This window comes from Podarcis erhardii (genome assembly GCF_964252035.2).
Source record: "Podarcis erhardii genome assembly, chromosome: 2".
Taxonomy (NCBI): Eukaryota; Metazoa; Chordata; class Lepidosauria; order Squamata; family Lacertidae; genus Podarcis; species Podarcis erhardii.
In genome coordinates, this window is record NC_138498.1 from 6,807,658 (window position 1) to 7,028,619 (window position 220,962).

General features: G+C 44.4%; 8 protein-coding genes and 6 long non-coding RNA genes across 16 annotated transcripts; 9 read left to right on the top strand and 5 right to left on the bottom strand.

The window, feature by feature from the left end:
• Positions 1–6,656: 6,656 nt before the first annotated feature.
• Positions 6,657–11,085, top strand: LOC309332505. The gene is made up of 3 exons (XR_014152096.1): positions 6,657–6,791; positions 10,441–10,583; positions 10,892–11,085. It is a non-coding gene; the product is annotated as an uncharacterized lncRNA (long non-coding RNA).
• A 7,820-nt stretch (positions 11,086–18,905) lies between these two features.
• On the top strand, positions 18,906–30,837 carry LOC309332011 (keratin, type II cytoskeletal 4-like). The gene is made up of 9 exons (XM_081844649.1): positions 18,906–19,540; positions 21,745–21,965; positions 23,487–23,547; positions 23,693–23,788; positions 24,916–25,080; positions 26,045–26,170; positions 26,497–26,717; positions 28,133–28,167; positions 29,247–30,837. The coding sequence occupies exons 1-9, from the start codon at positions 19,013–19,015 to the stop codon at positions 29,510–29,512; spliced, it is 1,719 nt and encodes a 572-aa protein (XP_081700775.1). The 5' UTR covers positions 18,906–19,012; the 3' UTR covers positions 29,513–30,837.
• On the bottom strand, positions 25,846–32,338 carry LOC309332466. 2 transcript variants are annotated; one of them, XR_014152089.1, is made up of 3 exons: positions 32,163–32,338; positions 31,872–31,931; positions 26,035–26,144 (listed from the first exon to the last, which is right to left on the bottom strand). It is a non-coding gene; the product is annotated as an uncharacterized lncRNA (long non-coding RNA). The 2 variants fall into 2 exon arrangements; XR_014152088.1 differs by lacking the exons at positions 31,872–31,931; positions 32,163–32,338 and adding an exon at positions 26,490–26,631 and having other exon boundaries at positions 25,846–26,144.
• A 7,722-nt stretch (positions 32,339–40,060) lies between these two features.
• On the top strand, positions 40,061–51,570 carry LOC309331930 (keratin, type II cytoskeletal 7-like). The gene is made up of 9 exons (XM_081844497.1): positions 40,061–40,806; positions 43,281–43,498; positions 43,861–43,921; positions 45,267–45,362; positions 46,026–46,190; positions 47,096–47,221; positions 49,250–49,470; positions 50,206–50,237; positions 50,329–51,570. Exons 1-9 carry the CDS (start codon positions 40,183–40,185, stop codon positions 50,754–50,756), a joined length of 1,971 nt encoding a protein of 656 aa, XP_081700623.1. The 5' UTR covers positions 40,061–40,182; the 3' UTR covers positions 50,757–51,570.
• Positions 51,571–56,639: 5,069 nt separating this feature from the next.
• Positions 56,640–214,654, bottom strand: LOC309332441. Its single transcript, XR_014152080.1, has 3 exons — positions 214,635–214,654; positions 73,428–73,518; positions 56,640–57,287 (listed from the first exon to the last, which is right to left on the bottom strand). It is a non-coding gene; the product is annotated as an uncharacterized lncRNA (long non-coding RNA).
• LOC309332052 (keratin, type II cytoskeletal 75-like) lies at positions 58,205–77,395 on the top strand. The gene is made up of 10 exons (XM_081844700.1): positions 58,205–58,793; positions 60,322–61,001; positions 64,155–64,369; positions 65,961–66,021; positions 67,681–67,776; positions 67,915–68,079; positions 69,721–69,846; positions 71,645–71,865; positions 76,039–76,073; positions 76,956–77,395. The coding sequence occupies exons 2-10, from the start codon at positions 60,522–60,524 to the stop codon at positions 77,144–77,146; spliced, it is 1,590 nt and encodes a 529-aa protein (XP_081700826.1). The 5' UTR covers positions 58,205–58,793; positions 60,322–60,521; the 3' UTR covers positions 77,147–77,395.
• LOC309331990 (keratin, type II cytoskeletal 6A-like) lies at positions 83,893–107,619 on the top strand. Its single transcript, XM_081844584.1, has 9 exons — positions 83,893–84,565; positions 86,647–86,861; positions 89,655–89,715; positions 91,257–91,352; positions 94,342–94,506; positions 95,635–95,760; positions 97,574–97,794; positions 103,217–103,251; positions 105,500–107,619. Exons 1-9 carry the CDS (start codon positions 84,011–84,013, stop codon positions 105,817–105,819), a joined length of 1,794 nt encoding a protein of 597 aa, XP_081700710.1. The 5' UTR covers positions 83,893–84,010; the 3' UTR covers positions 105,820–107,619.
• On the bottom strand, positions 87,743–89,648 carry LOC309332446. Its single transcript, XR_014152081.1, has 2 exons — positions 89,131–89,648; positions 87,743–88,446 (listed from the first exon to the last, which is right to left on the bottom strand). It is a non-coding gene; the product is annotated as an uncharacterized lncRNA (long non-coding RNA).
• On the bottom strand, positions 107,270–108,323 carry LOC309332408. The gene is made up of 2 exons (XR_014152069.1): positions 107,365–108,323; positions 107,270–107,325 (listed from the first exon to the last, which is right to left on the bottom strand). It is a non-coding gene; the product is annotated as an uncharacterized lncRNA (long non-coding RNA).
• LOC309332552 lies at positions 109,237–119,070 on the bottom strand. Its single transcript, XR_014152168.1, has 2 exons — positions 119,022–119,070; positions 109,237–109,664 (listed from the first exon to the last, which is right to left on the bottom strand). It is a non-coding gene; the product is annotated as an uncharacterized lncRNA (long non-coding RNA).
• On the top strand, positions 126,671–145,750 carry LOC309331968 (keratin, type II cytoskeletal 6A-like). 2 transcript variants are annotated; one of them, XM_081844577.1, is made up of 10 exons: positions 126,671–127,339; positions 132,447–132,661; positions 134,320–134,380; positions 134,886–134,981; positions 136,257–136,421; positions 139,204–139,329; positions 141,080–141,300; positions 144,249–144,283; positions 144,380–144,490; positions 144,521–145,750. In XM_081844577.1, the coding sequence occupies exons 1-10, from the start codon at positions 126,794–126,796 to the stop codon at positions 144,727–144,729; spliced, it is 1,785 nt and encodes a 594-aa protein (XP_081700703.1). In that variant the 5' UTR covers positions 126,671–126,793; the 3' UTR covers positions 144,730–145,750. The 2 variants fall into 2 exon arrangements, with proteins under 2 accessions (XP_081700703.1, XP_081700702.1); XM_081844576.1 differs by having other exon boundaries at positions 126,672–127,339; positions 144,380–145,750.
• Positions 157,080–169,123, top strand: LOC309336279 (keratin, type II cytoskeletal cochleal-like; the record flags this gene model as incomplete). The annotated part of the gene is made up of 9 exons (XM_081851908.1): positions 157,080–157,823; positions 161,218–161,429; positions 161,912–161,972; positions 163,482–163,577; positions 164,240–164,404; positions 164,526–164,651; positions 166,341–166,561; positions 167,132–167,160; positions 167,652–169,123. 9 exons carry the CDS (start codon positions 157,080–157,082, stop codon positions 168,218–168,220), a joined length of 2,223 nt encoding a protein of 740 aa, XP_081708034.1. The 3' UTR covers positions 168,221–169,123.
• LOC309336280 (keratin, type II cytoskeletal 7-like) lies at positions 180,255–200,131 on the top strand (the record flags this gene model as incomplete). Its single annotated transcript, XM_081851909.1, has 11 exons — positions 180,255–180,320; positions 180,893–181,246; positions 184,121–184,332; positions 188,670–188,730; positions 190,764–190,859; positions 191,325–191,492; positions 192,684–192,809; positions 193,598–193,926; positions 196,760–196,788; positions 198,602–198,985; positions 200,091–200,131. 11 exons carry the CDS (start codon positions 180,255–180,257, stop codon positions 200,129–200,131), a joined length of 1,866 nt encoding a protein of 621 aa, XP_081708035.1.
• LOC309331887 (keratin, type II cytoskeletal 7-like) lies at positions 204,848–217,732 on the top strand. Its single transcript, XM_081844469.1, has 9 exons — positions 204,848–205,455; positions 206,412–206,623; positions 206,782–206,842; positions 208,348–208,443; positions 209,797–209,961; positions 211,352–211,477; positions 212,396–212,616; positions 215,644–215,672; positions 216,713–217,732. Exons 1-9 carry the CDS (start codon positions 204,982–204,984, stop codon positions 217,480–217,482), a joined length of 2,154 nt encoding a protein of 717 aa, XP_081700595.1. The 5' UTR covers positions 204,848–204,981; the 3' UTR covers positions 217,483–217,732.
• The last annotated feature ends 3,230 nt before the right edge of the window (positions 217,733–220,962 follow it).

Here is a 220,962-nt window from a genome sequence, read left to right on the forward strand (position 1 = left end):
CAGGTTACAGACGCTTCAGGTTACAGACTCTGCTAACCCAGAAATAGTACCTTGGGCTAAGAACTTTGCTTCAGGATGAGAACAGAAATCGCGTAGTGGCAGCGGGAGGCCCCATTAGCTAAAGTGGTGCTTCAGGTTAAGAACAGTTTCAGCTTAAGAACGGACCTCCGGAATGAATTAAATTCTTAACCCGAGGTACCACTGTATTCCATACACCAATGTGTCAATAAAAGTCTGCTTTCAAAAAGTTTGCAAAGATGGGCATTGGTGGGCTGGAAATGGGGGATACGGTTGCAAAACTATTTTCCTAATTTATTTCCCCACTTCTCAAGACTACTAGGCATTATGCCTCAATTTTACTAAATTCCACGCTCTCCCCCCTCCCCGCCCAAGGTACATCTTTGGCTCTATTGATATTTCTGTTGGTGAGGAGACTTTCATCCCAAGCGCAGTGCCTTCCATGGACCCAAGCTGTGCCTCATACATCTCACACCCAGCTGATACACGAGAAGGAGAGCCTGGAAGGCAATGAGAAGAGGGCTCTTTTTGGGTGTATCAGCTGATCCACATACTGAATGTTTTGATACAATTAGGGAAAAGCCAGGAAAAGGCGAGGAACAAAGCCTTTCTACATGAGGAATGCCACAGCCTGCATTCCAACAAAGCAGGCGTTTTAGTAATAATTACTCAGTGCTAATGATGCTAAGGATTACTGTGTGGAACACACAAGCTTCCTTGAACTGTGGATCAGTGGAAGGATTGGCATGGAAGTTCATTTGCAAAATTTTCACCGCAAATCTCCCTCACCCTAGGTTCTGAGGCAAGCATGAGATTCATCAGTTAAAGGGCCAGTTCTTCTATGACATAAGACAAACTGCGTTGATTCAGACCCAAGGACTAACAAGTGAAACTGGAAAGCCAGCATTAGGAATCAAGCATATTTATAGGCCTCAGAAGACTTTTCAGGCAGTTTGTTCTTCATAGAGAAAATCGACAATTCAAAAGGGGTGATGTTTTCTGAAAGAGCGGTGCCCCCTTAGGGGGAGGGGAATAACTTTTTCCTGTGAAATCACAATCACTTCCTTGTTCCTGAGAAAGCACTTGTCCAGAGAGAAATTGCACTAGGCATGAGACAACAGATGGCCTCCTTTAACATGGTTGCTACAGCAGGTGATCTGCAGTACATTTTATTTTGCAGACACATGTGTCCTACAGGTACATTAATCAGTTCTCCACATTTCCCCATCAGTTTGCTTTTAAAAAGTCCTCATGAAAATTCATCAGTAATTCAATGTGAATTTCTTCCAATATACGCAATTTTGTAAGCAAATTTGCCCAATGCACACATTTCTTTTGCAAGACAATTTCCCCAAAGAGTGCATTTTAAGTTATTTTCACCAATACACATTTTACATTAATATGTGCGTTTTTATACACATTACCTGATTAAAGAGCAGCATTGCAAAATTTGGAGAAATGCTAACAGATTGTGTTAGAATCATAGAATTGTAGAGTTGGAATGGGTACCAAGGGTCATCTAGTCCAACCCCCTGCAATGCAGGAATTCTGCCCACAGCCATCCCTGGGTGGGCTCAAACCACCAGCATTCTGGTGAACAGCCGGGCACACCGACCCATTGCACCACTAGGGGTAGGTTTGCCTTTAAATGTGAACTGAAGTGAATTTCTCCCTCAGCCCTAAGGTAAAGTAAAGGTAAAGGGACCCCTGAGTCATGGCCGACTCTGGGGTTGTGGCGCTCATCTCACTTTGTTGGCTGAGGGAGCCGGCATACAGCTTCCAGGTCATGTGGCCAGCATGACTAAGCTACTTCTGGTGAACCAGAGCAGCGCACGGAAACGCCGTTTACCTTCCTGCTGGAGCGGTTCCTATTTATCTACTTGCACTTTGATGTGCTTTCAAACTGCTAGGGTGGCAGGAGCAGGGACCGAGCAACGGGAGCTCACCCCATCGCGGGGATTCAAACCGCCGACCTTCTGATCAGCAAGCCCTAGGCTCTGTGGTTTAACCCACAGCGCCACCCGCTTTCCCCCTCATCCCTAGCTGTGCCTTAAACAGCAATTTGAGCTGAAAAAAAGCCCTGAGTTTCATAGATGACTAGGGACTTGATCCTAAATCTCCCACACTTAAACCCAGCATTCTGTTGACCACACAACACTGGCCACTTGCCAGTTATTCCCTTTTGCTAACAGAAGAGGCAGAAAAGCAACAACCGTATTAGGAAGATGTTATCAAAACAGAAAATAACAGCTAGAAGTCAGTTTGGGAAGAGGCAATTTGTACCACTCACAATGCTTGGCCTAATTCTGTGAAATCCCTAGGATAAGGGCTCGAATCCATACAGTAACGTTTGCCTAACTCCACCAGTGGAAATGCAATCTATTTAATGCAGAAATTTAGTTTACTGATGCTTGGAAAACAGCCAACACCTTTGGGGTTTAACATGGACAGTAGTAGTTCTTGGTTTCCCCACTGTGAAGATCAATGAAGCGCTGGGACTCCACCAATCAGTTTTTCTTCCATTCAGTGAGCTAGGGATGGGAGATGAAGTTCGTGGAAATGCCTACAGGGACATAGATTGGGCCATAGGTTTACAAGCACTACGCCCTAGTGAAATATTCAACGCATGACACACATATCAGAGCCCTTAGCAAGAAAGATCTGCCATCATAAGCAACAGCCTAAGATGCTGATGTGCTTGTTACCCAAGATGTACTCATTTTGCCTGAGAAATTAGACAATACTGCATCCTCCAGGTGGATTTTCTTGGGCTGGGTTGCAGGTCTCTAACCTTCCCGCCCTCCCAAGCCTGAGATCCCATTAAGATCACAGTCTCTGAAAACCTTGATTTGATGAAAGCCTTTACTGATGGATGCAAAAATGTTTATAGCTGAAACTGCCATCTTGGAAATACACACGGCATGCGACCAAGCTTATCTATAGGTGATTCCACTTTCAGAGCAAAGGTGCAAACAGCAGGGTGAAAAGGAAGTAGTTGTATTGGGAAAACAAGAGTCTTATAACACCTTAAACAATGAAACATATACACCCACTTTGTTTATGCTGTAACAGACTACTAAAAAATGAGTACACAGAACATGTCCAAAAGTTCCGAGTACATTGGACTGGTCACTCCACTCCATCTGGTGGGGGATGAATGAAGAAAAGCACCATCTTGAGCAGAATACAAGAAAAGATAAAAGGCAGCCAAAAAAACCCCTCAAGTTGTAGATGTCCTCCAGTGATACTGTTTAGGAGAGCAAGTGAAAAAGCAACAACCCCTCAATTAATCTGTGCAGGAACTCAAAGCATTCATCCTAAGCAGGTAGGTTTACCCATCCGACGGAAAGCTGCTAATGAGGAAATTCCAGAGCTTGGGTGAAAGGGCGGTGTGCCCCATTTTGCTGCTTGAGGCAGAATGGGAAGCGCTGCCCTGCCCTGCCTGTGCGTAAATGTGAAGAAGGCTTTGTTTTGCATTCACCTACTTGTGAAGCCATTGAATCCATAGGAATGGAGAGCAAGGCCTGAGTCGGCGATCTAGAGAGCAAGGAGGTTAATATGGGGGAAATGAAAGGGGGCTTTAGGGTCGCAAGGTCCTAAGGCCATTTACGCTACCGCAGAATCCTATACATGTCAGCCTGCTAAAGTAAGCCTTGCTGACTTTAATGGGAATACTCTCCCAGATGCATGTGTATAGGATTGTAGCCTTAGCGTTTCAATAGGTTAGTCCCAGCAACTTGGCTTTTTATCAGTATTAGTTACTTCTGTTTATTTGCATTGCTTGATTTTTTTTTAATTGATCTTATTTATTTTTCTTGTCATTTTATCTTTAATTGGAGCAGTAAGCCTCTTTGAGGGCTAGTATAGTGGAAAACCAAGATAGACCTCTTTTAAACAAAGATTTCCAAGCACTGTAGTGTCATCGAAGGAGGAGAAATGCTGAACTATTGTCTTGAGATTTTTCAAGACAGCAATACCCACTGAGTCTTCTGGCTCCCTTTCAACTGTATGGGCTTATGGAGCCTGAGACTTGGGTATGTTGCAATACTGTGACTACAGGTGTCGGAGCAAATATCTTCTAGCAAGCAGGTTTCGGTTTGCTCTCTTGCAGACTTCCAGTGCCTCCCTTGGTAAGTCACAGAGGGATTAACCTGCAATCTCTAAATGGAAGTAATTATATTTCCTACCTCCACAGTTTGATGACACGATAATTGTATTGAAGAAGACAATGAAGTATTCCATTGCTAAGGGTTTCACAGGCGTGGTGCAAAAAAGAAAGAGATAAATAAAAACAATAACTATGCAAACATAGAGGAAACTCACAGGAAGAATGAATGAACTTTGCCTGAATGAACAGGTTCAAGCTGGCATTTATTTATTTTTCGTCGTCTGGGTCACAGAGTGGGAAACATGGAATCTGGAAAGTTGACATTATTTAGTGAGCCAATTGCATTTATTTGAAGAAAGGAAGCAGCCAGGGGGTGTTGCTAGGTTCTTGGAGTACAGGCCCTGGGGCCCTGACATATATTTACATAAAACTGTATAAGTATTGACACAAATTTCGAGGGGCAAAACTCAAGTCTGGTTCTTCCAGTCAGGGCTTGCCCTGTGCCAGAGTTAGCCAATGTGGGTGCCATCCAGTTGTCACACAACTACAACTCCCATCATCCCTTACCAGGAAATTGTACTCCAGCAACCTTTGCTTCTGAGCTATGAAGTGCCAACAAGACTTTCCTGGGTATTCTATATATGCATTGGGCCTTTTGTGCTATTCACAATTTGTTGGCAATGTCCATTGCTTACCTACATATTAAAGTATTGCCCAGTGTTTAACAGAACTCTCCCCTTCTCTCCCTCATTCACACACCCAACCACAAACACCACCCATATGCATGTCAGGGATGCTTTAGCTGTGATTGCTGCAGTGCAGAGGGTTGGACTAGATGGCCGTGGGGGGTCCCTTCCAACTCTGTGATTCTACCTGCTTCCTTACTCCATCTATCTGTCTATCTGTCTGTCTGTCTGTACTAAGCTGTCCCCTGTCGCCAGTCAGTACCATCCATACACAATATTCAGCAACCACAGATTAACAGAATCTGTGCCCCAACTAGAAAGCAAATTAAGAGAGTGGGCGACTGGGGTCTCAATGAGGCAAGTGGGTTCGATCACCTTGTAAGCAAATTTCTAAACAAAGGGGGAGAGGAAGTGGAGGAGAACCAGGATCCTTGGACTATCCTCTAACAAATTATGTGGCTGTTCATTCAGGCAGGAAAAGCTAATTTGTGCCCGGAGCCTGGCCACTGAGGCAATTCTGTATGCCCCACCTAATTTTAATCACAAAAAGGTTTTCCCACTCACAGTGGGAAGATAGATAGATACATTTCAAGTTTTAAGGAACAGATATAACCCAGACTTTTAAAATTAGCTCTTTCTTTTCCATTTTTCTATGCAGCATGTGCAAATAATATGTAAATGTCCATACAGTGGTACCTCGGGTTAAGTACTTAATTCGTTCCAGAGGTCTGTTCTTAACCTGAAACTGTTCTTAACCTGAAGCACTACTTTAGCTAATGGGGCCTCCCACTGCTGCCGCGCCACCAGAGCACGATTTCTGTTCTCATCCTGAAGCAAAGTTCTTAACCCGAGGTAATATTTCTGGGTTAGCGGAGTCTGTAACCTGAAGCGTATGTAATCTGAAGCGTATGTAACCCGAGGTACTACTGTATTTTTATTCATGCCATGCTTTGCTACACTATGCATAATGAGCAGCTTTAGGCAAATAGGCAATTTCTTTGGAGGGGGTTTTAAGGTTACCCTGGTGTAGAATTCTGAAATGGTATTTATTACTCTACGCTTTTCCTTCCACCTCCAAATGGCTCTGGGCAATGTAAATGGATCACGCCAGCCTCCTCTTATCCCTGTAACAAACGCTGCCATGAGATCCTGGCTGGTGATGACTAGCTCAAAGTCACCTTCATGGCTGAGTGAGAATTTAAGTCCAAGTCTTGCTGATCCTAGCCTAACATTCAGGGCCAGGCTGAAACGTGGGCAGGCAGGGAGGGCATGCTTTGCTCAGGGAGCTGGGAGACAGGTGTGCGTGAAATTGGCTAAATTGCAGAAGATGCTTAAGGATGTTTGTGTGGACTTATTGGCTTATATCTTATAGTGAAGACATATCATCCAAGTGTCCCTATTTGCGGGGACAGTCATCCTGGCTTCTGATTTGATACCAGAATGTCCCTATTTCCCCCACCAAGTTCAGGGGGGAGGACGAGCCAGCGCCTGTCCTGAGCGGTAGTGGCAGTGACGGCTGCCTCTCCAGGGTCTCTCCATGGCTGCCACTGCCAGCCTCCTCTCTTGAGCAGCTTGTAGTGACTACTAGAGAGTGGGTCATGTTAGCAAATCGCCAGGGAAAAGCATCTTTTCCTCCGAAGCGCCCCTTGGGATGATTCATCACTCTTCTGTCCCGAGTCACTGCTGCGACATATATCCAAAGATATAGGCACACACAAACATAGCAGAGTTCAAAGCAGAAGCTGGACTTCAGGTGTATAATTCTACGCTGATTTATTATGTTCAAAATCGAGTGTTACGGAACAAAGAAATCATGGTTCCTCTCTCCGTCTCGTCCGCGAGAGAACAGCAAAAGCATAACACAACGGAAAAGTCTCACTGAACTTCCGTTCTCATGATTCCAACAGTGTGGAATATCAACACAGACATATGATGAAAACAATCACACATCAGCAACGGGAGGAATGAAATCCCAACAGGTGAGGAAGAGAGGCTGTAGCCGCCAAGGCCCAGCCTTGTGTGTGTGTGTTTATTATTATTAAAGATCTTCTTTAATAATAATAATGTGTGCAATGTCTCTCTCTTGTATTCCCCCCCCCCCCCGTGTAACATTTTTACAAATCAGTTTCATTTGTTGAGACATTAGGAAGGAAAGGGGGAAAGAGGTGTGTGTGTGGGGGGAAGATGGGTAGGGGTGGGGTCAGGTGGCGATGTTTCTATTTTACTTACTATACGTAGGGTTTGGTGTCAGCGTTGCTTGTGCAGGTTCTTTGTTGTTCACTTGTGTTCCTTTGGTGGTGAGAGAGGTTGGGGTTGGCCTAGGGTGTGGCTGTTCCTTTGTGGTTGGCTGTGGTGGTCTTTGTTTTCATGTGTGAGTGGGGTGGGTGGGTGTTTTGGATCAGGCCCAGCCTTGTGTGACATACTGGTTCTGAGGGGCAGGCAGAAGGCAGGGTCAGCCAGGGTGGGAAGAAAAGGGGATTGGCGGGGAGCACAAGGAATCTTTATTTTATTTTTTTAAATGCTTCATGCATCCACATATAATCTTGCCCCCTTCTACAATTTATTTATTAGTGTGTGCTTTTCTTTTTGTAAATCTACCAAAGAATCAAATCAAATCAAATCAAATCAAATCAGGATTAAGCGGTTTCCTCAGGGTAGTGGAAGGCATGTGTGCTGTGTCCCATTGGTGTACAGTAATTCCCAGCCCTGTCAGGTAGCAGCTCAGCATGCCTTAGTGGCCCACATCGTTATTCCTCTCTCACCCTCATCATCATTTTTTAAAAATTCCACTCCTCCTATTGTAATTAGTAGTTGGTGATGGGGAGTCCTTGTGTCAGGCTGGTGTAAAGTTGCACTGTTGATGGGGGGCACAGATCAAATGGATACACTGGGAGACAGTGTCAGTGTGCTCCTCTGCTGTCCTGGTCACATTGCAGCCATAATCCCACCCTGTGTTAGTCACTCTGCTGGCACATTATGGCCCCACCAGCATTATGTCTTCCCCATCTTTCATGCCACCTGTGTACCTGGCATTCCATTGGCAGTGGTTGCTGTGGATAGGCAGTGTTGTTTACCTGACCTCCTGTTACCAGCATCGCTGTGCTTTGCGTGTCGAGGTCCCCAAGCCACCCCCCCAAATAACTCACAACGCACACTTAATTTTTGTTTAAGGTTTTTGGCATAATTTTGGCCACAACTTTATTTAAATACAAAACCGTGAGTGGTTGTTTAGGCATTGGTTAAGACTATCTGTCCCCCCGCCTGGGGACAGAACTGACTTCCGGGCACCACTGAAAGACTGTGCGGGGGAAAGCAAGTCGGGGAGAAATGGAGCTGAGTCACAGACCCTCAATTCTCATCCGCATGCTCCCTGAAGGCTTGCCGGCCCTAGTCCCATTCCAGGGATTGGACGAAAAGATGGCAATCCCCAGGATTCCTTTAACGGAATTCCCTTTCTGCAGCAACCATGGAGGGGCAGGCCCAGCCTATCCTAACCCCTCCTCCACCAATTTATAACCAATGCCTAACCGCAACCTTACAAGTTGTGACGATTTGCTACGCAGTAGGCAAAAACCAAATGGCCCAGCCAATCAGCCAGATGGACAAAATTCCTACCAGGCCCCTGCCCCAACAGCAGACAACCCCATGACAGGCATAGCAAGGTCAATGCAACAACCCCTTACTCAAGGGCGGGTGGGCAGGTGATCCGTTGCACGCAGCAAAGAGAAAGCTCCAGGCTGCGTGCAGAGTATTTAAACATTTTACCCCTCCCACCAAAATTGCAACATAACTTTTACCCCAGCAACCCAGTGAACCAATCACTGCCCCAGGCCATCTTTAGAGACCCTGCCTGGTAACAGAGGGGTGGCTCAGCAGACCCCACCGCAACACGTGCTCTCCATGAAGGAGAACACGCTTTACTGGGAGGGTGAGGTGGTGTGGAGGTTGGTGTGCTGCAATTTCACAGGCCGAGGAAATTTGCTGCTCCTGCCCCTCTCCTTCCCAGGAAGACACAGCAACTCTGATGAGGGGAGGTCAGGCCAGTGCCCTCCCCTCGCCATGCTGACCATGGCAGGCTTCCACTAAACCCTACAGCCCATCAGCCAGTGGAAACCAAGCTCATGAATTCACTCTAAGCAAAGGGAAGTGAAAACAAACTAAAGTATACAAGGAATCATGAATTGTGGGTGGTGGTGTTGAACTTGAGGACTGTTCTGACCACTACACCATTGGAGCTCCAATTTTTACTCTGTGATGCTCAAACCAGTGCATGAGAATGATTTAGCTATCATAATTAACTTATGCACTTTTGATGTCCCTTTGTAACATTCATGTTGGTATCTGTGGGTGGTATAAATTAGCCAGGGCCTGTACAATTAACATCTGTATTAGCTGTATTCTTCACTGTAAACATGAAAAAAGGGACAATAGCATCTTGGCTGTTGCCTTGCTACTGTTGGGCAAACATTGAAGAAACAAGAATGATTTATGTTCACAGTCTTTGTTTCACTGGGCTTCTGCTACACCAGAGTGTGCCTTTGAGAAATCACCACATTATGTGCTCATATTCTCAGTGATAGCTCTGCAAGAATGGACCTCAATTCCTCCTGAGCTCAAGCAAGCACAGTCACTTAGGCCCATTAAATGGGTCTGCACCCTTTCCTGGTTGATATAATTTGGGGCTGTTCCACTAGAGCAGTGCTGCTGGGAACCCTTTTTAAGCCTGATGGCCACGTGGTGGGCACATGGGCCACATGGTGGGCAGTGACCAGAGACAAAAGTGAGCAGAGCAACGGTTGCAGCTCTTGCCACTATTCAGTAATGGCTGTGTTGTTTTAGTTGGATTGTTTTATCATGCATTTTAATTACGGCTGTTGAATGTTTGTTGTAACAGGTTTTCACACTAATTAGAAACCTTTTTTTTTTTTTTTTTTTTGCATTGAGCAATTTAGGAATGGAGCTCCGCTGTATTCTGCGATGCTCATGATAATGACTTAGATATCATAATTAACTTAAGTGTATTTGACGCAGAGAATTTATAAAGGTTAAATATTGATTCCAGCCACACAAAAGTTAGCAGTTTCTACACAAACACACACACCTCTCCATCCACTCTGCAGGCAAGTGAGAGGCATTTTCACAGTTGCTGCTTGGCAAATTCCAGCTTTACAAAAGCGCACTGTGTAGGGGGAATGGAGCAGGGCTGTTGGGAAGGTAGCCGAGGGAGAGTTCTGAGGGCCAGAGAGATAGGACTAGAAGGTTACATTTGGTCCCTTGGTCTCGGGGTTCGGCACCCCTGCACGAAGGTCTCTGTGAGTTTTGTGGTTTATCTCTGTGGGTTTTTAGGTTTTAGTATTATTATGACATGCATCTTTTCAAAGGTGTTTATATTGCATTTGGATTCGGATCTTTAAGCATGTTGCAGTTTGCTTTGTGGAGCCTGGTCTCAAGAAGCAGATCATAAATCCATTAAACAGATACAGTCCTAGCTGCTTTAATCGTAGCCCCAGTGTTTTGCAATAGATAGGTTGGCTTTTATTCCAAAGAGTAAGAGATGGTGGAACGCCATGCAGCATAGAATCTTATTTCATCCCCAGGTTATGACTTCTTACACTTCCTCTTTCACAGTCCTGAGCAAAGTCTGGAGTGTGAGAAACTCCCAAGGAAACGTTTTGCACCTCAGCCCCTTGGGTTTCAACATTTTCTTCTATGCCCAATGTTACTCAGTGACTTTATGAAGAAAATCAGGAAACTGGTTTGAGATCTGCTGAGTAAGTGTATTTTAATCCTATTCAAATTTGTCTCCTAAGATGTCCCGCAAGATACTATCCTTCCACTGGATGCTTCCCTATCTCTTGCTATTGCACTGAGGCAAACTGCATCTAGCACAGTTATGCGGCGGAGAGTGCCGTGCCTAACAATTAAAATTATTGGGCAACAGCCTATAAAATTATATGGCAGACCATTAAAAATGGCAGTATATTCCTGTGTCGACTCCCTTGGGAACTCCCAGCAGTTATGTCTTCAGTTGACCAACCAGAATCTAACGAGCTGATTCTAGTTTATTTTCACATGGTAGGTTGTGCAAGAAGAGAGATCAATGGCATCTCCGCCCTTCAGTCTCAAAATGGCATAGCTGACAGCCAAGTAGAACAGTCCTTGCCTTTCCAATGGTAGAAGAGGAACATTTGGGTGTGTTGCTTGCAAAGGATGTATTCTTTGATGTACACCTGTACATTTGCCTTCCTTTTGGGGGCAATCAGAACTCCTCCATCCCTGTGTTTTATTGCGGGTGCATTCTGCAATATGTTCTTGACACAATAATAGCGCACTGGTAGATTTACTCTGCTTTAGTTTGTTCTGTGATGATTCCTCAGTGGTACCACATTATTGTTGTCTCTAGTGCAACAAAAGCAGGGTGAGAAAAAAACCACACCAAACATTGCGCTACAAAAAGTTACAGGATTTCAGCAGGAAGTTATAGGACATACACTGATTGGAAATGAAGCAGTATGACTGCCCCAAAACCTCTGAGGGCAAGAGGTATTAAAAGTGGGATCATGTAATAATAATAATAATAATAATAATAATAATAATAATAATAATAATAATTTATTTATACCCCTGTCACTCTGGGCGGCTCCCAACAAAATATTAAAATACAGTAATCCATTAAACATTAAAAGCTTCTTCCCTAAAGAGGGCTGCCTTCAGATGTCTTCTAAAAGTCTGGTATGTACGGCTGTCCAAATTACATCATGAGTACAAATCATCATGAATGTGCAATAAATAGGACGCCTGAAGGGTCCCTTACTGTTGTGGTCATTTCTTTTTGTGTATGCTGCTTTAAAATCCATAAATGAATATAAAAAGCTGCGCACTTGTTTTTTAAAATAATTACTTTGCAAGCTGTATACATAATGCAGGTTTTAGTTTTAGACATTTCAGTGTTTCCAATAGATTCCGGCCCACCTCTAGCATGTGGCCCCTGAAATATTGCCCATGAGCGAATGTGGCCCCAGTGTTGATAAAAGTTCCCCACCACTGCTACACGGTGAAACCATCAGCCCTAGTTCAAATTTTACAGCTGTCAAGGATTCTCCAAAGTAGCCTGGGGCTACTCACTCATCTGTCCATCATCAGCCCTGCTTCTGATCTTCAGCAGGGCTGTCACCAGTATGTAGAAAAGTGGCATACATTTAAGAAAGATAAATGCAGCCTTTGCAGGGTTGTTGTAATCATCCTTGGGATAATGGGTGGGACCCAAAATAGTGTTAAGGAGATGGCTCCATCAATGCTATGGGTTCTCTTGATTGCCCAGAGCTGATTTGGTGGGCAGGGGAGGAGGACGGAAAACCCCGTTGTACTAGTGGAGCTTGCTGCTTGGGCTCCCACTTGTACAAACATTTAGTTGAATTTGGCTCAATATGTCTGAATCGATAAGGAGATGCAAAAAACAAGTCCTAAATAAATGTTAAGCGTTTGTGTGAGCACCAAACATGGTGCCCTCTTGATGTTGCTGGATTGGAACTCCCAATACCTCCAGTCATCCTGGAAAATAGAATGATAAATTTATAGAACTGAAAAGTTGGAAGGGATTACGATGGTCTTCTAGTCGAACCTCCTGCAATGCAGGGACCTTTTGTTCAATGTGGGGCTCGAACCCACAACCCTGAGATTAAGAGTCTCATGCTCTACAGACTGAGCCACCACGAATGATAGGAGTTGCAGTCCACAACATCTGGGTTATCCTTGTTTTAGCAATACACCTGCTCAAATGAGCTTCTCTGAGGTTCAACAAGATGTGGTGTATAGAGTGTTGGACTTGGACAGGATCTGAATCATAGATTAACCAGAACTCTGAGAAGTTCCAGGGCTACCCTGAGCTGCTCTCCCTTCTTTCCACAGGGTTGCTGAGAGAATAAAATGGAGAAGCATTTTCTCTGAGGGATTCAGAGGAAGAGTGGGTTATGAATGCAACACATCTTTCTATATTATGCTTGCACTAGCCTACCGTCGTACAGTTCCTGTTGGAGTATTTGCAGTGCCGCATCACAGACCTGGATTTGCACGAAGTCAGGTTGGGGTAGAGGAGCAAAAGAGGAAGGAGGACACTGAGAGGAGAAAAGTGATGGTTTAAAACAGGCTTCCTCAACCTCGGCCCTCCAGATGTTTTGAGACTACAATTCCCATCATCCCTGACCACTGGTCCTGTTAGCTAGGGATCATGGGAGTTATAGAGGTCTGAAGAGATTTGGAAGGAAGGAACTTCCACCTTATTGAATTCCTCCCATGGATTTCAGGAGCATTGAACTCCTTTGGATTTTGGCTGCACGATGTAAAAAGCACCCAGAAAAGCCATCTTTCCAAGGGCACAAGACACTCTGTTGTGTGTTGCACTTTGAATGAAAAAACTTGGGGCTCATCCACATTTCCCCTTATCCCACTGCTTTGCCCCGGGGAAAACCATTCCTTAATGCTCAATCAGAGCAAACAGCAGTCAGGTTTTCTGCAGTTTTCCATTTGTTCTGATTTAAAGCTAAAGAGTAAATTTTCTCTTGGAAAATTGCGGGGCAAGGGAGAAACCATTCGAGCCCTTGCTTTCTACGCATGGGACCAGTGGAAGTATGGCTGAGCCCTAGCACTGCACAGGAGATCCTTCCATTGCTGAATTAGCAGCAAAGCACAGATCTTGGGAAAGTTTCTGTTTGTGCCTGCATATGTATGTTTTTTTTGTGAGACGCTGGTTGGGAAGGTCAAGGACAAGCTTGACAAGGGGTAATTAAAGTATAAATTAAAATGGAAACAAGCAATTAGCCTTTTCTCTCTCTCCTTCCTCTCCTTTCTGCAGAAATATGCAGCCGCTCAAGAAATGGCAGGTAGTTGAGGTCTCATTGGCACTGCGGTTTACACACACACACACACACACACACACACACACACACACATTAAGAGGAAGAGTCAGAGATCCTTAATATTGCCAGCAGCACCCCTGTTAGCCACTCAGGGCCAAATTAGATATTTAAACACCAGTAAACCAACTCATGATAGACTGAGCAGTCCCACTGAAGTTAGTCATGCCCATTAAATTCAGTGGGTCTGCTCTGAGTAGGACTAAGGTTGAATACAAGCCTCTGCTTGTAGCCTCAGACGGCTCTCCAGTCTACCCTGTGTGTGTTAGAGAGAGAGAAACCATGTGGGAAGCAATTTTAAATGGAGAAGCAGGGGGCAAGAAAATTACATAATAATAATAATAATAATAATAATAATAATAATAATAATAATAATAATAATTCCCCAGCCACTCTGGGCGGCTTCCAAAAAAACACACCAAAATACTGTAATACATCAAACATTAAAAGCTTCCCTAAACAGGGCTGCCTTCAGATGTCTTCTGAAAGTCTGGTAGTTGTTGTTCTCTTTGACATCTGGTGGGAGGGTGTTCCACAGGGAAGGCGCCACTACCGAGAAGGCCCTCTGCCTGGTTCCCTGTAACTTGGCTTCTCGCAGTGAGGGAACCACCAGAAGGCCCTCAGTACTGGACCTCAGTGTCCGGGTAGAATGATGGGGGTGGAGATGCTCCTTCAGATATACTGGACCAAGGCCATTTAGGGCTTTAAAGGTCAGCACCAACACTTTGAATTGTGCTTGGAAACGTACTGAGAGCCAATGTAGGTCTTTCAAGACCAGTGTTATATGGTCTCGGTGGTCGCCCCCAGTCACCAGTCTAGTGCCGCGTTCTAGATTAGTTGTAGTTTCCGGGTCACCTTCAAAGGTAGCCCCACGTAGAGTGCATTGCAGTAGTCCAAGCGGGAGATAACCCGAGCATGCACCACTCTGGCGAGGCAATCCGCAGGCAGATAGGGTCTCAGCCTGATAAACAGCTGCCCTGGACACAGATTTGACCTGTGCCTCCATGGACAGCTGTGAGTCCAAAATGACTCCCAGGCTGCACACCTGGTCCTTCAGGGGCACAGTTAGCCCATTCAGAACCAGGGAATCCTCCACACCTGCCTGCCTCCTGTCCCCCCAAAACAGTACTTCTGTCTTGTCAGGATTCAACCTCAATCTGTTTGCCACCATCCAACCTCCAACCGCCTCCAGGCACTCACACAGGACCTTCACCGCCTTCACTGGTTCTGATTTGAAAGAGAGGTAGAGCTGGGTATCATCCGCATACTGATGAACACCCAGCCCAAATCCCCTGATGATCTCTCCCAGCGGCTTCATGTAGATGTTGAAAAGCATGGGGGAGAGGACAGAACCCTGAGGCACCCCACAAGTGAGAGCCCAGGGGTCTGAACACTCATCCCCCCTCACCACTTTCTGAACACGGCCCAGGAGGAAGGAGCGGAACCACTGTATGACAGTGCCCCCAGCTCCCAGCCCCTCTAGACGGTCCAGAAGGATGTTATGGTCGATGGTATCAAACGCCGCTGAGAGATCCAGCAGAACTAGGAAACAGCTCTCACCTTTGTCCCTAGCCTGCTGGAGATCACCGACAAGTGCAGCCAAGGAAGTTTCAGTCCCATGATGAGGCCTGAAACCCGACTGGAAGGGATTCAAGTGGTCTGCTTCTTCTAGGCGTGCCTGGAGTTGTTCAGCAACCACTCGCTCAATCACCTTGCCCAAGAATGGAAGATTTGAGACTGGGCGATAGTTGGCCATCGTGGCCGCATCTAAAGATGGTTTTTTAAGAAGCGGTTTAATAACTGCCTCTTTCTTCACTGTTTCCACTCCAAATTGCTCCTACCTGAAGTGCCTTTCCCTTTTCTCAGGCTGGATGGGAGAAAATGGCTGGCAAGGTCTGATTCCTTGCGGTGAACCAGGGACCTTGTCCCAAACAATCAAAAATCTTATAGCACCTCAAAGACTGGCACCTTTATTCTTGCGTGCATTTCTGCAGCCACAATGAATAAGCTAGCCTTTCAGGTGCCTTCACTCTTGGGCACCTAGGTATGGTCTTTGTGCCTCTGCTGGGTGACCTGATTTGGGGCAGTAGCCATTTTAGATTAGGGTACGGGCTGTCTATAAGCAAGGACGAGCCTACCATCCAAGGCTTGTCAGGGTGTCATGCCAGTGCCTGGATGGGCTGTGGATGATTGATGACATGTTGGAGTGGTTTTCACTGGGAAGTACAGGTGAGCACTACTGCTACTCTGTCACCACTTGTCAGGTCTGTCAATCGGAGGACTAAAGCTCCAATTCGACAGCTTTCTGGGCTTATCGCAGTGAATGAACTGTAACACTTACCTGAATAAGTGCATTGTGATTCAATGTGAATAGAATTTTCAACAGTTCATATACCAGCTGTAATGCTCCCTGACTTGTGATGAGTCAAGTATCCCATTGTTCTACTTTTCTCTCTCTCTAACATTAGGGATGGGCAAATCTCTCTATGTTAGTTTCTCTCACTTTCCAGTCATAAGTGCTGTTTCCCACATTTCTGCATCAGTTTGATTTTTTTGTCATAATCCTAATACATTTTTTTCGCATGCAGTTTTGACTGATATGCCTATTTTGGCAAGGTATTGCCCCAACAGAATGTGCTTTTGTATGCTGTTTTTACTAACTTTTGCATTTATGCACACTTTTCTCTAGTGTATGCATTTTTTGTGCGCATTATTTGGCTGGTAAACTGCACAGCAAAATTCAGAGATGTTCAAATGTCCAAGGAAGGTTGTGCTTCTGTTCACATACAGTTTCAAAAAAATGCAGATTAGGTAGATTAATCTTTGAATGCAAACTGAAGCAAATCTCCTTCCCATCCTATAATGTATCGCGGCTTTTTCATTGCGTGGCTATTCCCTCCCCCCCCACAGGTGTAAAGAATAAAGACACAGGACACAAGAATTTAAGTTAATGGGCGAAAATGGCCACAACTTTATTGATTACAGGTAAGAGAGGTATTGGCTTTAGGCATTGGCCCCTAACCGACTATCCGGTCTAACCGGGAAGGGTTAAACACCAACAGGGGGAGCTACCTGAGATGCGTATCCCTAGGCGCTCCCCGAGGGGTTACCGCTCGGGGGCGCGCTTTAGGCCCTAGCCTCCGTAGGTTTCGGACGAGGCGTCGCCCCTCGGAGTCCTTTAACGAACTACCCTTCAATCATTGGGGGAGGTGATGGCGCTCCTCCCCCCCGACCTCATTTGCATGACAATACCCCGGCCAATGCCTACCGCTAAAACCGGGAAAGTTGTGACGAATTTGCTACGAGGTAGGCGAAAAACCCAAGTGGCTCACGAACCAGCCAATTAGCCAAATGGGAAAAAATTCCTACCTGGCCCCAAACGGCAACCGGCCGAAGCCCATAGCAAGGTCGATGGCAGAACCTAAAGGGTGGGTGGGTGGGAATTCGCGCTCGCTGCCAGGGAGAAAAGGGGCGAGCCGGTGGCTGCCCCGACCTTATGTGGCCTCTAGGAGGCCCGCCCCTGCCGCCAGCCGATTGGCTGGCGCGCGGGGGTGTGACTGGGGAATCCCTGAATCGCGCGAGGCTGACCCCAGCCTCGCCGGAACGTGGGGGGTGACTGGGGAAACCCTGTAATCCCGCGAGGCTGACCTCAGCCCCGCGGGAGTGTGGGAGGGGTCGTGAGCCCGCAACTCCACCCCCTCCTGAGGATCGGTAGTGGCATTCTCTTAAATAAGGCAGATCTTCCTGCATTTCTGCCATATCCAGGCAGATTGAAACATATGGGATTTGGGATTGCTCAAACCTTTGTCCTATTTAAATTTGAACTGTGCTGCATTTAAAATGGTAGACTCCTTGGGGCAGAGCCTACGGGACCGCCTCTCCTGGTATGTCCCACGGAGGACCTTACGGTCCTCAAACAAAAACATATTGGAGGTTAGGCTGGCCTCAACCAGAGCGAGGGCTTTTTCGGCTGTGGCTCCAATCTGGTGGAATGCTCTGTCACAAGAGACTAGGGCCATGCGGGACTTGACATCTTTCCACAGGGCCTGCAAGACAGAGCTGTTCCACCAGGCCTTTGGCCAGGGCACAGCCTGACCCCCTCCTTTGGTAATTCTCACAGAACTCTAGCCCAATGGTTGCCATTAATTTGATGTGAACTGATTTTATAATGAATTGATTTTAGAATGCTGTATTATTTTACTGTTGTTAGCCACTCTGAGCCCGGCTTCGGCTGGGTAGGGCGGGATATAAATAATAATAATAATAATAATAATAATAATAATAACAACAACAACAACAACAACAACAATAATAATAATAATAATAATAATAATTTTCTGCAAAGTGACATGCATGCTGATAGAGCTATATAGATAATTGTGCTAAAAGAAAGATGGGATACAACATTTTAAAATAAAGAATAAATAAACACCATGAATGAATGAATGGTTGCTGCGAAAATAAAAGTGATTGAGGGGAGAAAAGAATCAAACATGCCACCTTGAGCTCCTTGGAGGAAGAGCTGGATAAAAATGTTGTAAATCCCACAAGAGGCCTGGCAAGCTACAAGTTCTTTCCTGCTTGGCTGAATATTGTCATTTATTTGGCGTTTCAGATTGAGGAAACGTCTTTTTCTCTACCCAACCTCCCGCGCCTTTGAGAAATCTGAAAGTCAGATTTGATGTTGGATTTATTTCTTTCATTCCAAGAAGAAATGCCCAGATGTGTGGTGCAATTGTGGGTGTGTGTTTTTTTAAAAAAAGTCAGCTCTGCATGTCAGAAGGTTAATTTTGGAACCCTCTGAAAGGAGCCATCTGCCATCAAGTTTCAGAAAAGGGAGTGATGGGGATAGCTCAGCCAGGGGATTATTTTCCCTGCAGGGCAAAAGAATGTCAAGGGAACCTGCCATGCCCTGCCATTCAGGCAAGGCTCACAGAGAAATCTAGTCTTAGTTGACAGAAGGGTGATGCAGGTAATCTGGGGTCGCCAGGAGTTCACTGTCAAGTTGCAGGTTCTTCTCCAGCTCTTTGGGGTGTGTTTCAGGGAAGGTCAGTTTCTGGCACAGAGCAAGAGGGAGGGTGCCAAGCACACCTAAGCTCAAGAATACAATATAAAAAAATGACTACTTTTTTTCCTCCACTCCCCTGTCACCCAGCCAACTCTCCGAACGGATAAAAAGGTAGATCTTCCTCCCTCCTGCCAGAGGGGCTCAGTTTCATTCCTTACTGGGAACTCTTCCTTGGAACAACACTACTTACACTACCACCAAGACAACCTCTCCTCTAGCCATGTCTCGCCAGTCCTGTGCCCGGAGCATTGGAGGAGGGTTTCAGAACAAGGGTTTCAGTTCCAGCTCTGTCTGCTTTGGGGGTGGAAACAAAGTCAGCTTCAACACTGCTTCCATGTCCCGTGGATGTAATGTCCGTAGTGGAGGCGGAGGTGGTGGCTTTGGCAGCAGGAGCCTGCATAACATGGGGGGCAGCAAGAGAATCTCCTATGGTGGATATGGTGGCGGTGGCTTTGGCGGGGGTTTTGGTGGCGCCTGTGGCCAAGGGGCTGGGGGCTTTGGAGCTGGTGGTGGCCTTGGCGGTGGCCTTGGCGGTGGCTTTGGCGGTGGCTTTGGCGGTCCAGGTGGACTTGCAATCTGCCCTCCATTCCCAGGATGCCCACCTGGAGGCATCAAAGAGGTGACCATCAACCAGCACCTCCTGCAGCCCCTCAACCTGGAGATAGACCCCGAGATCCAAAAAGTGAGGACCGAAGAAAGGGAGCAGATCAAGACCCTCAACAACAAGTTTGCCTCCTTCATTGACAAGGTGAAATGATTTCTCTTTCCTTTTTGTTTTTCAGTATGAGGGCTTTTTGTCTTGTGTCCGTACTTAGTATTATGTCTATCAGATCTGGTCTGATTTGTATTTTTTAAAACAACAAGAACAATGAATTTCAAGGCTGAAAAATGTGAAGCCATTTTAAAAGCGTTATTTTGCCAGTTTTGTTATGATTCTTTCTAATTTGCCTTGTTACAAAATCTCAAATCAAGAGGTTTTATATTTAACCTGTATACTTCATGGAGGGGTGGTCAAATGTGAGTCCCCAAGGGTATGCCAGTCCTGAGTGTTTCAAGTAAATAGGAACAGAATTGAATATATATATATATGGCGAAAGTTTCTCCTAAAAATCTGTACCAATGTAACTGCCGTGGCTCCCTACAAAGGATTCTGGTTACTGCAGTTTGGTGAAGCAGATGCTTATTCTCAGAGATCCTTCCCCATTACAGAACTATACTTCTCAGGATGCCCTGGGGGTATGACCTGTGCAAGTATGTACTATTGACATGCCCATTTGCATAATGTTGTCAGTACTAATCAGTAAACAGTGAAAGATAATCTGGGGAAAGGTGGGCATATGTTTCTTCCCCAGAACAATCCTGGACCAATACCCAGAAACTACCATGTTGATCCTTTAGTGACCCTTCTCTAACATACAGATAGGAAAGGGTAGAAGCTATTTTGAATCCCACTAAACTGAGGGTGTTAGATGTGCATTGAATGTACAGCTGACCTGCATCATACATGCATTGGTGATGCAACAAATCCTTGTCCCTTCTTATTTCCTTTTCTGGTCACCTCCTCATAGCATCCCTCAGCCACCACTCAAGGGTCTTGGGGAGGCTAAAAAGTAGTGGCTGCAGTACAGAACACGCAACTGGAAGGTCTCCCTGCTTGTGGGCAATGCAAAGGAAATCCTAGAATGGAGGAAGGAGATGCATAAGTGGTGTTAGGAGAACATAAGGAGAACATGTGGTGTTGGGAGAAAGCAACATCAGCAGGCAAGTTTGGACTAATGGCCATGTCCAGTACTCCATAAGAGGACGCTGGTCAGAATCCAGCACCTGTTGCTGTGGTTTCAGTTATCCAGGAGTTGAGCAATGTGAAGAATACCTGGATGCTTTAAAAGCCCAGGAGGTGATGGTCAGGTCAGATCACATGTGGCATAACTGAAAGTGGCTTTAATGTGGCTCCTGAAGCTTTGCGCATGAGCATGAGTGGAACAGAGCCACTAACAGTAATGGTGGCATTGAGACAATGGGCAGGTGTTATTCTCTATCCTGTCAATTTGCTGGCACTGGAGGGAGAGGTTTGTTGACACCATCTTCTCTCCAGCCCTGAAGGCTAATAAATTTCCTCCACTATTTTAAAGATGAAAAGAGGGATACTCATTTTGTGCCTGCAGCTGTTCCTATTGCTAGCTCAGGAGCACTGCTAAAACATCCCTGTCGCCACTATTCTTTGCTTGCTGTATGTGCATCCATTGATTCTGCATTATCCCAAAATTAAACAGTAAGCTCGTTCTTCTGGTTAAAGATATGCTAAAACAGCCTGACTTGTCTCCTGTAATATATTACCTACATTTCAAAATTAAGCTTAACCTACTGCAACCTTTGAAATAGCAGGATGCACATTATGCCACTGCCAACCTTGGACAACTTGGTGCCTTCCAGATGTCCTGGACTACAACTCCCATCATCCCCAGCCAGCACAGCTGGGAGTGGGTGGGAGTATTGAATTAGAGCATCTGGAGGATATCAGCTTGGTGAAGGCTTCTCTACATATGCACATATTATGTTAATACATGGCAGTCCCTTTTGACATTGTTGGTTAGAGTGTGGTGCTGATAATGCCAAGGTTGCAGGTTCAGTCCCCGTATGGGACAGCTGCATGTTCCTGCTTTGCAGGTGGTTGATCTAGATGGTCTTCAGGGTTCCTTCCAGCTCTACAATTCCATGATTCTATTATTTAGCTTCAAAGAAGCAGAGAAGAGAAAGTTTGCTCTATAGAAATTCACATTAGCATCATTTTTTTTTTTTTTGAAAAAAGGAACTCCAAGCTCTTCAAAAAACCAAAACAGGGACAGAACAGGAATAGTGATTCACCCCAGGAACTGCCCTCCCCTTTAAAGGCAATTAGAGTACATGATCATAACTCTATCTTTCTCCACCCTTGTTCTTTGTTTGGTTCAGGTCCGTTTCCTAGAGCAGCAGAATAAGGTTCTGGAGACCAAGTGGAAACTCTTGCAAGAGCAGGGCCAAGGGACTGGCATTGGTCAAAAGAACCTTGATCAGTTCTTTGAGGTCTATATCAACAACCTCAGGAAGCAGCTTGATTGTCTTCAGAATGAGAGGAGAGGCCTGGAATCAGAGCTGAAGAACTTCCAAGATCTTGTGGAGGATTACAAGAACAAGTAAGGGATTATAGAACCAAAAGAATTGGGTATCAATAAATGATCTTTCCCGCCGGTGAAATTGAAGGTGGATGGGCCAGGACCAGACTACCTATTTGAAAAGCCAGACCTGGCCTTTTGCTGATGCTAGGATGACAGAAAATAGAAATATTAACTTTCAATTTATTTATTTCTTTTAAACAAAAGCGTATATACCCACAATTAGATAGATGTGTGTGTGTTTGGTTTTCCTCTTATCTTTGGCACTCAACAATGAATGGTGTCATGCTTCTGGCGGGACCTAGCTTCCTCTTGAATTTGAATTCGACCCCGGTAGAAATCTGATGGATTTAGAAAGGGATTATTCTATTTTATGCTCCGAAATTATCTGTGAGACCTTCCCTAGAGCATTCATTGAGTGGAATGTGGAGTTGAACTTGAATCTCCACGGTCTACTTACTATATCACACTGAATGATCTGATTCACTGTCATATATGAGATGACTCACGAACATAGTGTACATCCTGTGTGATGTACAGAGTAACCAGGGGATTTTTAAAGGTTTTTTTGGTAAAATCATGTGATTGTATCTTTTTGGGGCTCTTTGCACCTTTATAATTATTGCAGCTAAGGTGAAAAACTATGGCTGACTTCCAATAACTCCTAACGCTGAAATATATGATTTTACAAATTGTTTTTGCTTTTCATTGCTCAAGACTCAATGAAGTTCAGTAACATGATTACACTACACTATAAGTGGGCAGGGAATACCGTGGGCTTCAGATGTTGTACACTAGAACCTCCATATTCATTACCATTGGCCATGCTAGCTGAGGCTGATGAGAATTGTAGCTCAAAACATCAGGAAGGCACCACACTGGCTATGTCTGCTGTAAATCCTAGCAAAATGACCCACAGCTTGAATTCTGACAAACTGATCCATTGGGCAGCCCTAAGGTATGCATTTGGTGGCACTTGAAAATAGGTACTGTAATTTAATAAACTCTTGAGCCAGGAAAGTATGTTGTAAATCAGGATGGTGTTCAACAGAATCTTTGTTTGTCTGATGCCAAAGAATGTAGAATGCCTCTTGGCAGAGGACAGTGTCTGAAGAATGGAAACAATGAAGAATGTTCTATGAGTTATAAACATAGGATATCAAGTAACCCGCAAAATTGGGGATTGGTAGTTCTCTTTCACTTGCAGGCCAAGCAAATTCACAAGGCCTTTGACTGTTAAGAAAATCTAGAAAGAAGACAAGGCTCAACCCCACCCCCTCCTGATCTAGATTTTCTAAAAAAAAATTCCAGACCAGGATTTTTAAATCAAACAATGCTGTGGAATAACAAAGCAATATTTCACACATTACTTCTATTTTATTATTTTCTGTTGCATGCAATATTTTAGTTTCTTAAAAGAAATTGGATTTTTTTTTACAAGAAATTGGGGAGTGTAGATAGATGTTGGAAAAGACACACAAAACTGTGCAAATAGAAAAGGCAAAGTATTTAAACCTGATGTTCTTTCTTTGCATTGACCAGATATGAGGAAGAAATTAACAAGCGCACGGCAGCAGAGAATGACTTTGTGCTCTTGAAGAAGGTAAGTGTGCCACTCTTCCTGGCTCCTTTGCAGTGATTCGGAGGCGCAAGTTGCTATTCACATACTGGCATTTAGAAGAACTGTGTGTGTGTTTGTCTCCATCACTGTGTGCAAAATATGAACTTCTCTGTGTCCTTTTCTTCAGGATGTGGATGCTGCTTACATGAACAAAGTAGAATTGCAGGCGAAACTGGACTCCTTGACAGATGAAATCAACTTCTTGAGATGCTTGTATGATGCTGTAAGTAGTCTTGCTGAGCTTTTGTGGCCTCCTGGGAGAACACTAGAATGATGCGAATTTTGGGGTGGAGTTAAGAGTGAGTGACAGGTAGAGAGTCATTTGAGAAATGACAACTGGAGGAAGAGATATGGAAATGAGGGGTGGAGATTAGAGAGGTAATGGAAGCATATGTAAAAGAGTTGGGATTGCTGTTATGAAAGTTAGGCTAGTCTAAAATGTTAGATTAGGAAATTATTCTGTATCTGATGACTACCTGTTTTGGGTGTCACATTGCTTAATTAAGTATTAGGGGTGTGCACAGGTCCTAAGTTTCCCCTTCTACCTGTGCGCTTGTAAAAATTCCAGTCTGCTTCTGAGTCACTCTGTGCTGTCTCCGCTTTGATCTGTAATTCATCTCCTGAGCTACTCCGTCTAAAATGAAGCTCACAGTTTTCCCATTCACTATAATGGGAAATCTTTTATGTTCTTCATTGCTCTGTAGTAAAGTGCATTGCATCCTCTCCATAAGACATCCTTGCAATGCATAAATCCACATGCACACAACATCGTCTGCTGTTATGACAGCAATTTGACTAGTGTACTGTGGTACCTCGGGTTCCAGACGCTTTGGATTACAAACTCCACTAACCAGGATGTGGTTGCTCCAGGTTAAGGACTTTGCCCCAGGATAAGAACAGAAATCGCATGCCAGCGGTGCAGCGGCAGCAGGAGGCCCCATTAGCAAAAGCACACCTCAGGTTAAGAATGGTTTCAGGTTAAGAACGGACCTCTGGAACGAATTAAGTTCTTAACCTGAGGTACCACTGTATTATAACAGCTAATTTTCATGTCCAGCTTTTGGGATGCCAGAAAGTTCTAAGCATAGTTTTTAGAAGGACAGGCCTTTGCAGGTGTGCCAATATGTACTACCACATCCATTAGTCACCTTTAGGAAAAAAAAATAGACAGATGCCTCTACTAAGGGGAGAGGTAAGTGATAAAATCAACATTTATGGTGAAAAAACATGATGTGACCATGGCGCTGTCTACATATTTATTTATTTATTTAAGGTAGAGGTACTCTACACTTTAACCAAATGGACTCCCATGGCAGCTTACAAAAATCAGTAAATCGATTTCTTTGGCAGGAATTGAGCCAGATGCAGCAGACCGTTTCTGACACCTCCGTTGTCCTCCAAATGGACAACAACCGGAATCTGGACTTGGACAGCATCATTGCAGAGGTCAAAGCTCAGTACGAAGAAATTGCTCAGAAGAGCCGAGCAGAAGCAGAGTCTTGGTACCAGTCCAAGGTGAGTTCTCAGGCCTATCAAGCCTTGCCAGTCTAAAATGACCCCCTTGAGCAAAAACCAAATCCAAACAAACAAAGAGACTCTTGTTGTTCATTAATGGGAAAGGCCAAATGCAGACAAGGCAATGTATTAAACTAGGAGTGATCAGACTTCAGCTCTGTGTGCTTTGCTTTATTTTAACTAGAATCGCCATGGTTTTCCAATGTGTTTACATTTGCAAAGCAAGAGTGTGGGTTCAAAATCTCTTGCCAGTTGAGCCACAACAACCCTAATGAAGTGGTCCTGTCTATGCTCATGAACACACAATGTAGTGCTTTGCTGGAACAGACAAAAGGCCCGCATTATTTACAAAGAAGCCCAGCAAAGAGCACTTGGAATATAGGAAGCTGCCTTATACTTGCTCTGACCATTGGCTCATCTGATTGAGTATTGTCTACACAGAGTGGCAGCGACTCTCTGGGGCTTACAGCAGGGGTGGAGAACTTGTGGCCCTCCAGATGCTATTGGAGCCCAACTTTCACCAGACCCAGCCAGCAGGGCCAGTGATCAGTGATGCGGGGAGATGTAGTCCAATAACATTTGGATGGTCACAGGTTCCCCACGCCTGGTTCATAGACTTCCCCAGCCCTATATGTAGATCCTGGGAGTGATCCTAGGACCTTCCACATCTGACGTATATGTTCTACCACTGAGCTATTGCCTTTCCCCAAGGTGCTATGTTGTCCACTGGAAACTGGCTAGTAATCTACCAATATTGCTTCAAAATCACTTGTAGGTAAGCTTTTAATCAGGCTAGTCCACCAAGAACTGCAAAATCACTCCTTTCTTTTTTGGGGACAACCTTGGAAGGGTGTTAGAGGGTTTGGCAAAACCTGAGCCATTGCTCAGCTGGGTTTTTGTTTGAAGAAGATTTATCTTCTCTGACATAACACAATTTGACCCCTTTCTTCTTTCTGCATTCCAGTATGAGGAGCTGCAGCAAACTGCTGGGAAACACGGTGACAGTCTCCGTGACACCAAGGCCGAGATCTCTGAACTGAACCGGATGATTCAGAGGATACGATCTGAAATAGATAATGTGAAGAAGCAGGTAAGGCTGGAGGAATATATGCATGATTAACCCGAGGGTGGAGGGGGGCAGAGATTTTTATTGGAATTTCACAATCTGGTCATCTTAGTCCTGTGCTGTTGTCTTAACTGCAGCAATTCATTTAGTAACACAACTCAAGGCAAGCCAAGAGGTATCAGGCTGAAGTAGGATGGCCTCTTTGTTACCTCCTGACCTTGCACTTCAAAAAAATATGGCACTCACAAATGGTTCCCAGTGGATGTAGGAGGAGGAATGGTGCTGCTGGTATTAAAAATAAAAATGAAATTTCAGTAATCAGTTTTTCAAATGCCTCTCTTGCCTTTCAGTGTGAGAAGCTGCAGGCTTCCATTGCAGAAGCTGAGGAACGTGGTGAGCTGGCCCTCAAGGATGCCAGGGACAAATTGAATGAACTGGAGGTTGCCCTGCAGAAGGCCAAGGAAGAAATGACCCGTCTCTTGAGGGAGTACCAGGAGCTGATGAATGTCAAGTTGGCGCTTGATATTGAAATTGCCACCTACAGGAAATTGCTGGAAGGAGAGGAGAGCAGGTGAGTGTGATGCACAGGAAGGAGGTGTGTATCTGGACTTTGCTGAAGAGAAGACAAAAAACGGAAATCAAACTGGAGCTTTCATTGCATAACTGCTCCCCCTTCCTCTTGGGGAGGGGGGGCGGAGAGGGAAGGCCATGAAATGTTTGACTGAGTCCAGCAGTTAAATTCTAAAAAGGTGGGGTGCCAAGACTGAAGCCCACTTGGGAAGGCTGGTCCACGAGATCAGAAATGTAAGGGTGGGCAATGTATACCCATTGGCGAGGAAAGCATGTACTACAGTGATGAGGAATCATAGGATCTACAAACATTGCTGGGCTACAACTCCCATCATCCCTGATGGTTGTCCATGCTGAGAACTGTAGTCCAGCAACATCTGGTTGGCCATTGTTTGCCCATCCCTGATGTACTGCATACTGTGCACACATGTGAACTGGTCTGGCTCAGATTAAGCCATGGTTAAGCTTGATGGAATGGTAAGAGCTGAGGTTAGGCTGTGGCAGTGCAAATCCTGACTGAGAGGGTTTAGGTGGATGTTGTGGCAAGAACAGGGGAAGTAGGGTCATTGTTAGAGGGTGGCTCAGGGTACTGCAGTCCTGGGTCTTTGGGGGGGGGGCTGGTTCTCTCCTCCTTTTAAAAAAGACAGATTTTTTTTGGTTACTTTATTTACTGCAAAGCTAGACCCCCTGCCCTCTGCCATCTTTCTTTGCCCAAAGGCATCTATCCAAATATTTTCATTTTCATTTCACTTTTGTATACCCCCTTTCTATATTGCTATATGCAAAATAAACAACAAAGATCATACCTCTTACAACAATAAAATCCAATGCAAATAAGTCATAATAAAAATATGAAGCATATAAAGAACACCTGCAATTTTTACTACTACTACAAATAATAATAATAATAATAATAATAATAATAATAATAATAATAATAATAATTCTTGAAGTACGTAGCAATTCTCCTGGTTGGGAACATCACAAACAAAGGCGCATATCGTTCTTCTGGGGTTGCCTCTGCTTCCAGTGCTGGGAGAGGTTTACAATATGGACTGTGCAGCTGCAATCACTGGAAATTGTGGCAGGCTAGTGTGAGCTGAAGGATCATGCCTATCTGAATTGCAAATTCTGGAAAGGGTGTCCCTGACTCTTGAAACGAAGGCTGTCTTTCTGATCATTCCCACATTATTCCCTAGTGATCTTGATGGCCAAGCAAGCAGCTGCGCCCAGGTCTCCTGTGTCCAACCCTATCTGCTCTCTGCACTGCACAGCACTCACTTTTGCAGTGCCTGATGATGAAAGCAACAAAGGGATTCAAAGGATTTATTCATTATTGTTCAGTATTTTGTGTATGAATGCCCAATTGGATCTCATCTCTTGCCTAAACATCAGGTTTTTTTCTCTCCTTCACAGGATGTCTGGAGAGTGTCAGAGCACCGTGAGCATCTGTAAGTAGTGACTCTGTACTCAGCTTTTAAAATTAGTGGCACTATCCTATAACCAGCTGCTCTGGAAAATGGCATGTGCTGGCACCACTGTGTCTTGATGTGGTTTTGACAACAGTGGTCATAGTAGATATGCACCAAGCTCTTAAGCACCATAAACACGGACACAGAAGGAAAGTTGTGGATGCAGAATGTGGAATCAGGGCTGTGGAAGATCCCCCTTGTGCTATCCTGAACACTTTTTGACCACCACAAATGCAACTGTGTTGGTGCAACTCCAGTGTGCTGTAGTAACCTGCCAGAAAGAGGTTGAAACTCAAAGTCAGGGATGATGGGAGCTGCTGTCCAACAACACATGGAGGGCCATGGATTCTCTGTCCCCAATTTTAAATGTTACAAAAATACCACATGGGAGCATCTTTTGTATGTGATGCCATGGTTTGCATTGCTTCATGCTCATGGGTTGATAACATTTGTAACTCATTCAAAGCAAGCCAATGAACTTCATGGCTGAATGGGGATTGTTTTGAACCCAGCATCCCTTTAGTGCAAGGATGGGGAACTTGTGGCCCTCCAGCTGCTGCTGGACTGTAACTCCCATCATTCTTGACCATTGGCCATGCTGGTAAGGGCTGATGGGATCTGGAGTTCAGCAACATTTGGAAGGCCACAGGTTTGCTGCTTTAGTTCTAGTTCAGCGCTTAAGCCCTTACATGCCACAAACTTTCTCAATGGACTCTCATCACATGAGTGACTCCTTGGCCCTGGAGACTTCACTTGTCTTATTTTAAGATGCAAAGTAGCTGGGAGTTTTCTTTCTTTTTTTCTTTCTTTCTTTCTTTCTTTCTTTCTTTCTTTCTTTCTTTCTTTCTTTCTTTCTTTCTTTCTTTCACGACTTGCCATCTCTTCAGGCGATGGCTTGCATGCTCCACTGGTGCATTCCTGGGACAGAATGCCCTGGAACAGACATGAAATAGCGCCACCCCCATGCTCAGTGCTAGAGAACTACATTCCAGGCATTAATTGGCCACATTAGTCCATAAAACCACCACAATGCTAACCATGGTTGTCTTCCCTTCTAGCTATGGTTGGCTCCTCCGCTACTACTTCTGGCGGTGGATATGGTGGCGGATTTGGAGGCGGATTTGGAGGTGGAATGTGCTATGGAGGAGGATCTGGTGGCCTCGGTGGATTCAGCTCTGGAAGCGGAAGAGGTGTTTGCAGCATAGGAGGTGGGGGAGCTTGCTCTGTCGGCGGAGGATACGGAGGAGGATATAGTTCCGGAGGCACCATTGTGAAAAAAACCACCACATCCTCCACTTCCATCAAGTCTTCAAGCAGGAAATAAGAAGCAACAGGTGCAGTGATGACAACATCAGCATGGATGAAAGAACCATTTTTCTGAAGACCTCTGCAAAGCCACCCTGAACAGAATCTTGGCGCCTTTCAGAAAAATTGACTGTGCCCCTTATGGCCCTTATGGCTGCTCTCCCAGGATATTTTTTAAGTCTTGCATTGTTTGGGTGGGATATAGACTGAGTTAGCTGAACTTAAGTACCATTGAGTTCTGTGAGACCTGTCATTGCTAACTTGTCTCCTTTATGTCAGTGGGTCCTTAGTTCATCTAATGTAGTCATTATCCAACCCAAGCAACCCAACCGAAACTTAGTCTGTAACCCACCCTTTGTTCTTAACTCATTGTTGACACATTTCATGCCCCTAACGCAATTAGGTCTAGTCAACAGACGTGTATGTGAAGGCTGTGTTTGCATGAACAAGGGCAAACAGTATTAGATAGTTCTACAGAGGTTATTCTAGGCAATGTGTGCCTTGCTTTTGTACTATTCACACATCTTTTATGTAGAGCAGCACTCTGCCCTGTGTCCTACAAGGAGGAATATCTCTATCCTAGATATCCCAGAATTCTCATTGGCTGTGCTTCAACTGAGGAGACACTTTTATCTCTTTGGTGGATTGAAACACCTGGAACAGCTGGATACGTACGGTTCACACAAGAAAACAATTCTAGGAGTCAGGTTATTTGATTCTCATAACGTTTAAAGAGTACTGCTATTTTGTCTACATTCTAACTCCTCCGAATGAAACCTGATGAGGAAACAATGTGAATTACATCAAAAACTGCTTATGTGAACACAGCCTTCATGTTTTGCTCATTCATGCAAATCAGTGCTATTTTTCTAGAAAAAAGAGGTGCTGGAACTCACCATAAGCACCTCCCTCATTCTCTTAAATGGCAATGGTGCCCACCTGAGAGGTTCTGGAGAGTTCTGGCTGGGGAAAAAATGCCCTGATACAAATGAATATCTTTCCAGCTACTCTCCTGTGATTATCTGCCTGTGGTTTTGCTGAGTCATAATGGTTACTTACTTAAATGAATATGCAAAATACCTGCAGCTAAAAGGTAGGGGCATGTGACCTTGCCAAAGTTACACTCCTTTAAGTCCCATTGACGCCAATGAGAGAGCTTAAGCATATGCTTAAGTCATTCCTATTGAAAGCAAGACGGCTTATCCAGATTTAACTTTAGCTGCTTTGTGCTCCACATTCTGTCTTTCTTTTTGTAATGGCCTTGAAAATCTTTTTGTTTTGGTGGTGATTCCTTTCCTCTCGCGTGTGATCACTTGCAGCTCATTAAACTCTAAGTGAAGAGAACAATGGTGTCTTCTGGGTTTTTGCCAAGAGCTTTTATGCTGGGATAGTAATCATGAAAGCCTTAGGATGGAGGATAAGGCTTTCAATGACTACTAGCCATGATGACCTTCTTCTGCCTCCATTGTGAGAGATAGTATGTCTCTGTATACCAGGAAGTGGCAAATTACAAGAAAGGAAAGTGTTCTTGCACTTGCGGGTTTCCCATAAGCTTCTACCGTCTTTTCCCGAAAGTAAGACATCCCCTGAAAATAAGACCTACTTCCAGTTTTGCCTCTCACTGTAATATATGGCATCCCCGAAAATAAGACCTCCCTGATAATAAGGCCTCCCCCGAACATAAGGCCTCCCTGGAATATAAGGCCCCTGAAGCTACCATAAGGCGTCTGACTCCTCTGGACCGTAGCGGCGGGTGCCGCCGCACAGCTCACTGATTGGCCGCAACGCAGCTGGAGCTGTTCAGGCTGTGCAAGGTCTCTTTAAATCAGAGAGCCCGTGCCGCCGCCAGGTCAAGCTGCCACCTACTGCTCGCTCTGCCCTGACGGAGTCTGGCTGACTCACAATTAGACAATTAATGTGTACCGTACTCTTCTTCATGGAAAAATAAGACATCCCCTGAAAATAAGACCTAGCGCATCTTTGGGAGCAAAAATTAATATAAGACACTGTCTTATTTTTGGGGAAACAGGGTAGTAGCCACTGTGAGAACAGTTTCTCTCTCTGTGTGTGTGTGTCTCCATTCTGTGCTGGAACAGAATATGGGGTTGGGGTCCATGCCCATTGCAGGTGTGAACTTCACAGCCCAAACTTCCAGTAACAGGCCAAGCAAGGCAGAGGGAGGTGGAGAAAGGACTTTAGAGGGGATGGTAGAATAGGAGGCTTCGGAGGGGGGCAGGGAGGTGGAGGCAGATGTAAAACTGGGAGGGCAGCCAAGGAATTGATGATGGAGGGGACGGGGCAAGATAGATTGAAAGGGACTGACACATGGCATAGAGCTTGACAACGGGAGGATCTTCTAATCTGGAGCATATACAGACCACAAGCATTGAACTCTGGCCTGTCTGTGACTCCAGATTCCTTAATGCCCTTTAATCACCCTGTTCAAAAAAGTGCAAATTAAAATGCAATAATAATCCAATTTCCCCCTCTATTCCTAATTTTCAGAACCCTCTCAAATATCAATTTCCAGGATTCTTCGAAAATAGCCATGAAAGTTAAACTTGTGGAAAACTTTGTAGTATAAATGGCCCCCAAAGCTGAAGGGCATTTGCATTCAAATGGTGTTTGTGTGCCACGTCATGTGATCAGTTATATGGGGTGGGGCTTACCTGCTCCCCACGTACTTTATTCAAGTTGGCACCCCTGGTAGAACATCTGAGATTGCAGCAGCATGACTGAAGTAGAGTCATGTGCACAGGATTGCGTATGCAGGTGAGACCTTCCCTTAAGTGGGAAACCTCATGCTGATTCACCTTTTGCTGAGACGGCCAAATGAACGGCTAGTGTCTCGCCTTAGTTTTGTAACTTTATGCTACCAAGCGCTTAACCACCACCCACAAGGAGCAATGAAAGACGTGCGGCTTCCCTCAAGGAACTCCTCCCACTGGCTTCGGAAACCTAGATTTCAGTTTCCTTTTACACCAAGTACACAATGTTCTTGCTCTGTTAGATAATCAGATAGAAGCAAGAAAAATGGGACAGTGACAAACCACTGGATTTTCTCTTAGCAGAACTATGGAATACAGGGGTCAGCAAACTTTTTCAGCAGGGGGCCGGTCTCTGTCCCTTAGACCTTGTGGGGGGCCGGACTATATATATATATATTTTTTTTGGGGGGGGAATGAACAAATTCCTATGCCCCACAAATAAGCCAGAGATGCATTTTGAATAAAAGCACACGTTCAATTCATGTAAAACACCAGGCAGGCCCCACAAACAATCCAGAGATGCATTTTAAATAAATGGACACATTCTACTCATGTAAAAACACGCTGATTCCCGGACCGTCCACGGGCTGGATTGAGAAGGCGATTGGGCCAGATTTGGCCCCCCGGGCCTTAGTTTGCCAACCCATGGAATAGAGGAAAAAACCTAGTAAATGAAATTGGAGGGAATGACCTCTTGCCAAACAGCAAAGCAAGAGTTAAACAAACATCAGTAAGTGCACATACATTTATGTATCCATACCATGAAGTGTACACTAGTTGTGATAAGATTATGGGTCTTCTTCATTTTCTCCCACGTGAGCAACAATGGAGGAGTGGGGTTGAATTGATGGCCCCATTTGCAACTTTCACATGTACATTGGCTTTGGAAAACAGGTGGAAAGGTCAATCATTGGCTAATTAATCTTGAAGGCTGAAAAACAGAGTCTCCATTTTTCAAGACAGTGTATGCGGAATTCAATGTCATACTGCACTGAACATTGTGTCAGCGCAAACATTGCAGTTTGACAGATGGAATTATCCCCCTTTCCTCCCCTCACATTGTTCTGGGGATTCTCCTGACCCCAAAAATTGTTTGGGGGACATCAGAGGGGACACAGGGAGGGAAGAGTGGCGGAAGCCATTCTATATCTTTGAGTACTAAATATGAAGTTTTGTCACTTTCTAAGAAGCCTTATCTGTCTCTGGACAACTTGAAGCCCTAGGTTTGATGAGAGAGAGAAGAAAGGCTTCTCAGCCTACTTAATTGCTGGGATGCAGAACATTGTGTAGCTTTTTGCAGTGCCTTTGAGCTATGGAAACACTAAACTAAACTAAAGTAAACTAAACTAAACTAAAAACTAAACTAAACTAAACTAAACTAAACTAGATGGCCTTTTGTACTTTGAAGGTCATCTATTGCATTTAGCTGCACATAGGATAGGTGTTAGGGATGCGCTGTGGGTTAAACCACTGAGCCCTGGGCTTGCCGATCGGAAGGTTGGCGGTTCGAATCCCCATGACAGGGTGAGTGGCTGTTGCTCGGTCCCAGCTCCTGCCAACCTAGCAGTTCGAAAGCACATCAAAGTGCAAGTAGATAAATAAGTACCGCTCCCGGGGAAGGTAAACGGCGTTTCTGTGCGCTGCTCTGGTTTCTCCAGAAGCGGTTTAGTCATGCTGTCCACATGACCTGGAAAAACCGTCTGCGGACAAACGTCGGCCCCCTCGGCCAGTAAAGCGAGATGAACGCTGCAACCCCAGAATCGGCCACAACTGGACTTAACTGTCAGGGGTCCTTTACCTTTACCTTTTAGGATAGGTGTTACCAGGTTAACTGATTTATTTACAGCATTTACAGGGCTCTTAATGAAGGCTCTTAATGAAGGCCTCTCTAATTGAGAAGGGGGAGGGAGGCTGAAGGCTGAGTTGTCCTTAAGTGAACTCACAAGGTCTGAATTACAGTTTTCTTAGGAAACAAGGAAGAAAAGGAGGGGCTGGGGGCAAGAATGGGAATATACTAAGAAGTTCTCTCTCTCTCTCTCTCTCTCTCTCTCTCTCTCTCTCTCTCTCTCTCTTGTTTGCAGAAGTAGCATGTTACTTTCCATGTCCTCCTTGTAGATCTGCATTTGTATACTACCAATTCTTCCACTGGTTGGTACAAAACATCCAAATCAAGGTTGAGTCTTAAGGCTGATAATCATAATAAAATCTGGAGTTGTCTGGAGTTACCTCCAGTGATGCAAGAGACATATTATCTCTAAGTTGATTCATTGGCTTCTTTTGATATAGGGTTCTTGCTGACTTAACACCTTCCGTGTTCTCTAAGGTACAGTGCCTGGGAAATGAGTGTTGCTGTTTGTTTGTTTTTTTAAAATTAGTGAATCACTTACATGTTCTTGGTTGTTGTTAGGTTTTTTTTGCATCTGTAGTTGGGTGTGCCAGCATTGTCACTGGGACAATGCCATTCCCATGTTAGGGGAAAAATAGGATGGTGTCCTATGAAAATAATGGTAAGTGTATGTGTATTAAGGGAACAGGGGCTCCCTCAGTCCTCCTCATATACACAAGAGCTGCATTTGCAGAACTAAGGGCTCAACCATATTTCTGCTTGTCCTGCACCACAAAATCATGGGCCTGAGAGGTTTTCCAGAAGTGTGGCTGAGCCCTAAGTGTACCTTTACCAAAGGTGTCATTGGTTTTGAAGACACTCAAACTCAGGACGAAAGGGAGAAACGTGCTAAGAGGAAGGCACGATTGGCAAATCCACACCATGATCAACTCCTGCCTGGAAACAATTGTCCCCACTGTGGAAGGACGTGTGGATCCGGAATTGGCCTCCACAGTCACTTACAGACTCATTGTTAAAACCATGTTTATGGAAGACAATATTACTTGGCTACGAGGGATCGCCAAAGAAAGAAGAAAGCACATGGGAAACTTCTGCTGCTGATATGAGCTAAGGGTTCTCCGCATGTTCCCTGGAGCCTGTGGATAGGGCTGTCAGTCTAGAAACCCATTATACAGACATTAAAACTCACTGTAAACATCCATAATTAAAATACACAATAAAACTATCTCATTAAAATATCAAAATATAAGTATCCATAATTAATGCCCACAATAAAACAATCCAATTAAAACAAGATGGCTTTGAAAACAGGAGACTCAGGTTGAGTTCAGGTAGCTAAATATAGCTGCAGTCCTAAGGTCAGGGAGGGGAATATGGAGGTGGCTCATCCATTGCATTCTGTGTCCTGCTGGTCTTGAACTGTCAGGGCAGAAATGAAGGTAGAGGAAAGCTCTGTGTGCTTTTGCCCATTTCCTGAAGTCAAATTTTAAAACCACACACACACACACACACACACACACACACACATATATATATATATATTCTCCAACCATTGGAAACGGAGGAAAAGATGCCCCCATTACTTCCCCATTTGAAGAGGCTCAATGGATGTCAAGATGCTGTCAGTAGCTCCTGGCTGGTTAAGTTCTTAACCCGAGGTACCACTGTACACAAATTTTGGGAATGGGAATGCCCCCAAACAAATAATCTGTTGGAAATTGAAGTGGAAGATATTATTGGATACAGGATACCAAATGGACTACTCCCAGTGTCCTTCCTTCCTTCCTTCCTTCCTTCCTTCCTTCCTTCCTTCCTTCCTTCCTTCCTTCCTTCCTTTTGACTACAGTATACTTGAGGATGTGAGATAACTTGGAAAGATTTTCTCACTTATTAAGAGCTTCAAGGACAGCCATTGCCCTGGGATTGGAAAATGCAAATATGTGATCATTATTATGGACAGGTTATGTACAGCCTGGGATGTGGGTGGTCTCCTGATCAAATTAACTAATGTTGTATGGATTAGAGGAGTGAGACATATGGAAAGTGTGGCAATTTTGTGGCAGTACGTTGAAGCACAAGAGGAATGAAGAATTCAGCTATAGACATTTTTACAATCCAAAAGGAAATAGATAACCTACACACATCATAGAAACCGGAGGAAGTCATTCTTAGTCAGGAAATCGGGATTCTTTCTGTTGTAATTTCTGATTCATCACCATCATTTCCACAATCAATTTATTGTGTATTTTCAAAAGCACTTAAGTATTGATGTGGTACAAAAAATCGAGGGGGAATTCTGATTTCTCTGTGCAGGCTCACAATCTAAAAAGAAAGGCATGGGACCCAATGAGAAGAGGGCAGGACTAGCACTGGCGGAGTTAGCTGCATGGGCGCCTGGAGCAATGGCCATGCCGTGCACCGGGGTGGGGTGGGGTGGGGTGATCCGCTGTGCGGGGGGGGTGAGCCCCCCGCAATGTGCCTTTTTGTCGCCCCCCTCAGAGACGACACCTGGGGTGGATCGCTCCCCCTTCCTACTCCTCAATGCTAACCCAATCATAGTAGACCTATAGAAATTAAAGGCCTTGCGTTAAACATTTTATTTATTCATTTTATGAAATGTATATACTTCTTGATTGTAATAAAATCTCTGAGTAGGATTAACATGGTCTACAACCCCCAAAATAACCTTTTTTTAAAAAAATGACACTTTATTAGCTCTCTGTTGCACAAGGATGCTATCTTAGAGCACTGAAAGAAGGATAGAACTTTCTTTATGTATGCCACAACAGCAGCAAGAATACTTATTGCAAAGTACTGGAAGACACAAGATTTACCCACCCGGGAAGAATGGCAGATGAAGGTGATGGACTACAGTGGTGCCTCGCAAGACGAAATGAATTCGTTCCGCCAGTTGCTTCGCCTTGCGATTTTTTCGTCTTGCGGAGCGCGGATTCCCTGGGTATTAACGGCTTTAAGAAAAAGGAAGCAAACCCGCAAGACGTTTTCGTCTTGTGAAGCAAGCCCATGGGGAAATTCGTCTCAAGAAACGGAAAACCCTTTCGTCTTGCGCGTTTTTCGTCTAGCGAGGCATTCGTCTTGCGAGGTACCACTGTATATGGAACTGGCGGAAATGACTGGCAGAATCCGAGACCAAGGAGAAGAGTTGGTGGAAGAAGATTGGAAGAAATTTAAAGTTTATTTACAGAAATATTGTAAAATTAAGGAATGTTAGAAGGATGTTGGAATGAAGTTATGTGGTCTTAGCAGAAATGATATAAAGGATTAAGTAAAAATAGATAGTTAATTGGTGAAAGAAGAGAGTGTAAAATTACAGTATGTTAAGATAAATTATTAGGATAAAAACTAAGATGGAAAGGATTTGCTGAAATATCTAATTGAACTAGAATACAAAAAAGGGAGGTGTGAGGAGGTCAAGGAAATAAGCAAACGAAAAATGAGTTGTGGGAAGGTTTGATCTGTTTTTCTTTTTTTCCTTTTTCTTTTTTCCTTTTTTTTCTTGGTTGTCTTTTTTGTAATCTTTAAAATTGGAATAAATATTATTTAAAAGATATCTTAGGGCACTGAAAGGAATCAAACAACATATAATTGCTTACACGGTTTAGTAATAGGATTGATTGCATGCAGACTGTGTTTGTTATTGCTTCCTTGAGATATACTGTATTGCTGAACAAAGTGGGTAGTATTTGACTAGGTTTTACACAGAGTGGACACACTGAAATTAGTGAACATGATCAAGTTAAGTCTATTCATTTCAGTGGGTCTACTCTGAGTAACACTTAGTTGACTACCACTCAGCTTTCTACACCTCCCCCCCAAAAACCAACAACAATGTACACACCTTATCTACCTAACACGAAAATGCTCCTGTATGCCCAGATGCAGAATATTACGTATGTTTAGCACAAATTGGAGAGGTGTTTCAACTCCTTTTAGTGCTCCAAATACTCTCCTGTTCTTGGAAATGTGACATTTATCTTCCCAGGCAGAGCACCCCATATGTGCCAGGTTCCATAGAGCTCCTATGCAGATGGAAAGGGCACCTCTAGAGGCATTGCCCATGATATTGAAATACACAAGAAGGGAATGCAAATGAAGGTATTATATGTGCATCTGCAAGAAATGGATGGGTGTATTAATCATCAAGGACAGAGAAGAAGCACTGACCTGTTTATTCATGTACAAACAAGGCTTCAAAGAGTCTGATTGGTTCAATAGAAAATAATGCCAAGAAATTATTTCTTTCTTTTTAAAAGAACAATATTTAAAAATGGTTATTTTCTTAAATCTGCATTATTATTATTATTATTATTATTATTATTATTATTAGTGGGAGGGGAGTTATAGCAAAAATGCTATTTGGTGAATTCAATCATTATTACCTAATAAATAATGTCTGGCAAAGTCACAGCAAATTTTAATTTGTATATTTAATGGAGGTTAGTAAAAAGGAAAAGGAAGATGAAGACATGGCTCATGTCTTTGAAAAACGATAACTCAGCTTGTTACAGCTTAGCTCCTGCGTGATGAATGCATTTCATAATAATAATAAAAAGTACATTTCACAATGACTTTCTTCACAATGTTGCCTTTGCTTCATAAGCAGCTAGGTGACTGCTAGGTCCCATTTTCAGGTGGCCTGAATAGCAATTTCTTTAAGCTCGAAGTTTACCATCCAATCTGTTTCACAATTGTTTGCCCATCTCTCCATCAATGACCCATCCAATCTTTCTAATCTACCTTCACACGTTTGACTGCTTCTCTTTTTTCTCTCTGTGACACATATACATTCATTTATATGTATCTTTAAAAAACTTTTTTAAAAAATTGTTTGCTTGGTTTTCCCCACAATCAAGTGGCATATAAATTTTATGAAACAAGCTAACTCAGATTCTAAAGTCTATACAGTAAATTGGCTGAGCACAGCGTGTATCTTATGGGATTCCTACATGTGACCTAGAAGGAGACAGAGACAGACAGAGAGAAGAAGTAGAAACAGTTTTGTTCTTATTGCATGGAAGTTCATGCTGCAATTAATCAGGCCATCTCGAAGGTCCTGCAGAACAGTTGATCCTTTCCCTTCTGCTGTTTTAGCCCATCCGTTCTTCTTGAGCTTTGCCATCCACAATCTACCATCTCCACCAAAGCAGAGGGTTGCATGCCTCAGTCGCCTCTTTGTTTCCTTATGCCCACCATCCAAAGTAAAAAGAGAAGTGTCCTCCATGGATGTCCATCATTTGATCATCAGCATGTGATCTCCATTCTCTTTTAGCTGGTGTTGCCCGTCTTAAGATTTATTCAGTGTTGTTGCTAGCTTCTTGGAGTAAAGGAACTGCTGCTGTCCCAAGGAGTTTTAGGGATGCCCATGCGAGAAGAGCCCAGACAGATCTGCTCTGACAAAGCATTTTGTTTACCAAGGTGATGAAGATCCTCCGTGAACTTCAAGTTGAGAAACTGCTCTTAGGGAGCCAAAGGCAATTTTCCACATAGAGGCAGATTTAGGGTGTAATTGCGGGCGTGCTTTTGGGGATTGTGAAAGGCGTGCTAATGCTTTGCATGCTGCAAAGCGGCTGCCTGCCATGGAGCTTTGCAATTAGAAATGCAGATGAAGATACTGATAGATAGGACCTCCATTGAGAATTAAGAGTGATGCACTGTGTCAATTAAAGAGCCTACTCCCCAGACAAAATAATCAAGCTTAAAGTATCTTAGTCACTGCAAAGACATTGTGCCATCATTGGTCATCATCATCGCCTTCTCTTCCTTTGGCAGTGAAGGGGTGTGCTAATGGGTAGGGTCAGTGTTTGGAAAATTGAAGATGAAGATCTGTCAACCACACCAAGTTCATGAGCACAATGCAATGATATCCTTCTTCCCGCCCATGCAAACTCAAGCCCAGCTCCTCCCTAAAGCAGATATAAGGGAGGCTCTTCCCAACTCCGGATCCAGAGGGATTTGCTTCCCTTGGGCTCTGCACATCTCTTCATCTCCTTTTTTTGCATTGCAACCTCTGGGCTTGATCATTTTCTCTGCTCCTCGTTCAACTCTGTCACAGTGATGTCTGTCAAAACCAGCAAAGTGAGCCGCAGAGGCTACAGCTCAACTTCTGTTATCGGCGGTGGTGGAGGAGGAGGAAGTAGAATTGGCTATTCTTCATCATGCCAGGGATATGGTGGAGGCATAAGAGGCCAGTATGGCAGCAGGAGCCTCCATAACTATGGCAGTAGAGGAACAAGAATTTCCTATGGACGAGGCTATGGCTATGGCGGTGGAATGGGTGGCGGCTATGGTGGTGGGATCTGTGGTGGAGGAATAGGCGGTGGTTATGGTGGCGGAGGAATGGGCGGCGGCTATGGTGGTGGAGGAATGGGTGGTGGTTATGGTGGTGGAGGAATGGGCGGCGGTTATGGTGGCGGAGGAATGGGTGGTGGTTATGGTGGCGGAGGAATGGGCGGTGGTCCTTTCGGTGGTGGTTATGGTGGTGGAGGAATGGGCGGTGGTCCTTTCGGTGGGGGAATTGGCCCTGGTGTTAGTGGTGGAGGCATTGGCAGTGTCCAAATAGACCCAAGCCTTCTGAGACCAGTTCGTGTAGATATTGACCCCCAGATCCAGCAAGTGAAAAATCAGGAGAAAGAACAAATCAAGAGTCTCAACAATCAATTTGCTAGCTTCATTGACAAGGTAAGCTGCCAGAAAAGGAAGTGATGCAGTCTGACTGATTTCACATAATGCGTGTTGTCTGGGAAAATGCAGTTAATTTTTGCTATGAACAGTTGAGTAACGTCTGAAAATATGGAAGCTTGAATTTTGAGGTTTACATTAGGGATTAGATGGGATTTAATTGCCACGGAATATTTTACTTAAATTCTGAAATTATGAGTTCTTTGCTTTATGCATTTATACCAGCATTTATATCCTACCCTTCTACATGCATATGTATCACTCAGGGCAGTGATACCTATATATCACAATATCTGTAACAGCCTCCTGGTTAACTGTTTACAAGCCATTAATGTCAGTTAAGGCCATTTGCAATGGCAGATGATCAGGGTGTTGAATATGTTTGTGGCATGAAACAAAGGGAAGAACATTTGCTCTGTTCCTCCCACCCACCCAATATTAAGAAAATTAAGCAGAAGCAGATGTCTGGAGTCTTTGCATTAACCAGCAGATTCACCAAGAGACTCCCGGATAGCAATAGTATGTTGCTACTTTTTCTTGGTGTTGCTAAGACACAAGTGAGATTCATTGGGAGAAATGTGTGTGTTACAGGTACATGGATGTATATGGTTTCACAAGACATATGGAATGGAAAAAGTTTAACTAAGTGTTAAGAGCTGCCCAAGGAAGTGTGCAGAATTGGCCCAATGGGATGCATTGAGGCTTGACACACAGGACAACATGCCATTTAAAATTGACGTTGCCTGAAACTTGGCTTCAAGCAAAATTCAAAGGGATTTCGGGAACCTCCTCTGCTGAAACATTGGATTGTATCCAGTGATATTCCTGCTCAGAGTAGATCCATTTAAGTCAATGGATATGACTAACTTAGGTCCATTAAATTCAATGGATCTATTCTGAGTAGGACTAGCACTGGATATAACCCAAAGCAAGGATTCTAAGGAAGCAAAAAATCTTTTGGTATGACTAGCAAAATTTCTCAGCTGTGAGTTGCATGGCTGTTAAAACTAAAGTAGCTTTTTCGTATTTGTCAGGGGAACCTGGTGCCCTTCTGATGATATTAGACTTCATCTCCTATCAGCCCCAGCTAGCATGGCTAGTGCGAGGGATGGTGGGAGTTGCAGTCCATCAACTTCAGTCCTAATATATGTCATATGAAGCTGCTGCTGACTCAGACCACTGGTCTATCTGGCCTAGCGTTGTCTATTTTGATTGGCTTAGGCTCTCCAGGGTCTCAAGTAGGGGTCTCCCCAGTCCTCCTACCTGATATACATTAATTACAGATGGCAACTTTTGACTGTCTCACATGCAATGTCATTTCCCCGACATTGATCGGGGGTGGTCGGTCCCTGCTGCTTCTGGATTGAATGAAGAGGGTAGCATGCTACATCTTCACTATAACTCAGGAATGACCCTTCATATGACCCTACATAAGGCAACACTGCCTGGAACTCTTCTATCCCTTTGGTACAGCTACCCACCTACCTAGTCATCCTGGGGCTGATAGCCAGGGCTATGGTGGCCTGTTATTTGTGTAGTCAGAATAGGATTTATCTTTGAGCACATCTTTTCCATCACTGTCGTATCTCTTTTTTGGTGTGATTCTCTTGTGGCTGATTTGCTTTCTGGTCAGTTTAAGGGTGGGTATGGTGGACATAAGTGTAGAATATTTGGTGAGCACCTTGAGGCATGTGGGGTGAAGGAATATAGGAAACTGCCTTGCATTGAGTCAGACCATTGATCCATCACACTCAGTATTGTCCACACTGACTGGCTGAGACTCTCTAGGTATTCAGAAAGGATTCTCACCTAGTCTTACCTGGAGATGACAGGGATCTTTTGCATGCAAAGCAGATGCTCTATACTGAGCTATTACTTCTTGAAAGTTTGAGATGATGTGGGAGGACGCGGAACTCAGTCTAGGTGGTCCTCTTACTGGTGAATGCAGACCAGAGAGCAAGTATGGACTCCTCAGGCTGCCTTTAGGGCATTGTGGCTGTGGCAAGAGCTGATCCACTCTGGTGGGTTGCTACCTCAAGCCAGGGTGGTGTTGCCCAGATAGAAGCAACTGTAGTTTACAGTGCCAACACTGGTTTATTACCGCACAGCTACATTTTACGGTCACCATAAAAATGACCTTTCATCCCAGTTTCTTATGTTGTGTCATCACTTGGGGAGCAGGCACTGATCTGTGGCCCTGCTATGAGAACCACAAAGCATAGTTCTAAGGAAATGGTAAGGTTCCACTGGCCCCCAGAAACTGAAAATTGCGAGTGTTTCCAATTCTGCAATTATTAATTCAGAGTAACAACAAGCAGGGGAAGCAGAGTGTAATTTGGGGCTTAGCCAGGTTGGCTTCATGTGGATCCAGTAACATGTGAAAGAATGGACTTTGCTGTTAGCACCCATCTCCAATGTGCTATGATGCCGAATCTCTTCAATGTCTTATACATCTTCCATTTCTTGGGTTTCAGGTCCGGTTCCTAGAGCAACAAAACAAGGTTCTGCAAACCAAATGGCAGATCTTACAGCAGCAAACCCAGGGCCGAGGCCCACAGCAGAACCTGGATAGTGAGTTCCAGCAATTCATCAACGGCCTGAGAAGCCAAATTGAACGAATCCGTATGCAGAAGTCACAGCTGGCATCAGAACTTCAGAACATGCAGCACCTTGTAGAAGACTACAAGAACAAGTAAGGAACAACCAAAAATGAAAGGTGCTTCGTCACCACTATTTGTGCTTCAGGGGGAAATCTGCCATTAATCATTAAGTGACTTTGGTTCAGAATAATGAAATTGTCCTCAGCTCCAGGGCATTCCAAATGAGTGCAGGTTGCACTCTGCACTACAACCTTCTGCAGTACAACAGAAGGTTGGAAACACTAATCTGAGTAGCTGTGTGTGTGTGTGTGTGTGTGTGTGTGTGTGTGTGTGTTTCTCTGGGGGATTTGCAATGTTCAGCTTTTGTGGTTTATTTTAATACCTTGGCATCTTATACACTTGCAGTTGTCTATCTCAGTGAGCTCATTGTGACCTCTTTTTCTGGTTTAAACAGGTATGAAGAAGAGATCAGCAGGCGCACATCTGCTGAGAATGAATTTGTGGTGCTGAAAAAGGTGAGAAGTGGCGCTTGGCAGCATACTGTAAACAGAGAAGGCATCGTGGTGGGATAGAATTGAATCAGGCATCAGAATGTTTTCAAGCCATTGCATAGAAATGTTGTTTTCTCCCATATGTCAGGGGGAAGTCAAGGCTACAAGTACAGTGGAACCTCGGGTTGCGAACGTGATCCGTGTGGGAGGCACATTCACAACCCGCAGCATTCTCAACCCGCTGCGCCGCATCTGCACACATGTGAAATGTAATCTGGCGTTTCTGCACATGCACAAATCATGATCTAGTGTTTCTGCGCATGCGCGAGCGCTGAAACCAGGAAGTAACCCGTTCTGGTACTTCCAGGTTTCAGTGCGTCCATAACCTGAAAATGTGTAACCCGAAGTGTCTGTATAGGCCTTCTCCCCAGTGGCGTAGCGTGGGTTGTCAGCACCCGGGGCAAGGCAAGTAATTTGTGCCCCTGTGGATTTTAGCAGGGGGCAGAGAGCTGCGAGCGCAAGCGCGAGCGCGCCCCCCCCCCAGATGTTGCGCCCGGTGCGGACGGCCCCCCCTGCACCCCCACGCTACGCCACTGCTTCTCCCTGACATGTTAGCACAAGTTGGCAAATGCGCTTCCCCCTTCCCCATTTTATCCTCACAGTATCCCTGTGAGGTAGGTTAGACTGAGAATCTGTGACTGGTCCAAGGTCACCCAGCACCCAGTGTGGATTGGAAACCTTTTCTCCCAGGTCCTGATCTGATACTTTAACTACTGCACCACCTCTGGTTCTCTTGGGCCTGCAAACCTGTTTAATGGCCTTTTGGAGAACAGCTGAACCCCACAAGACACCTATCACTCATCTTTAGCTCTCACTGGAGAGCTCATAGTAGCAAATTATACTGGATCTATAACAGTTCAAAAGGGCAATCATAGAAATTGCAGGGGCACACTGCAAAACATGGCAGCGTAGATTAAACTGCTGCTTGCTATGCATCCAGAGTAATTTGTTTAAAAATACATTGTTTCATTAATAAATTGAGAGGAACTGTTGGATTAAGCCTGCTTGGCAGCCCCACCCTCTGACCCAGAAGCCCTTTCCCCCTTCGGCCAAATGTGTGGGGAATTCCTGAGGTTTCTTGGTGAAGAGGGAAAGAAATCTGTGCATGCTAGGAACACCCTGCCTTTAATTATGTCTTCATATGGGAAGCAGAGTCCCTGTTGAGTCATCACAGCTAAACATCCCAACAGGAATGGAGAATAAAATGTTATCTATGTGGACATGCCTAAACTCTTGTATGTTGTGCCTCAGTCAGTGATAACACTCTGTGAAGCTTTAAAGTTTGCATTCCCCATAATCTCTCTTCTAGGATGTGGATTGTGCCTACATGACCAAGACTGACTTGGAAGCCAAAGTGGGTGCTCTAGCTGAGCAGATCGAATTCCTTAGACGTATCTTTCAACAGGTAAGGAATCTATCCATTCCATCTGCTAGCTAAGAATACTCTCTCCTCTTCCATCACCCATTGAACCCACATTCAAAGGAACTGAATTCCCTCTCCTTAAAATAGATGAAGGCATACATGGGAATGTTACTTACCACTCTGCATAGTTTTGAGGGAGGGATGCAAGGAACCAGAGGAAAGTATGTGATAGTCACAGAGGACTAAAGGACTAAGATGGATAGCCCCAGAAGCCTCACACCATCCTAGTGATTCTGTACTTTCCTTGACTGTGCTGAACTTCCTCCCAGCCACCACAATTAAACTGGGATGGGGATATCTGTGTTCACCTTAGGTTGGATTGCTCTATGCCCTGCACCTGAAACAAAAAACTTAATCAGTGTAACAGCATGGCAAGTTTCAAGTTTCTTTTCCCCCCCTTTTCCTCTCTGAGATCTAGAAACTTGCATTCTTTTTAAAAAAGTGAAAGCTATGAAAAAGCACGAAAGCAATTACAACCCAGACACATCAAAATCATGCTTGTGGAGACATAATTTATATTAATTAGTTCAAACATAATTGATATTAATTGGGTTTTTTTCCATGAGTGGTGAATCAGGGGAGAAATGGCAGAAATGAGGCAGATTGCAAGTCTTGCTGATTGATGGCTTTTTGGTCCTTTAACAGGAACTGTCTCAGGTCCAGATGGGTGGTCATGACACCTCTGTGGTGGTGAGTATGGATAACAGCAGCCACTTCAACTTGGAAGGCATCATTGATGAAGTACGAAATCAATATGAAGAGATTGCCCGGAGCAGCAGAGCTGAGGCTGAAAGTTGGTACCATAGCCAGGTAAGGAATCAAGCACAGAGGAAACCTGACATGCCTTGTGGTTTCCTGGGTTTTCTTTCTATTGCAAGGGACCTGAGGGCAGATCACTTTTTCCATGGGACCCCTGCGAAGGAAGGAAAGTCACTGTAAATCTCGAACCGAGAATTCTTAGCTCCTTAGCCAAACTACAATATTATTTGGAGGTGGGGGAAGCCATGACATTTAAAATGGCAGCCACAATTCCTAGTCCTTTGATGAAGCCATGATAGTCAAACTGGTGTAATGATATCAACATAGGCTTGTAGCATAGTGAGAAGTTCTCTGTAGTTTGCTGCTTCCATCATGAACCAGGGATGGATTTAGGGCTGTGTGAGCAGTGTGCCTGTGCTGAGTGCTGAGACAAAGGGGTACTGGGCTTTAGGAAGGAGTCACGAGGCTCAGACAGGGTCATAGAGTTTATCGAGTTAGCACCTTCATGATTTTGGGAAGGAGGTACGAGGACCCTGGGATCCTGCCAGAGCCCTCACACTTCCTTCCCAAAGCAGGGCACCTCCTTGCCTACCTTTGGAAAGGCACTGCAAGGAATGAAGGGGGCACCAAATTCTGGCCTCGCACAGGGCACCATAGTACCCAAATCTGCCTCTGCATGGTCCTCCCTGTGCTTGGGGCTAATGTGTTGTGGTAGTGGGACCTTTGGATGGGCACCTTCTCACCTGCCTTTGGAAAGGAACTGCAAAGACTGAAGGGGGCACCAAATTTTGGCCTTGCACAGGGCACCATAGTACCCAGATCTGCCCCTGCATGACCCCTGTGCTTGAAGCTAATGTATTGTGGCAGAGGGACCTTAGGATGGTATCCATGATTAGAACATTGCTGGAGGAACTTTTGCTTTGTTTCTTAAACACAACACTGTTTCTGCCCAACAGTATGAAGCTCTGCAAAACACAGCTGGAAGACATGGGGACAGCCTGACTAACACCAGACATGAGATTCAAGAGCTGACTAGGAACATTCAGAGACTGCGTGGGGAGATTGACCGTGTCAAGAAGCAGGTATGGCAATGAACATTCCATTTGGGCAAAGGCTGAAAAGTGTCTTCTTTTTCAGGAGGTCCACATCACACCACATGGGTGTAAAGCTCATCTTAGCTATCAGATGGGCTTTAGCTCAATGATAGCTTGTGGAAGCTCCTAGTCCAATCCTCGATAATTCCAGGTCTAAGTATTACTTGTTGTCTTAGACCTTGGAAGCGACCAAATGCCTCTCTTGAAATTGATGGTATTCTGACTCAGCAACTTCATACATTTATCTCTGGAAGATGCCTGATGCCCATTATTCTCTTTTTGAATTGCCCTTCCAATCTCTCAACACTCTGCAATCTATTAAGGATGGCGGTGGCTTTGTTCAACCGTTGCATCAGATCAGGCAAGCACACAATGCAAATTGCATTGCCTGTATGTAAATTCAGGTGTGACAGTGATTGAAGTTACATTTCCCTGAGAAGCCTGGGTGGTTCAAGGGACATCATGTTGCAATGTGAACATGGGAGGCTTTTAGGGTGGAAACGTTTTGGCTTTAAACCAAGTCTTATCTGTAAATCTTGGGGAGCTGCAGTCAGTCAATTTGGACCAGCCTGGCATCCTTCTGGACTACAATTCCCATAAACCCAAGCCAGCATAGCTAATGGTTGTGGATAATGGGAACTGTAATCTAAACCATGTTAGGGAAGGCTTGTGTAAGCAATACTGACCTAGATGATCAAATGATCTGAGTTTGTATAAGGGAGTTTCCTATGTTTCTGAGCTTTAAACATCTGAGCGAGAAGGGATGCTGACTCATCACTTAGTGGATTGTGCAGGCAGCAGCAGTCGTTCTGTTCTGAGTCTTGTCTCCTGCCTAAAAGGAATCTGGCAGAAACTCTGCTCCACTGCACCCGTACACATGCCTTGGAGAGGAAGAGCTCCTTTCTGGGGAGGACCTTGGCTTACAACTGTTGCTCAGCAATGGACTCATGATACTCTAATTCAAGATGCATGAATGTTAGCAATGAGGGATCAGCACATTCATATTGGCCACATGGAGGCCACTTGGAATAGCCTCTGTGTGGTGCCCTCTCCAAGCTGCTGCCTTAATGTGCACCATAATGTGAGAAGTGTTGCTCCACATTCTACAGAGAGTTCTCAGTCTCTCACACATCAACTGGTGCTAGAAGCTGCCACTCTTCTGTGGAAATGTGCTAAGGTGCCAAGTGTCAGCTGAGATACCTTAGTACTGGAAGACTGGAAAAAGCACCTGGAGGTAGACTTACCAAAAGACCCCAAATATTGCTTAATTTTCTCCATTAAATAATGACATCTAACATACCAATAAGTAGAAAAGACATGTGTTGGGAGAGCTGAACTTGATCCCAGGCTTACCTGGATTCAGCCTCTGAACCTGTTTGGAACATCAGGATTCAGACTTGAAAGAGATGGCTCAGTTCAGGCAAAGTGTTGGTCCCCAGTGAGCGCTCACAAGAAGTCCCTCCTCCAGATGTCATTGGACTCCAACTCTCATCAGTTTCATTCAGCATGGCCAATGGCCAGTCCAGCAACATCTGGTGGGCAACAGGTTGGGAAAGGATGCTCATGGCATCTTGAATGCATCTTTCAGGGCAGTGACAAAGGCTCCTATGCATTTTGAGCCTCATCATCTTTCTTTTTCTAAGATCATTAACATGGCCATATCCCTTGGCACTATGGGTCCAGGCTGGCCTATAAATCCCATTCTTTGACCTGGAAACAATTATGCCTGATGGGTGCTCAGATCAGGGAAGGATCAGTCTGTTCCCAGCCTTTGTTCCTAAATTCAGGGTTTCAGGTGATAGACAGGAATAATGAGACAGATATTCAGAGATTGGACTGAACAGCTGTCAGAAAAACCTGGGCTTCTGATGCAATCCCTGCCTGGGAGGCTTGTTAAATAGCTGGGTAGGTAAACAAAGCAACAAGGAAGGCTGGGATTCCAAAAAGTCCACCCCAAGGTCTCAGTCATAGTGGAAACAGAAAAGTTTTTATTTTTCCCTTCTTCTTGTCTTGCAGTGTGCTCAGCTGCAGTCAGCCATTGCTGAAGCTGAGGAGCGTGGCGAGTTGGCCCTCCGGGATGCTAGGCAGAAACTGGAAGAATTGGAATGTGCCCTGACAAAGGACAAGGAAGAGTTGGCTCGCCTATTGAAAGAGTACCAAGAACTGCTGAACGTCAAGCTTGCTCTGGACATTGAGATTGCCATGTACAGGAAACTGCTGGAAGGAGAAGAGAGCAGGTGGGTGACTATTGCAACCTTCCACAGAGGGAATTTTTTCTCTTTGTAGGTTAACTGGACCAAGTGTCTGCAAGCAGCATCTGCCTATATTGTGGGTTCAGGGAGGATTCTGCAAATATTTGAACATTCATAGAATGCTTAGTGGCATATTGGACATCCAAACTATGGGGAGCAAATTTGTTATGGCTCCAGAAGGAATGTCCTTGGTGGTTTTATTGTTTGTTTTGTTTTGTTAATTTGTTATGCCTCCTTGGTGTATTGTGTGCTTTCCTTTACTTATTTTGATGACATTGTGTAGCACTCTGCCTTCTCTGCTTGTTTCTCATTGGGCCGGATTATATGGATTGATTTGCAGGAGGGAATTTGGGGGGCAGGAGTTAGAGGATGGAAGGTCTAGCCTTGTAAAATGGGCATAGGACTACATGGCTTTTGGGGTCACTTGTAAGTCGGGCCTAGTAATTCTATGACTCACAGATGCTAGACAGGACTACTATTATCTGCAGAAACCACTCTGCCTATTAAGTCAGGCTTCCTCAAACTTGGCCCTCCAGATGTTTTTGGCCTACAACTCCCATGATCCTTCGCTAGCAGGACCAGAGGTCAGGGATGATGGGAATTGTAGTCTCAAAACATCCAGAGGGCCGAGGTTGAGGAAGCCTGGATTAAGTGATCATACTTGTAGCGAAAAGAAGGTTTTGTTTCATTTTGTGACCAATTTTTCTTATTCCTAAACAGGCTGTGTGGCCAAGGATCCCAAGTCCATGTGTGTAAGTAGCTTCCATGTTCACCTTCACTGTTTCAAACATGAATTATTTTCAACATGAAAGTGTATGTACTGAACCTGTGTTTCCTTTGCAGCTGTGAGGAGTTCCCAATATGGCGGCGGCATGGGAGGAATTGGCGGCGGCGGCATGGGCGGAATTGGCGGCGGCATGGGCGGCAGCATGGGCGGAATTGGCGGCGGCATGGGCGGCGGCATGGGCGGAATTGGCGGTGGTGGCGGCATGAGTGGCGGCGGCATTAGCGTTGGTAGCATGGGCGGCGGCATTAGTGGCGGCAGCATCGTAGGGGGAGGAATGGGCGGTGGAAGTTGTGGCTATGGCGGTGGAAGCGGAGGTTATGGCAGTGGAAGCGGGGGTTACGGAGGTGGAATCATAGGAGGAGGAGGCTCTGGAGGCTCCTGCATAGGCGGTGGTGGATACTCTCAAGGTTCTGGTTCCGGCTCTAGCACGATCATTAGGAGAACCACCACAAGCAGCTCATCCATCAAAGGCGGAAGGCATTAAATGTCCCAGCTGGTCCCTTCTTGTGGCATCAGCGCAACACCTTCAACCCCACCCTGGTAATACAGAAAAGAACAAACTGTGTCCTTTAAAACATAATGTTGTATCTATTTTGCTCCCCAAGAAAGCACCATTAACCTTACCATCTTCCATCTTGCTTCTGTCACCTGTTGCTTAGTTGTACAATGGTGGAAGATAGCTGGTAGAGAATGCTAATGAAATATGCTGATGGTGTTGCATTTTAGGATATCAGTTAGCAGAGAGGAGCTGGAAGGGGGAAGGGGAGGAGTGTGTTTCTTTCAGAGTATGCTGTACATTTTTTGGCTTTTTATGGTGGCTGCCAGTTCATGGCATTCTGTATTGAAGTGGCCTTTCCTTCTCTTACTTGTGGCTTCTTCCAGTTGGTTGTTCTCTCCAGGTGTTGTTGTAGTTCCTTGCTTCCCAAAAGACATAATTTGTCCCTACTGTATTTGACTATGTGCTGATGTTGGACCAGCCAACATTGATAATGCTAAGTCACGATTGCTCTTATCTGCATAGAAAGAGAAAAGAAAATAGATCATTTCCTCCCTTGAATCAAAGTCATGATTTAATCAATGATCAGGCGGCCTGATTGTGGCTCCAGAGCAACAAGGTCCTGTACAACACTGAGTAAACAATCATTTACTATAATGGTGTCATTGGAAAAGCTATCTCATTATCAAAAGTACAATCTTGTGTCAGTTTTGTGAATTACATTGCACCTGTCTTTATTTCCCATGGTTTGCTTCCCATGTTGTTGGGAGGTGGCCATTTTCAATAAACTGCAGTCAAGTCATATGTGGTCTTGATTATTATTATTTACTTATTGGTACATTTCATTTCATTTAAGGCTAAAACAACTTTGGAGGGATCTTGTACACTGTCAGTTTTTAGCTAGTAGATTGGGGCCACAGCTTGGTGGTCATGGCCTGATCTAAAGTGGGTTGTAAAAAACAGCACTGCCACTATACAAATATATGGCAAGAAGTTAAGAAAAGGGTCTCCAAATGCAAGTTATAAGGTGGGTTCCCGGCCAGAAAAGGCTGGAGATTGCTGTCATATGGCATCTCTGAAGCTGAATTAGCTTTCAAAAAACTCTTGCAATGAAATCCTGTGCATGTTTACTTAGGAATTAAGACCCATTAAGTTTCATGGGACAAACCTGAACAAGTGTTTATAGGATTGCAGCTTCAAGTCAGTTCCTTTCTCCAGCATTCAGAAATGCGGGTGATGTTTGGGTTACACAGGGATTTAGTTTGGCCAATTAATACTTTTGTGTCTTAAAATTAAGCAATATAATTCATGATTTAAGAACACAATCCAACTAAAAGCTCAGAGTGGCAGAAACAATACTATCAAGCGTTGACCCAAGGGTAGGAATCCACCTTCCAGCCTGTCATTGCAATTAAAACGAGTCTCTGGATCCCCGCATGCTTCATTACATTAGTTCCCAAGTGTCACAGGTGAGACTAAGAGGTGTTCCTAATGCTGGTTGTGAATATGTCCTGGGGGAGAGCAATCTAAATAAATTAAGCATTCCTTTTCAAACTGAAACAAATAGTAGCCACTTAAAGAACCACGTGCTAATCACTGGCTCACTGGCTCACCTGACAGGAAGAGGCTGGTTTTGGAATAGAGCAGGCATCCCCAACCTTTGGCCCTCCAGATGTTTTGGACTACAATTCCCATCATCCCTGACCACTGGTCCTGTTAGCTAGGGATCATGGGAGTTGTAGGCCAAAACATCTGGAGGGCCAAAGGTTGGGGATGCCTGGAATAGAGGCTTTGGTTTTGCTTTGTCTGTGAAAAAAGGGAGCTCTGAAGCCCCTATGAACACCCTTTTACATGCCCTTGCCTTTCAAAATTGACAGCAGGAGGGAGTCACCATGAGCCAGCAGAATCTAGTAGAAAGAGAATCCTGGAAGAAAACCTAGAGTCATTCCTTGAACTATGGAAAATACCATATGTGCCAAATTCCTCCTTTTGAATAAATTATGCAGGCTGCTACATTTTGCATAAATGTTGCAAAGTATAATTTATTCTAAATTTGCTTTCTGAATTTTCTGAATTGCTCTCAGAATTTCTTCTGAGATTTTTTTTTTTTTTTTGGTAAAGAATAGAGTGGCGGGGGGTAGGCAACAGTATGTAGGTGGAGACTCAGAGCCATGGGAAAGGGGCCAAGGACTATGGGGGGCTATGAAGGCTGACCCTCTAATCACTGGAACCTCTTCGCAGCTTCTGGGAGTCTATTCACATAGATTAGATGGCAAACATCCAATGTGAGCACACAGGGAAAGCCTATGTCTGGATACAGCATCAAAACAGAAGGCAGTCATGGCATCTAAACTGTGCCTTTCCATTATAATGTTATATTATCCATTAGGAGACATGAAGTGGATGAGAACATATTGGTCTCTTACAAACAGTGTGAACAGGTCAGTCCAAATGTTTGTTAACAGGATGGCAAATTTATCATCATCATCAACCCCAGAGTTTCATGGACACCTTGCCAAAGACATCCCAGGTATTTCACTGGCTAATCTTTTGATGAGTTCACTGCCATGGCAACAGCCACAATGGATCTGTACATTGTAATGTAATGGGTGGAGGCTTGCTGATGTCATCATGGAAAGTGTGAATGAGGAATAAGTCTGCCTGTCTGCTAGATAAGAAAGGGAACTGCAATACATCCTCCTGGTTTAAACTGAAATAGGCTAAAAGTGTGTGTGTGTGTAACACACAAACTGAAAAAACAGGGAATGCAATTGTTACAGATTTTTCTTTTCGTACTACAACCATTACAACAATCCTTTTCTTCTTTTAAAAGTAACCACTAAGAGTAAGCAATTATGCTGATAGCATAATGATAAAGCCATCATATAAGCAATACAAAACATCATCATCATCATTATTATTTTATTTAGATTTTTACTTATGCTTCCTCGGGACGCTGGTGGCGCTGTAGTCTAAACCACAGAGCCTAGGGCTTGCCGATCAGAAGGTTGGTGGTTTGAATCCCCGCGACGGGGTGAGCTCCCGTTGCTCGGTCCCAGCTCCTGCCAAGCTAGCAGTTCAAAAGCACGTCCAAGTGCAAGTAGATAAATAGGTACCGCTCCGGCGGGAAGGTAAACAGTGTTTCCATGCGCTGCTCTGGTTCGCCAGAAGCGGCTTAGTCATGCTGGCCACATGACCTGGAAGCTGTATGCCGGCTCCCTCGGCCTGTAAAGCAAGATGAGCGCCACAACCCCAGAGTCATCTGCGACTGGACCTAACGGTCAGGGGTCCTTTACCTTTACTCATGCTTCACCATAAGGTCCCAGTACAAATGTAGCAAACAATTTCTAAAAGCAATAACAAGCACTTTTACCAGCATTTAAAAGCAAACCAGAAAAACCTGCTTGGAAGGTTTCCTCTCTTTGCAGGTCTTTTCTGGTCCAGGTCTGGGGTAAAGAAAGGAAAGGCGTGGCCTTGAAGTTGTCTGCCAACATTTATTCCGAGCAGGTACACAGGTCACTTGGCCACAGTTCCCCCCACTATGGTGAGATGTACTTATTCCTACAGGGGGCAGTGATGGCTGCCAACTTGGATTAATCTAATCTTTTAAAAGAATTAGCTTTATCCTCCCTTAATTTATCTAATTCTTTCAAAAGATTAGATTAATCCACTGACACTTTTGCTCAGCCTCCACAATTGGAGGCAGTAATAGTTCTGAATACCAGGTGCTAGAAGCCACAAGAGTGAAGAATGCTTTTGTGTTCAGGTCCTGCTTAGATTTTCCTTGGGGGCATCTGGTTGGCAACCGTGAGAACCATCATGTGGCCTGATCCAGTAGGGCTCTTTTTATGTATTTGGATTTGAATCTTAGAAATTATTAATAAATGTGCATCTATTCATCTAAATCAGCACCTGCCATTTTGATGCAAATCTGTGTCCTCTTTTGCCCTCTCTTTGTGATGATGCATAATTGGCCACACCCTAACAGGTTACACCTCTGCAATACTGTTTTCTGCAATAGATAAATTCTAGACCCCACCCTAATGAATCCAGCCTGTTTATCCTGTCTCTTACCACACTTCTTCTCCTATATATGCACCTACACCTTCAAGCTGCAGTTAAGCCTGTGTGATTCTCTACATTTCTGCTGGTTCATATGGTTCAGTGTGCCCAGATCTTTACTGCTCAGACTGGGTGATACTGACCTCTGTCACTTTCCCATCTTGCTCACAAACAGTCCTGGTTCATAGAGTCCCAGGATGACAGAGAGAGAAGGAAGCAACATACCACATAATATTCAATCTTAAAGTCACAAAGACTCAGCATTTTTGCCTCCTCCTTGGACTCTAAGTGAATGATGTCTCTTCCACACTACACATTAAAATCTTAGTTAAACCCTCCATTTAAGTCCATTTTGGGGGCCTAATCCTGCCTGCCGGTCAGAAAAAACCCCTCAACGACCTCAATCCTAAAAGAAGCTCAACAGCTCCAACCCTAAAGATAGCTCAACAACTTCAATCCTAAATAAGGTCAACAACTTTGGTTGGCCCTTTGGTTGGCCCCCACGGCCCTTCACTTCATCACTTCATCAAATCTGGCCCTCTTTGAAAAAAGTTTGGACACCACTGACCTAAACTATGGGCATAGGATACCTAAACTATGGGTTTTTGTGACAGGACTCATCCCTGACCCTAGCATGATCCAGTCCCTAGACCAACTGCACACTTCCAGGCTCCACCTCAACCTACCAGAGACATTTTGCCACGACCTGCTAGCCTCTCAGGCTCTGCCCTGACCCCCAGGGTCTGTATCTCTGAAGATTTGGGCAATAATATCCAGACCGCCACCACAAGCCCTCAGTCTCCCTGTAACCCAAGCCTTAGTTAACAGAACACTTGAATCTAGTCGTCTCATTTCATGCCAATCTGCCCAGATGCTTCTCCACCTGATTTAGGGTTGCCTGGTCCACTGAGATCCTAAGACCCAGAGGGCAGAGGCTATAACAAGACAGGGGTGGAGAACCTGCAGATATGTTGCTGGAATACAGCTCATATCATCTCTAGCCATTAGCCATGCTGGCTAAGGCTGATGGGATTTGGAGTCCAATACCATCTGAAAGGCCACAGGTTCCCCTTTTCTGAAGTAAGGGATGCTGCCTGATAGGTTATGGAGTGGAGCCTGCTGGAATGGGGCAGAAGCCTAGCCTAACCTGACAGGAAAGAGAACCTGGTAGATGAAGGGAACAGATCCTGGCTGTGTCTGGCGCATCAGCGGTTGGAGACTGATGAGTATGGGGGGGGGGTGAAAGCTAACAGCAAAGGTTATGAAAGCTGAGCAGAAATGATCCTTGTGGTCCCTTCCAGCTCTGCAATTCTATGATTCTATGAAATTGGTGTGCCCTCTCTGTTCTCTTGCCCAGATACTTTAGCTTTGATTCTCTGACAGTTTGCAGCTATGATAATCTCTTTGTCCCAAGGGTGGAGATGCTTTCCTAGCTTTCAGAATGAAAGCAACCACAGCACAGAGTGCGAAGAGTTTGGCAATCCACCCCCCCCCCAATGTTGCCTAAGTACCTGCACAACACTTGCCAAACGAAAGCAAGCATTTCCCAGTTGCCTAGGCACCACAGGCACACACCCTACTCTTTGCACTATGTTGTAAGGATGCTGTGCAGCCTCCTGAACTACATGGACCATTAGTCTGACTCAACAGAAAGCAGCTTCCTATGTTCCTTAGTCAAGCTCTAAACTCTTACATGGCCTTTCAATTTTTCTAGGGCAGGGGTGCACAAACGTTTTTCAAAGAGGGCCAAATTTGATGAAGTGAACATGCGTGAGGGCCGACCAAAGTTGCTGAGCTTTTTTATATATATACTGATTTTTTAATACTGATTTATACTTCCACGGGGGCCAGATTAAATTGAACGGCAGGCCCAGTTTAGGCCCCCAAAACGGACTTTGGACATGCCTGTTCTAGGGTCAGATGAGCTAACCAAAGTCCAGAATGGGGTCAGACTAGAGTTGCAGGACCTTGGATAGCTCCAATCGGACTCTACCTGCCTGACTAACCACCACCAAGTGTTTGTCAGAGTAGTGGTGGTAGGTAATTTTAGATTCTGGACTTAATGATCTTACGAGAAGGCCCTATGTAGTTGGTCTTATGACCATTGCACCTCTTTATGTGCTTTTGGCTACAGTAGAATGATCGTTTCAAGCCTAATTTCAGCAAGGTGGAAGGAGAGGGTCCTGTGGGCACCTGCAAAGTCTTTGATGGGCCCATGTGTGCCCATGGGCACCATGTTGGCAACCTCTGCTTTAATATTATATTAAAAGAAACCCAAACAATTCATTTATACATTTACTACACACACACATGTACCATATCAATACAAAAAACATACAAAATTATCATTCATTATTATAGGATGGACAAACCATCCTATAATAACAGTCCCTTAAAATAAGTTACAGTGATACCTCAGGTTAAGTACTTAATTCGTTCCGGAGGTCCGTACTTAACCTGAAACTGTTCTTAACCTGAAGCACCACTTTAGCTAATGGGGCCTCCTGCTGCTGCCATGCCGCTGGAGCACGATTTCTGTTCTCACCCTGAAGCAAAGTTCTTAACCTGAAGCACTATTTCTGGGTTAGCGGAGTGTGTAACCTGAAGCGTATGTAACCTGAAGCGTATGTAACCCGAGGTACCACTGTATAGCCATTTTTAAAATTATTATTTCCTAATCATATTCTTACAGCATTCCAAATATCCCAATAGGCCCACATTTTCCTTAAACTTTTTTTAAAAATCAACCTCAGTACATCTTACGTAGATACTTAACATGGTTAATGAATGCAAGTGACCTTGCTCTAGAGACACCAGAATACTAGTGGCTGGGAACTGTGGAAGGGGAGAATGCTCTTGTGCTCAGGCCCTGCTTAAGGGTTTTCCCACGGGCATCTGGGTGGCCCATGGGAGAAGAGGATGTTGAACTAGATGGGCCATTGGTCTGATCCAGCAGAACTCTTCTTAGGTTCTTGTGACACTCAGTTGGATGTCTGTAAGTGGTGCTCCATGTTAGGATTCTTGCTCCATGTTTGCAGTCATGGGATTGTTGTCTATCACATGACGGTGTATGTTTTCAATCAACAGTGTGGGAAGTGACGGAGACAGGATGTTTTTGTTACTGTGTTCCATGATGTAGGACTATTGTCCTTTGTTTCCTTCTCTCTTTGCTCTCTGATGAGAAAGAGGAATGGACTAAGGCAGAATGCTCCGAGTGTATTATATGTAAATACAGTGGTACCTCGGGTTACATAAGCTTCAGGTTACATACGCTTCAGGTTACAGACTCTGCTAACCCAGAAATAGTACCTCGGGTTAAGAACTTTGCTTCAGGATGAGAACAGAAATCGTGCTCCGGTGGTATCAGTTGCTGTGATGTTCGGGCTGAAGAAAGCTTTTGAAGCTTCTGAACGACAGACCAGGAGGGAGAGAACTTGGCAGTTGGGCATGTGCCTCTGCCAGGGTCCTACACGAGAGTAAAGGTAAAGGGACCCCTGACAGTTAACTCTAGTCACGAATGACTCTGGGGTTGCGGCACTCATCTCGCTTTACAAGCCGAGTGAGCCAACGTTTGTCCGCAGACAGTTTTTCTGGGTCATGTGGCCAGCATGACTAAGCCGCTTCTGGCAAAACCAGAGCAGCGCACAGAAACACCGTTTACCTTCCCGCCAGAGTGGTACCTATTTATCTACTTGCACTTTGTGCTTTTGAGCTGCTAGGTTGGCAGGAGCAGGGACTGAGCAACGGGAGCTCACCCCGTAGCAGAAATTCGAACCGCTGACCTTTGGATCGGCAAGCCCAAGGCTCAGTGGTTTAGACCACAGCACTTCATGAGAGTAGGACGATCCTAACATGGTTATGGGCCCAGGAATCGGGACCACAGACCCAGTGGCAGCAGAGGAAGGACCGGGGGCTGTACAGGTGTCTGGGTTCTACACAGACACTCTAATAAATAGGAATGGGGTAAGTGTCCCTCTTCTCACACATGCATTCATTGCCCAAGGGCTCCTTAGCATTTTAAAGGGGGTTTGCTTTTTCCTTGGTAATCAGGTCATTTCCCCTCCTAAAACATAGCATTTGTAGCTGGAGGACTGTCTGTGGCAGGAAGTCAATTTCAAAATTCTTAACTTAGAAATCCACATGTCTCCCTTTCTGTATTTACAGATTGCCTTTCAGAATTGTCCCTCAAAGTGGATAATTAAATAATAATATATGCAACAATGGCAGCGAGAATGCTACTAGCCCAGAGATGGAAGGAAGGAGAAGTACCAATGAAAGAAGAATGGCAGACAAAACTGATGGGGTATGCAGAGATGGCAAAACTGATAGGGAAGATCCCAAACCAGGAAGATCAAGTATTTTTAAAAGAAAGACTGGAGTAATTTTTTAATTTATTTAAAAGACCACTGTAAATAGTTAAAATCACTGGCGGGGATGTAATGACACTTGTAATGTGGAATTAACTATGGTAACTATGGATATATAACAGATGGACAATGGTAAAAGATGCAGTAAAATTAATCTTAAATATGGAACCCATTGAGGGACGCAGGTGGTGCTGTGCTCTAAACCACTGAACCTAGAGCTTGCCGATCGGAAGGTCAGCAGTTCGAATCCCTGCGACTGGGTGAGCTCCTGTTGCTCGGTCCCAGCTCCTGTCCACCTAGCAGTTCAAAAGCACGTCAAAGTGCAGGAAGATAAATAGGTACCGCTCCGGCGGGAAGGTAAATGGCATTTCTGTGCACTGCTCTGGTTCACCAGAAGCGGCTTAGTCATGCTGGCCACATGAGCTGGAAAAACTGTCTGTGGACAAACGTCAGCACCCTCGGCCAGCAAAGTGAGATGAGTGCCGCAACCCCAGAGTCGTTCGCGACTGGACTTAACTGTCAGGGGTCCTTGTCCTTTATCTTTATCTTTATCTTTATCTTTATCTTTATCTTTATCTTTATCTTTATCTTTATCTTTATCTTTATCTTTATCTTTATCTTTATCTTTATCTTTATCTTTATCTTTATCTTTATGGAACCCATGGAGGGAGGGAAGGAGGACTCAAGGTTCAAAAGAACCTTTTATTTTAATGCTTGAAATGGTTAAGTTAAAATGTATAAAATTGTGAAAAAAACCAATAATATCCTTTTTTTAAAAAAGATAATTAAATAATAATAACTTCTGAAGGGAAGGGGGAGGGGCAATATACTTCACAAATTGTCAACCACTCCCATAAATTACCAATGAGGGAGGGATAGATTTATTTGACTGCAGTAAATAGTAGAAAGAAACTAAAGGGGGGGGGGGATAAAAGCTTTCTGAATGTTTATAGCTGACAGTTTAATACCTATGTTGGTCATGAGTGACAAGGATGATGAAATATGGATTTCAACTAGAGGCAGATACTGTGTTAATTATATAGGGGTAGGCTTCTAGAGTTAAAATGTTTGCAAGGTGAACATCTGATAATCTCAATGAAAGTCATTTTTTGCATTTCACCCAGACCCACTAGGTGTGGACATATTATTTAGTGGGTTTCAAGAAAGGATGGGCTGGTGCCAGACTAACCAAGCCTGCAAATAGTTCAAATTTCTTTCATTTCACTTCTCCAACCAAGCCCAGCTTCTGAAAGCCATATAAAGGAAGACTCGTAGAGGATTCTGGACTGTTCATCTCTCTCTACGCCGCCACCTTTATGCCGCAATGAGTCGACAGCTGAATGCCAGAGCTTTGAATGGAGGGAGGGGGTTTAGTGCTGGTTCTGCAATTGTTTTCGGAGGGGGCAGGATCAACGCCTCCTCTCCTAGCCGAAGAAGCGCCGGAGCAGCAAGTGGAATTGGTGGCATTTACAGTAGAAGCCTTTACAATCTGGGGGGTACTAAGCGCATCTCCCAGAGTGTGGTTCCTGGAGGTGCACATCACGGAGGTGGATTTGGTAGCAATGCTGGGGTTAGTTTTGGTGGATTTCCTGGTGGTGGATGGGCCAATGGCAACTTTGGCAATGGAAGAAATGGTCCTGGGTTTCTTTCCCATCCTCCGGGGAGCATCCCAGAAGTCATCATTAACCAGAGCCTCCTGGCGCCACTTAACCTGGAAATTGATCCTGACATCCAGAAAGTACGTAGAGAAGAAAGAGAGCAGATCAAGAACCTCAATAACAAATTTGCTTCCTTTATAGACAAGGTAGGATTTTTGAGCTCCTGTGTTAACTAACTGCTTCTTACTGTTGTTACATATTACTAAACTGTTACTAAATTCCTTTGTCAAACAGGAAATATTTAGCAGTATTCCAAATTGATATGCCTGTGATTATGTTAGTTCATACATTTTTGAATTATATATGATTTATCTGCCTCTTCCCCCCTTCGTGCAAATACTTTACGATTCTTATCTCACTTGTCACCACCAGTGGACACACTGATGGTTATATAGGTATCTACTTTGGCCAATTATTATCTAAATCTGGGAATGGGTCAAATTTCTTGGATTCTGCCTGTCTTTTCATTATGGCAAATTAAAATAAATGAAAAATAGACATTTTAGTAGAAACACTGAACCTTAATTCACAGAATGGGGACAGATGGATGATTTAATAAGACTGTCCTTTTTCAAATTGATTTGGAAATCTTCTAATGAAGCCTGGTGATGTTAAGGAAATGGGCTCTTTTCAGTCAGCCAGTGTGGTGTAGTGGTTGAGAGCGGTGGATTCGTAATCTGGTGAACCGGGTTCGCTTCCCCGCTCCTCCACATGCAGCTGCTGGGTGACCTTGGGTTAGTCACACTTCTCTGAAGTCTCTCAGCCTCACTCACCTCACAGAGTATTTGTTGTGGGGGAGGAAGGGAAAGGAGAATGTTAGCCGCTTTGAGACTCCTTGGGTAGTGATAAAGCAGGATATCAAATCCAAACTTTTCTTCTTCTTCTTGACATTTGTAAGAAGATCTTCTAACAATGTATTCTGGGTACACCCCCTGTTTCCATTTGAGAGAAATCAGCATGTGGCAATATCGTGGCATGATGCATTTGGGTTGAACTTACTTTTTGGACAATTCTTAAAACCTGCTGTGATGATAGATAGATAGATAGATAGATAGATAGATAGATGATAGATAGATAGATAGATGATAGATAGATAGATAGATAGATAGATAGATAGATAGATGATAGATAGATAGATAGATAGATGATGATAGATAGATAGATAGATAGATAGATAGATAGATAGATAGATGATAGATAGATAGATAGATAGATAGATAGATAGATAGATAGATGATAGATAGATAGATGATAGATGATAGATAGATAGATAGATAGATAGATAGATAGATAGATGATAGATAGATAGATAGATAGATAGATAGATGATAGATAGATAGATGATAGATAGATAGATAGATAGATAGATAGATAGATAGATAGATAGAGATGATAGAGAGATAGATATAGATGATGATAGATTAGATAGATAGATAGATAGATAGATAGATAGATAGATAGATAGATATAGATAGATAGATAGATATAGATAGATAGATAGATAGATGATAGATAGATATAGAATATTGAAAGGCAACTCCATAATGTAACACCACTCCATAACACATATCTTGACAAGTCTTGTGGGAGCCCAACGAACTCTCAGCATTGTTCTTGCTGGGGGGGGGGGAATGAGATGCAAAGCCCAAGGAGGATAAACAAACAAACAAACAAACAAACAAACAAACAAACAAACTGTAGAGCAGTTTCTTGTTGTTCAGGAAGGATGTCTGAATCAAATTCCATACTTGAATATTTGTAAATTAAAATTCATAGTTTTCCATCTAAGCCAGAGGAAATTTACCTGGTCATTTTAGTGTAGGGGAACATGGGCTACAAGCTGTATAGTAAAGCATATAGTAAAGCAATCAGCTGATTTCTTCAATGTAGACTGGATGGGACACACAATACACCACAAGACTTTCTGTGATGCTGCTTCCTATGTGCTAGAGAAGACATCAAATTGAAAAGAAAACTCAAGGAAATTTTCCTAATTTGATTCTCTTCCCCCAATTTGAACGCATAGTTTTATGATTGCTTATGATGGCATGTGTCTCCATCCAGCAAGTGATATCCATTTGCAGAAGTAGACATTTGTGTGTGCGGCCAGTCAATGGATATTAACATCTTATTGCTCATGCATACTGCAGTGTTTATCCAAATCATACTGAACAGAGAGTAAGACCACTTTCCATCGCAGGCCAACAATTGTTTCTGCAACCACAGCTGAATCAGGACCAGGGTGTTTAGAAAACATCTTGTATGTACAGGATTTGGCAAGGAAAATAATAATAGAATGTTAAGCATTATCATCCAGACTTACCATTTATTCAGGCAGTTATGCATCCAATGTCACAATGTGGAGTGTTCTGTTAAGGGTTCCAGCCAGCCAGCCAGCCAGCCAGCCAGCCATGCCCTTTTCCAGGACTCCATTCCATTTCCGCTCCCTCCTCTCAGGAAGTTTTCCATGCTCTCCCTCAATAGCCAGTATTTTGTGGTCACTCAGCATACTGTCCTCAATGTGCTGCTTTGGAAGTTCCCCTTTCCACAAGGTGTTCTGATTTTGTGTGTGTGTGCTTTTGCAAAATTGGGGTTCCCCCATGAGTGCAGATACTACCATCTACAGCATGGATGGAATTGTTTTGACTACATAAGGATTACCTTTGCAATTACAATGGTACCTCTGGTTATGTACTTAATTTGTTCCGGAGGTCCGTTCTTAACCTGAAACTGTTCTTAACCTGAAGCACCACTTTAGCTAATGGGGCCTCCCGCTGCTGCTGCACTGCCGGAGCCCGATTTCTGTTCTCATCCTGAAGCAAAGTTCTTAACCTGAGGTACTATTTCTGGGTTAGTGGAGTCTGTAACCTGAAGCGTCTGTAACCCGAGGTACCACTGTAATATCAGGAATAGCCAATATTGTGACCTCCAATCAGATGTTGCTGAACCACAACTCCCACCATCCCCGACCATTGACTGTGCTGGATGGAACTTCTGGGAGTTGTGGTCCAACAACTTCTGAAGGGCATCACATTGGCTACCCCTGATAGAGAGTACCCTGAATTTGAGCATTTTGGACTTCAAAATTTGCACTAAAAGAATTGAACAGTTCAGTTTCTTTTCTTTTATGTCATGTGACATTTTAGTACAATTGCTTTCCATGCTATGCCTGGAAGGGCTTAGAGCTGCAGTGTGACTACCCTTGGCCATTCCTATATGCATGCTGAAGCTGCTCACCAGTGCTCTGTTGGGTACTTGCAAAGACATTCAGCCTCCCTTTCAATCTGTTTGATCCTCAGGTTCGATTCCTCGAGCAGCAGAACAAAGTCCTAGAGACCAAATGGAACCTCCTGCAGCAGCAACCCATCTCCCACGCGAAGAGCAACATGGATTCCCTCTTTGAGGCCTACACCAACAGCCTGAGGAAACATCTAGACTCTCTAAAGGGTGAAAGAGGGAGGCTGGGTTCAGAACTGAAGAACATGCAGGATCTAGTGGAAGACTTTAAGCGCAGGTAGGTGAGGAAAGGCAAGGCCAGCGCTCAGTTTTTCCCACCTGGAGTGCAATTCCCCAGTGATGGAGACGTACATTTTGAAGTTCAGGAGCTCATCATGACAGCCTTCATAGCTACGATCCGAACAGCAGCTCTCAAATGCAGGCAGCTGTGTTATCCATATCTTCACAGGCACTTCCCTGCACCAAAGCAGCAGTGTGTAGCATAACACTAAATTTGATTAGGAACAACTGACAAGCCATAGATGTTAAAGAACAAATTCATCTGGTAAAGCACATCAGGCTTGAACCAAAGATCTTCAGCAACCTTTAACTTTTAATTAGAAATGCAAACAATCTTGCAAAAGTACCCAGCTTCTCCTTTGTTGGGATCAGATGGGATTACCATGAGGAATTTTAAATTGTACATCAAGCCATCGTGTCCACGATGAAAGCATTGTGTTGACTGGGTTTGATATATTGACGATAGTTTCTGATTAAATCCCACAAGATTCTACATTCATGCCCTTTTCATGCCCTTTTGCCTCTGGTGCCCATTTCTCTTGTCACGTACACAGCCCAGTTGCTTCGCCAGGCAGGCTCCTGGGTCATCAAAGACAGTGGGCAAGTTTCTTTGATGTAGGATGTTAATCTTAGGGCCAGAAAACAGATCTCACATGAAGGTGATCAAGATCTGCTGTCCTCCTGGCCATCCTTCTTATCATATGTATATTGCTTGTTTATTACCTCCGGGGTTGCCAAATGCTCTTCTTTGTAGTTCTGTTCTTTGTTTACCCTGTGCTTAATTAGTTATGGTGGTTTAACTTTCTCCCCACGTGGGTTTGTTGAAATGCTCAGAAGAAATCTGATTGGTTCTTACGAACACTCTGTAAAAAGTTCTTTTGTGAATAAAACTACCTGGGCCCAGGGGCTACACATGGACAGGAACAGAGAGACACGATTATATTCCCAGAGTCTTGCTGGTTCAAGTCTCTGTGTGTACAGTGGTGCCTCGCAAGGCGAAAATAATCCGTTCCGCAAGTCTCTTCGTCTAGCGGTTTTTTCGTCTTGCGAAGCAACCCTATTAGCGGTTTAGCAGATTAGCGCTATTAGCGGCTTAGCGGCTTAGCGGCTATTAAAGGCTTAGCGGCTTAGTGGCTAAAAGGCTATTAGCGGCTTAGTGGCTTAGAAAAGGGGGGGGGAGTGAAAAAGCCCATAGGGAAATTTGTCTTGCGAAGCGCATCGAAAAACGGAAAACCCTTTCGTCTAGCGGGTTTTTCGTCTTGCGAGGCATTCGTCTTGCGGGGCACCACTGTACTCTTATTAATCAGTCACAAATAAACTAGCAATCCTCATCAGCACCACATTCACTTGCCAGTGCATGGTAATCTGTTTCTGCTTTGAGAAAGGTCACCCATCATGGTTTACACATTTGATGGAAAGTGACATTGTAGAATAGAAATTAGTAGAGCCCCTTACTCTCTATTTCACCTTGCCAGTGGCGTTTCCCCTGGTTTTGTGCCCCCTCCCTTTTTACTTTGAACAGATAATGAACAGATTATGCCCACAAATCCATCACAATCTTTGCTTTTGTTTTCGTTTACTCTCAAAAGGTACGAGGAAGAAATCAACAAGCGCACCACTGCTGAGAATGAATTTGTACTGCTAAAAAAGGCAAGCCTTGAAACACACACAAAGTGATGACACTTGTTATAAATCAGGGGTGAAATACCTCAGGCCTGAGGTCTGAATATAGCTCTGCCCAGGCCTCTTTCTGGCTCTGGGGATCTTCCTTCACAACCACACAATCTCTCTTTCCTCACTGGCCTGGCTTCATAGCCTCCACGCTGTAACATGAACTCTGATATTGACTCTTGTGTGCCAGGGTGAAGGCTAGAGTCTCTTTCTCTCCCTCTCTCCCTCCCTCCCTCCCCCCCCTCTCTCTCTCTCTCTCTCTCTCTCTCTCTCTGTGTGTGTGTGTGTAAAAGCCAACCTTCTGTACAAATGTAAAATCTACCTTCCTTTCCCTGCCCACATGGGCCTCTGGACCTACCCACTATTGCCATGGGACACCTGGGGGCTGCACAGAAGGGAGTGTGGCCTTTGCTCTGAAAAAGGTTCTGCACACCTATTCCAAATGTAGGTAAATGAAGGGGTATGTGAGTGTGGGAATATGTAAATATACAGATGACCTACCCATCAACTGTCCTGCTTTAAGCGGTACATCCTGGAATTACAGAAGCTTCTGATCAGATCCCATGATGTCCTGTTTTGGCTCACATGAGAGCGCAGCCCTGGAAGATGTGCATTTGGGGGGCCACACTCTCACACAAATCACATGACTCGTGCAGGAGCTGCTCTCCCGATTTTCCTCTGTGGCATGTTGGAGGGTATACAACTAGTGAATTTTGTTAATTTAAAAACAAACAAACGAAAGAATGAACACATATGTCTAGAATGAGCTCCATGTTCGAGTGGGTACTGAAAAAAGGAAAGAAAAGCCCTCTGGTGTGCCTCCTCTGATGCTGATCTCTCCTGGTGGGCTTACCTGCTAGAGATTATGGTGGCAGCAGTGGCAGGCAGCTGTAGCAGGACTGGTGGCAGAGGCAGCACGGTAAGTCATCTGCCATGTAGATTTCCCACAGTGCTCTAGAATGATGCTACGCTGGGGGGTGTTATGAGTATCTGAAATGGTGAGTGACTTTCAAATCCACCATCATGTGTACTGGGCCCTGCCACAGCACTGGAGCCCTAGCAGCTGCTCAAGGATATCAACTGCTGATGCCATCGATGATAGATAGATAGATGATAGATACATAGGTAGATGATAGATGGATGATGATAGATAGATAGATAGATAGATAGATAGATAGATAGATATAGATAGATAGATAGATAGATAGATAGATAGATGATAGATAGATAGATGATAGATGCACAATCTCTTCCATTCAACATAGGATTTAAGTTTGGGAGAGTGGAGGGCACAAATCTGAGATCTAAGATGGTAATTTCAGGGTTTTTAGCACTTCCAAAAAAATGAGGGCCTGTGTTTGGAAGGTGGGATGCAACGTGTTTCCATTTTTACCTCCCTGCTCCAACTGGATTCACCTTTTTTTTGGGCAGAGGGAGGTGTGTTCTTCCCCTGCAGGCCCAGGACCTTGCATTGTAGATTTGAAAGGACCCTAGAGTAAAGGAGGAATGCCCCACAGTCCGTGATTTACCCCCTGCCGTTTCATCAAATGCTTAACTTCGGCTAGACCTCTACTGCTGTGTGTTCATTTGACTGGTTCTTAACCCTTTATGATCTTCAATGTAATTCCCCCCTCCCAGGATGTAGATGCGGCCTACATGAACAAGGTGGAGCTGGAGACCAGGGTGGCTTCTCTGACAGATGAACTCAACTTCTTGAGATCCCTGTATGAAGTGGTGAGGATACTTTGTGCTCTCCTAAGGACCACCTGAGATTCCCTGCATGAAATAAACTGATTGCAAACATTCCTACCCTTATCTGGATTCCATAGAGCAATGGCTATCCAGTGATTAAGATTTTTCTGTGACTTACAGGAGCTCTCACAGATGCAAGGGCAGCTAAGTGACACTAGCATCATCCTCTCAATGGACAACAACCGTGACCTGGACTTGGACAGCATCATTGCAGAAGTCAAAGCTCAGTATGAAGATATGGCCAACAGGAGCCGAGCAGAAGCAGATGCCATGTACCAAAGCAAGGTGTGTACGTCTGGCTTGGGCAAGTAACATGACAAGTGATGCAAAATGTGGCCGTTAAAATGCCACTCAAATCCATATGAAACTTGACAAATTCATCAGAGGAAATTTGGACACCTGGAGCTATCCTTTTTGGAAGGATCTCTATAATAAAAATGAATGTGCTCCCCAAACTATTGTTTCTCTTTCAATCGATCCCGATACTTGGTGGGACGGACCGTCTCAGGGAATGGCAATAATATATTTCAAAATTCATCTGGCAGGGGAAGAGACCCAGAACAAAACATCTAGTCTTAATTGATATTAAAGACAGAGGAGGCTTCTCCTCCAGATAAAAGTCTGTACTATGAAGCGGTCTGTCTCACCTGGTTGAGGGATTGGTGTTCATTGGGGAACCCAGACTTATTAGATCTTGAAGGATTTAATATCAGGTACAGTTGGCATGCGTACCTGATCTATGGAAAGTACATAAGGACTTTACCAATCATATTATCAGAAAATCCTTATATATAGTCTGGGAGAAATACAGAGACCTTCTAGAACAGAAGATGCCATAGTGGATCTCACCAATTGAGGCAGTGGCTGTAAGGAGGAAAAACTCAAGTGGAAAGTGGCCCACCTACCAAACATTACTTAAAGAAACTTGACAAATTCCAAACAGGAGAGTTAATGAGAATTTCCCACCTAAAAATAATTCCCGCAGTTAGAGCACTGTAAAGGTAAAGGGACCCCTGACCGTTAGGTCCAGTCGCAAACAACTCTGGGGTTGCGGCGGTCATCTCGCTATACTGGCTGAGGGAGCCAGCGTACACCTTCCGGGTCATGTAGCCAGCATAACTAAGCTGCTTCTGGTGAACCAGAGCAGTGCACGGAAATGTCTTTTACCTTCCCGCCGGAGTGGTACCTATTTATCTACTCGCACTTGATGTGCTTTTGAACTGCTAGGTTGGCAGGAGCAGGGACCAAGCAACGGGAGCTCACCTCATCATGGGGATTCGAACTGCCAACCTTCTGATCGGCAAGCCCTAGGCTCATGCTTTCTTGTTGCAAAGAAGAGCTCAAAACAATAAAAATCTATTGATTTGCTTCTAAAAAAAATCTAGTCCACTCTTGTCTACTCTGGCTGGCTGCTATGGCTCCTCAAGGTCTTGGGCAGAGACAGGGAGAGGGCTTTCTCATCACATGTCCCTTGATCCTATTGATTGGAGATGCCCAGGGACCTCCTGTATGTAAACACATGCTTTGCCACTGAGCTAAGGTCCTTCTTGTGTGGGAATTTCTGCATTCAAAAGCCAAAGATGAGAATCTGAGGGACACTCAAGATTCGGAGGGGTTTTTTTTGTTTTGTTTTATCCTTCTTGCTTTTGCAATTGTATGCTGAAACATGCCATTGAACTAATGGATGGAATTCAGCTTAGTGCTAGGTGCGGTATGCACTTGCGGATCAAGGTCTGCTTGCGCAATGAGACCCCCCCACTCTATTCCACCTGCATGCCCCCTAAACCTGTTTTGGGGGCATAGTGCTTCCCTCCAACTCCTCTTTCACCTTCAGCCACTGGCAGCTGCAGGCAGTTGCAACTGGTGATGGATTTGGCCTAAGGACTGGCAGCTGCTGTTACACTTTATGATGTCACTTAAAATCAGTTTCAGGAACTTCAGCTCACAGCGAGGAAACATGACGATGCCTTGAAAAATTCCAAGATGGAGATTTCTGAGTTGAATCGACTCATCCACAGACTAAGATCAGAAACGGAAAGTGTGAAGAAACAAGTAAGATGCACATTCCTTTAGCAGATATGCATAGCAAAGGTTGTTTGTTTGCATCCAGTGAATGCTCTGCTACGGAGGTTCTCCATAAGTTGTTGGAATTCAGTTCCTATCAACCTCAGCTAGCAAAATCAGAGGTCATGGATGATGCGAGTTGTAGTCCAATAACATTTGGAGAGCCTCATGGTTCTCATCCATGGTCTAATAATGTTATAGTGAATAGTGCACATTGCAGTGGTTTGGGGAAAGACTTTTAATGGAGTGAATGTATTGTTAGCTAATTAAGAATTTAATAGCAGTAATGCTTTCTGGAAAACAAGTCAATCCAGCACTAATTAGCTCCAGCAGTTTTACTATGGTTTTGCAATATTTGGGGTGAGTTTATATACACTCAGGGTGGGGAAACTGTGGCTTTTCAGATTCTGTTGGACTCCAACTCCCATCAGCTCCAGACAGCCTGGCCAATGGTCAATGATGATGGGATTGTACGTAGTCCATCAAGATCTGAAGTGCCACAGGTTCCCCACCTGTGATATTCACCCTGCTTTCAGGGTGTTTTAGCATCACCTTGTGAAGAAATGATCTTGAGTTAGGCCCAAGGCTAGCAATAATATTTATGTTTGATTCTACAAATATACCTTGAATCCATTTCAACTAAATAATTCAGTTCCTGGTTTATAAATAATTTTGCTGCTTTCACAACACAATGGGGTTCTCTCATTTACCTGTTTGGCATTCCATAGATACAGGTGTGTCACAAATTCTTTAAATTATGACTGCTACAAACTTCAAAATGTAAATATGGATTTTTGAGTTGTGAACTTTTTCTTTAAGTTTTCTTTCAAAAAGATGTATTTTAGTCTGATAATCTGTAACATGCTATGCCTCAAGAAGTGCAGGACATAATTTTACTTTGGAAAAAATTGGGGGTTAAATCAGGAATAGGCCAAATCATTCCTATTAGTCATTCTGGCTGGGGCTGCTGGGAGCTGGAGTCCATCTAGAACAGGGATAGGCAACCTAAGGCCCGGGGGCCAGATGCGGTCCAATAGCCTTCTCAATCCGGCCCATGGACGGTCCAGGAACCAGCGTGTTTTTACATGAGTAGAATGTGTCCTTTTATTTAAAATGCATCTCTGGGTTATTTGTGGGGCATAGGAATTCGTTCATTCCCCCCCCCCAAAAAAAAATATAGTCCAGCCCACCACATGGTCTGAGGGACAGTGGACTGGCCCACGGCTGACCCGTGGTTGCTGACCCATGATCTAGAAGGCACCAAGTTTCGTGCACTACAATGATTCCTAAGTTGTTTTTTACTTACTGCATAGCTACATCTGAGAGTTAAGGGCATAAAAATGGACTCCAAATGTAATCCAAATGAATGAATCATTCATTTAGAGGCAGAACGAAGTATTTGAAACATTCAAAGCACTGTCACTTGTGGTGTAAAGTCTTAAAGCCCCAATTATTAAATTTATGGGTAGACCTTTTGTCAAGACCTTTCCTAACTTGAACTTGACAATGAAATGGAGACTGTGACTGTGTTAAGGACTTTTGCCTATGGCTCTGTTATTTCGATTTGTTAGAAAGCTGTGTGCTATGTTCTTAAGTTAGTGTTCTTATGGTAATTCTTGTATCAGTTTGAGACTGTACTGGGCATATGGAAATTTTATGAAAATAATAAATAATAATTAAAATGGCTAATGTTTGCCCTGAAAAAAAAAAGCCCCTCAAAGAAGCTCTGGTGATGTGGGCTGATTTCTATGTGAGCTGATTTCTGTTCTTTGCATTTTCTCCATAGTGTGTACATCTTCAGTCATCTATTGCTGAAGCTGAAGAACGTGGAGAGATAGCTCTCAAAGATGCAAGGGAAAAGCTGTTGGAACTGGAGAATGCCATGCAGAAGGCTAAGGAGGAGCTGGCCCGCCTTTTGCGTGATTATCAGGAACTTTTGAATATTAAGCTAGCCCTGGATATTGAGATTGCTACCTACAGGACCCTCTTGGAAGGAGAAGAATGGAGGTGGGTTTGGTGAAAACCAATGTCATGGCTGACAGGCTGTCCACACTAGGACTAGTTGCGTGGCAAGTTCTTGCCTCCCCCCTCAGAAATAACGACACGAGACACAAGAATTCGGGTTAATGGGTCAAATTAGGCCACAACTTTATTGATTACAGGAATTGAGCGGTATTGGCTTAGGCATTGGTCCTAACAACTACCTGGTTTCAGCCCGCTTGCTAGAAGACCGGTAAGGGTTAACCACCAGTAGGGGGAGTCCTGCTGAGGCACGTCAACTAGGAGCTCCCCCCGGAGTTACCGCTTGGGGGCGTGCCGTGGGCCCACACCTCCATAGGCTTAGGACAAGGCCACGCCCCCCGGAATCCTTTACCGGACTACCCTTTTGTTTGGGGGGAAGGTGATGACGCTTCCTTCCTCCTTCATCTGCACAACAATAGAACAATACCCTTACCAATGCCTAACCGCCAATACCGAGGAGTTGTGACGGATTGCTACGAGGCAGGCGAAAACCAAGCGGCTGGTGACAATCTGCCAAATGGAAAAATTCCTACCAGGCCCCTTGACGGCGACCAACCGAAGTCCATAGCAACGTCAGAGAGCCTAGCCTAACGGGTGGGAGGGAAGGGAAAAACCTGGCTAGCTGCAGCGCGGAAAAGAGGAAGAGCCTCGGCTGCGCCAGACCTAAATGTAGCATGGCCAATTGGCTGGCCCGGGGATGACGCGTCTGAGGATTCCCTGATATCGCGGGGGCGGAAGGCAGCCCCCGTGAGTGTGGGGAGGGGCGTGAAGCCCGCAACCCCACCTCCTCCCTAGCTCGGAAGTGGCTTTGTTTCCATACTCACCATTTTCTCTGGTATTGATGCGTTTCACTCCTTAATTTATTCTTGAGAATCCAGGAACTGATCTCGAAAGGTTCTGTTCTCATTTATCCTGTTGCCCTGTCTACTTCATATGTTGATTTGTTCTGTTGTTGTTGTTGTTTAAATCCCATCACAATCTTCTGAGATCAGAATGAACACTGGACTCAGCTATACAGCTGCAAATAAAACCTTTTAAGTGCAATATACAAGGTGACACAGGATGGCGATGGTGAGCCTTATGGAAAATTCAATGTATTTTAAAAAATGCTTTAAAAAAAGCATTTTCAGAACGTTTTTAGTACAGTGGTGCCTCGCAAGCCGAAATTAATTCGTTCCGCAAGTTTTTTCTTCTTGCGAGTTTTTCGTCTTGCGAAGCACGGTTTCCCATAGGAATGCATTGAAAATCAATCAATGCGTTCCTATGGAGACCGTCCGGGGACAGAGGGGAAGCGCCGTGTGCCTTCCCCTCTGTCCCCGGACCTGTTTTAAAGCAAGGGAAGGGGCAGCAGGGAGAATCGCTTCTCCCCGTTGCCGCCCCTTGGTTCAAAAGGGTTACATCCCCCATCTTCATCCTTCTGTACAGTCAGTGTTGGAGCAATAATAATAATAATAATAATAATAATAATAATAATAATACAGTGGTACCTTGGGTTATGTACTTAATTCGTTCCAGAGGTCTGTTCTTAACCTGAAACTGTTCTTAACCTGAAGCACCACTTTAGCTAATGGGGCCTCCTGCTGCCGCTGTGCCACCAGAGCACGATTTCTGTTCTCATCCTGAAGCAAAGTTCTTAACCTGAAGCACTATTTCTGGGTTAGCGGAATCTGTAACCTGAAGCATATGTAACCTGAAGCGTATGTAACCCGAGGTACCACTGTAACAGCAATAATAATAAATAAACCTGGGTGATACTAACAAGCTTCTAGCTAGTTTGATGTAGCTCAGTGCTATTGGGACAGGGGAAGCCAGTTTCGCCAGCAAATCCTGAAGAGGGCACATGATCAGTTTCATTCAGTGCTGCTTGAAAAAATAATGGAAAATGTTGCTTTCCCTTTTATACAAGGACTAGATAATGCAATCACCCAGTGAACAGTGGCAGTACTAGTATAGCACTAATGCTTGTTTGTTGGCTTGTTGGTTTGTTTTTATAAAGTTGCCTGGCAGTATTCACTGTATGTGGATACAATCTTCACAATGTAAGTAGATTATCAAGCAATTTGCTTTGCTAACAATAATGCTAGCAAGTACAAATGAATTCAGTCTAGCAATGCTCATATTCAGAATGGGAATCCTGTGGTCCTCCATGCATTGATGGTCTACAGTTCTCATCAACCCTGATTGTTGGTCATGCTGGCTGGGAGTTTGATTCTGACAATGTCTGGAGGACCATGGGATCCTCATCCCTGTACGGAGGTGATGATTTGCCACATTTATGAGCCATAAGCAATAACGGATAACAACAGCAAGGCTGCAATCCTACTCAAATCCTACTCAACATTGTACTCAAATGTTGCAGAAATCAAGTTTTCATTCATACTTAGCCAAATTTCCTTGACGAAGCGCATCAGCAACTGCTGCTGAATCAATATTACACTCTGAGCCATTTTTTGTTATTTATCAGAACCCATTCCTGCAATTGTTCGAAAGCACGTCAAAGTGCAAGTAGATAAATAGGTACCGCTCCGGCGGGAAGGTAAATGGCGTTTCCGTGTGCTGCTCTGGTTTGCCAGATGAGGTTTAGTCATGCTGGCCACATGACCTGGAAGCTGTACGCCGGCTCCTTCGGCCAATAAAACGAGATGAGCGCCGCAACCCCAGAGTCGGCCACGACTGGGCCTAATGGTCAGGGGTCCCTTTACCTTTATTCCTGCAATTGCTGCAGAAAGAATGAGTTGCACCACCAATTTCTGTGCCAACTCTGTTTTCCCCATTGAAGCACATTTATAAAATTTATCTTAAACAACAATTCTAAAACAACAACAAAAACAAAAGCAAAAGCAAAAGCAAAAGCAAAAGCAAACAACAACTGGCAGATTTAAACTTTTCGAGCTGAGAGAGACAACCAGTCTTTCATGGAGAAGAAAGCAAGTTTCAGGCAGGTGTAATTCATGTTGAGTCCCACAATGCCACCCCCCCAAAAATTCACACTTCACACATCAATTTTTGTTTAAGGTTTTTGGCATAATTTTGGCCACAACTTTATTCAAAATACAAAAAATGTGAGTGGTTGCTTAGGCATTGGTTATGACTATCTGTCCTTGCCCTCAGGGACAGAGCTGGCCTTCTGGACACCAACGGAAGCCAGCGTGGGAAACAAGTATTGGTTGAGAAAATGGAGCTGGGCATCAGTCCCTCATTTCTCACCCTCATGTTCCTGTGGGGCTTGCACAGCCCAAGTCTGATGCCAGCGACAAGGACGAAAAGAATGGCAAGCCCCTGGATTCCTTTAATGGAATTCCCTTTCCACACCATTTGGAGGGGTAGGCACAAGAACCAATTTAACCAATGCCTAACCGCCAACCTTACAAGTTGTGACGATTTGCTACGCAGTAGGCAAAAACCAAATGGCACCAGCCAATCAGCCAGATGGCAAAATTCCTACCAGGCCCCCGCACCAAGGCGGACGACCCCATGACAGGCATAGCAAGGTCAAGTGATCAAGAACTCCCCCCCCATTAAAGGGAGGGAGGGAGGGTGATCCGGTGCAAAACAGCCAAGAAGACGTCCAACGTCTGGCCCCTGTATTTAAAGCCTCTGACCCCTCCTCCAAATTGGCAACAATCAAAACTCCCCAGCAACCCAATTTTAACCCAATAGGCAGAACACGCTTTACTGAGAAAAGTGTAAGGTGGGAATTTTGTTTTATTTTGCTGGGAACAAAGACACCACAAGAGCCTGGGGGGCACAATAGCTGTCCCTGCAGGCCAGAATAATTAACATGCTGTTAATGTTAGCTGTGCCATCAGTTGCAACTGACATTTCAAGAAACAAAGAGACAATTGAAATGGACAATTTCAGGTTGATTTACAAGGCATTTTGTTAGCTGAATGATTTTATGAGACACTTTTGGGCAAGGTAATTTCAGCAGCCAACAAACACCCAAATACCAGTGAGTTCAATCCCTGCTCAACAGTAAGATCCATTGAACCCTATATATTGTTACTTGGGAGTAAGTCCTATTGAATTCAGTGGGGCTTAGCTTGGTGTAGACCTGAAAGTGTGCATGATGCAGTAGTATCTGCAGACTAGCTTGAGAAGAAGGAGGATGTGGAGTACTGAATTGCTCACTTTTTACTTTTTTCTTTCCCCAAACAGGATGTCTGGAGAATATGGCAATGCTGTAAACATATGTAAGTAGCCAAAGATTTTGTGCTGGTATTCTGGGTTTGCAACGACAGCATGTTTCTGAAGCACCTGGGCCAGATTCAAGTACCCCATTCCACTGGAAGCCAGAGCAAGGACTGTTGCTGGTGCAGTGAAGCTTTCCCTCTCTCCTCTCTCTGCGCCTCACCAAATCCACTCTCCAGATGCAGGAGATGCCCAGTACAGCATGTGGGGGCAGGAGAGAGGATATTCCCTTATACTGCATCGGACCATTGGTCCATTAGCTCAGCACTGTCTACTCTGACTGGCAGTAGCTCTCTGGGGTTTCAGGCAGAAATCCTTCTACCTGCTCTACCTGGGGATACCTGAGGTTGCAGCTGGGACCTTCTGCGTGCAAAGCAGTTGCTGTACCACTGAGCTATGAACCTTCCCCAAGTTACAGCCCCTAATGAATAAGGATTCAGATTGTTTGCACATTAAATGTTCCGAACATTTCCAAAGCTTTTAAGTGTGAATATCATATGCCAACAGGGAACTCGTTCTCCTAAAGTGGACCCTTAGTTTGCTGAAGTACTTTTTAAAAAAGCAGGAGGACAAGACCAAAAACAACTCATTGGGGACGGAACACCCTCAGATGGTGTAGAATAGTGACTGTTAGGAGAAAAATGGGGGGGGAAATGGATGAGGGGAGGTGGGTGAGATGGAATTTCTTAGAAAAGGACCCGGCTGGTTGGCTAGCTAGCTGTACAGGCTTAACTGAATGAGTGTCTCACTTGGGAATCTCTCTAAAATTAGTGTGCCACAATTAAAATGATGATCTTCTTCTTCTTCTTCTTCTTCTTCTTCTTCTTCTTCTTCTTCTTCTTCTTCTTCTTCTTCTTGTCTTCTTCTTCTTCTTCTTCCTGAAGCTGTAGTTAGCAACAACAGCATGGCAGGAGGAAGTGGACTGAGCTGCAGAGAAGGGCTCAGCATCAGAAGTGGATCAAGTTCTGGAAGTGGCAGGGGCACCGTGGGATATGGCTCTGGAGGTGGCGGAAGTTGCTCCGGCCTGAAAATCATATCAACAACTTCTACGAGCAAAAGGACAACCATCAGATGAACCATAATCATAATGTACTGAAGGACCAAACTGACCACTTGCAAAGCCTAGAGGCTGTCAACACTAAATATCTGCTGTGAAGAAACTTGCCCTTTGTGTGCAACAACTCTTTTTCATGGCTTCAGAACGGGGTTGGGAAACCTGTGGCACTCCACATGTTCCTAGATTATATCTCTCAGCATCCTTAGCCACTGACCATGTTGGGTGGCACTGATATATATAAAATCTCCTACAAGCATTTAACTTTAACTTCTATGGCTCCCCACTCCTCCAAATCCTAAGAACAGCACAATGCTGAGAAGCCTCTAGTTAGGCTTCGTTAACCACCTTTGCACAAAGAACTACAATTCCCAGGGTTCCCTTCAAAGAGGGGGTGACAGTTAATTCAATACAGTGATACCTCTGGTTATGGTCTTGATCTGTTCCTGGGTGCTGTTCGCACCCTGAAAAGTCCACAACTAGAGTGCCGCTTCTGCGCATGCAGGAGGCATGATAGAGTGCTTCTGCACATGCGTGCATGGCGAAACCCGGAAGTATACACTTATGGGTTTGCCGCGTTCGTATCCTGAAAAAATGCAACCGGAGAATGATGTAACAAGAGGTAAAGGTAAAGGGACCTCTGACCATTAGGCCCAGTCGTGGCCGACTCTGGGGTTGCAGCACTCACCTCACTTTATTGGCCGAGGGAGCCGGCGTACAGCTTCCGGGTCATGTGGCCAGCATGACTAAGCCGCTTCTGGCGAACCAGAGCAGCGCACGGAAACGCCATTTACCTCCCCGCCAGAGCAGTACCTATTTATCTTCCTTTACTTTGACGTGCTTTCGAACTGCTATGTTGGCAGAAGCTGGGACCGAGCAACGGAAGCTCATCCCGTCACGGGGATTCAAACTGCCGACCTTCTGATCGGCAAGTCCTAGGCTCTGTGGTTCAACCCACAGCCTACCTGCATCCCTCGTAACAAGTGGTACAACCGTATAAATCTGTGGTGTGCTGGGCTGTTAATATGCTGTCAATATTATTCCGCACTGTTGCCTTATGTTGCAAAAAATGGTTTGTGACACAGCAGCTCAGAATGGCACCCTAACACACGTTCTCTCTCCGCTTCCCCCATTCAAACAGTTTGATCTTGCAAGTCTGAGTTCATCTAAAGTAGGCCTGGCTACCATTATAGCCCTTTAGGTGAGGGGCTCACTACCCAACCACCCATCACTTGCTCTTACCATGCTTTCCTTCTGGGATGTCAGGACCTCCCCAAAAGTACTGATCTTTCACTTTACTGATGAGCTTGTATGGCACAATCCCAGAATGAGAAAAGAATCGCAGGCCCACCAATGCTTGTTTGTGAGAACATACTATCTCCCAGGTTTTTTGATGAGGGGGGAGGGGTCGGGGACTGATGGAACATCCCATCTATAGCTCCCATCCTGAAAGAGAAAATCCCTGGAGGACACAAAGTTAGCAAGAATGCACTTTTCTGCAATGACTAATGAGAAAACATCCCCAATGGAATCCCATTTCCTCATTGGCTGTGAGCAGAGCACATATTAACTCAGCAGTGAGCAAAGGGCATGAACCTCCTGAGCTACCTGGTTGTGCCTACACTCAAGGTGGGGACTGCCTGCTGACCCAGCCAATAAGCCCTAGCCAGGCATTACATGGGTGTTGGGCATTCACCTTTTGGAAGTAGCAATGCTCAATGGGTGGATGTCTGGGGGGGAGGGTGTTCAGGGGCGGGGCTTGTGATATCAGGGACTGTAGTGCAAGACTGCTTCCCCTTCAACACAGGAGTGCCCTACATGTCTGTAACAGATGAACAGGGCTACTCAGAGGCTGGTGGCTGGGCGGGGCTTGAACCTCCCTGGGTAAGGTGCCTAGCACTGGACACTTCTCACCATCACAGAAAGTCTTTGAGCTCATGGGCAATTATAAGTTACTGTGAAATCTCACCGTTTTTATTATGGCATCTTTTTCTTCTATCCATACATTAGCTAGGGGAAAGAGGCATGTCACACTCACATATAGTCCTGGCATCTGTGTTCTATGTACATCATAGGCACCAACTCCTCGGGGCCAAGGGGTCTTTGCCCCCCCTCAATAAAATATTTGAGGGTGCCAGGACCCCCCCCCCAATCGATGGGCATTGCTATTCAAATGGTGTGCATGCACCGTGTCATGTGATGTATTATGTGGGGCATGGCTTACCTGGCCCCCCTTCCCAAGATTTTATTCAAGTTGGCTTCCCTGATGTACAGTGAGGTGAGGCGGAGTGTGTGGTTCACATACAGCTTCCTTTCCTTCCCACATAGAGTAGGGGTAGGGAATGGCAGTTTGATGACAACCCCCATCAGCCATTGGCCATTGGCCATATTGCAGCATAGTTTGAACTGCGGAAAGGTGGCATACAATTGCAGGTATGTCTGTATGTATGGTGCGAGTTAGAGTCTACCAAATCTGGTGGGTCACAGGTTTCTTATGCCTGACACAGAACATAGGGAAGGGACTACAGTTCAGCAGCAGAGCACATGTTTGCATGCAGAAAGTCCTGGATTTAACTCCCTTCTCCATTTTTTTTTTTAAAGCAATATTCATATAGCAGGTGATGTGAAAGACCTCTGACTGAGGAACATTTGGGCCCATCAGAGTAGACAATACTGGCCTAGATGGACAAATAATGTGGCCTCATGCTGGGTGGCTTCTTATGTTCCTATAGTGTGTGATGTGAAGCATGCATGCTTACACCTCTTTGGGTGGATGGAATCTGCACACATGCACAAGCCTGAGGGTGAACGTCACATGATTATTTCCTACATGTTCCTTATGTTTAAAGACCATCACTGCCAGAGTTGTATGTGAGCCAGCCCTACATTTGTCATACGCCAACCCTCGAACCAGAACTCCTGATATACAATTCCAGAATGGAACTTGCTCTGTGCTTGGGGAGAAGAAAGGCATCTGGTCCTCTGGACTGGTGACAGCAGTCATATTTGAACACTTTCCTACATAAAAAAAGTCTCTGCTTATTAAGAAGTCATCATTGCCAACACATGTTTCATAGAATCATAGAATCATAGAGTTGGAAGAGACCACAAGGGCCATCGAGTCCAACCCCCTGCCAAGCAGGAAACACCATCAGAGCACTCCACCATCAGAGCACTCCTCTGATAGCCTTAATCATCCAGAAATCTTAATTTTCTATGAGCAAGCAGTTATTGCATTGGGGAGAATTCATATATATGACCCCCTTCCCTTCCATCATGCATTTGAGTCCAAAGTGGCACTGTCTGCGGAAAGTTGTACCATGCACTCTTTCTGAACGTGTAGATTGGCTTCACTGGCCGCTATGTTATGTTTCATGGCAGCGCATGCAGTTTCATCACCTGAGGCAAAATGGGAAGGCACCTCCCTGCTCTGATGTTGCTGCACCCCCAGTGCCCCCCATAACTGCCCAGTACAGTGACACTGGAGGCAGTTAGGGGTGCATTGCCTCTTGAGCTTCTGCCGCCTGAGGTGGTTGCCTCAGCCTACCTCATGGGTAGGCTGGCCCCGATATGTGCTTATATGTTTTTACTATATTCTTGATCCCTCTCACCCTCCAGAATTAAAGCATATCCTTACTTTAATGATGCCAGTAGGAGACCTCCTTAAAAAGAGGAATATTCAACACGCACACAACCTATGGCTATACTCACAAAGAAAAGGTAGAAAAGACTGGTAGCTGAGAATGAGATCTATCAAGAAGCTATAGAATAATCAGGTCACGAGGAAACAGAGGAATTCCTCCCCCCGCAACACCTCATATTAGATTTTTAATAAACATCCCCCCCTTTACCCCCTCAGGCACATGGCAGTTTGAAGCAACTCCAGCTTGGAACATGAAACATGAAACAATGTGCTCCCCAGGGATGGTATCTGATAGGACCCACCTGCCTTGGATCCCCCCACATCTGGCTGCTTTTGACTGATTGTGTGCAACATTACTGCCTAGTCAGATAATACATTGCTTCAGGCCAAGGCAGGTTCTTCCAAATAATGAGGTTAATATCCTGCCAAGGAGTGGGCTTTCTGCCAGGTTGTTTAGTACTGTTGGCAGTGTGGCATCTGCCTCTAACGTACGAAGGACCAGAGCTCTTCACCTGTAGCATAAGATGCTATACCAGGGATGTTCTGTATTCCACTACCACTATTACTACTAGTGGTAAATAATATGATAATTTTATCATATTATTTAGAACACAGATAGCATATGTGGTTCTCTCCAGTTGTTGGGCTACAATTTCCATCATCCCATAACCTCTGGCCATGCTGTTTTGGGGATGATGGGAGCTGTGGTCCAACAAATACCAGGCTACCTCTGATCTAGAATGCTTCTGTTCCATTTCTGAGCCCAGAGAGGCTCTCCAAGTGGCTTACAAAAAGTTCTCAAAGCACAAACTCAAATCTAGAACAGGAACAGAAATCACATAGTGTCCATAAAGAATCAAGATTATTCAGGTAGCACCTCCTGGATTCATCCTGCCCCCCCCTACCCCCCAGAATCATACAGTGGTAGGAATGGTAGAGTGATTTGATTTCTGTGAATTCCAACATGAACGCACCTGATCTGCACCTCCCAAACCAGTGTGTGGTTTGTGAGAACTAGGCCAACCAGATATTCAAACTCCCACCAGTCCCAACCAGCAAGGCTAATGGTCAGGGAGAATACAAGTAGGTGTACATATTCTCCCCTGCACAATGATGGTGGGAAGATCACAAAGCTTGTCTCTATGCATCACTGGATTCATGACACTGGGGGACTTGAAAACAAAACAAAACACCTATCTGCAGAGCAGATGGAGATGCATAGATGTTGCTTTGTTGTTGTTTAGTCATTTAGTTGTGTCCAACTCTTCGTGACCCCATGGACCAGAGCACGCCAGGCACTCCTGTCTTCCACTGCCTCATGTTCAAACTCATGTTCGTAGCTTCGAGAACACTATCCAACCATCTCATCCTCTGCCGTCCCCTTCTCCTTGTGCCCTCCATCTTTCTCAACATCAGGGTCTTTTCCAGGGAGTCTTCTCTTCTCATGAGGTGGCCAAAGTATTGGAGCCTCAGCTTCAGGACCCGTCCTTCCAGTGAGCACTCAGGGCTGATTTCCTTAAGAATGGATAGGTTTGATCTTCTTGCAGTCCATGAGACTCTCAAGAGTCTCCTCCAGCACCATAATTCAAAAGCATCCATTCTTCGGCGATCAGCCTTCTTTATGGTCCAGCTCTCACTTCCATACATCACTACTGGGAAACCATAGCTTTAACTATACGGACCCTTTGTTGGCAAGGTGATGTCTCTGCTTTTTAAGATGCTGTCTAGGTTTGTCATTGCTTTTCTCCCAAGAAGCAGGCGTCTTTTAATTTCATGGCTGCTGTCACCATCTGCAGTGATCATGGAGCCCAAGAAAGTAAAATCTCTCACTGCCTCCATGTTGCTACAACTCCCTTACTCCCTGACCATTACCCTTCCTGGAGTTAGGGCTGATGCGAGTTGGACTCCAACAGCATTCAGAGGGCACCATGTAGGCTACCGCTTCTTTAGAGTAGCAATTTTCAAGTTTTGGACTTTGAAATAATCAAAAGGATCCACAGACTCTTTCATGCATCCTCTTTAACCATGTGGAAGGGAGAGACTGTAATGTAAAACACTGACTGGGCAGGTTTCCACACCACATCATGGAGGGAAGCCTACATGCTTAGAGAAGGTTCTCTTCTGCAGACATGACCCTCAGTGTGTAGATGGTGGGGAACCAGCATCCAGTGCCTCTCCCCCATTTCTATTCCACTGAATTCAGGTCAGCCACAAGTTGCAAAGGATTCTGTGCCTGTTGTAAGGGGCAAGGTTGGCTCAGGCAGAGCCCTTGCTTAGATCTGCTGGGCTGCTTTTTAACACCTGCATAGACTAAGGTTGCAAGGGCTCAAACTTGTCTCTCCTGCACATGTAGGGTGAGAGATGAGCAAGCCTCCTTTCCAGGACCTCTTGTTCTGCTGCTTAAAAGTCCTCTTATATTTGGGGAACTGCTGTTTTCTAGCATTGTTAGGCATTCCTTTGGCTTCTGCTGTTCTTAAGGTAGAAGAAAGAAGCACATGTCTCAAGGTTGCTGGGGAAAGGCTGTCCTTTCAACTACAACAGCAGAAGCAGCAAATGCTGTTGCCCAGGGCAGCTGCTGGGACTGGCCTTGGGCTAAGAAATGTACTGTTCTTGTTCCAAAAGAAGATGAATGTCATTCCATGGCTATATGGGAAAGAGAGCAAAAAAGAGAATTGAACCAGAATCACCTCAGGGACTACATGTGATTCATCATAGCTCTCGGAGGCACTATGGATTTCAAGCCAATGATGTGAGGAGGGGAAAATAGGGAGCTTTGAAGTAAGATGCTGAAGAGGGATAATCCACAATTAAAGCAACTTTTAAAAAAAATAGTTGGGAAAAGAAACATTTGCTGAGGTGTATTTATTATTATTTGGCTGAGGTGTGGAGGTGGTGGTGAGAAAATTAATTTGTTAGCATAGTTTTTGTGCCATTAAAGCCTGCAAGCCAAGCAATTTTGGTGCTTTGCTTCACTTCAAAGGAACACTTAGAGGACGTTTTTTTAAAACAATCTGTTGCTGCCAAACATAGCCCAGCCCATTAACGAGCTTATTCTTGATTAATTACCTAACTCCAGCCAAGCCCACCTCAACATACATATGCGTGTATATATAGGGAGAGGAGACAGAATTTCTACCTCAGAGAGGGGTCTGGCGTCCTTCTCTCTCTTTCTCCCTCTCTCTCCCTCTTTTCCATAATAACTCTTTGCTAAAAATTCTTCCCTATACTTTGAATAAGACACAATGAACAGGCAATTCAGTTCCAGGTCTGGGGGTGGGGTCAGGGTCTCCCGCGGCTACAGTTCTTCGACTGCTGCCATTCCTGGAGGGACAAAAGGCAGCTTCACCTCAGTTTCTTTATCCCGGGCTGGGAGAAGCAGTGGAGGGCTAGGGGGTGGCTTTGGGAGCAGAAGCCTATACAGCCTAGGAGTTAACAAAAGCAGGTCCATTAGTCATGGTACAGGTGGAATTGGAGGCTTCTGGGGTGGTGGAATGAGTAGTGGTGGTGGGTTTGGTGCAGGTGGGTTTGGTGGTGGAGGATTTTCAGTTGGGGGGTATGGAGCTGGAGGTAGTTCCTTTGCAGGCTTTGGTGGCGGTGCATCAGGAATGGGGGGCTTTGGTGGTGGTCCACGGATGGGCTTAATAGTTCCTCCTGGGGGCATCCAGCAAGTGACCGTCAACTCCAACCTCCTGTCACCACTCAACTTAGAGATTGACCCCGAGATCCAAAAAGTGCGTGTGCATGAAAGGGAGCAGATCAAATCCCTCAACAACAAGTTTGCATCCTTCATTGACAAGGTGAGTCAATTGAACGCAACATTGTGGTAGAGTTTGCAGGAAAGGGATGGGCCGCTGAAAGCAGATTGCAGGCATCATTCTTCCCAACCAAGGTTTCAGTCTGCCTACCTCCGTGGTTTCCCACAAACCATGTCTGGAATTGTAGATTCTTAGATGCCACGAATCTCTTTCACAGGACTACATTTCCCAGAGTCCCATGGGAAGAGGGAATGACTTTTAAAGCATAGGGTGGGTTTGCCTGCTGCTGCTTCTTCTCCAGCTGTTTGCCTTATTAAAGCAGCCGCCACACCCCATCCCCATTAACAAACCTTAGGATAAGGTTGTGGGCCTTATTTTGAGTAGAAGACATTTTCGAGCCTGGGTCACCATTATATGCAAGAGCATTTATGTTCATGTTCATAGATGTTATGGATTTAGATCAGGGTAGTCAATGTGGTATCCTCCACATCATGGGTAGGCAAACTAAGGCCCAGGGGCCAGATCCAGCCCCATCACCTTCTTAATCTGGCCCCTGGACACTCCAGGAATCAGTGTGTTTTTACATGAGTAGAATGTGTGCTTTTATTTAAAATGCACCTCTGGGTTATTTGTGGGGCATAGGAATTCACTCTTTTTCTTTCTTTCCAAAATATAGTCCGCCCCCCCCCACAAGGTCTGAGGGACAGTGGACTGGCCCCCTGCTGAAAAAGTTTGCTGACCCCTGCTCCACATGTTGTGGCCTGCAACTCCCACCAGCCACCTATCCATTGGCTATGCTGGCTGAGAATGATGAGCACTGCACTGGAAACCCTGATTAAGATTATGAGTTGCCAGCCTGTAGCATGGGGAGGGACAGAAGTAGCAGGACTTTCTTGTGACACTCCTGGAGAGAAGCAGAATGGCCTGTGAGCCTGGCTATGCTATAAAGGCTAGCCTACATTCTTGACTGGCTCTCCCATGTTGTGCTGTTGCTTGTTCTCCTGCTCAGTAGATCAGAGGCAAAACACCCCAAAGTTGCCTATATACTATAGTGCACACTACTAGGATGTTATGTAATACATTGGGCTTGACTTTTTGGTAGAATTGCTACCTTTTCAGCTTTCAACTAGCCACTTAAGTTGTGTCTAACAGAACCTTTATGTGATATTTTAGCTGGTGAAAATACTCCCCCCTCCCAGGCTGCCAAAACTAAATTTTTGCTTGCAAAGCTGCTGTTCAAAGGCACAAGCAAAGGCACATCTGTTTTGCCACCGTCAGCTGGCAACCTGGGTCACTCAGTGCTCTCAACAGCACAGCTATTTTAGGACTAGGAGGGGGTAGATTGATATGAAAGTAGCATACAGGTTGACTCCTCGTAAGTAAAGAGTCTCCAAGAAGATTCTGGAGGCAAAGGCATGCTCATTTTAAGACTGTCATATTTTGGTGAAGAACAAGCTGCTGTCACAGGTAGAAGACCAGTCCAGGAATGGGGAGGAGGCATGTTTTTGGTCATTTGGCAGTACTATTTATGGGACTCTTGTTGGAAAGGCTGGCTGCTATTGATTTAGAATCATGTTTCACAAAAAGGAGGGTACCAAATTCCCTTTATAGGTAGCAATGATGATTAGCTGAAGCTTATCTTTGATGTAGGAGGCCTCAGGATTCCACCAACACAAGCAAAGGCAAGATTCCTGGATCCTACTTATGATGTGTTGAGAGAGATGCTGGTACAGCAGAGAGGCCAGGAGTGCGAGCCAGAAAAATCCCAATTCTAGTTTCATCTCAGAGAGGTGGATTTAGGCAAGCCTCCATCGCCAGCCTCCGTTGCTACAGCAAAATGTTGATAATAATAATACTGGTCTGCCTTACAGGAGTGCTGTAAGTGCTTTGAAAACTTGAAACATTCAAGGGTATGCACAGCAATTTAAGCCATTCCCTGGGTGTTTTGCATTCATTCAAATATGTGTATCTCCAGGGACTTTGATGATTCGTTGAAGAGTGCATCTAATCCTCATTGGTCAGTATGTAATAAGGACTGGGCTCTGGTTCCAGTATGCTTTTGACTCAGTTTATAGTTGTAATGATATGAGTTTACATACCATGGGTCTCTTGATGGGTTTCAGGTACGGTTTCTGGAGCAACAGAATAAGGTTCTAGAGACCAAATGGGACCTACTACAGCAACACAGCAGCACAGGTACTAAGATCAACATTGAGCCAATGTTCGAGGCTTACATCGCTAATCTCAGGAGACAGCTGGATACCCTGACTGGTGATCGTGGGAGGCTGGATGGAGAACTCAGAAATGTGCAGGATCAGGTCGAAGACTTTAGAAAGAGGTGAGTGAGCCATGAGGGCCTACTTGGGTAAGAAGACTCAGCATACTCATTGATGCAGCAGAATAGTAAAGGGACCCCTGAGCATTAGGTCCAGTCGTGACCGACTCTGGGGTTGCGGCGCTCATCTTGCTTTACTGGCCGAGGGAGCCAGCGTACAGCTTCCGGGTCATGTGGCCAGCATGACTAAGCCGCTTCTGGCAAACCAGAGCAGCGCACGGAAACGCCGTTTACCTTCCCGCCAGAGCGGTTCCTATTTATCTACTTGCAATTTGACGTGCTTTTGAATTGCTAGGTTGGCAGGAGCAGGGACCCAGCAACTGTAGCTCACCCTGTCGCAGGGATTTGAACCGCCGACCTTCTGATCAGCAAGCCCTAGGCTCTGTGGTTTAACCCACCTTGAAAAGGTGGCATAGACAGTACCATTTCAGACTGCAGGAGTGTGTGTGTGTGTGATCCCATTTTTAATGCCCCCCTTAATATAAACCAAAACAAATCTTCCTGGAAGTAGAAAATGAGCATGTAATTATGAAAAGTAGCATAGCCTGGCTCTCTAGATCATCATCATCATCATCATCATCAAACCTTTTATTGGCATCACATCCAAACATCCAAAACAGATCAACACAGAATTACCACTTCCCCAGTGGCACAAAACATTTGCTAAAAGAAAGGAGGCAGAGCAGTCTATCGTCACATCTCTAGGTCTCCAGGGAGATCAGACGTCTGCTGTGTATTTCAACGACAAAAAACCAAATAGAGATATTTAGCCACTAATTTGATGAGCTCCTGATCAGGCGCTCTATATGCGGTGTTTATTTTCTGCTTGCAAGGAGGCTGTTGTTTTTTAATGTAGGGACTGGGAGCATTTTTTTTTCCAAAAAAAGAATTCTGTTCCTGCTGTCTAAAATGGGGAGAGTGCCTCAAGAGAAGCCCATAGGCTTCTGGTTGGCCACTGTGAGAGAAGGATGTTGGACTAGATCAGCGATTGGTCTGATCCAACAGGCTCCTCTCAAGTGGCAAATTCCATCCTACTGCCATCTCAGGTCTCTGATGAGCTCAGTGGTCTGTCATGTGTCAATCCAGCACTAGGAATGAGCTGAAGATGCAATCTAGATGTTTTCTGGCCTCATAGCAATGCTATCTTCTTTTCTTGGCATGGATTCCACCTTGTGGTTTAGGCTGGAGAAGTTTTCATTGCATATTAAAGAAATGAGGGCATTTAAAGCAAGTATTTACAGGATCATAAAATGCAGCTTGGCTCACAAAAAGAGCCATAAAAACGTGCAGCAGCAAATTCTGTCATATATATTCATGACTCTTTGGGCTGTTGAAAAGTGTGTTGGTAGAAAAACACTGTAGAAACTTAGGGGCACAACTGCTTTAAAGGCAAGTGGGACTAAGGCACTTGAGACAGACTTTTAGGACCCCCACACAGATGGGATAGTCATTATCCTCTGACTTGGCTGATTTGAAGTATATTTTTGTATGCACTCCCTCACATATACGCAGCACACACAGATGGCCATGCATGCTGCTTGCATGCCTACAGCAAAACCCAACAAGTGTAATCTAGGCCCCATCTGCACTATACCTTTAAAGCACCATTATCAACAGCAGCAAGGATACTTGTCGCCAAATACTGGAAAACGCAAGATTTGCCCACGCTGGAAGAATGGCAGATGCAACTGATGGACTACATGGAGCTAGCAGAAATGACTGGCAGAATCCGAGACCTGGGAGAGGAAGCAGTGGAAGAGGATTGGAAGAAATTCAAGGACTACCTACAAAAACACTGTAAATTATATGAGTGCTAAGAAGGATGAGAGATTTGAAAATAACAGGGCACCATAAAGTTTGGTGAAAAGTTTATGAGATTGAGTGAACCTTATGAGAAAAATAAATTTTGAATAAATATAATGGTAAAATTAGGCACCTAAGACCTAGATAAAAATATTCAAAGTTAGGGACAAAATATTGGAAATGTGTACAATAAGAATGGAAATAAGGAGATAAGTTGCTGGCTAAAGTTTTATAAATTTGGAACGTAGGAGCGAGAGACGTGAGGAAGTCCAAAAATGAAGGAAAGATGGTTATTACAAGGTGTTAAATTTTCTTTTCTGTTTGTTTTTTGTTTATTCTGTGTTTTCTCTTTATTGTATTAATAAAACTCTTAATAATTTTTTTTTTTAAAAAAAGATTTTATACACCGGATCCGATGCCCCTGTGACAGGAGGAATGAAAAAAAAAAAAAAAACAAAAAACAAAAAACAATAAAATGTAAAGCACCATTATCCCACTTTAAACAGTCATAACCAGGTACCCCAAACTCGGCCCTCCAGATGTTTTGGGACTACAACTTCCATCATCCCTAGCTAACAGGACCAGTGGTCAGGGATGTTGGGAATTGTAGTCCTAAACATATGGAGGGGTGAGTTTGGGGATGCCTGGTTATAACTTCACCCCCTAGAATCCTGGGAATTGTAGTTTGTTAAAGAGCTGTAGTTTGCAGAGAGTTGTTAGCAGATGTTTTACTTCCCTTACGGGGTGCAGTTCCCAGGAAGAGGGATGGACTGTGAATTGTATCCCTTTGAGGGGAATAGGGGTGTCTCCTAATAACTCTCAGTGAAATTTACTTCTGTGTAATGCATTTAACACTAGTATGTAAAGGTGCAACTAACCTACTCATCTGGACCAGAATCGCATCAAAGGAGGGAACCATTTTCTTTCTATTCTTCCTCTCTCTCAGTTCTCCTTGCTCTCAGAATAATCCAAATCTCTTTCTTCTCTTAATAGATATGAAGATGAAATTAACAAGCGCACTGCGGCTGAAAATGAGTTTGTTGGCATCAAGAAGGTGACTTTTTTTTTTTTTTTTTAAAAAGCAGCAATAAGTAGGAGTCTTATAGGGAAATAGCATTTTGTCTCAGCTCTTAGAGGAATCCAGATTAAATGAGTTTCAAATTCCAGCTCAGCTGACTGTTTCCCAAATAGTTGCCTACTGGCTTTATTATTATCAATAATCAATGAAAGGAAGATGTAGTCAACTGATTGAGGCTGCAATTCTATACCCACTTACCTCAAAGCAAGCATTATTGACCTCCATGGGTCTTACTTCTGAGTAGATATGTAGGACACTTGGCTCTGAGTCAGGGGGCCCTTGGTTCAAACCTTTGCAATGTAAGGCTAATAGTACTGACCTTCTTTACAGATTTATTGTGACAAATAGTGAAATAACATATGTGAAGCTCTGCATATGCTTTAGCATGGCTAATAGGAGCCTCCATAATACAGAAGAAGCACATAAGTGGATCACCACTTCTAGGGGGCAAACAGCATTGCCTTGCGTGTCGAGGTCCCCAGGGCCACCCCAATAACTCACACATCACACCAATTTTTTTGTTTAAGGTTTTTGGCATAATTTTGGCCACAACTTTATTAAATTACAAACATGTGAGTGGTTGCTTAGGCATTGGTTGCGACTATCTGCCCCCACCGTGGGGGACAGACTGACATTCCGCACGCCTGCGAAAGGCAGAAAAGGGGAATACACTTGGGGGTAGCGACGGAGCAGGGAACCTGCCCTCAGCCCTCCCCAAATGCAGCCAGGGGCTCTTGCAGTGGCCCGAGCCCCCTTGACAGGGTGGACAAGCAATAGTTAGCCCCCGATTCCTTTAATGGAATCCCTTGCAGCAGCAGCATTAGAGGGGCAGGCACAGCCAATCCATGCCCCTCCACCAACCAAACCATAAACCAATGCCTAACCGCAACCTTACAAGTTGTGATGATTTGCTACGCAGTAGGCAAAAACCAAATAGCCCCAGCCAATCAGCCAGATGGACAAAATTCCTACCAGGCCCCCGCTCCAAAGCAGACGACCCCATGACAGGCATAGCAAGGTCAACGCAAAAAACCCTATTCTAGGGAGGGGGGATGGGCAATCCAATGCACGGGTGAAAGAGGAAGCCCTAGCCTCTTGCAAGGAGTTTTAGCATTTCTGGCTGTCAATCAACAAATGGCAACATTAACTTCTTCCCAACAACAAGGGAAGCCCAATTGCATCAGTGGCCAATGATCAATTAGCCCGCCCCACAACTTTGGAGTGTCCTAGCGGCCCCCACCGCAACACGTGCTCTCCATGAAGGAGAACACGCTTTCTTTGTGTCCTGCTCATAAGCTTGCAGACGCATATTGGAAAATTATGCAGAACTTCATGGAAAACACGTGCTTTGGTTGAAGGAGGTCCCTTAAAGTATCTTTAAGGTTTTCTAATGCCCCCGGGAAAGTCCTCTACCAAGTTGGCTGCTAGTCAGAGTTACTGGGCTGAGCACCAACAGCTGTCTATGGCTCCTAGCTTTGCTCTGGTCATGTAACACAAATTCAATGCATTTATTTCAGGATGTGGATGGTTCCTTCATGCACAAAATAGAGCTGCAAGCAAAAGGTGATAAACTGAGAGATGAAATCGACTTCTTGAGAGCCCTCTATGAGGCAGTAAGTGCTCAACTTTCTTGATTCAAAGAAATCAGAGTAATATGGACTCTGATAGGCTGTGTCCTCACTGCTGGAAGCCAAGTTACTTCTTGCAGAAAGGAGTGGGCTGACTCATGTGAGAAAGAGCACACGTAAAAGATGTTTCAGCTGAATAAGTTGAAAATGGGACATGTGACTGGCTCCTTGGCAGATTCTGGAGGACAACATTTCATAGGTCTGCTGGGGAGTTAAATGTGAGCCTTGGTCAGTCATTTTTGAACAGACCTAGAAATGATTCATAGGAGTTGTGAGTGAACTGCCCTCGATATTGCATTGATGGTGCTCTAAAATATTTGTTTTAGAGTTGGTTATCCCTCCATCAGTTCAAAGTGGTGTTAGGAATCAGAAATGGGATACTGCAGGACAGCAAGGGAGGCAAAATGAAAACAAAACCAGTTACTCCTATCAGGCAGAGCCTTGTTGTTGTTGCTTAGTCATTTAGTCATGTCCGACTTTTCGTGACCCCCTGGACCAGAGCACGCCAGGCACTTCTGTCTTCCACTGCCTCCCACAGTTTGGTCAAACTCATGCTGGTAGCTTCAAGAACACTGTCCAGCCATCTCGTCCTCTGTCGTCCCCTTCTCCCTGTGCCCTCCATCTTTCCCAACATCAGGGTCTTTTCCAGGGAGTCTTCTCTTCTCATGAGGTGGCCAAAGTATTGGAGCCTCAGCTTCAGGATCTGTCCTTCCAGTGAGCACTCAGGGCTGATTTCCTTAAGAATGGATAGGTTTGATCTTCTTGCAGTCCATGGGACTCTCAAGAGTCTCCTCTAGCCCCATAATTCAAAAGCATCAATTCTTTGGCGATCAGCCTTCTTTATGGTCCAGCTCTCACTTCCATACATCACTACTGGGAAAACCAAAGCCTTACAAAGGGACAAAATCTGGCAAGCATTAGACATAACCTGGGTTTTTTTTGGGGGGGGGGTTATTGGGTTGTTGTTTTTATTTTGATTATATGTTTTTATTTTGTTCTGTGAGACCTCTGGGTATAGGGTGGTATATAAAAATAAAAAAATAAAAATAAGATAACCCAGTTATTTTATGTGATGGGGAAAGCCCTATACATTCAAAGGAAAAGATCTGATAGGGAAACATGTATGCTCAGGAGTGCCCTTTGCATGTCACAACATAAACTCTGCTGTGGATCAGATGGTTCTTTATAGAACTGGATGGGGAACCTGTGTTTCTCCAGATGCTGGACTACAACTCCCATCATCCCTGCCCATTGGCTGGGGCTGATGGGAGCTGGAGTCCATCCACTTCTGGAGGTGCCACAGATTCCCCATCTCTGTTTCAGAGCTTTACTTTAAATGAAGGACAAAAAAGTTATTTAGAGTCTAGCCACAGAGTGAAGAATGTATGAGAGGGAAATTCTATGCAAGTTTATTTCAAAGTAAGTAAGTAAGTAAGTAAGTGGTACTAACTCCCAGGTAGGTAGGTAGGTGTGCATAGAATTTCATTGTGAGTCACATTTTATAATATGGCTGCCACACCCAGTATGCCTGAAACTAGTGGCTGTTCCACATGCTAGAGTGGTAAGAAATTAAGGTTGACATATATCCACAATTTCCCAGACACAGCCAGGATTTGGCCGCTGAAAAAAGTGTCTGTGCCAGAATCGCTGTAATGTCCAGGAAAATCCATAGGTATGGCAACCCATGTCAGAAGTGTAGAATTTGGCAAATTTCTTTCAAAAAAGCTCAAAAACTTTGGTGTCCGGATTTCCCCTTTTTGAAATATGGCAACCCTAAAGAAATAATTTCAGAATTATTATGTTTTTGGCGAGGGATGTTCCTCCTGCTATTTGAGAGCAGCTAAACTCCTCGATTCCATTTCAGATTTGAGGCTTGCCATACTGGGCTCACAACAAACATGAATGCGCAAAGGCCTCCTGCAGTTGGCACTGGTCAGTCATGTCACTGACCCATGCTGGTATGAGACTCATGACCAGGCATAGCAGGAACAGTGAGTCTGAAATGGCAGAGGTTTTTGCAGAATGTGCCACATGATGCTGAACTCTGCTAAGTCTCTTGTATAATTCTGTTGTATAATTCTACAATATCTCTAGTAGCAAGCCATATGGCCTGGGCCAACATGTGAGTGGTCCTCCAACCCCGCCTGTGTGGTTTATCTCCACACCACTGCCATCCATTGGCAGAAATGTTTGACAGCAGGATGGGCGATGAATCACATAGTGGAGGCCTGGTCTGTGTTTTGAGCTGGTTGCTGTTGTCGTTTAGTCGTTTAGTCGTGTCCAACTCTTCGTGACCCCATGGACCAGAGCACGCCAGGCACTCCTGTCTTCCACTGCCTCCTGCAGTTTGGTCAAACTTTGAGCTGGTACACACATTATAAAAGTTTCTATGTGGAACAACTGCCATGCAGAGGCGGAGAAAGATGGCCTCCCTGTGGTGGTCCCATCATGGAAAGTTTTTCTCATTTAGTCACTTCTTAAAAATTAAGTTTTTCACCCAGCTGTAATCCTAAAATCCCTGGGTAGGTTGTTGTTGTTGTTTAGCCGTTTAGCCATATCTGACTCTTCATGACCCCATGCACCAGAGCAGCCAGGCACTCCTGTCTTCCACTGCCTCCCACAGTTTGGTCAAACTCATGCTGGTGGCTTCGACAGCACTGTCCAACCATCTCATCCTCTGTCGTCCCTGTCTCCTTGTGCCCTCAATCTTTCCCAACATCAGGGTCTTTTCCAGGGAGTCTTCTCTTCTCATGAGGTGGGCAAAGTATTGGAGCCTCAGCTTCAGGATGTGTCCTTCCAGTGAGCACTCAGGGCTGATTTCCTTCAGAATGGATAGGTTTGATCTTCTTGCAGTCCATGGGACTCTCAAGAGTCTCCTCCAACACCATAATTCAAAAGCATTAATTCTTTGGCAATCAGCCTTTTTTATGGTCCAGCTCTCACTGGGATACTAAGAACTTATTTTTTCATGCAGGAACTGGCTCAGATCCACGGACAGATCAGCGACACCAGCGTGATCCTACAGATGGACAACAACCGAGATCTAGACCTCAACAGCATCATTGCTGAGGTGAAAGCACAGTATGAAGACATTGCTAACAGGAGCCGGGCCGAAGCAGAAGCTTGGTATCAAAGCAAGGTGAGACCTTCTGCAGACTTTATCTTTGGTGCTCAGCGACTAAGAGGCCTCTGATCCATATCTGGGCCCTATTTTTCAGTCAACAGAGAAGCCTGAGGCAAATGAAAACTAAGTTGAACTTGCAGACCAAAAATATTTTAAATCCAAAATGTTCCATTTTAATGGGAATATTTGCCAAATTGGATCTCAATTCCTACTTTCAAAATTGGAGTTGGCTCTGGAAGAGAGTAAAATCAACCACTGGTGGAAAGCCTCTGATAAGCAAAAGGCCTACTGCACCCAATAGCATTGCCATTCTTACTTGATATGAGAGCATCCCAGAAGCTCATAGGACCCTAGACATATTTCTTTATTGTACATTCATGATTAATTTTTGCTCATGGCGGCATGAGGGTGATTATATCTGCAATCCCACTTTCGATGACATTTGTGTCTGGAAAAAGTTTCAGGGTGAACATACTGCTTCAATTTCAACTGTTGCGTGTCCCATGGCTTCCTGTGGAAACCCTGTAACTTTTTGTGCCACAAATATTTGGGGCTCGTTTTTGTCCTGCCCCTCCAAATGCAATAACGTAGAACCATTGGAGAAGCATCACAGAAGGATGGTTGACTCAGTGACATGTTGCAGAATACACCCTTCTTTAAAAAGTGTGGAAGGATTCAAAGAGGCAGTGCAAGAAGAATCTTCTGGGTGGCAAGCCTATTATTCAGGTTGCCTAGCCTATTATTGTGGTTGTTGTTGTAGTATTTATTCATGTCCCACCTTTTTTCCTGGTGGAATGCAAGGCAGCTTACAGATAAAATCATGAATTGCTAAAAACATAGAAAAATAATAAACATTAATAGATTCAAAAGTATATAGATATATTAAAAAATTCAAGCATTTGCTACCAAGGAAGCTATCAAACCACTTATAATTATAATAAAAACAGCACGGCACCAGCACTTTCATTAAAAGCATCCCATTCTCAAAAGCCTATTGAAACAAGAGGGACAACAAGGAGGGACCCAGTCTCGCTTCTCCGAGGAGGGAGTTCCAGAGCCTAACCAAGCTGCCCTTTCCCAAATCCTAGAACTGGTACTGCTTAAAGTAGCTCAGTTACCGAAGAATGTGTTTCTGCACTGCAGTTTCAGGAACTTCAGAGTACAGCAGCTGGTCATGGTGATGACCTGAAGAGTACCAAGAACGAGATTGCAGAGCTGAATCGAATCATCCACAGACTGAAATCAGAAATTGATAACGTTAAGAAACAGGTGGGGACCATTTTAATATAGCAACGACTGAATCTATGGCATGTGTGTATTTCATCCCCCTCCTTTTTTTTCTTCTTTTTATTATTTATTCAATTTGTATTTTCTTGCAAGTTCAGGCTGGGTAGAGCCTTTGCTCAATGGCAGAACACATGGACGGTATGCACAAGGTTGCAGGTTCAATCTCTGGCATCTTGGTGATGCACATGGCGGGGAAATATGGGCTAGCATTTTGATGTCAGCGACATGGGGTGGGTGCTGCAAAAAACCTGTGTGCATGAGTAGTACTGATCCCACAATAAACACTCACCTGGAAGCAGCTACAGACAGCAGTTCCTGACAGTTGTCCACCACCCACCATTCTTCCATCCCAGATCTCTCTCACACTATAAACTTACTAAAACAGGAGCTAGAACCCTTCTCAAAAGTGTCATCAGGCCTAATATTTGTGGCTGCTGTTTGGTGCTCAGCTATAAACTGGGGAAAGCTGAGAAAATCTCAGTGGACACGGTGAAATTTATTTCTGTCCTGCTGCCACTTCTGCTTTTCCTCCTGAGACCCTTGATTGAAATAGCAGCAGAAGAGGAAAAAAGACAGGGGCTGTTATAGATTCACCTTCATGGCTGATAGTGGCTTTGGGGCTGTAATGGGAAATAGTTCAAGGTAACAAATCCTGCAACCCTGATTCAATTTGTGCCTACTTTTACTTTAGACTTGCATTTAACCAAAGGTTTTTATAGAGCCAGACATGGATCTCTCAGTCCACTGGGGGACGTCTGTTCATGCAGCGTGATACTAAAATAATGTATTGGTATTTGACACATCAAATCCATGCTAACTTAAGATATTTTAAGTTAGAACTGGGTGTATAATTCCAAACTACTCCTGAAAAGAATAGGTTTGGCCCTGTAAGTTACCTGGTTGGGAAACTGCCTAGGAATTGTATTGGGCAGCCCATATGAGTTCATTGGAGCAGGATTGTGTAAATAAATACATACATACATACAATAGGTAAAGGTAAAGAGACCCCTGAATGTTAGGTCCAGTCGCGGATGACTCTGGGGTTGCAGCACTCATCTCGCTTTATTGTCTAAGGGAGCTGGCGTACAGCTTCCGGGTCATGTGGCCAGCAGGACTAAGCCACTTCTGGTGAACCAGAGCAGTGCACGGAAACACCGTTTACCTTCCCGCCGGAGCGGTACCTATTTATCTACTTGCACTCTGACGCGCTTTCGAACTGCTAGGTTGACAGGAGCAGGGACCGAGCAACGTGAGCTCACCCTGTCACGGGGATTCGAACTGCCGACCTTCCGATTGGCAAGCCCTAGGCTCTGTGGCATATACCTCAGGGCCACCTGTGTCCCTATACATACCATAGATAGCCTTAATTATAGGGAGAGACAGAAAATAATCAAAATTCACAGAGGATTCTATGAGCTACACTTTAAATTGATTGCCTTTCAGTTTGATGTTTATCTGGACAGCAATCCAGACTATCACCTGGAATATTTAGACTGACCTCTTGAGAAACTTACAATGCCTACAGGTGACCCTTTCCATTCTGACACCGAAATGGGAACCAAGTTATGACTATGTGTTCAAGCGGAAAACTGCTATCACTTCATGAAAACAGGGTTAGGTGTCTCTGTGCTTCTTCTGCAGCAGATGTATGGAAAGAGCTGATTTGTGGCCAGTGGGCTCTTGAACTATCTACACGTAACACTGACAAGGCAATATTACATATTATGCTGTATGTAAAATAAGCACTTTAGGAAGTAGGAAGCTACAGTACTGACTTTCCTGATACCTGCTGCAGATTGCTCAGTTCCAGACAGCTATTGCTGATGCTGAACAGCGAGGGGAAATGGCCCTGAAAGATGCCAGAATGAAACTCACTGATCTTCAGCATGCCCTACAAAGTGCCAAGGATGAGCTGGCGCGCCTACTGCGGGATTACCAGGAGCTCATGAATGTCAAATTATCCCTGGATATTGAGATTGCTACATATAGAACTCTGCTGGAAGGAGAGGAATGCAGGTGGGTGCCATCTTGCGATGGTTTTATTTCATACCAGGTGCTGTAGCGTACTTTCGTTTGACACAACATGGCCAATGCCTGCATACTTGGGGTGTGAGTATCCATATTCAAATCTACACATATTTTAATACCCTAAAACTATACATTTGGCTTTGTATAACTATCAGATACCTTCAGCAAATATATGCCTGGTTAGTTTGTTCGCACCAGGGTGTGAAATGCTGCCAACGCACTCTTTGCCCTTCAGTGTTGCCTTAAGTCTCTGATCTTAGCCTCCCAGTTTCTCCTGCTTGCCCATTCTTTGATCGTGGGTTACGAAGACCATACTTGGGCCTGCCTCCTTTCTCTTTGGCTCCTCCTCCCATTGAGCTGATGTTTCCCCTGTCCCGCTTCCCCTCAGTCAGATCTTTGCTTCCTCCAACCATTATTCACAAGTCCAACTCACTTAGCATGCTCTCTCCCTTCAGCAATGCTAGCTCAGGATTCCCTGCTCCTTAGATGCCTGCCTCACTTTGGCTTCCTGCCCCTACCTGCCCTCTCTCACCTTCCACTCCCCTTCCTACCAGCAATATATACAGTGGTACCTCTGGTTAAGAACTTAATTCGTTCCGGAGAAGAAGAAGAAGAGTTTGGATTTGATATCCCGCCTTTCACTCCCCTTCAGGAGTCTCAAAGCAGCTAACATTCTCCTTTCCCTTCCTCCCCCACAACAAACACTCCGTTCTTAACCTGAAACTCTTCTTAACCTGAGGTACCACTTTAGCTATTGGGGCCTCCCGCTGCTGCCGCCATGCTATTTCTGTTCTCATCCTGAAGCAAAGTTCTTAACCCGAGGTACTACTTCTGGGTTAGCGGAGTCTGTAACCTGAAGCGTTTGTAACCTGAAGTGTTTGTAACCCGAGGTATCACTGTCCAGCAGCAGGAGGCCCCATTAGCTAAAGATGGTACCTCAGGTTAAGAACAGTTTCAGGTTAAGGAATGGACTTCCAGAATGAATTAAGTTCTTAACCTGAGGTACCACTGTACTCCCTCTTGCCCAGGGGAACCAGATACACAGATGCACACACACACACACACACACACACACACACACAGTTAATTTCTATATTTTTAATGGTTGTGTAGCAGAGGTTATGTTTGTAGAAGAGGCCTTTCTCTCTCATTCAAAAGTTTTCTCTTCTGTACAACAAAGGTTGTACAGGATTCTGTACAAAACAAATGCAAAAACTCTGTATTTGAATCTGGTCACCCTACTCCTGTACCTAAAACCTACGTGAGATATTTTGTGGCCTAATGGATAGCACACATTTCTGTGTGGGATGTGAAATATCTCGGCCTAGACTGATCCTTTCCCCACATTCCACCATACCATGCAGAATACTCCTGGACATGCTATGCCATCATGGTAGCTCAGAAAATACAGTGGTACCTCGGGTTAAGTACGTAATTCGTTCCGGAGGTCTGTACTTAACCTGAAACTGTTCTTAACCTGAAGCACCACTTTAGCAAATGGGGCCTCCTGCTGCTACTGCACCGCCAGGGCACGATTTCTGTTCTCAACCTGAAGCAAAGTTCTTAACCTGAAGCACTATTTCGGGGTTAGCGGAGTCTGTAACCTGAAGCGTATGTAACCTGAAGCGTATGTAAACCGTGGTACCACTGTAGTTAGAAGGGGGTTTCAAATGATAGGCATCAGCCAGTTTATAAACATAGAACATGGCATGATTCGCCCAGTTTGGGATTTTGCAAGAGAATTATTCAGGTGGTGGCACCCATTATTCCTGCTTTTTATTACATTTATTCATGTGGGCATTGAAACACAGATACATTTGCATGGCATTTATCCAATCATGTAAAATGTCTCATATATAATGGATCTCTTAGCCAATATCTATGTGCATACTTAGGAAGTATTGCCTGCTGTTGCACATCATAAGTAACATTGCATGCATATGTCATAGAATTTTGTGTTTCCACATGCATTTTATTTGCATTCATATTAGCTGAAGCAGCTTATAACATTGGGTGGATTTTAAAAATGCAAATGCATAATATATCCACAAATGTTTTACATGCATATAAGTAAGTCTGTGTTTGTTTATTAGTAGATGTGTATCTAATGCATTTTTTAAAAAACATAATGCTACTTAGAGACTATTCATAAAAGGAATCTCTGTTCATAAAAGGGTCTCTTAGCCCCTATCTTGGGTACGAAAGGCCTACTGACAGTTATGCAATGGTGAAAAACAGGTACTCTGTGCATGCTTAGAGGAACCTGCAACTTTATTATTATTTGCTTATGTGCCTAAGGCTGACGTCTGGCATTCAAAACAGATTCCAAGTACGACTCCTGCTGCTGGCTGGATAAGTCTCGATGAGTAAAAGGACCAGCCATTCATTTCTGGTCAAAGTGTTCCCACATATAAGCAGCTTCACCACTTGAGGGAGCTCTTTGGTGATTGCTCCATGGCTGAAGTTGCTTGGGTTATTAATTGGCCCCTGGGGGCAGGTTTTGCAACTGGGGAAGGGAGAGGGAGTGTGCATGGCAGTGTCAGGGGTGATTACATGGACTTGCACCATAGTCCCAGCCAGTGGCAAAATGTTTCCCATTGAGATCTAGCTAAACCGCACAATGACAGCAACCATGTAATGTAGACTATCTCAGAGGCAGAGCCCTGGTTCCACTAGTTCGACTGGTGTGTCCTCCACCCCAGGATTGTGAGAAATGGTTAAGCCTGAAGCTGGCAAACAACCCCAGAAACCACTGTCAGTCTTTCACTCTGAGGCTGCGATTGCAGAATTGCCAGAGGCAGGGATAATGAAACGGCTTAGGACCGCAGTAACTGGGGAAACAAAATGGTGTGAACTGCCCCTCTGCTTACCAAATCAGAGTCCCCATTTCTTCACAAGCCACTCCCCTTCATACGCCTCCAGGGGGCGGGTCCAAGGCCTTTTGTTTCCTGAGATGATAGACATGACACTGACTCCCTTCCCTAATTTGATGTACAGAAACCAATTGGACCAACAGTTGAATTGTATTTCAATGCTGGCTAGCCTCTATTACACCTGACAACTTAGCTTATTAGGAGTAGAGCAGTCTGTGTGGCAACAATCCCTACCTCTCAGTATTTGCTGGGAGAGCATGTTGAATTTTTCAAATTCCAGTTATGAGGGGTGCTACAAAGTTGTGGCATGACTTGGAAATTCAAAAAACATTCAGGTTAAATTAATAAAATTTAGTTTTACTTGGTAAAATTAAAAGTATGTAAAATTGCATAGGAAAAATTAAAAATGGTTGTCAGATACATGCATTATATAATATTATAGAATACATAATACACAATACGTAATATTAATTATATTATATTCTTGCTATTTATTCTTATTATTTCTATTCCCTGAGATTTTCAGAAGGTAAAATTAAAATTCTTTGGTTTTCTGAAAGCTTTTTCATCAAGTGTAGACTTACCAAGCTAAATGTTGTCCAAACACAAAAATAATAGCGGATTTGAATTCTTCACACCCAAAAACATACAGTGGAACCTCGGGTTACATACCAGCCTCCTCATCCTCCTTATGAATGCTTCGGGTAACGAGCTCCACTAACCCAGAAGTAGATGCCCCTAGTTGTGAACTTTGCCCCAGGATGCAAGTGGAAGTTGCACGCCAGTGGCACGGCGGCAGCGGGAGGCGCCATTAGCGAAAGCGCACCTCAAGTTAAGAACGGTTTTGGCTTAAGAACGGACCTCTGGAACAAATTAAGTTCGTAACTGGAGGTACCACTGTATTTTAAAGACTGCTCACTGAAAAACATTGCAAAATTATGTTTCACCCCCTAAAATGACACACCCTATTGTGGTTGCATCATCCTGGCCAATGGTTGGGCCGGCCCTGTGAGGCCTCCCACAAGCTCAAACCAAACCTGTGTCCCTTTCTCCCATTTAGTCAACATGTCAGAACAGCCATTTGGTTGAGGAAAAGGGCAATCTCACAGTCACTTCCTAGAGGCCCCCCGCTTTCAAGTCTTGGAGGACGGGATAGTTTGTCAGAATGTCAGGCACATGAATTCCTTTTAAAAGGGGGGAAATTCTCAAGGAACAATGTGCAGTTTCACCTGAGAGCAGTATCTCCTGTTCCTGTAGTGGCTCTAAAATATATTCTGAGTGGAAAGGTCTCTCTCTCCACTCACAGTATGTATGTTGAGGTGCTGGGCATTACTGTGAATTTGCAAATCATAAACCTATGGCCAGTACCATCTGGAAGGCTGTGAGTTGCCCATCTCTGCCTTAGGACTGCTGGGCCAGAGCAATGTGGAAACCTGCTATATGTAATTTTACACCAACAACCCAGGTTAGGGTGGAAGATGTTGCCTGCCATGACACCAGTGATGGACAACGGCAGGAAATGCTGCCTGATTAATCCTGGTAGTGTAAACGAACCATTGAGCCTCCCAGGCTATAGAATGGGGCCTTCCAGATGTTGCTGGACCACAGCTCCCATCATGCCTGATGCTCACTGGGAATGATGGGAGTTGGAGTCAATGATATTTGGAGGTCAAGAAGTTCCCCATCCTTGGTCTAAGGTATGCAGATGCATGACTGGGAACTAGAGGAGGGCTCTTTAGTAGGTTTTCTTGCAGGGAGTGACATGCAGCTCCTCTTGTCCTTGGATGGCAAGCTTCATTTACTAGGAAATCTCCTTTGTATGCAAGATACCAGGAGCCCTAACGTCCTCCATGTCTGATCTCCCCACTGAGTGACTAAAGTGCCAGGCAGAGTTTCTTGCTCTGTGTCTGGAAACTGTCCTTATGACTTCTTCTTGTTGTTGTTGTTTAGTTGTTTAGTCATGTCTGACTCTTCGTGACCCCATGGACCAGAGCACGCCAGGCACTTCTGTCTTCCACTGCCTCCTGCAGTTTGGTCAAACTCATGCTGCTAGCTTCGAGAACACTATCCAACCATCTCGTCCTCTGTCGTCCCCTTCTCCTTGTGCCCTCAATCTTTCCCAACATCAGGGTCTTTTCCAGGGAGTCTTCTTTTCTCATGAGGTGGCCAAAGTATTGGAGCCTCAGCTTCACAATCTGTCCTTCCAGTGAGCTCTCAGGGCCTATTTCCTTCAGAGTGGAGAGGTCTGATCTTCTTGCAGTCCATGGGACTCTCAAGAGTCTCCTCCAGCACCAGAATTCAAAAGCATCAATTCTTTGGCGATCAGCCTTCTTTATGGTCCAGCTCTCACTTCCATACATCACTACTGGGAAAACCATAGCTTTTATTATACGGACCTTATGACTTAGCAGACATATTTATTTTGCCTGGGCACTGTTTCATAGGATTCTACTGTGACACACCTTAATCATTTTGCTCAAAAGCATTTCATCCTTGAATGATTGGCTGACTTGCCTTCAATGTTTTTCTCTCACTAGGATGTCTGGAGAACTCACCACCCCTGTAAGCATGTGTAAGTATTTTAGTTATACTGCTTTTCACTGTGAATGTCCATGATACCACACTCTTTCCCATAGAATTTACCTCTGGGCTGAAGTTCCTGGGCTGAAGTTCTCCCAATCAAGAATTGTGCAGGGCTTCCGATGGCTCTTTTGAGAACTTCATAGAGTTGGGAAGAACGAAGGGACTGGGAAGCTTAGATGGGGTTCATCTGCTTTGTGTGCAGGAGGTCTCAGATTTCATCCTTAGCATCTCCAGATAGCAGATTAAGCTGAATTAAACTGAAATCCCACAGACCTTGGGAATATGGCTTGAACAGCTGAAAATGGGAGCTTCCATGTCCCAGATGAAGTATCTGCATTTCTACAATGGGTAAACTCTCTCTGTGTGGTTTGGACTTTCTAAACCTCTAGTAAGAGATGAAGAGAGGCTTTTGTTCTGGTGTGTCCTTGCCTCTCCCTGGGTAAAAAGTAATTTTTATACAGTTATCTACAGAAATAGATAACAGAATAGAAAGGAGCATGACAGTAACTTCCTGACAGTTAGAGCTGTTCAACAGTGGAATTTGCTGCCAAGGAGTGTGGTGGAGTCTCCTTCTTTGGAGGTCTTTAAGCAGAGGCTTGACAACCATATGTCAGAAGTGCTCTGGTGGTGTTTCCTGCTTGGCAAGGGGTTGGACTCGATGGCCCTTGTGGTCTCTTCCAACTCTATGATTCTATGATTCTATTCTATGATTCTATGATTCTATGATTCTAAGAGCTGCTGCCAGTCAATGTACTGAGCTAGGTGGAACAATGGTCTGACTTAATATAAAGCAGCTTCCTATGTTGCTATGAATCTCACATCCATACCATACATTTAAAGCATGTGGCTTCTTCTAAAGAACCTTGGGAAGTGCAGTTTTGTTGAGGTGCTGGGAACTTTTAGTTCGATGAGGGGTGAGCTACAGTTCCCAGGATTCTTTGGGGGAAGAAGCTATGTGTGTTAAATATGTTTTAAATGTATAGTGTGGTTTCTAACAGACGCCTTGCCACGTATCCCATCAAGAACCTCCAGGGAACAAAATTTCATAGCTTCCAAGTGGCCAACTTTGACTGAAGATAAAATAGTTTCCTTCCAGAAACCGAATACAGTCTGAAGGAGGGGTCCCTGCCTGTGGTGTCTGCACTCATCCCCTCTGATGACTGTAGTAAAGAGATTTTGTAGGTTTTTGTATTGTTTTAAAAATACTAAAACGTGTGGTTATGTGTACACCACTGACAGTGATGCTTCTTATATACCATACCTTGCCAAAGCCCCTTTCAGACTTTATACTCATATATATTTCTCTATAGGATCACTTTGGATGGAAACTTACTTTAAAAGTTTATTGGTACTATTGCGTCACCTCACATCTCAAACCAAAAGTTTGATGGTGATCTCTAGATGAAAATATATACACAGGAGAAGCCAGCGGTAGATGTTGTAATTATGAGTTAGCAAATACCCACAGGTTGACCAAAACGCATTAAGGTTACAACAGAGAGATCACATTTCTAGATACAATAAATGATGCCACCCTAGGAATAATCTAACTAGAAAGGAGGCAAGCCTTGAAGTAATCCTGAGTGCTGCCCGGGATCTGGTGAAAGATGTAGGTGTTCTCATACCGGCTAGTGCAAATAAGTCCAAGGGGATGCCTGTGTGGTTAGCAAGCAGAATCAAGGAATAAAAGCAGAATAAAAGGCAAGAAGGATTCTTTTGGGGAAATGTAAGCCTTGCCCAAATGAGGAATATAAAAAGGGGCACAAATTTTGGCGGGAACAAAAATGCAAGTTGACAAGAAGGCAGGTGAAAAAATAATAGTAATTTGAGAAGGGTATGTAAATAAGAATCATTAAAACTTATGATAAGTAATGTATCAGAGGCAGGGAAATAAATCAGAGGCAGGAAACAAGTTGGTTTGGCCTCTCAGTGGGGTGCTGAATTGGACAGATCTTCGGTCTGATTCAGCAGTGCTCAGTCCTGAAACAAATTTATATATTATATTTGTTTTATTGCATTTATACCCCATCTTTCCTCCAAAAAGCTCAAGGTGGTTTACTTGCTTCTCCCTTGACCCATTTTATTCTCATAGCCACCCTGTGGGTTAGGCTAGGCTGCGAGGCAGCGATGGGCCCAAGGTTACCCAGTGAGCTTTGCAGTGTTTTGCATGCCGTGGCATTCACTTGGAGAATTTCTCTGGAGCATCTTTCAGTAAAATGCCTTTTTTTTCTCCCCAGCGGTGATCAGCAGCTCTTCTACCATGGGTGGAAGCAGTTACGGCCTTGGCGGCAGTGGCGGCGGCCGAGTGAGCAGCGGAGGATTTTCCCTGGGAGGTGGTGGTGGAGGAGGAGGAGGTGGCAGCGGCAGTGGCAGCCTTAATCTCGGAATGGGTGGTGGCAGTGGCGGCGGTTATGGCATGAGCAGTGCGGTCACTGCAGGAGGGAGCAGTTACAGCTCTGGCTTTGGTGGGGGGCTGAGTTCAGGAGGGGGAGGGGGCTCCTCGAGTGTGAGATACAGCTCAACAACCTCATCATCAAGCAAGAAAGTAGTCAGATAAAAAGGAAAACAACTATGCTCACACAAGTGCAGCCACTTCTAGAAAATGTTCATATCTGTTCTAACTGCCCGCAGCAACACCCAGCCTCCAAGCTAGTTGTCCTTGACTCAATGATGGGAGAAATGGTCCCCCAAATGATTACACACAGAAATGCAGTGGATATTCATGAAGAATGCCTTTCCACAGTGCCCCCTAGCCTATAGATTCTGTTGTTTAAGGCTATATTTCCCAATTAACATCATCATTGTGGCTGCACAAACATCTAGACCTCATTGGAATAAATGAGAGCAAACTTGACCAGAGAGCAGCGCAACTCCCACTTTGTTTATCTTTTCCATTCAGTCCCTGTTTTACCGCTTCTCTCTGACACGGTTAACATTGGCTGCAGTGCAAGAATTCAGAACCACTTGCAGCGTGAATGAATCAAGGCACCCATATTAAATTGCATCAGCTGCTGTCTCTGTTCCAGTTGTTTGGGAGGGAGCGGGGACGGAACTGGCATGACAGTTTGAAATCTTTCAAAAAGTCCGACAAAACCAACAGGAAATTTACTTCCAATTTTGGGTATTATTTTTTTTCTCCATTGAAGGCAAATAATATAACACTTGGATCCCATTGTAATATTGCAATCATTTGGGGGCATGCTCCAACTGCAAAAAAATAAATAAAGCACTTTAATGCCCTGCTGATTTCAGTGAGAGAATTAAGGATGTAATTGAACTTTGCCCACTGAAATGAAAGTGGCTGATAAAATGCTTAATCTTTGGCTGGATTGTACTGCTTAAAAACAAAACAAAACAACACCCTAGAAAACTTGAGTATGTCAAAGAATGACATTTATTTTAGATCATAGCTTCACTTCAAAATACACATTTAAAATAAATCCCTACTTCTAATGACTTTGTTCTAAACTTTAGGCAGCAGCTGAATGTACAGTTACACACAGGGTTTTAGAATGTGTAACACTATGTGAATTGCAACCTTAATGTCTGTGTTTTTCCCTATGAAATTCCATTGCTCCATTTGCAGATTTGTGGACTGATCTCTCGGAGCATTGAGAAGTGTGGCATACAATGTATATCATCCTCCAGCCAAGGTGACACTGGGAATATCAAGTACCATTTTATATATTAAAATAATTTTGCCATAAAAGGCATCTGATATCCCCGTCAGTGCAATCTGATGCACATCTACTCAGAACTAAGCCCCATTATGTTCAGTAGGACTTACTGTTCTCTTGTACTCTTATGAATCCTGTACCCACTTGCCTGAGTGTAAGTCCCCTTGAACTCAGGGGTCTTTACTACAGAGTAGACATATTGCGGATTGCACTGTTCATTTATTTTGAATGATTGCAAACCACTTCTGACACCACGTGCCACAGGCACAGTCAAAACAGGGAATTGTTTAATGAACAAAAGGAGCAAGTGCACCAATCAATCAGTTTTGGTTCTTTTTTAATTTTCATGAGTACCCAGGACAATGATAGAGTTTGGCTTCATCAACCTCACAGTATTCATTCCAGTGTAGTGGTCTTTAGGTCACATACCACTTGCAGCTCCTAAGTGGAGCACATATTTGCCTTGGTTGGGTTGTTTTGCAAAGTGATGAATTTTACAAGTTTGAATAGAATTGACACACTGTTGAAGATTTTAAGGAATCCATAACTTAGCAAGCACATTCACCTTGATTGGTTTCTGTCTGCTAGTGCTTATTGTAAATAAAATTGCAGAGGCCTGTCCTTTTCTCACTGTTCATTTTTCTGCATGATCTTTATTGCCAATAAACTGCATTGTAATATTTCTTTCTTGCAAGTGTTTTTCTTAAAAAATAAAAATTTATAGTATAATGGAAGGATACTATGCAGCCCTGCAGAATTGCCTGGATCACATACAATCTGGGCAAGGAAGAGTCTAGTATAGGGAGCCTGTTGGGTCTCTGGTGAGACCAGAACATACTACCACATGGAAATGCAGGAGTGAACTGAGCTCCTGTAAACGAGGGTGGCAGGAAATGTGGTTTTGTGTGTGTCTGTGTGTCTGTGGATGTGCTTTAAATGTATGATGCACACACAGTCAGAGTTTCAGAATTCAGTTAAGTCATCCCAGCTGAAGACGGCTAAAACTCAGAGTCAAATCACCTACTGAAGTTTATTAGATCAGTCGCAGCATCCCTAGTGCCATGGGCCACATGACAAAAGAAAGCTCAACTCCAGTATAGTCTGATGAAGCATGGAAAGATTACTACTGCCCCTATATCTATGTGCATATATTAAGAAGGAAGTTACATTGAGATTGTATTTGGTAATGCCAACTAAGAATAGGACACAGACTTACACCTTGATGCCAATTAGGGTTGTTCCGATGTAAGACTCATTGAGCCCAAGGGGCCTCACTCCCAAAGAAGTATGGAAAAGATTGAAATACTTATTGTGGAGGACATCAAATGATGGCCAGGCTGACAATACAATTTATGTTGCTGTCATTTGCAGTGTTAGCATGTTGTTGTTGTTGTTTAGTTGTTTAGTTGTGTCCCCCTGGACCAGAGCACTCTTCGTGACCCCCTGGACCAGAGCATGCCAGGCCCTCCACTGCCTCCCACAGTTTGGTCAAACTCATGCTGGTAGCTTCGAGAACACCATCCAACCATCTCATCCTCTGCCATCCCCTTCTCCTTGTGCCCTCCATCTTTCCCAACATCAGGGTCTTTTCCAGGGAGTCTTTTCTCATGAGGTGGCCAAAGTATTGGAGCCTCAGCTTCAGGATCTGTCCTTCCAGTGAGCACTCAGGGCTGATTTCCTTAAGAATGGATACGTTTGATCTTCTTGCAGTCCATGGGACCATTATGGTGCAGTCTAGCACCATAATTCAAAAGCAAGTGTTAGCATACTAGATGATAGATAGATGATAGATAGATAGATAGATAGATGATAGATAGATAGATAGATAGATAGATAGATAGATAGATAGATAGATAGATATAGATGATAGATAGATAGATGAAAGATAGATAGATGATAGATAGATAGATGATAGATAAAATATTATTTCCACTGGATAAATTTGGTGAAATGTTCTCCCCCTCCCCAGTTTCTCTGACCACAAGTAAGATGAAGAATGGCAAAAGGTCATGTGCTCAGAGCTCTAAGTGAAATATACAGGAAATGTGAGAGTCAGTAGATAACTGTTTTCTGACCTGATCATTAGAGCTGAAGGTTCAAATCAAGACAGTTTATATCAGAATCAAATAAACAGATCAAATTCCTAAATGAATCCATTTGGATTAGACGCAGCACATAATACATTCCAGGCTACCGCCATGACCTACATGCATGCCAAATTTTCTGTGTGAACCTTCTGGGAGAAAGAAGGCTGTGGCATGAAGACTTTCCTGCAATCACCCACACCCACAAGAAGATTTGGACATCCTGCCTTTGAAGTAGAAGCCTGGTATATTAATTATAAGGTTTCATGATGTCCACAGCCATATATGCATGGTACTTGTCAATGATAACTCAGGTGCACCCAAGACACCAGCTCCAGCTTGCTGTTCCAAACTGCTATAGTCAGAAGAAATTTCCTAAGACAGCCATGGAAATGTTCTTGTGGTCTTCTCCATTTCACACCTTTGTGTGAATCTCGAAGCTGCTGCCAGCCAGAAGCTCAAGATGTAGCCCAGTCAGAGATCCACGAGGCAGGAGACCATAGTAGCCAATCACTCCAAACTAAATCTGTCCCAAATGAACAGATGTGCGATGGATCCAAAGAGGGATGGTCAAATCAGTCTATCTCCAGATGGATATCACTGTTGTATGTGTTTACTTCCAAATTTGTTCTGTTTCATTTCTGTATAAATTGGTGAATAAGAAAAAAAAATCAGTATAAATGTATTTTGATCAAAATATGCATTTCTACAAAATATATTTGGATACTATTTTCCCCACACAGGAACTGTACAAGTCAGCAGAGATGCTGTAGTGGTGGTTCCTGAGTCTGGATAATGGGGCTATTGCCTGTTTTGGATGGGACCACACTCCTGTTGAAGGAGCAGGTTCATAGAGGCAGGGTGTGCTACTACTGGATCCATCTCTGTCGCTAGTGCCCCAAGTGACCTCAGTGGTTAGGATTGCCTTTTCCCAGCTTTGGTCCATGTGCTGGTGACCTCCAGATTGGATTACTGCCATATATAGAGTGAGAATGACCTGGAAGCTGCAGCTAGTGCAAAAGTGCAGTGGCTCGACTGCTCCTTGGGGAAGAAGATCACCATCATATTATGCCAGAAAGAATGGCATTGGCTGCCCATCAGCTAACTGCCTAATTCCTAGCTGCTTGTACAGGTGAACAAAGCCATATATAGCTCAGGACCAGGAAACTTAAAACAGTGTATTATATATACTCAACTTTTTGCTGAGTTCTGCAGGAGTAGACATCCTGCAGACAGCATCTTTCTTTGGTCCCTATTACAGGTCCCAAACTGTGTCCCAAATTCAATTCTGTTTCTGGAAACAGGTGAATGCCCACTCTCCACCAAAGTATGGTGGGCTGCCTTGAGATACTGGCTCAAGAGCTCAGTATTTGGCCTGGGGAAGGGATTATTAGTACATTTAACCAATGAGAATTTGTCAGCCCATGGCTGAAAACGATGGCCATAAAAGCCTCCTCGATTGGACTGTCATCATCCCTCTTATATCATCTGGGTCACGACACTGCCCTTGAATCCCTGAGGCAAAGGCTTTGGGACATCTCACATAGCGACCTGCGATCCCAATCATATGTAATTTGTAGCCCAGTCACAGCTGGAATCTAATACAGGTACCACTTTCAGATATCCTCATACCTTACGAATTTGTCTGTACCTACCTATCGGCATTTATTTACCAAAGCCAGACTAAATGTATTTCTCTCAGAAGTTCTAAATGGCAGACTGAGAGGCATCCCCTATCAGAATAGGCTTTGTTTATGTTCCCAGGACATCGATTGTATGAAGCATATCCTACTGCATTTGTGGGCAATATGAGCAAGCAAAGGGTCAACTGATCAAACCCTTACTGGCAAATTTGCTGGGAAAATCCGAAGCCTCCCATATTAAATAGCTTTTGGAAGACACGTCGAACGATATTCCACTGGCCGTGGCAAAGTTTCTTTCAGGGGTTATAATAAATAAAGATCATTATGCCCTAGACAGGACGCGGGTGGCGCTGTGGGTAAAACCTCAGTGCCTAGGACTTGCCGATCGTATGGTCGGCGGTTTGAATCCCCGTGGCGGGGTGAGCTCCCGTCTTTGGTCTCAGCTCCTGCCCACCTAGCAGTTCGAAAGCAACCCTAAGTGCAAGTAGATAAATAGGTATCGCTTTATAGTGGGAAGGTAAACGGCGTTTCCGTGTGCTGCGCTGGTGCTGGCTCGCCAGAGCAGCTTTGTCACGCTGGCCACGTGACCCGGAAGTGTCTCCGGACAGCGCTGGCCCCCGGCCTCTTAAGTGAGATGGATGCACAACCCTAGAGTCGGACACGACTGGCCCGTTCGGGCAGGGGTACCTTTACCTTTACCTTTTTATGCCCTAGATACAACAAAATGACTGCCTTGGTTTCTTCCATCCGTCTGTTTGGTTGATTTAACTGTATCTAGTTTTGAAATTGTTTTATGTTTTATGTTTTATGGGTCTTTGGACCGCAATAAAATATTGTTTGATTGATATCATCTTTATAAGGAGGTACATTCTGCATGAAGCCAGAATTGGGCCTTTATTTTTTATTTTTTAAATAGTATTTATTCAAATTTTAAAGATTACAAAGAGAAAAAATAAAAAAATAAAAAAATAAAAATTAAAAAGACATAAAAAATTCAAACAATTAAAAAAACCCAGATCCAACCTTTACATAACTTTCTTTCCTTTGCTTATTTCCTTGACCTCCTCACACCTCCCTTTTTTGTATTCTAGTTCAATTAGATGTTTCAGCAAATCCTTTCCAGCTTTGTTTTTATCCCAATAATTTATCTTAATATACTATAATTCTCATCTTTCACCAATTAAAAAATCAATTTTACCCTAATCCTTTATATCATTTCTGCTAAAACCACATTACTTCATTCCAACAACCTTCTAACATTCCAAACTTTAATTTTTTTCCAATCTTCTTCCACCAACTCTTCACCTTGGTCTTGGATTCTGCCAATCATTTCCACCAGTTCCATATAGTCTATCACTTTCATCTGCCACAGAATTGGGCCTTTAGTGTGGTGGCACCTCCCCTTTAAAACTGCCCCTCTTTGTATATTATGCAGGATATTCTTTTTGGTGTATGTTGAAGAGTTGCCACTTTCAACAAACCTTCTAAGTGCAGCTTTTTTAAAAAAAGAAGATCCCAATTGGTATCTGTATAACATCTAAAACTGTGTAATCTGCACATTAGTCTAGGAGCTGCAGGATCAGAGCAGTTCCCACCAGAGTTCACAAGAATTGAATTTTTCAAGCACTCCTTGAAGGGGGCAACTTTCCATGCAAAATGAGCACTATAGCTTTGCACATTTAAGAAGTGTAATAACATTCCCTTCTCCACATGCAGTTTTTTTTTTTTAATGATGCAAAGGTGGTAATGATTCGAGGAAGAAGGGGGAAGTTGGTACCCTCTCAGGAATCTGCTGCCTTTATTCATAGCTTCACTGTGTTCCATTGTTGGTACAGCCCTGCATGTAGGGACTTGCACTCCCACAATTAAAGCCCAACCCAATGCCTGGGAAGTAGGGCAGGCTTGCTATATATGGCTGCTGTAAGTTTGCATGGGCCTGTGTGAATGCTGTCTGGGCTGAAGGCTCATATATGATGGCTAGCAGGTCCTGCTTAAGGTGTTACGCAAAGGAGACCCAGTGCGTTCCCATCAGAATCATCATACAGTGGACCCTCCGGATAAGAACTTATTTTGTTCCAGGGGTCCGTTCACACCTGAAAATTACATAAATAGAGGCGCACTTCTGCGCACGTGCACGGCGTGTTTGAGCGCATGTGCACATGTGCGCGTAGCGATACACTTCTGGGTTTGTCGTGGCTGTAACCCAAAGGTTCTGTATCCAGAGGGATACAGATGTACGACTGTACTTTTTCATTCATTCATAAACTTTATTGCGCTAGCCAAAGGCCATGGCATCGTTCACAGGGGGAACAAAAGGTAAAACAGCAATAACCATAAAAACATTTAAAAAACATTTAGAACTACCGGTGCAATAAACCATGGTCAAGTCTCCTAGAGATTATTTGTTGCATAAACTAGAATAGCAGGAAAATCTCAGGTAAAATATGCCAGCTTAAATGTCCAAATCCCCTTTGCAGTTGACCGCTATTTTCTCTAGCTCTTTTCTCCTGATCTTCTTAGCTGCCAACACATATAATGCTACTTTATAAGTTACAAAGGACTGTACTTCCTTTGCCTGGTACACTCAGGGCAGGGCAAAGGCAAGAGGTAGCAGACGGGCCAACACTAGGGGGCCAAGGGGCCAAGGGGTCTTTGGTCCCCTCAATATCTGGAGGAAACGGGCCAGGGGCCCTGAATGTTTGAGGCCTCCTACAGTCTCACATATGACACACGAAGTTCCAAGGTGCACTGTGCTCATCAACAGAGCCATGCCGGAGAGCTGGATCTTCAGCATGACCCTTTGAGGAGCCCAGCAAACCAGTGCTGCTGTATGGTGTCACACACGTTTGATGTCATTCATGTGTGACATCATGCAAACCCTCAATGTTGGGTGCAACTTGGTGCCTCTGGGAGGTTGCCTAGCAGCTGAGTTTGTTTATGTTTGTTTATTTAGCAATAATTATATACCACTTGATTGAAACAAAACCTTCAAGCAGTTTACCAGAAATATTAAATTTATCAATAAAAACTTTCAAAACTATTAAAATCCAGAACCAGCAGGACTAGGCTTTTCAGAAAGACTGGAAAAAAATTATGCTATATTGAAAGACAACTGTAAACTATTAACATTGTTGGTAGGGTTATAAGAAGTTTTGTAAGGATAAAATTATCATTCATTACTAATTGTATTTAAGTAATTCTATAAGGATATAATTTAATAGGAATAAGAAATATAGGAAATTGCAGTATATGGAGATTAGATTTGAAAACCATCATTCGGGGAGGAGGGAAGTCACAGGCTCATGGAGCCAATTGTTTTATTTTTGCAAAGTATGATGTTATGTAAGAAAATATCTGTAAAAACCAATAAAAATATTTTTAAAAAATATTTTTTAAAAACCCAACCTAAATAATAATAATAATAATAATAAATTTTATTTATATCCCGCCCTCCCCAGCCGAAGCCGGGCTCAGGGCGGCTAACAACACTAAAACAGTACAACATTATAAAACATTATAAAAATGGATTAAAATGAATTAAAATCAAAATTGATGGCAACCATAAACTAAAGTTTTGTAAAGATTGCCAGAGGAGGGAGTCAGGCTGCGCCCTGACCAAAGGCCAGGTGGAACAGCTCTGTCTTGCAGGCCCTGCGGAAAGATGTCAAGTCCTGCAGGGCCCTTGTCTCTTGTGAGAGAGCGTTCCACCAGGTTGGAGCCGCAGCCGAAAAAGCCCTGGCTCTAGTTGAGGCCAGCCTAACCTCTCTGTGGCTTGGGACCTTCAAGATGTTTTTATTTGAAGATCGTAAGTTCCTCTGTGGGGCATACCAGGAGAGGCGGTCCCGTAGGTACGAGGGCCCTAGGCCGTATAGGGCTTTGAAGGTTAAAACCAGCACCTTAAACCTGATCCTGTACTCCACCGGGAGCCAGTGCAGCTGGTATAGCACCGGATGAATGTGATCTCTAAGCGAAGACCCCGTAAGGAGTCTCGCTGCAGCATTTTGCACCCGCTGGAGTTTCTGGGTCAGTCTCAAGGGCAGCCCCACGTAGAGCGAGTTACAATAATCCAGTCTGGAGGTGACCGTCGCGTGGATCACAGTGGCTAGGTCAGGGCGTGAGAGGTAAGGAGCCAACTGCTTAGCTTGGCGGAGATGAAAGAATGCCGCCTTTGTTATAGCTGCAATCTGCGCCTCCATGGAGAGGGAGGTATCGAAGATTACACCCAAACTCTTAACGGACGGTGCTGGCACTAATTGCACCCCCGCAAGAGATGGGAGTTGCCCCCTCAGCCCCCTGTCGTCCCGTCCCAGCCAGAGGACCTCTGTCTTCGAAGGATTTAACTTCAGCCGGCTCCCACGTAACCATCCAGCCACAGCCTCCAAGCATCTGATCAGTGTGTCTGGGGCAGAGTCCGGGTGGCCGTCCATCAACAGATAGAGTTGGGTGTCATCAGCATACTGATGGCAGCCCAGCCCAAAACTCCGGACAAGCTGGGCGAGGGGGCGCATAAAGATGTTAAAAAGCATTGGGGAGAGTATTGCACCCTGGGGCACACCACACACCAAGGAGTGGCGGGATGACAATTCCCCCCCAAGCGCCACCCTCTGTCCCCGACCGGAGAGAAACGAGCGCAGCCATTGAAGGACTGTGCCCTGGATCCCCACGTCGGCAAGGCGGTGGTCCAGGAGTTCGTGATCGACCATGTCGAAGGCTGCTGACAGGTCTAGAAGAATCAGCAGCCCCGACCCGCCTCGATCCAGCTGCCTGCGGAGATCATCTGTTAGGGCGACCAGAGCCGTCTCAGTCCCATGACCAGCGCGGAAGCCGGACTGGAATGGATCCAGAGCCGATGTTTCATCCAGAAACCTACCAAGCTGTTCAGCAACCGCTCTCTCAATCACCTTACCCAGGAATGGAAGATTCGAAACCGGGCGGTAATTGGATAGATCTAAGGGATCTAATGATGTTTTCTTTAAGAGCGGGCACACCACTGCCTCCTTCAGTTCCCCTGGGAATGTCCCGGTGCCAAGGGACAGATTGATGATATCCCCCAGGGGGGGCCGCACCTCGTCTGGACACGCTCTAATCAGCCAGGACGGGCACGGGTCGAGAGGACATGTGGTGGGCTTTCCAGCTCGGAGGAGTCTGTCCACATCGGCTGGGGATATCCGGTCAAAGTGGTCCAATACTGAACCCGAGGGCAGTCGAGGGGCCTCCAGTTCCTTTATTGTATCCAAATTGGCAGGGAGGTCATGGCGGAGCAACAAGACCTTCTCCGCAAAAAAGCTCGCAAATGCCTCACAGCTGTGTGTCAAATTGTTATTTAAATTTGGCTGTCCTTCGAGGGACGTTAAAGACCGAATTATACTAAATAATTGCGCCGGGCGAGAGCTAGCGGATGCAATGGAGGCCGAGAAGTAAGACTTCTTAGCGGCCTTCACTGCCATCTCATAGGTTTTCATAAAAACCCTATAAGATGTTCTTGAGGCTCCGTCACGGGCACCCGCCATACTCGCTCTAGCCGTCTGAGGTCCCGCTTCATTTTCCGGAGCTCCTCGGTAAACCAGGGAGCCCGGTTTCTGCGGGGTCGCAGAGGGCGCTTAGGTGCGATCTCATTGATGGCTGCCAGGAGCTGGGTATTCCAGGCCTCAACAAGCTCAGTCAATGAGTCGCCAGGGGGAGAAAGGTCCCGCAAGGCTTGACGGAATCTATCAGGGTCCATCAGCCTTTGCGGGCGAGCCCAAATCAGCAGTAAACTAAAAAGGGATTAAAGCATGTCAACATCTATGTACCTGGGTGGGCTTGTCTAAGCAAAAAAATGTTTTTGTACAGTTTGGAAAGGCATAAATACAAATATAATACATTGGAATAAATTGAGACTCTCCATCATCTAAAATGATGATTGTAACTCAATTCCTTTTTTTGTTTGTTGTTTGTTTCAGATGCTGCCAATTTGGATACCAATAGCTCATCTGAACAAATGGCATTAAAACAATTAATAAGTTTATATTTCAATTGGACTGATCACGTATTTAAGAAATCTTTATTATACCCAGGGCTTTTTTTCAGCCGGAACTTTCCAGAACTCAGTTCTGGCACCTCTCATTGCCATGATAAGAAGAGAACAAGGTAGGCATTTATGGAGAGTTCTGGTACATCTTTTTCCAGAAAAAATAGCACTGATTATACTTCCACCAATCAGGCAGCAGTTGGGGCATTCTAAACTTAAGTAGCTATTATGAAGGGAGCCAATTTAGCCATACGGTGGAATTGTTGTTATCTAATAAGAGAACCCATTGGTCAAAACTGGTGGATAAAGAAATCCATATTGTTCCAATAATAATAATAATAATAATAATAATAATAATAATAATAATAATAATAATAATAATAATAATAAAGCTTTGCTCACTGAGTTGGCTTACTAATTCCTATACACACAAATCATTTAGAATATGGAAAAAATGGACATTTTATCATGCTTGGTGAACATGTAAACAAGCCAAAACATATTGAATACAAATACATGCATTGATATGGAGAATTTTGAAGACTAACTATCAACTGAATCCAGAATTCTTCCTGCTGGAACTTATAGATAAACAGTTAGAAAAGGACTATGGAACTTTGCTTCAATATTTGATTATGACTGCGAGACTTTTAGATGCAGAAAGATGGAAGGGCTCATCACTACCAACAATGGAAGAATGGCTATTAAAATTAACAAATTCAGCTGAGATGGAGAAACTGACATTTTTAATGAGAGAAAAGTCATTGTTAACATTTATTAAAGAGTAGAAACCTCTCATAGACTTTTTGCATGAAAAAGAAAAAGAAATAATGACATTTCGATCTGAGGATGGAAGATAATGTTTGTTTATAAGAAGTGGCTTTTTAGGGTGTTATGCTGGAGTGGTTGAAATGAATATTGTTTATATACAGTGGTCAGATGAAGAAACGAAAGTTCTTTAATTTCTGAATTTTATTTCTCTCTCTCTTTCTTTCTATTTACCTGCTTTTATTTCTCTCTTTTTTCTATGTTCTTATTGTACAGTGGTACCTTGGGTTAAGTACTTAATTCATTCTGGAGGTCTGTACTTAACCTGAAACTGTTCTTAACCTGAAGCACCACTTTAGCTAATGGGGCCTTCTGCTGCTGCTGCGCCGCCGGAGCACGATTTCTGTTCTCATCCTGAAGCAAAGTTCTTAACCTGAAGCACTATTTCTGGGTTAGTGGAGTCTATAACCTGAACCTTATGTAACCTGAAGCGTATGTAACCCGAGGTACCACTATATTTAGATTAATGTTTTTTTAAAAAATATATATATATATTAAAGGCTATTTAATATTAAGCCGATAATATATAAAATATTTGAGAAGGCCTGGCCCACCCAAAGTTACTGGGCATTGCCATTCAAATGATCTTGTGATCAATTGTGTGGTACAGGGCCCCAATATTTTATTCAAGTTGGCACTCCTACCTCTGGCCATACAAACAGAGCTCTATATGATGCATGTTCCCCCCAATGTCTCAGATGTGGTGGAAGATACTTCTCTCTCCCGCCTCTTACTGTCAAATTAAGAGTCAATTGACAGCCTTATCAGATTGTTTGTGGAAGAGGGAGGGATGCTATCTTATCCTTCACTTCAGGAAACAAAATACATTGGCCCAGTCTTGAGCTTAGATTGATAAACAGTGCGTCCATGACATATTAGCTGATAGGACCAATGCCAAAGCCAATACCCTTCAATTCCTGTAATCAATAAAGTTGTGGCCTAATTTGACCCATTAACCTTAAACTCTGGTGTCTTGTGTCTTTATTTCCCGGGGGGGGGGGGGCGGGAACTCGCCACGCAAGAGAAGACTCCCTGGAAAAGACCCTGATGTTGGGAAAGATGGAGGGCACAAGGAGAAGGGGACGACAGAGGACAAGATGGTTGGACAGTGTTCTTGAAGCTACGAACATGAGTTTGACCAAACTGCAGGAGGCAGTGGAAGACAGGAGTGCCTGGCGTGCTCTGGTCCATGGGGTCACAAAGAGTCGGACACGACTAAACGACAACAACAGTAGTTCAACCAAGAGGTTACTAGAGCATAGTCAACAGAAGTTAGGCTGCCTGTCCAGATAAACTCTAATCTGATGGAAGGCACACTGGGCCACTGAGGCTACTTGAGCCTCAAGCGACAGGAATGGTTCCAGAAGTACCCATAGATATGTTCCTGCTCCTACACAGAGAGTGTTTCCCCACCCAGAGCAAGCCACATCTTACCCATCCAGTCTACGAAGCCACCTTGGGACTTGTGCCCCTTCTTAGCATCCCTTTTGAAAAAGCGCCCTGATGTTTTGCCTGACCTTGGCATCCCTCACCATCAGAAATGCTGTACGTCTCTTGGAGTCAAACATGTGCAGGCACGATCAGAAAGGAGTCTCTTCGTTTTAAGGCTTGATGTTATCAAGGCAACACAATTCCTCCTATCATGTTCAGTCCTGTATTATTAAATGGTGGGTTGGCCACTACGCTGGCCTAGGATGAATGAAAATGCTTTGAGTTCACAAGGGAAAGAGACGGAGCAGGTGGAAGCCTCATTCCTGCCCATCTTGCTCGGCATCAGCCACCTTAGGTGTGGCTTCTTGAGCATTATCCTGGATGGCACCACAAGTTTTGGCCAACTCTGTAGCTATACAGGAGAAGGCTTCAGGATATAGAGTGATGAAAAGAGCTCCTTTGGTGCTTAGGGATTCTACAGAAGGTTCATTATGCCATTTCTCATTTTCTCCTTCTCTGGGTGGGGAACCATTTTCAGCCTAAGGATTTCATTCCCTTCTGGATAACCTTCTGAGGGCCTTATGCCAGTGGTGGGCGGGAGCAGAGGCAGAGAAATGAATGTAGGGTTGACCTTTGTGCAGTAGGCTAGTTTCTAGAAACTCACACGCCCTTCTCTACTGTCTTGGCATGCAAGCGGCAGTATCAGAGTACAAGGCCACATCTCAGACAGGGAAAAAGAATGACTGAAGCAAGGGCCAGTGAGAGATGTGGCCTGAGGAGAGTATGAGGGCCAAACAGAGTTACATTAGACACACATTTGGGCACATTCCCCACCCTTGTGTGCTCTCTCGCTCTCTCCCCCTGGCCAAACAGATTGGAATATTTCCATAGCGGGGGAAATAGATGAAAACCGAGGAAAGGAAAAGCTAAACTGATGGACTTCTTTGTGGCTTGACACCAAGAAGAGGTTGTGTGGCTGGGGAGATGGTGTGGTCTGTGCAGAGTCCCAAGGGCTGCAAAGAGTGCCCTGGAGGGCCACATTTGGCTTGAGGTCCCCCCCCCCCAAATACATGTTTAAATATGCCCTCATCAGCTGCATACCCAATGTAACCTTACTGCTCGCACTGCCCTAAATTTGCTGATTTGAGTTTTTTGAGGAACCTTAAACAAATGCTTAAGAACTTGAGAGTCTTTCTGGAGTAGTGTTCAAATCCAGGGTTCAAATCCCCACTCAACCATGAGGCTCACTGGGTGCCTTTTGCTTATGGAGATCAGCATCTTCAACACTTTCCATTTCCTGGCAGCGAGTTGCCCTGCTCTTTGGTCATGCATGCTGGGAAGTTGGGGGAACATTCTCCTATATGAGTAGTCTTCAACCTTTTTAGACCCAGGAGCCGCCTTTAACCCCTCATATAATTGTAGTGTTGTTGCGGCCCAACTTGGATCAGGCTGCAAGCCATAATGGGTCCCAACCCATCCGCTGAAGAACAATGCCCTAGACTGAGCCTTATTTGGATTGAAGAGAAACAGTCACATAGAAAGTTTTTTTTTTCATAAACACCCAATTTTGCTTTAACTGGTTTTTTTGGGGAAACTGCCCATTTTGAGCCTTCCCTTATTTTTTTTTTATTTTTTGTATTTCTAAGATCTCTTGATTCCATTGGCATGTTGATATCCTCCCTCTTGTGCATGGGTAGTGCTGTCTTGGCTACAAAATCTTCCTTGATGGATGTTGGGTCCATTATGTAATTGGCAGTGCTGTTTTGGCAACATAAACAACAGCACCTACCCCCTAAAGATTGATGTTAAAGGGAATGATAGCTGCCTTGGTGGGAAGGTCCAGATAATGCCACAAAGCATTCAGATGAGATGCAAAATCTTGCTTGAAGAATGTTTGACAACTTCAGATACTCACCACATAATGAAGAGGAAAAGCTTGTATGTCCTCGCATGGTTCTAAGGGCTGTAAAGAAGTATGGGAGCATCTTTGTGAGTACTAAAGAGCCCTAGTAGAGATGGCAAGACTTCAGAACTAAGTGGACTGTGATCTTCCAGATGTTGTGGGCTCCAATTCTATCAGCATCAGTCAACATGGCCAAAGGCCAGGGATGTTGAGATCTGTAGTCTTAGAACATTTGGAGAGTCATGTGTGCCTCATCTCTGGTTTAGCATGAGGGTTTTTAGGGTTTTTGTTTTTTTAAAAACTAGACTACTGGTGTATATGACTTATGAATGAATGAATGAATGAAACTTAATTTGCATCAGCCATTGGCCATAGCAACAAAAGAACATTGCGATATACACAGAACAAAATTAAAAGTCGATTATATAAAACACAGTTACAGATAGGTAGCCGTGTTGGTCTGCCATAGTCAAAACAAAATAATTTTTTTTTTCTTCCAGTAGCACCTTAAAGACCAACTAAGTTAGTTCTTGGTATGAGCTTTCGTGTGCATGCACACTTCTTCAGATACACTGAAACAGAAGTCACCAGACCCTTCTATATAGTGAGAAGGTGGGGAGGGGTATTACTCAGAAGGGTGGTGGGATTGGGTGATTGGCAGATAGCTGTGATGAGCCTGTTGACGACTCTTAACGACTGCAATAGGTCTTACAGGAAAAAGCAAGGGGTGAGAAGGTGAAAAATGGCTTTGTCATGTATAATGAGATAAGAATCCAATGTCTTTGTTCAGACCAGGTCTCTCCATGGTTTTAAGTTTGGTAATAAGTTGCAATTCAATTCGGTGGTGCCATCTCCGTAGGGGCATAAGCGTTTTTCGTGTGGAATTTGTTGGAATTGTCCCTCAAGTACAGCCGAGGGCAATACATTCAATCTTGAGAGGGTAAAATCGCATCTATATTTTGAAATTGCTAGGTTATACAGATGGGGTGCCAGAGAATGGAAGTGGGAAGATGGAAAATGGTCATACCATGGGGGAAATTTCCTTATTGTGGCCAAGTTGTTCTGATGCTCAAAATCATTTAGGCGTTGACAAATTAGACTGTTTGCTTTACTGAAACCTATGGTGAGTAGCTGGTGTGGGGATAAACCACAAGAGTGAAGTTTTTGATAGACAATTTTAGACCAGGCACTCTTGTGACAGTCTTGTAGCACTAGGGATATTAGACTGGGGTGGGGAGGGATTTGAGTTTAGCCGAAGCCAGAAGTTAAATGTCCTGTGCCAGATCCGTGACATACGTGCTAACAGAGAGACAAAGAGTGGGGAATTTCTGGTCTCTCTCAGGTATAGTGCTTCCCAGTGCTTGGGGGACTAGTCAGATTTAGGCAGATGATTCAAGTTCAGCTCAAGAACAAACATAGCACAAATTAACATAAACATCCATATTTTGCCCACCCTGGTTGTGCCCACTCTGAGGGCATGCACAGCCCATGGGGGAAAGGTGCAGTGTGCATGTATCCACTTGAAACATTTGCAGCTGCAGAAATTGACAACCTAGTTCAGAAACACATCCTGCAGAAAGATTCTGAAGGGAGTGAGTCTTGGACCGGCTACTTGTTGCATTCCATTGGCCTTTCTGCCTGTTTAAACTTCTGACATCCTGAACATTTGCTCCTATATGACAACAAGAGTAGAGTACTGTGTCTCTGCAGTGCAGGAATGCCACCATGAACCGTGACAGATGGAACTCTGTATCCTAAATATTAATTGTATAGTACAGCTAGTCTTAGGATTGGGCCGTAATAAGTCATAACTATAAATGAAAAGAAAAGAAGGTAACTCTGTGTGTGACTTGGAAGGTGAAAGGAGATTCTTGTGACTTGCTGCTATATTTAAAGCATAATCATGTCACTTTAAACTGCAAAGGCTTCCCTCAAATAAAGCTGAAGTTTGTCAAGGGTGTGGATAGTTGTTAGGGGGCCCTATTCCCCTTAAAAGGTAAAGGTAAAGGGACCCCTGACCATTAGGTCCAGTCGTGGCCAACTCTGGGGTTGCAGCGCTCATCTTGCTTTATTGGCCGAGGGAGCCAGCGTACAGCTTCTGGTTTATGTGGCCAGCATGACTAAGCTGCTTCTGGCGAACCAGAGCAGCGCACGGAAACACCATTTACCTTCCTGCCAGAGGGATACCTATTTATCTACTTGCACTTTGACACACTTTCGAACTGCTAGGTTGGCAGGAGCAGGGACTGAACAACGGGAGCTCACCCCGTTGCGGGGATTCGAAGCGCGGACCTTCTGATCGGCAAGTCCTAGACTCTGAGGTTTAACCCACAGCACCACCCGCGTCCCTCCCTATTCCCCTTACAGAGCTACAATTCTCATAGTCAGTGCCTTTTCTCTAAAAAAATGTTTAGGGGTACTCTCATTTTGACTCAAGAGAACCACCATTTTATAGTTCAAATCGGGGGAAATAAATACAGTAAATGGACAAAAGTACAAAGATTCACAAAATGTTTAGGGGTATGTGTTCCCCTGCGTACCCCCAGGGGAAACACTGCTCAGAGTGGTTTTAATAGTCAATGCCTCTTCCCAGAGAACTCTTGAAATTGTAACTCTGTGGGGGTGATCAGGGTCTTTTAGCAACTCTCAACACCTTCAGCTAACTACAGTCCCCAGGAAGTTTGGGGGAGAAGCCGTGGCTGTTTAAAGTTGTATGATACTGCTTTAAATGTTTCGTGAAAATGGGGCTAAAGAGTCTTGAGGCCAAGGGTGGTGGTGCTTGTGACTCAGAAAATCTTTCTTCGAAAATGTGACCAAGTGGACAGAAAGAATGCGTTGTTAACTAGCCTCACGTACCCGCCAACATTTCTCTGATGAAAATAGGGACGTCCCATTCCACAATGGTGATTTTACTATTTAGAGCCCACACGTCTTATTGGGTTGCCCCAGTGCTCTGGGCATCTTCCAACATGTATAAAAACATAATAAAACATTAAACGTTTTTTAAAAAACTTCCCTATACAGGATTGCCTTTAGACTGCTCGGGGGTCAGATAACTCCAAACCCTCCAACATTTCTCTAATGAAAAAAAAAAAGGATGTCCTAAGGAAAAGCAGGACATTTCAGGATCAAATCAGAAACCAGGACGGCTTCTCTAAATCAGGGATGTCCCTGGAAAATAGGGACATTTGGAGGGTCTGACCTCAGGGTTGGGACAGGCTCATCCACCTTTAGTCAGCAGGAGGTGGTTGTGGCAGCTTCTATCCTTAGCAAACACATGCATAGTTTGTTCCATTGCAGATCTCATTTGCTGCAAAGTTATTAAAGTTGTGGCTTTACTTTACCCAAAGTCAAGTTATTTTATTTCTGAGTGTGAGTGCAATCAAACCGCAAGCTATTACCTGCAAAAATAGTTCCGAGTGTGAGCAGATAAGTGTGACTCAAAACATAGCTCTAAGACACATCAATTCCCCCCCCCCCGGCTCCCATCATTGATTTTTGGGCACCACTCTTAAGGGATGCAGTCTATTTATGCCACACTGTAAACCCTGGCAGGCCAACCGACTAAGCATTGTGTTCAAAAGAAGACAAAAAACCATTTGTATAAAGACAGAAACAAAGTGATTACTTATGACATGTATTCAAGGACATAATTTGCTTCTTGTCAAGGGTGTAGACTGGTGTTAGTGCATTTGCTTTGCTGTGGAGGTAGCCGATTCTGATCTAGGCTGTTCTCAAATTCTAAAACAAAATCATTAGGGGTTGTGTACCATGCTGCATGAGTGAAGTTCCACTTGTATAATGAAACTTCCCCTTCATCTTTTGTCCCTGTGTGACTCCCAAATCTTCTATGGGAGACCCCAAGCCCTGTGGAGGGCATTTTAAAGCTGTGGGCAGCAGTGAAGATGAGAAGAAAGACATGTTCCATTGCACATATAGAGGTCTTTTGCAAAAGCAGCGCATAAATGCTGTTTACACTGGAACCTCAGGTTACGAATGTGATCCATGCGGGAGGCATGTTTGCAACCCACAGTGTTCGCAACCCGCAGCACTGCGTCTGCGCACACACGTGACATGATTCGGCGCTTCTGCACATGCGCTAAGCGCGATTTAGTGTTTCTGCGCATGCGCGAGCGCCAAAGCCCGGAAGCAGCCTGTTCCAGTACTTCCAGGTTTGGCACATCTGTAACCCAAAAATGCGCAACCTGCAGCGATTGCAACCCGAGGTATAACTGTACAGCCCTTAATCAATATTTTCCTGATATTTGCAGGTTGCATAATGGCATTTCTCAGCTGAAATTGATTTACGACTTATTGAACATAACGTGATTTCCATCTTCTTGTACGTTGCTCTTATTGGTTGTAGCTCTTATCACTATTTTACTATTTTGAATGTTTAAATGAATATGCTGAAATGAAGGCTGCAAAAGAAGGAACCAATAAACATAAGACATATAAAAATCCAATTAAAAATTGACTGGGTGGAATCCAACCAATGCAAAGATTTCTGCTTGTGAAGTGGGACTCCTGCCGCTTCCCCCCTCCAATGCATTCTGCTCGAATCTGCTATGTAGGGTTTGGGGCACCCCTAGTACAGATTTAGGAGATGTTCAGGGAGAAGAGAGTAGGTAAGTCCCATTGTACATGCAGGAATTCTTGCATCGATGCGCCAGTGAATTTGTGCTGCTTTGGATACAACCCATTGAAGTTCTCGCCGCATGTAAATTTGAAATGGAATACCCATGAAAGTCTTGGAAAGTGTGTGTTAGGCAACTTTGTATGTGAAGTGAATCAAATTTCTTCCCCCATCTCTAGTCTCTGTGTCGTACACATAGATCTGTTTAGTCCAGCTGTCAAGCAAACAAATGAAAAGCAACAATTGTGGGTAGCTAGACCTTGCATCAAACATATCCATTCTTAAGGAAATCAGCCCTGAGTGCTCACTGGAAGGACAGATTGTGAAGCTGAGGCTCCAATACTTTGGCCACCTCATGAGAAGAGAAGACTCCCTGGAAAATACCCTGATGTTGGGAAAGATGGAGGGCACAAGGAGAAGGGGACGACAGAGGATGAGATGGTTAGACAGTGTTTGCGAAGCTACAAACATGAGCCTGACCCAACTGCGGGAGGCAGTGGAAGACAGGAGTGCCTGGTGTGCTCTGGTCCATGGGGTCACGAAGAGTCGGACACGACTAAACGACTAAACAACAACAGACCTTGCTTATCAGTGATGCTCTAGCATGAAGTAAAATATGTTGTTACCCAATGGCTCTATCTTTGCTAGTTTCTTCTCACATCACCATGGGCTCATGAGGAATGGAAGTGAGTAGAGACACTGCAGCTAGCAATTCCTCCTCTCCTCCTCACTGAACGACTTCTGTATTTTATTGCACACAAAACGTCAGTTTCCCTTTTCCATGTCTCACGTTCTCTAAAGGATATCACCCTAAAGGTGTGCAAATTATGGCTTCTGCAGAACATTGTTCATCCCGACGCATACTTAGATCTCTCTACGCAAGACCATTAATGGGTAGAGAATATATCTCTTGGTTAGCATCATCCTACATTGCGTTATCTCACCTTTGTGTCCCATAGCTTAAAGCCGTTTGCAGGAGGCAAACATGGTAGCGGTTAACATGAAAGAGATGCTAATGAGCAAGTATTGCATGGCAAGCAATTTCGACAAATTAAAAGCTATCTAATAGGTGTGTTGCATTTGGTGTTGAGCCGTTAGTGGAGAACTCATTGCTTGAAGGCAAGCCAAGCCCTTGATGAATATTTTGCCTTAATCTTCCCATTCCCAGGCAACCAAGCCCAGCTCTCCAAACACATATAAGGAGAAATATCCCACTCCCACATCACAGGGGGCTCTCGGTCTCCTCCAGTCTCCGCTCGTCTCTCCCTGCTTTGCAACTTTTGCCATCCTACCTTTTGCCATCCTCCCAAGGAGCCACAATGAACCGGCAATTCAGTTCCAGATCGTTCTCAACAGGTGGAAGAAGGGGCTATTCTGTTTCTGGCAGTGGCTTTCGAATGGGCAGCGGCTCAACTTCCGTTGTTCCTGTTGGAGGAGTGGGAGCCTTCAGCGGTGGCTTTGGCAGCAGAAGTCTCTACAACCTTAATGGAAGCAGGCGGATATCCACGGGCCTAGTTTCTGGTGGTAGTGCTCACTTTGGAGGAGGCTTTGGCGCACGAAGTGTTGGGGGCGGTCTAGGATTCAGCAGTTTTAGCACTGGTTATGGAGGTTATGGTGGTGGGGTAGGCTTTGGTGGTGGTCTTGGCATGGGCAGTCATGTTGGAGGCTTTGGTGGTGGTGGTGGATATGCCCTTGCAGGCCCTGCTCCCTGTCCAGCTCCGGGACGAATCCACAATGTCATTGTAAACAAGAGCCTATTGGCTCCTCTGCACATGGAGGTTGATCCCGACATCCAGAGGGTCCGGGTGCAAGAGAGGGAACAGATCAAGACCCTCAACAACAAATTTGCCTCTTTCATCGATAAGGTAAGATGGAGCAGGGAGGAAGTTGTATTGCAAAAGGGGTGAAAGGAAGACAAAAATGACCTGTTGATATTCTAAAAAAAGGAAATGAAGTAACTTTTTCTCGCAATACAAGTGGTTAGAATGATGCTATTTCATGTATGGGTATCTTGGCGAACACAAAACAGTAAGGAGAGACAGCATCACTAGGCCTGAAGCAATAAAATGTTGGTTTTCAATTGCTTATAATTCTAGGGCAAGGGCAAATAACTTTAATCTATGGATGTAGGTTAAACACTAGGAAACTATGCAAGCATAGTTCAGCAATGGAATTAGCTTCTTTAAGGGGATTGTAGAATATCCATGTTGTTCAAAGCCTGGACAAGAGCTGTCAAGGATGCTACAGATATGAGAAGGAGCTAATTTCTGAGGATGAGATCAGTAGTTGGTTCCTTGTAACTCTGGGATTTTATCTAGTTATACTTGTGTAAAAAAATAAACCATTGAGATTTGTAAGCTTCTAAAGATTCCATACATCATGCCATCTGGGCAATTTAGATGTTTATGAGCCATGAAGCTTGTGGACCATACCATACTGTTGATCACATATGCATAAAAGGCTGGTTCTATGTTTTGTGGATGCTTACATGTTTAGGACATTTATTATTAGCATAACATGGAATGATTAGAGCTCCCATTAACAGAGTTTATGTGCAAGGACCTAAATTCTATCCACAGCATTTCTAGCACATGGGCTAGGAAAGATCTCTGACTGAGAAATTCAATAGGGATAATGCTATTCTAGTGTTCTAGGTAGCCCTGCAAGCAAATGTAGGACCAGCAACGTCAGTTATATTGACTTATAAGCATCCATGAGGCACAAACCATTTTGATTCCTCAACAGACATTAATCTGCAGAGCAAGTCATTTGGGGCAAATATTTCATTGCTGCTTCTCAAAAGAGGATTTTGTGTTCCTAAAATTGAGATGCATCTGAATAAATATAGCCCTGCTGGATACCCAGTAGATTTTTTACAAGGGCAGAGAATGGCTGGAATGTACACAGAACTCATTGCATCCATTTTATTTCCCCCCCTGAGGTTCAAACTTCCCACATGCAAGGTGATTTTGAGGACCAAACTACTTTTAAACATACATCTATTACAAATGGAATGGAAATGAAATTTCATGAAGTCAACAGTTGGCAAGATTCCAGAACTTACCTTTTTGAATTTGGAAATGCTACAGATTCTGTGTTTGAAATTTGTCTTTGAGAGAGTTACATCATCATGACAACAACAATAATACACATAAATCTTAAATCTTTGATTAGTTTTACAGCAGTAATGTCAAGGGTAAATTTTATGTTGTGAACAGCCCTGAGATTTACGGATGACAGGCAGTACACAAATTTTGAAAAGAAAAAAGAAAAGGAAGAATTAAATCCAATGGCAAAGATACAAAGAACTGTGGATCCAGTACTGGGGTGGGGAAGCCTAGTGTCACATGATACTTCTGATGTCACAATGTAGCTGAAGACTCACTAAATTCCTCCATGTTCAGCATGATCATTTTCATAGCTCTTCAGTGTAGCCTTTAAGATGTGTTAATAATCTTCTAGATGGACAAATTCCAGCAATTTTAAAGGAGAATTAATGGCTCGCCTCAGTTAAAATTGTCTCTGACATTTACCTTGTCAATTTCATGCCAAACACTCATTCAAAACATTCCCCTTTGGGAAGCTCATTGCCTACCAAAGCCTTGACAAAGTTATTAAATGCTGCACATCTACAGTTTGCCAGGAGAACGTCATTGTTTTCCCCTTTTAAAATGCAAATGGAGAAAGAGAGTGGAAGATTGCGTAACTGAGTAGGGCACTATCTATAGCTGTACTGGAATGCTATAATCATAATAATTTAATTCAAAGCTACTGAATAACCCCACTCTCTCCCCAAAATTTAAGGCGGCAGTCCTGTTCTCATTTCCCTAAGAGCAAGTCCCACTGGGACTTCTCAGCAGGCAGGCGTAGGGTTCTGCTGTAATTAGACCTTTTAGCTATACAGTGGTACCTTGGGTTACATACGCTTCAGGTTACATACGCTTCAGGTTACAGACTCCGCTAACCCAGAAATAGTACCTCGGGTTAATAACTTTGCTTCAGGATGAGAACAGAAATTGTGCTCCAGCAGCGCGTCAGCAGCAGGAGGCCCTATTAGCTAAAGTGGTGCTTCAGGTTAAGAATAGTTTCAGGTTAAGAACGGACCTGCGGAACGAATTAAGTACTTAACCTGAGGTACCACTGTACATTTTGATGAAGAAGGGACTATAAAAATGTATTGCAGCCACATGTGATAGCCCAAGCACTGAATTTAACAACTGATTAGCAAAATATAAATAGTGTTTTCAAAATGTAGGAATAGGTGGGGAATTCAATTCAGTTTGCACTTTCTGAATCAAGAAGTGAACAGAAACACATTCTTTGTGATTTGGAAGACAGTTCTCCAGCCAATAATGTGTACAAAGTGCATATGTTAAAGTCTGCATGTACACGCAACTATTAGTAAACATACAGAAATACATTATATTTGCAAAAATGTCTCTATTAGGCAAATTGCACACAAAATGTATATTCACACTAAATGATGATGACTTTTTACTAGGATTTTTTTTTATAATTGCAAACTGATATGGAAATGTGAAGGACGAGTAAAAAGGAGAAATAAAAAGAAGCTGAAATTTACAGATTGGCCCATCCCTATTGAAATATTAGGCAGAAAATTTTCACAGATGTTGAACACAGATGTTTCATCAGGAAAGTACTCATTTTTTAAAAAATTAGGGACACGTGTACATATATAAGTACTGAATTTATACAAGCCCAGTTCAAGCTACTTCTTGTATGTCACTGTTGTTCTATTGTGGCTGCCATAGGTGGGATAGATCAGATATGGAATCAGGGACTGTGTGCATTCTTGTGCTGAAGGGGGAAATGGAGATCAAGTGATGACTTATGCTTCCTTGCCCTATCAGAAGAGGAATATGTAGCTTGTGGGGAGGGGTGTCATTTCCCTTATTGGTTTCCCCCAAAAATATATTGGGAGGGTATTCTGGTCCTGTCTTCTCACATTAAATACGATGTGTACACTTTACACCCTCAAGGAACACAAGATGTGCTTCACGCATAGTTACGCATAGGCCTGATTTATGCCATCGTGGTTTCATCCATATGATTTCATCCAGGTTCTTGTTGCTCCCCTGTGAGATGATATGGTGTCAGAAGCCTGCATGCAGCCCGTACCAATTATGGCCTGTTGTGGAATCAGATGTTAACTTGGATAGCAGCTTTGGGATTGGGGTGCAGGCTCCTAGTGTTTAATGTTAATCTGAATCCATGTTATCCCTGGAATACAGGTATCTCCTCACCCCCCAACCCAAAAAAAGGGAGATGGAAAGGCCTTATTTTAGACATAGCATTATTGTCAAAGAACAGCAAACAGTCAGAACTTTCATGCAGTCTGCTCCTGTGCAGAACCTAAAACCTAAAAACACTCTCAATATAATTTCACACTTTTCAGCACTTTCTCTGTACCTGTACTTCTTATAAGCAAAGTTTTCCTACTGCTTATGTCAGAATTAGGGGACGTGGGTGGTGCTGTGGGTTAAACCACAGAGCCTAGGACTTGCTGATCAGAAGGTTGGCGGTTCGAATCTCCGTGACGGGGTGAGCTCCTGTTGCTCGGTCCCAGCTCCTGCCCACCTAGCAGTTCAAAAGCACGTCAAAGTGCAAGTAGATAAATAGGTACCACTCTGGCAGGAAGGTAAACGGCGTTTCCATGCGCTGCTCTGGTTCGCGAGAAGCGGCTTAGTCATGTTGGCCACATGACCTGGAAGCTGTACGCCAGCTCCCTTGGCCAATAAAGCGAGGTGAGTGCCGTAACCCCAGAGTCGGTCATGACTGGACCTAATGGTCAGGGGTCCCTTTACCTTTACCTTTATGTCAGAATTACTTCCCTCCCCCTGCAAAGACGTACAGGGCTCTGCGCTCTACTAATGGGAAAAGGATCATCTTCATCCAAGTGAACAAGCAAGGGTTTCAGAGTCCCATGTTGGGAATAGTCTTGCAACTGTGCTAGACTTGCACCAAGCTTCAAAAATCATTATCCCATTAATTCTTCCAACATCCCTTTAGGCTCAGTTCCTTATTACTATGTCTCTTGTTGTACAGATAAAGGAGCTGAAACTGTGAGATAGATAGTTTGCCCAAGGCCACCCAGAGACTCCTTGGCAGAGTTCCAGTGTGCATTCAGTTCCCACAGTTTAAAAGCCTGTATTCTGGAATAATTTTAGAGTTTGAATTACTGTTAGGAAATGGGTTTCTGTGCTTGATTTATATCTTAATAATAAAAAATACGTTTTAACTGAAAATAGTTCCCCCTTTCCTACATTTCCTACAATTCCCCCTTTCCTACATTTTCACTCTCACTTTAGGGGATCCGTGATCAAGAATGGATCATGCTCACACCCAAAATATACAAATTGGCTTTCATTTTATAACAAAGAGTCCTTACTAGTTCAAAAAACATTTCTGTTTTTTCACTTCCCCAAATGTATTGAGCATATCTTCACTAAGGGCCCTCTGGACTGGGCGGTTTTGTTGTTTTTGTTGCTGCAGCAAATATACTTAAGGTCTTAATTGCCATTTACAATAAAATTTTGAAAGTCACCATTTTAAAAAGTCACAGTTCCGCCTTTTAGAACGTAATATTTCAAATATTGCTGAGTTATAAATTCATGCATGATTTCATTTCAGTTTTAATTGGCTTTTAAAATGCACTGAAGGGGTACACGAAAGGTTGAAGGAAGCTATGCCTCCCCTGGTACTAATATATTGTGAGACAGGTATACCTGTGGTGGTATAGTCCTACAAGAGGAGTGTAATACCTTAGAATGTGCATGGCAGGTATTTAGTACAGGGCCAGAGACTCACCATCTTCTTTTTACATGATGAAAACTCTGTGAATTGACTCTGACCACATTCACACCACGCCTTTAAAGTACGTGGTTTTCCTCAAGGAATCCTGGGAACGATAACCTCTAGTCTCATCTCTGCCCTTCCCTTGTTGTGTTTCAGGTGCGATTCCTTGAGCAACAGAACAAAGTGCTGGAGACCAAATGGGACTTGCTCTACCAGCAGGGCAGCCCAGCTCTGAGGGACAATCTTGAGCCGCTTTATGAGGCTTACATTGACACTCTCCGAAGGCAGCTTGACCACCTAGTCAATGATAAAAACCACCTGGACATCGAACTGAAGAACACACAGGAGCTTGTAGAAGATTTCAAGAACAAGTATGTGGCAGAAAAGATAGCAGTGAGGGTGACAATGCCTCTTCCTTGCCTGCCTGGAGGACAAATAGATGTGTGTGTTGTGTGTGTGAGTGTGTGACTTTAGCTTGACTGAAATCGAGCCTACTTTACAAAAGTAAGAGTGACATCCATTGTTCTGCCCACTTTTTTTTTGCCTCTGGAAGGTTCTCTATGGCCCTCAAGCTGAAAAGTATTTCCCACCTCTTTGGATTTTTGGGAGGTCACTTCCATTCATAATCAGTTAATTTCCCACGAGGATAGCATACTCCTCAACCATCCCAATTTGAGCAGGACATCCCAGAATTACAGAAACCATCCTTGTTTCTGATTGGATCCTGTCATGTCCTGTTTTTGGCCCAGCGCAGGAATTTTGGACCAAAAAGTGAGTGTCTTGATTTTGATCAGCAGGAAGTTGGAGGGTGTGAGATGGCTGTGATCCAACAGAATGACCACTCCCCACATCAAATGGGGTGCCTTTTGCGTGGTCGCACACAGCTCCCCAGATCCCAGTGCGGCTCCCGGTTTTACGGGCTGGCTTCACCCTCCCCAGGCTGGATACCTGGAGGTCTCTGCCTACCTCAGCCAATCACCCAATCCCGCCTGGGGAGGTGTTGCCAGGGGATTGGCCAGGTGGGGGGACCACCCTGCCCACACAACAGAAGGTCAATCTTACCTACGGAGGGTCAGTTGGCTCCAGAGCTTCTCCCACCCTGCCCTCCCTCAGTTAAGCCTTCTTTTGCAGGTTAACCTCTTCTTCACAGGTACACAGGCGCTGCTATGTCATGGTTGCTGTTGAAGGGCCAGAAAGGAATTTTCCTGCATTGGCAGGTTTTGCCTTTCCCGTAGCAAAATGTCACAACTTTGGCTTGAGGTTTGAGGCCTTGGGCAGAATCCTTTAGTCTATCTTCCTAAATGGGGTGTGTGTGTGTGTGAAGCGGTGACCCACGCCCCCCTTGCGGCGGTGATCCCAGGGTTCCCTGTTAAAGGGGTCTTGAGGGGAGGCATTGGCCATACGCCAAGTGCTTGTCATTGCTCTCCCCTGCAATGGCGGCAAAATGGGGGACAGGCTTTCTGCTTGAACATATGTTCTCCAGAGCCAGCCCAATCCCCACACATTCTGGACAACCCTGATGTCTCCTAGATCCCCAGCTGGGGACTGGGAAGGATAAATGCCCAGTGCCTGAGCCAAGGTCTCCCTACATCTGAAATTTAATAAAGTTGTGGCCAATTTTAATCCCATAGCACGTTGTCTTGAGTCATTATTCCGCTTGGGGGTCGCCTGGGGTTGGGGGACTCTGCCTGTCCATGCAAAGCATATTCTCTTGGGATAAAGCAGTCTTCGAAAACATTGGGCTTCCTGTAACACTTTGAGTAAATCACTGTCTCATAGCTTCATCTGCCTCACAATGTTGTTATGAAGATATATACTACTGGATAACTCAGTTGGTTAGAGCGTAGTGCTGATAACACCAAGGTTGCAGGTTCAGTCCCATACAGGACACTGCATTGCAGGAAGTTGTACTAGATGATCCTCAGAGTCCCTTTCAACTGTATAATTCTATGATTCTATGCCTGTAAGGTTTGTATTTTATGCACTTACATTATCATGGTGACAATAATTATTTTCCCCTTTTTAACAGATATGAAGATGAAATTAATAAACGTACAGCTTGTGAAAATGACTTTGTGGTGCTCAAAAAGGTAAGTGGCGTTAGGAAAGTTTAAAACCAGAATGGGAGACCACTCTTATTTCCTATTTCTTATACACCCTGATCCTAAATATCTGTATTCGTGTAGTGCAAAAATAATGACTAAAGTCAGCACTTTTGCATTTTGTAGTTCCACATGTGCAAAACCCAGACCTAAACCATGGTTTGTGCCATTTGACTGGTGAAGCAGACAATGGTCAGAACTGGCGTGAAAGGTCACTCACTTACTTTTCAGTTAATGTTCAAAATCATCTAAAGTTCAGCTTTGGGTGGATTTTGATTGTTAAATTCAATTTTGAAGAAGACTTTTGACAAAACAGAAGCCTAGCTGTTGAGGTTAGTGCTTAATCAACAGATTTACATCAGGGAATTCTACTTCACTTTGTTCCAGGGTGTATCACACCAATATGTTTTGGAGTTTGCCCCTAATATTGGACCTTATTGCAGACACGCTATGCTTGGCTTATGCTAACAGTGATTTTATGTTCACCCCTAAGGATGTGGATGGCTCCTACATGCACAAGATAGATCTGGGATCCAAGGCTGACTCCTTGACTCAGCACATCCAGTTCTTAAGAGCGCTCTTCGATGCGGTAAATATTTTTATCTCCTTTTCTAACTGTATGGGAATGTATTCCTAAACCAACTGCATCATCCAAAATGTGACAAATAACTACCGCCCCACAAACAACAGATCCCTTGGATAGACTAAAGTACACTCATACCTCGGCCCCCGAACGCCTTGGGAGTCAGATGTTCCGGCTCCTGAATGATTGAAAACCAGAAGTGAGTGTTCTGGTTTTCAAATGTGTTTTTGGAAGCTGAACGTCCGGTGCAGCTTCCACTATTGTTTCTGGTGTGCCTGCACAATCGGGACGCAATTGGAAGCCGTGCCTTGGTTTTCGAACTTTTCAGAAGTTGAACGGACTTCTGGAACGGATTCCGTTCAACTTCCGAGGTACACCTGTACTTCAACAAATTCATATCCACCTGCCAACCTATTCCCCAAGGACTTGACTTTATTCCAGTTTGTTAAAAACAAGCAAACATCCTAAACGGAACTTCACTCTTCAAGCCAGTCATTAATTTTAACACCAGCTAAACCAATTCCTGTCATTATGGCAGGGTGAGTGCCAGGGTCCTTGGTAGGGATGTGTACAGGCGTGTGTGGTGGGTGCGGTTTGCCCTGGGTGTCACCACTGAAAGGGGGTGACAAAAGGCTGGGCGGCACTCACCATGGGGCCTGCAGTGCACCCGAGCCATGCGTCTCTCCTGGGAGAGACATGGTGGCTTGGGCGCACACAGGCTCCACACTGCCCAAACGGTCTGCCTGCTGCCTCCCCCCCCCCCCAGCTGAAGGGCGGCTGAGGGGGAGGAGGCAGGCAGACTCTGCGGTGTGCCCCGCCCTTGCCCCGGCCCTATGGGTGGCTCACCCCTGGGCACGCTGTCCCAGGCTCCTGAGCGGCTTCCTCTGCTGCTGGGGATGTGCTATGCTGTTATGTGCTCTGTGCATACAGGCACATGAAGGCCAGGCTGTCAAGCACCAGGAGTCAGAGAAGAGTTCCCCCCTTTTACAACAACACCTTCAAGTACAGTCTCTGCTTTCCCCCATAAGGACCTCTTACAGTATCTCAGATAGTGGTGTTTGCAGCAAGCCTATAAATATAATCCCTTTCTTTTCAGCAACCACAGGTTTCAGTCCAGTTTGTAGGCTATCTTGAATGTTCCTTTTAATGGAAAGGAAGGATTAAAAATACCTTGGACAAATGAATAAATACCTGCTGGTGCCAGAAACCACAAGATGTAAAGGCCAAGATAGCACAAAAGTTTTTCAATTGATAATAAAAATTATTTAATAATTCCCACAGGAACTGACTCAAGTACAGGCACAGGTTAAAGACACCAATGTCGTCCTACAAATGGACAACAACAGAGATCTGGACCTGAACAGCATCATTGCTGAAGTGAGAGCTCAGTATGAAGATATTGCCAACAGGAGCAGAGCTGAGGCAGAGGCTTGGTACCAAAATAAGGTAAAATTTTGGTGTAACTCAGACACAAAGTCTTGCCAAAAACTGAAATTCGAAGGCCCTCCTGAATTTGAAAGTAGGTTTTTGAACTGTTCCAAATTGTTCATTGGAATTCAAAGCTGAACTTAGTGCCCCATGCTAAATTTCAGAATACTTTATATTTGACAGCCAATAGTTGGCAATCAAAATCTTAAATTATTTTTCAGAAACGTGTAAGATTTTATGGATATTAAAGTTTGAACAATATGAGTTCAAAAAATTATAATTTTAAATTGGCACTTTATTTTTCACATGGTGACTTATGGAACCACTAGTTTTTCCCCCCATTAGCCAATGCTCATCTTTTCAAGTGGTTGGGCTAAGTCTTTAGGAAAATGAAAAGAATAGTTTGTCACACAAAATAAATCCAAACTGATATAAAATGTTTTGCATTATGAAAATTCTCTCTATTCTTATCTTCTTTTTTGAGCTCCGAAATTGCTAAACTATGATCCAGTTATAGCAACTGAGAAGCACGGCAATTTGAGCAATAGTTTTTATGACCTGATGTGGAGTATCTCTCCTCACATCACTCTAATAATAGTTGACAGAACTATTTATGTTGGGCCAAAGCCATGGTTTCTTCCTGCCTCAACATCACCCTCCCCAGCTAGCTGATGTTAATGTAGGAATGAAGTAACTACAATACCAATTCATAGGCATCACAAAATAGACAATGTTTATGATTGCCTACTTCACACATTGGGTGAGATTCAGCTAACAAAGCATGCCTGCGGAAGCTCATGCAATGACTTGCACTAGCACAATGGGGCTTTCACTCTCCCCATTCCCCATGCTCCCCTAATTGGTTTAGGGGTTACAAATAGGTAGCCGTGTTGGTCTGCCATAGTCAAAACAAAATAAAAAAATTCCTTCCAGTAGCACCTTAAAGACCAACTAAGTTAGTTCTAGGTATGAGCTTTCGTGTGCAGGTATCTGAAGAAGTGTGCATGCACACGAAAGCTCATACCTAGAACTAACTTAGTTGGTCTTTAAGGTGCTACTGGAAGAAATTTTTTTATTTTGTTTTGGTTTAGGGGTGTCAAGGTAAAGGTAAAGATACCCCTGCCCGTATGGGCCAGTCGTGACCGACTCTAGGGTTGTGCGCTCATCTCACTTAAGAGGCCGGGAGCCAGCGCCGTCCGAAGACACTTCCGGGTCACGTGGCCAGCGTGACGAAGCTGCACTGGTGAGCCAGCACCAGTGCCGCACATGGAAACGCCGTTTACCTTCCCGCTACAAAGCGGTACCTATTTATCTACTTGCACTTAGGGGTGCTTTTGAACTGCTAGGTGGGCAGGAGCTGGGACCGAACGACGGGAGCTCACCCCGCCACGGGGATTAGAACCGCCGACCTTACGATCAGCAAGTCCTAGGCACTGAGGTTTTACCCACAGCGCCACCCGTGTCCCTAGGGTTAGGGGTGTCAGGAGATCCCCAAAACAGCATGCAGGGGGAGATCATTCCATCAAGCCAGCAGGAATGCTTGTCTCAATGGAGCAATCAGCTTAGCGCTGCACTGAATTCCTTCCATTAAGTATTTCCACATGAGTCCATTCACAAAGACACAAAGATTTCCTCCCATGTATAAATGCATGTACCTGTAGACAAGCTGAACAATACAGTGGTACCTCGGGTTACATACACTTCAGGTTACATACGCTTCTGGTTACAGACTCTGCTAACCCAGAAATAGTGCTTCAGGTTAAGAACTTTGCTTCAGGATGAGAACAGAAATCGTGCTCCGGTGGGGTGGCGCAGCGACAGCAGGAGGCCCCATTAGCTAAAGTGGTGCTTCAGGTTAAGAACAGTTTCAGGTTAAGAACGGACCTCTGGAACGAATTACGTACTTAACCTGAGGTACCACTGTATAACACAACACGATGGCTAATAACAGTGGCACTAAACACTATTTATTGACAACAAAAGTCTCTAAATCTTCTTCACCAGTCATGGTAGAATAATTCAAAAGTTTAATATATACATAATCTGTCACCAAATATTGCCAGAACAGAGTTTCCGGATAACCAATCTGTTTCGTTCCATGCTTCATCAGCCAATCTTGATCAATTCTTCATCAGCCAGATTTGTAAGAATTAATATGAGAAGGATGCAGTTCAATTTCTTAACCAGCCAATCTTACATGTAAGCAAATATAAATATAAAATATGCTGTGGATCAGTGCTCATATGACACTGTAGTCACTGATGAAGAAGATTTAGAGACTTTGGTTACAATTTCTTATCATTTGTATTAGTCTATATATAGTGTTTAGTGCCATTGTTATTGGCCATCGTGCTGTGTTATGTTGCTCAGCTCATCTTTGTTGGCTTAAGCAGAAAATATTCACACATTACACATTAGTACAAAGATATGGTCCATATAGCCTTCCTGGTGTTGTTGGACTCAAACAGTTTCCAGCTCCAGCCAGCATGACAAATTGGGAGGGGTGGTGGAAATTGTAGTCCAACATTTGGATGGCCGCAGGTCCCACATCCTTGGTTTAATACCATCCAGAACTTTATCTGCTTCCAACATCTGTGTAGAAATGCATCCATTATACCTTTCTTTGTAAAATTGCAATGTTGTGTCCTTTCTAATCGATGCAACATGCTACCAACTGAAATCTAACTGAGCACCAACTCCTTTATCTATATCCATTTACAGACATGTACTTAGGAGAACTTGTTGACATGAGTTGCTAATGGAGTATATGATGATTGCTATTTTGTTTTGTGGATATCAGTTCCAGGAACTCCAAACTACAGCTTTCAAACACGGCGATGACTTGAAATCCACCAAAGATGAGATCGCAGAGATGAGCCGGCTTGTCCAAAGACTTCGCTCTGAAATTGAAATTGTGCAGAAAGCTGTAAGACATAAACTCCCCCCCCCCCTCCACATAGCCTGTAGGCAACCAACTGAGGCAGCTAGGGGCTTCATGAGGCTCAAGGTTCCTTCCCCTATAATATGCTGTTTAAATCTACAACAAGCCCATCCCATCCTGGACAAGTTTTGAGCAAGTCACAAGATATCCAAACAATTCCTTCTGATTGCGTTTACTCAGTTTGTCAAGGACCTGTGTCATTGCTATTTGTGTCTTATGCTTGTACATCCTGTTCTTCCTCCTAGGAGCTTAAAGCAGCTTAAAGCAGTGTGGTGTAGTGGTTAAGAGCGGTGGACTCATAATCTGGTGAACCAGGTTCGCTTCCCCGCTCCTCCAGTTGCAGCTGCTGGGTGACCTTGGGCCAGTCACACTTCTCTGAAGTCTCTCAGCCTCACTCACCTCACAGAGTGTTTGTTGTGGGGGAGGAAGGGAAAGGAGATTGTTAGCCGCTATGAGACTCCTTTGGGTAGTGATAAAGCGGGATATCAAATCCAAACTCTTCAAACTCTTCTACTATACAATTGTCCCTTCCACGCAACTCCCAGGTCCAGACCTGAATAACATGCCTTCAGACAGCTCTCATATATTCTAACCCACCTAACACCTTCCTCACCCCCAGGATTTAACCTGGGCTTACCGTATGCAATTATCGATGCTTGGGTGCATCTTTGGCTTATGAAAGGAGGTGGATTTAAGAAACAGCAGGGGCAGGAGCGAGTGGAGAGCCAGGGAACACCATTTGTTGCATACAGTGCTGCTTCCGCTCTGCTGCAGTTCATCTTCTGCCAAAACCTACTACAGCTGTCCACTGTGGCTTATATTACATAAATTATGCAATGACAGCATCCATCCCATTCATTTCAGTGCAAAGGAAATGCAATGAAAATAGTGGGGGGAATGCAATCAATTTTGTATTGTTCGTGGATTGAAAGCAACAACAGCAGTGAATGCCAACTGTATTCTCTGGATAAGTTTCCATTCCAGACATGAAACAAATAAGAGAACATTGTTGTCATTGGGATTATCTGAGATCTCTAATGAGAAGTGACCAACAGCAGTTATGGCAAGACTGTTGCAATTTCAGATGTCAAAAGCAACTCTTGAATGTGTGAGCAACTATAGCGTCAAAGTAAGATTTTGTAGATAGACTCAGTGGGTAGAGTTGGCAATAGCCAATAGAATGAAAGAAAGTTCCAAGCTGGTCTTCATTTTGCATTTGTTTATTTTTTTGGCCTCATTCCTTCCTACATACAGAGTACTTCTTTAGTCCTAACCTGTTCCTCATCCCTTATCCCATAAAGCAAAAATTTCACCTCTCACTGTAACAAACAACAGCATCACAAATGAAAGCAGCAATATGAGGGCAGGGTGTTTCTTTCAGGGCTTTCAGGACTTAGGATATGTACACTACCCGTCCAATAGATTGGTCAGCTTTGAGTGTGGTGAGAGGAGAAGTCTTGCATGATGATGAAGAAAGTGGAAAGACCAATGGAAAGTGGAAAGCAAAACCTACTTATTTTACTGGATCCTGTATCGTAAAATGGATATTGGCAGAGACCACAAAATCTTTGATTAAGACATCCCCGGATGCACAGTTGCCTTGGCAATTGCCATCTTTGATACTCCCCCTTTCTTTCAGAATAGCGTTTGGGGGAAAGATGTAGGAAACCAACCCACATGATTAATAACTAATAACCAAAGGAGGCACTTCTCCATTTTTTATTTTATTTTTTAGATTAATGGCCTGCAATCTTCCATAGCAGAATGTGAGCAGCGTGGGGAAATGGCCCTCAAAGATGCCAGGACAAAACTGGTTGACCTGCAGACTGCTCTGCACACGGCAAAGGACGAGCTGGCTCGTCTGCTGAGGGACTACCAGGAACTGATGAATGTGAAGCTGTCCCTGGATGTTGAAATTGCTACATACAAGACGCTGCTGGAGGGAGAGGAGATCAGGTAGGCACTGGGAAATCAGACATATCTGACGGCATGTGGATCCAGGTGCAAAATATGTCTGCCATTTTGTGGCTGGATGTTTTCAATGGGACTCCTAGTTCTTTTTAGAATGTGGAACATAGGAGGCTGATTTATACTAAGACAGGCTATTGGTTCACCTATCTCAGAACTGCCTACACTGACCGACAGCAGCTCTCCAGGGTTTCAGAATGGAGTCCGTCCCCAACAGTACCTGGAGCAAACAGGGATTGGATAGGCATATGAGGCATAAGCTCTGTCAATGAGCTCCGACCCTGCCCTGTATCGAGTTCATGGAACAGCCACTGCCTAGTAGCCCTTGGGGAGTTTCTTCAATGAGGAATGTACTCTGTTGAATGTAAATCTGTTGAATTTTCAAGTACCATGCAATGTTCATTCTGCTGTTGTCAGGTGTCAATCCACCAATGTAGCAGTGCCTTTGGTTTGGAACTCCCTGCCTGTTAACATCAGAGAGGCACCCTCAGTATCCTGTTTTAAATGTCTGTTTAAAACCTTTTTATAGTCATACCTCGGTTTGCAAACGTGATCTGTGCAGGAGGCACATTCACAACCCGCAGCATTCGCAGGCTGAAGCGCCGCTTCTGTGCAGACGCGTGACACAGTTTGGTGCTTCTGTGCATGCGTGTGATGTCATTTTGTGTTTCTGCGCATGCGCGAGCACCGAAACCCGGAAGTAACCCATTCTGGTACTTCCAGGTTTGGCGCGGTCCGCAACCCGAAAACACGTAACCTGCAGAGTTCGTAACCCGAGGTGTGACTGTATTTCAGGATTTTTCTTAGAAGGGTTGCGTGGCAAGTTCCCTCCCCCATAAGAAATGAAGACACAGGACACGTTATTTAAGGTTAATGGGCGTAAATGGCCACAACTTTATTGATTACAGAATTGAAGGTATTGGCCTTAGGCATTGGCTCCTATCAACTACCCGGCATGGTGACCGGGAAGGGTTGAACACTAACCGTGGGTGTCCTGTTGAAGTACGCCAACTAGGACCACACGGGTGTCACCGCTCATGGGCGTGCTGGTGGCCCTTACCTTACTAGGGCTCGGACAAGGCAATGCCCCCGGAGTCCTCTACCGGACTACCCTTTTCCTTGGGGGAAGGTGATGGCATTTCCTTCCCCCCCCCCGTCCATTTGCATAACAATTGACCCCTGCCAATGCCTAACCGCCAAATACCATGAAAGTTGTGACATTTGCTACGAGGTAGGCGAAAAAACCAAAAGGCTGGAAATTTGCCAACTTGGAAAAATTCCTACCAGGCCCCTTGCGGCGACCAACCGAAGTCCATAGCAAGGTCAAGCCTGCCTAACCTGAGGGTGGGTGGGATGGGAAAAGCTCTCGGCTGCCGAGGAGTGAAGAGGGCGGACCTGAGGCGTGCCTGGCCTTAAATAGTATTAGGCCACGCCTCCCTGGCCCGCCGATTGGCAGGCAGGGGGGGCAGGCACGCCCGGGGATTCCCTGGATCTCGCGGGGGCTGAAATCCAGCCCCCACGCATGTGGGAGGGGCCAGCCCGCAACTCCCTCTCTTCCCCAAGGCTCAGAAATGGCTTTGTGGGAATAGGTGATTGGCTAATGGGTATGGTGAACCTGTTGACGACTGTTGGTTACTGTAATTGGTCTTACATGAAAAAGCGAGGGATGCTTGCTAAAGCTATTATTGGTCTCTAGCTCTTTAAAAATCCCTTGCTTTTTCCTGTCAGACCAATTGCAGTCATCAATCCTTCCCCTCCTTCTTATTATATATAAGGGTTTGGTGACTTCTGTCTCAGAGTACCTGAAGAAGTGTGCATACACACAAAAGCTTATACCCAGAACAAACTATTGGAAGGATTCTTTTAAAGACTTTCTTAGGACAAATATACTTGATTCTTTTAAGGGAGTTTCTTTGTAAGAGCTTTTAAACAATCTTTTTAAAGATTTTTTTTTATTTTGCATTGGTTTGTGTACACTGCCAGGGCCGTCTTTAGCATATGTGCCTCCGGGGTGCAAAGATCAGCCCAGCACCCCCAAATTTAGTTTAGCTGGCACATTTTTGAGGAAATGGAAAACTAAAATCGTGTGCTGAAACGCATGTGTAGTAGAGCCCTAAATACTAAATAGTTAGTCAATGAAAATGCCAACAATTAGCGAAAATAAACATTTTCTCGCTGGCACGAGATCCTTTGTGTTAGAGGTACTGCTGACTCTGCTGATGCATAGCAGCTCAATTCAATACATAACATAATCTTAGGCAGCTTCAGCAGCGGGCGCCTGGTGCCTGCCAGAATTCGGCACCCAGGTGCCCTGCACCCCTCTACCCCCCGGGCCCTTTACATGCTTAGATTTAAAAAAATCAAGATATATAAATTATATATACCCCCCCCCTAAATAGAATGAATGTAGGTAGATCCAAGTATTGGAACACGGCTGGGGAAGCAGTGGCCCTCCAAATTAGGAGGCACTGTTTTCTATTCCACCTTGTTTTTGTCACATGCAGCACTGTTTCCGTTTGCTGCAGTTTGACTTCTGCCCAAAGCTACATTATTCATCTCAGGGCTTATCCACACTTACCTTTCATCCACTCTTAAATTGTGGCACAGCCCACAATTTAAAGCTCTGTGTCCCAGTCCCCCCCCCCTTTTGCTCCAGAGCTTTTCCCATGAAAAAGCTGAAGCTGAATTGGAGCAAATGTCCATTTGCGAAAAACCCAACTTGACATTTGCTCTGGTAGAGCACTAAAGAGTGGGTTGGACTGCACCCCTGAACATTGACCATGCTGGCTGGGGCTGATGGGAATTGTAGTCCAAAATATCTGGAGGGCAACAGGTTGAGGAAGGCTGAGCTAAATCAATCCCTATAACTAATGAAATTACCAGGCTGGTCTAGCATGGTTTGCTCTCACTTCAATAGGTTGTGTTTATCTTTTTAGGATGTCTGGAGAATTCTCAACCCCTGTTAACGTATGTAAGTATGTGCCATAGCATCTGACTCCATTAAGAAACAAGGCTCTTTGCTTGAGGGACAGAAGGACATCTCTAATATGATTTCCCTACCCTACAGCTGTGGTCAGCAGTTCTAGCACCATCAGTGGTGGCGGTGGAGGAGGAGGATATGGCCTTGGAGGCGGAAGCGGATACGGCCTTGGAGGAGGAAGCGGATATGGTGTCGGAGGTGCAGCAGGAAGTGGATATGGCATCGGAGGAGGAAGTGGGATGAGCCTTGGCGGTGGAGGCGGCGGGAGCTGTGGACATGGCCATGTCAGTGTGGGAGGAGGAAGAGTCAGCAGAATTAGTACCGGAGGCAGTTTAAGTGGTTCCGGAAGCCTCACCGGTGGAGGATATGGCTATGGAGGAGGCAGTTCGAGTGTGAAGATCGTACATTCCTCTTCAAGCAAGAGAATAAGCAGCTAAGGTTTCCTTGCTCACACCCTCCAAAAGTACGCACCATTCCTTGCTTCAAGAAAACAAAGATTCTCCCCCAATTATGTACATCTCCCTCAAAGCCCATAACACACACACCTACTGGTGGTTTTCACCTGTATAACTTCCCCTTCAACAATGCAACAAGGAAAGTGCCAAATATTCAATTATTCTGTTTATGCCACTCTTTGAGTCATGATGAGAAATGTTAGCCGGCGTAGCTTTGTACCAGGCTGTAGATCGGAGAAGCCCAGGCTTGAATATGTAGGCATATTTTTAAAAAGAAAGAAAGAAAGAAAATGAATTCCTAAATTAGTGTTAAGGAGGAGGGTTTCTTGTTCAGCTTTCTCGCTGGCATGCTAGTTTTGTATGGACAGGGAGGCTTTGTAATAAATGGGAAGCAGTTAAAAATGTGCTTGCTCTCCTCACCCAGGCAAAGGGTTGAAGTGGTACAGTACAGGAGAAATTGTACCATGCGACATGACTGTTCCAATAGTGTGGTGTCTTCAGCCCAATGCTCAGTCACAATAAGGTTGTAGAGAGTTGCTTTTTCCTTGCGCTCTAGTTTTCTCTGTTGATACTTGATCTTCTCCACCCATGGGGTGCTTCTTCCAGAGCACTCTCATCCTTTTCGTTACAGTTGCATAATTCTGAAGCAAACTGGTCCATAGCCTTGTCCCAGAATTTCTCTTTTCTCACCTAAGTGGCTCCTCCCCAAGCCCATTTCATGGCAAAGAAAAGGAATGTCCAGAAGCGAAATGAGAAATGAATAAATAAGGTGGTGCAAAACAACAGAAGTGCTTTCATAAGCTCCCTTTAAAAATAATAATAATTGTGTTGTATATTCCATTTTAAAATACACAGTCTGTGTGTGTTTCCAATGTTAAACATTGCTGACAATAAGCTACAATTCACGTATTCAACAATTTCATTGGCGGTTCGGTAAGTCTGATGAAGTATGCTCTTGTCTATGGAAGCTTATACTGCAATAAATCTGTTAGCTTTTATGGTATACCGAGACTCCTTGTTGTTTTTACAGTTCAAAGCATTGGTATCTCTCTAGGCAACAGGTAGAAATGTGCTTACAGATCAGGCCCAGGAAGACTACTCTGGAGACCGCTTATGTCAGGCATGGCCAAACCTGGCCCTCCCCCTGTTTTGGGACTACAGTTCCCATCATCCCTGACCACTGGTCCTGTTAGCTAAGGATGGTGGGAGTTGCATGGCAAGTCCCCTCCCCCAAGAGAAATGAAGACACTGGACACATTATGTAAGGTTAATGGGCATAAAAAGGCCACAACTTTATTGATTACAGAATTGGAAGGTATTGGCCTTAGGCATTGGCTCCTATCGACTACCCGGCATGGAAACCGGGAAGGGTTGTCCACAAGCCGTGGGAGTCCTGTTGAAGTACGCCAACTAGGATCCCACGGGTGTCACCGCTTGGGGGCGTGCCAGGGGCCCTGACCTCCCCAGGGTTCGGACAAGGCAACGCCCCCCGGAGTCCTCTACCGGACTACCCTTTCCATTGGGGGAAGGTGATGGCGCTTCCTTTCCCCCTTCATTTGCATAACAATTGACCCCTGCCAATGCCTAACCGCCAATACCGAGGAAGTTGTGACGTTTGCTACGAGGTAGGCGAAAAAACCAAAAGGCTTGAAGTGCGCCAAATTGGAAAAATTCCTACCAGGCCCCCTTGCAGCGACCAACCGAAGTCCATAGCAAGGCCATAGCTACCTAAACCTAAAGGGTGGGTGGGATGGGAAAACCGCTCGGCCGGGAAAGGTGAAAGAGGGCGTGCCTGGCCTTAAATGGGCTAGGCCACACCTCCCCGGCCCGCCGATTGGCGGGTGGGGTGGAAGGCACGCCCGGGGATTCCCTCTTCACGCGGGGTCAAGGTCCCGCCCCCGCGTGAGTGGGAGGAGGGTTCTGCCCACAACCCCCTCTCCTCCCAGTCAGGTCGAAAATGGCTTTGTAGTCCCAAAACAGCTGGAGGGCCAAGTTTGGCCATGCCTGGCTTATGTGAAGTACAAGGTACTTGTCATGTGTTCATGCTGCTCCAGTGGCGAGAGAGGGAGACATGTGAGAGAAATCAAAATGGACAGATACTCCCATCTCTAAAACCAGGAGTGGAACCAGCATGGTGCCATTCCGTTAGACTCCAAACTCCCACTGAACAAAGTGAACGCAAGCAATATTCAGGGATAAAGATTGGTGGAGCAGGTACATCCTAAGCCAGATAGGAGCTCAGCCAACGCTAATACCCACCTCATACACTGATGTAATGCCTATGTAAAGGAGGAATTTCAGAAGCTCAGTCAAAATCTGAAAATCAAAACATACCTCTGCTGCAAGGACTGCTTACCGTATTCTGGTGTGGACATAAGCAGGCAGCTCATCTGTATGCCTTACTCTGGAACTATTCAGCTGCCGTATTCGGAGCTAGGAAGGAATTTGCCTGCAGACAAATCACGCTTGCCTGCGGTTTTTGCCTACCTCATAGCAATTGTCACAACTTTTGGCAAAAAAGGCATTGAGTTGGATTCTTAGTCAAGACCCAGGGGGTGGGTGGGTGCCCGACCCCCAGGTCCAGGATCAAATTCAGGATACCCCAGTAAAAGGGTATAGGGGTTGGGTTCTCCCCAAAGCCCCACATGGGGAACTGATGGGCCACAGGATATACCAAAATCGTGACCCATTAGATTTGTGTCAGTGGGATATCCTTACCACCAGGTTCCACCCTGATGGAGGTATCAGCAAACAGTTGGTTTGGCTGATTCAAGATAAAGATCCAGTGCTGGTGTCAAAGCCAATTTACACCTGGTCAATAAAGTTATGGCCATTTCAATCCCAAGCTGGTGCCATATGTTTTTCTCTCCCCCTCCCCCACCTCATATACAGTGGTACCTCGGTTTAAGTACTTAATTCGTTCCGGAGGTCCGTTCTTAACCTGAAACTGTTCTTAACCTGAAGCACCACTTTAGCTAATGGTGCCTCCCGCTGCCGCCGCGCCGTTGTCGTGCAATTTCTGTTCTCATCCTGAAGCAAAGTTCTTAACCCGAGGTACTATTTCTGGGTTAGCGGAGTCTGTAACCTGAAGCGTATGTAACCTGAGGTACCACTGTATTTGGCCCCACTTCACTGTTGCCTGCAACTTACTTTATTCTCAGCTCTGTGGTGTGAGAGGCCTTATTTTTGGCTCAAAATGTAAACATTTAAAAACATGGACTCTCTTTCTGCAAACCAGATAACACCACTCTCCAAACACACTGCTGTTTATTGCAATAAATAGATTCCTGCACTGCAGGGAGTTGGACTAGATGAGTTGGACTAGATGACTCATTCCAACTCTACAGTTCTGTGATTCTACAGTGGGAAAGAAACCTCCATCGGCACCAGTGGAGGATTCCCTCCAGTAGGGGAAGAGACATAGCTCAGTGGCAGAGCATCTACTTTGCATACAGAAGATCCCAGGTTCAATCTCTGGCTTCTCCAGGTAGGGCTCTGAATGTCTCCTGTCTGAAACCATGGGGAGGTGCTGCCAATCCGTGTAGGCAATACTGAGCTAGATGGGCCAGTGGTGTAAGGCAGCTTTCTAAGTTCCTCCTATGGTGCATATAACCGGATCCTCTGCCATTTGCTATCCTTTACATAACAAAACAGGGACACGGGTGGCGCTGTGGTCCAAAACACATAGCCTTGGGCTTGCCGATCGGAAGGTTAGTGGTTCAAATCCCCACAACAGGGTGAGCTCCCGTTGTTCAGTCCCAGCTTCTGCCCATCTAGCAGTTCGAAAGCACATCAAAGTGCAAGTAGATAAATAGGTACCACTCCGGCGGGAAGGTAAACAGCGTTTCCATGCGCTGCTCTGGTTTTCCAGAATTGGATTAGTCATGCCGGCCACATGACCCGGAAGCTGTACGGCGGCTCCCTCGGCCAGTAAAGCAAGATGAGCGCCGCAACCCCGGAGTCGTCCACGACTGGGCCTAATGGTCAGGGGTACCTTTAGCTTTTTACATAACAAAACAGTGTGCATGTTACTTACATTACGGCTGTGTTCAGCACTTTTACAAAAGGGATGTGTGTGGGGAAAAACAGAACCAGCATCATCCAAAAGTACATAGAAGACAATGCCTTGCCTGCACCTTATAATCTAAATATGTCCCTGTTTCAGGAGGCCTCAATTTAGTTATCTTATATCCGTTTTGAAGATATCCATCATGGAATCTGTTTCATGCAAAAGGGCAGAATGATATATTTCTGTCATGCACTCTGGGATAGCTCAGCTGGTAGAGCATGAGATTCTTCATCTCAGGGTCACAGCTTTGAGTCCCACATTGGGCGAAAGATTCCTGCATTCCAGGTGGTTGGACTAGACCTCCAACTCTACAGTTCTATGACTGCATGACCTGAGCCATCTTCCTGTGGTTGGGTTGCTGACCTCGTCCTAAACACCTGTCAGGTGAGATCACTGGATAGCCTGTTCTATGCTGACATTGTTTTCCCCCTAAAGTGTTGCATTGACTTCATGGCTATAGTTCTTCTTCCCAAAAGCTGCTTTGTGGACCTATTTTGGCTGGGCAAAAGGCCTCAAACAAATCAACCAGCATGGGCCAACTGCAACAAAAAAGAAGATTTCAGTGTTCCCAGGGAAATACTTGAGTGTGCAGAAAAACAACAACATTAGCTTCTAAAATTAGTTGATACATTTTATTCCTGCCACACACAGGGGCGCAGTGATGGGGGTGTGATAGGGGCGCTCCGTACTGGGTGCCACCACTGAAAGAGTGACAAATTCTGGGGGGCACTCATCACGGGGCCTGCAGCGCGCCCGAGCCACGCATATACCCCACCTGGAAGTCTGGGGGCTGTACGGGACTGCAACCTTGGCAACACAGAAGCAGGCACACATCCTCAGCAGGCTAGGATACCAATAGACTGGAGCCAAGTGAAGATTTTGTGGCAGGTCCCCACTTGTATTGGAGCCTAGTTAGAAACTCTTCCTTCTGATGGCAGGACTGTCAGAACTGCTTGAGCTTCTTCTAGGAATAACACACAGCAGACTAGTGTGGCATAGTAGTTAATGAGCTGGACTAAGACCTGGGAGACCAGGTTCAAATATCCACTCATCCATTATGCTCGCTGCGTGACTTTGGGACAGTCACCATCTCTTAGACTAAGCTACCTCACAGAGTTGTTCCGAGGCTAAAATGTCGAAGTGAGAACCATGAAAGCCATCTTGACCTCCTTGGAGGAGAAATGGAGTATAAATAGAATTGGCTTAGAATGTGTACCGATTTGAATTTCTCCTCCATCTTTAATCCACACTGCTTGTCTCAGACTCTGTCATTGCTTTTCAGCAGTGGTATCAGTCTTCTTGGTCAGCTGCACTTTCTCTGGGAAGTAATTATAGTGCTTTCTCTGCTTCTAGCACATTCCTCTTGCAGGACAAGACTTGGCATAGAGCACTGGAGCAAGCACTTGAGCCAAATAACTTCCTGCTGAAGATTAAGCCATTTGAAAATTAATTGAGTTAATTGTTCCCTCAGCTGCTATTTGGTCTGCAGGAAAGGGCTCTTATGCTTAGCTTTTCTGCTTATTTGCATGCTATGAATGGATGAAACACATAAGAGTTTGGATTTGATATCCCACTTTATCACTACCCGAAGGAGTCTCAAAGTGGCTAACATTCTCCTTTCCCTTCCTCCCCCACAACAAACACTCTGTGAGGTGAGTGGGGCTGAGAGGCTTCAGAGGAGTGTGACTGGCCCAAGGTCACCCAGCAGCTGTATGTGGAGGAGCGGAGACGCGAACCCGGTTCCCCAGATTACGAGATTACCACTCTTAACCACTACACCACACTGGCTCTCATAGGGGGAAGGGCTTGGGATTGGGCTAAATTAAATTGTGCTGGTTGGGGGAGGTTTTGAGTGCAGGAAACTATAAAGTTCATGTTTAAATTACTGCCTTTGAAGCATACCACAATGAAGTTTCAGAATAAAAAAAAAGCATTTTGAGGAGTTATTTCACCTATGAGAAATCTGCGTGAGATTTTTGTTTTTTCCCTGCAATTCGCTTCAGTTTTTATTGTTTTGTTTTTCATCATGTTTTGGATTCAGTTCCTTGAGCAGCAGATGATGGTGTCGACCAAATGGGAAATGCTACAGCAATGCCATAGCAGCCTTTGACTGGACTTAACCGTCCAGTGGTCCTTTATCTTTAGGGACAAGGGTGGCACTGTGGTCTAAACCACTGAGCCTCTTGGGCTTGCTGATCAGAAGGTCGGCGGTTCGAATCCCCGTGACGGGGTGAGCTCCCGTTGCTCGTTCCCAGTTCCTGCCAACCTAGCAGTTCAAAAGCATGTCAAAGTGCAAGTAGATAAATAGGTACCGCTCTGGCTCTGTGACTAGACTTAACTGTCAGGGGTCCTTTACCTTTTTACAGCAATATAGTCTGCAAAGTGTGAGCCTTCAAAGTACTGAATTGCTTTTTCCAGTCTTCTGCCCAAAACTTGAGGATGCAACTAAGCGGAGTGCAAGGACAGAAGGGACTGCTGTTATCAGAACTCCAGCTACTGCAAGTGGTTGTGGAACACCCAGCTACAAGGTTGGAGGATATAGTTAAAAAGGAACAGACACTTGGAAAACTGGAGGTTATGCAAAACAATGGATAGGGCCTTGCTCTGAAGCTGCAATTGGTGGAGATATCTCAGGTGGCCTAGAAAACTCTGAGGGCATCTTCTATTGTTCTGCAAGTCAGAGATATAGCTCTGGAAGGGTAAGGTGTTGCTCCAGATGCATTACCTGCTCTAGTGGTAGCATAGGTAGATCAGCATCTTGTGGGAGTGAAGGATATGCTTCTCCCATTTTTGTAAGAGAGCATTTTTGTAGAAGTAGTGTATATGACACTAGAGGTAAAGAGAGCTCTGAGATATGTGCAGCTCTAGAAGTTCAGGTTGCAGCTCCAAAGACAAGAGATACAATTGTATGCATGAGGAATGTGATTACAAAGGCTTGGGGAACTGCTGCAGGAAGAGTGTTTGGCCAGAAGATTGTAGAGATGGAGGAAGCTTTTTGGGTACTATGTTTGGCTCCAAACCTTCTGGAGACGAGCAGTTCTGGAAGTAAGAGACCCAGTTTTGGAAGTGGGAAGGGTGGATCTAGAGGTATTAGTAGTTTAGAGCGGGGAATGAATAGCCCACCAGAATGTGGAAGTGGAGGGTTTCATTTTGGGACAGTTGACTGTGGGTCAACTGAAGGTGAAGGACATGCCTTCTGGCAAGGAACTACTGTGTGAGCATTGGGGTTCATGGAGTTACCTGGGCAGGGAAGATTGATTGTTAAACCATTCTGGAAACTGTAGGTTTGTAAGGGGCAAATGGTCTCCTAACAGCTCTCAGAACCCTTCACAGACAGATGGAGGCGGGTGGTGCTGTGGGTTAAACCACAGAGCCTAGGGCCTTGTCAATTGGAAGGTCGGTGGTTTGAATCCCCGCAACGGGGTGAGCTCCCGTTGCTCGGTCCCTACTCCTGCCAACCTAGCAGTTTGAAAGCACATCAAGTGCATGTAGATAAATAGGTACCACTCCGGCGGGAAGGTAAACGGTGTTTCCGTGCGCTGCTCTGGTTCACCAGAAGCGGCTTAGTCATGCTGGCCACATGACCTGGAAGCTGTACCCTCCCTCAGCCAATAAAGTGAGATGAGCGCCGCAACCCCAGAGTTGGCCACTACTGGACCTAACGGTCAGGGGTCCATTTACCCTTTACCTTTATGGATGTTTAAAGTGGCATGGTATTGCTTTAAATGTATCATGCAGATGGTTTCTATTGCACTATTGCATCAAGAATATGTGACAGAATACACCCACAAGAAAACACCCGTTTGGAGAAGCCTGAAGTATATGGCAGACTGTACTCTTCTGAGTAACCATAAGAATATTCTATTCATCCAGCAAAAAATATTTCCTCTGTAGGTGTGTTTTTCTCTCCCCCCCCCCACCTTAATAGATTCCTGTTCTTGAAATCTTTAGTAGCCCTAAGCAGTTGTCAAATTACAAGAGGCATATATTTAATGGAGCAAATTGCATCTTAGATGGAAAAGGATCCTCCCTGCAGAGGGTGGTGAGCCTGGCATTCCTCATGAACCCAATAAAATTAACGAATGCCTAAGTGAGGGGATTAACAAGGCAAATGAGCCTGGTCTAACTTTGCCACAGACACAGGGCTCAATAAATGCTGCCCATTCTGTCTCAAAGGCAGACATGCCTTTTAAATGAAAGGGAGTTGGTTGCTGGATCAAGGCTGGAACAGAATCCCAGGGAGGTCCTTCCTCTTCTTGCCCCACAGTCATCAGACTTGGTGGCACCTCCAGAACAGGGCATGGTGATCTTTGGACGTGTCAGCTGGTCCAGAGGAATGTGATGAACAAGTGAATAGCCCAAGTGTATGGCCCCCTACACACACACACAAACCCACACACCCAAAATCAAAACAACCATCTCCCACAAAGACATTAAAACTTTGTGCCAGTTGAACCATTTTTGAAAGAGTTACTTACAAGGAGATGTCTGATCGTGCAAGTATAGCTGTCTAGATCCAAATGCCAGAGGCAGATGCTTTTATTCCAGCCCACAGAATCCCCTTTCCTTCATTCTGTGGAACTGTGTGAACATAACAGCACCAACCACATTTATATCCTGCCTTTTCTCCAAAGTGTTCAGGGAGGCATACATGACTCTCTCCCTGTCCCTTTTATCTGCACAACAAACCTGTGAGGTATGTTAGTCTGAAAGAGAGTGGCATATCCAAGGTCCCAAGTCTACCCATTCATGGCTGAGTGGGGATTTGAACTCTATCTCTGAGATCTTATTCCAGTAGTCTAACCACTACACTGGCTTTCACATCCTTTCTTTCCCTCCATTCCCTTCTCAGGAAAATGTCTGTCCACCCCTTAACCATATACAATAAGATGCATGAGAGCATTAAGTGGCAAGAGAGATTTTCATTTATTGCCATCATGGATGTTTGCATTTTGCAAGCTGGTTTCCGTCTGCCATCTGTGTAAAAAGGTAAAGGACCCCTGACCATTAAGTCCAGTCGCGGACAACTCTGGGGTTGCGGCGCTCATCTAGCTTTAGTGGCCGAGGGAGCCAGTGTTTGTCCACGGACAGCTTCCGGGTCATGTGGCCAGCATGACTAACCCACTTCTGGTGAACCAGAGCAGCGCATGGAAACGCCGTTTACCTTCCCGCCGGAGTGGTACCTATTTATCTACTTGCACTTTGAGGTGCTTTCGAACTGCTAGGTTGGCAGGAGCAGGGACCAAGCAACGGGAACTCACCCCGTCGTGGGGATTTGAACCGCCAACCTTCTGATCGGCAAGTCCTAGGCTCTGTGGTTTAGACCACAGCGCCACCCGCGTCCCTTGCCATCTGTGCACAACAGCACTTATTTCCATGCAAGCTGCTTGTCTCAGAAATACTGATGGTATTTCTCATTTAAGTCAGCAAATGACTCACTTTCTGGGTTGTAGCTTAGCCTTGATGCTTTCTTCAGCTCCACCATTGCAGGTCGCTTGCCTAGTTTCTTATTTACTCAAAGGTCCAGACCTTAACTAGCATTCCAGTCCTGAAAAGTAGCTGAGTGACCAAGAACTGCTAGAGGCTGGGCTATTCCAAATTAAAAAAATGATTATGAGGCATGTGAACCGCAGCAGTTGCTGTCCTTGCTGAGCGAGAGGCAGGAGAGCCAGTGGCTTCAATTAGAATGCTTCCTACTGACAGATGTACAGCTGCTGGCATTTTGCCACACATGAAGAAATATGTTAAACCCAGGACGACAAATCAACATACTACAATGCAGGCAGTTTTTCAGGCCTTGATGAGGAGAATGGAACTGCTACTCTGGGGGCTCTCTCCACTAGCTCTCCTGCAGGATAATCTGGTGTACAGACTACCTCAGAAGGTGCTGGACTCTCCTGTAATGGAAGTTTTAAAGCAGAGGTTGGGTGTCCATCTGCCATGGGTGCTTTAGTTGAGATTCCTTCATTGGGTTGGGTTAGATGACCCATACAATTCTATGGTTCTATGATTCCATTGTATGCATGAGTGGGTGTAAATGCAGCTGGTGCGATTCCTGCCAGCAGGATCTAGTGTAATGCCTCAAAATGGAGGAAAGGGGGGGGCAGGACAGAGTTTGCCTGGGTCTATTGGATCATGAGCCGGCCCCACTGCCATCACATGACAGCATTTCTGATGGTTTCTATGAATTTGCACCTTTGTAGAAAACTGGATGATGCTAATGGTTCTCTTCATTTCTTGTTGCTTGCATTAATTGTGTGTCTACACAACACCATCCCAGCACAGTGGAACCTCTACTTACCACCATAATCTGTTCCAGCGGCCCTTCCTTTAGGCAAAATGGGTTGCTGGTAGAAGTGCCGTTGTGCGCATGTGCAGATGGCAGCAGCCGCTTCTGCGCATGCACAAACGGCAGAAGCCGCTTCTACAAGTGCATGAATCACAGCAAACCCGGTATTTACTTCTGGGTTTGCCGCGGTCACAACTTGGATTGGGCCCAAGTAGAGGCGGTCGTAAGTAGAGGTTCTACTGTACAGTGGTACCTTGGTTTACAACAATAATCCGTTCCGGAGGTCCAGTTGTAAACCAAAACAGGTTGTAACCCAAGTCGCGCTTTGACCAATGGGGCCTCCCCCCCAAAATGGGTTGTAATCCCAAAAAAGGGACACACACTTCCGGGTTTGATGTGGTTGTAATCCAAAATGGTTGCAAACCAGATACCACTGTATTAGAAACATCTTCTGAACAGATAAGGGTGATAGTAACAACAAACAATCATGTTTCAGGTTTTATATTGTATTCTCCCCCCAAAACACAGGCACTGTTGCAATAATCATCACAACAACACTGTAAGCTATACAGAAGCAGGGAGAAGAGTGTGTTCATGTTTTCATAATTTTCCAGCCAACCAGCTGGCTCCACTCACTGATCTGTTCATGCTATAAATAATAAAAGGGTAGATGTGCCAGCTGTGCATGTTAAAGGCACAATCATTTGATTTAAAATGGAATGGCTTTTTGAGATGTGTCAATAATAATGAGCAACAAAAATAGTAGGCATGATTTACGCCCTCCCCCCCCCATGCAATCCTGATTGTGTCAGAGGTGGGCAACCTGGGTGCATTATAGCACAGTTGGACTCCAACTCTCATCAGCTGTAGTCCAGTAAGGACTGGAGGGTCTCAGGTTACCCATACCTGTTACATATCTTAGAGAGGACTTTTACACCTCGTTTTTTATTATTTTAGTTCTGAATTTCAAAAGTTTGCAAAACGATACATACATTCCAAATACACATCCGTTTCACATTTGACTTCCCCTCCATGGTTTTCCTCATAATTTCTAAATTTGTTGCATATCATAAATATTCTGTCTTTTCCAAATTGCACTCCAATAAGTCTTCAACTGCTGTTCTTCATTCAAATCCTACCTGCATTTTCACAGATTTACAATAATTCTTTAAATATTCAACAAAAGGTTTCCACTCCGCCTTAAAGTCTGCCTCTTCTTGATCTCTTGATAGTTAAATTCGGTAATTCAGCGTATTCCATCAGTTTTAGCTGCCACACTTCTTTAGTAGGTATCGCCTGATTTTGCCATTTTTGTGCATTTAAGTGCAGTGTGGCACCCAGTGCCAGTCAAGCTTCGTTGCGTTTGTTGACTGAACTAAAAAGTTTTGTGAGCCTATTTATTTATTTATTTCTTGTGAAACTCATATTTTGTCATTTTGTCACACACACACACACACACACAGACACCCCTCAGTGATGACACCCGGGGCAGCCCGCACCCACCGCAGCCCCCTTCCTTCGCCGATGCATGGAAGATGGGGCAGGATGGTGGCATCTGCATGAGGCAAATTGCAAAGGGCCTTCCTGAAGCCATTTAGCTTGAGCCTAATTTCCTTATGGAAAACAGATTAATTAGATAACACAACATCATCACCCAGCTGCTTGCAAGCCAAGCGACTTCTCCCCATTTCAGATTACTTCATTGGCATAAGGTTCTCTTTCTTTGATGTCTCCTTTTGTATGCATGTTGAAAAATGCATTTCATTTGCCATTTATGACTTCCAAGTCAACCAGTCCCATGGATTAAACTGATTGCTATCTTGAGGCCAAGCCCATCTTATTGAAGGTATATAAAGCCTCAACTTCCAGTGGACATGTGAAAAGGAGTTCCATTCTCTTCCTCTCTCTCTGGGACATCTGGTTGCAGCTCAGCTTTGCTTCAATAATCTCTGTCCCATCTCTGATTAAGCCATCATGAGCCGGCAGTGCTTCAGTTCCCGGTCCCTTAATGGAAGACGGCCATCATCTGGCTCGGCCATCAGCAGTGGATTTAGGGGTGGCAACAGTCTGTCTTCCATCTGCTACACCGGAGCAGGCAGATGTGGTGGCTACAGCAGTATAAGCCACTATAATATTGGCCGTAGCAGAAGACTTTCTGGTGGAAGCCTTGGTGGATACGGAGGAAGTTCTGGTGGATACAGTGCAGGCTTTAGGGACTTCAGTGGTTTGGGCTATGGTCCTGGGCCATTGGGCTATGGTTTTGGGCATGTAGGTTATGGTGCTGGCATTGGCAGGCCTGGAGGCTTTAGTAGCCGAAGTGCAGGGGCCTATGGCACAGCTGGAGGAGTCGGCAGCCAAAGCCTTGGAGGCTACGGTGGCGATGGAAGTGGTAGCTACAGATATGGTGGCTTCAGCAGCCGAAGTTTTGGTGGTGTTTGTGGCAGAGGCTATAGGACAGTTGGCTTTGGCAGCTCGAGTCTGGGTGGTGGTGTGTATGGCAGCAGAAGCATTATTTGTGGCCGTCCTGTTTGTGGGGGTTTGGGCTATGAGCCCATTGGCCGTTTTGGTGACTGCAGGGGGATCCAGTCGGTCAGGGTCAATACAAACCTCTTGAGGCCCCTTTGCATACAGGTTGATCCAGAGATCTCTAGAGTGAAGGTGGAAGAGAGAGAGCAAATCAAATGCCTCAATGACAAGTTTGCCTGCTTCATCGATAAGGTGAGATTGTCTGGTGAGCCTGCTCTGTTGCATTCTGTTTGAGATAGCCTCTTGTGAGGAGACAAAGAGATGTTTTACTTTTCAAAGAGCGTCTAGTAGTTTTTGTGTCTGGGATTAAGTGGGGAAATGAAAGGATGTGTAACCATTTGGACTGCATGTTGAGTTTCCGAGTTACTCAACTTATGATTACATTTCTCCTTGCCTTTTAAAAACATCTTTCATTTCTAGGCCTGTCAATCTATGAAATAAAACTGACTAAACAACTATGTTTATTTACTAATCAACTAATCAAAATGTTTATTTAAATATCAATTATTTAAATAGTTTTGCATGTAACTAAAAAATACAGGGCAAATATCCTTTAAAGGGCTGTGAGATAATGTCCACACTACAGTAACACACCAGAACCAAAATAGCCCTTATTAACAAGAGTGATTCTAATGCCTCCAGACTGATTAAAATTGGCCTGCATTGGTTATTTTATTTCTTTTTTAAGATGTATATTGTGTATGGTGTTGGAATGGGTCACAACAAACAAGATAAAGAGATACAATAGAGTTTAAAACAAAAATCCACCAAAAGTAATAGTCCTTCAATCTGGACGTACTATCATAAAAGCCCTGCAAGAAGAAAGCAAGCTTTTATTGGGTGCCAAAATATATACAAAGCAGAAGCCAGACAGAGCTCAGAGGGGAGAATATTCCACAGGAAGGGTGCTACTGGGCAAGACTGCATGGGGAATGGCATTCCTTCAGGCACTCAGACCCCGAGTCATTTAGGGTTTTGCATATTGTACTGGTGACTAATAGGCATCTAGCATTAATATTTAAGAACTGGTGTCATAAGATCCCTTGCAAATGTGCCTGATGATCATCTGGCTGCTGCATTTAGAACTAGTTATAATCTCCAGACCGTCTACATGGGTAGACCCTTGTAGAATGCATTTCAGTAATCCAACTGTGAGATTACCAGGGCATGGATAAAATAGGCTAGAATCCTAGTGCGAAACCCTGCAGAACCAAACTGTGCAGATTCCTAAAATCCTGACCAGCAGCCTCTTGGAGACTGCGTGAAAAGAGGAAAGTTGCAGCACAGCACTCAGCAGTGGCCAGCACAACTCATGCCAGAATGAGCAAGAGGGAGTTTAGCTGTGAGTTGTGCCACGTTGCTGGATGCTCTGCATCCTCCAATTTCTTTCCTATGGTCTATGGACACAGGTGGCGCTGTGGTCTAAACCACAGAGCCTAGGGCTTGCTGATCAGAAGGTCAGCGGTTCGAATCCCCGTGACGGGGTGAGCTCCTGTTGCTCAGTCCTAGCTCCTGCCAACCTAGCAGTTCGAAAGCACACCAGTGCAAGTAGATAAATAGGTACCACTCTGGTGGGAAGGTAAACAACATTTCTGTGTGCTGCTTTGGTTTTGCCAGAAGTGGCTTAGTCATGCTGGCCACATGACCCAGAAAAACTGTCTGCAGACAAACGCCAGCTCCCTCGGCCTGTAAAGCACGATGAGCGTCACAACCCCAGAGTTGTCTGTGACTGGACTTAACTGTCAGGGGTCCTTTACCTTTTTACCAAGCAGGGCCTCCTTCTCCAGCTGCTTTAAAGCAAGAGGTTCATGGAAGCAAATAAATCCCTCTGGGTTTTCACATGCATTGAGCGTGTGGGTGCAAATGGCTGCCCCCTTTTCTTGGCTGCTCTAACCTATGCAGGTGATGGAAATGCATCATTTCCAGCTGCCTTGTAAAAACTCAGCGGGGTCTCAAAATTTCAGTAGCGCCCTGTGCAATGCCAAAATTCAATTACTCCCAACTCTTGTCTACCATTCTACATGACAGCACTGCCTGCAGTGCCCCCAAGGCTCTGTGCCCAGTGGAACCAAACCGGTCATGCTCTCCTAAATCTGCCTCGGACAACCCCCACTCAACCCAGGATTGTCTTTGCAAACAGACAACAGCTCTCTAGGGGTTCAGACAGGGGAGACTCCCAGCCCTATTTGGAGGTGCTGAGAAAATGAACCTGGGACCTTCTGCTTGGGAAAAGAAATGCTGTACCACTGTCCTGTGGCCCTTCCCCAATTCTATTTAAGCAGAAATGGACTGAACTCTTTCAGACTCTATGGAATTTAAACTTGAAGATAATTGTGTGTGTGTGTGTGTGTGTGTGTGTGTGTAATAGTAAACCATTTATATTCCACTGTGTGTATTTTGATGTTTCCTTTGGATGAATTTGAACTGGGAACTGAATGTGAACCAAACTAGTTTCTTTACTAAAGCGACAAATGTGAACTGGACTCATTTATTTTTTATTTTTTATAATGGATTTTCCAAGCTCTGGTTCTATGTGGCTTGCTCCCAGGCCAAGCCTTAACTTGATTAACAATTAAATTGATTATGACTGCACACTTAGATAAAACTTGCTTGGGAGTAAGCCCCATTCAACATAGGAGGGCAAACTGTTGATTCTGAGTCAATAAAAATAGGATTGCACTATAAGGCTTGCAGCTCTGTCTATTTGCAAACCATTCTTTTTTCCAATGGCAGATTTAAATGCTCTTGTTCTATAGTTTGTCACTGTATACTTAAAAGTAGTCATTTCTTCTCCCATAGCATTCCCTAAGCAGTTACAGCTGTACTGCATAGTTTACTACCCATCAACTCAGTTCCTGGGAGTCACAAGTGGGAGAATGCTGTTACACACAAGGTACTGCTTGTGAGTTTCCCACAGGCATCTGGTTAGCTACTGTGAGAACAGAACAATGGACTACAATGGGCCTTTGGCTTGATCCGGCAGAGCTCTTTATGTTCCTAGATAATTGTGGGTTCACTCTGTTTCTTCATTGTCAACTCAACTCTTCTGTTTGCTTTAGAAATGCATTAAATGCTAATGCCTGGTTCTGGCAAAAAACAAAAGGGAGCTGGGCATGTTTAGCCTGGAGAAGAGGAGGTTAAGGGGTGATATGATAGCCATGTTCAAATATATAAAAGGATGTCACATAGAGGAGGGAGAAAGGTTGTTTTCTGCTGCTCCAGAGAAGCGTCACGGAGCAATGGTTCCAAACTACAAGAAAAAAGATTCCACCTAAACATTAGGAAGAACTGACAGTAAGAGCTGTTTGACAGTGGAATTTGCTGCCAAGGAGTGTGGTGGAGTCTCCTTCTTTGGAGGTCTTTAAGCAGAGGCTTGACAACCATATGTCAGGAGTGCTCTGATGGTGTTTCCTGCTTGGCAGGGGGTTGGACTTGATGGCCCTTGTGGTCTCTTCCAACTCTAGGATTCTATGATTCTAAAACAAAGCCCAACCAATTGGATTCAAGATTTTTCTCCACCTCATAGGAAGACCTAATAGGTTCCTGTGTTTAGTAAACTATCACCATGGCTCCATTTTAATTGCAGGTGAGGCACTTGGAACAGCAAAACAAGCTTTTGGAAACCAAATGGAATTGCCTGCAGCAACAGGGGCCTGTTGAGAAGAAAACCATTGACCACCTGTTTGAGAACTACATTGCAACCTTGAGGAGGCAGCTGGATCTTTTGCTGAATGAGCGGGAGCAGCTGCAATGTGAGCAAGCTAAATTCCAGGATGTGGTTGAAGAGTACAAATGCAGGTAAATGGTGGGCTGTCTTCCCCCAAAAAGGTCTGGTTTAAGAAATGAGTAAGGGGTCTATTTCTCCTGGGATGCTGCGTCCTCTAACCATTTGCGATGGTTCTAAGACACAGCTATCGGCAATTTGAGAAGAATAACGCTGGCCCACCTTATAGGGCTATTGTTAAGGCTATTTTAGTGTGACTAAAATGTTTGGACACTTGAAATGTGCTTTATAAAACAAGTGCTAAGTGTTACCTTTATGTTATTTTCATTCTGAGTTCTACGAGGTAGATCCAGTGGAGAAATATTGCCTAGTTCAATATGATGAACATGCTCGCCCTTCTTTCACCCTGTGCTTCTCAGCTATGCTGAGTCCCAAGCCAGAATCTCCCCAATGCAAGTCCAGCCTTCTGTCCATGCCCAGACAGTGGCTCCCAGACACTTTGCAGTAGAGCTGATTCTCAGGAACCTTTGTATCTCCTTCTGTTCTCCACTGCAAGGTATGAAGAAGAAATCAACCGGCGTATGGCTGCGGAAAATGAATTTGTGTTGCTGAAAAAGGTGAGTCAAATTGCTTTCGAAGAATGGAAAAGGCAATTACAGTGGTACCTCGCAAGACGAATGCCGCATAAGACGAAAAACTCGCAAGACGAAAGAGTTTTTCGTTTTTTGAGTTGCTTCGCAAGACGGATTTCCCTATGGGCTTGCTTCGCAAGACGAAAACGTCTTGCAAGTTTGTTTCCTTTGTCTTGCAAGTTTGTTTCCCTTTTCTTGAAACCGTGCATTCAGGGGGTGCAGTTGCGACTTGACTTCGAGGAGCAACTCATAGCACGCGGTGTGGTAGCCTTTTTTGAGGTTTTTGAAGACTTTGGTGATTTTTGAAGCTTTTCCAAAATCCGTGCTTCGCAAGACGAAAAAACTTGCAGAACGAATTAATTTCGTCTTGCGAGGTACCACTGTAATTAAAATGTTCAAAGAGTTAGAGGCATGGCATGGTCATTACACTTTGCCCTGCTTGAGAAGCTCCCCCCAAAGCATCTTCTAAGCACAGTGCTGGAAAAAGATATTTCTTTTTATGCATCCATATTCTTCTTACTAGGTACCTTATAATAGGCCTTTCTTTGTGTGCACGTTGTCTATGTTATAGCAGAAGCAGGGAACTGATGGCCTTCCAGATGTTGATAGACTCAGCCCCACCATTGGCTCCAGCCAGCATAACTGATTATCAAGGATGGTGGAATTTGTAGTCTGGCAACATCTAGAAGGTTGTGTGTACCCTATACCATAAAAAAAAATTTTTTAGAAAGGCCCGATAAAATCATAGTATACATACGTATGCAGTGCTACAGTGGTTTTTTTCCCCCTTTTAATCTAAGAGTCGAAAGCATGTAAAGTGCAAGTAGATAAATAGATACTGCTCCGACGGGAAGGTAAAGGGTGTTCCCGTGCGCTGCGCTGGTTCCCCAGAAGCAGCTTAGTCATGCTGGCCACATGACCTGGAAAAACTATCTGCAGACGAATGCCAGCTCCCTCGGTCTATAGAGTGAGATGAGCGCCACAACCCCAGAGTCATCCACAACTGGACCTAATGGTCAGGGGTCCCTTTACCTTTTTTAGAATCAAGCAAATATCAATGGATGTCAGGTTACAGACAGTAAAACTGTGGGGTTCACTCTGTGGCAGCTACAGTGGATTGCAGGGAGTGACATGGTACAATTCTAAACATCTCTATTCAGAAGAAAGTCCCATTGAGTGCAGTAGTGAGAGCCACTTCAAATGCATGAAAATATACCAATATGAGAAGCACAGTCCCATAAGTATATATTGTTTGGAAAAGTTCTGGTAAGTTTCACATTGATAGAAAGATTCCCTTCCTCTGACTGTGCCACTACTTCTCCCAACTCCACTTGAGGCAGTAGGTAACACAAGAATGGCTGATTTAATTATCTGCCATATTAAAGCTCAGGTCTTTCTTGACTGATAGTATGGAGACCTCCTCTCCTCTCCTCTCTCTCTTAAGCAAGCCTTGTTGTCACTGAATTACAAGAGAAGTATTTATTGTCTTGTCAGGATGTGGATTGTGCTTACACCGGCAAAGTGGAGCTGGAGGTGAAAGTGGAAGCTCTAAGACAGGAGCTGGAGTTCCTCAGATGTGTCCATGAAGCAGTAAGTATTTCTCATGATTTATTTTGGATCTGTGTTTTCTTAACTTAAATTCATTTTTTCACATTTCTGCAGCGATTCGCGATTTTTGAAATAAGAAAAACAAATCCTCATGAAATTTCGCCTGCAGTTTAGCATGAATATCTCCTAATAAACACATTTTATATGAAGTTTTCACCAATGTACATTTTTTTTAAAAGCAATGTCCCCTAAAATAAAGCAATTTTGCACGCTATTTCCCCCAGCATATGCATTCTTGTGAACATTGGTTGGAGAACTGCATTGTAAAAATCGATAGATCCACCTTTAAATGTGAGCCGAATCAAACCAATTCCCCATGCCAATTTCCAAGGCAACCGGAAGACAACTTTAGATAGTTCATCCATCTCTACAGCTAATGAAGTAGTGTCTTCTATTAATATTGGATACAGCAGCAAGCTTTAAAAATACAAACTAATCATCATTCACGTTAAAATTATTACCCGCCCTTCAACATCAGGTACCCTGGTGGGTTACAACACTTTAAAAGTCAGAACTAAAACCATTTAAAAGGTGTTACAGTCACAAGAATAGAGTGGCCACATGGAACAGCCCAAACTGTCTCCCTCCAGTATGGACAATTGATGACCTGCTAAAAAAACAACACCAATTATATTTCTTTTCAGGAAATAGAAAGCTTACAGACAACAACAGCTGACACCAACGTTGTTGTGTCTATGGACAACAACCGAGAGCTGGACATGGAGGGGATCATTAACTCTGTGAGGTGTCAGTATGAGGAGATTGTACAGAGGAGCAAGGATGAGGTCAATGCTCTTTACGAAACCAAGGTAAACATGATACAGGCCTGTCTGCAACAGAGAGAAGCAAATGCCATTGACCGTTACCACTGTTTTAGATAGCTGAATCCACAGAGGCAAAAATAAAGGCATCCTTTCTCTCTGATTTTAGTTCAAAGATCTGCAGTCCACCTATGGGCATCACTGTGACGCTTTGGCTAAGGGCCGCCATGAAATCCAGGACCTGACTCGCCTTATCCAGCGACTCAAGGCTGATATGGAAAATGCCAAGAAACAGGTGAGAGAGGTGAAGTCGAAGAGGAGAAGGTTGAGCAGCAGAAATCATTTTCCTGGTCTTGATGTACACCAGGGTTAGTCAATGAGGAGCCTTCCAGGTGCTTTTTGTCAATGGGAGCTGTAGTCCATCAGGGATGGTAGGAGCCAACAGCACCTGGAGGGCACCTCATTGGCCACCCCCAGATTCACACTGAGCTTTGTGCTCACTATTCAGAACTGAAAGAAACATTTTGTATTTATTCAAAAATGGGAGGCAAAGGAAAGAAAATCCCCGGTCCTGCTGTAATAAAAGTTAAGGCATTAATGCTGCCTTAGCTTGCTCGATTCATTGGTTTATATTCTACTCATTCTGAAACCTCATTGATAATTAAAAAAACCCACCTGCTCATACATAATTTTCTTGCCTGTTTGTACCAGCTGCTTTCCTTTCTGATTCTCCCCTCTAAGAAGTCATCTGATTTCCCCACCACCACCCTACGTTTCCTCTTTCCTGCCCCAGCTGTTTCCTTCACACCATAGAGTTTAAAGACACCTCTGGCTGCTGCTCATTTCTTAATTTCTAATGATTAGCCTGGACTAAACTGAATCAAAAGAATCACATACGGCTCCAGAATCTGGGGCTGCAGGCACATTCTGCTGCCCTCCCCCAATAATCCTGGGACCTGCAGATCACCCCTCAGAGAACTATAATTCTTAGCATCCTTAAGAAACTACATTTCTCAGGATTCTTGGGTGTGTGTGTGCTTTGAATATGCTTCAAAAGTATGGAATGCATGTAGTCTGTGACTATCTACTTAGACTGGGCCAGGAGGCAGAGTATGTGCAGATCTTTCTTCTACTCATTGAATGTTACTAACTGAGGATGACTTTTCAAGCCCTAGATGGCCTCGGCCCAGTATGCCTGAAGGAGCATCTCCACCCCCATCATTCTGCCTGGTCCAGCTTTGAGGGCCTTCTGGCAGTTCCCTCACTGCAAGAAGTGAAGCTACAGGGAACCAGGCAGAGGCCTTCTCGGTAGTGGCGCCCGCCCTGCGGAACACCCTCCCATCAGATGTCAAAGAAATAAACAACTATCTGATTTTTAGAAGACATCTGAAGGCTGCCCTGTTTAGGGAAGCTTTTAATGACTGATGTTTTAATGTATTTTTAATCTTTTGTTACTGGGACGCGGGTGGCGCTGTGGGTTAAACCACAGAGCCTAGGACTTGCCGATCAGAAGGTCAGCGGTTCGAATCCCCACAACAGGGTGAGCTCCCGTTGCTCGGTCCCTGCTCCTGCCAACCTAGCAGTTCGAAAGCACGTCAAAGTGCAAGTAGATAAATAGGTACCACTCCGGTGGGAAGGTAAACGGCGTTTCCGTGCACTGCTCTGGTTTGCCAGAAGCAGCTTAGTCATGCTGGCCACATGACCCGGAAGCAGTACGCTGGCTCCCTTGGCCAATAAAGCGAGATGAGCGCCGCAACCCCAGAGTCAGTCACGACTGGACCTAATGGTCAGGGGTCCCTTTACCTTTACCTAATCTTTTGTTGGAAGCCACCCAGAGTGGCTAGGGAAACCCAGCCATATGGGTGGGGTATAAATAACAAATTATTATTATTATTATTATTATTATTATTATTATTATTATTATTATTTTATATTTATTATTCATGGACCAACTCTTTTCTCTCTTTATCTGTGCCTTTTGAAGATTGATGTACTACAGACAGCTATCGCTGACAATGAGCAGCGTGGCGACTGTGCCCTGAAGGATGCCAAGGCAAAACTTGCAGAGGTGGAGAATGCCCTGCAGTGCTCTAAGGATGAACTTGCCCGCCTGCTAAGGGATTACCAGGATTTGCTGAATGTCAAGATGGCTTTGGACATCGAGATTGCTATGTATAGGTCACTTCTGGAAGGAGAAGAGAGCAGGTGGGTGGGGGAAAAAATAGCACCCATGCAATACTCATACATCCTTGCTGGAACGTTGCTTATATTGTTCTTTGGAATGTAAATATAGAGATTTTGATGAACAACCTAAAATCATCAATAATATTGCATTGATAAAACGAATACAGAAAAATGAATAGATCAGATTGCTACAACATAGAAGGATCACTCCTCGGGGAGCGCTTGAGTTAAGATGCTGAATTAATCAGCTGGAATCCAGGAAGAAATCCTCTTATCAAGTTATCTCAATAATGTGTGGTTGATTCTTCACTATTGCTAAGTTTTGAAACGTGGGGAAATAATATATGATGTGATTGAACCTAGTAAGCTTACACAAAAATCTTGCCTTTCAGTTATTCACTATTCCTCAAAGTCACATTTCGAAAGTGAGATTAGGAAATATTAAAGAAAATTAAAATAATTTGAATTCTGAAATATTGGGGGGTGGGGTGGGACTACTGCTGCTACTTCTGCTGCTATTATTGAATTCCCGATTACTACAGAATTGTGGCACTCTTAGAATATTAACATTTTCTTCTCTTTTCTTGACAGGATATGTAGTTCTACTCCAGTTAACATAGGTAAGTAACTTTAAAGCTATATATTATTGCATTTGGACGCGGGTGGCACTGTAGTCTAAACCACAGAGCCCAAGGCTTGCTGCTCAGAAGGTCAGCGGTTCGAATCCCCGCGACGGGGTGAGCTCCCGTTGCTCGGTCCCTGCTCCTGCCAACCTAGCAGTTCAAAAGCATGTCAAAGTGCAAGTAGATAAATAGGTACCACTCCGGCGGGAAGGTAAATGGTGTTTCTGTGCGCTGCTCTGGTTCACCAGAAGCAGCTTAGTCATGATGGCCACATGATCTGGAAGCTGTCTGCAGACAAACACCGGCTCCCTTGGCTTATAGAGAGAGATGAGTGCCGCAACCCCAGAGTCGTCCGCGACTGGACCTAATGGTCGGGTTCCCTTTATCTTTACCTTTTTTTTTAGAGCATTGAAAAATGCTATTCATTTCACTCAGAGGCCTTAGATGTGTGTGTCTGAGTAACTGTTTCTTTTCCTCTACTCTTGTAGCTGTGTTGGGTTGCTCCAACATCTCTCCAGGCGGTGGAGCTGCATATGGTGGTACCTTGGGAGGAGGTGGAGGATTTGGAAGGAGATGTGTCTATGGACTTGGATCAGAAGGACAAAGTGCCAGTGGCGGTGGAGGATTCAGTTCCAGAAGTGGAAGGCTGAGCTACAGAGCTGGATTTAGCTCTAGGAGTGGAGGGTACCTTTCGAGATGCACAATGAGCTCTGGATTTGGGCAATGCAATACCAGTAGTGTGACTCCCTGTGGACCTAGGGATTGTGGCTTAGGATCCATAGGTAGTGGGGGCTTTAGTTCTAGGAGCAGAGGATACAGTTCCAGGAGCGGGGGTTGCAGCTCAAGTGGACCATGCATTTCCTCAGCTGGTGGAGGATACACCACTGAGAGCACAGGAGGCTGTGGACTGGCCCACACCTCTGAGTGTTCAAGCGGTGGCTACGCCACTGGCGCCGCTTCTTCCACTAATGCCGGATGCAGCAGTGGAGACGCGAGACGCAACTCTGGGAGTGGATGTCGAACAGGGTATGGAGGAAGCTGCTCCATCATCAGATAATGTTCAGGCCCAGAATATTGTGGGGGGTGTTTCTGTTTGCTGAGGAAAACAATATACCATTATCCATCACTGCAATTTGTGTTAAAAATGAGGGAGATCTTGGCATTGGGGAATTCCCTTTCTTTGGCCTTTTAACTCCCCGCAGCCCTCCCAAAGTCATAATATATGTTGGTCCAGAACACCTTGATTCTGAACATCACTACAGAAGTGGTGGTTTTTTGCCACATGATGGGTTTTGCCATAGGGGTGAGAAGGGTGTCAGAGAGGGCAACCTCATTGAGAAACCCCCGCCATTTCAGTCATTGCATTGTATTCAACTAAGTTATAATCAGAGTAGACCCATTTAAATTAATGGACCTAAGTTAGTCATGTCTCCACTAGCTTCAGTGGGTCTCCTCTGAGAAGGGCTAACTTTGGTTACAACCCATAATTATTGACAACCTCTTGCCTCATGATGTGGCGCCAACCTTTCATGAAGATTTCTGGACCTAGTAATGTTGGCTATTTGCTGGGTGACTTAAAGTAGTCAATAGTCAATAATATTCATACTGAAGCCCAGAATCCTAGTAAGACACTTTGGGTGGATTTCAGCATCATGCTATGGTGAATGTCCCACCAGCACAAGCATTGCAACGTCCAGGTGGAATGGCCCTCTCTCTTTGCCCCTTGTGTGTTGTTCTGGAGGTTCTCCCAATGCCCTCCAAGCCAATTTCAGGGTTGCCAGGGGGCATGAGGGGGGAGAAGAAGGGGGAAAGCCCCTTTGCACGAGGGGTGGCCCTCACACAGGGCTTGTGCTGATGGGACTCATTAGGTGAATCCCACACTATGTCAAGGGCATTGTAGGAAATTGAAATGGCTGATCTTCAGGCTCAGCCAAGTAGTATGGGCTTCCCACCTGGGTGCTGTAATCCCAGCAGCTATATGAGGACGCTGTGGCAGTGGCGTAGCGTGGGGGGTGCAGGGGGGGCCGGGCGCACCGGGCGCAACATCTGGGGGTTAGGGTTAGGGGGCGCAAATCCACGGGTTAGGGGGTGCAAATTACTTGCCTTGCCCCGGGTGCTGACAACCCACGCTACGCCACTGCGCTGTGGATTGTATTCAACCAACCCTTACTTGGGTAGATCCATCAAAATCAGTAGCCAAGACTAACTGAGGCCCCATCTGCACTATGCATTTAAAGCAGTATCATGCCACTTAAAAAGTCATTACTCCTCCAAAGAATTCTGGGAACTGTAGTTTGTTGAGGGTGCTTGGGAGATCCCATTCCCCTCACAGAGTGACAGCCCCAGAGATCCCTGGGAAGAGAGACTGATGGATAAATCACTCTGGGAACTGTAGCTTTGTGAAGGGAATAGGGCTCATCTAGCAACTCTTGGCACCCTTGACAAAACACTGTTCCCTTGATTTTTTAAGAGAAGCCAAAACTGTTTAAAGTGGTGTGATACTGCTTTAAATGTATGGCACATGTCTCATGTGCATTCGTTTTATGGGTCTGCCTTGAATAAAAGTTACTTGAACACAACCCTGTGTTTCTAATGCTAGCCTTTGTGAACAGGTTCAGAAACTTAATCTTAAGAATTTTTGGAGGTAGTTTAATTGACCTGTGAGATGGTGGAGGTTGATTCCTCCCATTATAGTATTTATTACTCAATGGATCAGAGAAAACCATTTTAGGTCCATTACATTAGATGAGGGATAGGGAACCTCTGGTCATCCAGATGTTTTTGAATTATGCTGACTGGGGTTGGTGGGAGTTGGAAGCCAACAGCATCTGGAGGGCCACATGTTCCTCATCCCTGCATCCCACAGAACATCTGTATTTCTTCGATCATATGTGAACTATGCTTGCATCAAAGTTATATTTGTTTAATTATGAAGTCTCAGAATGAGGCCTGGGAATTATTGTTTGGTGAAGATGCTGTCTGTTCCTAGCTCAGATAAGTACTGTTTCCAATTGTTCATGAGAAAGCAAATACTGTTATATATTCTTTTTTGTAGTGGAAATAACACTTTCCTCCTCAGTGCTACTGGTGGAAACAGATTTAATAGTTATTCCCATTTTCCAGATATCCCAAGGGATTGTCATTCTGTGAGAAGGAGCTAGAATATTCTATAACAGAAAATGTTCAGTACTCCACTAAAGTATCACTCTCAAAATCCTTGGGGTATCTGTTAAATGTTCAAAAAACCAACACGTATTTCTCATGTAAATATGGCTTCATCTCTCTGCTGTGTAATTGTATCTTCTGAGGTTAAATAAGGATCAGTTGATACATCTCTTTGTAGTAACTTGAACAAAGAGTACTAATGGCTTACACTTCTTATTTTCCACTCAATATACATGAAAGGAAAGCTTTGGGATTATTCTGCATATATGTGATTACTATCACACTGCCTGCCCGCCACTTATCAAACAGCTCTCCCCTTTTCTTTGTCTGGCAAATAAACAGTATCTGTAAATCTTCTTGTGTCAGATGGTTATTTTTAATATGAGGTGGTTCAAGGTAGGGATTGGGGATAGATTTGATTCTGTTCACGTTTAAAAGCGAACCTACCTATTTTACAATTTTACAATTTCTGAAACAATGAGTGAACAAAAACGCATCCATCCTTCAAAATCTACACTTTTCTGAATTTTGCAATGCAAGTAGTGTGTACAGCAAGGCATATATTAGGGTAAAAAGTGTGCATAGAAATGCATATATTAATGAAATACAACAAAAGTGCATTATATTAGGGAGAACTGCTTTGCAAATATGTATGTATTAGGCATACAACAAGTACAGTGGTACCTTGGGTTAAGTACTTAATTCGTTCTGGAGGTCTGTACTTAACCTGAAACTGTTCTTAACCTGAAGCACCACTTTAGCTAATGGGGCCTCCTGCTGCTGCTGCGCTGCCAGAGCACGATTTCTGTTCTCATCCTGAAGCAAAGTTCTTCACCTGAAGCACTATTTCTGGGTTAGCGGAGTCTGTAACCTGAAGCGTATGTAACCTGAAACGTATGTGTCAGGGGCTCAGGAGCAGAGGCACAGGGGAGAGAGGAAATGGAGAGCGAAGGGGAAGAATCTGAGGGCAGCGTAGGGGAGTATGACAGGGGCACGAGAGATTCCATGAGCTTCTCCAGCGAATCAGAAGATTCCCAGAGGGGGGCGCCGAGGGCCAGGGCAAGGGGGGTCCCAGGGGGGATACACCAGAAGCAAGGAGCCAGCAGGGACTCCCAAAGCAGCAGCGGGAGATCAGGACCAGCTCCCCCACCAGAGCGTAGTGGGGGGGAAGAGTCCCATGTATCAGGGCCAGCGTCTCCTCCAGCAGGGAGAGAAGATGAGTCAGGGCTGACCACGCCTCTATCGGAGAGTGAGGGAACGGAGGGGAAGTCAGGTCCAGCTAGCCTCCCCGAAGGGGGAAGCAGTGACAGGAGCAGTGTAACGGTCAGGAGAAAGGTTGCCGGCTGGGCGTGCGCGCCAAGTTCAAATGTACAGGCGCGTGGGACAGCAGAAAACCCGGATTGGGAACCAGGTCCTAAAGCCCGCCGGAGGCAGGGGGAAGACTCAGGGGACTCAGCGTCAGAAGAGTCTAGAAAGGGCAAGACCCCAGCGGACAGGCGGACCCAGAGGAGGAAAGAGCAAAGGAAGAGGTGGAGCAAGGCTAGAGTCTTAAACTGGTGTCTGGGGGGAGGAGATTCAGACGGAGCTTCAGCGGTCTAGAGTTTGAGACGTAGAGCTGCGCGCCGCGGCTTTGAAATCGAAACTGAACTTCAATAAAGACTTTTGTATATAACAACGAACTGGCGTTGGTCCTTTGTGAGCTGGGACCTCGGGCAGCTCTGACAGTATGCAACCCGAGGTACCACTGTATAGACATTAGGAGAAATTTGCACTAAAATGCTGATGAATTCTCAAACTGCCCATCTGTAGCTTATGGTCAACCTGTAAAACAAGGGTAGTCAATGTGGTCCCCTCCACCTGCTGTTGGATTCAAAGTCCCATCAGCCCAAGCCACCACATTCAGTGGGTCAGAGACGATGGGAGTTGTTGTCTAACAATATCTGGAGGATGGCAGATTAGCTGCTCTTGCTTAAAGATTCCAAGTGTTCACCAATGGCCATCTAAACCAGGCTTCCTTAACCTCGGCCCTCCAGATGTTTTGAGACTACAATTCCTATCATCCCTGACCACTGGTCCTGCTAGCTAGGGATCATGGGAGTTGTAGGCCAAAAACATCTGGAGGGCTGAGGTTGACGAAGCCTGATCTAAACTATAGGATACAGCTATATTATCACAACTGCTCAGAAACTGAACACATCTATTGAAAGTTGGCTTCCTTTGTTTGGAATGATAGTTATAGGTGGAATATTATGCTTCGAAATAACATTGCTTCATTTATAATTTTGATTGGAAAGTTATATGGCCTTGAATTTGTTTTTTTTTTTATCCGCTTTTTTCTACCTGTTCAAAACTCGATTGCAAAAAGAGATTTCTTTAGGAGGAGAGTAATCATTGACCCTTGGGATGCAGGTGGCGCTGTGGGTTAAATCACAGAGCCTAGGACTTGCCGGTCAGAAGGTCAGCGGTTCAAATCCCCACGATGGGGTGAGCTCCCATTACTCAGTCCCTGCTCCTGCCAACCTAGCACTTCGAAAGCATGTCAAAGTGCAAGTAGATAAATAGGTACTGTACCAGCGGGAAGGTAAACGGCATTTCCGTGCGCTGCTCTGGTTCACCAGAAGCGGCTTAGTCATGCTGGCCACATGACCCAGAAGCTGTACGCCGGCTCCCTCAGCCAATAAAGCGAGATGAGCGCTGCAACCCCAGAGTCGGCCACGACTGGACCAAATGGTCAGGGGTCCCTTTACCTTTACCTTTAATCATTGACCCTAGCCTCTGAGAAGTAGAACAGAAAAGGCAATGATTGCACTACCAGGAGATAGTTTTACACTATTTACATTAGTCCTTTGCATGTACCTATACCATACTTTGCTATACAATATGTGCCCACTTCCAGAACTGTTCCCCCCCCTTCTGGAAATCGTGGAAATATAAATATAAGTTTGTTCTGGATCATCTGAGAACAAAACTACAAAAAACAATTTTGTGTGCCCTGTGAGAATAATATTCACTCTTTTAGATTCAGACAAGAGTATCAGTGTCATATACAATGAAAAATTATATCTTGCTTTCCATGGAAAATTATTGCACTGAGACATTATTTGATGTTTATGAAATTCTTCAAGGATTATTATTATTATTAGGGGGAGAGCAAGTATTACCAAATCTTGTGTCCAGAATGATACAGTTTTAAGTGTTCAGAATCCAATCACTATGATATACATGGACTTTGTGCAGACTGCTGTGTATATCATTTGGTATATTTTTGTACAGGTTACAATGATAACATCACAGCCCCAGAATAAATGCTGATGAGATTGTGGGATCACAACGGCACCTTCCGTACTTAACCTGAAACTGTTCTTAACCTGAAGCACCACTTTAGCTAATGGGGCCTCCTGCTGCCGCCGCACTGCCAGAGCATGATTTCTGTTCTCATCCTGAAGCAAAGTTCTTAACCTGAAGCACTATTTCTGGGTTAGCGGAGTCTGTAACCTGAAGCATATGTAACCTGAAGCGTATGTAACCCGAGGTACCACTGTACATGCTTGGGGGCAAGGTCTGCATTCAAGGCCTTAGTTTGCCCTTCTGCACCACACGTTAAGAAGGATACTGATCAGGTGTGCGCTCAGCTGCAGCCCTCCAGCTGTTGCTACAGCTGTCGTCCTGCCATACCATTGGCCAGGCTGATGGGAGTTGGAGATCTAATTTGTTTCCCTGTGCCAAACTCCAGTTCACTGAAGCTGTCATTTGCACCTGCACAATGGCTGCCTGAAATGTACAAACCTCAGCTTAACTATGGCTTCCATTTTCAAATTGGATGGAAGCTGGTTAGAGGGGAGTTTACCTTGAACAGTGGCTACAGGACACCTATTGATTGTGGCTAATGTGATGTCTACTCAGCTTCAAAAACCAGCCATGGGAGGGCGCTGGAGCCACTGTAAGAGGTAATGTGTACACATTATTCTGCTGCCCCAAAGGACAGGACTGGAATTAATAGACTTATGTTACAGAAGGGTAGGTTTCATCTGAACATTAAAAGAACCTTCTTTACTGTTTATAGTAGGTTGACATTGGAACCAATCAGCAGGGTTGGTATTCTCCTGCTTGTTGGAGGTTTTCAAGCAGAAGGTGGACAACCAGCTTAGATCTTGGTTTCCTGCATCAATCAGGGAGTTGATCTAGATGGCTTACAAGGAACCCCACTGCTGCTCTACAGTTCTATGGCAGTGACAGCCGATAAGATCCTTGCTAATGACCCATCTAGTCCACTATCCTGTGCTCACAGTGGCCAATCAGAGGCCTGTCCTGTGGGAAGCCCAAAAGCAGAACCAGAGTGAGACAACACTCCCCCCTTCACACACACAAACACTTGTGTTTCCCACCAACTGGCATACAGAGACATGCCGTCTCTGACAGTGGTGGGAGAACACAGCCATTGTGCAAGTATTCACACCGGTGACCAGATTACGGTGACAATAGTGATGGGCTTTTTCACAAGAAATATAAACAAACAAACAAGCCAACGAAAGTCCAGGCACGCCAGCAAAATATTAGAATATGTATTGCCTAGCACCATCTAGTGGGAAAGGAATGGCAGACAGTTTTTGTAAGGATTAGATCTAGAATAATTTGGAAAGGAAGCATTCTTCTTTGCTGCCAAAAGGTTGGATTTGAATTTACTTTCTCTCCTGCCCCCCCCCCATCATTTTCAGTTATGGATATTTGTGGCTGGGCTTTCTGGGGGAGGGGAAAATAAAATGTAAAGTATTGGCTTGGAGAAGAAGTCTCCATTTAATTTCCTTGAAATCCATCAACAACAAAAATGTGAGAGTGATGGGCAAACACCTACAGCTTGTTTTGGAATGGGTCTGCTAAAAGCAAATAGTACTGAAGAATGCTCAATGCACATTTGAACACAACCTATTTTTGTTTGACATCACGCCCAATCAAGTGCCAATGAGCCCCCAGTGAGAAACTCAGGAGACAATGGGACTTTGCTCCAGCTGAAGCTGAACATAACATCAAGATCTTCCTGCTGCAATAGCTTCCCCCTTTCCTCAAATTTGCTAAGGCAGGGGGGCAGCAGTGCAGAGATCTCGTTGCAACTGCAGGTCCATCTGTGTCCATTGACAATGGGAAATATGGGGACTACATTTCAAACAGGTAGATTGAAAGATCTGTTGATAGAATAAACCTATTTACTGCCATTTCTATTAAAAGAATAAGGACTGTTTATAACAGATAGGAAAATGCAACACATTACAACAAAAAGAACAACAGTGAACTAAAACCTACAAAAGAAAATAGAAAAAACCAAACTATAATAGAAAAAACTAACAGATTATTGGGTGCAGATGGCATCCACCTGAGAGTTCCCAAAGAACTCAGTTGCAAAATTGCTGATCTAACAAAAATGCCCTTCTCAGGTGAGCCTCCATACCCGAAGACCAGAAAGTGTCCAAGGTAGCACCCATTTTTTAAAAGGGATCTGGGGTATGTCCTGCAGGAAATTGCAGGCCATCAGCTGTACGTCTGCCCCAGAAAAACTGGTGGGAAGTATTGTTAAAATAACAATGCATAAAGAAGAACAAGCCTAGCTAAAGCAGAACCAGCATGGCTTCTGCGAAGGAAAGTTGTGCCTTGTGAACCTATAAAAGTTCTTTGAGAATGTCACCAAGCAGATAAAGAGGTGGTCTTGTTGACATAATGCACTTCAGGGATGTCTGAGCTGAACTCTGAGCTCTGTCTTTGGAGGGAGGGGCATGAAATCTGAATTTTACCACATTGCTAGGCTTGATCCATTTCCATTTGCATGAGAGGGGAAAAGGTGCTTGAGCTTCTTGTTTCTAATAATGGGTTGCTGTGCTATTTAATATACATACTCACCAGGGAGGAAGAATAAAGACTTTTCATTGCCCCCGCCCCGTCCTAGAGATGGATTGTGCTATATGGGTTTCATATCCCGCAGTGTCACTCACCTGGTGGTTAAGTTTCTGTCAATGGAATAAAGATTGAAGCAATTTTCAATTCTCTCTCCTGCAGTCACTCACCCCTGATACACCTCAATCCTCTGGACCAGAGTTTTTTTGGGGGGCTGCAAGGTGGAGGGGGTAATAAAAAATGGCTTCTCTCCTTGTTCTACTGATAGACATCTTACCAGCTGAGTGAGACCACTGGGTGTTATCCAGTGTTCTTTAAAAGTGTCCCTTAAAACTGAATTACTAGCATGTCATTACATGCTAGTAATTCAGTTTTAATTCAGTTTTAATTCAGTCATTACATGCTAGTAATTCAGTTTAATTACTAGCATGTCTTCTGATGCAGGATGTTGACAGATATGTGCAGTCCCTCAAGAGTGTTGATTTTATAGTATGTGCTGACTGTTTTCACACATGAGTCTGTCGGCTGTAATAATGCTAAGATTAGCATCTGTTGCATCAGTGAGAGAAGAGGTGTTTTTTGGCTTCTGGCTATTCCATAGTGGTAAGAAGCTTAGTTTTAAAAATAATAATAATAATAAGGTGGAAAGCAAAGATGAAAAGTGAACCCCATGTGTAAGAAGTAGAGCTACATTTCTAACATCAAAGAAATACATGCTTCTGGTTCTACAGGTTTTAATTCCCAACACCTTTGACAGATTCTGAGCAGAGCAGACATACTTGATGGAACTCCACTGGAGGGCACTTTGAAATCATGTTGCTCTGCTCTGCCGCCTCCTCTGAACACAAGAATATCCCTGTCAGATTAGACCAATGGACCATGTAGTCCAGCATCCTTGTCCCACAGTGGCCAACCAGATGCCTACGAGAAGCCTATAAGCAAAGTATGAGCGCAACAATGCTCTTGCCCACAGCTATTTTACTAGAAAAAGAGGTGCCAAAACTCACCATGAAAACACCTCCCTCGCCCTCTTAGAATGGCAATGGAGCCTACCTGGGAGGTGCTGGAACTGAGTTCCAGCTGATGAAAAGGCCCTGCTCTTGCCACTAGTGATTTTCAGCAACTGGTATTCAGAGGCAGACCGTCTCTGTCACTGGAGGAAGTACGCAGCCATAATGGCAAGCAGCTATTAAGAGCCTTCTCCTCTGTGAATTGGCCTAATTCCCTTTTAAAGGCACCCAATTCGGTGACTATTACTCCTTCTTGTCTGATATTCACATCTAGAAAGAAACAGTTTGATTAGAGGAGATATAAATAGTGACCATCTTACTGTTTTCTGAAGTGTTTCTCTGAGCACCTGGCCAAGGATGAAGTGATACTGGGGACTAGCCACTCCCCAGATCCTGACATATTGCTTGTACAATTGGAACCATAGGTAAAGGTAAAGGGAACCCTGACCATTAGGTCCAGTCGTGGCCGACTCTGGGGTTGCAGTGCTCATCTCACTCTATAGGCCAAGGGAGCAGGCGTACAGCTTCCAGGTCATGTGGCCAGCATGACTAAGCCACTTCTGGCGAACCAGAGCAGCGCATGGAAACGCTGTTTACCTTCCCACTGGAGTGCTACCTATTTATCTACTTGCACTTTGATGTGCTTTCGGACTGCTAGGTTGGCAGGAGCAGGGACCGAGCAACAGGAGCTCACCCTGTCGCGGGGATTCGAACCGCCGACCTTCTGATCGGCAAGTCCTAGGCTCTGTGGTTTAACCCACAGCACCACCCGTGTCCCATAATTGGAACCATAGTATGTCACAAAAAGAGGAGTCCCATCAGAGAGGACAGTGCTTGATGGTTATTCATTTATCGTTCCCCCCCCCAAAAAAAATAACCCCAAGTGATTTACAAAATTGACTTAAAACCAAATTCAATGATAGAATAGAAATAAAGACACACCCATACATACAAGAGACAGATCTAGTATATCCCCTTCCACTAAAAGAGGCCATATTCACGTAGAAACTTCTAAATTAAGGGCTGAAGGCCTTGGTTAAAAGAAAAGTTATGGCAGGTTAGCAGGGCCAGCTCAGCTGTTAGGCAAGGTGAGATTCCTTGCCAGCACTGCTGCCTCCACCAGCAGCTCAGAAATGTCAACATTGGTGTTGATTTGGAGTGAGATCTCACCCAAAATCAGTACAATATTGTCACAGATCAGTGCTGATAGCGGTGGTAGATGAGGCAGGGTGTGTGGCAGCAGCAGAGTGGGCAGGGGAGGCAGTGGCAGATATGGTGGTGGCATGGCAGGAGCGGCCGCAAAGGCAGGGCAGGGCAGCATTTCCGATCTCACCTCAAGCAGCAAAACAGGATGCACCGACCCTGCAGATAAGGTGGGGGAGGCTTAATGAAATGTTGAAACTCCACTCCCTGACTTCTGACATTTGGAATCAAAGCATGCCCTCTCTGCAATTTTCTTAAAAACTGTTCCAGTGATGAGCATGCCACAAAAGTAAGGGTGATGGTGGCCATTCACTCACCCAAATGGTAGCATTTCACCTAAAATGTTGCTTTTTACCTAAAGCAAAAGTTAGAATTAATGTGAGGGTCGCTCTGCAGGTGACTCATTCAAAAATTTGGAAGAACGCCCTCAAGGACTGGCAAATTTGCTCAGGGGAAATGGTTGCACATCTGCATCTCAAAGTGAATCAATCCAATCGACTTGAGCAAGAAAGCCAAGCCATGGCTTGCAAGGAGTGGCTGGATGCTGCATTCTGCTCTGGCCATCAGTCAGATCCTGAGAGGAAGCAGAACTCACCTACAATGTCACCTAGCAATAATATTGGGTGCAACATCACAATAGCAACCAACATCCTCACTTCCATCTGACTCACTTCTAGCAGCAGTTTGGAGCTCTCCCACTCACAAAGGCTTCATCATTAATGCCACGTGAAAGGGCAGCTCTGAGAGCAAGGGTGTGCATGCATAGCTGCCCTCTCCATGAATGGGCATGAATGGGCAAGCCCACACTTAGAGGAGTTCTATGTGTATGCGGGGTTCTGGATGTGGGTACTTATTTCTAGTTACATCCCAATTTATTAGAAGAGCCAGGGGGATATTTACTGCTTACATTTATTTCCCACCTTCTACCCATCATGTATAATGATCTCTGGCAGGCAAGCAAGCCTCAATAAGAAATAATGACTTTCCGGCAGTTTTATGTACGTTTATTTACAAAACAAAACAAAACAAAACAAAACAAAACAAAACAAAACAAAACAAAACAAAACAAAACAAAACAAAACAAAACAAAACAAAACAAAACAAAACAAAACAAAACACCAAAACCCACATCTAGAGCATGGCTTCTCACCTGCTCACATTGACGATAGTTGGTCAGTCTGAATCTTCACCCCTCCCACAGCAGGAAGGATGCCAATCTCCTGCCTTCCCCCTCTTGCCCTTCTGTTGCCCTCTGATTTTATCCAGTCTCCTTGAACGGGGCCTGAGAGGCTGACCTCTGCCCTCCCCACTTCCACTTGACACAGTCTCAGACCTTTGCTTATCTGCTGATTGCCTAGCAACACTCTGGCAGCCTTCCAACTCTTCCTCTTCTTGAGAGCTAAGAGAGTCTTCCCCAGGAAGGGGAGTCAAACTGCCCTTTCTTGACTTAGCCAGCTCTCATCTGCAGAGTCGGTCCCTTGTACAGTAACTTCAATCTCTGAGTCTGACTCTTCCCCTGCGCTCCGGGGGCCCATGTTCCGGATATCATTGGAAGTTTCCGCATGTGGGATACTTAGGTGGTTTCCCATCCAGGCACATACCAGACGCCCAGACCAGCTTAGCTTCAGTAAGGTGGCAGCCCCAATTGCCTTTACGTGTGATTTAAATTCATTTTTATCACATTTCTAACCTACCATTCCTCAGGGTATTTCTCTTAGTTCTCTCCCTTATATGTTGCTTACGGCAACCCTGTGATGGTCAGTTAGGCTGAAAGACAGTGACTCAAACATCTTGGTTAATTTGTATTTGGGTGGTAGCAACTCTAACAGAATGGCGTTGCTAACAGAACAGGCCATGCTACCTGTTAAGAATATTACAACTAAGAGGTGTCTAAAGGTAACTAAGCAATTGGGCATCACATAATTTTTATACTCTTATTAAATTGGGAGCCATGAGATGTAACCCCTATAGCAAGCCTAGACCTAGCAAGGCTGTTCCAGCAAGTTAGTATTGGAATTACCAAAGATAGAATAAATTTGCTAAACTATCATTAATTCAAAGAGTTCCTAGAATGCATAATTTCTTGTGCAGCAGCTTTGCAAACGAAGCATTTATATAGATCCCCCTTAGCATTTCGCTGAGGAATTTATGTTTACTTTGCTGTTTTGCAATGGTGTTTTAACTGCTGGCAGGCAAAAACCAAACCCAAAGGAAGGCCTCATATTACTTTTTTTCTGGATTAACCAAGCCCATATATTGCAAACAGATATAAAGCAGAAGCTTGAGAGTGTCATATTAGAGGGGACCCTTTCTTGCTTTTCTGCTGCACCGACATTGTCTTACACAGCTTGGGCATGAGCCGACAACTGTACATGGCAAACTCCATCCATGGAAGAAGAAGGTTCTCTTCTGCCTCTGACATATGTGGTCTAAGCAGATGTAGACTGAGTGCATCTTCTATATCCCAGCCTGGTGGAAGAAGTGGAATTGGTGGCTATAGCACCAGGAGTCTCTCAACCATAGGTGGAATCAGAAGAATTTCTTGCGTTGGAGGCTACCAGATTGGGGGCTATGGAGGTCTTGGTGTTGGACATCACATTACCTATGGTGGTCAGAGCTATTGTGGCATTCCAAGAAGCTACGTTGAGCTCAGAAATTATGCTGGCAGTGGTCAAAATGACCATTTCCATGAAGTCAGCATCAACGAACGCCTTCTAAAACCACTCTGTATAGGAGTTGACCCTGAGATCCAGAAAATACGCACTAAAGAGAAGGAACAGATGAAATCTCTCAACAACCAGTTTGCTTGCTTCATTGATCAGGTCAGAGTATGAATGACTAGTCATTCATTCAATCATTCACTCATTCACTCATGAAGTAGGAAGTGGCAAATGAGGTTTCTTTCTATGGGGCAGTAGTGGGTAGATGACCCAATGCAACATGTGGTGGGATGATTCAGTCCAAGAGCAGGTGCTTGGTATGTGTTCAGATATCACAAAGTTTGCACATGAGAGAAATGCTTTGGAAATTTTGATCTGAAGCAATTTTATGCCAGAGCTCTTTGAGGTATGGTGTGTGTATATGGGGAAGGGGACAGGAGTCTGCTATTTTGCTCACTTCAGTATTTATTAATTTTGATACAAAATGACTGCAAGATTCAGCTACGAATAGTGTCGTTGCATATTAGTTGTCAACTTTTATCATGTCCAATGTTGAATCAATGCCAAATATCCTGAATGCTAATTTACCATGTGCACCAAAGTGAACAAAGTCTAAAATAAAGCTGACCATACTGCATTTTAAAAAGTAAATTGTGTTCCTACTTCTTTTTTAAAAAAATTCTAAGTGTAGCAACTGATACCTGTTAGAGAATCCTGAAGCAGAATTCTTGTAGTATTTTGTTGATGTTGGGTTGGTGCTATTGGGTTGGTGCTATTGTTACAGTAGACTCTACCATGGTCAAATGTGGTGAAGCCATGAGTTATTTTGCTAATCGTGGAAAAGCTCTTTTCTTTTACCTCCAATTCCTCCAGAATGATTCCTTGAAATGGTCAGGACTGTCCCAGTTCACCATAATATGTAATCTGGTGGACACTCCAGGTATAGAAGTCAAAAGAAAATGTCCTGTGTGAATTATTTAGACAGTTGATGGAATTCCACACAATGATGGGAAGTTCAAAAGTGCAAGCATTAGATGATAGACAGATAGATAGATAGATAGATAGATAGATAGATAGATAGATAGACAGATAGATAGATATAGATAGAATAATAAAGTGGCTACTATGTTAAGGCATAATATGGGGAGTGAGTAGGGGTGGGAGTAAAATTCAGTTCAGTTCACCCATGAAAAGTGAGACTGCCTAATTTGCACTTTCCAAAATAAAAAGCGAACCAAAACACAGCCACCCTTTGAAAGTTGTATTCCTTCAAATTTTGCAGTGCCATTCTCCAGCCATGTGTACAAAAATGCACATTCTGGGTTAAGTATTGCATGTATTAGTGAAAATAGCATACAAAATGCATTGCATTGGGGAAATCCACTGCTGAAATGTGTAGCTTAGGCAAAATTGCATACAAAAATGTGCATATTAGGATATCTTTACACTAAAATGCAGGCGGATTTTCTTGAGGACTCCCCTCCAATGCAAACTGATTGCAGATATGGATAATTGACTTAACATTGGAAAAAGGAGAAACAGAGAAGTTGAAATTGTCAGATTCACCCATCCTTTGGGTTGACAAAGCTGGACAGCTGAATATAATCTCCACACTATTCTTATAGATTTTCAGCTGTAAGCCTTTGTACAACGTCACAACATGCATTATTGTAAGCAGCTATGCCACTGCAATTACTTTTCAAAGTACACATGGTGTGCACATCTATAAGAGCAATGTGGCAAATAATATGTGGGAGAGAGAGAAAAGGTAAAAAGAAAAGTGCTGTGTATAGGGGTAAATAGATGGGTGTCTATATTTAAAGACACACTATTCTGACAACAACAACAACAACAACAACAATTAATTTATACCCCGCCCATCTGGCTGGGTTTCCCCAGCCACTCTGGGCGGCTTCCAACTGAATATTAAAAACAGTACAGCATCAGACATTAAAAACGTCCCTAAAGAAGGAGTGTCATCCTTTGACCCACAAGTGTTTCTGACACTGTTGCACTAACTGTACCAATAATCATAGAACTGTAGATTTCAAAGAGACCACAAGGGTCGTCCGGTTGAGCCTCTTGCAATGCAGGAAATAAAGCTAAAGAATCCCAGCCTCTGTTGAAAAGCCTTCAGTGAAGGAGAGTCCACCATAAATAAATCTATTCATTTTCTGAGAAATCTGCAAAACTGGTGTGGGTGGGTATATTGATAGACAGATAGTGGGAAGATGGATGATAGATAGACAGATAGATCAGGCATAGGCAAACTTGGCCCTCCAGATGTTTTGGGACTACAACTCCCATCATCCCTAGCTAACAGGACCAGTGGTCAGGGATGATGGGAGTTGTAGTCCCAAAACATCTGGAGGGCCAAGTTTGCCTATGCCTGAGATAGATACAGCTTTTCTTAAGTGCTGCAGCTGAGGCTGAAATAGAATGACTTGCCAAAGACAACCCATTCACAATCCATGACAATATAGGAACTGGAGTATTTTACCTCAACATGCTCTTGACAACACAACTATGACACTTGAATTTAGTGTCTTTCTTGTCTTTAATTAACGCTTATAAAGATATTCTTCTAAAGGTTCCTCTATTTCATACTTTTACATTTGATTTTATGTTGCTTTTAGGTTCTATGGGCAGACATTTTTTCAGTGGTGACCTTGCTGTGGAAGGGTGACTGCTGCATTTTGTCATGTACATCATTTTTATTTAGTATGCTTGCTGATACAAAGCAATGTCTTTAGCAGGTGCCGAAATGGCAACAGTAGAGACACCTGCATGCCATTCAACAGAGGGAGTTCCAAAAGTAAGGTGTCGCCACAGTTCTGACACCATGCAGAAGGGATCTCCTGACAGATGCCCTCTTCTGCAAGATGCCCTGCAAGAATACATTGATGTGCGATTAACTGTTACCCACAGTGCAATTTGGAAGACTAACACAAAATAACTGTGTGTGGCTTATCCCTCTCCCCTACAATCCCTCCTTCCATCCCCTTTCATTTTGGATTTTCCCTTCTTTGATTTCAGGTCCGATGTCTAGAGCAGAAGAACAAGGTGTTGGTAACCAAATGGAACGTCCTGCAAGAGCAGATGCCACCTGCTAGGACAGATCTCGATTCCCTCTTTGCAAGATGCATCTGTGGCCTTCGCAAGCAGCTGGACTTTTTGCAGAATGAAAAGGAGCAAATGGAACCGCAGCTGCAGAACATACAGCAGATCGTAGAGGAGCTTAAATGCAGGTAGGCATTGCCAGTGCCCAGTCATATAATAATAATAATAATAATAATAATAATAATAATAATACCTTTATTGTCATCGTATGACCTGTGTACAATGAAATTAAATGAGCCTCCCCCCCCCCAAACACTCAATCTCTTATCGAACAACACACCACCTCACCAGTCAATTTCGCTATGTTATTTTTCGTTCAACAGCCTAACAGGCCATGGATAGAAGATATTTTTTAGCCTGTTGGTATGATTGATTATACTTCTATATCTCCTGCCTGAGGGTAGAAGATTAAAGAGGTGATGACCAGGGTGTGATTCATCCCTGAGAATTCTTCTCACTCTCCTAAGGCAACAATCCCTTGCAATGTCATCTAGTGGACTCAAGGGAAAGCCCATGGTATCATGTGCTGTGTTCACCACCCTCTGTAGAGACCTTCTGTCCGTGGCAGTCCGGCCAGCATACCACACTGTGATACAATATGAAAGGACACTTTCTATTGTGGATCGGTAAAAAAAAAATCAGTTGTTGTTTAACATTATTCTTTCGTAAGACCCTGAGGAAATGGAGTCTCTGTTGGGCCTTTCTGACCACCTGAGTTATGTTGATTTTCCAAGTGAGGTCCTCACTAAGGTACACTCCCAGGAATTTAAAGGAGGAGACCCTCTCCACACAGCCCCCCCCAATAAACAATGGGGCAGGTTCCCCTCTCTTCCTCTGGAAGTCCAACACCATTAGTCTTACTAATATTTAGATGCAAGTTATTCTCTAAGCACCATGTAGATACTTTTTGTACCTCCCACCTGTACACTGTTTCATCTCCGCCTGCAATTAGGCCCATTATGGTAGTATCATCTGCAAACTTAATAATTACTGTGGATGGATCAGATGATATGCAGTCATATGTGTACAATGAGTACAGGTAGGGACTTAGCACACATCCCTGTGGGGTGCCAGTGCTAAGCTTCAGGGAGGTAGGTGTAACAGGCCCAATCCTCACTGTTTGTTTCTGATCCCTCAAAAAGTCTTTAATCCAGTCACAGATGGTAGAAGAAAGGTCAAGATCCATCAGCTTTTTAATAAGAATGTCCGGGAGGATGGTATTAAAAGCCGAGCTATAATCAATAAACAACATTCTGACATAATTCCCCGGTCTCTCCAGATGATTTGCTGCAAGGTGAAAGGCTGTAGCTATGGCATCATCTGTTGAAGTTTCATTGTGCCAAAGGAGCCAAAGGAGCCACTTTGGTTTAAGTATACTTACTTGCAGAAGAGAAAGAACAATCTATTTGTCTTTTATATATTTTCTTATATTGGATCAGCATAGATGCAGAAATAGGGAAGCTGCGTAAATTTGATCCTTGTGAACTCTGCGCTGAAATGTTTTCTCTAAATCCGTGTGATTTAAAATTGTTGTAAGTTGTTAATAAGTCCATTGTACTTAACAAGTACGATGGAAAAGTCCTATTGCAGTGACTGTGATTATAAGAAAGGGTTAAGATCAGAACTATGATGTTGGGAATAAACAACAGAGAAAACACAGGAACAAAGACAAAAGATTTTCTCCGGATCAGCCAGAACATGTGAAGTCCCATTAAATTATTTAATTCGGAATATATAATTGGCTTTTTTCAGGGTGGGGGGGACATGATGTGGCATGATTTTATATCTTATTAATTGGATTGTTGTTAATGAAAAATTAATAAAAATTATTATAAAAATAAAATTGTTGTATGTTGGTCTAGCTGCTAGAAGGGGTAGGATGGAAGGATGGGAGAGAGAGAAATCTCTACATAAATAAAAAATAAAATAAAATGCAGTAACACAGCATCCTACTCTTTACAGATATAAAGATGTAGGGTGTTCCCTTGTAAGCATAGCAATTTACAATATTTCATTATTGCAAGTGCATTAAACTAATGGGCAGGGTTCACCTAACTAACCCTGTCAGTGTAGATCCCCCAAAAAATGCCTTGGGGGGGGGGTGTAAAAAGAATCCCTAGAACAGGAGGAGGGGAGGGGGATTGTTCCACCTGACAAGCGGCAATGTGTGCACAGATGGAAAATTTTTGACACAATGTTGAATTCCACCCATTGTATTTTTTCAACATGTGCAAAATACCAAGGATTGGCACATGTAAGGTAAAGGTAAAGGGAGCCCTGACCATTAGGTCCAGTCATGGCCGACTCTGGAGTTGCGGCGCTCATCTCGCTTTATTGGCCGAGGGAGCCGGCGTACAGCTTCCGGGTCATATGGCCAGCATGACTAAGCCGCTTCTGGTGAACCAGAGCAGCGCACGGAAACGCCGTTTACCTTCCCGCCGAAGCGGTACCTATTTATCTACTTGCACTTTGACGTGCTTTCAAACTGCTAGGTTGGCAGGAGCAGGGACCGAGCAACGGGAGCTCACCCCATAGCAGGGATTCGAACCGCTGGCCTTCTGATCTGCAGTCCTAGGCTCTGTGGTTTAACCCACAGCGACACCCCCATGTAGACATAAGCAAATGCACAATGTGTTTAAAACTTACAATATCCGTTGTGCTGAATTTTGTATAAGACTCCATTTTTTGGGAGAAGCTTTTTTTAAAAAAAACACCCCCAAAAAACCTTGACGATTAGTTAACCTCAGAATACAACAGGATGTATTGATGGGTAAACAAATGTGAAGTCGAATGGAAACAGACGCAGTCTGATCTGCCCACCCCCATAGAGAAGTGGCCTAATGACGTCAGCGTGGGGTCGCCTTGCAGACATTCATGCCTGTCTGTTTGTTAAAAGAAGATGCTGTAGGACCGTATTCTAAGGTTACCAGATTTTTTTTCAATTAATCCGGCAACACTTTTCAACTTCAGTTGAATTCAATGGATTCTGTCAGGGGACTGATTTGTAAATCCGGGGACTGTCCCCAGGAAACGGGGACACCTAGTAACCTTACCATATGCTGAGTCCTTGGCTCCTGGGGGAAAAAGTGGGCAGGTGAATAAAAAGGCAGACTGTATTAGAGCAAGAAATCACAGGCTGTCCTCTCACTTGCTTGTATTTAGAGTTGCAGCCCATATATTAGTGCTCTTTTAAGTTATATTGAAATCAGGAGCCCTTTTCAGGCATTCGGACTGGGAGGAGGAGAGTGTATGCATGAACGTGCCAGCCCCACCCATTCCCTGTCTCCCTTGGGGAGAACTCTGCCATGGGGAGTACTCCTGTGCTCATGGAACTTTTGTGCATTGCAGAAATCAGGCTTCCACTTGGCTCGGTTTGGTTTAGCTTTTATGCACTTGTCTCATGAAGTTCTGTTTTGATATTTGAGCTACATAGATAAAAAAAAAATACTTTTTAAAAATAAGGATTCCAAAGCATGTAGGACGCGGGTGGCACTGTCGGTTAAACCACAGAACCTATGACTTGCTGATCAGAAGGTCGGGGGATCAAATCCCCGCGACGGGGTGAGCTCCTGTTGCTTGATCCCAGCTCCTGCCAACCTAGCAGTTCAAAAGCACATCAAAGTGCAAGTAGATAAAGAGGTACCGCTCCGGCGGGAAGGTAAACAGCGTTTCCGTGCGTTGCTCTGGTTCGCCAGAAGTGGCTTAGTCATGCTGGCCATATGACCAGGAAGCTGTACACCGGGTCCCTTGGCCAATAAAACGAGATGAGTGCCGCAAACCAGAGTCAGCCATGACTGGACCTAATGGTCAGGGGTCCCTTTACCTTTACCTTAAAGCATGTAGGAGACTCCACGAGGACAGGAGCTTTCCCCACTGCACACACAAACATCTTGGGACATGTGGGGTGGTGGAGTTAGCACTTCACACATACTTTCCCCTTTCCCCATGGCCATCCTTTTACTTGCTCCCTCCCCATCTATTGCAGTGAGCAAGACCCCAGACATGTCATGCACATAGGATGCAGCTGTCTGCCCCTGTTGTTGTTTAGTCGTTTAGTCATGTCCAACTCTTCGTGACCCCATGGACCAGAGCACACCAGGCACTCCTGTCTTCCACTGCCTCCTGCAGTTTGATCAAACTCACGTTGGTAGCTTTGAGAACACTGTCCCACCATCTCGTCCTCTGTCGTCCCCTTCTCCTTGTGCCCTCCATCTTTCCCAACATCAGGGTCTTTTCCAGGGAGTCTTCTCTTCTCATGAGGTGGCCAAAGTATTGGAGCCTCAGCTTCAGGATCTGTCCTTCCAGTGAGCACTCAGGGCTGATTTCCTTCTGAATGGATAGGTCTGACCTTCTTGCAGTCCATGTAATTCAGTCTGTGCACATCAGAAGATTTGCAAGTCTTTGGGGTTCCGCTGTTGAACACCCAAGTCATGGCATGCCCTCTTTCTCTGCTGTCTCCAAACAGGTACGAGGAGGAAATCAACCGGCGCACGGCTGTAGAGAATGATTTTGTTCTGCTTAAAAAGGTCAGAAATTCAGGTTGCTGTAGGGCGATTTATGCTGTCATTTCATAAAAGAGAGTCTGTGCATACTTAATCTCAGTTAATGCTCAAAGACGGTGCAGGCAGAGGTACATCAAAATCTGTATTTGCATTCATATGTGCTCATGCAGCATGCAAATTCTCTTTTCTTTTCATAGGAGAAAAACACATCCTTTCCCTCTGCCTGCCTTAGAGGAGTAATCAAATTCATAAATGGGTTAGAACCTCCACTTCATCCATAAGCCTGCACTGATTTATTTTTTTAAAAAATCTCCCTTGGCTGGGGGTACCACGGTGTGATTCAATTAATCTGTGGGTGCTTCCAGAGTGACTCACTATTTTCAGGTGGGATTCAGCCACACACTGGCAAATTCTGGTTGCACAGTTAAACAGTCAACATTGTCTAATCTCACTGAAAATATATCAGGATAAATGCTTAATAAACAGGCTGTCTGGAAGCACTGTATGTTTAGCAGTTTTGAGTCTTGACCATGCATCACATTTCTTTCTTTCTTTCTTTCTTTCTTTCTTTCTTTCTTTCTTTCTTTCTTTCTTTCTTTCTTTCTTTCTCAATCTCTTTCTCTCTCTCTCGTAGCCAAAGCTCATAAGGTGTGTGTTGGGGGTGCGGATAGTTTCCAGGATAATTTTGAACTGAACTCAGAACTGTATGAAGTTCAAACATTACCTCATAACTTACCCAACCCCAACCCCAGTCTTCCTCTTTTCTGCAGATACCGTCTGATCTTTTCTGCTGACGTTGTCTCAGTGGTGGCAGGAGCAATAATGACTGCTGCTTGTGCCTTCAGGGAGCAGTAACAGCATCCCTGGATATGAGAACCTCTGGGACTCATCATTTAACCACTACAATTCTCAGGAGTCATGGGATCTTGGGGCAAATCTCCAGCAGACATTACTTCCCCCCAATAATATTGTGGGCAGTAGTTTACTCCTCACAGCACCCTTAACAGGAGCTCATGAGCATTAAATGTGTGCATTGGATGTGCAGTTTAAGTACATGGCATGTATCTGCTGGTGTTTCATTTCTCAGTAAATGAATCAGCTGCTCTGCATTTTGTTCAGACAGCTGAGGTCACGGCACCAAATGAAGCAAGTGAACGTAAGCCGGTACTCACTAGGTGCAAAATAAAGATCAGGCAGACTCAGCTAATGGAGAATATGAAGGTGAAGTTTATTGCCAGGCAATAAGGACCCAGTTTGGAATCTCTTCCAAAAGGAACTGGGACCCCGATTGACAGAAATCCAGAGGTCTTTATACCTGAGTAGATCACAGCAAATCATAGATCATGAGACAACCATGAGACAGTCACGATATTGTCAGCAAAGAATAGCCAATTAGCAAGCTTCTTGCCATGCTTCCAGCACCTGGTCAGGCACTGGTCAAACACCGAGTTCAAGTTCTGCTTTCCGATGCTTGCAGTGACGCTCTGTCTAACCTCTCCCCTAGTTATGACAGGACAGGGAGTTTGGAGTTTTTGTGGTTTTGCTCTTCCTGTTCTGTGGACTAATTTAGCCTGTATCTGAGGGGATTTTGTACCAGAATCTCTGATTCACGTCTTCCCCATGTCCAGGGTACACAGATGTTTGTAGGGGAAAGGTCGGCTCCTAATCTTGCTGTTTCAAGCAGTATGCAGTTGGCTAAGGCACAGCTTCCCTTTGATTCAAAATGGATTATAAAATACTGTAAGCCTTGATTATGTGTGAGCATATATGAATATATTGATTTCTGATAACTGATTATATGAATAGCATAGGGGTAGCCCTTCTTCCTTGCCTCAGTCACAGAGCTACTGGGAAGCTTAGGGCATCTCTGAACCTTGTTAAAAGCACAGTCCAGCTCAGAAATTAGAGAACCTTCCCTGAACCACCCCAATTCACCTTGTAAATCAGGGTAGATATACAGCCAATGCACACCTCAAGAGATACCAATTAATATCAATAAATTATTTGACCGTGTTTGAGCCAAAAGCATCTGAAGGTTTCCTGTGTCCACTTTGCAGGATGTAGATTGTGCTTTCTTGAACAAGGTGGAGCTGGAAGCCAAGGTGGACACAATGAAGAGGGAGGCTGAATTCCTGAGGTGTGTACATAAGGAGGTAAGAAATCCTAAATGAGTTTTGACGGGTGCAATAATGGAATGCTGATTGGTATAGTTTTTTGTAAAATATGCAGGGATTTGTGATATGTAAAATGAACCATGGAAAGAGAAGCAGGGAAGTCATTGATATCTTAAGGATGTAAAATGAGTATTTTAAATTGTAAAACAGACTTTTTTTATTCATTCAGACATTCTAATTGCATGTCCTTATCCCCTGTGTTTGGTTTTATGTTGCGCTCTCTAATATGCTATTGATTTTATTGGGTTTTTGTTATAATAGTTTTGCTATTGTGTTTTGTATTTTGCATTTTTGAAAGGTGGAGGGGTTAATAAATGCTCAAAATAAACAAATAAATCTCAAAACCAAGCTTAAGCATTTATAACACAGACATCAGTAAATTGTTTTCTTAATTGTTCGGGAATGTGAAGACTGGAGAACGCTTTCTGGATATTCATCCTTTAGGAGGTTGCTCTGCTGGAAAATCAGATTCAGTGTCAGGCTTCAGTCATGGTGCAGATGGATAACAATCGAGATCTGGACATGAACACCATCCTCCAGAATGTCGAATCCTGGTATCAGAGCATTGCACGAAGGAGCAAAGAAGAAGTGAATACTTTGTACCGAAGCAGAGTGAGTAACCATACTGAAGTCTTGTACGGAAGCCCATAGGGCTCACAATATTGTTACAAAATGCAAAATGAATGAATGAATGAATGAACTTTATTACGGTCACAGACCAGGATTAAAAAGCATATAGATAAAATAGCAGTTAGGATTTTTTGACCGATAATTGTTAGGGCAAATGAGGACAAGGAAACAGGCATAAAACATCCGAATAAAATACAAGATTAAACACAGATAATGGATGGATATAAAACTAATAATTAAAACAGATAAGAGCTAAAAACCAACAAAGACACGCAGTTAAAACAACCGTAAGAGCATAAGAACTAAAAGACTTGCAGATAAAACAACTATAAGAGGCAAAATGTATTTGTGGCTGCAAAGGTTATTACAGGGGTCAGCAAACTTTTTCAGCAGGGGTCCACTGTCCCTCAGACCTTGTGGGGGGCTGGACTATATTTATTTTTTGGGGGGGGGGAATGAACGAATTCCTATGCCCCACAAATAACCCAGAGATGCATTTTAAATAAAAGGACACATTCTACTCACATAAAAACACACTGATTCCTGGACCGTCTGCGGGCCAGATTTAGAAGGCGATTGGGCCGGATCCAGCCCCCGGGCCTTAGTTTGTCTAACCATGGGTTATAACAACCATACAAGACTAGAATGTGTGACAAGAAGGAACTTTACTGGAATTGTTCAACTCTTACAGTCACTTCTGTTAAGGTCAGCCAGAAGCGGGGATCCTGGTAGCTTCACTGCTCTCAGAAGTTTGGAGATGGTGGAGGAACTCTGGGAGAGGACGTGCTCTGTGGCAGCCCCTAAGTTGTGGAATTGCCGGCCCAAAGAGGTGCAATTGGCACCTTCAGTTTGTAGCTTCTTCTTTACCTTGGCCTTTGGCAGCTAACATATATGTTGATGGCTGGAGTCCAACAACAGGGGGAAGGACAACAAGTTTATAATACATGGTTTAGTGAATGGAACTACTCAGAAATGGAAACACTCTTCCTGACAGTTCCTGAGGTCCACAATGCACACCAGTGGAATCGGTGATGGCATTGTTTCTTGGAAAACAGCATTACTGTGCTGTGTGTGTGAAATAGATCTTTAGGTATTAGATGTGAAGTGTCTGTGGAAAGCAATTTAATAGCATAATGTTTGTACATCATAGTTACTTATTTTATGAGCATTTAGTACCAGGAACTCCAGGACCAAAGATGCCAAATTAGCAATGATCTGAAGATCAACAAGCGAGAGATTGCAGAGCTCAACCGGATGGTACAGAGACTGCAGTGTGAACTGGAAAAAACCAAGAAGCAGGTAAACATGGGAAAACATCTGCTGTCTGGGGCGGGGGGTGGGGGGATTTGGCACAGCAACCTCTTGTTACCAGCAGGAAGCTATCTCAGGTGTCTTATACACACATTTCCTTTTGTACAAAAATGTTTCAATGGAGTAAAAACAGGACAAATGAAGATTTTTGTTTTTTAAGAGTCATATCTGAATAGTTGGGCATGGTTTAAAGCCAGCTGCTTGCCCCCAATTCAGAGGATGTAATACATGGATGTGTGTGGTATCAGCTCTATCTTGATTTGCTACTGATGTCCAGCAACTCAGTAATATATGCAAAACTCATTGCATTGCTTTATAACCGCAGATACAGCCCTCTAGGCCTCTATATCTGACACTTGGAACTCTGCCCAGGCCACACCCCACACCAGCCTTACTTTGCACTCTCCTGGAGTGTTTTTGCCTAGCTGGACTGAGTGTTGCCTGGGGTTGGTGGGGGGTCTTCTTCTGGGCATGCAAATAATGCAAGACAGTATTAACCTAATTCCCACTACCGTTGAGTAAACATGGCATGCTGGCTTCCATGGTTCATTCAAATTTAGGTATGTGGAACATGAGGCACCCCAGATGTCATTGAACTCCAACTCCCACCATCTCTAGCCAACATGGCAATTGTCAGGGTTGATGGAAGTTGTAGACCAGCAAGATCCAAAGGTCCACAGCTTCCTCCTTCCTTCACTAGAGATACACGGATTTTTTAGCAGCATGCTGGAATTTTGAATGTGCATCTTGATATCTTGAAAATTCAAAGTTCTCAGATGAATCTGATGACGATGAGTGGAAATTTGATTTTGAAGGATGAATGTCAGTTTTCAGTGAGCCAGTGCCTGAGGGCAAGTAGAATCTCTTGCTTTACCAATTGGCAGGTTGCATGTCTACAGTTGGCCATTTGTGATTCTGAGCAGCGTGGTGACTGCAGCCTTAAAGATGCACAAGAGAAATACGACGATCTATACAGTTCCTTGCACCGATCTAAAGATGAGTTGGTATGCGTGCTACGCAACTATCAGGAGCTTCTGAATGACAAGCTGGCACTGGATATTGAAATAGCTACATACAAGTCACTGCTGGAGGGAGAAGAAAACAGGTATTCCTTGACTATTTTCCTACAGGATATAGAAAAGTTACTGTCTAAAGTTACTGTCTACTGTCTAAGCTGTCTAGTTCAACTGAATCCAGGACCAGTTAAAACATGCATAACTGGAACTGCACCACTAATGATGGTGGGCAGGGTAATTACAATATACAGTGGTGCCTCACAAGACGAAATTAATCCGTTCCATGAGTCTCTTCGTCTAGCGGTTTTTTCGTCTTGCGAAGCAAGCCCATTGACAGCTTAGCGGCTTAGCGCTATTAGTGCTATTAGCGGCTTTTAGCGGCTTAGCGGCTTAGCGGATAAGCAGATAAGTGGCTTAGTGGCTTAGAAAAAGGGGGGGAGGGAAAAAAACCCGCAGGAACTCGCAAGACATTTTCGTCTTGCGAAGCAAGCCCATAGGAAATTCGTTTTGCGAAGCACCTCCAAAACGGAAAACCCTTTCGTCTAGCGGGTTTTCCATCTTGCGAGGCATTCGTCTAGCGGGGCACCACTGTATACCTATATACCTGCATAAGAAAGCAAGTACATTAGGGAGAAGGCTAGCCTAAAACCTTTATCTCAGACATGCTAGTTTCCTGTGTGCAGGATTTTTTACAAGCCATTCCACCCCATCCTGGAATCAACCTCTACTAGTAGAATCTGCACATGCTTTCACTACGCCTTTCTTTGCTATTGCAATTGCATATCCTTATTTGACTAAAATCCTAGATGCAGGGAATATCCACAGAACCACACATATTTGGCCATATCCCTCAATAATAATCTTCTCTCAGGGAAACCCACCACCAGGCATTGTTCCCTGTATAATCTTTGGCACATTTTTAGGTGCACATGTCAGATTTATCAAGCATAGATCTTGAATGCAGAACCGGCCCAAGACATGTTGTTGCCTGAGGCAAGGAGAAGAAGGAGAAGTTTCCCCTTCCAGTTTCATGTACCAAAACCAACTGGACTGGCAACTGAATCTCACTTCAACACGGGTGATGCAATAGCATCCTCCAACACACCGGAGGGAGCAGGCTACATTGTGGGAGCAGGAGAGGTGATGGAGCAACAGAAGGGAACGGCTGGGTGCTCAAGAGGAATAGCCAGGGACTGCTACTGCTACTGCTACCTTTGAGTGTATGAATGGAGCAAACAGGAGATAGAAAGCCTGTACAGGTACACTCTAAAGATGGCCTGCAGCTCCCTGTTCAGTGTATGTTGGGTGGCTTTTTCAAGTATAACATGGCAGTGACCCACACAGGGCTTTAAAAAATAATTATTATTATTTTGATGAAGTAATAATAATAAATAAATAAGAATAAAATGTGCACCCCACCCATGAGACCTTTCCATTGTAACTATCCAACCTCCCAAAATTTCAACACCTCTTGCGATGGTTTGACCCCTTTTTACAGTATAAGTTCTACAAACACCTTCCATATCTCCTCAAAATCATTCTTCTGCATATTCCCCATCTTTCCTTAATAGCACATGTCAATAATAGCTATATTCCACACCTCTTTATACCATTCTTCCATTTTATATTCCCCTTGCCCCTTCCACTTCCTAGCTATAATAACTTGTGCAGCTGTCAATACATTTGTGAGCAAGTCCTTCATAGCCTGTGAACCTTCCACCCCATTGTAAATCAATAATAATGCAACCTCTGGACTTTGGGTCAGCTTTAACCCAGTGATTTCTGTTATCTCCTTAAACACCCTTTGCCATAGCTGTCAAGTTTCCCTTATTTGAAGAGACAGTCCCTTAATCCAGCGCCATGTCCCGCTGCTGTCCCTTATTGATGGATGTCCCTTAAATGTCCCTTAAATGATGTCCCTTAAATTTCAAAGGAAGCAGCTCCTCTCCCTCTCTCCCTGCCGGCCAGGGAGGAGGGAGGCTCCAACTGTGTTGCTTGGCTGTGTTGCTCACCCAATAAGAAGTCTAAGAATGACTGGGGGGTGGAGCTTGCATGCCTTGTGTGTGGCTAGTTAATGCAAGCTGAGGGGGTTTGTGAATGCTGGACACCATTTTGTTGCACGTGCTGCTGCAAACTTTGCAGTGCAAAGCCAGGCTGGGGAGCCATCTTAAGTTGAGGCTGCATAGGCCTTGTGGTGCATGTGATTCAGATTCTATTCAGTTGAACCTCTGGTTACAAAGTTGATTGGACAGTGTTCTCGAAGCTACCAGCATGAGTTTGACCAGACTGCAGGAGGACAGGAAGACTGGAGTGCCTGGAACAGGTGAGGCTGCAGGTCCCTTATTTTGGCTGCTGGTCCCTTATTTTCAAGGCTGCTGGTCCCTTATTTTCAAATCTGTAAGTTGACAGCTATGCCCTTTGCCCCAAAAATTGTGCATATTTACACCCCCACGACATGTGAACCTAATACTGAACCTAATACTGAATATTCCTTGTTTATTGGATTTAATCAGACTGGTGTTGAATACCATCTCCACATCTCCAAACTAACTTATAATAATTTTCTTCTAACCTTATAGACAACATTCTCAAAGCGTGTTTTCCCTATATTTTCCCCAGCTTTGACTATTATTCTGCCCACACAGGGCTCTTAAATGTGGCAAAACTGACTGTGCTGTGTTATTGTTTGTTCCTTGTTTTTCTTTGTTTATTGTTTCATGCATCCTGTTCTATTTGCTGTTGCATTTTTGTTTACCACTTTGGTCATTTTCTTCAGGGAAAAGTTTATATAGTTTATATATTTTGTAAGTGGAGAGGATGATGGATAAATGGGAAAGATAAATAGTTATCAGAATATAACCCCACCTCTATTAAAAAATGCAGTTTCTCACATGATCTATATTACATCTCTTTCCCAAACAGGATATTTTCAGGGAACCTTGCAAGTGTAGGTAAGTAATGTCAAAGTTTACCTGTTGGAATTCCAAAGATTGCTCTCTAGATGGGAACATAAGAAGTGGCTTTGCCATGTGCAACGGAATGAGGTGGAAATAAGGTGTTAAGTGTCCTAAAGTGGTAGAAGGCTGAACCACTTTAGCCTGCCAAAACAAACACCAGCACCAACATTATTTGCAAGTGGAAAGCTAGAACAGCAGGGAGGAGACAGATATTTGATTTTTAATTCAAAACTTGTGATTTGCAATGGTCTATTCCGTTCACTGCTCTGGTTTGCCAGAAGCGGCTTAGTCATGCTGGCCATATGACCTGGAAGCTGTCTGTGGACAAACGCCGGCTCCCTTGGCCAGTAAAGCGAGATGAGCACCGCAACCCCAGAGTCATCCACGACTGGACCTAACTGTCAGGAGTCCTTTACATTTACCATTTTATTCCATCACCACGTTATGCTGCATGTACATAGGTTGCCATATGTCCTCTTTTTCCAGGACATGTCCTGTTTTTCCAGGGTAGAGTCATCATAGTGATCCATAGTTAAAAGTAAAAGTAAAAGGTAAAAGTAAAGGGACCCCTGACCATTAGGTCCAGTTGCAGATGACTCTGGGGTTGCGGCGCTCATCTCGCTTTATTGGCCGAGGGAGCTGACGTCTGTCCGCAGACAGCTTCCGGGTCATGTGGCCAGCATGACTAAGTTGCTTCTGGCAAACCAGAGCAGCACACGGAAACACCGTTTACCTTCCCGCCAGAGCGGTACCTATTTATCTACTTGCACTGACGTGCTTTTGAACAGCTAGGTTGGCAGGAGCTGGGACCGAGCAACGGGAGCTCACCCTGTCACAAGGATTCGAACCGTTGACCTTCTGATCGGCAAGCCCTAGGCTCTGTGGTTCAACCCACAGTGCCACCCGCATTCTATAGATAAAAGTAGAAGCCAGCAAACATGTCCTCTTTTTTCTCTCTTCAAAATATGGTAGCCTTATCTCTGCCACAGTGCCATTCTCTACCTCAAACTGACAGCATCTCTCTAAGATTAAGGTAAAGCCCTTCCTAGCCCTTGAGATACCAGAATTTGCATCGGTGCAGTGGCGTAGCGTGGGGGGTGCAGGGGGGCCGGCCGCACCGGGTGCAACATCTGGGGGGGCGCGCTCGCCGCCTCCGGAGTCGCCAAAGAGCCTCGGGTGCAGGATGTAGCAGAGCCCCATGTCTCGCGGAACCGACGAGCTGTGCGCGCGTCCGGGCTGAAGGCGTCTGGCAGGCAGCGGCTCTCAGCGCTCACCGCGGTCCCCGCGCGTCAGGGCCGCAGAGGGCGTGCCAGGCAGCCCCTCCTCACAGCCCCACTGCCGCTGCTGCTGTAGCTGCTAGGCCATGTTGCATTTTCCTCGCCTCTCTGCCCTCCTCCTCCTCCGGGCAAGCGGCGTCGTTTGGGCAGCAGCGCCAGCAGCAACTCACCTCAGATCACCTGACACGGACCCGCTGCCGCCGCCATGGCTACCTTACCGTAAATACCTCAACCCAGGCAGCAGCAAGAAGAAGCTGGCAGTGGCGGCAGGTTAGGGGTTAGGGGCGCAAATTACTTGCCTTGCCCAGGGTTAGGGGGCGCAAATTACTTGCCTTGCCCCGGGTGCTGACAACCCACGCTACGCCGCTGCATCGGTGGGACGTAATGTATGCAAAACTCAACTGCAAAGTGGTGTGAGGCCTCCCCAAATATATATTAGATCTCTGGGGAAGTTCCAGTATTGCTGTACCCAGCTAACCAAGAATGCTGTTGTCATGCTATTGTAACCATGACTGTGATTACTATTGCAGCAGTGCTTCCTAACCCAGGCAAAGTAGCTGATGACTGTGGCCATGAACCAGCATATGCCTCTCTAAGCAGAGGGCTCAGCGGCAGAAGTGGGAAATATACCGGTAGTCCTGGTGGCCCAGGGAAGAGACAGAAGTCGAACCTTGGAGATGCAGAGTGCCATGTGGCCGGATACACATCAAGAAATGTGCCTAACACTGTGGGTAGGCTGTACATCCCTGGAAGTGAAGATTTCAGCCCAGACGGTGGGTACCACATCACCAGTGGTGGTGGCAACAACCATGCCTCCAGAGCAGCTCAGAGACCCAGAGCTGCTACCTGTGCAACTAGTGGCTGTACCACTGCCACTGTGGCAGGTAGATGTGTCGGTGGCTACTCCAGTGTTGGTAACTCAGCTGGTGCATGCTGTCATGCACATTCATGCAACCATGGTATGAAAATATCACCATGCTTCAGCAAAAGCAGAAGAATGTGAACACTCAGTTCCCAAGGCTAGGACCAAATTACGTAAGAAGAAAAGAAAGAGGCTTCCAATAAGAAATGCATCTTATAAACCACGACACAAGAAATGTTGTTGTTGTTGTTGTTGTTTTAACTTCCATAGAAATTTCCATGTGCACGGTGGCTCCTTCCCCCTGCAGTAACTCCTGTGATGGAGCCTATGTTGGTCCCATTTCACAGATGAGGAGCTGAGGCTGAGAGATAGTCCAAGAGGTAGTCCAGAACAAATTAAGATGTTTGGATTGTGGGTTTAAAATGATTACTTGACCTTGATTAGAAGTTCTATGATGTTGCAGAAAGGCTGCCATGTGCGAGCTGAGTTTCTGAGTTCAACAGGAACAAAAAATGCTTCACAGGGAATCACATCAATAACCCACCTAGCCCAGGGCTGGCAGCAGTGCTCCAAGGCCACCTTTCCTGGCCTTGTTATTTAAAGTCCCCAAGCTCCATTAGGAATTCCCACGCGTGGGTGGAAATCTCTGCAGTGAATGGCAACATTTTATAAGCCCAGAATGGCCAAATGTTACTCTTCTGGCCTTGAAAACCCCTTAAGATTTTGTAAACATTCTGTGTTTTGAAGAGTCATGTGAGTATCCACAACAAATGCTTGCAAAGTCCTGGCTTATGCGCTTCCTCGTCCCTCCCTTGCTGGCCCTTCAACCTTTTGCAACCAAAGTGGGAGCGAAACACTGCTATACAGTTGCAAAAAAGGACTCAGCTTACTTGTTGAGTTGTCAGCCAGTAGAAATTGAACCGATGCTTCAGGGCATGCTCAAAAGCATGGGGCAGAGGTACCAACTTGAATAGAATATGGGAGGGGCAGGTAAGCCCCACCCTGCATAATTGACCACAAGACATGGTACACGCACACCATTTGAATGGCAATGCCCATCAACTTTGTGGGGACTGAAGGAACCTCGGTCTCTAGCAGTTGGGATCAGTGGATTGGTAGTTTTCTAAAATGTGTGACACCCCCCCCCCCCCTTGCAGGATTGATCCAGACCCTCTGGATTTGTAGCTACACAAAATGAGCAAAGTCAATTTTCAGGAAAAGGGAGATATTTATTGAGTACTAAATTAGTTGTGGTCCTTCTCTAGGAGTCTATCCACCGCCTTTTAACACATGCCTGCAACTGCATGGGAACTGTTTCACTAGGCTTCCATTCCTTGCAGTTTGAGAGTTTGTGTAAAAATGGCAGGCATGTGAATGGGAGGGTGTGATGCCAATCACATAGCAGAGAGGGAGCTAAACCAACCAAAAGAGCAAAGGTGGGAGGATTCTGTGTGGAGGGGCTGTGCCAACACAATAAGCACCTCCTTGCTGTTGTTTCATTGTTGCATTGCATTGCATTGTTAGGCTTTTGGTGTCCTTTTCAGTGTTGGGTTAAAAAGAATGTTTTCAGCCATCATATGTTGCCCTGCTAGGAGTGGAAATGTGGGAAATGAATATACAATATTCAGTTCACCTTTTATTTCACATCTGAAGTTGTTTCTGTGCACAAAATGCATTCTGTCTTAAATCTCCAGTGTGTGTAACAGGCCGAATTTTCCTTTGTGAGCATCTGTAATTTGCAAATGCAACACTTCACCATCAGCTGTTTTTGGTTACTAGAACCAACTCTTTTCTGCTGTATCTACAATAAATTGTATGAAGAAACGATACTGATTGTGTGTGTGTGTGTGTGTGTGTGTGTGTGTGTTATTGTTTATCTCTATTAAGGATGGGTAACTCTAGAGATGGAAGACAGATTTGCAGCAACTCTATCTAAATTTCTCATCATCAAAAAGTAATGGGGCAGTCATGTCCAGAGCAAAATGGTACAGATGTCCCAAAATATTCCACGTTGTTCTCCTGCTAGCAGGGCCAGATCAATATATATTGGCACCGAGGTGAACCTCAAAATGGTGACCTCTCTCCACTAGGTAAGGGGTAAGTGAAGATCTACATTGGAAACAAGGAGGTAATAAAGGTTTCCACTGGGATCTGCTGCCCCATGGAACCTGCTGCCCAAGGCAATTGCCTCACTTTGCCGCATGTGTGGGTCAGCTTTTCCTGCCAGACAAGATGACAACATGTTTCATATTATAACTCAGCATCAAAAGCAAAGTTTGTGCCTTTTCCCTTCCCATCTCTTGTCCTCAGTTTAATTCCAAGTCCACACCCAGTACAGCAAGCTATTTTAACATCCTAAAGATAAAGCAGGGGGAGGGGGTTGTCTTGTAATAACTTATGTGTCACTTTAGGACCTTAGGGTTTGTTGTGACTGCAGATACCTGCCTCCCGCCCCCCAGCAAATTTAATTAATCTCATGTGAAAAGAGCTACAAGAAACTGCATCTGTTCTGTGCTAGGCACCAAAACAAAGGAAGAGAACACTTAGGAGGGAGAGGATAATGCCCTATTTTCAGTTCCTTTATTGCTTCGGGGATTCATTCTGCCCTGCATTCCATGCCTCGTGAATTGGGTTTTTTTATGTAGTTAATTTATATACCGCTACATAGATCATATCAGAAATTTGGGAGCGGTTTACAAATCCCAATAAAAAGGAATCAACATAAACAATAAAATGCAAATTCCACATTCTTATGGTTTAACTATGATTTGCAAAATAAATTCCACATTTGGGACATGCATAGTTTGCCCTAGTCTTTTAGTTGTGACAGTTTCTTTCCTTCTGCCCCCATTCCTAATGCACAGTAAGAAAGTAGTCTTGATCACATAGATATGATCACATCAGTATTTCTTGTTGTGCAGAATGCACTCTTTAATATTGGTACCCCACCCCTCAAGTTGTATGTACAATTTATCAAGTTTGTCATTTTACATTGTTTTATCAGTGACACAGGTGTATGTACTGGCAGTCCACTGAACCACATCCCATTTCTTTTGGCAACTACAGTATTTATTTAGCAAAAATTTATATCCCACCAGCATTGAGAAAGTCTGGGGAGATAGTGCCTCCTTACTCATGCTGCTCACCAACCCTGTCATCAGCTCAGTTCTGGCCTTACTCCTCTTAAAAAAAACCAAAACCCAAAAACCCTCCATCCCCAGTCCTCAACTGAACATTTCACAGAAAGAGCCAAAGATGAACAGCTACTCTCACCACACCCACTTAACACAATCAGCTATGAGGAATAATAATGATAATAATAATAATTATTTATACCCCGCCCTCCCCAGCCAAGGCCGGGCTCAGGGCGGCTTACAAGCAATAATAAAAACAAGTTGAATGATTACAACTTAAAAACAACATTAAAATACAACATTAAAATATTAAAATGCAGCCTCATCGCGGGAGGAGAAGGAAAAGAAAAAACAAAGAGAGGGAGGGAATCAAATTGGCTCCAAGCCAAAGGCGGAACAACTCCGTTTTACAGGCCCTGCGGAAAGAAATCAGATCCTGCAGGGCCCTGGTCTCATGAGGCAGAGCGTTCCACCAAGCCGGAGCCAGAGTTGAAAAGGCCCTGGCTCTGGTTGAAGCCAATCTAACTTCCTTAGGCCCTGGGACCTCTAGGGTGTTGCTATATATGGATCTTAAGGTCCTCCATAGGGCATACCAGGAGAGGCGATCCCGTAGGTATGAGGGTCCTAGGCCGTGAAGGGTTTTAAGGTCAAAAGCAGCACCTTAAATCTGATCCTGTACTCCACCGGGAGCCAGTGCAGCTTGAAAAGCACTGGATGAATATGCTCCCATGGCAGAGACCCCGTGAGGAGCCTCGCTGCAGCATTCTGCACCCGCTGGAGTTTCTGGGACAATTTCAAGGGCAGCCCCGAGTAGAGTGAATTACAGTAGTCAAGCCTGGAGGTTACCGTCGCATGGATCACTGTGGCCAGGTCAGGGTGGGAAAGGTAAGGGACCAAGTGCTTGATGCAGTGAAGGTGGAAAAAAGGAATGAGACCATGAACTATCTCCTGGCCCACCCATCTTATTCCCACCTTATCTGCCCAGCCAACAACCGCCAGATCTTCTATTCCCACCAATCCACCTGAAGCCTTATAGTGCTGGCACAAATTCAACCATTCAGCCCCTTCCTTGGCCCTCCTGCTCCACATTACACAGTCCTCAGAAGCTGCCACTGATGCTACCCATAATGCCAGTGTAGGTCTAACCCAGTGTTTCCCAAACTTGGGTCTCCAGCTGTTTTTGGACTACAACTCCTATCATCCCTAGCTAGCAGGACCAGTGGTCAGGGATGATGGGATTGTTGGCCCAAAACAGCTAGAGAACCAAGTTTGGGGGAAACTGATCTAACCCGAAGCTCAGGCTGCTGTCTTCTCATCAACATCTCCCCCATCCTCACCATTAACCTCTCTACTTTATTCAAATGGAGTTGGCCTGATCCTGTACCTGGCACCTCAACCTCCCCCACTTGGTTAGAAGCCCCTGTGCCTGCTCCATAGCTGTCAACTTTTCCCTTTTTTTAAGGGAAATTCCCTTATTCTGAATAGGATTCCTTGCAAGAAAAGGGAAAAGTTGACAGCTATGGCCTGCTCATGCAAGCACCCTGTGTCTTTCCTAACTAAGGTGCTAGGTCAGGGCTAAGTTAGAGCTTTGCGCTCCCTTCTCTGCCTCCTCTCACTACAGCAGTGCCCATTGGCACTGTCTCAGCTTTGTACCTATTGTCTACTGCCTGTCAATCAAGTCTACCCAGTTCACAGTGTCCCATTGAGACACATATCCTATTGAGAGAAAATTACCGTGGTGGTGAGCAGCATAAAAATCAGCCATAAAATTGCAACCATAAAACAAACAGAGAATACACCACAAATCAGTCATTCAGATTAATACATGAACGCAACTGGATCACCCTCTGGGAAAGTCTGGGGGAACAAGTGAATTTGAAGTAGGTATCTAAGCACCAACACTGTAGATGCCTGCCTTGAAGTAGTTTAACAATCAATCGTCTACCCAGGAAACTCTGGGAATTCCAGTTGCTATGGGGAGAATAGGCTGTTCCTGACAACTCTCAGCACCCTTAACAAATTATAATTCCCAGGATTCTCTGGAGAAAGCCATGGCTGCTTATATGGTATAATACTGAGATATGGCCTCAGTCAAACAAAGAAAGCTGGTTATACCTGTGTTTCTTCTACTTAAATAAATAAGTGGCACAAAGCTGTGCATAATGGAATTTTCACAGAAGAACAGATTGCTGCTTTAGTCGCATTGTGACACTCATTTTTGTCCCACTGAAATCAACATAAAACTGGGCCATAAGAATCCATCTTTTCCCTAGTCCACAATTCTATGTGCATTTCTACTGAGTACTTGACACATCTGTGCATTTATTAAGTCTCCATTTATTTAAATAGGAGTGGTAAATCACATTTGAATTTATCCTTTGTATAAACAAAGTTTGAGGATAGCTATTTTTTGTGTGCGGTATGATGGATGGCAAAGAAGCAGTAAACATGAGTTCCACCTGTTGCTCAAAGAAAAAAGTAACAAGAAAATTAAGATCCTAAAAGCACAGCCTTGACTTGCAACTCTGCAGAACATTATCGGCTGTGGTCAACGAAAGAGGAAGACTCCCTTAAATAATTTTCTGTCTAAAGTGTAATTAATGCATTTGAGGGAAATGATTCTCAAATGTAATATCCTACAAGCCAAGCTTGCAAACAAAGCAATTCCTTTAAAAATTCTCATTATTTCTTAGGTTTGCATTCACTATTATGTTCTGTACATCGAAGGGCATTCCTGGGCCTGAGGCAGGCCAAACCCATGCATGCTCCAAAATTAAAATGTTAGACCAATCAAGGCCAACTCCTCAGCTGTATATAAGAGTTGGCTTTGAGGTATTGTGCCAGAGGATTGCTCTCTCCACTTTGCTTCTGCTGCACCTGCTTTCTTGGAACTAGCCTATCCCAGCTTCTTGCAATGACTCACCACATGTCTGCTGCAAGGACCTTCATGGGAGGAAGGGGATTCAGTTCGGCGTCTGCTGTGTGTGGACTAGGCGGGCACAGGACATATGTCGCCTCTGTACGCCATCCAGTCAGAAATGGATATGGGGTCCGTGGCTTCAGCAGCCAAAGTCTTTCTAACCTGGGCGGAAGCAGAAGAATTTCTTATGGTGGCTATGGTGCTGGATGTTTTGGTGGCTATGGCGGCATGGGGTTTGGTGGCAGGGTGGGTCATTACGGCCCCAGAATTTATGACTCTGTTGGAAGTTGCGGGCCTTTCCCAGGATATTCTAACTTCAGGGGGGATGGTATCCATGGAGTCAGGATCAACGAGAAGCTCCTGAAGCCTTTACATCTGGGAGTTGATCCACAGGAACATGTCGTACGAAATCATGAGAGGGAAGAGATGAAGAACCTCAACAACCAGTTTGCTGGCTTCATTGATAAGGTGAGAAGACAAATGTTTTTGACTTAACTCGAAATAAGAAGCCCAAGCAGGCCCACGACATGGGTGCTCTTAGTTCGGATCACTTTAAAAATGGCTCTGCATCATCATGCAAACAACCAATGGGATCAAACAGCATGCACATGGCTGCACATGTGATTATGTACATTTGTAGAGGCTGAAATGAATTATAAAAGAGAGTTATCTCAAGCAATTAGACAAATTCATGAAGGATAAAGTTTTCACTAGCAACTGACAGAGTTGCTATGTTATATATTCCGCCTCCAGAATCAAGAGGGAAAAACAATGGGGCAATGCTATAATGCTCATATTCTGCTTCTTTACTTCCCAGAGCTGGTCAAATAGCTCTTTGGACAAATCCAACAGGGTTCCTTTATTCTTTAAATGCAATACACACTAAAAGCAATTTAAATGCCTGTTCTGAAAGTAGGTGTAATGGTTCTAGGGGTTGCTCGTGCGTAAGCCAGTGCAAACACCTGGCTGGGTTGCCTGAGTGAACCTTTTCTGTCCGGACAACTCACTCGTGGCTGTCTCAATCGCTGGCAGAATCCGTCAGTGGGCGTTTCTTAAACTTCTTCCATTAAAGAAGCTCTTTGACGCCTAGTCTCCTCCTACTCTCTCTGCACGAAAGTCTTCTGCGCAAGGAGGGCATAGGCAGCGGAGGACCCCTACTCTCCCCGCTGGTCCCCGGCAAGGAGTCATGGACCGCCTCGCCGCTTCCCCCATCTGCCCCCCTTCTCCACTGGTGCTACGCTGATTCTCTCCCCCAGAAGATGGTCTGCCTCTCCCAATCCCGGGATGCTCTCTGGAATCCCTCTGGATTTTGCTCTCTCCCTCCGGCCCTGATGGCAGTTCCCTGACAGTAGGTTTTCTCTCTGGTTTGTTTTCTGATTGACTGTATTTTTGTATCATTTGGGTGTTTCTTTGTTTTGAAACAGGTACGAACCCTAGAGCAGCAGAACAAGGTTCTTGAAACAAAGTGGAACCTCCTGCAAGAGCACGTCACACCAGCAAAGAAAAACCTGGAACCGTTCTATGAAAGTTTCCTCTGCAACATGAAGAAGGAGCTAGACTGTTTACTGAATGAAAGGCAACATCTAGCAAGTGAAGAGGCTGCTATCCAACAACTGGTAGAAGAACTGAAGTGCAAGTAATTTGCATTTTAAGCATTTATTATTATTATTAATTATTATTAAATATGGGAGGGACATCTTTGAACATCTGAACAGGGCTCTTGTGCACCTTACTATATGGGGTACAGAAAGTTGCTTTTGAGTTGCACAGAGCTCTCCCTTCATGTTTCAACAGATATGAAGAGGAATTCAAAAGGCGTACCACAGCAGAAAATGAATTTGTACTACTCAAAAAGGTAAGGTGTTCAGGTTGGTGTTCAGATTCAGTGGTTTTCATATGGAGTATAAAGTCTCACTGCAAGTTAAGGCCCTCATTTATTTACATCAGTGTCCCGGGGGCAACACTGAGCCCCTGCTAGCAATTCAACCTTTGACTTGCACTTTCCCACATGGCAGGCGTCCCTCTGAGCAGGAAATCTCTCACGTCATCCCAGGAGTGTCAGCTGGGTCCTGCAACCATGGATGACAAGGGCCATGGGTGCCATGCAGAGCGCATGGCCCTTACACTGAAATCTGTGGGTGTTTGACCTCTTCATGGGGAATTTTGTGGGTTCTTGGGCACACAGAGCCCCAGGGAGTTGGCACCTATGTGTCACCCTCAGAATGCCATCTGCCAGATGAGTCTCAGCACCTTGCAGATACCTTTTGACCTGGCTGGAGTTATTCCCTGTGGAAGTCAGGGCCAAAAGCCAGGAAATGGAAAATTGTTCCAGAGGCCTAAGCTTTCTCTAGCCTCTCCACACAAGTCTTTTTGGGTTGGATCCAAACAAGAGCAAACAGAACTCTTCATACAATAGTGCTTCTGACTTTTCTACCACCCCAACCTCCTGCACCCCCAGAAAAATCTGTTCTCAAGGGTTAGGGCACCCTGCAAGGGGTTGGGTATGGGTTAGGGGGTTGCAGCAGGATGAAAAAATCAGAGCAATTTGTAGGGAAACCCTTGCAAAAGCTTTTTTTGCTCATGTAAGAACCTTTGGATCCAAGTCTTTGGTCAGATGGAGCCATCAGGCCTAGCCTCTCTATGTTGCTAAGCAATGGCCCCTGAGTCTAGATTAGGGTCTCTCCGAAACTACATTTCTGCAAATTTTAAAAACTCTTTAAAATACTGTTTACTTTCTGCCTGTCTGTTCAGATACTGACAAAGGCTCTGTTTGTTTGCCATGAAAGATGGTCAGATAATCAATGTCATGTGTCAGGTACTGTCAACTGCTTTTACTGTTAGTGCTTACCGGTTACAGGCAGTGGCCATTATATGTGCATCTGATTGACACGCAGCTGGGCACATGACCTGGAATTGGCCTGAAAAGCAGGCAGGGGTAGAATGGGGGGGGGGCAGGGCAAGCCTAAGTGTGCTTCATCAACACGTGTGGGGGTCAGGAATGGAACCCCCGTGCAAAATGGTCACCACCTGTACTGCATCTGTTTATTCTGGACTGCCAAGCATCAAATACCTGTTGAATATTCATGAACCCTGAGAATATTCAAAATGAACAAGGTGGGTGTGTATTTATTCCCACTCTAATTCTTGGGTCTGTCATTTATTGAAGGCTTATGTGTATTTCAGTCATAAAAGAGAGCATCTTTGTTTATCTTCTTGCTTCATGGACTTGTAGTTGGGCATAGGCAGTTGTCTGTTCTGAATATTTAGTTATTTGATCTGAACATTTCCAACCTGCAGCTGGCGTTGTCATTATTATCTCAGCAATTGTTCATGTTTAATTAGCAGTTCTATCTTCTTTAGGACGTAGACTCTCTTGCACTACGCAAGACAGAACTGGAGGGGAAAGTGGATTTGCTGAGACGGGAATTTGAATTCCGCAGATGTGTTTATTTGGAGGTAAGTATGATTCAGTCTTGGATATAAAGACTCATGGACTCAATGTGTAAACATAATTCATAGCCCTTTATGCTATGAAGACAGGCCTGAAGTTTGTTTGAAGTAAAGAATGAGAGTGCATTCTCCTCAGTGAATTACTACTCACAGTGGAAAGGTAGTGTCCCATGGAAATGGTTAATAGTTGTCTCAGAGGTGATTGATATGTGCAGACAAAAGAGAAACTAAGTGAGTACCCTTTAGATCAGGGATGGGGAACCTGTGACCTCTGTTATCCACAAAGGAATGTTTTTGAGATAAGGATAATTGGCCATAAATCAGTGGCAGGGTGGAATGGAGTCTACCAGCTGCGGGAATAGAAGCTTTTGGATTAACTATTTGAAGTCTGGATTCAGACTTTTTCCTAGGCTGGAAAAATGGCAAAGACAGTTTGTTTACTGGAAGCCAAATTACAGGATGAAGTAATTTGGAAACTGTGAGATAACCGCTTCTCCCAAGGCATGACGGGAACCATTAACAGTCGTAGGAATGAAAGATATAACACCATACATGGATGGGAAAACATCACACACAGGAAAGAATAAGGATTACAGTTAGAGTTCCTCACTTGAAATTTTATAAGTTACCTAATGTACCAACACAAATGAAATCACAAGATTGTAGCTGTTATATAAGGGATTATTATATATGAATTTAATGGGAATTATTAAAATTTTGGAATGCAGAAAAAATATAGAAAAACAACACTATAACCTCTAGCATGCAGTTTGATTAAATTGTATAATTTGACATTTGAATTAACTGGATAAAATTGGTACAGTGGTACCTCTGGTTGCGAACAGGATCCATTCCGGAGGCCCGTTCACAATGTGAAAAGCCCGCAACCTGAAGCACCATATCTGCGCAAGTGTGCTGCATTATTTGGTGCTTGTGCGCATGCGCAAAGCGTGATTTAGCACTACTGCACATGCACGAGCAGCAAAACCCAGAAGTAACCCTTTCCAGTACTTCTGGGTCGCTGCGGGACGCAACCTGAAAAAAGTAACATCAAGCAAACGTAACATGAAGTATGACTGTATTGTTATAATGAGGCTGCTATTGGAATGATATTGGAAAATAAATAAAAACACATTTTTTAAAATATCCCCCCCAATGCTACTACCACTACCTTTGAGTCCAATGCAGAGTGCTTTTACAATTCATATCTGTTGAGCCTATATTCATTAGGTCAGAGCTTCTAGAATAGTGGGTGTCATCTGCCAATCTACTTTAACCCTTTCGCTTTTTAGAAACTAAACCTAGAGGTGTGAGATTCCTTGATTTCTCGTTCACATGCAGCCTTTTTGTGAATTGCAGGAATTAGCACAGTTGGATGGCCATGTCTGTGACACAAATATCCTCTTGCAAATGGACAACAATCGAGGCTTGGATGTTGACTGCATCATCAGAAATGTTGAGGCCTGGTATCAGAGCATCGCCCAGAGGAGCAAAGAAGAAGTCAATGCTTTGTATGAAAACAGGGTAAGCCAGGACAGAGGTGCATTGCACTGAACTGGGAGAGCAGGCAGCTTTTGAGACCACACATTTACTGTCACGATAAAGGGAAAACTTCTGGATGCAAGTCTAGGAATGCTTCCAAAATTTTGCTCATCTAAACTGATGATATTCCAAATTAGGTTGACCGTGTTTCTGAAGTGGAACCAATGCGTTACAGAAGTTCATTGTTCTAGCTTTTATTCCTGAAATCTGTACAGGGTCCTATATATGGCTGGGTCAAAGAACCTTTTTGCTTTTTGTCTTAACCAATGTGAAAGAGGGTGTGTGCACATCAGCAAAACACTATACTCAGTACTATTTTTATAGAAAAGAGGTGTTTGAACTCACCATGAACATCTCCCTTGTCCTCTTTGAATGGCAATGGTGCCCACCTGAGAGGTGCCGGAACTGAGTTCCAGTGAGTTCCAACTGAAAGAAAGCGCTGACTATACTTAATATTTCATCAAGATTGCATTTTTTGTCACAAGTTTTCAGTGTGATAACGATAATGTAGAGGGATTAAAAGGTGGTTATGAACCAAAAGTACTGCAAGTGCACTCCAATTTTGAAGTTGTGGGAGACTTCCATCCCACTACTGTGAAGCATTATTAGACTTTTTTTTTAAAAAAAACAACCTTAATCTTTCCTCAAAATTATTTTCATTCTCATTCTAGGTGATTCTTTTTTTGGTGGGGGAGGGGGAGCAAGCTGGTAACCAGTGTACAGTGGTACCTCGGGTTAAGTACTTAATTCATTCTGGAGGTCTGTTCTTAATCTGAAACTGTTCTTAACCTGAAGCACCACTTTAGCTAACGGGGCCTCCCGCTGCCGCTGCGCTACTGCTGCACGATTTCTCTTCTTATCCTGAAGCAAAGTTCTTAACCCGAGGTAATATTTCTGGGTTAGCGGAGTCTGTAACCTGAAGCATATGTATCCTGAAGCATTTTTAACCTGAGGTACCACTGTAGATGTGATTGGTTTTTGGCAGTATTGTGTGATTTCATTGTTTTATAAACATGGACGGACATGGTTGGTCTCCAAAGTCTCTCACAGTCCTCAACAGTTTCACTACAATATTTTCTGGGAATATTTGTTAGTTATAATTTATATTTTCTCCAATTATTATTATATGTCTTGTTTCTATACTGTTCTTATAATTTGAGATGTATATATGTTTTGTTATAAGTGTGGAATTCAATTTATTTTTAAGGAAGGTAAATAGCTAATAACAATCTACATATATGCAGATCCCCTTCACCACAAACTTTTGGTAGACCCTACTGAAACTCAAGCATCCTTTCACCCAAGGAGGAGCTTTCAGATTTCAGTTGGTGACAATTCTCTTATTAACACCCTTCTCTTTTCTGGGCACCAGTTCCAAGAGCTCCAGGAACAAAGAGGGAAATACTCAGACAATCTGAAGATAAACCAGCACGAGATTGCAGATCTGACCAGGCTGGTCAATAAGTTGCAGTCTGAGAACGATGCTATTAAAAAGCAGGTAGGAGAGAATTCGTCACTTGCTATGTCTTTATTTGGGAGCAGATGGTCAACCATACCATATCTACAAGTGACAACAGACTAAACCAAAACACCTTACTATTTCTTGAGAACTTCAGCGCTGAAGAACGTTTCCCCCTTGAAGATCTTTCTGAGCACAGAAACTTGGGGGTTGGGGTTGGGGTTGGGGGAGAATGCTAGCTTCTTTGGTCAGTTTGACCTGCTTCTCTTTCCTCTCTACTGAGCTGCCCTCAGTAACATTGTAGCAAAATCTGACTGGTGATTTTATTTGCCATTGTTTCGATATCAGTATCAATATCAATATCAGAAGCAAAGCAAATGGTGGAGCAAAGCTTCTGCCCTGGATGAAGTGGGGTGGGTGTCAGGAAGGCCAGCATTGTGTAGCTGCACCATCAGGAATGCCACCACCAATCCCGTGTTCTCACCAGTGCAATCATATGACTTTGACCTCACTGCTGCCCCACCCCAGCCCTGCCCAGGTAAACAGCTCTGATACTAGTGTCAGGAGGTCAGTTCCATCCCATCACAGGTGCTGCTACTGATAGCTAAGAATTTAAAATATGACAACAGGCCTCCAAGATGGCTTCCAAAATAAGTAATCTAAGTCATTTACAGAGTGGGGAAAATTCAGCCCTTTCTTCTTCTTTTGTCTTAGCCACTCTGCTCCCGCAGCTTTGAACTGCCTGGATTTAAGCTTCTTTCATGGTTTCAATCCTTTCCCTCCAATCAAAACTTAACAGTTTTGTTAATGGTTCTGAATTGAACGGTAGAGAAATGAGAAACAGAGAGAAACAGAAATTAGTTGATTCACCGAACCCTAGTCACCACATAATCTTACAGAATTTCCCCTTAAATCAGTTCAGATTTTTGTTTTGTTTTGCTTTGCTTTGTTTGACAGGTTGATATTTTGCAATCTGCCATTTGTGATGTTGAGCACCGTGGAGATGGTGCTCTTAAAGATGCTCGAGATAAGCACATTGAGCTGCAGACAGCCCTGCAGAAGGCCAAGGATGACCTAGCTGGCTTGCTGAGGGACTACCATGAACTTCTGAACACCAAGTTGGCTCTGGATATTGAGATTGCTACATATAAGACACTCCTGGAAGGGGAGGAGTACAGGTAACTGTGAATTATACAAAAATATATGGGCACACATGCAAACATGTTAAACATAGTTAGTTAAACGCACCGAGATTTATTTTAGCCTCCTTTATTTATTTTTTATTTGACTCCGATTTCATTAAAGAGCAACTTTGCTATAAGCAAAATTCATCAGCAGCCCTCAAGATGTGTGGTTGAGTCATTGTTGCAGTCTTGGATGGCAAGGAAGAGAGGTGAGGGGTTGGCGAAGTTGATGTGGTGCAAACATGCTAGTGGAGCCAATGCAGTGCTCCTGCTGGTGCATTTGCACTGTACTGACCTCACAGGTTCCACCCTGTCTTCATCCTAGTATGCAGCAGTGACTCAGCTAGAAGGCGGCCAGGTGAATGGCATTGCCCCACCATGCCATCTGCTCCGGGCTCAGCCATGAAGACATGGAGCTGAAAACATAGCTGAAGGCCAACTAGGGAAGTGTCCACACAGATCTCTGTTAGCAACTCATTCCAAATTGTGAATGAGAAAGACTCTGCTCCTGGCCAGCAGCTGGATCCAGCCTAATCTGAAGCATAGGAGCCAAGTCCTAGGGGCCAGCCCTTCCCCGAAGTTGATGGCCATTGCCATTCAAATGGTGTCTGTGTACCCTGTCATGTGATCAGTTATGTGGGGAGGGGCTTACTTGCCCCCCCCCCCCGATATTTTATTCAAGTTGGCAACCCTGATATGAAACTGTGCTGATGACTTTTGTAGATCCTCTGGCTATAGCCTGATGCCAGGCTGCCCTTCTTGGAACACAGGACTTATCCACAGAAGACACACCTATGAATAAAACAGGCCCAAGGCTGTCTGAAATAAAGAGCAATTTCCTCACATTCCACATTTATTTTTTTTATTTTTTAATAATACAGTGGTGCCCCACAAGACGAACGCCACACAAGACGGAAAACCTGCTAGATGAAAGGGTTTTCCGTTTTGGAGGCGCTTCGCAAAACGAATTTCCCTATGGGCTTGCTTCGCAAGAGGAAATGTCTTGCGAGTTCCTGTGGGTTTTTTCCCCTCCCCCCTTTCCCTAAGCCGCTAAGCTGCTTATCAGCTGATCCGCTAAAAGCCGCTAAACCGCTAATAGTGCTAATCCGCTAAGCTGTCAATGGGCTTGTTTCGCAAGACGAAAAACCACTATACGAAGAGCCTCACGGAACGGATTAATTTCGTCTTGCGAGGCACCACTGTATTTATTCAAGTTTTAAAGGTTACAAAAGAAATCAAAAAAGAAAACAAAACAATACATAAAGCAAATCACATCCAAGAAAGAATAAAAAAGGAAAAAAAGAAAAAAAGAAAAAAGAAAAGATTTAAAAATACATACAATCAAAAATAAAAAAGAACAAAACAAACCTTTACTTATTTTTCTTTCTTTAACTTATTTCCTTGACTTCCTCACACCTCCCCTCTTTATATTCTAGTTCAAATAGGTATTTCAGCAAATCCTTCATCTTTGTTTTTATCCTAATAATTTATCTTAATATACTGTAATTTTTCATTCTCTCTTTCACCAATTATCCACCCATTTTTACTTTATTTAATCTTATTTCTCATTAAAGCTGATATATTTGAACTTATTCTCTTATGACATTTCCCCTAGGGTTATAAAAATTTCATTCCACGATTTTTCTATTTTCCATTAAAAAGAAATCATTAAAATCATTTAGAAGACCAGCAGCTGACCCTTACCCTTACTTCAACACCCATCCCGAGACAGTGCGCCTGAGGGCAGGAGACTTAATTAGGGACCAAGGGCACTCCTGTACTCTAGCACCTTAATGCTCTTTCAACACACTTTCACTAACAGTCCTAGAGAAAACACACACCTTAGTACAGTGGTACAGTGGTACCTTGGGTTAAGAACTTAATTCATTCTGGAGGTCCATTCTTAACCTGAAACTGTTCTTAACCTGAAGTACCACTTTAATGGGGCCTGCTGCCGCCACCATGTTGCCACCACGCAATTTCTGTTCTCACCCTGAAGCAAAGTTCTTAACCCAAGGTACTATTTCTGGGTGAGCGGAATCTGTAACCTGAAGCGTCTGTAACCTGAGGTACAGTTTAAGAACAGTCCGGTTTAAGAACTATTCGGTTTACAAACTCCGCAAAACTGGAAATAGTGTCCTGGTTTGAGAACTTTACCTTTCTCTAAGAATGGAATCTGAACAGTGGAAGGGCACCAGTGGCAGAAGGCCTCATTAGGGAAAGCGCGCTTCAGTTTAAGAATGGTTTTGGTTTAAGAACGGACTTCCGGAACGGATTAAGTTCGTAAACTGAGGTACCACTGTATAGTTCTCCATTAGCTGCTGGTTAGGTAAGTCAACGCACAACAAGATGATGTCACATAATGCATTTTCCATCATCAAATGTTATGCAGGGACAGGAACAGGAGACATGGTGCAGGCGTTGCTTAAGCAAAATGGGCTTCCACTTGTGCAATGGGGTTTCATTCTCCCTCCTCCCTCCATGCTCCCTCACATGCCCCCAAATGGCCTTGGTGTGGTTGGGAGAAGCCCCATCCCCGGAAAAGTGCATGGGAGAAGTAAAGGTGTGATTGTTCTGCCTGGCAAGCTACAATGCTTGTGTTAATGGGACACTCACCATAGTGCAACACTGAATTCCATCCATGGTGTTTCAGGTTTTGGAGGTGGTCATGCAGTTCCGAGCGCAAACATTTCTGTGAAACACAGGCATCAAAACAGGAAACCATAATGGGGCAATCTGGTAGATTAAGATGACAATCAACTGGGCTAGAGTGACCTTAGATAAGCAATAAGTGATTTTAATTAAGATTGAACTTGTCTGATTGTATAGAAACTAGTACTTTCTAAATAAGATATTGACACGCTATGTGCTCTCCATTGAAATGAAGAGATGTTGTAGGTGCGAATTCCCCCCTTCATTTGCAAAAGGCACGTGCAGCAGAACTGCCTGGGTGGATTCTGCTTCAAATCCATAATCAAGGTAAACTAACAGCAATTATGCATTTTCTTTTTTCCGCAACAGGATAGTCAGAGGAAATCTTGTTGCTATAGGTGAGTAAAACCAATGAGGTTGTGCTGGGCTTGGGCAATCTACTACATGCTCTTGTTGTTTCCTTTTTCATGTCTGCTGCCTTTATAACTTTTCTGCATCCTTACCTTAACAACTGAAGACTGGAGTGGGGTGTGTGTGTGTGTGTAACTTCACTCCTTCTCCAGCTTCTTGCTTTGTGATCCTGCTTAGATCTGCTGAACCCCAGCCATTTTTATGCTTCACTGGCTAGACTTCCCAGATGGTTATTTGGCATTCCCCAAATAATTTCTAGCAATCAACCAGACTATTCCCTTGATTGTCCCGAGGAATCTCGATATGGTGCACTCTTTGGCAGAAGTGATTTGTTGGGTTGAGCAGAGCTGTAACAGTAGCTTTCCAGAAGGCGGGTCATTATTGCTTCCTGGGAGGGAGAGGGGATGGGCTGAGGTGACAGTGAGGTCAGTGTAGTGCATCTGAATTTGTTCTGCCAGTGTGTTTGCACTGCACCAACCTCCCTACCACCTTCCCTCTGCCAGTAAGCAGCAACAGCCCACCTGCTGGGAAGATAGCCCACCTGATTAACCACTTTTGCTCTTTGGTCAATTCCCAGTCTGCAACAATGAGGGCACAGTTCTGTTAGCACACTGATGGATCATAGAGTTAGAACTGATTCTTACATTAACTTTGTCTAATACTGGCCACTTAGATAGCTAATGAATGATTGTGCCAACAGTGAAGGTGTCATGTCTCTGTGTTAAACTCCCACCTGAGTTGGACTGTGAACTGAACTGTGTTTAGAAAACTATTGATTTTTAGGTCATTGCACTCATCTGGTTCAAACTGACCTACTCCAGATGAAATCCACTTCATTCAGGCATTGCTATTCATTCACTCACACACACACACAGAGAGAGAAAGAGAGAATGCTAGAGAGATTTCCAACGCAGTTTTCACCTCATGGCAACTCAGCAACAACAATGCTGCAAAGATAAGGGGATAATCAGGTCTCTTTCTGGCTGGGTCAGTTCCAATCTCACTTCTGAATGTTTCCTCCTTGCAGATGTTTTCAAGCCACCTTACACAGAGGGCTCTGCTGGATTTACTTCTTCAGGTGCACATGGTCCTACAGGTGGTGGATACGGTGGAGGACACAGTGACGGACATCGTGGAGGTTATAGTGCAGGAGGCCATGGGAGCTACAAAAGGAGCTCCAGAAGTGTTGGAAACCATCCAAGGACTGTAGATAGCCATGTAGATGCAGGGCATGCCTCTGCAGATGCAGAAATCTACTCGGGAACACAATACAGCTCCCAGAATGTGTCTCAATCTGCTTGTAAACCAAGTTCTCCTGTAGGCATTGACAGTCCCACAACAGGAGGAAGAGCTGGCATAGGGGTAGACTGTGGCCCAGGTGCAGGGTTTAGCTCAGGAAGTGCACAAGCATCAGCCAGCAAGGGGCATGCCACTGGGAGTATAGGAGGAGGTTGCCCAGATGGAGGCTACCTGTCTGGGGGTTATGGGCCACCTGGTGTCATCCCATTTGGAGCTGGATTTGGACCTAGGATTGCAGGTGGCCTGGGCGTTGTGGGTTGCCAGCCTGGGGTAGGTGGCCCAACTATAGGAGGTTTTGGCTTTGGGGGGGAACCCTGTGTAGGAGTTGGTGCCCCTGTTGGTGTGTGTATTCCCAGAGCCATAGGTGCCCCTGTAGGTGTGTGTTGCCCTGGAGCTGTAGGTGTTCCTGTAGGTGTGTGTTATCCTGGACCAGTAGGTGCCCATGTTGGAGTGTGTTATCCTGGAGCAGTAGGTCCTTTCAGAAATACTGCAATTTAACATGATTCATATAAACTCCTCATTTTTTGAATCAAGTCGTTTTCAATCTGCAAGCACCACCTGAAGCAGTGATCAGGGCCCCTGCCAGTACTATAGGATTTCGTAACACATGAAATTTTTAAACAACATTCCTCCTTTCCTTGGGCCGTTCTGTAGTTGCACTCTAATGAATCCACTTCTTCCTTAAAGTAAGGTGTCTGCTGCTGCGTCACATATTCTTTCCCCACCGTTTCTTCCTTTTTTATTTTTGACTCTGACATCTTCATGAAACATACTCTCAATAAAATCAATCTTTTTTTTTATTATTCATGTAAATGGTACGACATCATTGTCAGACTCTTTTGCAATACAAAGCAAAAATATTTCAAGCAGAAACAGCTTCAGAAATCCAAATGCACAAAATCTACAAGTATTCATACAGTATTTCTATCTGATTTGTAGTGCAAAATGGATAGGGTGCGGAATATAGAATTTATTGGGAAAGACTGCAGTGGTGAAAAGTGGGTGAGGGAAAACTGGAGATCAATAGTAGAGATAGGAAGTAAGGACAGAGTAAAGGGATCGGTGTCTATTCAGAAAGATGAACCAAGAATAAGAAGCTCAGCATCTTGACCACTCAAAGCACTAACACCACCTCCCCTCCAAACACACACATATTCTAAGGGCTTTTGAATGCTGAACCATAAACTGAGAATTTCCCCCAACATCATGAGTACTAGAGTCGTGCTCCTCAAAAAAAGAGATGGAAAACTTGACTTGGTTTATTTTCAAGATTCAGTTTGTGCCACCACATTCTTCCCCTGTCAGGTTAATTCTGTATTACATGGCATGACAAGTGACCACAGAAATGTTTAGATGCCCTATAAGTAGTAATTATGGTCATTCATAGCAAATGATGGGTTTCCCTCAAAAGTTGCCTTTCATAACATCACAAGAACACTCCATTTAAGTGAAGGTCATTGTGTAAGACCAAAAGCCCTTCTTCATGTATCATTTTTTGCCATAATTGAAAATGCATTCGATTACACAAGCTCTGTACTTGAGGTTGGGGTTCTTCCCAAGTGTTCTTTTCAGGTTCTGTGCCTACAATATTTGTGGTTGGTGGTTATTTATCATCTCAGTGCATAAAATTGTTGCAGCATGGCATTCGGTTTTTCAGCATTGCCAGAAATCCCTATGTCTCTGTTGTTCTCTACAATAAAATGCATGGATAACCAAATGGTTGCTTGTGATCTTTTACTAATGACGTGTCATGGAATCAAATACTGGAAGAAAACATGGGCTTAGCTAGATATTTTTCATTTTGCTTCCTTCTTTGCAGCAGTTGCCTCTGCTCAAAAGATAAGATGATCTTGGTTGGATAGAGAGATACAAGACAGAGGTCCTCAAATTGTGGTCTGTGGAAGAAGAAGAAGAAGAAGAAGAAGAAGAAGAAGAAGAAGAAGAAGAGGAGAAGGAGTTTGGATTTGATATCCTGCTTTATCACTACCTGAAGGAGTCTCAAAACGGCTAACAATCTCCTTTGCCTTCCTCCCCCACAACAAACACTCTGTGAGGTGAGTGGGGCTGAGAGACTTCGGAGAAGTGTGACTGGCCCAAGGTCACCCAGCAGCTGCATGTGGAGGAGTGGAGACGCGAACCCGGTTCCCCAGATTATGAGTCTACCGCTCTTAACCACTACACCACACTGGCTCTCTTAACCACTACACCACCACATTGTTCCACAATTGGAACAATGGTGGTCCACAACCTCCATTAAGGCATTCCATGAAAAGTTTCAGAGCATTAAAAAAACAACAACCCACCTGTACTTGATTTATTTCATTTTTTTATGATGGAGATTGAGGTGGTTTTGTCCAGGGCTGGATTACTGGGGCAGAGGGGTCAGGGGAAGCCAGAGCTGGGAGCCATGGTTTTCATAAGCAGGTATAACAGTCTGGTAATGGGCTATATTTTATTTGTAGTACCATAAAAGTTTATTAACTGGTTTGCTGAGAGCACCAGCAATGTCCAAGTGGTCTGTGAGGGGAGGAAAATTTAAGAATCACTGTTCTGGGATGTCTAAAGATGCTTGTGGTGGGATAATGGCGTATCCAAAGCTGCTTTAATAAAATAATAATAATAATAATAATAATAATAATAATAATAATAATAATTTACTATTTTTGCTTGCAATCTCCCCCTATGTAATGCATTTTTGTATGCTATTTTCACTAACCCACTTTCCCCCTAACAAGCATGTTCCCAAATGGATGTTTTAATGATCCCACATCACACAGTTTAAGTGATAAAAGTGTGACCTTTATTCTAAGGCACAACTGTCATCTCATGTCATCTTTATAAGTTGGGCACAAAGTCTGCTGATTTTATAAATTTGGTCTCAGAAAGTTCACTTCAACTGAGCGCAGTTGTAACTCCTGACCTTTTTTAAAAAAAACAACAACACACACTGCTTGGTTGTTAAAATAAACCTTACACAATCCTCTATGTGGTTTACAGCAATATATAATATCATTGTTGTTTTGTCTAAAGGACATAAACTTTGGATAATTATTTGCTCCGTCCACTGACAGCCCATGATTAAAGTTATGGTTGTGAAAGTCAAGGTGTTCAGATTTCGTACCATAGTTATTGCAAAATAAAATCGAGCCAATCCATACTCCAGCCTGTACACTGGAAATTTTGGTCACCCTCTTTGCAGAAGTGGCTTGCGGGGCAGGGGTGGTGGGAACAGAGCCACTAGGCTAGCTTCCTGGCAGGTAGGCCACCGTTGCTTTCCAGGAGGGAGATGAGAAAGGGTGAATTGGCAAAAGGGTCAGCATGGTGCAAACACACTAGTGGAGCCATTTGACACTCCTGCTGGTGCATTTGCACCATGCCAACATCCCCTTCACCCTGCACCTTCTCATCTGTTTGCAAAGGAAAAAATGAGGAAAGGATCCACAACCAATATTCTTCTCGTGGATATATGGATCAAATTGCAAATATTTTTAAAAGCATGTGCTAGGCCCCTATGTGCAGGTGTTACTGCAGCTGGCCTGTTCACCCCACAAGCTGCTCACCTGAGCTGTGGTCACCTGGGAATCCCCACTGGCCACTTTCTATTGTTCCGATGCATGAGCCCTTCGCAGGAGCAGCATTTATAAAAATATGCCAGTCACAGCAACTTGTTAGCATCTCTACAAGTATGAGATGTGAGGAGTCAGCTGTGGTTTTTCAGTGGCAAGAGAAATGCTCTCAGTGTGGGTTCAGAATCGCTGTGTGTTGTTACTAATATGCCCCACACAAAGCTGACTGAGCACAGCCATTCTAAACAGATGCTTGCAGTGAATACTGACATTCTTGTCTCAGAAGGCCTACTGTTTACAAAAAATGGGAGCTGGGAATTCTCTAGCCCTCACTTCTGGGCCAACAAAGACATGATGGAGGCAGCTACATATTCATATGCCTGCCCTGTTCATCTGTAGAGGAGGAATGAGG

Coding starts and splice junctions, on each gene's coding strand:
- LOC309332011 (XM_081844649.1), top strand. CDS start 19,013: ATGTCTCGCCAGTCCTGTGCCCGGAGCATTGGAGGAGGGTTTCAGAAC. Junction 23,548..23,692: donor ACTTTGTGCTCTTGAAGAAG/GTAAGTGTGCCA, acceptor CCTTTTCTTCAG/GATGTGGATGCTGCTTACAT. Junction 26,718..28,132: donor CTGGAAGGAGAGGAGAGCAG/GTGAGTGTGATG, acceptor TCTCCTTCACAG/GATGTCTGGAGAGTGTCAGA.
- LOC309331990 (XM_081844584.1), top strand. CDS start 84,011: ATGAACAGGCAATTCAGTTCCAGGTCTGGGGGTGGGGTCAGGGTCTCC. Junction 84,566..86,646: donor TTGCATCCTTCATTGACAAG/GTGAGTCAATTG, acceptor GATGGGTTTCAG/GTACGGTTTCTGGAGCAACA. Junction 103,252..105,499: donor CACCACCCCTGTAAGCATGT/GTAAGTATTTTA, acceptor TTTTCTCCCCAG/CGGTGATCAGCAGCTCTTCT.
- LOC309331968 (XM_081844576.1), top strand. CDS start 126,794: ATGAACCGGCAATTCAGTTCCAGATCGTTCTCAACAGGTGGAAGAAGG. Junction 127,340..132,446: donor TTGCCTCTTTCATCGATAAG/GTAAGATGGAGC, acceptor GTTGTGTTTCAG/GTGCGATTCCTTGAGCAACA. Junction 141,301..144,248: donor CTGGAGGGAGAGGAGATCAG/GTAGGCACTGGG, acceptor TTATCTTTTTAG/GATGTCTGGAGAATTCTCAA.
- LOC309332052 (XM_081844700.1), top strand. CDS start 60,522: ATGAGTCGACAGCTGAATGCCAGAGCTTTGAATGGAGGGAGGGGGTTT. Junction 71,866..76,038: donor TTGGAAGGAGAAGAATGGAG/GTGGGTTTGGTG, acceptor TTCCCCAAACAG/GATGTCTGGAGAATATGGCA. Junction 76,074..76,955: donor TGGCAATGCTGTAAACATAT/GTAAGTAGCCAA, acceptor TTCTTCCTGAAG/CTGTAGTTAGCAACAACAGC.
- LOC309331930 (XM_081844497.1), top strand. CDS start 40,183: ATGTCTGTCAAAACCAGCAAAGTGAGCCGCAGAGGCTACAGCTCAACT. Junction 45,363..46,025: donor TTAGACGTATCTTTCAACAG/GTAAGGAATCTA, acceptor GTCCTTTAACAG/GAACTGTCTCAGGTCCAGAT. Junction 46,191..47,095: donor AAAGTTGGTACCATAGCCAG/GTAAGGAATCAA, acceptor TCTGCCCAACAG/TATGAAGCTCTGCAAAACAC.
- LOC309331887 (XM_081844469.1), top strand. CDS start 204,982: ATGACTCACCACATGTCTGCTGCAAGGACCTTCATGGGAGGAAGGGGA. Junction 206,843..208,347: donor AATTTGTACTACTCAAAAAG/GTAAGGTGTTCA, acceptor TATCTTCTTTAG/GACGTAGACTCTCTTGCACT. Junction 215,673..216,712: donor AGGAAATCTTGTTGCTATAG/GTGAGTAAAACC, acceptor TCCTCCTTGCAG/ATGTTTTCAAGCCACCTTAC.